The sequence below is a fragment of the Balearica regulorum genome, chromosome 8 (assembly GCF_011004875.1).
Source record: "Balearica regulorum gibbericeps isolate bBalReg1 chromosome 8, bBalReg1.pri, whole genome shotgun sequence".
NCBI classification, from domain to species: Eukaryota; Metazoa; Chordata; class Aves; order Gruiformes; family Gruidae; genus Balearica; species Balearica regulorum.
Window position 1 is genome coordinate 47,040 of NC_046191.1, and position 288,358 is coordinate 335,397.

Below are 288,358 nucleotides of genomic sequence, written 5' to 3' on the forward strand. Positions count from 1 at the left end.
AATAGGGAGAGGGAAACAGACTTGTTAAATCTACCAGATGTGAGTTACCCTAGGTTTGCTTTATTACGGCGCCGGATGCACGGGGAAAACGGCTCCACCGAACGTGCGTGCCAGGTGATTACCAATGCACAGGTTATATAGAACCAAAATATACATATTCATCATTTTTCCAAGAAAAGGCAGTCCTATGATAATCATTCCTTGGAATCCACTTCCATATTCTCCTCCCCGTCACGCCTGCTCAGTGATTTGAGTCGGTGGTCCGACTCAGGGGTCTCTGGTGGTCAGCGGCGGTCGCACACCCGTGTTTGCCAGATGAGCCTCTTCTTCTTGCAGGCGTGCGCAGTATCCTTGCCATGGATATGCCTGTCCGTAACAACTTCATAAGATTAATATTCCCGGGCCTATTGTCCGGTTGGGTAGGGACTGTACGTGGAACGTAGCAGCATTGTACCTTGCTGTGGTCAGTTAGCTTCATTATCTATTACCTTGGTTAGAAACCCCTTTCCCACGATTATAGGCTTTGAAACAGTTCTAGGCCTTAAGCAGCTTTCTAGTTAACAAAAGTTTTGTTCTAGCTAAGCTTCTATATCTTTTACAGTTCCCTCCGTTTGTTTTCATTGCATCCCTGCAATTATTTATATCTCCAAGCTACTTGCAATTTTGCTACTATACTAGAAAAACAGGTGATACAACATTGAAAAATCACTATTACACATACAATCCCTATGATTGCTAAGGCTGCTACAGCAGGCACCTTTTTAAGCCACGCAGATAGATCGGGAACCTGAGAAGTTCACCCCGACACGGTATCGGTAAAACCCCGAGATGTATTGTCTTTTTGTACTTGTCGCATTTGAGAATTAATTTCCCAGATTTTATGTACGTCAGTCAATAATTCCCCTGAATGATCTATACACGTGCAATGACTCGCATTTAGCGTTGTGCAAACTCCACCTTGTGATGCTAACATCATATCTAAGGCCGTACGATTTCGTAGGGTAATCGTTGAGAGTTCTGCAATTTCAATTTGCAAGGTGGTTAACCCACGAGCGGTATAGTTTGCCGATTTTTCAATTTCTCCTGATATGTTTAAAATTGCTTTTTCCAGTTCACTCGCTCCTAAAAATGGTACGAACCATTGGAGAAAAAAATGAAATTCTGAGGGCTTTTCTATTAATGGGTTATTGGTCCTTTTAACAGGAGTTAAAAAGGTGTGATGCCAGATTGGAACTTCTATAGTTTTAGGGAGCATTTGTAAATCCAGTTACCGATCCTAGAGTGCAAATTCCTCCCCGATGTGGCGCAAGTGCTTTATAAGCTTTGTCGCTACACGACCGAAATACTCCCGATGCCTTTGGTTCCCTCTGGGCCCAGCTCGAGCGAGATTTAATATGATTAGTTGTGTTACATTTAGTCCGACTTGCCACAAAAGCGTGGTTAAGACAAAACTGCCGAGTCCGACTCTGGGGGGTAACGTCTCTCTACGCAGAGGATGTTATGATATTCATCTAAAGGAGGAATTTTGATGTTTTATATTTGCTCTTCATATTTAGTAATTATAGAGGTATTTCTCCAAAACTTTTCCCAAACTGAATCCTTTGGAATACCAATTAATTCAAATCCACGATCTACAGATTTCGGTAAAGATGCACAAAGCCGACATTGAGTAAAATTCAGATGCTTCGCAAAGGACTTCATTAAAGAAACGTGAGTGTTATTTAACCAAAAAGTTAAACTTCATTTACTTGATCTAGATTTGGTCGTTATTTTGTCAGTATTAGAAATGCCGGCTTGAAAACCCCATGGAAAATCATAATCGTGTGCTACTGGAAAATTCCTAAGCCTACCTTTGATAACGTAATACGTTACAAAAAAGAATGGACTTGTCAGATTCAAATTGAGACAACACCAATCATTGTGTTTACCATCTGTCATTACCCATAAATGATGGCTGACGCACCAGGTTCCCGTTCCTGTTTGCGGCTCGTATGTGTGATATGGGTACATATTCCATGTATAACTTCTTAATGGTTCCTTTCCATTCTCAAGATCTTCCGTCACAAATCCAACACAAAATTCTAGAAAAACATCAGGATTAAAAAAAGGATTCCATACAATCTCAGTATCACTATCTACTACAATATTTTCCCCTTTTGCATTCTTAGCTCCCCAAACTTTACAAAAGGTTTGCTCCCGGACACTAGTACTACTATATTGTATTATGGTGCCATTTGTAAGTACATGTGGTGGGTTGATGCTGGCTGGGGACCAGGTGCCCACCAGAGCCACTCTATCACTCGCCTCCTCAGCAAGGCAGGGAGGGGAGAAAGGAAGATGGAGAAAAACAACCCCAAACTTGTGGGTCGAGATAAAGGCAGTTTAATGTAGCTAAAGCGAAAAGCCGTGCGCGGAAGCAAAGCAAAAAGCAAAGATTATTCTCTACTTCCCATCAGCAGGCGATGTCCGGCCACTTCCTGGGAAGTAGGGCTTCAGTAAGTGTGCCCCTTACTCCAGAAGACAAACAATGTAAAAAAAAAAAAAACCAATGAATGCCCCTGCCCTGTTCCTCCCCTATTCTCAGTTTCTTACTGCTGAGCATGACGTCATATGGTATGGAATATCCCTTTGGTCAGTTTGGGTCAGCTGTCCTACCTGTGTCCCCTCCCAAGATCTTGCCCACCCCCAGCCTGCTGCTGGGGAAAAAGAAATGTTGGAAAGACAGCCTTGCTGTGTGCTGGCACTGCTCAGGAGTAGCCAAAACACTGGTGTGTTATCAACAGTTTGCTAGCTACCAATACACAGCACAGCACCATGAGGGCTGCTGTGGGGAGAATTAACTCCATCTCAGCCAGACCCAATACAGTACATATCTGTATTGCAGGATGAACTTTGTCCGCAAGGTATCGGCAAATACAGCGGCGCGTTGGTTTTCATTCTGTCGGGGAATCTTTATGCACGTGAGTGATGGATTCATGTCTCTTTTCCTTGTACCTTTACAGCATAAAAGGAGGTTAATAACACCATGTAAAGTCCTTGTCATTTGGGCTCAAATCTATTTTTTCCATTTAAAATTCTGTATATACATTTTATCCCCTGGTTGAATATTGTGTACCTGAATTTCAGGTGTTATCCCTTGATACCAATAAGCATGATTTTGTAATTGCAAAAAAAAAGAATTTTGCAAATAAAACAAATATTGAGTTACCTGTTCATCTCCATCCAAAAGGCTTGTTTTTGCTGGAATGTAAGTTCCAGGTACTGCTAAAATTCTCCCAAATAAAACTTCTACTGGAGATACACCCACTGGTTGCCTCGATGTGTTTCTAATGTCCCAGAGTACTACATTTAATGCTTCTGGCCACTTCAAGCCAGTTTGTTTACAGGTTGTAGCAGCAAACAACATCCCCAGAGAGGAACTGACAACTGAGCCCTCACCGCTGCCTCTGGGAGAGGGAAACAACCAGCAACTCTTATCCACAGTGACAACTGTAGCTCTCCTGAAGCAGCAACCTCTTCTTCTGGAGGAGCTTTTGGAGACGCCACTGTTTTCTCCAAACTGATGCTAATGACACCAGCATTTATGGTGCAATAAAGTACCTTTGAGGGCCAGCTTGCTGACATGAAGACAGGGTTGGGCAGAGTCTGTGGCTATGGGGGAGGTGCTGGAGCTGGGAGCAGCTGTGTGGGATAACCAGATCTAGAGCATGTTTGTTGAGGTGAGAGGCAGACAGTGCCTGTTCCAAAGGGGGAAATGACACCTGCCGGCACGCACTGGCAAACGCTGTGTATCAGCCGTGAGACTACAGCTCCATATATGCCGCGGGAGGCAGCCTTCCGTGCTTCCCGACCCTGCGGGGACACCGTCCCGGACCCCCCCGCAGCCACCTCTGACTCGGACGCCCGTCGGCTCCGGGCAGCCCCCCTCCCCTCTGTGACACGGACCCTGCCGCCCCCCCACCCCTCCTCGGGGCTTTCCCCAGGACTCGCGCGCCCATCCCTCTGCCCCGCTCACCTTCTCCCTCCGTGCAGCCGCAGCCCAGCGACGCCTCCACTCCTCCCTTGGCTCACAGCAGCCCCTGCAGGCCGGCAGCCCCTTACCGGGAGGGGCCGTGGCCATCAACCTCACTGCCCGCACCTGGGGCTCCTCCAGCCCCAACCCACAGCTGGAGCCCAGCAGGAACAGGGGGCCATCACCTGACCTCCTCCCCTGCCCTCCATCACAGCCCCTCACCGCGTGCAAAGGAAGCGCAAACACAGCCTGGAGGGCAAAAGAGACCGCAAGCCTTTATTCGGTCACGCGCGGACCCAATCCCGGGAGCGACTCTCCGCACCGGGGCACGGGGCCCGGCCCTGGGGCACCTCGGCTGTCCTACCCAGAGCCGCGCTCGCCGGTCCAGCATGGAACGGACGGTCGGTCCGTCGGGCTCCTGGAGAGCTGGGCTGCCGTGCAGAGGCGGAGGCCGCCGCCCAAACCGAGGAGCTGGCTGCAGGACGCTAGAAGAGAGGAGAAAAGTGGCAGCCAGCTGGATGGGGAGCGAGAAAGCACGAGGCAGGGAAAGGGACGGCGAGCAAAGGACAGGGCCAGGGAGCCCGACAGAGAGGGAGAAAGAAGCGGCAGGGAGAGAGGAAGAAAGGCAGCGGGGAGAAGAGGAGGCAGCGGGACGGCGACCGACAAACGAGGACGGGGAGCGGGACAGAGAGGCAGAAAACGACCCCGGGCGGGCAGCGCCACGGAGAGGGAGGAAAAAAGAATAAGGGCAGGGAGCCGGACCGAGAAGTACGGCGAGGAACGGCGGCACGGGGAGCAGGACAGAGCAACAGAGACCAAAAAAAGGAAGCGGGAGCGTGAGAGAACCGGGCTGGGGAGCAGGGAGAAGGACAGATAAAAGGAGAGAGCAACAGAGGGAAAGAGGACCGGGGAGCGGGACGCCGGGGCAGAGTGAGAAAAAGAGGGGCAGCGAGCAGGACAGAGCGGTAGAGGCAGGAGGAGGACAGAGGGATAGAGAGAGACAAAAGAGGGAGACGAGGACTGGGCAGAGGGGAGAGAAGGACAGGGGCGAGGAGCAGAGACACAAAGGTGCCAGGAAAAGGACAGTCAGATGGAGCAAGAAACAGGGTCGGGGAGCAGGACAAAAGCACAAAGAAAAAGGAGAGGCAGAAGGAAGGATAAAGATGGGGACAGGGAGTGGGACATATGGAGAGGAAAAAAAGTAGGATGGAGAAGAGTGGAGAGGGATTGAGTAAAACAGAGAGAGATGCCGATTGGGAGAAAGAGCTAGAGAAGGTAAAAATAGCGATAGGCTGGAGGACCTGCATCTGACCACCTGTCACTCTTCACATCTCTTCAACGGCCTCAAAAATGGGACATGGCACAAGACAGAGAAATGGGGAAGTGAAAGCAAAGGCACAGAAAGCTTTTTAAAAAGAAAAAAAAAGAAAGAGCAAAACGGCGATGGGAACGGGATAGGGATGAGGAGCAGACAGAACAAGAGCGCAACAAGAGGAATGATATTGGACAGAAAGCGAGAGGAAAAAAAGGGACAGAAAGCCAGATATAAGGATGGAAGAAAACCAGGAACAAGCCCTAGTAATTATTACACAGTGTGGCTAATTAAAATGTAAATAATCTACCATCTTGAACATAACTGCTTACCATTGAGGCTTAGCCTGTATCTCGTCTAAGTCAGCATCTGTTTCTTGGCAGGGTACACAGGACTATAAAACCCAAGATAAAACATGGACGAGAAACATGCTTACAGGAGTAAGCTAAATAGGTTATGTGCACAAGATTTGATATTGCTTAGTCTTAATCCTAGCTTGTACAGTCAATTAATTCTCTGATCCCTGAATTTCATTTCTGCAAATTCCACATTTATCCATGCTTCTCCATTAAAAAAAATAAATTGCATTATCTCAGTGTCAGATATAGGGTTGTTTGAAGATGCTGTGAACATAAGGAGAGACTTCTCTTTTGCAGGTTCTTCAGAAACCTTATGTTGACCTTGAAATTGAGTAAGAGGAGTATGAGAAAACATGAAATCTTTACTGGAAATTACTTCAGCAGACACAGCATGTTAAGGTATGTATAGGTACCCAGAACATAGAATTGGTCTTGAATCTGGTTCACAATGGAGAAAAAGCCTCGACTGCTTTGCTTGTCTGGCTTTTTCAAAACAACAGTTCAGTCCCATGCTTGTGCCAAGAAGAGGGGAAAGGCATTTCTACATTATGTATAACAGGTTTATCTTCTATGCAAGTATTAATACATTGCCTTCCCCTGCTGTGTTTCTTGGGTATTGTACAGTATTTCCATTGGTTATGAATAAATGCGTTTGAAGGGGTTTTACTGTTATTGACTTCAGGTATTTTTGGTTTGAAAGAAACCCAAGAAAACACCATACAGGAGGTAATTCCATTTTATTAGTCTCTGAATTTCCAATATTTGAAAGAAAAAAATAATAGGGTGAATGCAGGAGTACGCAACCATTATCAATAGAAGCAGCATTAGTAAGCTTCTCAACGTTGCTTTTTGGTATCTCATGGGGAAAAACACTGAGCCTAAAATTTCTCATCACTCATGTAAGTTCTTAGAGGCTGGGAGGAGAAAGAACCCGACACTCTTGCTAAGTTCCCTGAGAATCACAACTTACAGTTACTCAATGTCTTCCGGTCTCACAGGATGAGGCAAAGGTACAATTGATTTCTTCTCCGCATCTCTGGACAGAGCTTTTCTCATATCTGTGGCAAAACAACAACAAAAAAAAAGCTATTCTAAGACGACAGTCATTGCACAAAGCCACGTTCAGGGAATTCTCTATTACAATAAGGTCATTTCTAACCCAGAAGATTTCACAGAATCATAGAGTATCTCAAGTTGGAAGGGACCCATAAGGATCACCGAGACCAAGCCCCTGCTCCGCGCGGGACCACCTAAAACTAAACCGTGCGACTAAGAGCATCGTCCAGACCCTCCTCGAACTCCTGACGGGCTCACTGGCTGCGACCGCTTCCCTGGGGAGCCTGTTCCGTGACTGACCGCCCTCTCAGTGAAAAAGCCTTTTCCCAACGTCCAGTCAGAACTTCCCCTCACACAGCTTCGTCCCATTTCCGTGGGCCCTATCGCTGGTCCCCAGAGAGAGCGGAGGTCAGCGCCTCCCCCTCCACCGTCCCCCTCGAGGAAGGCGTAGACTGCGACGAGGTCACCTCTCAGCCTTCTCGTCTCCAAGCCGAACAAACCAAGCGACCTCGGCCACTCCCCCGAAGTCTCGCCTCGGAGACCTCTCACCATCTCGGTCGCCCTCCTCCGCACACGCTCCAAGAGCGTCGTTCGGCGGCACCGCTCTCACCTGGAACCTAACGCTGCACGTAGCTCACCTGAGCGGAAAGGAAACAACAGGCTAAAGGGACAAATACACGATTTAAGGCATCTGCAACAACGGCAGGTGTCTGTCCGTAGCCCCTCTATTTCACAGCGCTCCTGCGTATCAAAGGAAGAGTGCGAGAACAGACAAGATACACAGCCTGGCCACGTAACCCTTGGGGAGGATGGCGAAAGGAGAGAAGGTCCAGAAAGAGGAAGCGGCTGGTACTTCACTTTTGGTAACAGAATTAACATCAACATACTTCACCTCCACATTCCTTCCCTTTGAAATTGAAAACACCCCCCAATTCCCTGCCACTGTTGACCACCGACACTTGTAAATTTCTAGCGAGACACCTCAGAAAAACAAAGTTTCAAGTCCCTGGCTAGGGGAAGAAACCAGGCAAGCGCCCCCATTCCCTCCCCCGATAACGCTAGCAAAAAAACCAGCCACTGGGGGGGCCCGAGCATTCCTCCGAAAGAAAAATCAGGTGAGAAACCGCATTTTTATTTTCAGCTTACCTAGAGGATAAATGTCATAGAAGCATAGAATGGTTTGGGTTGGAAGGGACCTTAAAGATCATCTAGTTCCAACCCCCCTGCTGCGGGCAGGGACACCCTCCACTAGACCACGTTGCCCAAAGCCCCATCCAACCTGGCCTTGAACACTGCCAGGGATGGGGCCTCCACAACCTCTCTGGGCAACCTCTGCCAGTGCCTCACCACTCTAACAGTAAAGAATTTCTTTCTAACATCTAATCTAAATTGACCCTCCTTCAGCTTAAACCCATTACCCCTTGTCCTGTCACTACACTCCCTGATAAACAGTCCCTCACCATCTTTCCTGTAGGCCCCTTCAGGTACTGGCAGGCCGCAATTAGATCTCCCCGGAGCCGCCTTTTCTCCAGACTGAACAATCCCAACTCTCTCAGCCTGTCCTCATAGCAGAGGTGCTCCATCCCTCCGATCAGCTTCGTGGCCCTCCTCTGGACTCACTCCAACAGCTCTATGTCTCTCCTGTCCTGGGGCCCCCAGAGCAGGATGCAGTACTCCAGGTGGAGTCTCACCAGAGCGGAGTAGAGGGGCAGGATCACCTCCCTCGACCTGCTGGTCACACCCCTTTTGATGCAGTCCAGGACACGGTTGGCTTTCTGGGCTGCAGGCGCACACTGCCGGCTCATGTTGCGCTTCTCATCAATCAATACCCCCAAGTCCTTCTCCTCGGGGCTGCTCTCAATCCATTCCCCGCCCAGCCTATAGTTGTGCTTGGGATTGCGCCGACCCACGTGCAGGACCTTGACCTTGGCCTTGTTGAACTCCATGCGGTTTGCACGGGCCCACCTCTCCAGCCTGTCAAGGTCCCTCTGGATGGCATCCCTTCCCTCCAGCGTGTAGACCACACCACACAGCTTGGTGTCGTCAGCAAACTTGCTGAGGGTGCACTCGATCCCACTGTCCATGTCGCCGACAAAGATGTTGAACAGTGCCGGTCCCAGTACCGACCCCTGAGGAACGCCACTCGTCACTGGTCTCCACTTGGACATTGAGCCGTTGACCACAACTCTTTGAGTGCGACCATCCAGCCAACTCCTTATCCACCGAGTGGTCCATCCATCGAATCCATGTCTCTCCAATTTAGAGACAAGGATGTCGTGCGGGAGAGTGACAAATGCCTTGCATGAGTCCAGGTAGATGATGTCAGTTGCTCTTCCCTTGTACACCAATGCTGTAACCCCATCATAGAAGGCCACCAAATTTGTCAGGCACGATTTGCCCTTAGTGAAGCCGTGTTGGCTGTCACCAATCACCTTGTTATTTTCCATGTGCCTGAGCATGGTCTTCAGGAGGGTCTGCTCCATGATCTTGCCAGGCACAGAGGTGAGACTGACCGGCCTGTAGTTCCCTGGGTGTTCTTTTTTTCCCTTCTTAAAAATGGGGGTTATATTTCCCCTCTTCCAGTCAGTAGGAACTTTGCCGGCTGTCTTTGTAGTTGATTTTGCCACAGATGCTACAAAATGTGTAAACTGCAAGATTAAGTTTTGTAACTGATGTAAGATTCAGTATGAAAAGCTACCTAAAGGAGTACACAAAGTCCCATTCATCAACAATTATCTGACCCTGTTTCATATTAAAAAGAAAAAAAATTAAAAAAATCACACAAACAAGCCCAGGAACCCTCAACATGAGAATCTTTCCATTCAATTGGAGGCAGAACACGTACTTACCATATGCATCTTCATCTGGCTCTCCACTGCTAGCAGAGTAGTACTCTAATACTGTCCGGTACACGCTGTAGCCTAGCTGCTTATACATATTTACCGCCACCTGATTTGATACTCTCACAAAGAGATCGACGAAAAAGCCACCCTTTCTTTGAAAAAATAAAAACCAAAAACACATCGTAAGAAATGGTAGGTGAATGTATTTCTAAATCATAACCCACAGCTTGTAATCAGACCAAGAGCAGCTCTGACAATGCAATACACTCATCAAACATCTTTCACACCCGGAATAACAGACGTACTCCTTTACCACGGGACAAATCCAGCACAGGGACAAATTTCATGCTGTTTTTGTCACACAACCATTCTTCTAGACCAGCCAGCGGGTTCAGAATTAAGGACAGGATAAGCTAAACACTCACACAAGCCTCATATCCGTAAGAAATTATTTAAAAAAATATATATCCACATTTTAGATTGTATTGGCTATGGGACCGCCTCCTTCAAAGTGTGTGTAGGGGGGGTGTGAGGTGTGGAAATCGGTCACAAAATTCAGTTGCCTAACGGGAGGCGGCCCTTCTCCTCGCAAGGCAAACGTTTCAAAACATCGCACTCTTTTCCGATGTTACCAGCTGGCACTGGGGTTGCCCTACCAGCACGAGTCGGGGACGTCTCCCTGTGGGTCCACGCGATGCTAAATTAAATATTCTGCAAGTAACCGAGCAGGAGATGGAAAGTAAGCTAAGATACTCTCTGCCGTACAACATTTGCTCAAGATTGTCCCTGAGGGAATTGCACAAAGCCCACGATTGCTGAACCGGTACGTCGGGAAACGGCGCCGACGTTTCGCCGAGCTCTTCTCCTGTCAAGAAGAGGACCTTTCATACGGTATCCCTACTGGCGTTCTGCCTACTTTCGGCTCATGCTGGCAGGTCAGCTTCCAGAGAAACCCTGAGATTTCAAACCACCGAGCAACATTCACGATTCTTACTCTCTGACTACGAGGAATTTCAGCGAATCAGAACGCTACTTAGAGCGACACTCCGGGCCTGTTTCACTGCAAACCAAATATCTAAGCCACGGACCGGGCGTCGGTACAAAAATTACTTTAAATTTAAATCTTTTAAAAGACAAGCACAGTACTCACTTTTCTGAAATTTCTTCCAGTAGTTCCATCAATTTAGCGGCCAAACCCAGCCGTCGAAATTCTGGTGCAACAGAAAGAGCAGTAACATGTCCGTGCCATTCTTCCCTGGCCACAGAGCCTTCTGCTTTACCCATTACTGTGAACATACAGAGCATCAGGGCAGTAGCACCTTTGGAATAATGCACCACCTTTACAAAAGGACCAAGCAATGTATAAACAAACATTGCAATGACGGTGGTAAAGGCTCAAACAGGGTTTTCTACGTTGTCACTCTGTGATTCAGCAACCATTAAAAATGTCATTTTGCTCAAGTATAGCAGTAGTTTCTTGAGTAGTGTAAAACAAAAAAAAAAAATTGCAAATTTATTGTTTTGGGCATGACTTCCAAATGCATGTTTTAAGCAACTCTCATGAGTCTTTGAGCAGAATTCAGGATCTGATTAAAATAATAAAATAAATAATGGAGGAATGGAGGGCTAGAAGCCCAAAACTAACTCACCAGCCTGGCAACTATTTGAGACTTTCGGTGACTATGGGGGAGTAGAGCTTGGCAAGCTTTGCCAATCTGGCCATAGAAAGCTAATGGCCTGCAAACACAGTATGTTTAAGAAAAAAAAGAAAAAAAAAAAAGAGGGGAATGTTTTTTTAAGGGCTTCTTTGCAGTTCCTCTCCTTTCTACACAGAGCCAAACCAGCGTTAGTTCACTAACAAACATGCACACCTCCACACAGTACTCTCATAAACATCACAGTCACTGCTAATAAGCAACTGATGTGGCGAGTACGGGGAAACCTTTTGTACAGCAAATGCTTTAAGCTTTGCTATGTTAAACACTTCTATTTCCGGGGTCCCTGCAACAAACCTTATTCTGCCCCCAGTCCCCCACCCCCCAACAAAAGAGAGAAAAAAACCTGGAAGGAATAAACAAACCAACAGCTCTATTTGGAAGGATTTCAGGGGGGTGGGGGGGTGGGGATGGGGATATTCCACAGCAAATAAGCAAATGACATTCCAACCCAGAGCTTTCCCTTACAGGACAATGCAAAACCCAAGCCCAGCATTTTTACTTACTTATGACTGACAGTGTGTGGGATCAGAGCGGAGTGTAGGGACTTAATTCCAGGATTACAGAAACATTTGTATGCATAGGTTCACCTGTACAAACCCTGAGTGGACGTTACGACCGTCAAGACTCCTTGCCACGCTAGGAACAGCAAACCAAAAACTACTGCTATGAGTCCTACGTAACATGGAATCATAGAATAGTTTGGGTTGGAAGGGACCTCAAAGCCCGTCTAGTTCCAACCCAGGCCATGGGCAGGGACACCCTCCACTAGCCCAGGTTGCCCAAAGCCCCATCCAACCTGGCCTTGAACACTGCCAGGGAACCAGGGGCAGCCACAGCTTCTCTGGGCAACCTCTGCCAGGGCCTCAGCACCCTCACAGGGAAGAATTTCTTCCTCATCTAAATGTGCCCTCCTTCAGCTTAAAGCCTTTCCCCCTTGTCCTGTCACTGCACTCCCTGATAAACAGTCCCTCTCCATCTTTCCTGTAGGTCCCTTTTAGGTACTAGAAGGCCGCAATTAGATCTCCCCGGAGCCTTCTCTTCTCCAGGCTGAACAACCCCAACTCTCCCAGCCTGTCCTCACAGGAGAGGTGTTACAGCCCTCTATCATCTCCGTGGCCTCCTCTGGACTCGCTCCAGCAGCTCGGTGTCTTTCTTGTCCTGGGCACCCCAGAGCTGGATGCAGTACTACAAGGGGGTCTCACCAGAGCAGAGCAAAGACATCCTTAGACATTTATAAAATGGGAAGATGCTCCATAACGCTCCTCTTCCCTGTTGGGTATTTGGAAAACGTGAAGGCTAAGAAAAGCTCCCGCGTTATAATCCCCCAAACGTGCAAGGCAGTAAGACGGACACACTGGAAAAGCCGGCGCCGCGGAGGCACACCACACTCACTGTAACCCATCAGCTCCCCGCCTGGCGCCTCGGCGACAATGAAATACTCGGGCCAGTGAGCCAGGTACTGCAGGTAGAAGGGTATCCCGTACTGGGGCGCTCAGTTAAGGAACAAGCTATGGTCGCCAGGGCTGCCGCCGCCCGCGCTAGGCCCCGCGCGTCGTCGCCGGCGGCAGCGGGAAGGATACGGTCTCCGTCAGCGGGTCCAGGTTGCTGCGGGAGGAGAGCAAGGCTCACCACGGGCCCGGGCCCCCCCAGCCGGTCGGCCGGAGGGAGCCCCGAGCTGCCCCGGGGGAAGGGGAGCGGCAGCGCCTTGAGGAAAGGGGGAGCCCCTTGCGTGCGCCCATGGGCCGAGCGTGGCGGAGAGCGAGCTCGGGGGCGGGAAGGGGAGAGAAAGGCGGCTGGCGCTTACATGTTGTTGAATCGGAAGAGATCGTCGCAGGTGAAGGCGCGGAGGGTCGTCATGCTGATACTGCCGCCGCCACCGCCGCCCCGGAACCGCTCGCGCCGCCCAAGGGCCCCTTCCGCCACGGAGAGGCGGCAGCGGAAGCGGAGCGCCCCGGCCGCGCCGGGCCAGCAGCCGCCGCGGGCCCTACCGGTAGAGGCGGCGGAGGGGCTGCGGCTGGATGCAGGAGCCGAGAGCAGCAGGCGGGCGGCTGGGAAGGCTCAGCCCGCCTGCGGCAGAGCGAGGAGCAGTGGGGCCGGGCCAGTGGGGCTGCGGTGCCGGGGGGCGCTCGGAGCCTGGCTCCGGGGTGCAGGGAGAGCGTGTGCGGCGCCCGAGGAGAGCTCCGTGGCGACCCCCAGGCGGGACGGCTCCACCCCAAGCACACGTACAGTCCGACACTGCACACAACGTGACCGTAACGTGCAAGAACGCCGCACGCAAAACAAACAACTCGCGGAGGAGGGAAGATGCTGCCGGACAAGAAGTCCTACGGTGCCGCGACATGTGGAACGTGCTCTACGGCAGATCTCGGAAATGCAGTCAAACGCCACGGTTTGTGACAGAAAGTTTCTGTCAAAACTGGGATGGTTGGTGCCCAAGAAGCCGTACTCTCCTGCGACCGCCTCTGCTTTAATACCCACCCGGTGCCTGCCCCTCCCACACCTCCAGCACAGCCCCAGAGCAACCCCTTAACCCACTCCCCTGTGACCATCCCCAGGGTTTCCCACGGGCCTCCCACCCTGTGCAACGCTCAGGCCTGATCCAAGGCTCCCTCCGCACTACTCCCACTCAACAGTGAGCTCCCCCTGATGCTGCTGGCACACAGCACCGGGCCTCACTGGCCCCGTGGGTGGTTTTCTGCCACCGTGGCCACCGTGTGCTGGCTGCCCCTACGGACCCAGCTCCCCGCTGCACCGGTGCACCCGCCCAGACCCCCAGTGTGGCTTGCCCCAGTGCGTGTTCCTAGCTACCCCATGGTTTGTATCACCTTGTCTGGGACGTTCCCAGTTGTGGGGACCCACCCAGCCCCCGCTTACCTCCTCGGTGGTTGCAGCTGCATTGCCAGCCCCGGCCGGCGATGCTCGGTGGTGGCTCTGTTGTACCATACCAGCCATGGCCGGACCAGACACCTGCTTCCCTGACAGCGTGCAGCCGCCCCTGGCAGCATAACCTCCACCTGCTGCCCTGGGCTCACAGCTGTGGCCCGTGGGGCACAAAGGGGCCATTGCCATTGGCCACACCTGAGGCTCGTTGCACCTTCCTGCCCAATGCCCTGGCCTACAGCAGCAACCTGTGAGTGACATGGGGCCATGGCCACGAACCAGGTCTGCTGGGGCAGCAGAGGTGCATCCCAGATCTGAGAGAAGCTTGCTGAAAGCTAAAGGAAGAGCCCAGGAGTGCACAAAAAAGGAGAATATTAAGGGGAGCGAGACAGAGGCGCATATGGAGAGACAGGCAGAGAAAGAAAGGGATGGAGAGCCTAACAGAGGGACAGCAGGGTCTGGGTGTGAAAGCAAAGGATGAAGAGCTGGACGTAGGGACAGCGAATGGAAGAGAGAAAAAGACGGTAAAGCAGAGGGATGCACAGAGAGAGAGATGAGGAGCTGAACAGAGGGAGGGGGAACAGAAGACACAGATGAAGAGGTGGACAGATGGATGGAAAGGAGAAGAGGGATGGAAAAACAGAGGCACAGGGAGAGAGGGACCAGGAACTGGACAGAGAAATGAGGGCTCGAACAGAAGGATGGGAAAGTGAAGGATGGAAGGCCCCACTGAGGGATGGGAGCAGAAGACAGCAAAAGAGGGATGTAGAGGTCCACACAGGGATATAGAGGGAAAGGGGAAGGTTGCTGAGCAGAGCAATGGGGAGCCAGACAGAGCGATAGGAGGAGAAAGAGAAACGTGGAGAAGCTGACGGAGGGAGGGAGAGAAAATCAGGACTGGGGAGCAGCAGAGATGAATCAGAAGAGGAACAGGCAGCTAGACAGAGTGATTGAAAGATGGATGGATGGCCAGACAGTGAACCGAAGAGAGGGGTCAAAAGGGAAAAGAGGAATGGAGAGCCAGATGGAGGAAAAGGTTGTGGAAAAGAAAGATATGTATGTGAACAGAGGAATGGAAAAGGAAAAAGAGGAATGGGAAGCATATTGTAAAACAAAGAATTGAGTAGAGCTCTGATCCTGGAGCTAAGAACTGGTTTGACTGAATAAAAAGAATGCAAGAACAAGTTGTGCTTGAAAACAAAGACAGGTAAAATGTTGCTACAGAAAAAAACATTTACGAGATTCTTGAGAATGAGCCAAGGGACCTGGATGGCTTTCTAGTGATTCCAAAGGAAGTTTTGCTCGAAGTTTGAGGTTATACGGTGGGTTTGAGTTTTGCCTTTGAAAATTCTGGATGGGATGCAGAGGGTGGGGTTTGGGTACCTGTTTCAGGATATTGAAAGATGCCTGTCTTGAATAGGAATTTGGAATCGGGAGATGCTGTTAAGGAGAAGGCAGACAGCGCGTGGCAATTTGAGATCTATCAGATTTGTGGTAATTTAAGGGACAAGGTTTTGGTAGGAGGAAGTGGATTCAAAGTCTGTAGTTGTGGTGGAACTGTGATGTGGGCATTTGAGTTGCTAGGAGCAGGAAGAGACTATGCTTTTCAGGATGGTGCTGGAGCTACGATGGGGTATATGAAAGTTGCTGGGAAAAGGGATAGACCATTTTCAGGCTGGTGGTTCTTAGCCCTTCGAGGTGTTATTAAGTGGGATATAAAGTTACACCCGTCTCCCATTTGAGATGTTCTTTTCCTGCAGAATCACAAGGGTTATTTAATAACACACCCTTAAGAGGAGAAAAAGCTCAACTGTTCACTTGAGTGCTGTGATTATGACAAAATGTCCAGCCGAACTGGACTTTAGACTGTTTTGCTGTATGACAGGCTGCCAGATCAAGCCTTTATTTCTGAAGTGCTAGACTAAAGGCACTTCTGTTATTGTGACCAAAGTTGGTTCAAAAGCTGGTTATGGTGACAGTAGTCCTTACCATATATCAAATTAATTCCCAGTATCATAGCCTAAAGCAGTACTGTCTATTCAGTGAGGTTTTGGTTTTGGTGGGGTTTTTTTTAATGATTACACATCAATATATAGTTGTGTTAGTATTAAAACTGTGCAGGCCAAGTCTTGGGTGGCCATCTCTGCTGACTGAAGTACAGGTTGAAAATGTGTATGCCAAATGGAAAGCAAATTTCAGAAGTAAATTTAGCCTTGGTCTTTCGGATCCAAAGGAGTGACAGTGAATTCTAATATCTTTTCGGTTTATGAGATCTTTACTTTTTCTGCTTATGAATTGCCTTGTGCCTTTGCAGGCCTGCTGCTGCCAGGAAGTTTGCAGAGGAAGAAATAAAGGCTTCAGAAAGTGAGCGTATGCCTTGCTGTGCTGGCTTTGGATGCTCAATTCACACTTCAAATAACATTTCTTCTGTCGCATGGCCTTGTCTCGCAGACATATGGTGATAGCAGCCTTGGTTTTGAGGAAAGTCTGCATTAAAAAGCTGAAGTTAGTGCAGACGGTAAATGCATTGTATACTTTTCTAGGACAAGATGTTTACAGACTACGCAAAATAGGAATCTTGTCATAGAGACGAATGGTCTGTTGAAGTTTCAGGGCTTTATCAGACAATGTTGCATTGTCTTTTGACCTTTACTGTCAGCTGTTGACCAGGTTTAGTTTAAAATCTCTTTCTTAGTGTTTGGCACTGAGATTGCCACCTTGAGTGAGGAACTGCAGAAGCAAGAGAAGGGCGTTTAAAAAAGCAGATATCTGACTTGCTACTCGCATGATTGTGGAGAGGGGACAGGTAGAGCCTTCTTTTGCCCTCTGAGCTTTCTGCTTCCCTGCAATTCCCACATTGTAAACTTCCCAAGATCCCCTTTCCTTCAATCAGCATTCTCAGACTTGCAATAAAGCTCACTGTACAGCCCTTGAAGGTACCTCCCCCCCCCGCCCCCCCGCCCATGGAGATGTGGACAGTGCTCGCAAGGACCTAGAATTCAAGCCAATTTGTCTACTGAGGACTGTTTACAGGTGATCCAAAAATGAGTCTGGAAGTATCTATATTATCTTTTTGTGTTCTGGTCCCGCTCCTTGGCATCCAGATGTCAGTAAAACAAAACAATAAAAACCCCTCCTTATTTAAAATCTGTTTTGAGAGAGCAATATGCGTAGTATATACACACACAGTCCCAACGGACCGACTGGAAACAACCTGAAGGCTCTGAAATAAGGTGCGTAAAGAGGGGAACGGTTCTGACAGGGTCAAACTACCCCAGGCTCCCAGGCATGAACCCCCAGAACTGTTCCTTCTGGTGCCGTGGTGGCTGTCCCCAACAGGGAGATGTGCACCCTGTTCAGTCAATGCCTGAAACACGTATCCTTTGCCAGCTGGTTCCTCTTGTTAAGAAATCTGAACACAAAATACTTTTTTCTGCCATGATCCTCACTGGAGTAGACAACAAATATGGTATTACTGATGGATATGAGTGATATCATGGGCAACATATAAGGCCTGAAGAGAGGGGAATTGTGTTTAATAGGTTAAATAAATAAAAAAACTTCTTAGGTAAAAAACCACAATGCACCTACTACAAACGTTAGTATGTTTACAAAGGTAGATATATAAAAAGGAAATATATATTATAACTATATATAAAAATATATTTGTTGTTATAAATTAGATATCAAACTGTTGTGTATTACCCATTTTATAGATATATGTATAATAATTTTTTTATATATATACACACCCCCCCCTATATATTTATAAAAAATAAATATATAAGAACTCTTGGGCAAAGTTGGTTAGAAGGGAGTGAGGAAAGATAAATTCCTTCAAGCTGGAATACATGGCTGCAGTGGCGCAATTAAGTTGTACTAAAAAAAAAAAAACCAAGGAAGAAGGATATTCAACTTTTTATTGATCTCCTGTTACTCACTTTCTAAACAAAAAACATCAACAGTGTCAATACCACAGTAATTTCCTGTTACAGTGTTACAGAAAAGCTCTGGCTGCCCAGTTCTGGAGAGGAAGCAGTCCTGAACTGCCTACGTTATGTTGGATTAAGCGTAATGATTTAGAGAACTAGAACCCTCCTTGAGTAGGGAACAACGGGATTTACGTACGCATGTTCAACAGTGCAAATAGAGCTTGCCTATGCAAGACAAATGGACCATCTGTTTCAAAGACTGCTTTTTGTTAGGCAAGATCTTTAGTGTCAGATGTAAGAGCTATAATACCAGATATATCACGCAGAAAATACTAAATATTATACAACTTTTTTGTCTCTAAGATGATGAAAGGGATATAGTTAATTATCAAAAAGAATTGCATTCCTCATACAAAGTAAATGCTTTTATTTCAAGTATGTTTTGGGGAAAAAAAACATGAAGGATATGGTCTTTCAGTAGTGAGTATAATTTAGACTAAGAATGAAGAATTTAAAAACGTGTGAAAAGCAGTGTTTTCTAATACTACGGGAAAAATAGAATCATCTTGTAATCATAAAAATGTGACCAACAGCCTATGTTACACATTACTGTTGCTCACCATTTTGTCCGGGTGCAGGACGGCTGGCTTCATACTTCTTCTTCAAGCCTTTCAAATATATACGTAAACTGTCTGGATCCAGTCGAGAATTTCTGGCAGTCTGAACCAATCTCATTGCTAAATGGTATACAGCTCTCTGTTTCATCATCTCAGGAGTGCTCTTCTGCCTGTGCTGTTCTTAAAAACATAAACATGCATTAAAATATGAAATCAATTATGTTCTATAATTAAAATACTAATATTAGCTATTTTCCAGCCTACTTCTGATCTCCTGATTCTTGGTTTGTACATCAACATTACATCCAATACTCCTTAACCCTAAGGACTGCTTTGTGTTGTCACCTAACAGTGCCCTTCAGTATTATCTTTCAAAACTGGTTCCAGAAATAAAAACTGTAATGAAATCTATTTTCATAAAACCATAGGCAGTGCTTATCCTATATCCTTTCAGAAACTGAAAATATATTTGAGTTTTATAAAAACTGTGAATTACAATGTTATAATTTTCTGTTACATACCAAAATTTGTTTTGCAATATGATTTGTGATTTCCTTTGCATCCAAAATTATGGATGACGGTAGGGAGGAAACTTCTGCAGCCTTTAATCCTAAACATATAAAACACAAATCAAGATTTTTGCTGTAATTTTTTTCCTGCCTTCTACACTATGTCTGCCAGAATTAACTTAGTCTATTTTTAAAGGGTAAAGTTTTCATTTTTATTAAAATAATTTTGACACACATTTTCTCTTTGTGTCTTTTTAAAATTATTTTTAATAAACAGTGTGTTTTTGAGAATTACAAAATAAAATGTCTGCTTTGTGTAACACTACCTCTGAGATACACTTCCACATGAAGTGACTGCTGGTAATACTGTAACTGGGCAGGATGAGATGCATTAGGGGTAAAAGGAAAAAAAAAGCACAGTGGTGTTAACAGCTTTCTCTGAACAGTTTTTTTGATTTGGCATGCCAGAAAATACTGAGGTTGTGCTAAATGTGCTCTCCATTAAATCCAGACATCCAGTGGATATGGATGTCATGTTCCAACTTCTAGTCTGTTGCCAGTAGCCAAACTGCCAGATACTCAGGGTAAGAAAGAGATGTAAAATATTTTTTCTTCCCTAACATGATTTTTTTACTTTTTCCTTTGCCTGTGGCCCTGGCTGTTCTGAGGACATTCAGTGCTTCTTCAGGTGCTTTAATACTGTAGGGTTAAAAACAAAAAAGAGTCAAGAAGAGCCCTTGCACTCTTTCTTAGAATGTAACTTTGCTCAAGGTAAAGCCAAGACACCAACGCTGAGTTACTAAAGGTCCCCTGTTCTCTGAGAATTCCCTCTAAACTTCCAATTTTTCTGAGTTAGTGGTGGTATAGCATCTGAAATTGAGCTGGTGCTGCCAAAGGTAAAGAAACTTACTCTGAAATTCTGATAAAGAAATGTTTTAAGTCCAGTTAATTGAAGCATGACTGGAGCAATCTGTAGTCTTCAGTTACCACCATCTTGCAAAAGTCATGAGTAGCTAATTTCCTATTGATTAAATGTCACCTAAATCAAGGATCCAATTTCAGATCTAGCATCTGGAAACATACGCATTTCTGGAATTCTTTACAACACATAGTTATGCCTTATTGTCACTCACTCATTTCTTTATTGACCCATAATCCGTTAATCTGTACAGTCTTCAGTGTACTTTAGTCTAAAGTTAAAAAAGAAGTAAACCTGCTTTCCTGAGAACGCGGATGCTTTAGCACAACCTCTCAAAATAGCCTTAGGCCGATACACAGTAAAATTCATGCCTTTTTTAAAAGAAACTTGATTCCTTTTTGCTAATCAAGAAGGGTCAAGCTGCTATTTAACTGATATATCATTACTTAAGGCAGACACATAAGAGAGTTTTAGGTAGCCTCAGCATTCACAGACTCACAACTTTCACTCACTTCCATAAATAGAGATTAAATCGACTCAAGTACTGTGTGCTCAGAATGGTTCATCTCATTCAAACAGAGGTGAATCAAGGAGCTACCGATATTACTAAAATGTTTTTTTCACTATGAAATTTCATCTAAGTTCTTCATACTACCCCAAACTACTATCTCACTACATGGTTACTTAAAACACACAAGTATTTGGAACATATTACAGATCTGTAGTTGTTACTCTATGAGAGATACAAACTCGGCAGAAATTTGTCAGCAGAAAAATATTCTTAGATGCCTAATAACTGAAATAGTATCTTACATGATCTTTACTAAGTTAAAGTCATAGTGGAATCCATTACCGTAGTTCTTTTCCTCTGTATATCCTTTAGAGAGTGTGTACGTGTAAGCAATTTTCTCCTTATTTCCAGCACTACTTCTCACATGTTGCACTTCAAAATGATAATTTTCCACATTGTGATATAAAGCATCTATATGACACAGTTCCAGGAAATGTGTAGCAAACAATGTAAATGCCTAAATAAGAAAACAAGAAGGAAAATTTATTTTGGAAATTATCCTGGAAAAAATTACAATACTATCTCACAGATGTCCAGGTTTTCTTCCAAAACATTGAAAAGCTATTTAAATTACTAAAGCAAATTAAAATTTTTAAGCAATGAGTTCTACCATTGGCAAGGATATCTTTACCAACTGGGGGTTCTCCTCATCATTTCTCAATAGAAAAGAATATCATAAGTAACAGGAAATCCATGATGCTTACAAAATTTGACTAGGGTTAACTGGAATAACTGTCAAACGGTTGCCTTAATAGTCTCAAGGAATGCTTTGCCTAAAGTACGAGCTACAGAAAATACCTGAGCTTCTCAAACCAAACCACAAAAGTGCTCTGAATAAATCTGATGAGAAAGTGAACACCTACACACTTCAAAAAGCTGACAACCTGAGGTTGATCACATAGATAGAGGTGAAACTTCCAAACCATCTAAAACCATCTTCCACTTTTCTAACCTCTGTGACCAATGCCTAAGTTGCGTGGAACTACCACTGTACTTTGGAAAGGTAACAGCGAGGTAAAGAGGTTCACCTTTAACACTGAAGCATACAAACCTGTACTAAGCAAAACTAAAGACTGGGTTATTCCTTTCCTAGATAGAAATGCAAACTTGCAAGTTGGAAAGAGATGGCAACCAGTGAAATGGTTTTGGCTGTGATAGAGTTAATTTTCTTAATAGTAGCTTGTATGGTGCTATGCTTTGGATCTGTGATCAAAACAGTGTTGATAAGACACCCACGGTTAGGTACTGCTGAGCAGTGCGTGCACAGCATCAAGGCCTTTTCTGCTTCTCACACTGCCCCACCAGTGACCACACTGGCGGCGCACAAGAAGTTCGGACAGGACACAGACGAGGCAGCTGCCCAGGATATCCCACACCACATGATGCAGCAATAAAAGCTCCAGAGAAGGAGAAAGGAGGGATGTTCAGAGTTACGGTATTTGTCTTCCCCAGTAACTGTCATGTGTGATGAAGCTGCTGAACACCTGCCTGCCGATGTGAAGTAGCGAATTAATTCCTTACCTTGCTTTGCTTGCACGCGCAGTTTTGCTTTACCTATTAAACTGTCTTTATCTCAGCCCACAAGTTTTTTGTACTTTCACCCTTCTGATTCTCTTCCCCATCCCGCTGAGGGGGAGTGAGTGAGTGGCTGGGTGGTGTTTAGCTGCTGGCTGAGGTTAAATCACAACCACCAGTGAACAGAAGCGCAGTTTACGTCAGCATTTTTTCTCTATCACGGTAATTCTTACTATTCACCAGTTATGAAAAATATCATATTTAGGCAAGAAAACTCTGTAAAACTGAAGTTAAATTATGAGAAAATACTATATTTACTATCAGTATGACAAAATAATTATAGGGTTTAATTTTTTTTCAAAATAGAATTACCTTTAAATTCAACAGATATTCACAGGCAGCATAACAAATGCCAATACCTTCTTCAGCACTGGTACCTCTGCCAAGTTCATCAATTATGATGAGTGATTTGTCATTAGCATTTTGTATGATGTATGTTACCTAGGAAAATATTTAGCATGCTGTCATTCCTATAAATGCATTTTTTTAAAAACACTAACAGGAATACTCCTGCTAATAGGAATATTCAGATGAAACTTAATGCAGAAATTTTAAAAAATTTTGTCAGATCCACAAATTTTACCTTCTCACAGCTTTCAAACAGATGTCAACTCTAAGCAAGCAAAGACTACATACTACAAATACTACAGCACTCTTTCTCTTTCCATTGAACATACCACTTTCCCTCAAAATCATATCGGTTTGGGAGAGGGACTTGAGAGGGCTTAGCGTCCTACCACTAATCATTTAAGGTATAAGAAATAACAAAATGTTGAAACTACTGTCCAACAGAGCACTGATTTTTACTCATATTGGAATATCTTCTTATTTAAGCTATGCTTGGTTTTCTGTTTATCATCAAGGTAGCAGACAAAAGTTGAATTTTTGACTACTGTTCAAAGTACACTCTTTCCGTGGAAACATACTAGTACAATTTCTATTAACTCAACAATAGAAATGGGCCTTGGATCCTGGATTGGCTACGTTTAATACCTCTTTCATTTCCTTCATGAATGTTGATGCATTTGTTTCTATATCATCATCCATACCTATTCTGGTAAAAATTTGCTCTGCAATTCGAAAAGAACAATACTCTGCTGGGACGTAAGAACCTACAAAACAAGTAAAATGAGAGTTTTCTCATATCAGTGTGACAAATGCCAATTTGCCTGAATATGTTGGGGCGGGGGAAGGGAAGAATATCAGTTTTATACTTGGTCTTTATGCACTGTAGAGAATGCATCTTATTCTATAGTTTCATAAGATTATGTTCTACCGTTACTTTATAAGAAAAATTATTATACAGGTACCGTAATTAAAGAAGCTTATCAGTAAAACTTAGGAAATCATATTCCTGAAGCTGTGTGTCAGTCTAAAGGGATGCAAAAGTGAGAATAAACACTAGGATTAATTTGCATTTCTGTAGCCATTGAGTTACTAATCCCAAGGAATCTTAGTTTCCCAAAACCAAGATTATGTCGCCTTTATGAGACTTTGATGCTTATTAGTTCTACCGAATAGAAAAAAAAAAAACCAGGAAACCTGCCAAAAGACTTTACAGTCTCCTTTATTCATATTAAACCCATGTTTTTGAGAGCAATTCCTGAAGAACTTGCAGTTGTTGGGGACTGGACCCACAAACACATGGTGGCCAAATTTTATTTTCCACTACTAAGTAGTTTCATTCTAGAAGAGTCACCCTATTAAGGTCTGTCTCCTGTGCTACCAGCCTTACCTTTAAGGTAAAAATCACAAGGAATTCCTGAGTATAGGGATGAATTTCAATTACGACTTTACAAATATTTGGTTTACTTTTATTTTAGTGATAGAACCTTGCAGTATTTATTACTACTTTTATTGGAAGTAGTTGATTATTCATCTATTAATTCTACTTGGCTGCAAGTATGTTCTCTATGTAACTGAGGTATGCTCAAGTTCATCTATTTCTTTTGGATGACTAACACATATGTAGCCCGATGGGCATACTTCAAGGACACTCGCTATCAGTCTAGCATAAGCTGCCAGACTGCGTTAAGGTGCTCCAAAGAATTAAAGCATAGAACTGTGCTTCCCCTAAAGACAGATTGGGGAGGCTCTCAGATATACAGACAGGGCCGGTAGGTTTCCAATGGCAGACCCAAAACTTTGCAGTGGTCTCTGTCAGCAACACAAGAGCTGGTAGGAGCAAATGGACTAAAAATTACCTGTTACTATTTTACAGAGAATCTTATTGTAGAAGCCAAATCATTTAACTTCATAAATATTTTTAAATAGAAAACAATAAATGTGCTGCAGAAGATTACTAATATGGTACACTCTTACTCACCAATCTGTGCCATAATTTGACAGAGAGCAATCTGTTTTAGGTATGTTGATTTTCCACTCATATTTGGGCCTGTAATAATGACAAAATTGTTACCCTCTGACAGGTATGTGTTGTTAGACACAGGTTTTTCCATAGCTATCTTTTCAAGAATGGGATGCCATCCCTGCTTGATTGCTAAAGTATCCGTAAATTCTGGACGAACTAAATGAGAAAAAGGATAAAAATACAGTGCATAGTTAGTACGGAAACCTTTATGTTATTAAACTAGTGCGTCTTGAAATAATTCTTGCAGAGAAGTCAAATTCTGTGGTACTGATTCCCTGATTTTTACTTTCCTGTAGTGAGCAAGACTAACGTGCAGCACTAGGGAAGAATTACCAGTCACTTTCAGGTTTAGATTCTGATTGTCATGCAAGTCTTCATGATTTATTACTACAAAAAGAATCCCGTAACTAACACTTAATTTCTAAATTAACGTCCTGTGTTTCTGCAGGGCTGGACTCCAGTAATAAAGAAAAATACAAACAGCAAAACGTGAAAAGTAATTAAAACAGGAAACCCGAAAGTCAGTTTCATAGCTAATACATTTTTAATAATTTCTTTTTATACTGCCATGAGCATATAAAGTAAAAGGGTCATGAATTCTGTTACTACTACATATGTAGCTTATTATATGATCACAAGAAACATTTTTGTTATACTTTATCATATTGATTATTTGGGTGTATACTACACCTAGACAGATCCCCTTGATACCGGGACTATCTGTATGTATTTTGTCAGAATACAGCTCTTTTCTGAACCTATTCTGTATGCCTCCTCTTTGTCTACCTCAATGGCAGCAACCCAGGCTAACAAAGAAGTGTCGTTAAATTTGGTGGTCCGTTTAAATGGAGCAGCCTTCAAGAAAGAAGTGCCAAAAACAGTTTTTCAGGTTTAAACACTGGGGAACTCTAATTACCTGGTGTAGGTTTTAGTCATTTAATAATTTAGGTGAGGGAGTCAAGTGACAAAGGGGACTGAAAGCTACAATTGACAGTCCACTTCTTTTGGTGGATACATTCATACCTAGCTGTGCAAACTGCAGGTGTAGATTTATGGGAGAAGCTAAGTGGCTTTGGTCTTATTATTACTGCCGAAGAAAACTTGTCCTCTAATTCATTGGACGGGGGAAGGTTGTGATGCCTCAAGCGTATCAGTTACTGTTCAGTTACATATCAATTCATGTGCTCTGACTGGAATCATCAGTACATGAAGATTCACAGTCCATACTGCAAAGTAAACTGATCCTGCTCATGAGCTGGAAATCACAGAGCAGCATCAGTAATGGTGAGCTAATACACTTCCTAAAATGGCTTCCAGACCTGATTTAGTATCTGCACCATATTATACTGTAGCTAAGTACCTCACGTCAGCTTTAATTGAAGACAATGTGCTCATTTGTACTTTGCAGAACTGGGCTAGGGAAGCAGGATGAACAACATGCAGGTAAGCACGTGATCCTGGATTCCTTAAAAGACTATACTTCCAAAAATGTCTAAAAGTGCTACAGAAATTGAAGCAGATAAACAAAAGCAGCCACATTTTTTTGTTTTACAGTATATATGTAACAATGTTCTGCTTATATTTTCTTGTGCCCTTTCAGAACAGAAGCGTAAACTCAGGATGTTCACAAACTTCGTGCTTTTGAATAGAATATGCTTAAACTGGTTATTTTGAAAAGACTGGCTGTGAAGGCTTACAGCAGTTAAATGGCAGAATGTAATTTCAATGAATGGAACCAGAAAGAACATCAGCACAAAACTGGCAAGCATAGACCAGAGAGACTGACCTAAAGCCTACCGAGACCCAGAAAAATACATGGCGTGGACTTAGCAATTGCAAAGCCAGAAAAAACAGCCTGGATATTCTCCAACAGGCCGGTCTTTATCTGGCCCATGACAGAATCAAAGAAGAATCTTACCGTAATCAGAAAGAGTGCAGGCATGGGCAAATGAAAGCAGCATGTCCAGCATTGACACAATGTCAGATAGCTTGTATAGACAATGAATGTGTTCATAGATCTCGTTCAGTAGTTTACACACTATTCTGAAATAAGACACTGATTTAGTTGTTGCACTTTATACAACTTACAGAAATAAAGCAAGTTGATAATGTTCACATTGCATATACTAGGATGGGAGGTTACTCATAAAATGCAATCATCTCTGCCAGGTGCAAGCAAATGTATAAATTTCTTTGAAGCAAATTAGGATCTTATACCATCATCTCAGATCAAATTCTGCTATTAGACACAAGACGTGTAGCTCAAATACCAACAGCTCGTAAGAAAGCTTCACAAGAGAATGAACTAAAAATTTATCTATGGAATCAAGTATGTTTTATTAACATGTCAAACGTGACTCTAATTCCCTTAGACTCTCATGTTAATAAAAACCCCACATGGTTTCTAGAATTTCCATAAAATTGACATGCAACATTACACTTAGTAAGTCTTCTGAAATAGACAGCAAAGCAACATGACATGCAGCGAGGACAAAATACAGAAATAGACAGTTCTACTGTAAATGCAAGGAACTGATTAAAAGTAATTATTCTGCATTACAAAAATAATACATCGTGTCATTTTGTGTAGACAATTCACCCATAAAAATTTAATAAATATGATGGCCACCCTTATTAATAAATGCCTATATATTTGTAATGCACATTTAATACCCACACTTTGTGGGGTTTTTTTTGTCTCAGGAAGTACACTTGATCAGTGTCGCTCTGGATTATTTCTTTAAGTAGCCATAACTTAACAGAAAGATAGCTTTAAGAAAACAAGTAATTAGCTGTTAATTGAACAAAATAAATATAGTTAGTAAATATTAAATAGTTTAAAATGGTCTTACAAGTAGGTCATGTGATATATTTCTCTCAGAGACTCCTGACATCTTTCATTCATTTTTATTAAATCTGCTGAAGTGAAGCTATATGTGTTTTTCATTTTAGTGATCTACGGGGAATTCAAACCAACAATAAGAACTTGCCATATTATCAGAAACAAAAATAGTTCTAAAAAGCAAACTGGGAACGATACAGGGCAGGGAAAAGTGGAAAAAAACAATGCCACGTTTCATTTATCTATATAAATTTTTATGAAAAATCCATATAAAAGAATGCACTTATCAGCAAGATACACAACTTTATATTTACACACAACATAACTGCATGTAATTGTACACTTCTGGCTACATTAAGTATAACTAGAAATAGGGCAGTTATAAAAATATACCAATTATACCTTCATTTACTTGAAGATATCTTCACTGAAATGACTTTAATTGTTGCTGAAATTACTGTATAATGTGTATCTTGTTAATGTAATACATTTTATATATATTAAGTATACAAACATTATGAAAAAACATATCTAGTACAGATACCTTTGTAAATTCTGAAGGAAGCTGGCCATTGGGTAATGTTGAACAATCAACATTCATCTGGATAAAAAATCCACGAGCAGAGCTGAAACTTGTTTTCATCGGTAGGTTGTACTTTTCTGCAAGTTGTGTTATCATACCTACACACCACAAATAAAGACTTGACCCAAATTACATACATTCATGTCTGTACACACACATGTATGTTTGGTTGGTAAAAAGATGCATACTGTTAATATGATTTATGGGCGTTGAATGTGTCAGGTAAGTAAATGACAAAATGCCTTTGACGTGGGTCTCCAGGGAGTTAAGTAAAGTATTAATCTAAGAAATCTGCCTGCCGAAAGCTAATGCGAAAAAATTCCAGTGGAGAGTCAGAAAAATTCATGTGTTCCTTTACAGACAGTTCATGCATCTGACTGACTCCCAGGTGGACCTAACTATGGAAAGGAAAGTTTGCTCAAGCACTTAGCGTCACTGTCTAATCAGTAGACAGAATATGAACTTTAGACTAGGGACTCTCAGTTTTTAACCAGTTCGTGATTCTAAGCAATCTTCTTTCCCCAGACTGAGGGTAATGCTTTACATTTGCAATCTTCCCCTTAAATCCATCTTGCTCCCAGCTGAGAAGATACCATATGTGGGAAACTGTTAGATGACAGAAAAATATGTGCTGTTAAATCATGAGAATTTTGAATACTGCAAAGAGGGTAATAGGGTGGTACTCCTGTGAGAAGAAAGAATGGAGTTAGTTAGTGGTGTTGCCCTGCTGCTCATTGCTCTAAGCTTGCCCGCTCTCGTGTTCCAACCACTCACAACATAAACTAGCAACTTGGGACACTCTGGATATGGAAGCATAGAACGGTTTGGGTTGGAAGGGACCTTTTAAGATCACCTAGACAAACTCCTCTGCCACAGGCAGGGACATCTTTCACTAGATCAGATTGCTCAAAGCCCCATCCAATCTGACCTTGAACACTTCCAGGGATGGGGCATCCACAACTTCTCTGGGCAACTCATTCCAGCATCTCATCACCCTCACCGTAAAAAAATTCTTCCTTATGTCCAAGCTACATCTACCCTCTTTCAGTTTAAAAACTATTGCCCCTTGCCCTGTCAATACAGGCCCTGGTTAAAAAAGTCTTTTTTCCTCCTTCTTACAAGCCCCCTTTACATACTGAAGGCTCCTCGCAGCCTTCTCTTCTCCAGGCTGAATAACCCCAACTCTCCCAGCCTTTCTTCATAGGAGAGGTGTTCCAGCTCTCTGGATCAGTTTTGCGGTTCTCCTCTGGACCTGCTCTAACAGGTCCATGTCTTTCTTGTACTGGGGACTCCAGAGCTGGATGCAGTACTCCAGGTGGGGTCTCACGAGAGCAGAGTGGAGGGGCAGAATCACCTCCCTTGACCTGATGGCCACATTTCTTTTTATGTAGGCCAGGATACAACTGGCTTTCTGGGCTGCGAGAGCACATTGCCGACTCACGTCTGATTTTTTGTCCACCAGTATCCCCAAGTTCAGTATCACAGAATCATAGAATGGCCTGGGTTGGAAGGGACCTTAAAGACCATCTAGTTCCAACCCCCTGCTGTGGACAGGGACACCTTTCACTAACCCAGGTTGCCCAAAGCCCCATCCAACCTGGCCTTGAACACTGCCAGGGAGCCAGGGGCAGCCACAGCTCCTCTGGGCAACCTGTGCCAGGGCCTCAGCACCCTCACAGGGAAGAATTTCTGCCTCAGATCGCATCTCAGTCTCCCCTCCTTCAGCTTCAGGCCATTCCCCTTGTCCTGTCACTCCATGCCCTTGTAAACAGTCCCTCTCCAGCCTTCTTGTAGGCGCCCTTCAGATACTAGAAGGCTGCAATAAGGTCTCCCCAGAACCTTCTGTTCTCCAGGCTGAACAAACCCAACTCTCTCATGGCAAGGGAGTTGGAACTAGATGATCTTTAAGGTCCGTTCCAACTCAAACCACTCTACGATTCGATGATTCTCCTACAGTGGCGGGTTTTTATTTTCCCAATCCCTGCCTTTGCCTTCCGTGACTTGGGTAGTGTGGCTAGAGCACTTGCCAGTGAAGACTGAGGCAGAAAAATTGTTGAGTAACTCAGCCTTCTACATATCCCAGGTGACGAGGTATCCCGTTTCCTTCCGGAGAGGGCCCACATTTTCCCTAATCGTCTTTTTATCACTGGTGTACCTATAGAAGCTTTTGTTCTTGCCCTTGACGTAAAGGGCAAGACCTATCCCCAAGACCTTCCCTGCAATCCATTCACCCCCAACCTATAATGATACTGGGGATTGCCCTGACCTAGGTGCAGGGTCTTGCACTTGGCCTTGTCGGACTTCAAGAGGTTCCCACAGGCCCACTCCTCAAGCCTGTCATGGTCCCTCTGGATTGTATCCCTTCCCGCTAGCAAATCAACTGCACTACTTAGCTTGGTGTTGTCTCTAAACTTGCTAAGGGTGCGCTCGATCCCACTATGTCATTGACAAAGATATTAAATAGTATTGGTCCTAGTGCGGACCCTTTAGGGACACCACTCGTTACTGGTTTCCACTTGGGATATTAAGCCACTGACTGTAACTCTTTGGATGCAGCAATCCAGCCAATTCCTTATCCATCTTGCATCTATCTCTTGTTCCTTAGTCCATCCGTCAAACCCATCTCTCTCCAATTTAGCAACAAGGACGTTGTGGAGGACCATCTTACAGAAGTCCAGGTAGACGATATCAGTATTTCAGTCTTGGAGTCACTTAAGAGCTTAATCCAGTAAAAAGGAGAAGAGAGAAGAATCCCTTCTGCAAGCACATGGGCTACCGTGAAAACAGGCAAGGGGGACACATTTGTTCACACAGTCTGGAATCCTAGTAGCTGCCACATTTTGGAAGGTTTAGGAAATAAAAAACAATAGCATCTGTACTTTTCATTATGTACTCTGTAGAATCTAAGACTAGAAGTAAATAGGAAGCTCACAGTATATGACAGATGCAAAAGTTTCTGATGCTCTTTTAAGTTTCCAATGATATAGAAAACTAAGATGGTCCTTTAGCTAGAAATCAACATTTTATATTAAAAAAACCCAAGAAAAATCCATTCCAGAATATTTTTTTCTTCTATTTTGACTTAATGATAAACAGGAAAGTTACTAAAGCAAGCGAACAGACAGTGTATTAAAATTCCTTTTGTTTGTATTTTCCAGCACTTAATAGCATGACTAAAAAGTAGTCCACGGCTAGATCAAGACTGCTTAAAATATAAAGAACTCAGATATTTTAATTAAAGAAGCTAAAACAAAGATTTACATGTTTTAGAATAATTCTGTTATGTTATTTTAACTTTTTTGTACTTTTAGAGGATAAGGAGCAACAGAGTTTTAAATATAGGAATCAATATAATTATTCAACCTCATTAAAATTAAACTGAATTTTCATCTACAGAAGGAGAATGTCAATATCTATCTCAAAAGTACTTCAGTTACTTATCAATGACAATCAGTTTATACTAATGCTAAATACTTTTTACATATAAGAGGGTTATAATACATGCAATTACATGGCTTCTATATGCCAAGTGCAATGTACTTTGAACTCCAAATAAATAAAAATCTGGATTTAGAAATACCTGCTATGTCATCAACAATTTCTGTATACGTTCTACGAGCTATGTCAAGGAATTCATTGATGTTAGGCTTAACAGCATAGCATTTCTGGGTCCTCATACTCAGACATCCTTTTGTGTACCTTGTATCATCATTAATTACACTTGTAATCTTTTCAAGTATAATTCCGAATCTGCAATATTAGTTGTATCACTAATTAGGTACATAATACTTTATGACTTTTATTTGCAATATCATCTCAAAATTATAAATGAGAGTATTATAAATAACTGAAGCAAATTATCTACTGTTAAAACCAAACACTAAATTTTATATGTTTTCGCCTCAGAACGAAGTATGATTATACCCCAGTCTGACCAAAGACATAACTCAAATCTTTGAGAAAAACAAATTATTTTTCAAATATACAGGCAACAGTTGATTTTTGCATTATTATGGGGACTCTGTGAAACCACTACTTGTGTCTTTTCAGAATTATTTCTAATGGAGTGGAGTTCATCAGCAGTTGCAGTTATCATAGCTTACTTTCTGGTTTGCTTTTTTCCCTGTATTTGTTTGTTGAAAATTAAAATTTTTGACAATTAAAATCATCTTTTAGGCAAAAGAATCAAGCTGTACCTGTAACTACAAATAAGCAAAGGTGCAACATCTTTAATCTTACAGACATTCTGAAGAAAGATGAGTGTCTAACATACAAGCTAAAGTATTAGATAAATACCTTGTATCTTCAAGAGAATTGTAATAGGCCTTTAGTAGTGGTGTGTTACAGCTTCTTAAAGCAGCCTGTTGAAGATTAAAAGATGGACATGAACAGTTACTTCTTTTTGTAGCCCTTTTGAAAAACTGAAAGTTCTTAAGATTCACTGAGGCTTACTGGTGGTTGCATAAGCAGCTTACAGAATCTGAGCAGGAGTTTCAGTTAAAAGTTTGTTATAAAATAAATTATCCAGGTAATAGTAGGAATCGAATTCTTAAGAGTATTAGATTCAAATGCATATTTTCAATTGGCTTAAAAGACTATATGTTGGCAGTATTGTGTTCTGCAAGATATAAATTTTTTGGGACTCAATGATCCTTATCAGTCCCTTCCAACTTGAGATATTCTATTCTACGAAATTTAACAAATTGCACTGTATAAAAACAAGGGAAAAAAGGTCTATACTTTATTGAAAAAAAAATAGAGACAGCTTACTTTCAGAGGCTCCACAAGTTCTAGAGTATGCTTCAGGTAGATTAAATTAGTTATTTTTGATTCAGCAGTTTTAATCTGTTGAAAAATTTTACAAATATTGGAGGTGTTTGTATGACTGCCCGTTTAAAGTACTTACGAACCAGCAGAACTCATACTGTTAACTATAACAGGTTTATACTTTTAATGGAAATTGCTAAATTAGTTTATAAGCTCACTTTGACACCTTGATGTATAACTGCATAAAACATGTTTACCTAAATTTTACATCGCCTACTGTGACAGTTTGCCCATCAGTAGCTAATATTTTCATATGTCTGCACTGACGATTGAGAACACTCTGCTAACCCAAGTTGTGAAAGCTTCTTTTAATCTTCTATGTATCCATAGCTCTATACAAGCTCTACATAGCTTGTTGACTCTTTGAAAGCAAACACATTATGCATCATAATTAAGAAGCATAGCCCTTTTCATAAATGCTGTTAAACACACCATAACCCATTTAGTTGACTTATCTGTGGTTGATATATTTATATCATTAAACATCAGCCCATGTAATTAAAAAAAAAAAATCCAATACGTTTAAACATTTTGCTTACAATAACGACTGCTCTTCAAAATGTTTTTCCCACATACACGTTCTACTTTGTTTTGTATGCTCCATTAACATTTACGATAAAGAATTCTGCTGCATAGCATATGTACTGCAGTACATATGCGCTGTGTGAGAGGATTTTAAGAAACCAACATAGATAAGCACATTGTTTGGTTCTAAAGAAAATCTAGTGTCAGTTTTCAACATGAATATACGAGTATTACCCCGTGTGAAATCCCTTCTCATTCATACATAGTAACTCTTTACTCTTGTGGTAGAGGCCATCTCTTGCCTTGTCTTACCTTCTACATAAAGTTGTTTTCTGTAAAAGATAGGGCTAAACAATGCTAAATGTATGAACAGAAGAATCCTAATCTGCAAATAAACATGGGGTCCAAGTCCCATGATGGAATCGGACAGCAAAAGAACAGATATGGTCATATGTAGTATTTCATAATGGAATGCACCTTCGCTAAAATAGTTCTTACAGGAACTTTAACTGAACTGGTGTTAAAAGTGAATCTTTATACGTGCTGCACTTTAGGGTCAAAGGGAGAAAATGAATCAATACAACCATAGTCGATAACTTTTCTATATAATGTTACTTCTTTATGATTCATCAATGACTAAAATGCAAGCCTATCCTTTACAGCATCTGAAATTAATTTGTCCACAGTCACTGATATGTAAAGCATGATGATTCAGAGAAGCAGTTGACTTTGGTTTTGTGCTACAGACTTAAGTCCTACAGATTTAAGTGCTACGTCAGTGGATCAGCCCTAGATTAACTTTTAGTATTTCCTGGAAATTCATTTAAACCAAAAATACTGGTACCTTCTCCCTCTGAGAGAAGGAAACAACTCATCACACACCTGGAACTTCAACAGGCACAGAATCTATTGAATTTGTTCTTCAGATGCAAGTAATCAAGAGCAGGTGGTCCTCATTTCCACCAAAGGTTGGATGTTGATCCAACTTCTAAGGATCCTTCATGACTGAGACAAGGCCATCTTTTAAGGTAATCTAGGGGTTTTTTTTGTCCAGATACCTTTAAGATGCCCCAGATGGGTCTCTGAGCAACCTGTTTTAGTGGAGGGTGTCCCTGCCCATGGCAGGCGAGTTGGAACTAGATGATCTTTAAGGTCCCTTTCAAGCCAAACCATTCTGTGATTCTATATATGCAGATTTCATAACAGGAAGTACTTGATCTCACTGATAATATCATTTTTCAAGTAACACATCTCAGATTGCCAGTTGACGGTCCTCCTTAGGATGAGAGAATGCTCATGTTGAACATACCACTCACACTTCTTGTGGCTGAAACTGTAGGATTTTCAGATGAGCACCTCATCTATTGTCTAGTGGGGCATTTCATTTTTGCAATGAAAACTTTTATGGAGAGTGGAAGATACTGATTGGGTTAATCTAGCATTTGATAAAAGCAATTGTGTTAGCACTTGAAAGAACATGTCTGTTGGTTGAATAGTAAATTCTGCTATATTTGAGCCAGTCAAGAGTGAAAACACGGCAGTTAAAAGTTTGGCATACACAGTCCTATGGATACATAAAGGCATCCAGTCTGACAGTTTTAGTCATACAGCTGATCTTTCATTCATGTTACAGATCTCTACAAGGAAAGCAGGGAGTAATAAACATTCAGCTTTTTGGATATGTCATTAAAGAGATTTATCTGCATTTATTACAATCTTGCTGGAGTCTGTACTTGATTTCTTTAAAGAAAGCTACATGTATTTATCCTGTTTTGCTATTTGTATTGCACGTGTTAACATACAAAATAATATAGGAGGCAAGGTCTGATAAAAAAAAGCTTTCTTTGAAACATGTTAATAGTCACTAGGAGGGAGAGAGCTTTTATATCCCCTTCAGCAATTTTTGTTTACAATCTAGTTAAGAACAGGAGCTGACCACCAGTCTAACAAACACACACTGACACACCAAAGGAAGAGAAACCTTAGTTTAATTAATCACAACTATGTCCTGGTTAAAAAAGTGACAGTGTGATTTTCAAGGCAAAAGATTAAATCTGTGTCATGCTCCTAAAAGTTTTCAAACGGGAAATTTGCTGTAACTACTGAGGAGGAAAAAGGGGTTCTAAGGAACTGGAATCTGAAGGTATATTCACAAATCCTCCCAAAGATGATCTGTGAAGGAAGCTTTCTCTGTTGGTCAAGTTCCTGAATGCACTCTAATGCATGCAACATGACGTGTAAGGCACTCACACAGACTGAAACCATGGCTGCCACTGTCAAGTGGATAAAGGATAAAATACCTTCCTGCTGAAGCCTTAACATAAGCAGATAAAGTATTGCTTGTCTTTCAACTAAACTATGTCGTCATAAACATGTACAGCTTTATTGTTATGCTTTTATGAATAAATGCTTTTATCTGTATTTCACTGTGGTCCACCTTGTAAGATGTGTGATTTAAGGTAACAGATAAGAGTAGGACGCTACTTTAATCTGTAAGGCAGGACCCTGAGAAAACTTGAGGGTAATCAATTCTCCAACACATTACTTATTCCCTGTATTCAAAGGTTAACAGAGAAACATGGGTCAAGTTGAGCACTGGAAGGAGAAGGAACTCCCAGACACTATTCATAACCTAGAGATCTCTGTGTGCTACAGACCTAAGGTTCTCTGCTTACGAGAACAGTCAGTGTAAGAGAAACTTCTGTCGCATTTGGTACTGCTTATGCTGTGCAAGCGAGTATATTGTCTTCTGTCAGCTTGCTGTTGTTCAGAGGAAACACTTAACTCCTGCATGAAAAAGTTGCACTTAATTAATACAATGTGTGTCCTGGAAACTAACGGGTAAGTAATTCCCATTTCTGGCTTTGTATGTTTACAACATAGACTTAGTAACTGAATATGGATTTAAGTTTACCTGTATTATAAAAGCACAGCTGAGCAAAGTCAGAGTTCTTCTCAAGCACCTTTTTCAAAATAATTTTTCAGGCAACAATGACTAATTTCTATTCATTTGTATTACATGAAAACTAAGAAAATATTTAATTTCTAGTAAGAAAGATGCTTAATTTTCTTTAGGCTATCAAAAAATGTATTAACCTCCAAAAATAAGAAAGTAAATCTCTGTTATACACTTTTTCCTTTTATGCTGATGTGAAAAAAAATCCTCTCTCTCATCCTAGTACTGTCAAATAGGATGTACGCTTATGAAGAATAAAGGTGGAGAGTGATGAAAAAGTAAACATTTTTGGAAGTCAATTTGCATAAATTAAGATGAATGTGATATTGAAGCAAACCCAAATTTTTCTAACAATCTCCTGTGAGAATCTTCTACTGCTGTAAAATAAGATATACTCTCAATCTACAATAACATTATTCCATGTCTTTTTAAGGTGCAGTCTTTTTCTTATCATATCATGCATATTTATAGATATGACATTTATATATTGCATGTTATAGCCAGGTAACTGATCATTTAAGGTGTGTTTTGAAACATACTGTATCCTGCTTTGGTATTTGTACCAGAATTGAAAGTAGTTGTTCTGTATCCAGAAATTTTGAGATAACTGTAAAACAAAAGTAAACAGATCAGAAATTGAATCAAAATTGAAATAATTTTTTTTTCTTTTTTTAAATGCACACAATTACTTAGTGATACTTATGCTAATTTCTTCTTTCATTCTATCTTCACAAATTATTTACCAGGGAAAAAAACCAGCTGCTATCTAAATTATTTTGTCGTAACTCTGTGTACAACACCTAAGCATGTAGTGATTATTGTACAGGTGGACATACACCAATTCAGCAATATTCTTTTTGTTAGATTGGACCATATTTCTCTTGTGATAAAGACTGCATGATCCAACTTCAGGTTGACTAACTCATACTCTGGTATTGTATTTTTTTTATATTTGTCTGGACCACTACGTTTTATGAAGCAACAGAAAAAAAAATGCATACACAACAAGTATTAAATCAGTGATGCCTTTATTTGTTTTTAATGTATACATTATGTATACTTGTATACTTCCAACATAGTGTGTATCCAGCCATAGAGGTAAAGAGGCAAACTCAAGTTCTTCAAAAAAAGCTATTAGCTCACTGACTTCTACCCACTTTATCAGAGAAATTCACTTTTCTTAGCAAAATACTTGAGAAAAATATCACTATCATAATAAAGACTACTTTAAAAAATTAAGTGTCCACTACATGTCACCTGACAAATCATAAAAAATACTTTTCAAACATATTGAGTCACACTGCATACTTTCATAGATTAGAAACAATGTTTAAAAATATAATACCATGTATTAAAAAATAAACTACTACCTGCTTGAAGACCAAAAAAGAGCTCCTCATCCTGGAGTAATTCCTGAACACAGTCCAGTCTTGTGTTAATTGTTTCGGCATCAACTAGTGGCTCCAGGATATTGGATCTAAGTCTTCGACTTCCACCTGGAGTTTTAGTGTAATTTAGGACACCAAAAAGAGTGTGACCATTCCTTTGAAAACAAAATACATGTGAAGAATACACTCACAAAAATAAAGACAGTAAATGTCAAGTGACATTTTCAGGTAAGAGTGTCCTAGCAAATTTGAGGCATGCTTTTGGGATGCTTAGCAACTCCCTATTTGCCATGTATATTATATGAACTACAGCAATTTAGGAAATCAGGTAATTTAATGTAATTTGATGTAATATTAGCCCTCATTATATAATTTTCCAAAGTATAGAAATACATTTGTACTCAGTATTTTCCTTGTTTTTTGTAGTAGTATTCCATTCCTATTACAGTGGTGCAGTTCACATTTTTCCTCTCAATTGAACAAAACAAACTAACCCTACAAAAGGAGACAAATTATAATCTGAAACAAACCCTACAAAAGGAGACAAATTATATTCTGAGACCAAATACTAATCAGAACATTGTCATTAAAATACATTTCTGAAAATTATTTTAAATACTTAGAAGCCCAAGAGAGCTTTATTTTTTTAAAGTACTGACTTATAGTCAATACAGGAGCCAAATAACATGCTTATGATTAAAAATATTATTTTCACGTTCATGACTTTTACATGTTACACATCCCAGAGTATCACACTTAAGGGTTGATTGTATCTGTTTAAAATAAACAGCTGATAATATTTACATCTGTACACACATAAACAGTTTTAGAAACCTGCAACCTTCAATGCTATTGGCTTGAAAGAAGGCCAATATAAACTAGGGCTATATAAACATATTGATTGAAAACAGAACTTGAATAGGAAGAAATCTGATACAAGTATACAAAGCAAACAGCATAAAGATAGATAGAAAGAACAGAAACTCCTGAAATACCATGGTATAAAAGAAAAAAAGCAATAGTCAAGAGAATTAGAAAAAAGAGGAAATTCAAAACCAATTAAGGATGTATTTACCATAAGATGCAACTCATGACAACACTTAAGGGGAACTCTGCATTTGGGATAGTATACTTTTAAGCAAGCTTGTTCCCATACCCAGTAAATGAAGCGAGACAAGCTGCTCCAGAATTAATACTAGCACAGAACTTCATTTAGGTGTTTCTGGTGTGTGCCAGTACTATTAACTTTTACCTGTTAATATCTGATACAAAGATATCTAACAAGGCTTTAGGGGTATGATCTACGTAATGGAAATAGGTCTGTGTGGCCTGATTCAAACTTGCCACTGGGTCAGCAAAAATTCTGCAGCAATAATGCTAAAAGAAGAGAATCTTAAAGCAGTTTACTGTTGCTCAGTTCCTCCTGTGACCTCCCTCCTCCCAAAAACATCCATGGAATTAGGAGCAGCTTTCAGAGAAATATTGCTCTGAGGGTACCAATCTTAGAGTGACTGGCTCCCACCGTTACATATGAAGCAACAGAGCAAACAAGAAGGAACTAGGGGCAGAGCATCAAAGACGAACAGAAAGAAACTATAGCGAGCTCCCACTTCTCAAGAAGTGTACTCTGCAGTCTCCACAAAAATTAGAAAAAAAAAAAAAGCAGTGACAGAAGGGTAAGGACGACTGATCTAGTCAAAGATGTCCTTGTCCACAGCAGGGAGGTTGGAACTAGATGATCTTTAAAGGTCCCTTCCAATCCAAACCATTCTATGATTCTGTGACATCTCTCCAAGTGGAAAGCTCTTACAAGTAATACTTGGAGAGTGAGGAATCTCCAGGCTCCTCTTTTTATATCAGGGTGATGAGTGCACTTCTAAACAGAGGTGGATCCCAGAACTTGGCAGGCAGCAAAGTGCAAGTTAGAGCTAAAGGAAAACAAAACGATCTTTTAGGCCTGGAGTGTTTATCTTATCATAGCTTAGAAATATCCAAAGGGTGGATGTCTACAGGAAGGGGCCAGACTCTTCTCAACGGTGCCCAGTGAAAGGACAAAGGGCAACAGGCACAAACTGGAACACAGGAAGTTCCATCTCAATATGAGGAAAAACTTCTTTACTCTGAGCATGACAGAGCACTGGAACAGAATGCCCAGAGAGGTTGTGGAGTCTCCTTCTCTGGAGATATTCAAAACCTGTCTGGACGCCATCCTGTGAAACCTGCTCTAGGTGATCCTGATCTAGCAGGGGGATTGGACTAGATGATCTCCAGAGGTCCCTTCCAACCCCTGCCTATCTGTGAATCTATGAATCTTGTGTAAAATGAATAAACCTAGGCATTTTAATCCAACATAAGCAACTTAAGTTGCTGCTTTCATTTCACAATCTGTGAAATTTTACATCAACATCATTTATAAGTTTGAATAAAATATAGAAATCAATGTAAAGATGACTTATGTATCATCTCTTCCTGTAATTCACTTGTAGGACTTCCTGTGCTGAACTGTAATGCATTTCTCTGTCCAAATATTTTTTTAAATGGTATATAAGTTCTCTCATACAGAAATAAATATAATGGTCAGCTCTTTGACACAAACATCACAGAAACTTGGTGCAATACAACTTTATAAAAGTGTAATTTTTAAACTTAAATATTCTTACCGAGAATCTCTGTTATTAATTACTAGTTCAAGATTTTGCACAGATGATGAATCTATCATAGCTGTTTTCTCACTCCCCTGGAAACGCACCTTGAGTGATTTAGGAGCATAAACTGAATTTTGAATAAATTCAACATATTTTAGCAAAGCTGCAGCAGCTGCAAGACAGTAGTACCTTGGAAAGAAACAATCTTTAATGAATGTTGAATAGTACTATTTAAATACCATAAAACCAAGTGGTGCACTACAGAAATCACATTCACACTTCTGCTTGACAACTTCTGGGACTGATAGCACTGAAAAAGCAGTATGTTTTAAGGATGCATTAACCCATGTATAGTGCACATATATGCACATAAATTAAATATTCATGAATGTTTGAGTCTCTGTACACTTGACATCCCACACTATATAGCTGGTATTGTGAACATACATCCTCGAGTAGTTACATGTGACTTGAAATGAAGACCCAGGTCACCAAGTATCAGTACCTAAAATTACTGGTACAAGGAAAAAATTTGCTGAGGCCAGAAAGATAGGCAATCATAGCCATTAAGTTTTATCTTTAAGGAAAGAATGAAAAGGAGAAAGTGGAAAGCTGTGAAAACTCAAAAAAAAAAAAACCCAAAACAACTGTAACAGGTTTTCTATTTCAGTTTCCAGATATATGAGAAACATTGGAGGGCAAAATAAAGTAACAGCTCTGTTATGATTTTCTAACTTTGGCAACAAGCCACAGACTTGTGTACCAAGTATGTAAAAAGCTGTTAAAAACTTATCTGGACACAGAATGCTTTTTCCTTATTTAAACATACTTTGATTGAACCTCCATGAAAATGGTGCTGAATTCAGATGCACACAATTGTTCTATGTATTCCAAACCCTTTGTTTCATTGAAGTATTTTCTTTGGACAGTTGTAAAGGTCACATTCTGTGAAGATGGGGGGAAAAGCAAATAGTTTAAAAACTTGCAGAGAATTTTTCATCAGACAGACTTCTCTGTTTTTCTAGTGGCATGTATTTCTGAGAAAATCTATCAACTGATTCAGCAATCTGTCTTTGTAGAAGTATTCATACTAGCTTACTAGTACAAACCAGCCACACTACTGTTACTCATCTTTCCTTCTCTCTGGTAGTAAGTACATATAAAACCGCTCATACTACTGTTCTAAGCAAATTAACATAGGCTTTTTCTTGGATATTGCTTTTCCTCTCAAGAACTAGCCACTCCAAATTTTGAATTTAACCTGGATTTGGTTAAAATTAATGACTTTTCAGGAAGAGTTATTTTCATGCTAGCATCAATGCTCACATTCAAATTGTAATTTTCCCTTGCCAAGGTTTAAGCCCAAGGATCATTATTAAGTCTTCAATGCTGAATAGGGAACAAAGATATGCAGGTCAACGTAACCGAATGCGTGCAATGCGCGAACGATTTATGCAAGAAAAAGAGAAAAGGTGAGGAAGTAGAAGAGGACTTCTCATGAAGAACCATCAGCAGTGTAGACATGGAAGCAATTCATGCAGTTTCTTAAAAGTCCTGAGGCTTTAATACTCATAAATTACATATACTATTTCATCTCACCCTCTTTTACCCTGCCAGTGCTCTTTTTCCTATTCTGTGATACATTAGCCCCATCTATTTATCAGGTTGAGAGAATAAAGAAGGAGCAAAGGAAAACACTTCATGTTTTCATCTCTGAATCTTTCCAAGGTTCAATATTGCTAAAATTACCTCAGTGCCACAAATTCAAAGCTTTTGGCTTTAATCAGTAATATACTTATCTCTGTAATTGGCAGGATTAGAACTAGCAGTGTTAGAGCTGCATTTAGATTATTCTTTACCATGGTAAAATTAGGCCCCAAAATCATAGAAAACACAAAATCTGACTACATGTAAAGTTTTAGAAGTTGTGGAAAACTCTCAAAACAACAATCACATAAAAGTAATCAACAAGAACACTAAAATATGGAATGAAATTTACAGCTTACCTTAAAATGTTCTGTTATCAGACTGAACAATTTTGTTGTGTTTCCCACATCACAAGCGGTGTTTGACATTATTATTTCTAGTGGTGTTAAAATCTTGAGTTTGGTAATAACCTGGGGAAAAAAATTCAAAATAATTCAATAAAATCCATATATAATCTAAAATATTTTTACATGATAATGAACCAGCAATAATTACAGAATCCTTATATATTAAAATCACAGTTCCAGTCTTGTAAATAAAGACCAAATCTTCTGCTAACTTCCATACTAGTCAGTCAAATTTCTCTCTATCTATAGATACAGATATATAAATACACATGAAACTAAATTTAAAAAAAAAAAGTATCTATCTTCTGTTATTTAAACACAGAAACAGGGTTGTCGTAGAAGCAAGAGATAAATATCCAAAACTATATTCCATGGCTACGATGGGAGAAGGACTTATTTTCAGCAGATGGCAGCTTTCTGGGCTGACAGCTGAAAAATTAATGGCGCTCTGGAAGATGAAGAAATGCAACAGGTCTGAATATTAATTTATCTTTTGACTGAGATTTGTATCAGACTTTGTTCTAATTTCCTCTTCTAACATTCATCTAGGTCTTACCTTTTTCACCATGGCTCAAAATGCATATATTTAAACCAGCTTTGCTCTGATTATGTGATAAACACATGCTGTAGGGATTCAAAGTACATTATACCTTTTTCTATTTGTTTACTTGTCCTGGTTTCACCTGAGATAGAGTTAATTTTCTTCATAGTATAGGAAAGGACAAATATAATTATGCATTTATATTCATTTACATCACCATCCACAAATTCTCAAGGGATAAACATGAAAAAAGAGACTATATTTGAAGGGTTTAGAAGTTAAGATGTGAAAGAAGGGACCAATAACAATGGAAAGGTGAACAAGTATAAAAAAATTACACAAAATAAATAATCTAAGGGTATTGGGGGTGGGTGGGAAGGAGACCTGTTGCTGACTGTCATATGTGATAATCATTAGAAAGCTTTTTTCAGAGGCATCACAGTTAAAGCAAACCTTGAGAAACTTAAAGAATATAAGAAAACTTTACTGAATTACTTTACAGAATATTCAAAAAGAAAAGAAAATATAAGAAGCTTGATATCAATCACTAGCAAAACACAGATAGTGACATTGCAGGAAAACAGTTGATCAGCAGATAGACAGTATTGTTAAAGGTATTAGAGACTAAGATAAGAAACTAGGCCATGTACTGCATCTGGGAAAAAGTAGTTGTATACTAGCAGCACTTTTTTTTTTGACTGGATGGTTATAGAAAATATAAACTTATCAAGTTACAAACCTGAGTAACAGAGAAGAAAGTCATGTTATCATAATTCAAAGACAAAGTATGAAAGGCTTAAGATAAGTAATTATATATTATCATTAAATTCAAGACAAAACCAAAGGTAAAGGGGTGGGGAAGGAGTTTGGTCAGATAAAATACTTCCCAGTTTGAAAAAGATAAATGTCATGGGACAGTAATAGTTAACCCTGACACAGTAGAACAGGAGAGACTCTAGACTATAAACACAGCTACTGCTTGATAAAAATAAAGCCTTTTACTCTTAAAGCTAACTGTGATCTTTATGAAACCATTAAAATTACTAAACAATTTCCTTAAAAAAAAATCTGAAGTTTCCTTGCAGAAATCTAGTCATCTGATTCTTTTGATTACATGGGGCTTTTTTTTTTTCTAAGTACAAGCAAATCAATTCTTCACTTTCAAACCTTTAAGTGAATTGTTATTTAAGTTGCCACATCATCATCTGAATGTCTAAATTTTCTCATGCACCCACATTTTCAAGGTACATGTCTCATTTTGATTTTTAGTACTGTGTATTACAGAAGTATTTCTGTAGCTGTCAGGTTTAGCATGTACTTATGTGTGTCAAGACCAGGATAAGCTTTAAAAGCACTAATGATCAAAAAAATGACATTATACAACATATTATGTTATTTTAGTAAATAGATTAGATATATTCTGAGTCATATCTATTTATTCTCCTAATTAAATTTAGAATTCATTTCTTTGAATACTACAAAGATGACATAAGCCACATTATTTTCTAGCATGTATAACTACAACAAAACTATTAAATAAGATGTTTTATTAATGCTGATGTTGCACAAACCAGAGAGATTATTCTCCAAATTAATGTAGAATATGCAGTGCTGGTAGGCAGAACACTTGGCTGTAAACTGAGTGAATTTAATTTCTAACTAACAGAGAAGTATTTATGCAACCATACAAAGCCAGCCCTACAGTTACCCTATCCCCCCTCCCCCACATTTATGCAGTTCTGGTCTCAGAGTTGTTCTGCCTGATTAAAAATCTTTGCAAGTTCTACTATCATGTATTGCCCAATGCTCTTCAAAACAAGGCATCTCGCTCTCACATAGTTCGAACACTATTTTTTGCAGAAAGGCTATTTTTCTTCTGCAAAACTTTCTTTCCTCTTTATCTAAAATCTGAGGCACAGTCAAGAAAATAGCGGTCCTTTCAACACTGCACATTTTCTAGAACTTGTTACTCTCACTTTTAAGAAATTTCTTCTACAAACTAAAAATTTAATTTCCTATTAGTCATAAGCTTTGTGAAGAAAGTAAGTCACAATATTTAGCCTGTAAGGGATATAACAATTAAGTATACAACAATACCTTGGCATAAGTTGTATTGTCTGCAAACTGTGATAATATCACCTCAGGATTTTTTAAGTCAATGCTGGCCATTCCTACTTCACCTCTGGCAAGACCTCTTCCTTCTACTACAGCTACAATAACCGACGCAACAGTATGAGCAGAGACTGCAGATGAGGATGTAACTGTAAAATAGTTGCATATATTCAGTTACAAGTCACCTCTTTACATTCACAGAATCATACTGACATTCCAAGTGAAATATGTGTTTACATTTCCATAGCTATGGAAAGCCCTTTCAATTTACCTACCTTCATTAAAAATTAAAAATCCTGGTTGTTGAACTCCTTACTTGCCATACCATACAGACAAGGCAGAAGTTCCAAAGTATGAACATCATACTCTTATGCTAAAAGTCTGATGGAATGCATTCATTTAAGATTGTCAGAACTAATCATGCTTCTGTAGCAAGTGAAAATACAGTTTCTGAGTCACTGTCTGTACTAAACAAAAAAGACGGTTAGTACATGCCAAAAGGCATGCCTATTACTAAACATTTGCCATTTAAATTCAAAACGATGCAGAGCTATTACTGCTAGTTAAAATCAGGTGTATTAATTGCAGAGAGATACTGTAATATTCCACTAAGAGTACCACTCTGATCAAGATGGCTTAAATATTGTCAAGTTAGGGGAAACGAATGTCTTATATATACGTTTAATCTGACTGACTTTACGCTAAACTTATTAAACTCTTCTAAAATAAATGTATCTACAGTACGCTTGAGACCTAATAGTTTGACATTTTCATTTTGGCATGTTTTTTAAAAAACATTTTTAGTATCTTAAAATTGGTTTGGCTTAATTTTTTCCCAAACTCAACTAATCTCACCTCCTTCTTCAAATACAGAATCATAGAATCATTTAGGTTGGAAAAGAACATTAAGATAATCGATTCCAACCGTTAACCCAGCACTGCCATGTCCACCACTAAATCATGTCCCTAAGCACTGCATCTACATGTCTTTTAGATACCTCCAGGGATGGTGACTCAACCGCTTCCCTGGGCAGCCTGTTCCAATGATTGACAACCTTTTTAGTGAAGAAATTTTTCTTAATATCCAATCTAAACCTTCTTTGGCACAACTTGAGGCCATTTCCTCTTGTGCTATCACTTGTTACTTGGGAGAAGAGACCAACACCCACCTCACCACAACCTCCTTTCAGGTAGGTGCAGAGAGCGATAAGGTCTCCCCTCACCTTCCTCTTCTCCAGGCTAAACAACCCCAGTTCCCTCAGCCGCTCCTCATCAGACTTGTGCTCCAGACCCTTCACCACTCTGTCGCCCTTCTCTGGACACGCTCCAGCACCTCAATGTCCTTCGTGGAGTGAGGGGCCCAAAACTGAACACAGTACTCGAGATGCAGCCTCACCAGTGGGGACAGGGGGATGATCACTTCCCTGGTCCTGCTGGCCACACTATTCCTGATACAAGCCAGGATGCTGTTGGCCACCTGGGCACGCTGCCAGCTCATGTTCAGCCAGCTGTCAACCAGCACCCTCAGGTCCTTTTCTGCCAGGCAGCTTTCCAGCCACTCTTCCCCATGCCTGTAGCCTTGCCTGGGGTTGCTGTGACACAAGTGCAGGACCCGGCACTGAGCCTTGTTGAACCTCATCCAGCTGGCCTCGACCCATCGATCCAGCCTGTCCAGATCCCTCTGCAGAGCCTTCCTACCCTCGAGCAGATCGACACTCCCTCCCAACTCAGCGTCATCCGCAAACTTACTGAGGGTGCACTCGATCCCCTCATCCAGAGCACTGATAAAGAAATTAAAGAGAACTGGCCCAGCACTGAGCCCTGGGGAACGCCGCTCGTGACCAGCCACCAACTGGATTTAACTCCATTCACTGCAACTCTTTGGGCCTGGCCATCCAGCCGTTTTTTTTTTTACCCAGTGAAAGGTACGCTTGTCCAAGCCACGAGCAGCCAATTTCTCCAGGTAAATGCTGTGGGATACCCAGCTATCTCTCCGAGACACCCCTTACAAAGATTAAGTGTGAAAATTAAGATTACAGCTCCTCAACACCTAATGTCTTCCTTTCTGAAGCCCTTAAACCTCATTTTCTTATCTAGGGTCTTTCTTTTCCTATATAGACAAAACTACCACGCTGCTGCTCTAGCAATTTGCCCAGCATAACACAGCAAATCTACTTTGGGATTGTACTATAGACCTACAATATACCTGATGTTTATACCTAAACTAAACTCTATAGAGCTATGATTCCTAATCTCATGTCATTCAGATCCAAATAGCTAATTTAAAAAAATAAGGAGAAATGACTGAAGAGAAATTTTGACACATTCCTTCACTTCACTCCTCCCACACCACTTCACACAGTACTGAACTTTAAATAGCACTGAGTTAAAAAACAACTGCCTTCTAGCACTACTGTTTCAGTGCCTAAAACCTAAGCTGTGAGCCAATAAGGACAGTCTGAGAGATGAGGTATCATCTGCAACCAGAATCAGGGGGATAAATTACTGTATAAAATGAGCTGATCCTCCCACTTCTCCCCAACTTCCCTCTGGGTGTCTGCCATCACAGATCTGTGCAATAATATGTCCTAACCAATAGTAATAGAGTCCCCACACACCAAATAATGCTCCAGTATTTAAGAAACACTGCTCTTAAGTGCTAAGTTACTGTACTTCCTAAATATGGCATTTAACTAATGGGGTGATGTCCATTTTAATTCAGTATACTGAACTTCTTTTAATCTCTGAAAGACCAAAAATATGTATACAGTGCTCCTTTTAGTATCTCAGCTAATTTTTGTTTCATATTTGCAAAATGGTATTACATTCTTCCAAATTTTATTGGAGAAGCTACTGATGACGTTTTATTTGGAAATCTGCAACCAAAGATTGTGAGACTGTGCTATTCAAATGAGCAAACGTGTAACTTGCTGAGCGATACTGAAGTAATTACTACACTATGAAAAGCCGCTGCTACATGCACTTCGGTAACTTCTCTGACAAACTGGAAAAATCCTTCATGACCTCAATCTTCTTAACTTTCAGCTGAAAGGCAAATAAACCTTGTAATAGCTGAATTGAACAGATTTTTCACTTAATCCTTCTTGAATTCACTTAAATGTTCAGCAGATATGCCATTATTAAATAACCATTAAGTCTAAGTTATCCAAAGAAAGAAAAATACTTGCGTATACAAGGCATGCCCCATTTATACTTTCAAAAATGTCTAAACAGCATTGGATTTTCATAGCATAGTCATGTTTACTGATATGAAACACCAATAAACTCTACCTACTTCATAGTGATTATTTACATTTTTTTCCACCATTACCTTCCCTTGCTCTTCACAGAATTCACTCTCCAAAAGCAATGGAATGAGTATTCTCAAAACAGAACAATCCTGCTGAGAAGACATAATACAGCAAACCTGCCATTTTCTTCTGAGTAAACTCAATTTGTACCCCAAGAATCAAAACTAATCCTACCAGGAATCTGGAAGGATAAGATTAGAATCCTACTTTATCGAACAACTTAAGATTAAAAGGCTGCTTGAATTGCAATTGGCTAACACCTCAGCGAAATCTTTGATGCTGCACACAACCGACTCCGAACCTTTATTTATTCTACCTATGTTCTGTAGGCCACAAGATGTCAGCAAGAGCATTTACATAAAGTTGCATCTGAGGCCTGTTGAAAATGTAATTGTTATTCTGAATCGTCTACTCAGAATATCCCCTGGCCCATAATCATCAGCTGATCACAATATTAACTTTTCTTTTACAAGCAACTAAAAGATTAAGATAATAATACGTATTTTAGATGAGGTATGGTAATTACACAAATTTTATTTGGAAGATGGTTAGTTTTTCAGTTTGTCACACTAAAAAAATATAGTGACCAACCAATGTTCTTCAGAATGATATTCTGGATATGCTGTCTTCAATACAGATCAATGAAAGACAGATCAAAGAATGTCACATACAATACAGCAAGCATAAACAAATATATATACATACACATAAGAACATATATACCTACAAACACATGTAAAATCAAAAGAAACTGAAAATGTGGGGGTTTTCTCATTGTTAAGTTGCTTAAAGTCTAAAGACATCTGCTCTGTGGGTTTCAACACCATAGTGCCTGTGATTCCCCAATTCCTGGAGTAGTCACAAAGAAAACCACATATCACAACAGCTGTAAGAAATTACAGACTTCATGTTACGTACATTTTGCAAAACCATAATTCAATTCAGTAGCAAGTGGAGAGTCAATTTGAATTCTTAGCAGGAATGGTTTTTTTGGTTTTTTTAAATCAAATTTTAAACAATGTAATTGCTTCAGAGAAATACCATTAAATAACTTTAAGAACACTAAGACTAAACTGGTAATGATTAGTCAGACTGTGAAAGAACTAACTTTGAATCCCATTACTTCGGCATTACCAGAGCTCACAGATACACATAACATGGCACAAGGCATCAGTACCCTACCCTGTAAGACAACTTCGACCATAAGCAGCACTGCAAAATGTACACCCAATGAGCTACTGTGTAAGCGTTCTTCTGAAGATCTACTGCTCTACACCTTTGAAGATGCCAGCATAAAATGCATAAGACTTGCATCAAGAATCCTGAGAATAACATCGTGATATGTGATGCACAACATATTACAAGCATAAAAGAAACCCTGATTAAGAATGTACATAAATTTGGGCTCTTCAGTTCAGTCACCACACAAACCAGCATGTCCACAAAAACAATTAAATTTTGGACAATTTGAAAAAAGTCTAAATTCTAACCATATTGATAATTTACATATGAATGCAAATTGGTAAGAGGTTGCAATATGAAAACACCTACTCAGCACCTAAATTAGTATTTTCCCTTAAGCATCTTTCATTGGCAGGCATCCTCTGTAGTACAAAACACATTGTTTTGTGTTTTGAATATATTTCAGTATCTTACTGTATCACATTAAAAGATAAAGTATATGTAATATAACAACATTGGACTATTTCCTTTAAGAGCTGTTAATCTTACCTGAATATCCCATAAGTGGGGTATGGCTTCTGCAAACAGATCTACTAGAAGAGAGGGGTGTTTTTCCTATACGTGTACTATTCAGGTCTCGCATTGAAGAAGAACTCGTGAGATTCAATGTGCTAGCATTTTCTACACAAGAACTTTTGTCCCCAAAATGTGATTCTGAGGAGAGGGGGGGAAAAAAATTCACTTTTGAAAACAAACACACTAAATTGCATATCATTTAACTGAAAACACACAGCCATTTTTTATTCAGAAAGCAATATAGAAATATACTGCTTAGAAACCTTTATTTTTCTTACTAGAAAGAGAGAAAAAAAATCTTTAAAAGCTGAACATTCTTTTTAAAAAGGACAATAAAAGAACACAAAGAATCATGCTTAAGAACTCCTCTGCTTGAGAACGATCTCCCTTTGAATTTATGGGGTTCAACTTTCAGAAATCATAAAATCATCCAGGGTGTATTTGTCATCTGCAGTTTCTTTTACACACACATCTTAAGACTTACCTACATTTTTAAGTCCTGCAAAATCTCTTTTTCTCAGATAATTCTTTAAGCTATTTAAAGTATTTTACTTACTTTCAGTTCTCTTGAGATTACCAAAGCCAACATCACATCCTTAATCTAGCTTGGATAACTGCTTTTTAAGATGATTTGAAATATAAACAGAGTTTTTCCATTTAAAACTTAAAAAATTCCAGGTATTAAGAGACATGCAAACCCAAATGTTTCTGTTACTTCTATTACCTTAAAAACGGATCTACAAGACAAAATACTTCGGTAGTGTTCTCAAATGACCCACTAACTGCATGACATTTTCTCATGGTTAGTACAAAAATACTTACAGTACTAGGTGGTTTGTTTTCTGTTTGTTGTTTGGGGTTTTTGTTTTGTGGTTTTTTTTTTTAAATCTTACAAAACTGACTTTGGCAGCTGAAAAAAACCCAACATTAGTTCAGACTGAAATGTTTTTGAGGAGTGGACAATCAGCATTGCAATGCATATAGATGGTTTATAAAAATAGCATTTGCCTATAGTTTGCATAAGTTAACTCGGAAGCTTGGCAGAAGAGACTTTGCTATTATCTTAGAATGTACTGAATCTGGCATAACATGGGGAAAGAAGTAATTTTAAAGATCGGATGAACCAAACCATCTATTTTCAAAAACAACATTTAACAAATAAGTTATGCCCTACTCCAATTAGCACTCTAAGTTTTGGCGGTTTGTTGTTTCGGTGGGGTTTTTTTTAGGATTCTTGACTGATGATGTACATTATCCAAAACCATGTTACGTTCTTCCCGATTTATGCATAATGGAGATGTACATACTTCAGAATGTACTTCAGCAAGCGTTAAAAGAATTTCCAATTCTTCTTATAGTTTTTTCCACTGGAATAAAATACCATTTGAAACATTTTTTTTCTGCCTGTCAAGATACAGACTTGGATAGTACGATAAAGTCTTCCAAACTTGATGCACACGTGTTCAGTATGCAGGAGTTGTTGAGGGGTCTCGTCCTTAGAAGGGAGCCAGGAGACTGGTGTTAACAGCAGCTTTACGTAAAGATGGCTAACAGCAGTGCTGCATTGTAAGACCACAAGTCTTACAACATGTCATGGATAACAGCGCTTAAAACTATTTCAAAGGCCAGGCCAAAAAAACCCAAACCAAACCAAACCCAACCAACACAAAACCAAAACCCGTAACCAACTGAATGTCATTCAGGTGTCTAGTAAAGCAAATATTGTGTTGCAATTCAAACCAGTTCATTGACCCCAACAGGGAACTCAGATACTGCGATCTCAAAAGCTTACGTAAAGAAAATAATAAAGATTTATTTAAAAGAAATGTGAGAAACGACTACCATTGTTCTGACGGGATGAACGAAAAAAAGGGGTCACTAAGATGAGCAGATGCTGCTGCCTCCTTCTCAGTGCAAGCACCGCTTGTAACAGCTCTTTCAAAGCTCGACCCAAGCAAAGCGGGCAGGAGAACACAGGAAAGGAATGGAAACGCAACACCGCACCTCCTCTTCCAGGAACTGGCGGCTTCACCCTGCTACCACCGGCAGCCCGGCTGGGGGCGAGGCCTTCCCCGCTGGAGCTACTCGGCCTCACCCCACCTCCGGAACAGTCGCCGGTGCTGTCCGCCGTGCTGCGCGGCGTCTGCAGCAGCCCAAGGGTATAGCGGGGTGTGTGCTCCACTCGCCCATCCAAACCCGACGTGGAAGAGCTGCGGCCCGTATAGGACTCTGAGGCGGCCGCCCGTCTACATGCGCTCGCCTTACTGCTTTCTTTCAACATCGTCACCTGGCCCACAACGGGCACCACCTGAGGCTCCGTGACAACAGCCAAACCGCCGCCACCGCCCCCTCCCAAAATGGCGGCAAACGCCGTCCTCCCGCGCATGTGCACAACTCTCACACGCAGACCACGACCGCCCACCACCTACCCCAGAGCCGGCAGCGCTGCCGCGCGCCTGCCGCCTCGTGACGCAATGGCGCGGGGGGCCGGTGCCGGGAGCCCGGCGGGGGGCTGCAGGTCCGCTCCCCCGGCCCGGGCCGAGGCGGCGTTCGGGGGTTAAAGGAAAAACTGTAAAGCTGCAGTTACTAGTGCAGCTCTAAACGGTACAATAGCGAACAGAGCTGCTGAGCGTGCAACAAGTGTCACTATTAATATGCAATTAGTCAAAGCGTCACCGAAATTCGGGAAGAAAGAAAACTCCTTAGCGCCAATTTAGCGCGAAGAAGCAGGCGTTTCCTTTGATTGCAGCGCTGGGGGTCAGGAGGAGAGTTCCTCACCTCAGGCACACCTGACGCTGGTTCTCTTGTCATATTTATACACAAGTGTTACAAAGATGACAAATACAATAATTGGTTCCTATTTCTTCACCTAGTATGCAAACTAGAAGACCAGCTCAGTTCTTTTCTCCGCCTCTGTCTTTCATGTAGGTGCTATAATTTGGGTAGGGGGCTTATGGGTGGGTGGTGGTGGGGACCCTGGGCCGAATTCCCTTTCCCCTAGTTTCTCAATATTTCGGTGTTGGTAATTGTTCGCTATGTGCCTCAGGAAGATCAGGATGCTGCTGGAGGCAATGAGTATCCTCCCTTTCTGCAAAGTCTGTACATAAGGACCTTGAAGTGTCTCATAGCTCCTCCTTGTTATCATGATGTGTGGCAGGGGCTCATTCTAAGAATCGTTAGCCTTCTACCTAAAGTAACAATGGACAGTTTCTTATTACACATAAGGAGGCTTTCGTTACAAGCCTATCTTTTTTTGCTACAAAAGGGTGACATGGGAACTCAAAGAAATTACCTGCTATGCTCTTTAAAACATGCATAAAGCATTTAAACATATTTTGTCCCACATTCATTCTTCAACATTCAGAGGCTGTTTTAGCAGGAGCTTCACAGACATCTTCCCCTTGCTCAAGAGTTTAGATCCCAACAGATCCCAATAAAACCCCTAAAGCTTGTTTACATCTAGAATTGTCTTAAATATATATCCTCCTATGCACGTTTTAGTAGAACACTAACACTGCTTTGTATATTAGCATGTAATACACACCACAAACTGTTTCAATTAACATTTTGACTAGACATTTTGTCTCTCGAACTTAATACACCTGCATTAAAAAACGCTCCAAACTGAAGCCAGGCTTTACTAGGCCACAAGTCTTTGTGGACAGTTGTAGTTTGATGGCTGCCCAGCTTCGCAGTAGACATGCTGTCAGTTGCAGCTCCTCAGCCGGTATCTGAAAGGCATTGCCCTCAGCCTCCGAGAACAGGGACGCACTCCCAGCACTGAGCGTCATCAGTCAGCTTTAAAAATCTGAGCATCAGAAACTTCAATTTCACTGCAGAGCAAAGGATGGAAGGCAGCAGGTGCCTATTCCAGTTACTGCCACTATCCTCAATGTCGAGTCCTACACTGAACTTTCCATGTGCATTCAGACTCCTGAAGCTGGTGTTACACCTTTTCCTCTTCTCTGACAGAAATCCAAGTGTATGGCGAAAAAAGCAGAAACAAAAGGAATGTCAATCTTCCACCTTCCTTCCTTATGGTCACAAATCATATAGCGGAATTCAACTAACCAAGCTGTCTCAACAAAACTGAAAGGAAACACCTTTGGAATAAACCACGTTATCTCTGGACTTGACCATGTTCTTAGAAGGTAACAGAATGGCTGTTGATTTCCCCATGCATGTACAGATTTTATTTTAATAAAAATATCTACAGACACACAATTTTATGTACCTGAATCATTCATTATTCTTTTGCAATTTCTCACACAGCATCTTGCAAAATTTATTGCTGGGAATATTGGTTACACTACAGTACTTCAGATCAAGTACTAAGATGTCAGGATCTTTCCATAGAAATATTTCCATTGAGAAAAAAATGTTATGAAAGTACAAATTTCTGAAAGCCTTTAATAAAGGACCTGTAACTGAAGACTGAGAAAAGTAGATTAATTACAGCAAAGTTTCTACCTACATAAGCTCAGAAAATAAAAATCTTATCAGTACTTTTAACAAAACAGAGGTAGACAATAATAATTAACATAGACACACTGGGCAACTTATATTTTTCACAGTACATTTAAAAGAAAATGTGATTTTTCTTTGCATAAGAAAAATTGTGATGACTCTCTACAGTATTTAAAAAGACCTGATGTAAAGAATGGAAGAATATTTTAAAGAAGTTTTTTGTTTGTGCACAGTCACTCCCTTTTTAACCTATAATCTTTTAAGATCACCACAAATCCCCGCTGACTTAGGAAATGAAGTTGCCCAGACCTTCTTCAGAGAAAAACTCCAATATTAATAGGATTTCAACCTACAGTGAAGTGTTCTACACTGCCATGAAGTATCACCCACATATTAATTCCCAGGGTGTCACCCTCTATACTAGACTGGAAATTCTGAAGAGGATTCTATTTTGTCTATACAACATGGAAAAAATGGCAAATTCCTATGTACTGAACAGTCTTTCCTTAGATGAAAAGAAGTGGCGCTTGCAAAGGTAACCTGAAATGAGAAAAATTTATTTTAAAATTTTCCATGACACTTTACAGTTAAATAAAACCTGATGAGTGCTCTCATTCCCTCGCACTCAACACAAAGCCTACTGTAACTTTTTTCCAAACCTTGAAAAAGAAATTAATTCAAGGCTTTGACCAGAGAATTCATCAGCTAAAGAGAGTAGGGTTTTTACCTTATCCAAAAGTCTGTAGAGAAGGCTTAAAAAAAATTCATTAGAAATACGTGAGCATTCGAATACACATTCTCTTTGAAATTCTCTACAAGTAAAGGTCTACCAAAAAGTTACTTTGTCCAGTTCTATCTTACTCTCTACTAACATGAATAGGCTGGATAAAACTAACCAGGTGGCTTTTAAAACTGTGTTTGAAACAACTTTTAGACCCTCATTAAGTACAGAGATTATCAGAGACTTCCTCCCCTTCATGATTACCTTTTACTGTATATTTCAACTGGAATACCATTCAGTCTCAGCCAGGGTGTGTGGAATGTAAGTTAAGAGGTAATTTTAGGGCTTCTGTGAGGACAAAAAGGACTTCATCCTTCAGAGACCAAGTATTTTCCACGGCTAGTTTTATTCTCAATTATACCACAATCAAGTGTTGGCAATTATAGTCTTAAAAGCTACGAAAGCAGGATTTCAAACCAGCAACAAATTTAGGATCAACTCTATATTAAGTTACAAGTCATTGTCCTATGGAGACCTTCTCTTGAATGCTTAATGTTAGCAATTTTCACTATACATATTCAAGGTATGCTCTATTTAAAATATCAGCGAAATTTTGTCTAAGGGACTCATCAATAAATGAAGACATTTATACACTTAATGGAACCATAATCTTTGTTTTCACTGGTCTCAATTACTATCAGAAGAAAAAGCTTCTTTCTCACTATATGAAAGTGATGGCAAACAAACAGGCAGAATTAAATACACAAGCGTGTGGCATTAAGTGCATGGCTTAAGTAGGGTTTTGTTTGGTGTTTTATGTTGTTGTTGGCTGTGCTGTTTTTTGTTGTTGTTGCTGTTGCTGGCTGGGGTTTTTTTCATATTCTTTTAAAGTGCTTTGTGTGATCCACCACCAAAACATGCTTGTGTAAAGACAGATGCGAGCACAGCTGATACAAAAATTAAGCATTCACACTATTGCTTTGACTTGAATATTAAAAAAAAAATGCAAAGGCCCATATATTTAGATACAGATTAGAAATGTTTCTACATCTCTTATATACAACCAAGACCACATTACACTCAGATTCTTAGAACCAGCCTGTTCTGATACAGTTTACAAAGTGACAAAGTCCACAGTAAACCTATTGCTTTACTTTCATAATGTAAAGGCATCTCAAATAAGAATATGCTAACAGTTTCAGAGATAAGATGACTTAAATCAGTAAAACAAAAGCAACTGGGCATATCAACCTTTTGTCTCTTCGAGGCTTAGTTCACAAGCTCAGGCTGTACATTTATTTTTCGAAGGACATCTTCTGGCATACAAAAGACAGGATTGACGGCCTTAATTTGTTCTTCTCCTAATAAAGATAGTCCAGCAATTCCAAATAAGGTGTGAAATGGATCCACCTGGGAGAAGAAAGAAAGTTTGTGTCTGTTTCCAAAAGTCAATCAGCTTTTCGTTTGTATGGAATGAAGCTTTTGTTTGCTAGCAAGCAAATCTCCATGGATGGAGAAGACAATGCAACCAAACAAACCTTCATTTGTGCCGACAGGCAAGACAGTTTCCACAGCATGCATTTACAATACTACGATTTACTCAATGTTTGTCGATTGCTGCTAAGATGATTTTCAACTCTGAATTTAGCAGGAAGCACTCATATGTCTCCATTAGCATGCAGTGTCATAGGGTAGCAGAAGCTAAGATAATAAAAATTTTAAAAGTAAATTTGATCATCTACAAGTACCACTTCCATAAATTCCCCATTTGCTCTTCAGCAACATTGTAATACTCTTTAATGGTGTCTGAATACAGCTGTGCTGTAAAGCCTTGAGAGGAGAGCAGCAAACTACTGTGCTAGAAAATGAAAGGAAAAAATACAAGGAAGAAAAAACCAGAGGAGACAGGAGCAGTTATTTGGTATGCAAGTACTCCTTCACTGTACGAACCTTCCCTAAAAGCAGCTATCACCACATAACTGCAATAGACTATGAAGTCTCATGACAAAAGCATCCTGTCAGTGGAGTTAATTAGCCATTCTACAAAATCCTATCCGAAAGTACCTGTGCTGTCTGGTGCAGTGTATATCCTGTTTGCACTAGTGGAACCTCTGGATCTCATTGCAAGGGTTCTATGCTGCAGTAAACTAAGCTGATAACAGCCATATACAGGATCTCCAACCATTGATCACAGCCTAGAAGGTTCAAACTACACTAGCACGGGAAGTCTTGCTCCTCAATGGTTTGGCAACATCACAGGTGTGGTCAAAGCTCACGCATGTTTACTTGCTCCTGTCCAGAATGAGTACATGGGCCATTAGAGGAGGGGTAAAATAAATAAGTATGTAGAAAAAAAACCCGACCAAAAAAAACCAAAACCAAACCCAACACCTATACAATTTAGGAATGGCAAGGCAGAATTTACTTCTGTAGATGGACAGGACCAGAAGGGGAGACAGTTCCCAAGGGGAAGCATGCAAATCAAGTTACATATTCAGCCTCCTGATGAACAATATGTACGTTCAGGGAAACCCAGATTCCTAGAACAAGTATCTACTGCTATGTTGCCTGCTCCTTTCTGCAATTTTCTTTAAAGCAAATAAAAAAGGAAAAACCTGCTGAATTACAACTAAGAGCTAATAAGTACAGCTACTAAGTGAAGTTATTGAGAACTAACTGCTTGGAACTTAAAAAAAGATAACAGAGCTGCCTTATTGTCAAGTGGTTCAAAACCTGAAATACAATCACAGTGTCAAATCAAAATATTAGAACCTAGAACTAATTAAGAAACAAAACAAAAACTAAATACCTCCCCCCAAAAAAATCCAACCCCCCAAAAAAACCAAAACCACCCCCCCAAAAAAAAGCCAAACCAAACTAATTCAAACCAACCAACAAAACAACCCAAACACACACCCACACACCAACAACCCCACACACACACACAACCCACCCCAAAACAACAGGATCTGTTAGGAATCAGTTTTTGCAGGAACAAAGCAAAAACCTGCAGCCATCAACATTTCTATGTCAGCATCCACTTCAATGAGTAAAAATAATACAAAATGACTGCTAACATAATATGCAAAAACTCTCCCAAAGGTGCCTGCATTAGATACAGAGGAAAGGCTCTGCACAGTTGCTCTGCCAGCAAGACAAACAGCTCAAGTTTAATCTTGAAGCCAGAAAAGCATTAAGACTTTAAGTGTTAGGCTTTTCTTGGAGAATTCTGAAAAGGGAAAAAGTCTTTCTGTAAGCTCCTTAGAAATACAAAAACCTTCCCATTTTAAGAACACCAGAACACTTTGCAAATGACAGACCAGAGTAGAGATTTATCTGCCTCCCCCAACTGCGAATCATTTATCAGCTTGCAAAGAAATAGAAAGTTACATCAGTTTTTAATGCATTTGTGACGAAAGGGAAAGACGTGGCCAGCATCAATAAAACTAGCTAAGACTTCCCCCTTGACAGTTGACAAATAAGCAGCCAAGTGTTCTATAGGAATTGCACTGAGGTCTCATAATACTTTTATCTGTCCAGCACCCTTAAAAGATACAAACTTTATTTGCCGTTTTACCTGGACAATCTCAATTAATTCCGCTTGAAACCAGAGAGAACAAGACCAGCTAAACCGTAATTGGTCTCTCAACCAAGCAGAAAATCCATACCACCAGCTTCTTCATAATGTTATGACAAAAGCTGCTTCCTCCCTCACCTAGACAAATGTCAGTAAGAGCATTTATTCAGTGGCTGGGCTGGCACAGAATAAAAGTTAGTGTATAAGGATTCTTAATAAAACCTTACGACTCATTCAGATCAGGCAAAACCACCAAGAGAGTTGAAGACTACTTAACCTGCACTGGAGTCTAGTTTGCTTATTATTTTACAAAACAAAACAAATCCCCAGATAACCCGCACATCCCAAACACCCCCGCACCAAACATTTTTACAGAGATCTTCCAAGTGGTCTTGTGAGAAATGATTTGCGTGGCATGTGTTACAGGAACCAAACCAGAATTTGTAAGGAATGGCAACTGACTTCAGTGGGGAATACTACGGTGCAAGTGCAACATAAAACACGTGCTCCACAACTAAGCCTTTGAAAGCAACCCTACTCTGTTCTTTCCTTCAAAGTAAACTGCAAGCTCTACAAAACGCTTACACCTGGATCATGAGTTGAGTTACACTCAAACGAGAAAACATACTTTTTCAGTTGAAATTTTCAATTAAGTATGTTTTATTCAGTAAAGGATTATTTACCATATCTCCTGGTCTGTCTGCAAATCCTCCAGTCTCCTCATCCTGGCAAGCCAAAATAAAACAGCGCAGTTTCTCTCTGTCAATCCAATGTAACCTACCAATCATCTTCAAAGATGCTAGCACCCACCATGAATAACATACATCAGGTAACTGGGAAGCAGAGAAGCAGATTGTTACTTGATTTTGTTTTAAACATGAAGTTGCAAAATGTATTGGTGATGCTGCAAATTACTAGGTGTGCTGTCATAATACCGTTGGCAGAGAAACAACACTTAAAAGAGTTTTTGGGTAAGAGAGAAGAAAGCTGTCAGATGCAGTCTCTTTTCAGAGGACTTCCCTTTTTCAGGAAGGGAAGGTCTCTTTTTCAAACCTCTTCCCTTCTTCAAGAAACAAAACCACAAGGATGTGATTTTGAAACAGCCTTCACCAGCTGTAGGAGAGGCTAAAAAAACACAGCACCTTTTTCAGGAGCACTTCATATCAACCAGTTTTTGTTTTTTTTTTTTTTTTTTTTTTTTTCTTTTCTTCAAAAAAAAAAAAAAAAAGTCTGCTGGTTACCTATTTGCCAGTGGGATTATTCTAGGTTACACAATTTCCTAGGGTGAACACTATTACACCTACGATTTAGATCCAGTAAAACAGTGGGTTTTGTACAAATACTACGGCAGAGATCATTCCAAATGTAGGAAAATATTCAAGCCCTGATTTAACAGGATACTGGTTCAAGTGGTCAGCAAGACATACTTCAGTATGTGTACTTTCCTAAACTGAGGACTCAAACTAAGCACAGCTAAGGACTGCATGGCAAGTGTTAGTGACAAAATGAAGAATCAAAATGAAGGCCTGACTTCTTTGAAAAGTTTACTAAATAGTTCCTAGAAGCCATGACATTTTCTAGAAGTACTTCAGTTTTAGAAAAAATCATCTCTACTGAGGTGTGAACAAGCAGAAGAAGCCACCCGATACCTTCTCTGGTCGTCCGTTGAGACCTCCAGAAGGTAACTGACGTTCACAAAGCCACCAACCCAGCAAGTCGACATTTATTTGATGCAACTGGTCTGTTATAGCCAGAAATCCTGTGCAACAATAGATCTAAAATTACAGACATAAATTTTTTGTGTATTTGAAAACTAAGTATAGTTTAGCAGACTAAATGCAGGAAGATGTCAAAGCAGAAATGCAGTCATACAAACACAATACAAAATAAGCACACATTTCAACTTTTAGTTTCAAGTGAGTTTTACTTTTTCATTAGAAAAAAGTGTGTTATTGTTTCAGTTGCTTTTGTATAAAAGTACCAGTTACACAATGTAATTACAGAACAGTAAAATTTTACTAATATAAGACATCAATGCAAAGTTTGGAAAAAGATCAGGCAGAGACATACAGTTTTATTTTAAAAAACACTCTCAAGCCAGAGTACTCAAACTCTGATTTCTGTGGGCTGGATATGGCCTTTATGACAATTTTGCATCCAGCCTATGGTTTGTTCCTGTATGTGCCTCTTAATCTAAGGCTTGTGGACAGCAACTAAAGACCAAAAGAATTCTCTTGCAGAAACAGGTTAACCCTGATCGTTAACTGTCCTGGTAGTCCCACATACACTTAGTCACATCAGGCTTACTTTCAATGTGCCGTATGTGCATTGATTAATTTCTGTTCTTTTTTTCCTGGGAAATAACATTTACAGTGCAACAGCACACTCTGGTCATGTTTCATGCGGTCACTAAGAAAGCAGCCAAGCGCACATGGCAAGAAACCAGAGTATCAACTGAAGCCTGCTCATAATTGCCTCTTCCTAATAAAACACACTCCGAAAAAGCCAACAAAACACTCAACAAAAGCACACATCACAGGGATGTGCCCATCCAAGAATACTGCAAAATAAATGTGATATTCCCAGATAAATTTTGAACTACTGTGCAGGCGAAGGAGTTGCCCTTCACAGCATTTTAAGTACAACCTATCTAACCCTCACAAGAAATGCCAGCTGTGAACAGAGTGGGTTCAGCCTCTTAATCCGACTTCCTTGAACACCGTCTAGCCATTTAGCCCGTATGGGCAATGCTACTGCAGATAAAACTGGTACACAGGGTATATGTACCATTTTTTTTTCCTGATTTAAAAAAAAAAAAAAAAAGGGAGGGGTAGAAAAAAACCAACACTGTTTCTCAACAAAATACCTCTAGTATTTCCATGTGCTGAGGTGAATCCTGGCTATGGCATCGCTCACCATAATTATGCAAAATACACAGGTATAGGCAGTATATGATGCTTGCTAATTTAAAACATTTCCATATCAAGAAAAACTCACCTGTCCTGCGTGTGACTCAGAACCTGGTCTACAACCAAATCCTCCATCAAAGTTCATACAGGACAAGACAAATTCTACTGCTTTCTGCACATCAATAGCATCCAGTTTTCCCTGCAAGTCAGAAAAGCAACCAATGTCCTTTATATTCTACCAAGCTCATTAACTACAGAAAATTCAGCAGTACCAAAGAGAAGATTCTGTACTCGTGCAAGTAATCATTTAGGACTTACCAGAAGTGCAAGAGTTGCTGCAGCACAGAAGGAGAACCTTGTATCTACTTCTCCTAGAATGTAGAGGGAAGGGAATGAAATAAGAATGTTTCTATTAACAACAACAAAAATACATTTAAATCACCACTGAAAATGTGGAACAAAATGTTAAAATACTAGGTTTTACACTGAACAAGAAAAATCAGCCAAAAACTGCCCCCGCACTGTTTCCTTTTCCAGCCCATGGATTACTTCTTCAGTAATTTAGAAAGTGTACATTACAATTGATCTGTATGTTTACTGCGCATAAAAGTGAACAACTCATTTTGAGCTGGTGTATAGTCATACATATATCCAAATTAATTCAACTAGCGGTAATTTAGAAACAACTACATAGTTTTAGAGTTTATCTGTAGTGCTCTACTAGATAATTGCAGAGCAGTGGACTCAATACTACTTGGAAATGACTCTTGATCTGCCTTAAATCTGAGCAGAAGTAGAAGCCATTTTTGTTTTCAGAGAAAGACTGATGAAAGTTGCAAGGGGTTTTTTGCATATTTATACCTGGAAGCTGAACCAAAAATGCTACACCTATAGTAGAACGATTGATCGGCAAGTCCATACCAACATAACTCCCTTAGCACAAACTCTGAGCAATTTATACCTGAAGTGAAAAATTTAAAATTGAACCCAGTTGCAAACATTCTTTTTTTTTTGGTCAAACCAATGCAAGACTTATCACGTTAAGAAATCCACAAGCCGAAACAGAAGCTAATGAGCACAAAACCAGTTTTTCTCATTCCCATACAGTGAAAGATGCTTTCACAGCTGACATGGATAAAGTTCATAACTGACTGCCATTAAATAGCAAGCATAAAACATTCCTTATGGAATAGCATACCTAGTGTAGCAAAGTACTGTTAAGTTACAAACGCCCAAAGGTTATCTTCTTTAAGAGCTGGACAATTCATTTTTAATACAAGAATGGAACTGAAGTTTAGAGTATTTAGGAAAGGAATGAAACGCAGCTCTGTCCTTCACACCACCTCCTTTTTTATAACTCACAAAAGTGTTCACATACAACACATAAAAGACCATCCAAGGAAACTTATGTTCACAGACTTACACATCTCAACCCAGTCACTAAATTTTAAAGATCTAAAAGTTACCCCATTTGTCTCCAGCAAATGATCCATCTTCATTTTGCAAGCTCTGTATATATTCTACAATTTTATTTACATCAACAACATGGAGACTATCATATAATATAAGAATCTGGAGAAAAAAAAAGACACAGTAACAATCAAAGAGAGGCAAAAATTTTAAAAAATTATTTTTAAAAAATCCTGGAATTTAGAAAAGACTGTGAATACTATTTGGTAAGGTTTATTAAAATAAATTTCATTCACTGCAGTTCATCTATCTCTGACTAAAAACTTCAAGAAATTCTCAAATGCAAGTATAGGCAATTCAAGCTGAACTCTTCCATGCTTTGTTACATTCCAACTTCCGGCTCCCCTTTCAAAAACGTATTCAGGTTTATTTGTTTTTATGTTAGCATTATGTAGAGCAGAGTTTTGATGGTTAATTTTGTACTGGGATAATGACATCCTAGACTTAGAAATTTGTAGTGTGTTCACTCTGCTACTCAGACACGTGCAAGTGTAAGTTAAGCAATTAGTTACTAATACCACTTACAGTCCAAGTCTGTCAGCAATGATTAGTTTTGAATTATAAGATTTTTATTTACATTCAATTTTTAAATATAACGAGTAGAACCAAATTAGTAATTTAAGAAAAAGCCTGAACAATATGATTAGACACAAACTGTACAGTCAATATATTCTGGACGAAAAATAAAGGTCATAGTAGGGAATACAAAGTTTCCTGAGGTAGCACTGATGTGAACCAGCAAACCCGTACGACAATGTCATGTGAAAACAATACTGTTCCTGAGCCCCAGCTGGCTTTGTGGTTTTACTCATAACTCGCATAATTTGTAAAGAGAGTAATTAAGAATTAATTTTAAGTAGCATAATAGAAAGAATAGTTGAAACTAAGCAATATTGTAATGTCGATCCTGAAAAATACCAGCAACTGTGACTCTGAACACCTAGAGTTAACTGGAATCTTTCAATTGTTAACTAAAATTTAAGTCTTATGGAAATGCAAAAAAGAATGTACAACTCCAACATAAAATATGTAATCATAGCATGCTCCTTAAAAAGCGAATCTGAACAAAGTACTACTAATTGTGATCAAAGGAAGACGTGACACGAGCCTTTAAACATTCTGGATACATAGATAGGACTAACCGGTGTTTGTTCACTAAGAATACGCATGCTCATTAAGACACGCTGGTTAAGTTTACCACAAAAATTTTACATCAGCACTCGCTAACGCTTTTCAGCTTCGCAGATCTATGGCTGCATTCAGTTAGGATGAAAATATCTCCTAGTAACATAAAGTGGTTATTTAAGAACTAACATCTCTAATTTGTAAAAGTAAACAACCTCAAATTGTATCCCCTTCTCCTTATACCGGATTAGAATTTGTGAAAGAAGGTTGACTGGATAGTTTGGAAAAGCTCAAACGTCATAGCCTAAAGAAACTTTAGTTTCCTGGTTCTCAGAGTAATTCCAGAACGAAAGCGGTGATAAATATCAACTTTAGAGCAGATCATACACACCAACACTCACCACTGACCCAAGAAAACAGCATTCTTCTGTCCTACCTAAGGGTTTCAAATCTAACACCTTAAATCGAACACACTTTCTTCCTAAAACAGGATGCTATCTTATTTAATTGTAACACCATTTAAAGACTGCTTCCGTACGACTGGACTAGCGATACGTTACGCAAGCCATCAGGCAATTGTTCAGAAGCATTTGAGCCTTTTTGGTATTTTTTTTCCACAACTCTTTGCATGAGAAGAGAGGGGTGGGGAGGGGGGGAAAAGGACACGAGATAATGAGAAATTAAAATCTATAATGGAGATAGTTACGGTGAAAAACTAGGATAGAGAATTACTTTTTCCTCAGGGGAAGAGTACACACCAAATAAATAAATAAAATGCTCAACAGACTGGTATAATTTTTAAATTATGTTCAGGGTTTAGGTTTTTTTTTTTAAAGTTTTTAAGTTAAGACACAAAAAAAGCAGATTTGAGGAACACAACAAGAATTGGCTACTACAATGTTTCTTTTGTATAGGACTAAAGTGTAAACACACTACACATAATTATACATATTACATAAATATATAGTTTATATAAGTATTGCATAATTATAATTATGCTATAGCAATATATACATTAAAAAATAAAATCCAAAACTTTATGCTTATTCTGGTCGTACATATCTTTCACCTCAATGTGCACTAAGAACTTCTAAAATCCAAAATTATCTAAAAAAATCTCCAGTAAAACCTGTAACTAAGAAGTATTTCAAGATGACTGTTACAGAATTTATCAAGAATGCAGTCACCATTAAACGATCATTAAAAGCACAACATTCCCAGATCTGACATGCTTTTAGGAAATGATACAGATAAATGCTAAAGTTTTGTCCATTAGATTTTTTTTTTAATATGGTACTGAAATAGTTTTTGCCACTGGCATCCAACAGCACCTGGTTTGCAAATCTGCAGTCATCAAAATCATTAATTACAAATGTGGAGGTTTTTTTCTAAAATTACCCTGTTAAATTTACCTGGACAGCACTGAGGGTATACAGAAGATGCGGATCATGACCTATGCTGGCACTTATTCCGCCACACTCATGTTGACATGATTTGATGAATGCCAGAATTTCTTCTTTGTTCATTCGGTGCAGCTGCCCCATGAGATCCATTGCTGTCAGCCCCCAGTAAACACCACTCATCCTCAAATACTCCGACATACAGTATTCCTAAGTAGTGCATTATTTTAGTTCTTAATCAGATAAGCACATCATCAATATAGTCAAAATATATTAGTTAACATTTACAAACAGTTTATAACGTCAAACATCTTCCATCCCATTAACAACTTACTACGTATCAGCCACTCACGCACATTCAGTACATCATGCACGTGTGTATATGCACACGCATGCGTACAAGCACATACTACTTTCCCTTCCTCCCTTGTATTTTCTAGTTCAAAGCATCAAGTTCAATGCCAACTTTGACACATACAAGTAGTTAGGCACCAATTCACTTCAGATCATCAGTTATTATGCTGGCATCCAAACTACCAGTCAAATTACTACCCCAACTAGTCTCGAAAATAACAAGTCCAACATTTTACGAAACTTACTTCCAAGCACTGAAATTGCCACAACCTAAAGTTGCATTATTAGGAAGTGAAATCTCATATTGAATTCTCTTGCATTGATTACATCACCTATACCACTCATAAACATTATTTTCTACATGCAGTATTTTTTAAGCACAAGAGCAACAATCATAAGCAATAGTGCTTAGAGGTCTTTTTTGGATGGTACAGATAACTGCAACTTTTCTTCAGACATAAACAGTTATCAATGCTTTTCACCTGCTGGAACTGGAATCCTATTGTTGTGGGCTACGTCTGATAACCTATGACTATAAAACTGATGCTAGATAAAGTGTTTATTGAACCTAGTAAGCATGAAGCAGTGCTGTGGCAAGATTCAGTATGCTGTCGCATCAAAAGAGCGACACGTAAATGCAGCTATACTCCCTGTGCTTTCTAGCGGATAAAGAAGCAGCAAGCAGTTCCTTTCCCAGGTCTCAGAGTAATTCTAGAGCTAAACTGATAATCTTCAGGATTATGCTCAGATAATACATGCCAAAACTCATCACAGACCTAGGGAAATTAACAAAGACACCCTTCTTTTATACTGTGGATTGCAGGGCAAGAAACAATTAGCCCGTGAGCATGCATCTAACCCTTAACTCTGAGCTAGTAAATAAAGGTTGCTATCACTGTTAGTAAAACAACAGCTGTACTGAAACAAACAGATACCTACATAATCGTCCTTCTTTGTTCCATACGAAGCTATGTAGTCTGCATGCTTCTCCGAAAGTAACGTGCTCGGGGCATCGGGTTTTATTATAACGTCCTTTTGTGGCGTCCCCTGCAAAAGGTGCCAGCAAAACGTCAGTCGTGTTGCCAGTTCGAGAGGGTTTAGCAGCCAGGTACCAGTTAGTCAGCACCAGCAGCAGTAACTGCACACAGACATCTGTCTGCTTTGAACACGGGGCAGGTTTTATATCTCACATCGTCACTTTTCAGTCTGGCTAAATCCTTCCCAGGGAAAGCGAAGCCTTTCATAAGGCTGAGAAAAAAGTCACCAATTCGCCAGAAATCAACCGGAGCCCTTCGCGGCGCCCCGCCCAGGCCCCGGCCGGGGCTCCTCAGGCCCCGCGCCCGCCGCCTCGCCACCGCCAGGCCCAGGCCCAGACCGGGCAGCGAGCAGCAGGAGCGCTCCCGGGTCCGCTCTGGAACCGGAGCGGCGAGCGCCACAACGCCACCACGGCGGCCGCTACCGCACTAGCCCGCGCCGGCCTCCCGCCCCGCGGAGCAAAGCTGTAAATCTGCGCGTCGCCCCGAAGACGAAGGCGTGGGCTCCGCTGGCCCGCCGAGCCGGGCCCTCTCCCCTTCGCGGCGAGCGATACCTACCATGTTCGCCGGCCGCACCGGAAGGAGCATCGTGCTGCGGGGCGGAGCAAGAAGCAGCGCCCGGCAGCGCCCTGCTATAACTGCCCACGGCGCCCGCACCTGCGGTCGCGGCCCGAGACCGCGCCGAGGGCAAGGCAGATAGCCCGCCGAGTGGCCCCGGTCGGTACCGCCTGCGAGGCCTGCCCCGCCGTACGCGAGGACCCTCGGCCGCCTGGAGCTGCCGGTGCGGCCCCGTCGCTATTGGCTCCCGGAAGGCTGCGGGTCGCTCCCATGGCGGACGGCAGGGCAGCGCCGAGGACCCGCGGCCTTCCTGGGGCGAGGAGGGCCATTCAGTTCCGCCCCTCTCCCGGCAGCCCGGAGCAGTACCTACGGCCGTGCTGCAGGGCCGGTGCCGCACAGCGCCGGGGAGGCTGCAGCGGGCCCGCGGGAGGGGCCCCCCTCCAGCCCGTGTGCGCGAAGACGTTCCGGCTCGCCACAAGTAAAGGTTATCTTAAAACAGCTGAGGGAGTAAATTTAAAGTATGCTAACTCCAGCTGTGCGCTTTCTTGCATAAAGCAAACAGGACAACATCTAGAAACAGCTTCAGGTGCCTTCTGTTACCTCAGTTCTATGGGAAAGCAAATCCAAGAATTTAGTCACAGAGTAGGTAAGGCTAATTGTTCTTCTGTTCAAAAAAGAACCAGAAACCAAACACTTTGCTTACTAATTAAAACTGTCTAGGATGATTATGCTACTGATTATCAACACTTGATGCTGGCACATCCTACACAGAACCACACCTGGCAGAAACACCATTTTGATTCTATACAATAAATATGTATAATGCTGGCTTGCACAGAACAGTCAAAAATACGCTTTTTTTTTTTATGTATGTCAGGTTGTCCAGGCCTGTGTCCAGTTGAGTTTTGAGTAACTCCGCAGACAGACACTCTACAACCTCTGCCAGCGTATGACATCCCTCACAATAAAAAAAGTGTTTTCTTGTGTGTTCCGGTGGAATTTCTTGTGTTTTAATTTGTGCCCATTGCCTCTTATCCTGTCAGCAGGCGCTACTGTGGAGAGGCTGGCTCCCTCCTCTTCATTGCATCCTATCAAGTATTTATTGTACATAAGATTGCCCCCGAGCCCTCTCCTGTCCAGGCTGAAGTCCTCTCCTCCCATGACAGATGCTCCATTCCCTTAATCATCTTTGTTGCCCTGTGCTGGACCCCCTCCAGTTAAGTCCATCTCTTTCTTGTACTGGGGAGCTTAGAACTCGACACAGTACTGCAGGTTCAGCCTCACTAGTGCAGAGTAATTTGTGTAGGGTTCCATTCTGCCAGCACTGCCAAGAAGGGTCTAACCAAGGTTAAAAAAAAAATCTCGCAACAATTCCTTCTTATCTGTTCTTGCCGCAAACATAGTTAAGTATATACACTGATGGAAAGGAATAATAGTTATTAAATAATACTGGATTTACTGGATATACACACTTTTACTTCAAGAGAATCATCCTAATTGAACATTTACTTGCTTAAATGAGTGTAACAGTGTAAAAGGCCACGTTACTATTGGATAGTAACTAAGTTGTCCTAACAGACACACATGCAGACAATAGCACTGCAGACTTTCATACTGCTGAACTGGAAAGGCTACTCAGCTGCTTTGGCAGTAGCATAGTAGGAACTGAAGTCCAGCTATTAATATATTTCAGACACTGGACAAGTTACCCAAAATACAATTTAAGTGATATGACAAGCAAGACGAATAAAAACCAACCACACTTCTCAAAAAAAAGAATTTATTACAATGCAGCAATGACTGTCAGAAATAACATTCTCATCCAATTTTATAGTAAGAAAACATTGCATCGTTCTCATTCTCGAGCATTTTCTATTTGAACAAACAATCACTTTGGAATTCAGAATGTTTAGAAAACACCAGCTTTGTCAGTCAGGAATGAAGGGAGGGACTGGACAGGGAGAACAGTAGTAGTGCTTAATAATGTCCAGAATAAGAAGACTTTGAAGGAAAGTTGTTTTACGTTTTTTTCTCCATGTCTTTTTAATTCTATTGAGAAAGGCACTAAAATCCTCTTCCATGAGAGCACAGAGCACTACAACACTGCCAGACACACTTTATACATTCCTTTAAGCCTTAAATTTGCCAACATGTTCACGAGCTATGATCATCCTTTGAATCTGAGCAGTTCCCTCATAAATCTGAAAAGAAGAATTGCAATAATGTTAGCTGATGAGTTTTTTTTAAAGGTTTTAACATCTACACTTTTAAACCTTCACTGCACTAATCCAGTGTGGATTGGGATGTGCAGAAAGACAGAGAAAACTGAGAAAATTCCAGTGTGACAGAGTAACTACAGTGAGTTAAATGGAATAAATCACATTCAAGATATTGAGAGACAGCCTTCTTCTCTAAGGTGTTCTTATTCAAACTCAATAAGGTTCTCAGGAAAATAAACAGACATGGTGGGTGAAGAAGGATGAGGAAATTTTCTTATTTGAGGAAGAAAATGTATAATTTAGGTTTTACAAAGTAGGATTTAAAACATTCTTAGGTGGAGGGAAGGAGGTGACTTGTGCTGAACGTGGTGTATTTTCTTTGACTAGCCTTTCAAGGTCATACCCAATGTTCTCTCTGATCCATTTATTCCATTGCTTCTTGTTAACTAGTACTCTCTCCCATAGAGTTTTTGTTTGTTTTTTCTTTTGTTTTTTTAATCATGGATTCTTGCATTCTCTTCTAGAAACAGTCTGCGTCATCCCTCTGTTCTGGGCTAGCAGCAAAGATAGACAATAAAGCATATACAAAGCTCTAATGCTGAAGGAGGCCATATGCTCCACAGGTATACTGCAATGTGATGCAAGTGCTGAGGCAACATAGTTTAGGGTTTTAAGTGTTTCAGCTCCCAGTTCTGCCAGAACTTGGTTTGGCAAATTGCTCAAATTAATGCAAATTCACTTTCTCATTCACTTATAGGAATAATCTTCCCAAGAACCTTACAAAGCTTTTTGAAAATAAAGATGCTATAATCTGCATTCACATCAGGTTTTTTGGTTCAGAAGAAATTGTTCATTCCCAAAGTGAACTCTCTGACTGATGCTGTTTACCCCATGTTGGTCCAGTTAATAGAGCGGATTGTGTTTTGTGAATACTAGGTGCCTTCTGGAGCTCTGCTTTCTCTATACACCAAATACCCACCAATCCCTAAAGAAGACATAATGGTCCAAGCCCACAAATGGACCCTTACATTTACATGCATATCAGGGACTCCAAGGGACTAAACGGGCTTCCTAAGAACTCAACTGCCCATACTGCATATAGTGTAGTTGTAGGGGCCTCAGCAGCTATTCCTGCAATCTACTAATCTGCTCCTATTGCACTAAATTACTTGCTGATGAAGACAACCATGGAACTGAAGTTTAAAGACATCAAAACGCACCATCTTCTTAAGTAATTACAAGAAAGATTTTGGTTTATAAGCTGACGGAAATAGTTCCAAGAATCATGGACAATTAAAGAAAGGAAGTTTTCCAAATCTGAGAAAGGAAACTAAGTTAAGATTTTTCTACCAGAGTAGCCTACATTTGTAGCCAGACAAACCTAGAGTAGAGTAAGGACATGTAAAAATGGTACCAGTAAACACAGTATTAGAACTGTGTAATCCTGAAAAAGATCAAATATATGGAAGAAAAGTTGGAAAATCAAGTTTTTGTACGTGAAACATATGGCCAAGAGCATGTACCATCTGGAACTGGGCAGCAATACAGCTAGAGTGCAAGAGACATGGACAAAAAAAAAACCTGTAAAGACAAAAACCTTTCCTGAATTCTTTTGGGGATGAAATGGAACAGAAGAACACACACACACACACAAAAAACCCTAAATCTAATTAATCTGAACAATTTAAAAAAAAAAAGACTACTTAGCCATGCATTTCTGATGGATCAGTGTAATGGAAAAATCTAAGTAACTGGGAGCCTGGAAAATCAATTTCTGCTTTCAAATAAAGTTCTAACCCCCACACCACCTTTCTATAGAAAAGCAGGCAACTTGACAAGAAAAAAGCCCAATCATAATAAAGTTCAATTAATCATTTATTTCCTCAATCACAGGAGTGCCATTAGTTCTAAGAACCTTTAGATTCCAAAATAGTGGTTGTCTTTCCTTAAATACAGAAAAATTAATTCTTGGCTAGTGAGAATAATAATTTTAATTTTAAAGTCAGCTGTAAGAGAAATATTAACTACCTAGAATCTTAAGAATGAGCACTGTTATAGCTAACATTACAGGTCATGGTCCACATGCATTTCTTGATAGCATCTATTTTGATATGCTTTACCTAGTCACTACTAACATCATACAAAGGTGAAAAGATAAAGATTACTGGCTTTGCTGAACACAATTAAAATATTCTTGCTGAATAGAAAACTGTAGCATAGTATATGCTAATAGAATTACAACATGACATGGAATAATTTCTTGGCAGTAACACTGCAGGAAAAAAACCCTGGGGATTATGGGTGACTGAGCTAAACATAAGTAAATATGAGCGGGTTTTGTTGTTAAAAAAAAAAAAAAAAAAAGGCTAATCACTCCAGGTTGTGTCACACTTCTGTTAATGCAACACATGCAAGACAATCATTCCATGATACTCAATACTGCTGATATCTCAACCAAAGTATTCTACCCAGCTTATGATACCAAAGTTTCAAACAGAAGGTTTGGAGCACAGCAACAAATGATGAAGAAGCTGGAAACAGAAAAAACAAAACAACCCAACCCAACCATTCCATCCCCCCAAAAAAACCTCAAAACAAAACACCAAAACAAAGCAACACAAAAAAAACCCCACAACTTACAAGGAAAAGGGTGAAGAAGCTGCTTTAGAGTTGAGGCTAAGAGGAAAGCTAAACTACAGGCAGCACCAGTCCAGGATACATGTGGATGGTCACAGGATTTCCATCACTGAAGGTTTACAACACAGCATTATACATAAACCATCTCTACTTATAGAATACCAAAGCAAGCATTGGTATTTCAAACATTTTTTTCCTATGAGTTCAAAAGCTTCAAAATTAAGAGTCCCAAGAATTTCAATGAGTTACCACATTGCAGAAAAAAGGAAAAAAAAAAAAACAAAAACAAAAAAGGGCCCCATTATTTCTCTTAGGTGGGTTATTATTTCTCTTAGGTGGGTTGAGTTGTTGCTCCAGTGCAATGATTTCTGTTTGCAAGAATCTGCCTGATTTGTGCGACTCTCTAAATTGAAGGATTATTGCTTTCATTCTAAAAACTTTTTTTTTTTTAATATGCGTACATCATCATTTGAAATAAGTAGCCATTAGTTTATTTTATATAAAATAATTTATGCGTTACTATAAAGATCACATTCTCTGTTTTACTTACCTGGTAGATTTTAGCATCTCTCATTAGTTTTTCTACAGGATATTCAGTATTAAATCCATTTCCTCCAAAAATCTGTACTGCATCTGTAGCTACTTGGTTTGCAATGTCACCAGCAAATGCCTTTGCAATGGAAGCATAGTAGGTATTCCTGCGACCAGCATCGACTTCCCATGCAGCTCTCTGGTAAGCCATCCTAGCAAGTTCCACTTTCATTGCCATTTCAGCAAGCAAGAAAGACACTGCTTGGTGCTATAAGTGACGAAATAAACTAGGTTAACATTGCCCACTTAAAATTCTGTGACATCCAAGAAAAAATATAATCTTCTTAATACAGTGATCTTGTCAACAAACTCAGTAAATTGTACTAGAGGAGTTCTACGGAATATGGATCGGGCTCTCATAATTGTATGTTGAATTAGACTTTCAAGTTTTTAATTCTCAAATCTATTTTGTCATAGAGATTAAATACTGAATTATGAAGTTGTTCTTTACTATTTATGAGATTGGTATTTACCTTGCTGTTTATTGGTGTTTCTTTATAACTGCTCAGTGGTGTGATTTGCAATGTATTCTATTAGTATTAATACTGTGTGTCTTGTTTCACATACCTCAGAGGTTTTTTCCTTTCCTGAAAATCCCTGTTTATTAGCACTGAAGAACTTAAGTATGTCCAGACCGTACATGAATTTCATGTTTTGGGGCAGTTTTCTTTCTGCTTTTACTATTATCACTGATAAATTACAGAAAAATTCCTGAAGTCACCACATAGCTAAGTTTACTTAAACGGTGCCGACCTATATACCTGGAAACCCAAAACCAGCAGAGTTGTCATATAAAAATTAAAATTATAAAAATTAAGGAACTAAACCAATCAAGGAATACCCTTGAAAAATCAGTAGTAGTACATCTGGAGTGAAAACATAGCTTTTATTTATATTCTCTCTCTCCCCCTTCCCCCCCCACCTCCACTTACTTCAACAATTGCTTTCCCAAAAGTTTTTCTCTCCAAAGCATATCTAGTAGCTTCATCAAGTGCTCTTTTTGCTAATCCAACAGCACCAGCTGCTACCTGAATTGAATACAGCACAGAATAAAAAAAAAATCAGAAATTTCTGCTATATTTTATAAGTAAGTTACTTCTGATACTTACGGGTGGTCTGGTCTTATCAAAAGCTCCCATTGCGATTTTAAAGCCAGCTCCCTCAGCTATTAATACATTTTCTTCTGGGACTCTCACATCTTCAAAGACAATACCTCTTGTATCTGAGCAGCGTTGACCCATATTCATTTCCTGAAAAGGGAAATTTACAGAGGCGCACCTAAATTGGATTATTCGAAGGTGTTTTCATTCTTTAGTTTACTCAAAGAATGCTTTTTTCCCCAAAACACTTCATCTAAAAATTATGAAATACACGAGAAATACTAGTTTTGCACTTGCAGACCAGCATGCCCTTAATTTGTCTAAGCTGGGCAGTTTCTACTTATATGAAATCAGTTCTGTAGCTGTAATCAGTCTTGTGTCTTTCTCTAGTTCAACTATATCCTTTTGAGATGGGAATGGAAAAAGTAAAGAATGTAATATGCAGCAGTACAGGTGTACTACAACTAAATAAATAAATGAGCTTTTAAAGTTTTCAGATTCCTACTAATAAAAATAGTGGGGGGGGGGGTTCTCTTGTTTTTTTAAAGAGAGAATTAACACCAGTGTCTCCACGGCCTCTTCCTCAACCAGCAGTAGCTAAAATTAAAGGTCACTGTGTGCACATTTATCGTTAAAATTGTCCAACTTCCTTCCTATCCTTTCGAGGCATTTTTTGGCATTTGTTAATAAAATAGTTCTCAAAGATTCTTCTGCAGCTGTTCAAAGTCATCTTACTTTAAACCATTCTGAATAATTTCTTATCTGAATTAATAAAATTATAATTAAGTATGTCTTATGAATAGTTTCTGTACGTTGTGAAAATGAAAAGATGACAGTACATGAGCATATGAAAATGTTCAGCTGAGTCTTTTTTCCTTTAATGGTAATTGTTGCATTATTGGTTTAGAATTGAACAATAATTCCTAGCTTGTCAAATAAGAGATACAGTCTTCACCTTTCTTCCAATTTGGATTCCTGGGCTATCTGCTTCTACAATGAATCCAGTAAAGGCTTTGCTTGCAGGAGCTTTTGGATCTGGATTGGTACGAGCTAGCAAAAAATACCTAGTTCAAAACAAAGAAGAAGGATGCAGTTTATCGTCACAATTAACAACCAGATACTTTTTTAGCTAACATTTTAAATGGTTTTATGTGCACTTCTACCATATAATAAATTCTATCTGTAAGTTAACAACCCTTTTTTCTTGCCCTTCCCATAAATAAACTGAGAGGGAGTGAGAGAAAGGAAGTTTAAAGATTCAAGATTTCATAAAATTTAATAGAATTACTTCAGATCAACATGCAAAGATTCCCAGCTTTTCTATGTATTTTATATATTTATGGTATTATCAGCTTCATGAATAGTACAAAAGAAACCTATTCACAGCATGTACATAAAAATTAATATTTAGGAAATATACTCTTGCATGCAAAATGTTATCACTTGATTTCAAAGATCTTATTTTTATTCTTCTAAGTACAAGTTGTAAATAAGTATTTCTCTTAGAAATTAAACAGTTGTAAATCGCACTTATGGTGTTCAGTAACGTCAAAAGATATCTGGTAAATTGTCTTTGATGGATCTACCTTGAACAAGGAAATCAAAAGCTGGATTTTCTAGTTATTTGATAAAGGTATGAAGTTTTTCCACTTGAATTAAGAAGGACTTCTGTGTTGTGAACTGGTGTGATGTGAGACATGATGAAAGAGGTTTATATCATAAAGCACACTCCATAGATACCACAGCAGTATCTGGATTCTTTGACAGCTGGAAAAGGTCTTCCCTTCAGAAAATAAAACATAACACCACAATCCAAGAGTGTTTCTAGCTTCACTAGAAGTGAGAGGAGTTTCTAGTAGAATCAGAAGCAACCGATCTCAATCACCACAGCTACAGAGCAAGGTAGATAGTAATATAAGCCTCTTGAATATTTTGCAAGTTAAATCATACTGTTGCTGTCCTGCCCTGAAGAAAAAGCAGAATTAATTTTGTTTGATAGCAGCAAGATTCAAGAGGCCTTCTTGAGTGAGGAGTTGTCATGTCATTGCTCATTTTCCTTTTTAGGCTTTGCACAGCACTGAGACTACATTCTTATATCCTATCCTGACACACTGGTCAGAGATTAAAGTGTAGTGTGTTGAAACACAATGAACATCCAGATTTATAACAGATCTTTAAAGAATTTAACTTTTGGGTGGGTGGAGGGGGGAAGTCACTATAGAAAATAACAACAGAAAATATAACACGAGTTAACAGTTAACACACCAGTTTGCTTTCCCACCATTTGTGATCCACATCTTCTGACCATTAATAACATACTCATCTCCTTTCTTCTCAGCCTTTGTTTTTATACCAGCCACATCAGAGCCTGCTCCAGGCTCTGTTACACAGTAAGCCTAAAAGAAAATAAAATGCAAAATCTTGAGGAATAAGAGTTCTATTTTTAGGCAACCACAGATTATTGCAGACTATATGCATCAAACTGATCTGTAAAACATTTAGCTGAACTGCATGGTAAACCCCAAAACATTAAATAAATAAATAAGAACGCCTCAAAAACCCCCAAAACAACCCAACCCAAAAAACCCACAACAGCTGTCTGAGCAAGAATCCAAACATATATGAGTTAATTTTCTTTTGTAAGTCCATAATAATACATAAAATTGTCTTTTAATCAAACAGAACCGTTCTGCAACCCTTAAGACATTACTTCCTCAGGCTTCACAAACTCGGATGTAAAAGCTGAGGATCTTTAAAATCTGAAATTAAGAGCACTGAGTAACATTTTATGTTTACTGTGTCTTTAATTTTATGAGGTTTATTTGTTCAGATTTTAATGTACTAAACATGAATCTTTACTTCTTTCTATGTAACAAGTATTGCTTATACAATATTTAAGATCACAAATACAGTTTAAATCCCATCCAAGTTGAGTTTCTCCTTATAGAAATTTTGTATTTTTCTTAAACATCTACACCCTCGTTGAAAGAGAAATACACCCTAGTGGAGGGTGTCCCTGCCTGCAGCAGGAGGGTTGGAATTAGATGATCTTTAAGGTCCCTTCCAACCCAAACCATTCTATGATTCTATGAATTAATTTTGGTAAGTGACTTAAGATAGGGAGGATTTTCCAAGTAATACCTTCTGTTTGCTTATTGAATGTATCTCATTAGCTATTCCCTGACTTTCAGTAAATGTGTACTGTTTATTTAAAAAACAAAATGGGCTAAGCTGTGAGTGCATGGCAGTGTTTTCTGGTGTGATGGGTTGACCCTGGCTGAGGGCCAGATGCCCACCAGAGCCGCTCTATCACTCCCCTCTTTCATTAGACAAGGGAGAAAAGGTACAATGAAAAAAAACTTATGGGTCGAGATAAGGACAGGGAGAGATCATTCTCTAATTATCATCACGAGCACAACAGACCGAACTTAGAGAGGGAATTCATCGTATTTATTACTAAGCAAAACAGAGTAGAGGAATGAGAAATAAAACCAAATCTTAAAAACACCTCCCCCCACCCCTCCCATCTTCCTGGGCTCAACTTCACTCCCGGCTTCAACCTCCGCCCCCCCCAGCGGCACAGGGGGACGGGCAGTGGGGGTTACGGTCAGTTCATCACGTGGTGTTTCTGCCGCTTCTTCATCCTCAGGGGGAGGACTCATTGTTCCCCCGCTCCAGCGTGGGGTCCCTCTCATGGGAGACAGTCCTTCACGACCTTCACCAACGTGAGCCTCCTCCACGGGGTGCAGATCTTCAGGAGCAAACTGCTCCAGCATGGGTCCCCCACGGGGTCACAAGTCCTGCCAGCAAACCTGTTCTGGCATGGGCTCCTCTCTCCACGGGTCCACCGGTCCTGCCAGGAGCTTGCTCCAGCCCGGGCTTCCCACGGGGTCACAGCCTCCTTCAGGTGCCTCCACCTGCTCCGGCACGGGGTCCTCCACGGGCTGCAGGTGGAATCTCTACACCCCCTCATCCTTCCGCCATGGGCTGCAGTGGGACAGCCTGCTTCACCATGGTCTTCACCACGGGCTGCAGGGGAATCTTGCTCCGGCGCCTGGAGCACCTCCTGCCCCTCCTTCTGCACTGACCTTGGTGTCTGCAGATGTTCTTACATCTTCTCACTCCTCTCTCCGGCTGCAAAAGCTCTCTCTAACTGTTTTTTCTCTTTATTAACTCTGTTATCACAGAGGCGCTGATTGGCTTGGCCTTCGCCAGCGGCGGGTCCATCTTGGAGCCGGCTGGCATTGGCTCTATCAGACACAGGGGTAACTTCTAGCAGCTTCTCACAGAAGCCACCCCTGTAGCCCCCCCGCTACCAAAACCTTGCCATGCAAAACCAACACATTTGGGAAAAAAAAAAAAAGAAAAAAGAAGAAAAAAAGAAAAAAATAAAGGGAAAAAAGGAGTAATACTGATTAATAGGGTTTACGAACATTCCACAGTATAGCAGTTATACTTACACACATCATTGGTTCCTCTGTCATTCTTCCTAAGTATTTTTTCTGCTGATGCTCATTTCCTGCAATGATTACTGGCATTTGCTGAAAGAAAATATTTAGACCATTAATTCATCTTTTTACGGTGCACAGATTCTAGTTTAAGGGATGTAAGAAAAGCCAGAACTTACCCCTAGGGAATTTGCTTCAATGGCAGTTTGAACCCCTGTACATCCATAAGCTAACTCTTCCGTAATAAGGCATGCTTCAAAAGTGCCGAGGCCAAGACCACCTACAGTTGAAATATTTCATTTACTAAAATGGGTTTAAATTGTAACATGTTAGTGATTTACACAAATAAATTAACAAAAATATATTCCCCTACATACATTTGATTGTGTATCATGTTTGATTAGACATTCTCATATAACTTTTTAAATAAAGTTTAGTCAGAAGAGTAACACGTGGTTTGAAAATTACATATCACAGTTCCAGAATTATTGTGTGATTAACAAAGCAAGAGTTTCACAAAGTGGAAGTGTACATATACAATGACAAAAAACCTATACTTCCTCAAAAATATTTTCCTGAGCCTTCAGGTGACTTCCTCAGCCAAAGCGATACCTCACTTTGTTATCTTTGTTATGCTAACCCTTGACAGACAATTCTTATGTGAATTTGCCCAGTCTCTTTTTGAATCTATGTACAATTTTAGCCTCAATATCATTCAGAGGCAATGAGTTTCACAAATTAACTACACACTGTGTGTAGAACCATCTCCTTTCACTTATTTTGAACCTGCCACCTACTGACTTGATTTGGTCCTTTCCAGTTCTATTGAAAGGGACAGTGAACTATCAATCCCTTTTCACACTCCCCGTAACACTGACATTTTAGTCGTTTCTCATACAGAAGCTACATGTCACACAGAAGATACACCTTTTATAATCTTTGTCATCCTTTTAGGAACCTTCTCTATTTCCACAATACACTTTGAGATGGAAGGATCTGATTACATAATGAATTAGAGGCAAGTGCTATTTGGATTCAGGCAGCAGCATAATTATGCCTTCTGCCTTTTTCTTCTTTCCCTTAAAGGTCCCTTCTGACCTTAAATTTTATGGGTTTGACCACTTCTGAGCATTATGCTGACGTTCACAGAACTATATATTATAAACCCAAAAATCTCTTTTTTGAGAGGCAGTAACCATTTCAAAAGATACCATTTCTCTGAAGTTTGGATTGCTTCTTTCCCTTCACATGTGTATCACTTTTCCTTTTCGAATTGCATTTGCCATTTTAACAGTCACTCGGTTTCATGACCTCCTGCAGCTCTTTGCACCAGCCTCATCTTTTCTACACTCAATAACAGTATTATCAGCAAACCCTATCACCTCAACATTGACCCCTTTTTCCAGTTTATTTATAGATATTCCAAATAGCACAAGACTCAGCAAGGCTGTGCTGCTCATTTTTCCACTATGAAACCCGATGACTTTTAAAATTCATTTTGGAAGTTCAAGCATTCTATATCAACCAGGCATCCCTTATTTTCACACTTACTAGCTACTTCAGAGAACTCCAGTGATTTTATGAGGCATGATTTCCTTTCACAAAAACCTGTCTGTAGCATATCATGTTTATCTGTGTCCACTATTTCTGTAGTTCATCTTACTTGCTCCTAATTTACATGGTGTATCAGGCTGACTAGTATGTATTTTCCCAGTCTCCCTTGGAGATCTTTTACAGCAATGGTGTCCAGTTTGCCACTTGTAATTTTTCATTTAATAACCAAGTGATCATACACTGCAGTAGGCCAGCTATTTCAGCCTTTAGTTTCTCTAGAATTTGTGGCTGAATAAATCTGGTCCTCACAATTGCTCCTTCTGTCTCTTTGTTCTTTAACCTCATTTATTAATTTTTTAATACAAGATACGCCTTCTGATTAGTCTTCCAAAAAACGGTCTGCTATGGACACTTCCCTCACTTCTTTTTCAGGTAATATAAATGGGAAAAAAAAAAAATTAACATTTTTTCCGTGGTTATTCATATACCTAAACACTGCCAAAGCACTGCTGTACTGCACCTGATCTTGTCTACCTTGTCTCAGATGTTGTCTCCCTTGACTTCAGCAAGGCTTTTGACACTGTCTCTCATAACATCCTCATAAGCAAGCTTAGGAGGCATGGGTGGGTGAGTGGACAACGAGGTGGACTGAGAACTGGCTGAACGGCAGAGCCCAGAGGGTTGTGATCAGCAGTGCAGAGTCTAGTTGGAAGCCTGTAGCTAGCGGTGTGCCCCAAGGGTCAGTGCTGGGTCCCGGTCTCATTCAACATATTCATCAACGACCTGGGCGAGGGGATGGAGGGTACCCTCAGCAAGTTTGCTGACAATACCAAACTGGGAGGAGTGGCCAACACACTGGAAGGCTGCGCTGCCATTCAGTGAGATCTGGACAGACTAGAGAATTGGGCGGAGAGGAACCAAATGAAATTCAACCAGGGCAAATGTAGGGTCCTGCACCCAGGGAGGAATAATCCCAAGCACCAGTACAGGTGAGGGGTTGATCTGCTGGGAAGCAGCGCTGCAGAAAAGGACCTGGGAGTCCCGGTGGACAAGCAGCTCTCCATGAGCCAGCAACATGCCCTCGTGGCCAAGGCGGCCAATGGTGTCCTGGGGTGCATTCAGAAGAGCATGGCCAGCAGGTTGAGGGAGGTTCTCCTCCCCCTCTATGCTGCCCTGGTGAGGCCACATCTGGAGTTCTGTGTCCAGTTTTGGGGTCCCCAGTTCAAGAAAGACAAGGAACTACAGGAGAGAGTCCAGCAGAGGGCTACAAAGACGATGAGGGGACTGGAGCATCTCTCTTATGAGGAAAGGCTGAGAGAGCTGGGTCTGTTTACTCTGGAGGAGAGAAGACTGAGAGGGCATCTAACCAACGCTTATAAATATCTAAAGGGTGGATGTCAAGAGGAAGGGGCCAGACTCTTCTCAATGGTGCCCAGTGACAGGACAAAGCACATCGGGTACAAACTGGAACATGGGAAGTTCCATCTCAATATGAGGAAAAACTTCTTCACTCTGAGCATGACAGAGCACTGGAACAGGCTGCCCAGAGAGGTTGTGAAGTCTCCTTCTCTGGACAGATTCAAAACCCACCTGGATGCAATCCTGTGCAACATGCTCAAGGTGACCCTGCTCTAGCAGGGGGGTTGGACTAGATGATCTCCAGAGGCCTCTTCCATCCCCTACTGTTCTGTGATTCTGTGTGATTCTGTGTAATCTAAACTGAAAAACTGTCCTTCTGGAATAAACTCTTAAATTGCTCCAGCCTATGTCAGAGACTAGAACAAAATATGACCTTCTAATTTCTCTGCCTAATCAGCTGACATTGCGCACCAGGGGAACATTAGGCAGCTGTAATCATGGTAGGAAAATCTGGTCATAAATTACTAGACCATAATCTGCCTAATTTGTCTCTTGATTACATCCACACCTAGTAACACTCGTATGTGTCAACCCACCGACTGATTAAACTTAGATTATTCAAGTATGCAACTGTTTATTTTATATAGAATCCATAATTACACATATAATTCTCATCTAATGCCTTTTTTTTTTGTTTCATTTTGCAGATTAAAAAGAATGTTTACTTACCACAGCTTTCTGGTATGTGTGAATTCATAAGACCAAGTTCCCAAGCCCGTTTTATAAGTGGAAGAGGATACTGAAATAGACAGGGGGAAATCACTTTCTGTTTCATAACAATCAACATTTTCAATTTTATACAAGTTAAGATAAAAGTCTATTTTTCCCCTTACATTATAGTAGATTTACCTCTCCAGTTTTGTCATATTGTGCAGCAACGGGAATTATTTCCTCCGCAGCAAATTTACGAGCAGTAGCTTGAAACTCTTTCTGTTCATCAGTAAGTTCTATTTAAAAAGAAGGAAAAAAAAAAGGGGGGGGGGCACAAATTCTCTACTATCTTTAAATTTGCCAGTTGTGTCAGAGAAAAGAGAAAACAAGAGCGTCCTTCGAGGACAACCCAAACCATCACTTTCTGGGCCTCTCCAGGAAGCAAAAAAACTCAGCTCCCTCTTCCTCCTTGGAGAAAACCTCCACTGCTCTCTCATCAACATCTACAATGCATTTACTTACTGAAGTGATGAAATTAGCCACAGAAAATTGAAAATGTAGTAGAGAGGACTGTACATAAACTGTATTACCAAAAGAAACAAGAATGCTGTGCTAATTAAATGGAGGAAGAGAAGGAGGTAGATGCTGTCGGAAGATCCTGGGTATTCAGTTTCAAACATCTAGCTGCTGACCCACTAAATTTGCTTTATTTATGTAATATGCCAAGATGAGGACTGATTTCTTTATAACATTTTGTGGTGGTTTAGCCCCAGCTGGCAGCTGAGCACCACGCAGCCACTCACTCACTCTCCCCCCCCCGCAGTGGGATGGGGAGGAGAATGGGAAGGAAAAGGCAAGACCTGGTGGGTTGGTATAAGGACAGTTTACTGGGATAGCAAAGGGAGAGGGGAAGACAAAACAAAACAAACAAAACAAAACAGTACTTAACAGAGTATACGAAACTGGTGATACACAATGCAGTTTCTCACCCAAGAACCGTACAACTCAGACCTCACGCTCAGACCTGTCCCGAAACCGGACTGTCCCCAAGCCACGCATCCTGGAGCTGCTGCCGCCCCTCCCCAGCTAGCCCCCCTTTTATGCTGAGCATGGTGTCACATGGTATGGAATACCCCCTTTGGTCAGTTTGGGTCACCTGTCCTGTCTGTGTCCCCTCCCAACTCCTTGCGCACCCCCAGCCGTCCCACTGGCAAGGCAGTGCGAGAAGCAGAAAAGGCCTTGGCTCTGTGTAAGCACTGCTCAACAACAACAGGTCCACATAACAAAAACATCTCTATATTATCAAGGCTGTTTCCAGCACAAATCCAAAACATAGCCCCATACTAGCTACTGTGAAGAAAATGAACCCTCTCAGCTGAAACCAGGACACATTTCCTTATAATCAAGTTCAAATATGACTACATTTAGTTACTCTAACATTATAAAGAGCAATGTGAGATAATTATTCAAAGCTAAGATACTTTGACAATAAAAAACCTTAAGACAGACATGAGTTAAAAGAAGAAGAAAATCTTATAAACACTACCCACATACCTGACTCGCCTGAGCTGAGGAAGAAAGTAATTTTGGTTTTCAAACATTATTTTTCTTAAAGAATAGAAATCTATTTAGAATAAGCACCTTCATTTTAAATTCATGTTGAACTGCAATATAAGATTTTTTTTTAAACTCTGCAATTTGCCCTTAATTGCTATATTTCTTTCAAAACCTGTAATACTTACCAAAGCTAAAGCCAGCTCCAGGTTTGCCTATATGTAAGTTTTGAGCAGGTTTACTAGAATGTGACCTCCATCCAAGCCCTGCAACGGTTTGAAGCATTTGCTAAAGAGAAAAAGAACATGAGGCGTAAGCATCCTAAAGCTACTAGTCTGACTGCAGCACAAAATTAAATGTAGAATCCCTCTTTAGAAACAGTATCACATCAAGTATCATACAATTACTACAATGGCTACCTTAAGTTTTGCTCCTGTGGCAAGCAGCACTCACATGAACTGACAGCTATATCAGGAATCGCAGGCTTTAACAGCACTGATTGCGAGTGAACTGCTGTATCCACTTTTAAGTATCGCACAACTGCGTATTTAAAAATAATTAAGCATAACTAAAAATTATGTTCACAGAGACATAGCAATATAAATTTCTTTCATTCATACACACACTCATCAAACCTGATTTTCTTGACCACTAGCGAATATTCTATCTAGCCAATGTTTACTTACATGCAGATTTAGCAAGACTTTAAAAACAATCTACCTATTAATCAATATCTACCAGAATATTTTGATAATGTCTGGATTCATGTCTGATTTCTTTTAGTAAGCTGCTGCTGTGGACACTTAGTGATTATTGTTATTATATTCCAAATAGGATAGATAGAACTCAGAAGACTATCTGAAATTTATTTTTCTTCCCAACACTCATCACAAATTTATTCTCTTCTAGTGTAACTTTGCTTTTCTAAGTTTAGTGCCCAAACACATTGTTACAGCTATTCTAAGAATGCCTTCATACTGTGAAAAAAAACATGTCTTAATTTGATTTTAAAAGGCTGCTTTACTCTCTTTCATCCTTCAATAGTTATGAATCTCTGAATTGTTTGGGAAAAAGTGAAAAATATTTAATTGGATACATTTCTAGAAAGACCCAAATCAATACTGTGCAAAACCAAATTAGCCTAAACACTAAGAAAAGGCTTATTCTTTATTTTCTTTTGTGAAAATGTGGGAAAACAAACAAACAAACAAAAAGCATGATCAGACCAGTCGCTTATTTGTAACATTACAAAAATTGAATTTATCATCATAGTGCAAAAATATCACAGAAATTTTATTGGAAGCTCTAGAAGACAAGGACATTACAGAAAGTTATATAGGTGGGGAGGCAACAAGTAGCTTCAAAATAAAGTTGTGTTAGATTTCTGTACTCTTAAAAACAAGAATGCTATGCAAAGATGGTTACAAAGTCACACCACGAGAAGCATGAAGATCACAGGCAATAACAGGTATCAACACAGTGAAAAGAGTACTTCCAGAGGATACCGAAAGCATCTATAAAATTGAAAGGTGAAGAAATGCAGAAAGACTACTGCTAGGCATAGAAGAAGGGGAGGCTATGACATAATTGAATACTGAACTGCTAAGTCAATTTATTAATAGTTCAGGATTGCATTTTCCAGTAGGCAATATATTACTCATTTCAAGTTTTCACAAGCCACAGACATTGCAAAATGGTATCTTGCGTGTTACTGCTACCACTCATATAGAAAAACAAAATGAACAATACCAACAAACACCTAGAAAGAACTCGATCCTTCAGAATGTTTTGTACCTTATTTTATCTGGAAAAAGACAGGATGAGGTTGGAAAAAAGCCAGATGATTGTAATAATTTTTAATTTTTTTTTAAGGAACAGCCCTTGAAAGAGCCACCAAAAAGTTTTGTCTGCACTAGAAAAAGTACTGAATTCAAACTAATGCTAAAAGTGATACCCTGTATGAAAGAAGCTGTCAAATTTACACTAGAGAACTTACATCTATCGTGGGTTTTGTACCTGAGCAGTATGCAAGGTCAACGCTGAAGGTTACTCTGAAAAAAACTCAACACTCCCCCCACAAACAGAAATGTGAATTGGACAGGTGGGATTCATAGCCAGAAGTTGCATGAGTGATCAAGTGATAAAGGATCATGGTTTGCTACATGGAAGAGTTTGGATGACCATTTGTCTACTCTGTCAACTTCCTTATTGCTTGACTCAGAGGAGCAGTTAGATCACAAGCTAGTGATGCTCAGATGCAACTCCTACTGCACTTCTTGCACTGTTGCATAAGCTCTGTCACAATCAGAAATATCACCGTTAAAGTTGCAAGACTGGAATAACAACACTGGAATAATCTGCTGTCAGGAAAAGGGCATGACAAGGATATACACGGAAGCGATGCAATCTTTATTACCTTAGTGCCAAAAAACCTTCAGAACTTCTTCGAAAAGCTGCACATCACAGAAAAAGATAGGACAACAATAAGCTAAGGTCACTAACCTTGATTCTCCCTCACATAACTCTGGACAAAAATGAAAAGAGTTGTCAAGAGCAGTTTGTTGCTGGAGTAACATGTCAGGAGGCTGAACCTGAAACACCAATGCCCTATGGTAGGCATTAACTGGCAGCTTCCCTTGCCTAAAACACTACTTTTGATCTATAAAACACCGGCTGGCTTCAGAGGGAGAGTTCTTCCCTCGCTGACACTGTCACAGCAATGCTTTGGACACATGGTCAAGCTGCTTCATTTTGGGGCAAAATAACACCGCTGCCAGGAAGCTCTGAGGAAGCACCCTTCGCCTAAATCAGACTCATGAATGACTCTGGAAATAGGAAAATCAGAAAAAGGCCTGTGTAAATGCTAAACAAGGTACTACTTGAGTTTTGAATAACTTTTACTTTCTAGGTTGAAGCTAGGAGATTATTGGCAGTTCAATACAGCAGAACATTAGAACTTAAGAAAAACAACTACTATACATCACATGTTTAAAAAAATTAGCATAAGGAAACACATTGTATAAAACACCCTGATCTATAAGCTCTGATGACTTGAAGCTATCTCCACCGTTCAAGTGGGAAGCAGGAGATGCTAGCACGGCCTTTGCCACACAAAGAGCCCCAAGGCTGTGCAACAACAGATTGGTAACACCTATTCAGACCACGAAGATTAAGGCCATAAACTCCCGAATACGCGGAGTCGGGAAAAACACAACAGAGAGCACACTTCAGCCTTGCACAGCTTTACCCTCCGGGGGCAGCCCCTCGGCCTTCCAGCGGCCCCCACCAGCAGCGGGCGGCAGCGGGAGCCGGACTCTCCCCGCGGCAACCGTCCGCTCTCCACGGCCCCGAGGCCGCCGCAGCTTCCGGCCCTTCGCCCTGCAGCGCTCCCCCGGCCTGCGGCCCTTCCCCGCCACCACAGCGCCTGCCGCCCACCCAGCCGCCACTCGCCGGCCGCCAGGACGCCTCGCCCCGTGCCTCCGGGCCCGTCCCTCCCGCCACCCGGCCGCGCTCACCCGAGTGGCCCTCAACGCAGACATCTTGGCGGGGGTGCCCGGCGGCCGCGGAGGTTCCCGGCGGGGCGAGGCACTCGGGCGGCCGGAGGCGGTGCCGCGCAGGTCGCCTGCTCAACCGAGCGCCGAGGAGAGGCTGGAGGCTGGGCTGCCCTGCCCTGCCGTACCCTCCCGCGAAGGCCGGCTTGCCGCTGCGTGGAGAGCCTGGTCCCGGGGCTGCCCCAGTTCAGGCGGAGGTTCGCGGGGGGCGTGGGGCCCAGCGCGCTGTGGGGTCGGCCTGGCCAGGCGGGGTCTGGGCGTGGTTCCCCCCTCCCCTCCCCCCGTCCAGCTGTAGGGGAGTTTATTTCGTGTACCGCTTGCCCCACGAAACGGGGGGAAGTGAGGACTCGTTTGTGGCAGTCACAGCTCTTTGTCCCTTCCACAGCAAGGCAGCCCGCGCAGCGGACCGTGCACTGCGGCAAAGGAAGTTTGCCTGAGCTTAGCCAATTTGCTTTTTGTATAGCAAGGCTCCTGGGATGTCTCCAACCGACTAAGTCTTTTCCCTGCTAGCAGAAAAGTCCCTGTGACCTGATTTACTGTATTTTTGCCCCTCAGGGAATCACAAGCTCATGTTTTGGAGGTGTACCAGGAACTGGGGCGTGACTGGGACTGGTGCGTGGGCCCTGCTCAGCTCCAGCGTTGGTGCGCTTTTGTCTGTCACAATTTTCTGTTCTCTGCATGAAACACAGTATATGCCTGGGCTTGGTCTCTGCCCAAGAACTTCTAGACTCGTAACTACGAAAGAACACGATCTACTGGCACAGCTTAGCTTTTAAAATCTGATTTTCAAACAAATTATTGTAGAATGGTTAATACCATTCTTGATTTGAGATATAGTGATGTGTATTGTGTGGATAGTTATGTAAAACGTGCCTATAAATGCTCTCAGTTCCCGCTGTGTGTTAAAAGCAAAAGCATTGATTTTGTAAATTATCTGCAGTGCATAAAATACACTCTTTTGAATATTATTGCTTCAGTGTCATAAAGAAGTGTTATTTAGGGTTTTATTAAAATAACTCCTTCAAGACAAATAGCTACTTTGATTTATCTATGAATGACTTTTTTTTTTTTTGTATGAAATTTTAACAGAATTACCAAAACATAAAGCACTTTTCTGGAAGCTGGGTTTTGGTTAACATTTTATCTAGCATAACAATTCAAAGTAAGGTATCCCAGATATTCTCAGCACCATTATTGCCTTGGTATGTTTGGTTCTTAATTGCTTGTTTTGTTTCTGACAGTTGAAAGTATTGATTTTGTACTTAATACCGAAGAAACACTTCAATAGGAAGCTAGCCATGTAAGAGTGTTTTTTTGGTATATGTATCAACTGAGTACAAAGAAGCTGATTGTAATGTTGTGTAGGCTTTATACTGGCATGACTCCAGGTGTTTACCGAATGGAGGCATTTTCACTCCAGTATCAGTGGATTTTTTTCCCCTGTACTTTAAGGGTAGTTGAGTAAAAGGCATAAACATAATTTATAACTTTATGTTACTTAATGTTAATTACTGAGCAGTCCGTTTTCTGTTCATGTATAATTTATCTATTATTTGTATGGTTTGTGTATACATAGAACCTCTGTGTTCCTCAGTTGATTATCAGCACAACAGCCCCTGTTGTGATGATATATAAGGAAATGTATTAATCTCATTTTAATGTTTTAAAAATTTAATTTTAGATATGCAGCATGGATTTTACTATGCATATTCTAACTAGGATTACACACATGACAAAATTCTAAAGATGGGTAGATGGGTTCAGAATCTGTCCAAAAAGCTGATGTCATAGGTAATGTATACTCTCATAGGTAACAAGTAGCTCCAGCTGACTGAGTCAGGTGCCCGAACACCTATAAGGATGTTATATACACTAAGCATATTTACTAGCTGCAGGAAGGGATTTAAACACTACGGTGCTCAGAATTGAGACATTATTTCTAGATGCCTTCGAGATTAGGATCCATAACCCTTCACTAAGTAAATAAGGTCTTTTGCACTGAGGCAACGCGATGGCTTGGTATGGGGTTGGGAACATCCCTAAGGCTGAGACACTGAATAAATCAGTGCGCTGAGGGAATGCTGACATTAGGAAATAATACAGACCAATACTGTTGGATTTATAGAGTGAAATGGTTGGATTCAGGGCCTGATATGCATTTTGGAGGGTTTTTCCTTTGGGCTAGACGGAATAACCCCTAGTAAGTGGTTGCAGCACATTAGGTGCACTCGTAGGTCATGTCTTCCAGTTAGTTTCATCCAAAATTCAGCTTTGAAATCTCTCTGTGAATCAAGTAAAGCGCAGTAAGTGGGGACAGTTGGGAGATTCACCTCAAAACTACTCCTTACCTGCATTAAAGTGTTCATGTAGACACAGCCTGAGAAGGCAGTTGTCTGAAACTGTCCAGTTGAGGAAATTGAATCGGGAATATGCCTTAACATTTGCTGTTCTCCAGGTTTGCCTTACACTAGAAGCATCTTTGCATGTGAAATTTGCTACTTGCCTCTGAAGACAGGTATCTATGTACTTTCTGGAAGCAAGCTTCTGTATTAAAAAGCTGCGAACTATCTGTGATCTCCTGCAGTGTTGTAGAAGTTAAAGAACAGAAGAAGTTCCAGAAAAGGGAAGGAAGGAGTGCTTGGAGCCAAAGCAAAGGTATTCAAGGAGATTTTTGCTAAATGACAGGAGCAACTGGGGTAAGGTACTAGAACCAACCCTTGATTAAGGTTATTAAGGTTAATACAGTTTGCACATATGAAGCTACACCCTTGCTCACCTTTCTCCACTCCCTTGAATCATTTTCTCACTTACGTCTCTTCGCATCTCCTTCTTGGGTAGATGAATGAGAAATTTTTTGACGGCGTCATGTCAACAGAGTTTCTACCAAGTCAGGCTGGAGGGGAAAATTCAGTGGTCCATGTCTGCTAAGTATTTGGGAAGAGAGGGATATGAAAGATGGCAAAGTTATCTGTCAAAGCCTGAACCACTTGAACTTTGAGGTTCAAAATTATTTACATAAGGAGTGACAATAGATAGAAGTTTCTGTTAGGTGTATCTAGCATTTTTAGCATGTCTCACAGAAACAAGAAACACAGCATCTGTCTTTCCTTTTTATCTTCTGAAACCCTTATATATAACCTCTGTCATACTCCTTACTTATTATTCCTCTGATCCCTTTCACTGCAGTAAAAATTGTACACTGCACTGTTTATTGCATTATTAACCTAGAATACTCTCTTTTATACTAAACACCAGAATACATGATGCTCATTGCTGAAAGGTATAAATCAGCAAGTAAACACAATAAGAATATTACATTACAAATACAGCAGGCACTTTAGCAGCTAAAAAAAAAAATCTTCAAACTACGTTGTTTGGTACATTTCTCCTTGTAGAATCATATATTAATAAAGGCCCAGTTGCAACGAGCGCATCTCTCAAACGTATTTAACACTCGTAGGTTAGATCCCAGAACAGTAACGTCGTAAAAGAAGTGTTTCGTCAGAGGGGTGCGCGGGGCTGTGGCAAACCCTTCCTAACTGACCGCGGTTCCACGCAGCCGGAGTTGTAGCGGCACCGTGGCAGTAGGGGGCGCTGCAGAAAGGCCTTTGTGCCGCAGCCGGACGGGACCGGGGGCAGCGTTTGACGGCGTGCGAGAGCTCAGCACTAGTCTAAGGTGCAACGGAGGCACTAATGTTGTAGTGAAACCTGTGTGATTATTTTTATCAAGTGCACCAAATGACAAAACACAAAGTAAATTCTGCCTTAAATCGCAAGAGTTCGATTTCCGTAACAGCCGACAGAACTTGTTGCCTGCGTACTGAAGACAGAATTCAGTAACGATTACAGCTGTTGCTGTTGTTGAATTGCGTAAGGTAGAGTTCAGAACGACTAGCTGAGATTATAGCCCTATTGAGACATGTGCGGTGAAAAAGTAAAGAAAGAGAGAAATCTTGCGTTGGAGATACTGGAAGAAGAAGAATGGGAGTGAGAATATGGTGAAGGTTGAGATTTTCACCTAACATTCATGTGACAAACGACTAGGTCCTTTGTGACACTGACAGCTAAAACTCGTTTTGCCATGAAAGTAACAAGTCTTGTACTACGTCAGATCAAAGGTCCATCTAGCATAGTATCCTGTGTATGGCAGTTGCAATGAATGCCTGGGGAAGCATTCGAGAACAGAGCATTTACCAATAATGTAGTGATATTTTTTTCAAATTTTTTTTCTACCCTCCAAATATTTTCCAATTCAGGAGTTTCCTGAGCTGGAGGTGATGCCTTTGTATTTAATAATGCTTCATGAATGTCTCTTCCATTAACTTGAGCAGTTGCTTTTTGAATGTGCTGCGAACCACAGCTTAGTTTCTTAAACTATGAAGAAACATTTTGGTTTTTTTGTTTTCAACCTGAATTCTGCTAACTTCATTTGCTGTCCCTACTGCTTGAATTGGAAGAGGCAGTGAACCGTCAGTTCCTAGTCATCCTCGTTGTGTCAATGATTTAAGAGAAAAACGTCTTGATGTCCCCTTAGCTATTTCTTTTCCAAGCTGAATAATCCTCTTTGGGTACTTTCTACAATGTCTTGGTTTTGTGGTGAAATAATCAGAATCATAAAGTGGCTCATGTTGTTGCATAAAGATGAGAGTATAAGTTCTGTTCTCTTTTTCTGTTATTTTCTGATACTCTTTTTTCTACAACCTCTGAACACTGAGACGAAAATTTTCACATATTATCTATGATAACAAAATAGGTTTCCTGGGATGTAATGGTCAACTCAAAGCTCATCTTTGTATGTAATTATTTCTCTGCAACCCTTGTCTGTATCATTTTACATTTATCTACCCTGAGCTTATCTGAAAGTCTTTCAGTCCCATAAATAACTTACTATCAACAGCAAAATTTTCCACTTCAGTGTTCCTCTCCTTTTTCAAATCATTGATGAGTACCTGGAACAGCAAGAGCCCAGACACGTAGGCCTTTGAGATTCCGTGGGCGACCCCACCACTGTAACAAATTTTTGTTTAGCCTTGAAATTTTCTAAAAATATTGTTGTTAGGGTATGTGGAAGGAAAGTGTCTGCTCCTTTAAGGGTATCCGGTAAGAACCTTTCCAATGCAAAAAGGGAAAACAAGAAAAGGAGGAAGCCATAAACAATAACACAGACCTGACTGACAAATTGTAAGGGAGGCAGCGATGAGGTACAAACCTGGTAACCCAGTCAGTCACACTAATTGATGAGCGCATGTTTATTTCAGTAAGATTATCTGATCAAAGGTCTTGTCAAATGAGATACGAAGAAAAAGTGGGAAGCCATAAACAAAATGTGGAGACACAAACTTGACAGGCAAACATAACAGCAACAAAGACAAGAAACAAACTGGCTCTCAGTAAACTGCAGGCAAACTGGAACTTTGCGACTGATAAGGATGCAAATCTGAGGGTCTGTAATGCTGGAAAGGGATTTGTGGAGCCACGCAAACTAATGGAGGAATGTGCAGGGAAGGGCATCTAGAGGAATAAAGGAGGCATACACAGAATGGGGTATAAAGCGGACCAGTCATGTGTAAAAAAGGGCAGCCAGTACACTTGTCTGACTGAGTCTGACCTGACCATCTGATCACCACAGTCGTCTTATTAAATTCTATCTTCTTATTAAGTCTATCTCCTTAACTATCTCTCTCTGTAATCTCACTCTCTGTCCCATGTGTATGTGTGTTGTCAGGATAAAGTGCCAGCTACTGAAGGTCCTATGTGAGTGGATTTGGTACCAGCAAACGGAGTCAGACTGGGAATGTGGGTGCCCCTGGCCTGCGGTGTCAGCCACTGGAGCCAGTGATGTCTCAGTGTCAGCTGCTGGAGCACGTGAAGGTGTCAGCTGCTGGCTGCTGAGGCGGGAACAGCGTGTGTCCCAAAACCTGCTACTGGGAGAGACTGGTGTGGGTGAGGCGAGTGAGCAGCTCAGTGCCAGAAGCTGGAGCAGGGCTGCAAGTCACAGCTCGTGTGTCCGATGCTGGCTGCTGAGGGTGGCGAGTGCCAGTATCTTCCCCAAAGTGGCATGTCTGTCTCATTCGCTGGCAAACTTCAAGCTGGACTCACCGGTGAGTAGGAGATGCTGGGTCCAGGCAGGGGTATCAGGCAGGCAAGGATCCATGCTGTTATCCAGAGTGACTTGTGAGTGTGGACTGCCTATACAAACTCCATTACCTTCATTTTTTATTGCATACTTTGTTGAGATTCCAATGCCCATTCTTGAAAGTAGGCTATATATAGATACACCCCTCTGCACAGAGGGAACAGAATAACACTGAGCTGTACAGCAATACTGAAGAATACTACTTCAGCTTTGACCAGCAAATTCTGTCATGCCCTGCTACCTTCAAGTTGCCTTGCCTTATCAGAATGAGCCAGAAGACATTAACCCACCACCTTGCGACTTACAAAGCTGTCCTACGCAGCTTTTCTCACGTTTGGCTCAATCTCTGACACAAGAAGCTCTTCTTTCTGTTGGTGAGATTGTCTGAATTGATCTCCTAGTCATCAACACTGAGATGAAATAAGGATTTCTTCTTAGACAGCAAAGTATGTCATCCCTTTTCCACATCAGGTGTTTCCCTTGGGATCCATATTTCCTGGAACACAGACAGGCATCTTGGGTAGCTAGACTGGCTAAGTGGCTTAAGAGGATAGGTGGACTAGATTTGAGAAAGAACTCTCACTAACTTTGCAGACCACCAGTGGCATACAGAATGCATAACCCTCTGCCTAGGCAGTATTCCAATGACATGAGGAAACTGGAGGAAGCAACTAGTCATTTTAAAAGTTGGAAGGAAAAAAAAATCCTCACAATTTAATGCAGAGGGGGAAATAACTTCCCCCAGTACTTCCACTGCTAGCAGACAAAACCGCATATCTGAAATTCAGTGATTAGAGCAATTGACCTGAACTGAGACCTCTGGGAGGATGGATAAGGTGCTACATATGCCTGATTTAATTTTCTTCAGACTAGCCAAGGCAGCTAGCTCTACAAGACCTGGTGTTGCACTGATGATGGAGGAGGCACATACCTTTACTGCCTCTAGCACATATGTGATCGGTTTATGTTCCAGTACAACCATAGTAACAACTTCCATGATCTATGTGTATTAATTTACTCATAAATAAAATAATCATGTGTCTTTGAGGGTCTTAAGCCTATTTTTGAAAAGGTAACTTTATTTGCAAGCCTTGGAAAGTACCTTTTCCTCAAATTGCTCATGTGTAGAAATGTAAATGATGGCCTACAGGTGCACTTCTGTCAAGAATTCCATTGGGTTACTTCAAAATTTTTTCACTACAAAATGTTCTGTGTGTTGGACTTAGTGATGTTTCCCTAACAACAGAGGAATAGCTAAATAGCAACTTGACATCTGAATATAGTGTCCTTTTGCTTTAATGACGATTTGGGCTGTCACGACCGAAAAAGAATCTCAGCAGCCAGACTAATTGCTCTTTTAGTGGCCATTGTCCCATTCAGATAAAACAAAGGGAAGTGGATGGCAACTAAAGGAAAGCTTATGACCAGTCATCTGTATTTGTCAGGACTGAACCTGTTTTTTTGACTGCATCATGAAAATGCCACCACCCAGAACCAAACCCGAAGTGTTAGGATTCCTCCCGGTCAGGAGGAGACAAACCCCCCAGCTCTCTGTGAGCACACCAGAGTGCTCTGACTCCTTAGCAGCCCTCGTGAGCTCATGCCCTTTCCTCGCGTGGACCAGCGGCTGTTCCCCGTGGGGCGGCGCGGCCCGGCGCGGCCAGGAGAGCTCAGCACGGGTGGCCCGGACAGCTCCGCCCGGGGCCGCGGCGGGAGGCGCTTTCCAAGGTCGCTCCCGGGGCCGGCGGGGCCCGGGCGGGCAGTAAGCGGCTCCAGGACCGGCTGTCTGCTTCCTGCCAGCGGCAAAACCTCTAGGCTCAGGCCAGGGGCACGGAGAGGGGGAGCCTTCCCACCCTGACAACGGCACGGGCGCCCGCCGCCCCCGCCGGAGCCGATCCGGGTGCTGGCAGTCACGTTTCGCGGGGGAACGACCAGCGTTCGGCGGCAGGGCGCTCCTCCCAAGCAGCGCCTGGCGGCGGCGGGGGCGGGGGGGCGGAGAGGATGGAGACCTCCCCTCCGCGGACCCCACCAGGTACGGCGCCCGCTGCCACCAGCTGCCGAAGTTGTCGCCGGGAGCCGGGCCCAGTCGAAGTTAGCGAGGCGCGTCCCGAGGAGCGGGGGAGCGGCGCGGCGGGGGCGTGCGGTCCGGCTGCCGGCCGTCCTGCAGCCCCTACGCCTGCCCTCAGCGCGCCCCCTCTGCCCGCGGCCCCCCCGCGCGGCTCGGGCACCGCCCCCGCGGGCTCGGCGCAGGCGTCGGCCGCGGAGCCGACGGGACGGGAGGGTCAGCGCGGGGCGCGGGTGGTGTTCCGAGCGGCCGCGGCGGAGCGGAGCGGGAGGCTGCCCGGCCGCTGCCGCCTCTCATGCCTTCACGGCAACAAAGGGCGCGCTGAGCGGCGGGCGGAGGCGCCGGGCCCCTGGCTGTGCTGGCGCGGAGGGCACCGGGAGACGATGGCGAGGAAGGGAGAAACCTCCACGCCTCTCTACGGTGAGCGCCCGGGCGCGGGGGCAAGGCGGGGCGGGAGCCGGTGCTGGCGGGCGGAGGCAGCTGGCGCCCGTGCCTCCCTCCGGCCTGTTTACATTGCGGATCCATGCAGCGGCAGCGAGGGAGAGTTTGTTTCCCTCGGCGGGTGCTGGGGGGACGGGGTGGGCGTAGGGCCCCCCCCCCCCCCCCCCCCCCCCCCCCCCCCCCCCCCCCCCCGTGTAGGAGGGAGCCCCCAAAGCCGCTGGGGCACCTCTTCGCTCGTGCTGCGGCTCGCCCGGCCCGAAGAAGGCGGGACGGTCGGGTTCGGGGAGGGAAGCCGGTGGGCGCAGAGATGGGGGCGGGCAGGGCGAGAACCTCCTCCATCCCCCCCTCCCCGGGAGCAGGTGCTTTGTAGCCGCTTTGTCCGCGCTCTGGGAAGAGGGCGGCTGCGGAGCGTGCCCGTCCGGCGGCCGGCGCGGCCGGCAGAGAAGGCCGCCAGGCGGCAGGTGCGCGGGGCCGGGCCGGGCCAGGCCGCGCCGGCCGTTGGGCAGGCGGGACCGGTGTGTGGGGCTGGGGGCTGCTTACCCGCGGGCCGTGGTACTGGGGCCGGGAGGCGGGAGCCCGCTACGCTGTTGGTGCTTGTGGGGTGCCGGTGTTTTGGGCGTAGGGACTGGGAGCTCCGCAGGCGTAGCCGGGGTACCCGGACTAAGCGAGCTCCGCTCCCTGACTGGATCCTGCCAGCCAGCGCGTCGGGGAAGGTCACCGGGAGCAGAACTTCATCTCGGTGCTCGAGCATTGCTTTAATTGCTCCTTGGGAGCTAATGTGTTTGCGACAGAGGACACGGGGTTTGCAAAGCTTCTCAGCCTGTTTGAGGTGTCGCTGCACAACCGATCTCCTCTTCCAACGTGCGCGAGATTTCCATGGCAAAACAAATCTGCAGAATGAGCAAACCCCCCATAGAAACAAGGCTGCTTTTCTGTGAGTCCCGAAGGCTGCCTGCAATTGGCCAAGTTATACAAATGGGCAAAAATGGGTTGGTAAAGCAGCCTTTGCCTTGGTATCACAGGCATGCTGTGTGTCATGTTTATAACTCGGGAAACTATTTTGTAATTCATCTCTATGGTCTGAACCTTGATCTGGCTAAAGGAAAATTCACAGCTTGGCTTCCTTCCAAGATGGAAAAGGGGAAAAAACCCAACATTTAGGGAGGGAAAACAAGGCAGAAAGAAATTACAGTCTTTCAAAGGTGAACTCTAAATAGATGAGTCTGTAGTTATTTAACTTCTGAGAGAACCTGTTCCTACTCCTCTGGAATTCAAATGGTTTTGCAGGTTACTGCAGAGGGAGTAGGCCTAGGACCGTAGATACTCAGCGCTGGTGGTAGAAAGGTGGGCATGGAAATATGCTTCTGAGAGAAGAGCAGGAGTACAGTATTCAGGAAGGGCAAATACCTTTTGAATAGAATTCAGTAAGTGCTACCTATGCTTCCTCACTTGCCATTTGTAAGCAAGACCACTCTGGTAAGAAAGTCATGACAGGAAGTACCAGGTGTTGTATTGTCATAATACAATAATTTTTCAACTTCATTTTCCAAAGCATGTTACTCAGGTAAGAAGGGTGAGCCTTTAGTTATTCAACTTGAGGGGGCAGGGCAATATATCTCTAATCAACTCGTAGTTCTGAAGAATTATTCTGACTAGAATTTTTGCTATTTTAGCTGTTTCATGTCATCAGTGTGTTTGCTTCCTTTTATCTCATTTGCATATGTGGATTGCGTTAGTGATGGTGTGTATTATGTTACAACATTTGTAGGAATCTTGAGTAATTGCTCTAGTACTGGGAAGCAAGGTTTGAACTGAGACGTGTTTTCCCTGTTAGATCACATAATGTTAAAGACTTACAAAGGGGAAGTGCAGCATTTCCGTTCTCCTTTCAAATTAGTTTGCTGTAATAGTTATTCTCTTGACTTTGTTATCTCTGCCAGTGACTGGTTATAGGCCCATAGGTATATTTTTCAGAGGTATAGGTGTCCTAAACCTCTCTCCTTGGAATCTCAAGGATTCCTCAGAGTTTCAGCATTTATAAATGACAAAGGCAAATTCTTCTCAAAAGTTTTGGTCTTTTAACTTGTGGCATCAATCTGATTCTTTAGAAGAGATGAGTCAAGCCCACGGTTGACACCTGATGTTAGGCTGAACAATTTTGTAACTGCCTCAGATTTCTCTTTGAGGTAACAAGTATCCTATCAAGTGACTGGTTGCTAGTTAGACTGCTGGAAGCCCAACGTACTGGACAGAATGGTTGACTGGTATTGTGAATATGGCTCTGTAAAAGGTTTTGATAAGCCCATAGGCATTTTGAGGCTTGTTCCTCTTAAGCGCTCTCACTTTTAGCTGCGTTGTCTGTCTGCATGCATGTGTGAGAAGGATTGTAAGGTCATCTTCAAAAACAAGCTGCTTAGTGGTTCCTTAAGTTAAGTCTTCATTGGGATAGCTGTAAGCTGGCTCCAGGAATTGCACCAAGTTATTCCTTAAAATAGGTTAAATATGAAGGCTTTGCTAAGAACAATGACATTGACTTTATCGAGGCCTCTCTCCCTAGCAGGGGACTTCTAAATGAGAAAACCCAAAGTTCTTTCCCGACAGGAAGGTTGCCACTGAAGCTAAAGAGGCAAATGACTCATTATTTCCTTTACTCATTATAGCCGATTGTGGTTGTGGGATCTTTATTTTTTAACCAAAGTAGTATTTTCCTTTATATAACTGCAATATTAAGGGTTGTCATGTGACTGTTGAAATCAATGGTAAAACTCTTTTTGACTTCATTGCAGAATCAGGCTCTTAGCAGTGATTGTACCATAAGCAATTTCGTATAGTAGTGAACTGTAGTTCAGTAGTTAGCTTACAAATCACTGAAGTCCAAATGGATGATGGCATTGTCTTTAAAGAAAGCTTTTATCACTATTTTAAGAAAAATTATCAAGAGGAAGTATATGAAGTGCCAAATTTTATTACTTTCAACTCAAATTTAGTTAGCTTGCTTTTTTATATCTGCATATTTGGATCATCTCTATGATCTAAATAATTCCTATGATTTCTTTTGACAGTAATGGGTGCAAACAAAACTTGAGTCTATATTTAGGATTCCTAGTTACTGCTGTGAAGTGATCATGTCAGGTTTTTTTACTAGAAAGAATTCTATTTGTTTATTTTGTCAAGTGGGGGAGGTTCTTCTGTTTCTCTTGGAAGAGCTTTTGATGAGCCATGAAACTTTCTATCAAGATATGTTATGTCTTGTAGCTTGGCCTGCATGTCCCTTTCTTGATTTCATCCAGTTACCCATGTGTACCATGCAGGAAGGACATGCTCAATGTAAGGAAAATGGGATATTTAGCCATAGCAGTGTCATATGATGTGGAAGCTGTTGGCTGTGACACTGCTACAGATAAAGCCTCCTTAGCTCCTGCTGGTAAATCCTTGTGTATCATGTTATGTAATTCATTTCACCTCTGAGGTTCAAATTTCATACCAGTCGGTGACATTCATATTAAAGCTGAAACTTGATTTAACATTATTTCACATTTGAGTATACTCAGAGGTGTTAGAAGTAGGTGAAACTCAGATTCAGATGGTTTAAACCTTTCTTCCTCTGATATAAATTTGGTCCACTTTATTTGCAGTGTGTGTTTTAGGATAAATTCTTTACTCTTTGAGCACATCTGCTGAACCTAGGTGCAGAGCTTCAGCAATGTCTGATTTTGTTAACATCCTCGTTTTAGATAAAACAGTTCACTGTGGAATAAATTTAGGGGGCTGGAGAGAAAAACAGATAATTTTAAAAGCAGCACTTTGTAGTATGTTGTTTATTACCGCAGATAGGTCTCTTTGAATGAGAACTTTATCTTTTAGTATGCTTCTTCATCTTTTGCCTGGTTCTGTAGTAATGTCCTCCACAACATTCTTGTCCCGTGAGTTACAGTCAGTGGCTCAACATCCAAGTGGAAACCAGTAAGTGGTGTCTGTATTGGGAACCACGCTATTTAATATCTTCACTAACAACAATAGATAGTGGGATCGAGTCGATTTGCTAGAGGGAAGAGATGCCATCCAGAGGGACCTTGACAGGCTTGAGCAGTGGACCCGTGCAAACCTCTTGAAGTTTAACAAGGCCAAGTGCAGGGTCCTGCACATGGGTCAGGGCAATCCCTGGTATCTGTACAGCCTGGGAGATGAAGAGATTGAGAGCAGCCCTGCAGGGAAAGGCTTGGGGGTGCCAGTGGATGAAAAATTGTACATGAACCGGCAGTGTGCACTTGCAGCCCAGAAAGCCAATCGTATCCTGGGCTGCAGCAAAAGAAGCGTGGCCAGCAGGTCAAGGGAGGGGATTCTCCCCCTCTACTCCACTCTGGTGAGACCCCCATGCAGTACTGTGACCAGCTCTGGAGTCCCCAGTACAAGAAGGACATGGAGCTGTTGGAGTGAGTCCAGAGGAGGACACAAAACTGATCAGAGGGCTGGAGCACCTCTTGTGTGAAAAAAGGCTGAGAGAGTTGGGGTTGTTCAGCCTGGAGAAGAGAAGCCTCTGGGGAGACCTTACTGCAGCCTTTCAGTATATAAAGGAGGTTTATAAGAAAGATGGAGAAAGAGTTTTTACCAAGGCCTGTATTGACAGGACGAGGGGCAATGGTTTTAAACTGAAAGAGGGTAGACTTTGGTTTGACATAAGGAAGAAACTTTTTACAGTGAGGGTGGTAAGTCACTGGAACAGGTTGCCCAGAGAAGTTGTGGATGCCCTATCCCTGGAAGTGTTCAAGGCCAGGTTGGATGGGGCTTGGATCTAGTGAAAGATGTCCCTGCCCATGGGGGGGCAGGGGGATTGGACTAGATGATCTTCAAAGGTCCCTTCCAATCCAAAGCATTCTATGATCATTATACTGCTTTTGTATTTGTAGCTAGCACCTAATGTCCCAAGTTGTTTAGATGACTTAAATTCTTATACTGTCCCTCTAATTTGTCTGGGTGTTAATTACATGAAGGAGAAAGTGGTGTGTTGACTTTAAATTGTGATGAGATTCTGAGCCGTAGGTAATTAAATTGAATTTTATTGTTTGTTCCAAATTTTTCCATTAAAAAAAGTAAATCCTATGAGTACCAGAACTCAGGAAGCCAGGTTTCCTATGCTCATGTCTTATGACTGATTGACTTTGTTGTCAAAGTTAATCAAGTTTTGGTGGACATTAGGCAGTAACTTTCCCTCCCCCCATCTTTGATTCTCTGCAGTCTATTACAGTGTTTGCTTAACCTTTCATGCCTCAAGGCATGTACAGGTTAGTCTTTCTCTACCTCCTGCCGATTTTCACAAAATGTAAAATTATCTTGATACGCATCCATTCTTCTGGCAGATTTAATGGAACTTGGAGATGGAATCAAAAGTTATTGGAAAGTATAAACAAAACACACACAGAAGGCTTATGCAATCACATTGTAGATTTATTGAAAAGTAGATTTAATAAATGCGATGATACTTACTTGCAAAAGGGTGACTTGTTGAAAAAAAATTAAGATAACACAGTATGTACTTTGGTTGAGGTAAAAGTGACAAAGCCATTTTAGGCCATTTATGTGCCTGCTGTTTCTCTCTTGACTTCATAAGTGTAAAATGAATGCAGTAGGGGACACATGCAAGACCATCACACTGTGTATATGTGAGCTAGCTTTCTACTGTCTGAAACTATGAGGAACGTTTCTTCCCAGAGCAGAACTGGGCTCTAAATCAGGTATCCAATGTGGAGATGTGTCTGTATACTCTAAGCTGTATAACATATTTATTGTTTGTGATCAGGAAGTTCATGATTGTGTTGAATATTTTTATTATGAGTTTTTTTTCTTGGAATAGATAAGACATAAGTATGTATCATAATTCACTTAAAAATCAGTATAGTATCAAGAAAGAATTAGAAATGTAGTACAAATTTGTTTCATTTTACCTTTTTGTCATTACAAGATTGTAACCCAAATTTATCTTTAAAGTAGTCAATAGAAAGTTGTGCCCCAAAACTTTAGGAAGCACAGGACTGATAATCCTAACTTTTTCTTATGCATATTAAATTACAATATTAGAGGAAAAAATAAAGATCCCTATTGAACTGCGTGAAAGTGAACAAAAAGGTTTGCAGTAGCTTTCTAGATAAATTACATTCAATTATGTAAATATGCATTTTAGTACTGTTCAAATACACATTTTCATAATCTGTACTTGGAAGACTTTAAATGCACGTTATTGACTGCAATAGGATATGATATAAATATGTATCTAGACAGTGTTAAAGACATATACTATTTTTATTGGACTATGATGATTATCTCTATTAATGGATGCTAAAAGAAAAATTAGAGTATTTACGCAATAGAATTGAGACTTTCTGAAGAGCAGAGTGGTTTATTGTGTTGAGGGGAAATTCTCTCTGCTACCATACAATTTAACAAGGATGTAATGAAATTAACTCTGACCTTTGCACAGTTTCTACATGATACAAACTCCAGGAAAGTGTAGGGGTGTAAAGGAATTGTCATGCAGAAGAAGACAAAGCTCAGAGCTTTTAGTGGCACTCCCTGTGTTATCAAAACAAGGCTTTACATATGCGTATGAAATTTTTAAAGCCTTCCTGTTTCCCTGAGCTATGTGCTCTGAAAAAGGAGACGTTGCACTGAAACATTAAGCATAACCGTTGTGGAGTTAGAACTAGTACACTTACCATAACTTGGTAGTTTTGTCAGTGAATCCTTCTGTTTAATAGCCATGGCATTTCTCTGCATCAGGGCGCTGAGGGCACAAATAGGTCGTTGTTGCCCTGATCAGTCTCACTTGGGGCTTCCACCCATGTCATCCGACCAAGGGTTCCATTTAAGCTCGGGCTGGTGCCTTTGGTTCCTGCCTGAGCTGTGTCCTAGGCGTGTCTGTCCCTAGTCCTGTTTCAGAAGTGCTACGTGGACCCTGGCTCGTTACCCTGTCTCGCCTGATGATCACTGAACTGTCAGTAGGACCTGTTGCTGTCATGGCTTTGCATGCCTGCTGCTGATGCTGTAGGTGTGAGGTCATCATTGCACAGCCTGTGTTTTGGGCATCCTGGGGTCCAGACTTGCCTTCCCTTAGGGAGCAGTCCTGCTCTTGCTGTTCCCTCACACTCTGTAGTCTGTCTCCACATCATTATGTCTTCTCAATATGACTGTCAAACGCTAAAAGCCGATCCTTTTTGGATTAATCGGCATTTTATGCATTCGCCACAAAGCTGTTGTTTTCACAACTCAACTTGATAAAAAGAAATTAAAGAAACCTCTTTATATCAAATTCAGAGACACTAATGGTTGTGTTAAAGTGAGATTTTGCACTTCTCTGATACCTGTTTGACATGTTTATGCGCTGGTGTGCTGGCAGTTAAATGTCCTCAGGTGTTCTATCTCTTTACAAGCTTCTCTCACTTTCAAAATCAGGTATAGTCTTAAATGTAAAATAAAACCAAAATGAAATCTAGCCCTGCCTGTTTTTCTCTCATCCACATACATGTGGTATACTTGTTTACATATTTTTGTAAGCCTGCTGGAAATCTCAAAGACAAGAGAGGAAGTTTGTTCAGTCAGGAAGTAGACAAATAGACAGTACCTTGAACTTGTCCAGCTACAGCTGCATAAATAACTGACATGTTTGTGTTTCAGTGGGCAGTCCTGACAAATTTTAAAAGTTCCAGCTTTTTAATTCTTTCTTCCTTTTTTAGTCCAAAAGGGCTTACTGAATTCGGTCCCAAAACACTCAAGGTTTTCAGTATCAAGTATTTACAAACCCTTCCCCACTCGCATCCCCCCAAGCTGTAGCTCAGCTGTGCTCCCAGCTCTTCATGGAAAAAGAACAAGTCTTAGGCTTTAGAGAGTTGCTTAGGTTGCTGTGTTTTGGAGGTTGGGGTTTTTGTTCTTTTGCTTTTTTAAATACTTCTATCATTGGGCTGTCTTGCTGCTTTAAAAACAGTATTGCGAGAGATGGAAGAAATAAAGGCCTAAACATTTTTGCGTGCTGAATGTAGTCATTATGCCACAAAAGGTATCTCTGGTCCGAATGGTAAATTTCAGGCCTAGTTAATCAGAGCTTTCTTGGAGGGCAAGGCTTTGAAGCATATTCCAGGACTTGCTCAGGTCCCGTGTTATGGTTGGACTGTTGCCTGCTGTCTACCGTCTAGAACTTATCATAGGTTTGGACTGGAAGAGTGTACTTCTGTGCTTGGGAAAGAAGATAGGTATTTACAGACACATGGAGTTATTTCTTACCAGAATCAGTACAGATGAAAAATAAGTTTTGCTATCGAGGAGAAATTCTTAAAGATGCCCCTCCAAAGTGGTAGATGCATTTATAGTGCTGTTTGGTTTTCCTGTGTAGCTTCTCTTTGGCATATTGTTTTTCATAATCTGTCATTGAAATAATAAAATACAGAATAAACATAACTATTTTCTCACATTAAATTCCTGGGCTGGAGTGTCAACTCCATTGTAGCAAATTTGTCAGAGTTTCTCAGAATGTACACCAGTGAAGCTGAGACAGTTTTCATAATTATTTGGCTCATTAGAGGTGAGGGAAGGGATAGGAAATCAAGAAAAGTTTTTGTGTTTTATACTACTGGTCTGTAATAACAGAATTTAGCATCTGTACTAAGCTGAAAATCTTGTTTGTGGGCAAAGAGGAAACACACCTTATATATAAAGCCAAGGATTCTATAGTTAGAATAATTAATATCTAAACAGTCTAATCCAATGATCTTTATCAGTTCAAATCTAGTTATGACAGAAAGTACTTCTATACAGAAAAAAGTCTTAATAATAATTACCATTAAATAGCGTTAAAATTGGTATAATGCTTCTTAGTTTCAATCCCCTTTTCCTTTTTCCTAGTGATGGAAGGTTCATCCTTCCATGTGTTACTCACAGTAACAACAGTAATGCCCCCCCCCCCCCCCCCCAAACACACACACACACACCCCCGCCCCAGCAATGCTGAAGCCGCCAGGGTTCATCCTTCCATCACTGCTCCAGGTCCTAAGGGTGGTGGCTTTGGTCTGGTGTTACTGTGACTTGCCAGCACCTAGAGTCCCTTGCCAGCAGGAATATGATGTCGATATTGATAGTTTTTTCTTCCTCGCTCTAGGATCCACTTGGGGACCTTTTTATGTGTTTGCTAACGTACTTTTATACCTTGTTCTTCATTTGCCTACAACTTCAAATTATATCCGAACTTACTATATATGGTATGTTTTACTTACGTTAAATAGTTGTTCTCTTTTGTTATCCTTGCAAACCAGCATTTTCCAGGTCCAGCGCTGTATGTCTTTAACTGTCCATTGTGAGCTGTTTGTCGCCATGAGGTGTCCAGTGCTAAGCCTGTGCACTATCCTTTGTCATCCCGTGCCTGTACACTATATTACCATCCAGTCTGGTATCTCCACTTTTCAAGGTCTCTCCTGTCATACCAGGCCTCTCTTTCTCTATACTATGCCCTTATGTTAGAGTCATAAATATCTCATTCTGCACAGACTAATTAGTTGTTACTATTATCTGTAAAAACATGGTCATACCATACCATGATAAGCAAAAATAAAACAAATTAGCCATAATCACTGGGTCAGAAGAAAAAATGCTGTTACACTTAAACCAAATGAAAACAAATCTGGAGGTGACTTAGTAAATTCAGTAACTGATCTTCACAGGGATGTGAAAAAACTTGTTTGCTGTGCATTTCACTCCTGAAGTGCAAAAGCATGTAACATTCACAATTGCTTAATTCTGATTGCTATTTCTTTTTCCTGTTGCTAGTACCTGGCTCAGAGGCAGTCAGATTTACAAAATCTGCTAGTGTGAGTATATAATTTTCCCTAGCATCTGTGTATTGTGTCAAGTAGACAGTGTCTCATTAATGACTATTAGCCTAATACAATAGTACAGAAACATCTAGCAGGATAACAAACTAAGTTGGCTTAGAACGATTAAAGCACATAAACATAAGAGCTTGCCTTATGTTAGGAGCAAGGTGTGTTTGATGAAATATGACTCTGCTTTGTTTAATACAATGATGTGTTTATACACATCGCCAGATTTGCTAACAACCTTGTTTTGTTACAGTGAAGGCTAAGCAAAACGTAGTGGCTGTGCATTGTACAACATATACCCAAGCCTGGACATTTAGATTTTTGCATGCAGTCTCTTCCTACTGAACTTTTACTGATTACTTTGGGACTTTGAAGAAGGTGTTTCAATCATAGGTTGAGGAAGCAAGAAAATCCTGGAAGATGACAAACAGAATAATCTTTCAAAGTTTCTTCCAAATTTATTTTCTGTCATCAGTTATTTGGGAGGTGGTTGAGTCTCCCAAGTTTGAGAGCCAGAAGCTCCAATAAAAAGCAATGTTTGCGTGGGGTGCCTTCATCCCTGTTACCTTTTGCAGCATTTGTAGCAGCTCCTGGTCAAGTTCAGACATAGCAGACAGCATTTGGCCCTAGGTCAATATCTATTGCTTAAAAATTCGTTCCTTATTTCCTCTTGGATAGAGAAAATAGTAGCCAAGACAGAAGATCTAATTCATAGTTCTTGTTGGACTATGCTGACTTAGATGAACCAATGGGATCTCATTCGGGTGGCCTGATACAGAGGACATAAATTTCATGAGGGTGGTGGGAAATAAGTAATTGCTGGGGAAAAAGTAGGTTTATTGTAAACCTGTGCTTTACTTTTGTTGGTATAACAGGAAATAAATGCCTGGCAGCCAGTAGAGTTGGATGATGTCTTAGATATCTAAGTTTTCTTAGACAACAGATCCCAACAGTAACTGAGTATAATTTTGGACAAAAGACCTGTGCAACTTAAACTTTGTCTTAATGTTTTTTGCTTTTTATTCCCTCCATATTGTTCGGTCTGAATTTGTTGGTACCAAGCTTTCATGATCCTGGAGTTCCAGTCTCTGGAATGTACCTCTATCCAGGTGCAGATATAAATACCTTTATACCTGTCATTCTGAATAATAGAGCTGCAATCCATATAAAACATCAGAGTGTGTGTTTTTTTGTTTGTTTTGATATCGCATTAATCTGCTGTGGCACTTCACAGGATTCTGCTTAATTATCTCTTCTGAACAACTGATAATATATAGAAGAAAGTATCTTTTTCAGGTTAACAGATTCCTGCTGGGCCGATTGCATGAGGAGCGTCTAGACTTGTACAAGCTGATGTGCCATGAAATCTGATAGCTGAATTACTGTCCTTCATAATCAGTGTACTTTGAAATAAATGAATATGCTGAATAATAGTTCTGGTATTAATTATTTAAGATTATTTGTACTGGATGTTACAGTAAAATTAATTGTGTTTTTCATCACTTGTATTTTTCTACAAGAGTTAGAATTTCTTGGACATGATCAGGTTGCTAAAACAACCCCCAGATAACAGTGTAGCAAAATACAGTATTTATTTTTAGATTTTTTTTTCTCCCAGCAGAATGATAAATAGTTCCTATGCTGTTGCTTTGCTCTATCAGACAAAAGGCAATGAGCTGTATCTGTGAATACTGCTTTTTGTTGGTTTCAGTACAATGCAATATCTGTGCTAGCATCTAGACAACTGCTATAAACAGGAAAATGATAATAAGTGCTATGTGCCTGTGACCAATACTCTTGAACTCTTGTAATATTTACCCCCTTAAGTAATTTAAAGTTTTGATTGGGATTTGTGAGATAATAAAGTGCTTAGATACATATATACGTATTCAGGAAAATATGTATATAATATATACATACATATATATTTCCTTAGCATTTTTCTGGCATCTGTCCAGGTCCCTACTACACCTAGACAAAACATCAATAACAGAATTATTATAGCCATGAGTGCGTAGTTTCATTTGGAAAGCGAGTAACATAATATATGCATACATTGTATTTCTATTTATATAGTTCATGCTGAGTAGACCCTTGCTAATTTATACTGATGGGCTCTTCACAAATGACCGAGTGTTGTGGCAAGAGGAACGCAACACTAGTCCAGCATTTTGCCACAAGCTTGAGGCAAGCCTCCATTTTGGGACTCCAGTCCTCCAGTTGGAGGGAGAATATCCATCTCAGCAGCTGTCTTAAGCTTATTTTGCAATTGTAGAGAAAATAATAAAAAGAGCTCAGCTACTGGAAACTGCTGTTTTTTTCTTCTGATCCCTTTGTAATGAAAGGTTTCCCTTTCAACTAAGGAAATAAAAAAATCTGTAGGTAGTGAATGAGTGGTTTGGGATACTGAAAAGCAAAACAGGAAGAGAAATCAATAAAAATTTCTTAACTAAACAAAACTCAGAACAAGTGAATCTTACCTGGGGATAGTAAACAAATAAACAAACATGCTCGCTAGAATTCTGAGCCATAAACTGTTGATGAAGTTGTATAGTACACCTGGAAATGTGACTTTGCAAGCAGAAGGAAGTAACGCCCCCAGCTGCCAAGAGGTCTTTTCCAAGACTTTTCCCTATTATGTGCACTGTAACCACTGCTAGAAAAAGATTTATGAGAAAACCTGTGAATGTTGTTTGTTTATACTCTATCTTGCTCAAAGGTGTATGGGAAATATTATAAGAAAGGATGACACAGTGAAGGAGCAATTTGGGGAGGTGTTTCTTTTCTCCCCACAGAATGACTTCCATTCATTGATGCTAGCAAGTGCTCATAACACAGCTGTATTTGCAAGTCAAGATGGGAATTTGTATCCATGCAAATATCAAAGTGGAGTTAATACCTTCTCTCTGACAGTGCTAGAACATCATAGCGCTTGATATAATGTCAAGGTCTAAACACGAGTGTTCGGAAACCTCAGCAGACTCACTGAACAATCTAAGGGGATGCTGGATTTGACCTTGGATATGGGCTGGAGCTAGTTTGTAGTCTTTCCTGCCTTTCTTGTCTGTCTTGCAATGCATGTAAGCACATGGGTTGAAAAGTGTCAGATACACACTGTTTTGCACATCAGTAATCCAGGAGATCCCTGATAACAGTAGCATTTTTCTGCTTCTGGTACACTGAGCTGGACCTGCCAGCTATCTGGGAGGTTAACAGCATGCACCTGATTCAAACAAAAACAACTTTTGAATGGCCACACCTGATCTGCGTAAAAATCCTTCATATTTGGAGATTTTAGTAAAAACTAACTAAATTCAAGCATTATGAATAAAATCTCTATGGCTGACTCTATACTAGTAAAGTAAGTATGCAAGGGTGCAGGCTGAAGTGCTGGCATGCAATTATCTGTACCATTTAGCCGTTAGTACCTTCAGTAGCAAAGTTCTATGATTCTATCATTCACTGATGAATTATTCTACAAAGAATTAAGGCATATCTCTAGATCAGCTGCCCTTGTCCTTACAGGTGATTTTAACTCCCCATATGTCAACTGGGAAGATGTCAACTGGCAACATCATACAGTGGACACAAGCAGGTCCAGGAAATTCCTGAAGCACATTGGAGATAAATTTTTGGTGCAGGTACTAAGGGAGCCCGACTAAGAAGCACCTGACTAAGAAAGGTGCCCTCCTAGGTTTGTTGTTTGTAAACAGAGAGGGACTCGTGGGTGAAGTGGTGATTGGCGGCTGTCTTGGTCAGAGTGACCATGAAGCTGTTGAGTTTCAAATTGTTGGTGACAGGAGAAAAACTGCCAACAAAACTTTAGCCCTGGCTGTGGGAAGAGCAGACCTGGGGCTGCTGGAGGAGCTAGTTAGTAAGGTCCCCAGAGAATCTGCTTTTGAAGGTGTTGGTGTCCATGAATGCTGGTCACTTTTTGAGAGCTGTCTCTTAAAAGCACAGGAGCAGGCAACTCCAAAGTGTGGGGCGTCACACAAGCGCGGCAGAAGGCCAGCTTGGCTGAGCAGGGATCTTGTAGAACTTAGGCAGAAAAGGAAAGTGCACAGACATTGGAAGCAAGGACAGGTAACACAGGAGGAGTAGGGAGACGCTGTTTGCCACCGTAGGGAGAAAATTCATGCGGCCAAAGCTCGATTAGCATTCAAGCTGGCCAGCACTGTGAAGGACAACAAAAGGGCTTTTTAAGATATGTTAACAGCAAAAGAAGGATCAGAGGTAACATTGGTCCATGAGATTGGTCACCTCACAACTAGGGATGTAGACAAAGTGGAGGTATCAAATGCCTTTTTCGCCTCTGTCTCCAACACCAGTGATGGCCCCTGGAGCCCTGTGTTGGAAGACTGTGACTTGGGGGGATGATAAACTCCTGGCAAGCTCTCAAATTGTTCAAGACTTGCTGCTCCAGCTGGATGTGCATAAGGCTCTGGGGCCTTAGGCTCCCAGGGTACTGAAAGAGCTGATAGATGTTTTCGCAGGACCTCTATCCGTTATTTTTCAAAATTCATGGGATTCTGGAGAGGTCCCAGTCAACTGGAAGCTGGCAGATGTTGTCCCAATTTTCAAGAAGGGTAAGAAGGAAGACCCTGGTAATTACAGGCCTGTCATTCTCACTTCAGTGCCTGGTAAAATTATGGAGAAGGTTATTCTGGGAGTTATCGAAAAAGACTTGAGAAACAATGCAGTCATTGGTCATAGCCAGCACGAGTTCTCAAGGGGAAAGTCCTGTCCAACCAACTTAATTTCCTTTTATGACAAGGTTGACAAAGGTAAGCCAGTAGATACGGTTTTGGGGTTTTTTTATTTTAGCAAAGCTTTTGATACTGTCTCTCACAGCATCCTTCTGGACAAAATGTCTAGCACACAGCTAGACAAATCCATAGTATGTTGGCTGAACAATTGGCTGACAGGTTGGGCTCAAAGAATTTTAGTAAATGTGGGTGACAGCAGGCTGGTGGACAGTCAGCAGTGGGGTTCCTCAGGGCTCAATTTTAGGACCAGTGCTCTTTGATGTTTTTATAAATGACCTAGATGCAGGTATTGAATGTACGTTCAGTAAATTTGCTCATGATACTAAATTAGGAGGAGCTGTGAACTTACAGAGAGATCTGAATAGGCTAGAGAGCTGGACAGTCACCAGCTGTATGAAATTTAACAAGAGCAAGTGCTGGATTCTCCACCTGGGATGGGGTAATCCTGGTTATACATATGTACAAACTGGGAGACGAGGGGCTGGAGAGCAGCCCCGTGGAAAGAGATCTGGGGATTTGGGTTGATCGCCAGTTGAACAGGAGTCAGCAGTGTGCCCTGGCAGCCAGAAGGGCCAACTGTGTCCTGGGGTGCATCAAGCACAGCACTGCTAGCTGGTCGAGGGAGGTGATCGTCCCTCTCTACACCGCACTGGTGCGGCCTCACCTCGAGTACTGGTAGAGGTGTGGAAGATGGGAATGTGGAGGGTCAATTGCTTTTTGTCACCTGTTTTTTGGCTTTTTTTAAAGCTGTTGAGTCAGTTAAGTTAGCAGGATCAGTTAATGATTGCATTACACGCAGTGTGAGAATGAAAACCCATTAGATTTGACTAGTCCTAACAGTCTGTAACTTGCACTAAACTATGTTGTCTTTAACCGTTTTCTTTCAAATATTTAAGGACAAAGTATCATAGTTATATATCAATACCAAAGCTTTGTAATTACCATCTTTAGAAGGCATCCTGCAGTGTATTTGCTATTAAGTATTTAATTTGCCTGTACAATAATGATTGTCATAGTTGTCCAACTAAATAAAGGCAACGTAATGACAGTAGTCCTTTAATATAGGCTGCTATGTATTTTAAAAGATTCAGAGTTTCTTTTGTTTACAGCTAAAAGTCTGCTTCTAGCCTGCACAATAAGTGAAACTGAAAGAGCAAGTGGTTTCTGTTCTCACTGTGTGAGCCCTTGAGCCTTTCCAGAGCACTGGAGGACAGGATACGACTGTAGTCTGTGTAGCTGAACTTTTTTTGGCCGTTTCAAGCATGTTTGCACTGTCCTGCCCTGTCTGTTCATCCTCTTATACAAACCTGATGAGCACTTGCAGACCCTTAGGGTAGCTGGGCAATATCTTAAAACATGTCTTCGTGATGCCAGTGCAGTTTGTCTTAGGTATCAGTCATGATTAGTGTAATAAAGGGCAAAGCTGTGCGTGTCTCTGCTTTCGCTTGCTCTGTCACTGCAGGATACTGTGTTGTACGTGATTTCCTCTCACAATTGGGATTGGTTTGCTTTTCACCTCTGTCCTCACCTGTCCTTTTCCAAAGATGGACGAAAGCTAAATACTTGATTAGAAGATTAAATTATGTATTTATACTTTTGTGTGCTACATTTACATGTAATGACAACTACATGTTATGTTGTTTTTCTCTGCTGCTTTAGTTGCATTACAAAAGCAGTGGCAAGTTACATTTTGGTTACTTGCAGCTTCCTCCTGACTATTTAGGACAATCTCTCAACCAAATGCTGCTAATGTTACTAGTGTAGATGCTTCTAAGTAATTGTGAGGTTGCATTCCTGCAAGGATAAAAAAAGTTTATGCAAATAATTAGTATAGATGACCAGTTCTTGTACTACAGCTGTTGTCATTATAGGCATCTATTCTGACATCATCTGTGACTGCTGCGCACCTTGCATCAGAAGTGTCTGCTTTGTCTTTCATTATTGTCTGTTTGTCTCTCTATGTTCTATCTGTCTGTCTTTTTGTTACAAAATAATAGTTTTGCTTGAAAGTACAGTTTTAGTTTATTGCCTGCTCCTTCATTGTTTTCCTCTGTTTTTGAGGAATTTTGTGGATTTTCCTCCTCACTGTACTGGTTTCAACACTACAGATCTGACCTACAGCAAAATAAAAGTGAGTGAAAGGCGAGGAATTTGATGTTTTCTTCTGTGTTACATTTGCATTGTATGTCACCATAAGAATTTTTTTTAAGGTAATTACTAGTGGCTAAAGTATAATCATATTTAGAATACAATATTTCTGTCAGAATGAATTTGTACTTGACTTCCAGCTGTGAATTCTCCGTAATGCATGATTGTTCCTTATAGGGAAAACCGCCACGTTCTTTTGGCAAAACCTCAGTAGTGATAAACATTAATCACCAAGTTGTTGGAGGTGGTTTTGTTCATTTGTTTTGCAGCTTTCATAGAACTAGGTAGAAAGCACATTGCAACAGATTTTCTATACAGCTGAAAGTTATATGCAAATCTTTTCTAAATCTTCTGGTGAGTTAAAATTCTGGATCTGTAATGAAACAAACATTCTGGCTATGAGAAATCTTCCTCTGAAAGTGCTGAATATGATGAATGTTGTCACAGACTACCACTTTAGAAAAAGATCAGGAAATATTTAGTGGGTAAAGGAAGCCTCTTGTTTTCATTAGTTAGCTTTTAATAATGTGTGTTGCTGAAGACAGGAAACTTGTAGAATATGTGAAAAGAAGCTCACACTTGAGGACCATTTTTCTGGTCACTTTTCTTGAACAAGTAATACGCTCAAAGCAATTGTAAATGTAATTGTATGGATACGACTCTGACAGAGTATCAGAGTATCCCAGAAATAATAGCTCTTAATAGCTAATGATCAGAACTCTGGCTTGATTTACTTATTTCTGGTGATGCACTGTGCAAAAGAACTGAAACACTTCTAACACTGGGAATACGAGTGGGGTGGAATGTGAACTGTGGGACATATTTCTGCTTGAATTCTCTAGTGAGTGGGAAGAATTTAAAGGGAGGGAGGAGGGGAAACCAGCCATGGAGGTAAAGAAAATGCCATCTTTTTTTTTTTCTTTCTTTCTTTAAGTCTGAATGATGGCTTTTATGCGTGTTGTGAAAACACATAATTGCTTCGGTGCTCCGCACAAGCTGGATAACTAAAGAAGGGCTTAGCAGGGTAGGTATCAAAATCATAGTGAGGGGGACAGGGACCACCATGTCTTGACATAAAATAGTCGGCAAACGCATAGCTAAAAATCTGACACAAGTCTATACAGGTCACTGGCAAACTGACTTCACTTTAATATTTCCAGATTTCTGAGTGCAGTAATCCACAACTCTAACAGTTTTTTACTTTTTTTTGGTCTATAGTGAAGCAGGAAGAGAGACTGAGAATAATTATTCTTATGTCTAAAAAAGCCTGGGGTTGAAATGTATTTGCTTCCATCTTTAGAATAGAATAGTAACTTGTATAACAGCCTTCTGGCATGTGATCTTAGAAAGTCAGTCTTCTGTATCCTAGTATTCCCAACTTGTCACATTTAATCTATATTAATTTTCTCAATTTTTATACAAGCTTTGATTAGGTTTACTGATTGAGATCACACATAGAAGGTGCTCTGAGAAGAAAACCATTTGTTATCCTTCATTTTGTCTTTTAATTATAGGAAAATACATGGTTGTGGTTCACGTATTTTATTTTTTTTTCTTCAAGCAAGTTCATTATTGCATTTCCTAAAGCATTCAGAGTATACAGGTATTATCATCTTAAACTGCATTTTGCCAGTACATGCTCATTATTTATATGGTTCTGTCAAGAAATCACATGGGGCTTATTGTGTTTCTTTGTAAGCATTCAGGAATCATTTCATTAGTGTATTATCCAGAAGTCAAAACCAAGAAGTAACATATTATAGTTATCAAATTCTCATTTATACATAGTTTACTAGGGTTATAGTTTGACTTATTTGGATGCTGTTGATGGGAACGTACTGTTCAGTTAGAAAATGCGTAGATGCATTAGAAGAAATTATGGCTGGTGGTTAAGATCAAGTCATATTATGGCCTGCAAAGAATTGTATCTTGAAAACTTGCTTAGATTTGATCTTTTTTCCTTTCAATTCATACCATTCTTCATTGCAAAATTGCTATGGTTTAGATTCAAAATTTTAATTCAGAAATGGTTTTTTGGAATAGTTTATTCCATTTGTCAAGATAACTGAAGTCCAATTTTAAATTAAAGTCCTTAGGTTGCCTATTAATATAACTTGTGGTAGACTTGTCTTTAGTGAAGGACATATGGATAAGTCTGCTATTGTTCTTGGACACCTGATCAGCCTTGTAAACTCTCCTACACTTACGTTACAGTTTGTTCTTCCATGTATCCTACTGCATCATCTCATTCCTGTCTCCTTTGCCCATCTGATTAGGTGCTTCTGTTTCCACTTGAAGTTCATCCTTTTTTTTCTTTCCCTTTTTCCCCCCTTCAGAATAATTTTTGTTCCAAGTAATCAAGCTCCATTAATTGCAATTTAGATGGAGATCTGGTATTGTATCTTTTAAGCCAGAGGGCAAATATTGCCATTGCTGCATTGGCAGGGGAGGAAGTCTGGAAAGCTGAAAACATTAGAATTCTAAAACATTTGACCAGTCCTATTTTAAGTGCAATAAAATTTTAAAAACAAACAAAAAATTCCAAACAATCAAAAAAATCCCTGCCATCCTGGGAGCAGCACTCACAAAACCAGAAACATTGCTATTGCACAGATCACAGATTTTTTTTTAGTAATAACATTGATCTTGTTTAGGTGATTGGGGAATCTGAATGTGCAAACACTTGTAATTGTTTCGCAATGTAAAATTTTACTACTGGTAGCGTGAATGACACCTTTCCTGAAGGCTGCTGCAAATCTAGTTTCCTCAGGCATAGCCTCTTTTTTTCCACTCAGAAGTTCTGCTCAGGTGGACTTTGAGGGCTATAGGTATTGTCTAAAATTTCTGGGTCCCTTATAGTTGGATGCTTCTGCCCTCCATGCTCCACTTCAGAAATCCTGAATGTAAGCCCAGCATTGGCAGCTGTTACAACAAGCACATAAGTGCTGTGCTGTGTGTATGTGGGTGTAGGAGGCCTGACACTCTTGGAGGCACAGGCTTACTTTGCATGTTCTACCCATTCCATTTGGTGCATGTGTTGTAAATCTCTGTTTCCAGGAAATGTCAGACCTACTGTATATTCATTTAGCAGTTGTTACACAACCTGGAAGTACTGGACTTAATCCATATGGTGCAGGACATCGTTTCTGCTTTCTCACAGTTCCCCATGTTCCATGGAAAAGCCTGTTTGTCTAACTTGGAGATCTGTGGTGTGTTTGAGCCAAGTTGTTGCTGTGGATCATCCAGGGAAGAGTTCCCAGGAAGCAGCGTGTGGGTGTCATGTTCTCACTATTAAGACAGAGATTACATATCAACTGATTGTTGAGTCTGACCATCTATAAATGGGACCTGAAATGTTCATTGTTCAAGAGAAACACATCCACACAAAGACTTATGTGAAAGACTACCGTTAATGCTTGTGAAATCAAATATTTCAGAGGTGAAAATTTGTGAGTGTTGTCATCTATTAATGGAAAACACCCTAGATGCTGAAGAGGCTGGTGAATCTACCAACCTTCCAGTATCTAACAATGGATGAACGTTTCTTTCTTGATCAACTTTTAATCTTGTGTGTGGACGATGCTATTCTGATGCAGACTATGTAGAATCTCATGTGACCAATCAGCTCACCCCCACAATGGTAGAAGGCTCACAGGAGATGGGCAAGAATGATGAGCTCTGGGAAGAATTAAGGAAATGACCAGCAGTTATTTTGAAGAAAGCTGAACTTAATCTCAAAGCCAAAAGGACTACAGGGTAACCTTTGTTTTAGATATACAGTGGGTAACATAGTTGTGGAAACTGCCTTTCCTGAGATAAATAGTAGACAGTAATGTCTTCCTGAGCTATTCAGACCAGCATGGGGCAGGGAAAATACATACATGGCTCAGCTCATCATAAAGTATAAAAATGGAACAACCAACAAAAGGACCTTTGAAGAGGGCCATGGGCTTGAGCTAGCTTTGACTCACACATTTCTTTCCAGCATCATGATGATGGAGCCTAGAGAGACAGGTAATGGGAATCACGTTTGTATTGTGATCCAACTGTATATTGCAATTGCTATATTGTGCTTGTGTTGTGATTTCCATACGTGGTTATATCACTCTGCTAAACACATGGAATGCCAAATATCTTCACATAAGTAAACTTGATATTAAACATTAAACCCTCCTAGTGTGGAACAGCTGAAGTAACCTGGTCAGAGAGAATTGAGCTTGGACTTGTGACACCCCATAAGGGAAGAAAATCCCCTATTTTCAATGGCTATCTCTGAGGCTACACAAGAAATCATTACGATTTAGACCCTGGTAGTTTCTCCACCTCATCTTCCTGTTTGTCTGCACTTGCCAAATTCCTTAAAAGTAATTTTTCTTTGTACTCAACATATCTGGTGATATAAATAGCTCAAAACCTCCTGTCTTGCTCTTCAACAGTTTCTGTCAACTCTTTTGTGCTGTAAAGGCGATCCGCTGGATAAAGGAGTTTTACTCAGATGCTACATAGGTCATGACAGACAGTGGTATTTCTGAGTCATTGAGGTGTCTTTTCTGAAACTTTGCTGAATGCATTGCTTGTCAGTGGATAGGCTTTTGAACAGATAAACCCTCATACTGGATCTGGTGTCTGTGTGCTTTGGAATGCCTTTTACCTAGAGGGAATGAGGGATGCGAAGTTTCCTCTCCAGTGTCTTTAATCCACAAAGGGATTCTCTTAATGAATCTCCCCTTTGTCATCTTCTGAACTTTTGGAACATGGGCTTTTTATACAAAAGTGGAAAGGCGCTCTGGAAACAGTCAGTTAGTGATCCTCTTATGAAGATAAAGATCAAAGAAGCACCAAGAGCAAACCTAGATATAGTGGGAGGTAAAAAACTAACTCAAAGCAAGAACTCTCTGCATTTATTTGGATTTCCATTGTTTTCTTAATTATGCTTTTTTCCTTCAAGTGGTGAAGACACCCTCATTGCAATAGCTGTTAATGTTCTGCAAATATTGTTAATTGTTCTATAAAGTCAAAAAGATCAGTTTCCCAGAGGGGAAAAGGGGGAAATTGCAGATAGTCAGAAAGCATAATGACGCAGCCCAGTAATACCCTAGTTACTTCTTTCTCTAAGGTAGTGTCTTCTACATCATAAAGACTTTGCAAGAAACTTAAATACTGTAACCTTTCTGCAATTAAAATAGTTGTGGCTGACTCAGATTAAACTGCATTTCCTACTTCCAATAGCATTACCTACTTAATAGGCTATTTAGCAAAGAACTATACTATGCTTTCCTCTGAAGTCTCCTCCTGATCTTGATGCTAATTCAGAAGATTTTATTAGCTTTTTTATAATCTTAACTGTAATTTAGTATTTATTCACTGTAAGAATAATCATTGCATGAGATTAAAACAGAAAACTGAGATTTGTATAAACTTCCTCCCTCAAAATGATTTAGGCAAATTGCATTTCTAGACAAACACTACAAATTGCTGATACTTCAAAACTTTTCCTTCTGCTATGAATTTGAGGTCAGAGTGATAGCTAAATGATAGGTGAGGCAGAAAAACATGCTGTTGGCTGGAGGATCAGAGGAACTAGCTGGTAACCAATTTGCTGCATCTTCAGGACTGCTTCCAAAAGGGGTGTGTGTGTGATTCCTCTTTCTTGGAAAGAGCACAGGTTCTCTGGACACATTGGTTTTATCCTGTTCCTTGTATTTTTTTTGCTGTGTTGTACCTCAGCATATGGATGTTTCTGATAAATATTGCTACCACTGAGGAAATATTTCACCTCATGCGGTCACTAGAAGTGTGGGGAAGAGATTTCTGGCAAAATATTTTGGGATTATGTTTTAATGATCCAAGTGCTTGAATAAGGAACTGTAATGTGAAAAGGGACATCAAAGAAAGGAAAGCTTAAAAGAAACATTTAAGCGAATTGGTAAATGTGTCCTCAAAGGCTGGTAACACAGACATGGATTAAGCATAGGGTAAACATGACCTCAGTCTCTCCCCTCACCCTCCTTTCAGAACTGCCTGTCTTGTTTCTACAAATGAAGAGACCACCTTGATAACAGGCACAGTTTTCTGTGTAACAGGAGTCTTACTCCAAAATCTCCAAAATACTGTGAACAACTGAGGACTGTGTAGAAAAAAAAGAGAAAATTCAAATGATATGGAACAGAGAAAGAACATTAAAAAGTAAGAAGAAATCGTTCAAAGATAATGTATTGCTACCAAAGTCAATGGCAGTTATCAAGATCTTAAAGTCTAATATGATGAAAAAAAAGTAATAATACAGTCTGTGTAAGAAATAACGAAAGGTACTTACTTCAGGTAAGGAGAAAAAAAGAGAAGAGGAGGCAAGAAAAGCTGAGAGAAAGAGCAAAGGAAAAGAGAAATTAAAAATTCACAGAATCACAGACTGGTTGAGGTTGGAAGGGACCTCTGGACATCATCTGGTCCAGCCCCCCTGCTCAAGCAGGGCCACCCAGGACCATGTCCAGATGGCTTTTGAATATCTCCGCAGATGGAGACTCCACCACCTCTCTGGGAAACCTGTGCCAGTGCTCGGCCACCCTGACAGTGACAAAGTGTTCGCTGGTGTCCAGAGGGACCCCGCTGCGTGCCACTCTGTGCCCGTGGCCTCTGGTCCTGGCCCTGGGCACCACCGGGCAGAGCCTGGTTCCGTCCTCTCTGCACCCTCCTGCGGGTGTTTGTACGCAGGATGAGATCCCTGAGCTGCTCTGCTCCACGCTGAGCAGTCCCAGCTCCCCAGCCTCTCCTCACAGGAGAGATGCTCCCGTCCTTCAGCATCTTGGTGGCCCCTCGCTGGGCTCTGCAGTAGAGTGTGCCCAGGGACTTCATGACATGTAGAGATCACAGGCAGTATAAACTCACGTGCAGGGGATTTTGCTAAAGCATAGATTTAGACCTATAAAAAAGAACTAATATATATTCAAATAAATGTATGATCTCAATATTGGCTATAATGCCAATATTATATTATGTGTGATTATTAGTTAAATGTGAATAAAAGTAAAAATATGTAAAGAAAAAACAAAATTATCAGAGAAGGAAATATTACAAATAAAAGCAATGAGTTATAGTTACCACAGAAAAAGTGCTCTATTAGCCTCTTCGCAGTATTAATAACAGTAACAGATACAGATGTTTTTTCTTTGTTTCTCTGTGTTTGTATGTTGCAGTTTTAACTGAAATAGTGTTTGAGTAATTTGAACACGTACATTTTGGAAACAGAAATCAAATTCTGGCATATCAGTGTCTCAGTAAAAAAGAAAATTTTTTTATGGGAGTATGTATTGATTTTCTTTAAAACAAACCAAACAAATCCCCAAAATATATTTTTGGGGCAGTAATTCACGTGGAAACTGGATGAAAGTATAAACCAACATTCACTGCCCTACTAAAACTCTGGCAGCAAATGTGTAGCCTCAATGACAACAGAAGAGTCTAGGGAAGTATAATAGACCATTATCTTCAGAGACTTATTTTCACAACCAAATTATTGCAGAATTGGGCCCAAGATACTTGAGTCTTCACCTTAAGACAGTGTCAATGAAAAGTTTGAATCATATTGGTTTCTAAAGCACACGCATGTTGCTCAGTGCAATACAATGGATGTAGCAATATGTCTACATATTTCTATCATAATCTGACCACAAAATTCATCCATTGATCTCCAAACTTGCTTACACGGCTGCTGTACTTCAGCTGTGGTGCTATTATTCATGCTTGCATGCTCCTGTCTTCTCTCATGCCCTAGCACAGCTTTGTGTTGTACTATCACTTCTAAACCGTTCGAACTGAGACAATTTCTCTGAACTATGAGGTCAGACTAATAAAAGTGTTTGTTGTCTTGGGAGTTTGGTGAGGCATCACACAAGTTATCTAAACCCAGACAGACAAGCTGCAAATGTTTGTAACATTTTAAATTGTTAAATTGGTACCCTAGGGAAGGTAGAATCAGTCTGACCTTCAGATTCCTCTTATGCTCCTTCTGTCTGTTGCTGTTTAATGTCTGACAGTTTATGGGAACGGCTTTCTATGAACACCTAGTGATGAAAGACTGATGTTAGCATAATTTTTGACAGTCCTGAACTAGGAGCATATACTTGCCAAATTGATGACTGGTTTATGATGGTCAAAACTATTTGCCTGCATCTCACTTGCTAATAAAATTAGGTAAATTGGATATTAAATCTTATTTGGGTTCATGAAAGGCAGGTCCTGCCTGACCAGCCTGATCCCCTTCTATGACCTGGAGACCCGCGTAGTGGATGAGGGAAAGGCTGTGGATGTTATCTACCTGGACTTCAGTAAAGCCTTGGTCTCCCACAGCATTCTCCTAGAGAAGCTGGTGGCTCATGGCTTAGACAGCTGCACTCTTCGCTGGGTAAAAAACTGGCTGGAAGGCCGAGCCCAGAGAGTTGCGGTGAATGGAGTTAAATCCCGTTGGTGGCCGGTCACAAGCGGCGTTCCCCAGGGCTCAGTCTTGGGGCCTATCTTGTTTAATCTTTATCAGTGCTCTGGATGAGGGGATCGAGTGCACCCTCAGTAAGTTTGCGGATGACACTGAGTTGGGAGGGAGTGTCGATCCGCTCGAGGGTAGGAAGGCTCTGCAGAGGGATCTGGACAGGCTGGATCGATGGGTCAAGGCCAGCTGGATGAGGTTCAACAAGGCTCAGTGCCGGGTCCTGCACTTGTGTCACAGCAACCCCAGGCAAGGCTACAGGCATGGGGAAGAGTGGCTGGAAAGCTGCCTGGCAGAAAAGGACCTGAGGGTGCTGGTTGACAGCCGGCTGAACATGAGCCGGCAGTGTGCCCAGGTGGCCAACAGCATCCTGGCTTGTATCAGGAATAGTGTGGCCAGCAGGACCAGGGAAGTGATCATCCCCCTGTCCCCACTGGTGAGGCTGCATCTTGAGTACTGTGTTCAGTTTTGGGCCCCTCACTCCACGAAGGACATTGAGGTGCTGGAGCGTGTCCAGAGAAGGGCGACAGAGTGGTGAAGGGTCTGGAGCACAAGTCTGATGAGGAGCGGCTGAGGGAACTGGGGTTGTTTAGCCTGGAGAAGAGGAAGGTGAGGGGAGACCTTATCGCTCTCTGCACCTACCTGAAAGGAGGTTGTGGTGAGGTGGGTGTTGGTCTCTTCTCCCAGGTAACAAGTGATAGCACAAGAGGAAACAACCTCAAATTGCTCCAGGGAAGGTTTAGACTGTATGTTAGAAAAAATTTCTTCACTGAAAGGGTGGTCAGACATTGGAACAGACTCCCCAGAGAGGTGTGGTGGAGTCACCATCCCTGGAGGTGTTCAAAAACTGTGTAGACATCGCACTTCAGGACATGTTCTAGTAGACATGGTGGTGTTGGGTTGACAGTTGGACTTGATGATCCTAGAGGTCTTTTCCAACCTTAAAGATTCTATGATTCTATTTAGAGACTGAATGTCTTGGTGTTATCACTAATGCATAAATAAATATTTCTGTAAGGAAATGTAATTGGAGGGATGTAAAACAATGGGAAGCAAGAAACTTCCTGAGAAGGGAAAACAAAAGACAACAACTTGACTGAGCCTGGGATACTTTATGGATGGCTGATAGGAAATAACAGGGCTAGGATATGTCTACAGTGCTGTCATGATTCAGAATTTATGAGACTTAATTGTGAGCTTACACTACTTAGAGCTGTTTTGCAAAGATCTCAGAAGAGTTTACTGCTGTAAAATGTCAACAGGGTGGTTCCCATGTGAGGATGTTCTGGCTAGAAGACCAAGGAAAGTCCTGGATAAAGTGCCCTCATCTTGGGTCAGGGCACAATCTGCATAGTCTAGACAAGAGCCTGAATTATTGTGTTGTAGATTAGGCTGGATAGTAAGTGTTTATCCATTCTGGGGGCAGGGCATGGAACAGAATGCAAAGCAAGATTCATGGCAATAAAAACTCACAGGAGCATGAAAAAGACCCAAGTAGCAAAGTTATTGGAGTGAGAAGAGACATGAGTTCAAGTCTGTGTAGTAGAATTGTATTTCTTTTTTTTTTGGCAGGGTGGGGTGGGGGTGGTGCTGAGAGCTGTTCAGTGTAAAGTCAGTACTCTCACAGATTGGAAACAGACTGGTTTGGGTGAGAAGGGACCTCAAAGCCCATGCAGTTCCAGCCCCTTGCCATGGGCAGGGCCAAACTCCACTAGCCCAGGTTGCCCAAAGCCCCATCCAACCTGGCCTTGAACACTGCCAGGGATCCAGGAGCAGCCACAGCTTCTCTGGGCAACCTGTACCAGGGCCTCACCATCCTCACAGGGAAGAATTTCTTCTTGATATCTAATTTAAATCTCCGCTCTTTTAGTTTAAAGCCATTATCCCTTGTCCTATCACTACAATCCCTGATAAACAGTTCCTCTCCAGCTTTCTTGTAGGCCCCTTTGGGAACTGGAAGGTGCTCTAAGGTCTCCCCGCAGCCTTCTCTTCTCCAGGCTGAACAACCCCAACTCTCTCTGCCTGTCTTCATAGGAGAGTTGTTACACCCCTCTGATCATCTTTATGGCCTCCTCTGGACTCGTTCCAACAGCTCAATGTCTTTCTTGTCCTTGGGACCCCAGAGCTGGATGCAGCACTGCAGGGGGGTCTCACCAGAGCGGAGTAGAGGGGCAGAATCACCTCCCTTGACTTGCTGGCCATGTTTCTTTTTTTGCAGCCCAGGATATGATTCGCTTTCTGGGCTGCGAGCACATGTTGCCAGCTCATGGAGAGCTTCTCATCAACCAACACTCTCAAGTCTTCTCCTCAGAGCTGCTCTCAATCCATTCTCCGCTCAGCCTATAGTTGTCCTTGGGAGTGCCGGATCTTGCACTTGGCCTTGTTGAACTTCATGCGGTTTGCACGGGCCCACCTCTCCATCCTGTCAAGATCTCTCTGGATGGCATCCCTTCCCTCCAACATGTCAATCGCACCACTCAGCTTGATGTCATCGGCAAACTTGCTGAGGGTGCACTCGATCCCACTGTCCATGTCACCGACAAAGATGTTGGACAGTGCCAGTCCCAGTACCGACCCCTGAGGAATGCCACTCGTTACTGGTCTCCACTTGGACATTGAGCCATTGACCACAACTCTTTGAGTATGACCATCCAATCAATTCCTTATCCACCAAGCAGTCCATCCAGCAATCCATGCCTCTCTGATTCAGAGATAAAGATGTTGTGTGGGACAGTGTCAAATGCTTTGCACACGTGTAGGCAGATGACATCAGTTGCCCTTTCCTTATCCACCAATGCTGTAACCCCATTGTAGATGACCACCAAATTTGTCAGGCATGATTTGCCCTTAGTGAAGCCGTGTTGGCTGTCACCAATCACCTCCTTATTTTTCATGTACCTGAGCATAGTTTCCAGGAGGATCTGCTCCATGATTTTGCTGGGCACAGAGGTGAGACTGACTGGCCTGTAGTTCCTTGGGTCTTCCTTTTTTCTCTTTTTAAAAATGGAGGTTATGTTTCCCCTTTTCCAATCAGTGGGAACTTCACCAGACTGCCACAACTTCTCTGATATGATGAATAGTGGCTTAGTAACTTCATCCACCAATTCTCTCAGGACCTGCAGATGCATCTCATCAGGTCCCATGGACTTGTGCACCTTCAAGTTCCTTAGATAGTCTCGAACTTGATCTTCTCCTGCAGTGGGCAGTTCTTCATTCTCCCAGTACCTGCCTTTGCCTTCTGTGACTTGGGCTAGAGCACTTGCTGGTGAAGACTGAGGTAAAAAAGTCATTGAGTATCTCAGCCTTCTCCATATCCTGGGTAACTGGGTCTCCCATTTCCTTCTGGAGAGGGGTCACATTTTCCCTAGTCTTCCTTTTATCACTGACATACATAGAGAAGCTTCTCTTGTTGTCCTTGACATCATATTTGCCCTTGCTTCCACCCTCTGTAGGCTTCCTTTTTGTGCTTGAGCTCCCTGTTCATCCGTGCAGGCCTCTGGGCATTTTTGCCTGACTTCCTCTTTGTTGGGATGCATCACTCCTGAGCTTGGAGGAGATGATGCTTGAATACTAGCCAGATTTCTTTGGTCTCTCTTCCCTCCAGGGCTTTGTCCCATGGTATTCTACCAAGCAGATCCCTGAAGAGGCCAAAGTCTGCTCTCCTGAAGTCCAGGGTAGTGAGCTTGCTGTGCACCCTCCTCACTGCCCTGAGGATCTTGAACTCCACCATTTCATGGTCACTGCAGCCAAGGCTGCCCTTGAGCTTCACGTTCCCCACCAGCCCCAAATTGTTGGTGAGAACAAGGTCCAGCATGGCACCTCTCCTCCTTGGCTCCTCTGTCACTTGGAGAAGGAAGTTATCATTGAGGCATTCCAGGAAACTCCTGCATTGCTTATGCCCTGCTGTGTTGTCCCTCAACAGATATTGGGGTGGTTGAGGTCACCCATGAGGACCAGGACTTGTGAACATGAGGCTGTTTCTATTTGTCTGTAGAGGGCCTCATCTGCTCGGTCTTCCTGGTCGAAGAGTATTGACTCTGATCTCACAACTTTTACATCCCTGTCCATGTAGTAGTCTGCTTGTAACAGGATCACGCAAGTCTACCTAGTTTCTTTTTTTTAGGCCCCTAATTCAGTTTATAGACCTGTGTCTTCACCTTAGGCCAGCCTATACTGGATTACTACAGTGGAGAAAACCTTTCAGAAAATTGTAAAAGGCTAGTCAGAAAGCTTCTGATTCTTATCTTTGGCATCTTTTTCTCTAGCATAAGGTCTGCTGCTTAAAACATTAGATAAACTCAAGACTTTTGCTATTTTCAGTGCAAATGTTTGTAGCTTTTCATGGAATTGCTGCTGTGTGTAACAATCACAACACACTTTTAGGTTGCTCTTTAAGAACTCCATCTGTCTTCTTTTAAAAAATAGAAGATAGAATTTAGAAGCAGTAGAGAGAGATGAAGTTTCTAAGCAATATTTCAGACTAAGTCAAGTCTCATTCAACTTGCAGGAAAGATTAACATGGGCTCTTTCAGGTAGAACCATTAGAGAAATCTGTCCTTTCAACTGAGCAAGTTATAAAAGACTTGCAAATGTTATTATGGAATACTTAGTAAATGCACACATAAATAGTGTTCACATTAATAAAACGTGTTAGTAAATATATCCATAGTCATGGGAGGATGAATATCTATACCTTTAAAGTTCAGATGCTCTAGTGATGTATGCTGGTATTCATTGCTGAAAAATGTAGAGCTATGCTAATTCCAGCTAGCTGATGAGCTGATGCTTCAGAGCACTTAAAGCTTGAAACTGTAACCCTGCAGTTGGCACTCAAGTTGTGGTTGCAACGCAGTGCCTCTATGGAAGAGTCTTTGTTACAGCAGTTTCCATAGCTCTTGTTTAAATGGAGAACTCTTAAGTTTTTGATCCTTAAGTTTACAACTTTTCTTTTAAAAAGTGCTGGCTATGAAACTACTTGACAGTCCGCACCTGGACTATTGTGTTCAGTTTTGGTCTCCACTATAGAAAAAAAGATGTGGACAGGCTGGAGAGGGTCCAGAGAAGGGCCACGAAGTTAATCAAAAGACTGCGAAGCCTGCAATATGAGGAAAGGCTGAGAGAATTAGGTTTGTTCAGCCTTGAGAAAAGAAGGCTTAAGGGAGTCCTTATCACTATGTTCCAGTACTTAAAAGGTGGGTACAAAGAAGATGGAGACTCCCTTTTTACAAGGAGTCACATGGAAAAGGTGAGGGGTAATGGGTGCATGTTACTCCCGGGGACATTCCAATTGAATTCTAGAGGAAAATTTTTCACGAGAACAATCAGCCATTGGAATAATCTCCCTGGGGAAGTGGTGGATTTCCCAACATTGGACACTTGTAAGATTCAGATGGATGGGGTGCTGGGCCATCTTGTCTAGATGGTACTTTTGTCTAGATGGAGCTTTTGCCAAGAAGGGTTGCACCAGATGATCCTTGAGGTCCCTTCCAACCTGGTACTCTGTGATTCTATGATATATTTGTTTATATTATTTGGTCGTTGCAGTTGTAGTGATCCTAGCTGGAAGACAATTGTACATCAAGGAATTAGTAATCTACATAACAGTTAACCTGAAAAGGCACTGGACTGTGCTGCACTGTGCTATGCTGCAGGAATAGCTTAGTCTGCAGGCCTGCGATGTGCTGCACATACCCTTTGACTGCAGGATAGCCTTGGCTGGCTAATCATGACGGAGCTTGTAGCTCCCACTCAGCACCAGCAGTGGCCACCTTGACACCACCTGCATGGTCTTGGCTTTATCTTAAAGTGAAGTAGCATGTTCTCATCTGAACATCCTTTTGTTTGACAGTAGAAATGATGAATAGAGTTGTTTTCTTCCAAGAAAATCCTGTAAGACCTCTACAGACCAAAATGCTGATGAACTTCTCTGCAGACGACAGCATACCATGCTCTGATTTCAGGTCTGTGTCCAATGCTGTGTAACTCAGGGCTCCCAGCATTTGAAGGAACATCAGATTATCATGCTATCCTCTTTTTCCTTCTAATGTTAGCGCCAATAAATTTTAATCAATACCAGCAGCATTATAATTTCCTTGTTCATTTATTATTAATGAGGTTGTACTTGTTAATAATACAAAATGGCTTATCAGCTATTTGGAATACCCAGGACTTTGCTGTTTTTGAAGAAGCACATAGTGTTAGTGGCTTGATGGACCATAAACATTCCTTTCTATCATCTGTAACTTAAAAGGGCTTAGCTGGAACCAGTTCTGCAGTGTTGCATATCAAAAAAAAAAAAAAAAAAAAAAAAGGCCTTAGTGGAAACTAAGCACAGTGTTTCAAAATACTGTACCAAGTTCTTAGAAACAAAACCTGTTTTAATTCCAGGTTTATGGAATGCCTCATTCATTAGGACCTCCAACTTAGGTTGTTTTGAGACCTTTCTATAATAATGTGTAGTAGCTTAGTAGACAACAGAAATGTTGTCCAAATAGGGTGGTAGCTGTTGTAATATTCTCATTTTACTGAAGCACTAGTTATAACTGTCAGTGATTTTACAGTAGTTTGGTTTTTTTTGTAAAAAAAAACCAAACATGCGTGACTGTGGTTTTGTAATATCTGTTTTTTGCTTTGTAACCTCCTTTGAGTTGGTAAACAGTCTGTATAATACCAATAAAAATAGAGTTTGGTGTTAATCACACACAGTGGCTATAAGCCCACCTCCATTTTAAACACAAAAATTGAGCAAGTCTGTGATTAGTATTTCTCTTGAGAAAAGAATTTACAATTTGTTGGTGTGATATCACACAAGCCTAATGAAGGCTGTGGGAGCTGCATGGAACAAATTAAGCAAGTTAGGACACAAATCTGATCTTAGCTAAATAGATTAAAAACTTTAGCAAGTCAGTTGAAGATAGTGAATTATTCTGGGTTGATACCATTTTATTTAGACCAGAATACGGCTGATACTAGTGTAAAATGAGAAATGGAATCAAATCCCTGAGTATGACAGTCTTCTCGAACTTTTGATATAATCTCAAAACTTGGTCATGTGCTGGTTGAAACAAAAGTGTTAACATTTCTAATGATGGAAATAAATAGTTGATACAAAGAATGCCAAAAGTTTGGAATGTGAAGAGGAATTCAGAAGCTTACATAACTGTATTTTTATTTGGATACTGATTCTGGAGTTGCTCTGAGGCAGGTTTTTTTCAGTAGCCTCAGACTGTAGTAGACACCAAAAGATCATGGTTTAAGATTTGGACAACCAATATTTATGTTACGGAGCTTGCAGTATGGCATTTACCTTTTTTTGCAATAGATGTTTCATTTCTGTTACCTTTGCATCTGATTGGAAGTTTCTGTCAAAATTAAATATTAGGGGTCCTTAGATTTATTCTACCCATAAAAAAATGGTTTACTGCAAAAACAGAGTTTAATCTAATTAAAAGTTAATTTAAAAAAGTAGAGGTTCAGAAGATTATTGGAAATGTTCTCTTCAACCGTTAGACAGAAATGTAAACAAAATTGATTAAGTTTCATTGATAATTTCCATCGTTATTTCACTGAGGTATGTGGTTGAATATTTGTTAAAGTCTTTGCACATTCTTAAGGAACTTGCCTTTGGCTTATCATCCTCGGAACTCAACAAGAATTTCCCTGCTAGAATTGGAGCGATCCCAAAACCTTTTGAAAGTGAAACTAGGGTATAAACCATTGTCTTTAGAATCACAACTCTCAAATTCATAATGCTGAATTATGTACAGGAAGGTATATCAAAATGAGTAATTTTCTTCTTGTAACATAAACAGCCCTTTTCTGACGTGTCCTTTTACTAATCTTTCTGCCAATATAGGATTGTTTCTAAAGAATAGCTCTCTTCAAATTAGTTTCTGGTTACCTTACCTAATTTACGATATCTAAATGTTGATTTCACTCTTTCCAGTTATTTTCTGTAATAGGCTGCTCTGTTGAGTGGCAAAATATCTCAGGGGACATGAAGAGCTGCTTTTGTTTCAATGGAGGATGGTACAGTATAAAGGACACCGATTCAGAGAAGATGACACTACTGCTACTGCTCACTGAGATACTTAATTAGTGCTATGCGTTCTAAGTTATAGCAAGCAAATTTAGTATTCAGTGGTCCCTTTATTTGATTGGTCTACATGTATCTTCTTGGGTAAACTTGTGCTTTCAGACCAGCTCTCTTCATTAAACAAGCTATTAGTAAAATGCATAAACACACCGTAATTGTCAGTTCTTTCATATGTTTGTATTTTAAAGCAATAATAGAATTTACAGAAATTCTGTTAGGATTTGCCCATGTTCTACACACATACTTAATTATAAAATGTCCTAATCCAGCTGAAATCAATTACAAACTCCTGTTACTTTTGTTGGGAAGAGGAGCATGTCCAGATTTTTTAGTCTACAATTTTTCTTTAAGCCATATAAAACTTTGTATGAGTTGTTTTTTTGGGGTTTTTTTTGTTGTGTTTTTTTGGGGGTTTTTTTTGTTTGTTCTGAGGGGTTTTTACCTAACCAGTTGGACCTTTTAAAATGCTATCCTTAATAATATTGTTTATTATACTGCAGTGTTTTTCTTCTTTTCATGAGGTGTAATGGACTGCTACAGGATAATTTTTAAAATACTTTTGTATGACATCCCACTGATATTTTACAGATTTGAGGTAAATTGAAACAGAACACCCTGAAGGAAATGTATTCTTTAACAGTCTGTATCATCTCTTGTTCTTGCTCCTATATCCTTCCCTATATATAACTGATGGCCATCTTTAAAATTCATACCCCTGATTCAACTATAACGGTTGTTTCATTCATAACATACAGGTATTTTGTAAAGATCACCACAACTAGCAATTAAATTCTTAACTTTAAGTAGTGAAATTTTTAGGAGTAAAATCTAAAGGTTCAAAAACATCTGTGAGTGGAAGCTGTGTTAACTGTTGAAAGAACAAGGTTTCCACGTGATGTTTTTGATGAGATTAAACTAGTTAATGTTGTAGACTTGTAGTTACTTTCACTGGTGGTCTGATGAAACGCCTGAGTACCTTTTCTGTTCTTCCATCTCTCTCAACCAGTTTAATTAAAGGAATACCTTATCCTAAAAGCTATACAGCTTTTAAGTCTTCAGACCTCAGGGCTATAATATCACAACTACTATGGATTTTCAGAAGAGAGTAGATTGAATGGAAATGAAACTCAGGGGTTTTAAAAGCAGACATGAATCAGACACGTAAAGACTAGAACAGTGGTTGGGGAATATAATCTGGAACTGGACTAGCAGAAGAGTTTTAATAAGCTATCTTTACAGATTTCTGGTAATTAGCCAATGTAGAACCTCAGCTAGTTAGACTTGGCATGATGGAGCTGCATCCCTTGGAAAATGATACATTGTTTTTTAAGATTTTAAGTTTCAGTGTTGTGGCAAGTAATGAATTTTTCTAATGCTTAGATTCTGAATGTTTTCTTCATGACAGCATTTTTTTTTAAATTTCTTTTTTTTTTTTTTTTGCTAGCTTGATCCACGTCATCCTGAATGTGTGGAAAAATAGGTGATATTAATAGGGAGTAAAATGACAACAAAACAAATTCAAACATAATTCAGTCAAGTGGCATCCTAAAGTAAAAGAGTGTGATTTGAATGATTTGAGAACACCACCATAACTGAGACTAAATTACAGCCTGTTTAATATGAGGTCTATGAATACTAGATGTATAAAACATCTTCCTGTCTAAGGTTGAGCAGAATGAAAACCTGTCATCCAGGAGCAGCCCTGCTGCCTATATGGCACAGTAGAATGACAATAAAAATGTTAGGAAGAGAAGGGAGAAGAATTTGGGATTCAGGATGGAGGATTATTTAAGGGCATGTGAACTAGGAAAATGAGGATGGAAGGACATATGGTACCGAAGGAAAAGGATTATAGGGCTTGTAACATTGGAGGTCACAGATTACTGGAATGTAAATTATGGATCCTTGCACATGTTCTGTTTATACTCTAGCCAGAGGAATTCCACAGAGATCTGGCTGTTACTAAGGGACTGCTGTCTTAACAGAACAGTCATTTCTGCTGAACTAGAAAGGACGTGTGTAGTCTGCTAGCTAAGTACAGGTGATGCAAGTGTTATCATGCAGTAACACATGGACACACATCACCCTGGAGTGTTAAGATCTTGCATTTCACAGTTGCAGTGAAGAAAATCCTTCCAATTACAATTTTAAATCTATATATGTGTATGCTCACAGACACACAGGGAAACAAATTGTAAGTAAAATGCAATCATTGCAAAATTGCTAGTTAATGTTAGCTTCTCCAGAGATTTGGAATATTTAGTGAGTGCTGATAATAAATTTATGTATTTCACATTTATACATAGTATAGTACAAATATAGTGTCTTTCTCCTCACTTTCCTTTTTAAAAGAGATTAGTGGATTAACAGCATGCTAAGGAAAAAGTAGGGTATAAGCAAGCACTGTGAAATCTTCCCTTCACACACTGACAGTTCAGTTTTGCAATACCTTTTGTTTGTATCAGCCAGAGGCTCATCAGAATGAATACTATGGTGTGGTGGTTTACTGTAGGAGGCAAATTCAAACTGCAGACCATGAAATTTATGTTGGTGTGCAATTCCCTCAAGGTCTCAAGAGGTTAGATTAATGTACTAGGGTAATGCATTCTGTAAGCCTAATTCTAATTTAAACATGGTATCTAAAGGCCATGAAAAGAGTGCTGACTGCACCTAAGTGTGTCCTGAGTGCATTTCATCAATGTACCATTGGGAAAGAGAGAGTAGAATTCTTCAAGGCACCAGTAACAGAGTTACTAGCCACAGAAACCTGTCTTACTGACATAAACTTCAATGTAGCAAAGCATGTCAACAGCACCTTGGTGCCTGAATGTTAGGTTTATGTGCAAGAATCAAAGACAAACTGTCCTTCAGTACGTCTTTTTGGTATCTGTGTAGTAGTAACTGACTTTATATGTGTCAGAGAAAAGTGTAAGTAACCTGGGTGTTAATGTGTGCCATTTTAAATACTGGTTTTATTGTGACATATAACAATAGCAACAAAATTATTATCAGCAACATTAATATTAATGAAATTATTGTTGTTATTATTATTATTGTTATTATTATTAACTATACTTTTCAGTGCCAGATACCCCTAATAGAAAAAAGCATTGCAGTGGATTCAGCAACAAAACTGTGATGCTAAAAGCTCAATTTTCAGGATTTACTTTAATTCCTAGAATTTCACAATTTTGACACGATATTACACCTTTGTCCTGGTAGTCTTTTATAAGAGTAGGAATTCTAGCTTCCAGTTATAATATATGCAATTATTAATATTTACCAATATAAGAGACCAATTTATAGGAATACATTGGAGATGAAACTAGAGACTAGCCTTTAGGCATTAAGGCCTAATATTAAGCATTTTAAGCTGAGAAAAAAGTACCAGAGGTTCCAGTCAGCAAGTTCTTACATCCTTGATTTTATTGCTTACTGTTGTTATTAAAATGTTAAAGGACATCTGCAGTGCATAAAACTGAGCCTGGGTCTGTAAAATGCTCTTTTCTCTGCAACTTTTTGTAAGAAGGTGAGGTGTGTTTCACTTCTGAGGCTGGGAAGGAATTTTCTGATCTTTCAGCAGAGTAAAACAAATCTTTATTTTTAAGGCTACCATCTTCTGTTATGTTTTTGCAACTCTCTTAAAAAAAACTTTCTCAATGTTACTTAGATTAATAGGTATTCTGAAAATCTCCCCAAATCATGTTTTACCTCCACCTTTGGTCTGGTTTTGATTTGTCTTCGAGATGTTGCTTCTACAGCTTACTTGTCAGTCTGTTAAATATTTATGTCTTAAACAGTCACGTTAAATATTCTCATTCACAGTGGCTGTGACTTCCACCCCTCCGGAGCTGGAATAATCTTTTCATGTCATTTGTGTAGAAAGTGTGAGTAGTAGTCTGGAGTTGCTACAAAGCCTGTAAGAGTACCGCTTCCCTCTTAGATAACCGTGAGGATCTGAACCAGCATTTACATTTGACAAACTGCCGAGCTGTTGGATCCTGAACATTCTCTTCTTAAGATGCTACTAAGGCCCATTCTGGCATTCCTATAATGGAAGCAGACGTTGGGCTGAGTTACCGTTGAGTAGCCTTTCTTTTAAACAGCATGTTGTTTAGACTGTAGAAAGCATTGTAGAAATGTTCCTACAGGTTTTATCTTTTGTAATCATCTCTTCACCAATTCCAAATACCTTATGGCTGATCCACGTCTAATGATTCTTATATATGGGTTTTATTCCTGTGATCATTTCAGTCTAGACTGAGCATTCAGGACTGTTATTTATGCCATTATCTCTGTGAATTTACATCCAGGATTATATTCTTCAGCTGTTTTGCTTCTAAATTGATATACCAATAGCGATAGAAAACATGTTCCTAATTGCATCACAAACTGGGAAATCAGCAAATATAATAAACTGAGTATAATACACATTGAGCACATGATGTATTTTGCTGTTGGCACAGAGGGGGAGTTTGTGCCAGCTCTGTGATTTAGAAAATAACTTGACACTTGCTTCAGCAGGAACAGGTTGTTTCATAGAAGGACTTTTCTCATAATGCATAGTGCTCTGTACAGAGGATTGGGGATGTGTGTCTGCAGAGTATCGTTGCAAGTTAGCCTGTGTACAGGTTAAAGGGTCACCATATATCATTTTTTTCAGATATCTAGCTAATGTGAAGTTATTCAGACTTAATCCTCTTACGTTCGGTATCCCTCAGTTTTCAGATCACCATTCAAATCATACCTTTTGTATTGTAGCACCTAATAATTAGATGTATGGAGACATTATTTTCTGCGTCAGTGTAACAATATCTCATTAACTGTGTATGTTGAAAATGCTGACAAGTTTCTTTTGGGAACAAAAGCTTTTAACTGATGTTGGATTACTTAATTATTAGCAGTCTTACTACCTAGGAGTAGAACCTGGCTCAATGGATGCAGACCAGCTTGGCCTAACAGGTTTGCCTTTAGGGGTCTATAGAGACAAAGGCATCAGTAGTCACAGTCCCCTTCTTTTGTCTAAGAACACATTTGGCTTTGTTTAAATTCAAGCTTTTGATTCCGGAGGATTTTTTTATGAAGGCAAAATAGAGAATGTAGTAGAAGTCTGTTTTTTATTAATAAGTGGAAAAAACTTTGAACAAAGGGTCAGTTCTGACCATTTCTAAGCAACTGTAAGGGATTTATTTGCTCAAATAAATTCTTAAATTAAATCTGCCTGTGTTATCATTTTGTGAATATATTCACTGTTCCAGATACACAGAGCCATTGTTAGCATGGGTAAGACTGCAGAGCACATCCTACAGTAAATGGCAGTAGTCTCAGAAAAGAAGGCAAAATAAATGAAAATGTGACTGCCTATTAAAATACTGGATCTAATTAGCATAGTCTTACAAACTCCACTTGTAACTGCATATCTAATGGTTCAAAAACAACCATGGAGAGCTGGTGCTTTGTTCATTATACTAAGCAGTGTGCTGTACGTAGACTGCTTTCAGAAAGGCAGGCATTCATAATAATGCATCTATGTACAGTGTTATATAGACATAAATTTTAACCTCTGTTAAATCAGCAATAGTCATGAGGCACCAAATCTCCATCTGAATAGTTTTCTTTATATAATTCTTTTTTTTCTTTCTTTTTTTTTTTTTAAAGAATATCTCTACAAGCTGTGTGTATCTATAGAGTGATTAGCCAGTGAATTAGCAAGTGTCTAATGATAAGGCTTTGTAATCTTATCCATGAGTCACTCATTTTCTGGACAAATCTATTGTTTGTCAAACATTGTAATCAGTCTAAAGCATAGCCAGTTATTTTTTAATTCAAATATCAAACCAGATACTAGTACCCAAGTGCAAAAATTGGTCATGCAATTGGGCAGTTAGACTTTCACACGGAACTGTGTGCATGGTTCAAAAAACGCCCTTTATAATGGGAAAATAAAACATTTTCTAGCTTTTAGAAATGCTTTAAACTATCAACATACTTGTGATATGTTAAATAGTCCAGACTAACGTAGTTCACCAGATATTGCTCTGCATACACGATCTATTGGTATTTCAGCAATGTTTGAGTAAAACAACCCTTCAAATCATTGTGGAGGGTATTCTTTTAAGAATGTTCTACTAATGTTAAATATGCTTGAATTTCTGATACGTCGTTCTTTGAGGGAAATCAGTCACTCTTTATGTAATCATCCTGCTGTCAGGGCACGGTTAGCCTTGGGGAGCCGGGCAGTGAGCCCTGCGACTTGGCTGGCAGGGCAGGGGCCCTGGGGCCAGGGCCTGTCCCATGGTGCCAAGGAAGGGCCAGCCTGGGAACCAGGAGCGAGCCCGGGCTGTCAGCAAGTCGGGGCGAAGGGGCAGGGCAGGTGTCAGGCTGGTGATACGGCTCGGCGGGTCAGGGTGAGGGCCAGGGCTGGTGGGGTGAGCGGAGTCAAACAACTCCATGATTGCGGGGCTGGCTGGGGGTGACCAGGGCGCTCGAGACCAGCCTGCTGGCTGGCGCACGGCTCGTGATTGGGGCTGGGTGCCCGGTGTAGACATGGCTGCGATGCCATGGAGCTGTGGCTCGGGCTGGGCTCCCACGGGAAGGGGGATCAGCCCTGGCTGAGGCCTCTCTGCAGTGCTGTCCCAGAGTCTTGCTGCTGTCAGGGAATGGAGGGCAGTCCTGAGCTTCTGGGGCCAGGCCGCCAAGCCTGGGGGCGAGGCACAGAGTGCTTGCAGGGCCGTGGCACTTGCACTGCTCTTAGTCATGTGTGATCCAAAAAGCTGTGCCGAAGGCATAGACCTGAGTTAGGGCACAAAAATGTCTCGCTCTGTTTCCAGTTTTTCAGTCTCTTTTTAAGAAAAAGAATGGTTTTATTTCAGATACAAAATGCAGGGGGTGGAGGGAACCACAGAAAACATGTTGCAACAGCTCGCCAATAAAAATAATTAATGCAATAATGACATCCAAAGACTTGTTAAGTAGTCTGAGTAAAGTTGTACTAATTCCCCAAGTTATGCTGTGAGATTTTCTGGGTGTTTTTCTGTTTTCTCTTGTAAGTAGCTAATCAGAGTCCACTAAAGTACTAAATATTTAGTAGAATAAATTTTGTTAGTCCTAAAAATGTATCGTAGAGCAGTATAAATAGTCTAATTTCCCTCAGCAATAAATTACAACTTGTTCCAGAGCTGAAGGTTTTCTTGCTTGTTTTATGCCTTCCCTTTGATTTCAGTATCATGCTCATTTAGTTTGTAGAAATAGTGATGGGGTTTTTGTTATTGTTGTCTGAAAAAACCAGATTACTTTCAAATTCCTATGTTCACCTGCAGGAATACAGTTTCTCCTAAAAGTGTGGTCCTAGTTGTAAAAGTGAATTCACCAGTTGCTGAACGTGCTCAACAGGCACGTTGCCAGAGGGCTGCAGGAGTGGAAGAGTGGTACACGTGTACTGCACCGGGAACAGGGTAGCACACACCAGGAATGGAGTCTCCAAGACTTGAAGAGCCAAAAAGAGGAGATAAAACTGAAGGAACTCTACAAAATTTGGATGTCTGAAATGTTGTTTTCAAGACACAAGCTGCATTTTAAAGTGGGGTTTTTTTTTAAAAAAAAAGGGGGAAAAAGAAGAAGAAAGGATATAACCTTATCTTACTGTTTTGCCCTCTGAGAACTGGATAAGTAATCATGACTGATAAATTAAACATTAGTTACATTTGGAATTATGGAACAACATGAGACACGATAGCTGTGTACATTTTATGTTGGACATTTTAACAACATGTTACATTAAGATTTTTTATGTGTAATTTTCACAGAGGATGTTAGCTCACTAGACAAATTCAGCTAACCAAAACCAGGCAACCATCGGCTATTCTTAGTTTAAATCAGCAGACATTAGAAAAGGCCTGGTATAGAGAGGAAGACAGATCTTCAAAACTATGCATCACTGTTAAGACTGATTACTGCAGTTTCAAGATGGCTTTTGTGAATTACACAGTGGTTTATTCAGAAGGTTGTGGGTCTGACTGTCCCCTTGCTTGCAAAGTTTATGAATGCATTTGTACAAATAAAATAGTGGCAAATAGATGATGTACACAAAGTCCAGAAAAATACAGCTTTTATTTCCTCCACCTGACATTTTTGTATATGAAAAATGTGTGTAATTGTACTTCCTTTCCCAGTAGAAACAGTGCAGTGTTTTAATTATTAATGGTAGATACTCATAGATAATACCCTCCTTCTGAGGTTGTGAAAGTGTTATTTTAATGTTATTTTAATGATTTATAGAAAAGGTCTCAGATGGTATAGTATCTGCATGCAGCATTTTACAGCATAAGATAAACTAGAAAAGGTTGCAATGGTATGTAATGGTATAAAGCATTTGGGGCTAGAGACTCAGCTAGGAGAAAAAAATCGTTAGCTAGCATCCACCATCCTAGATCAACTGGAGTAAAGCAGCCTAGAAATGGAAACCTCTGGCATTTTCTGATCCTGAGTAGGAAGCATCTGATTCTTATTTCAAAACATCACTTTTTCTAGTTAAAGCATCATCAAAGACTGTATTTTAGATGCTGTTTTTTCTAAAGCATGAGAGTATATTTCAAGACCAAGCACCCTTCCTAGCCAGATTAATAAGTAAAAATGTTGGGAAAGGGAGATACTTAACAAAACAGTTAGCTTGCTTTTCTCTGGAGTTCACTCAGTCTTCTGGGCCCAATCTCACTTTGACAAAATGTCTCGCGGAATTACAGAATAGTTGAGGTTGCTGAGAAGTACTCTTCCAACACCTTGCTCCATTTTGGAAGCATCTTGGTAGCTGTGTCTTTGCTTGGAAATTCCACAGAATTTGTGGCTGCAATAGTTCCAGAAAAAGAATAAGAAATGGAAGCCAGGAGACAAAAGAACAGACATTATTTAATTTGTAAAGAAGAATTTTGGGCAACAGCTAATAAGCACATTGAAATGGAAGCCTTAATGAAGCTGTGTAGGTGATCCAAACTGCAAGCAAACTTACTGTTTGATGTTTAGAGAAATATAAATCCTCCACTAGCTATCAGTATTCTTGATCACATGGCGTAATTGCAGTTTAGTGATCAATTCAGTTGTAGTCTTTAACTGTGTACATTTTTCCATCCCCTTTCTGTGGGTAGCTGTTTGAAAACTGGTAGATTTCAAAATCTGCCTAATAGCCTATGTTATCACTAGTATCAGAAGAATGTTAGGTGTGAAATTTGATCATACCATGCTGGTCAAACAGATTTCAATGTTTTGTCTCATCTTGAGTGAACATGGGCAAGATGTTAATTGTACAGGCACCACCTCAGGAAAAAATATTGCACAATTCTTCGACGGACTGATAGTCAGCTGGGTGTATGATGTGTTGTCATTCACTTTGTCTTGTGGCTATGAAATGGAGAACATCATGCTCCTTCAGATACGTGACTAATTAGGACAATGGAATAACATTCTTTTTAAAGTTTTGGATTCTTAGAGCCTAATATATTGCTTGGTTTTCTTACCATGGTCCAAAAAATGGTCAGCCTTCTCCACTGGACTGTCACTGACCTCAGGATTCCTAGGCAATTCTTTTTATGGTATGTACATATGTAATACTTATGGTCTGAACTGCTTGGGAAGCAAAGGAGTCTGTATGATGGGTAAGACTGGCGCAGAAGTGCGCAGCACTTTAGTCTTCTTGAAACCCTTAAACCATTGTCTTTCACCGTGTCGTGTTTTTTCCCCCCTCTTCTTGTATCATGTCCTTCAGTAAAATCTGTGGAGGTGATACTTGGTTTGTGAGCAGTGCTGAATGCCCTCAGCTCCACTGTAGTCAGTGGCGGTCATTTTTGAAACTCTGAATGTGGATGGAAAACTGTGACTTGCATGTGAAGATTTGTGTCCCTGAACTGTGTAAAGAAAAGGACACTTATGTGATGAGGTGACCTGTTTGTCTCATCTGCCACCTCCTCTTCCTTCTTCACCCCCTAAATATTTTGCAAGTCATGAGCCAGTATCAGTGGCATAAAGGCAGTACTGGATTCAAATATCATTTGGGTTTCAACACTTTGCCTACTTCATGGGTGCACCCTGCATGACCGTTGCCTCCCTAGTTAGCCCCTTGAACATTCTGAGTGGTGGCTGCCCACGGACAAATAACCTGAGCATAGTGGTCAGCCAGTGATCACAATGTAATTCCAAAACACCCATTGCATATGCTTTTGCCTTTCCAGAAAAACAGAGAATGTAGTGGAAAGCTGATGGAGAACTACAGGAGGAAAGGAATGTGTGGATATGGAAATTAATTGGAAGAATTGTGTGGGAGTGGTTAGAGAATGTGGAAGACAAAGCATTTCGACTAACATCATTTGTTCTGGTGTTGAACCACAACTTTTTTTTCTGTGTGTTAATCTTTCTGAAAATTCCAGCAAGAGAATGAATGCACAGCAGTCTAATGCAGTAGCATGCATATAGCACCATGAAGAGTTGTTCCTTTGGGTGTGTAGCTTATTGGAGAATTTACTGCACTGTACATTAATAAAAATTTGCCTGTTCTGGTTGCTATTTGTTTCTGCAGTTCCTGTTTTGTGAGTTGATCAAAAACCTGTTGCAAAATCTTTAGCTTCGAAATCTGGGTGATTGTCATGTGATAGAGCAAATGTTTTTTTCATTACGTTAGTAACTTTCGTCTTGCATTACTATTACCAATGCAATCCAAGCCACCAGTTAGATCTTTTTGAAGCTTTGCATTCTGGGAATTTCTAACAAGATGAACAAGAAGAGTACTTTTGGCATCTGGCAGAAAAAACCTAACTTCTGCGTAATAGCATAATAAGAAAATTTTGGTTAAAACATTTAAAGGAAGGAAAAACAATTTTTTCATATTGGAAAGAACTTACTGGTCTGGCTGTATGTTACATATTAAATATTGAAGTAGGGATAGGATTCTTGGTTGATCCACTATGAGCTACCCAAACATATACAAATTGTGTTCTTTCTGACAGTAACTCTTAGAGCTGCATGGAGTACCTTTGTGTTCACGCATAAGGGAATGTCTTCCAGCCTCCTGTTCTGCAGTGTGGGTCTGAATTTGTATTTGCTGCATCTTGAGTTGGAGCAGTCTTGTTGTTTGGTAGGGGGACAGGCACCATCATCTCTTCTGGCATCCGTATTTTTGAGGAAAGAATGCCTTGTTTGTTTTTTTGATAGAAACTCCAGGGAAGGATGCAGGGCTGTGAATTTTGCCCAGAATTAAGTACTCAAGTACCTGTAGAGAACTGAGCTGAAGATGCACTTACTTATTCAGTGTTTTTCTACTGGCAAGTTAATCATCCCCTGCCTCAGCGTGCTGGATGCCGCTATCCTGATTTGATAGACTTCTATTTCACTGTTGGCTAATAGGAAATAAAAGAAAAACAACACAACCCAAAGTCAGAAAAGTTTGTCTTCCTTGGGATTTAAAAATGGAATTCAGGGTGAGTTGTATTCATCCACTCATGAGTTTTTCTGGCTGAAGGAGCAACAAACAAAAAGACACACACTGTCACGATATTTCAAAGAAGGCTACCATTTAGTGTGATTTATTACACAAGACAGGAATCGTAAGTGTGCTTTTATTATAGTTGAAATTTATGTGTCTACCAGTATATGATCTCATAAAAAACAAGTTATACCTGAATCTTTCAAAGAGGAAAAAAACCCTGTATGCCTGTAAACCAGGTACAAGACTTACTGGAAGAGCTGGTTTTTATATTAATGTCAACCTTTTGACTTAATAGACTGCTTCTACGCATTTGTGTCCTACAGTCATAATGTGTTGTTTTATATTACTAGGATCATTAGGCTGTTTCTGTATAAGGAACATTACATATGACTTACAATGTAGCTTAAGATTGCCTAAAAAAAGATCTTCAGGTAAAATTAAATTGACTGCTACTAAACAGTAGTACATCCCAAACATTTGTTTTGATTCTTTGCAAAATTAGACTGTAGACTTTGCAAAGATGAGGCTTTCATATATGGTCAAGAATGTTCTGCTTCTGAAAGGGATAGACGAATTGTGGAAGAACTTGTGTTATTTTGTTTTTTCCTACTCCTACCCAGAATAGAAGGGCAGAAACATCAAAATCTTCATATGATTTTTTTAGGGAAACGTCAACTGGGATGAATCTCATTCAGTCCTAATACACCTCAAGCATGTATTAACAGCCTAATTTGTTGGCTTGTGCACTTGTTTCTTTGAGCATTGAATTAGCAGATTGTGTGCACTTGCCCTAAAGGAGGCATTACTATTGCTGAGGCATATTATGGGAATAGTTTTAATTACGTGAACATACCTATTTACTCCAGTAGAGGGAAGCAGCACATACACATACCGCTCTAATGTCTTTATAATGAAAATACTAGTCTCCTAAAAAGCCACACATATTCTTGCCATGGGTACATGTAATTGTTGACCAAACATCAAGGAAGAGATCTGAAGAAACTAATAGTTATTAAAGTAGAAATACCATTTTATTAGAGTTGAGTAATATATTGCGGGCCAAATGCCTGGTTAGTTAGTGTACATCTGTGTTTAGCACTGTCTGTTCAGGGCCTTCTGTTACTGTACTATAATGAGATTTATTGAAGCAGCCTTTGACAGAGGTGCAAACTTGAGTAGGAGCATAGTAGAATCAGTCACTTGGCTTCTCCACTTTTTTTTTTTATTTGCCTAAGGATAGGAGGAAGTTGAGAGAGGTAGTTAAGTGTGAGAGTTCAGTTAATGGTTAATATTTTACAAAAGATCAATCTACATCCTCAGCATATTATTTTTACCTTTGCTGATACTGGTTATACTAAATATCTCATTTGGTAAACATTAGAACATTGCTGTTAAGTTCTGTAATAACAAAGTGGGCTATGACTTCATATCACAGTCATTCATGAACTGTAATATGTGATCATTCTTCTTTGTCATTCTGTACTACACACTGACAGAGCCAACTTAAAAACATTATTTTTGTTGTTCCTGCACATAGTTCAGCCCTGTCTGTAAAATTGTTGTAGGAATGCATATATACAAGTGTATGCGTTTCATGTTACAGAATTCTACAATTGGTGTTTTAATCATATTCCACAGAGAATGGAAATTTCATACTGGTCAGGATCACCACATGGGGATTCTGTTCCTTTGTGGCTAAAAGGAGAAGTTGCTAGCTTTTTCTTTTTTTTTTTTTTCCTCTTTCTTTTTAATGGCTTCAGACTTTCAGATTCACACACTAATTACAATGCCTTGTACTTCCTTTCACTATATAGGAATTACAGTATCCAAACTAACAATGCTAAGATTTTCTAGTGCTAACTCTTCTGTTCTGCACTATTGTGCTATGCAGAAATATGCAATTACATTTTATTAAGAAAATAATTTAGTAAATTATGACTACTTCTACAGATAAATGTTCCACTTGACAAGTGATATACAGCAGATAGTTTCCATTTTAGACTTAAACATGTCAGAGTAAATTGTGTTTTTCCAATAGCATGACTTGTACTTTGGAGGACGTAGTCATGTATATAGAGGAAGAAAGATTTGGCCAGCTGTGACATGTAAAGACTATTTTCTCTCACAGCAGTTGTCATGATTTAACCCGGCAGGCTGCTAGAACAACCGCACAGCCATTCACTCATTCACCCAGAGGGGTGGGGGAGAGAATTGAAAAGGAAAAAAAGGTAAAACTTGTGAGGTGAGATAAAGACAGAAAAGGAAGATGACAATAATAATAACAACAACAATAGAATATACAAAACAACTGATGCACAGCACAATTGCTCACCAACTGCAGCTGATGCTCAGCTAGTTCTTGAGCCGAGCCACCTCCTGGCCCACCTCTCAGTTATATATGGAGCATGACATCATATGGTATGGAATACCTTTTTGGTCAGTTGGGGTCAGTTGTCCTGGCCATGTCCCCTCCCAGCTTCTTGGGTGCCCCCCGCCTTCTTGTTGGCAGGGCAGTATGAGAAGCTGGAAGGTCCTTGACTGCTGGGCAACGACTGAAAACATCAGTGTGTTTTCAACGTTATTCTCATCCTAAATCTGAAACACAGACTATACCAGCTGCTTGGAAGAAAATTAACTCTATCTCAGCCAAAACCAGAACACTAGCATAGGCTACAAAACCACCATAATTACTGACAGTGTGATACCTTATTGTCAGTTAGCAAATCATCAGCAAGTTTTTGAGTTGTATTGACTTCCATAAGATTATTTTACAAATGGTATTCAGGTGCTTAATGTATAAGCCCTTTCTGCTTATACATTGTAGGTTCATACAAGCTGATAGGAGTCATTCCTTTTCATTAGGTGAGCAAGGCACTGAGTGATATCTTTCTATTCACAGAAGCCCTGCCTACTTTGTGAATTTCCATTCTGATTGGAGAAGTCAGTGACAGCTTTATTTTAAAATCTATTTAAATAGTATTTTTGTGTATCTGTGCTTGCTGGGAAAGTATTCTAGCAACACAGGAGTCCACAGTTAGTATCTCACACAGCTTGCTAAAGTGATCCAGGTACAGTAACATGGATAGAGATGAAGAAAACTACTATGGAAAACATGATAATGTACCTGCTTTCTTAAGACAATTCATAAGTACCCAATCTAAATCTCATTTATTTCAACTGGGTTATTTCAATTGACTTTAATGGGCTTGGATCCAGTCCCAAATGGTTTTCTATAACTTCTTCAATTATTGGCAATATCCTAATTTTTTTCCAGCATGACATTTGCAAGTTTATTTAAATTGCAGATCAAAGGTAAACTTTATATATGCATTGTCTATTTTTGTTTTGGATATTTTAGATAAGTAATTTATAATTTTTTAAAAAAATTATTACAGTAATAAAGTGCAACAATTAAATTCTTATGCTGTTTGGAGTCAGAATTCATAAACGAAACATCTTGTGAAATATTTCTTGTAATGACATTATAATTTAATGTACAAAAGTTTCCTGTTATAAAGCAGCCTGTGACATAGATCTGTCTCATCTGCAAAGAATGAATATCATTTCAATTTTTAATTATAGCAAAAAAATGACAGTCGTTATCCTGCAACACTTGCTTTCTAAATAACATTTGGGCTTTTGTAGCTAAGGAAGTAGTTTGCTTTTACCAGGAGCTACATAAATACTAATAAATACTTCCCACCTCACCCCCAAAGAATATTCTCAATCTTTAAAGAATGGTAGTAATTAAGGAGGGAATTTTATATCTAATGTAGGAAAATGAGAATGAAACAAACAAAATTTGTCTTTTTTCTGTTGTTCCATGAAACTATGATCACGGTTGCTGTATCATCTGTTTTGGTAAGGAATATTCCGATGATGCTACAGACTACTTTTGTCAGTGAATTTAGTGTATATCTGATGAATACAGTTACTTTTTCATATGTTAACTGCCATATTCTGTAATGGGTTTGTATCAAGAGCGGAGTGACGGAGGAGGGCAGTTTGGGTGGTCTGGCACTGCACCGTGCTGTGATAAGCATACTGACTGCTGGCAGTGAGGAACAGTCCTTGGGAGAAGTTTGCAGTACCGCAATAACTTTACCAGTGTTAATGACAGTTGCTATTGCACAGCATCCCTCTGCTTGCCTGATGGAGATGAAAGTCTCCATTCGAGTCAGAGCTCGTTTTCTGGAGTGCTTTGTCTGTTTTTATTTTCTTGCCTATGAGTTAGTGGGTGTTAGTTTTCATTGTAGCAGTATTGTGGAGTTCACCAACTACACTTGAATATGCTCCATAAGTACATGTATCTTTTGACATGCATTTTCTTTTCAGAAGCACACAGATATGACATAAATAACAAAACTTGAGCTATTTACAATGATGGGCAATGTGTTAAGAATGATCTTATTATGGAAAGGAGGACGTTTGTGGAAACACATTAGATCTTCCCCAGGTGGTTACGTTAGAAAACCATTCTGCATAATGGTGACATTCCGGAAGCTCAGGAGATTGCCCTGTCAACAAGCTTTCTCAGTACGACACAGACTGGCTGGAGAAACATCTATAAGCAAAATATAAGTGTGTGGTTTCCCTGCTGAAAGTCTATTGTGTTTTTGAAAATCTAGCTTGTTGCCTTACCAAGGAGATCAGAAATCACTCCTTTCTGTCTGGAAAGTAAACAACGCATAACATGAGAGAAAAGATAAAAACAAACTAGCACATTAAAATACATTTGGGGTGTGCTACGTCTTAGCTGGCTGTAACCAGACAATTAGAGCAATGCGGGGCCAGATGGACTTCAGGAGATCCATTTGGCTGTCTCTGTGCTGAGACGTGGTACATTTTCCTATTATTTTCCCAACAGGTATTAGTCTAGTCCATTCTTAAAAGCTTAGAGTGAGGAAAATTCAGAAGTATGCTTGGAAAAACTGTTCCACTGTAAAACTGCCCATGTGTTCTCAAAGGTTTCCTAATGCCTAATCTAAACCATCTTTGCTGTAAATGAAGTTAGCTTCTTTCTGATAGAAGAAGCTGAGAATCACTGTAATTTTTATATGGTATTTGATGACTATTGTTTTCTGCTCCTTCCCTTAATCACAGTCATTGAAGTTAGCATTCATTTACTGCTTTTTGTAAACCTCTTAGTGTCTTCTTTTTAATCAGTCCTTCGACTCTCCAATTTGTCTGTATGTTCTGAAATTCCAGTGCCGTGATCTAGAAATAGTTTTTCAGCTGAGGCCTTACATGTTCCAAGCACAGGGAACAGTGGCTTCACCAGTCATGCTCACGCTTCTTCAATGAGTTGTGCTTTTTTTGCAAAGACATCGCTTTACTGATTCATTCTCTGTAGTCTGCCATAATCCTTTAGGGTTCTTTTCATCAGTGTTGTTGAAAGCAATTACCCTGTATGGATTTGTGAACGGACTTTGTCGTTCTAACTTTCGTCAGTTTACGAGAATCACTTTGAATTGTTAAATTGTTTATCAAAATCCCTTTGCTTCCATCTCCAGAAGTATTTTAACACTCGTCACCTGCACAATGTGTTCATTCTACTTCATCGTTCAAATTGTTAAGGAAAATACTGAATGGCTTTGGAGAATAGGTTTCTCCAGTAGTGGGACTGAACTAACTACTAACATTCAAGAGTGAGAACTTGGGGTCTTAATTGATGATTCAGTGAAAACGTTTGCTCCCAAAAGCAAGTAAACTGTAAAAAATGATTAGAAGGAATGGAATGAGATCAAATAAAAAAGGTCATTATATGATTGTATAAATCACAGCCAATCTTTGTGATGAATATCCTGTGCAATTCTGGCCCTTCCTTTTCCAGCAATACATAGTAGCACTGAAAAAGGAACAGAAAAGGAATATAAGCATGACCAAAACTATGGAATGGCTTATGTACAAGAAACAACGGGACAGACTAGGACTCTTGAACAAGATAGACAAATAAAGAGGAATATAATAACCTGTAAAATTATTAGTAGCATGCCATGCTGCCATACAGGAATGAGCTGAGTGATGGCAGGCTTAAAACACACAAAAGGAGGTAGTACTTCAATGTTTCATTAACCTGTAGTACTCCATGATGTAGGTAGGGCATTACAGGTTGTTAAAATGTATGCAAGTTAAATAGAGATTTATGAAATTAATGAGAAAGAAATTAACATACAACTATTAAATACAAAGTCACTACCTTTCGTTCAGAAAAGTGCAGTTGCAAATCTCTGTAATCTCAATTTTAAGGAAATACCACTATGTTTACCTTGGTTTTGCATTTCTCCTCAGGTATTCACTACGGCCCCTTGTCAGCAACATGGTACGGATTTAATGGATTTTTCTTGTGATCTGGTGTGCCTGTTCTCACATGCTGAACTTGGGTCCTGTATGAGCCATGAGCAAAGGCTTACTTCAGCATGCCTTACGGCCAGAACGGTCAATAGGGAGTAACATTACAGACCGAAATGTTCTGGAGATAAATTATTTTGTAGAAATACTTATTTTGTAGAAATCGCTGTACAAAAAGGTTCTTCAAAACACAATTTTTGGCCCAGCATTAGGTATTGTGTATGGTACACTTGCTTCTTGGACCATGGTGCATTCCTGTAGTACCTGTGTGAGAGTTTAATTTACATTTTCCACTCCTCAGCATTTCTGTCACACATCACTCCTCCAAAGTTTTAGCTTTCCCAGTCTCTTCTGTGTTAAAATACATTTGGTTTAGGAGCTTGGTAAGGTGGACCTCAGGTGAAGGGCAAATAGAATTTTAGTATCTGCTGTGTTTATTGTACTGGTCTGTGTGCATTTTGATAAGGTTTTTCTGATAGAAACCAAGAACAAAGTCTGGCACTTAGTTAATAAGTAAATTCTGCTTTTGAGAAGTTGCTGAAGTTTTCTCTAATTGAAGAAAATAAGTATCTTTCCTGTGGGCGGGGGAAAGCTTAGGCTGATAACACCTTTAGTACCAGATACATTCAGAAGTGGAGATCCTTAAGAAGGCAGAGACAGCACTCTGAAACAGTAATTTGTGTTGTAGTGTTGACATTTGAATGAAGAAGTAATTTTTCATTGCATAAAGTTTGGTTCAGTAAATCTCCATAATTACTGAACTTAAAAAAATCCCATAAAGCTGAATAGCTAGTTTCAAAATGAAAAAAATCCAAATCCTGGTCTGTTGAATGAAGGACTGCTTCTTTCTCTTCATACAGTAGCTTGAAACTTGGAAATTTAAATTCTGCCATAAATTTTTGTTACTCTTTCTGAAGTGAAATCATACAGTAATTCATATTCAAGTCCACATTTGAAGCACAGATTGGTGGGTTAGTATTTGGTAGTTTCTTAGTATAGTTTGCTGACGTGTAGAGTAAATCAGGTGCAACTATGCCAACCAGGATAGCCATGTGAAAAAAGTGTATCGCGTTTGACTCCTTTCATGTATAAACTCTGGCCAGATGCTACCGCCTGTTTCTAGGAGGGACCTGACTTGATCTTCCAGTCATTCTGAGGTTCATGTAAAGCAACAAGCATGTTCAGGGATGTATGCATAACCAACTTTAACTTTCAAACTTGCTCCGTTTCCTACACTGGGATATGTGGTGGCTGCATCCACTTGAGAGCTGGAGAAGATATTTGAAACATGTGCTCCGCTGCCTGCTTTGCAGCGCTGTACCTCATCGCCGGCCGTGGAGAAGCTGGTGCAGTTACACTACCTGTGCAGGGTGGTGTAGAGCAAGGTCAGCACTGAATTTCTGCAGTCTCCAGCCCTGCTTTGTAATCTGATAAGCCCAATGCAAAAAGGCAAACCTGCAGCTCTATGTCTGTAAAGTCCTGTAACTAAAGCAGTGGGAAGTAAGAATAACTCTACAAGACTGTAACTGTAACACTAAGTACAGACATGACTCCAAACTGTTCTTTTAGTGAAAAATCAAAAGTGCTTAGCCTGCAGCTACAGAGAGGTACGTTCACTCACTTGCTGCCAAACACACTGAGCGTGCGAGCGTGAGACTTAATCCTTCTCTCTCAAATATCAGCAACTTTCCACTGTGAACACTGTATACGTGTAGTGATAGGATGTATATTAAAGGTAATTTATCGTGTGGAAAATGTGAGGCCCTCAAAGTTTTTCAGTTAGAAAAAAAAAAAGCTTTGACCTCGTCTACAAAAACTGGGTAATTGTATTGGTGAATTACTGATATTGCCTACATGAAATTATTTTAACAGAACTGATTAAATAGGAATGTATGGAAGATGTTCTTCAAAGAGTGCTTTTAATACGCTCCTCTCTATAGATTTTATTTTAAATGAAGGCTATATTTTTATAGTGTGGTGTTTGTTTTTTTAAATGCAGGTGAACCAAGGAAATTTGACCCAAAGTTCAGAGGACCTATTCATAACAGGTAAATATCTTAACTCATCCTATTTCATTCTTTTGTTTTTGCAGTGAACAGGGGATAAAAAATGTTGTTAACAAAACTTGTGAATTTAATTCTAAGTTCTTTTAAATCCAGAAGGCAATCCTTACCACCCTTGAGGATGTATAGTTACTGGGTAATATTTAACTGCGTGCTCTTAAGTTCTTTCAGTTTGAATGCCAATTCCGTGTGCCTTATATTGTCTAGTACCTGCTGTCTTACCTTGTGCTGATGTAAGCAGGACCATTTGAGGTGTTGTTATCTTCTGGGTTGCCACGGCCACGCGATACAATCGATCTTGTTCCTGTACAGCACAGGACTGGAACCCTGGCACACTCTATTCTTCAATTTGCAGCTGGTTTTCCTGCTCCCGTAGTTTTCTCATCAAGGGATTTATTTAGTTCTCTCCAGAGTATGGCCTGGGTGTGCACCATTACATTTGTACTGTGGCCAGCCAGCAGGATAAATCCCTGGCGGAAAATCCGCAGTGCTTGGCCAGTGACACCAGTACTGCCAGCGATGTGACTGGCTGCTGGAGTGACTCAGCCCCGAAACACCTACTTGAGTGAACAGTTCTTACATGCGTGAAGAGTGCCTCTGAAGTGAGTGAGACGACATATGGAGCAGTGGACTGCAGAGCTGGATCCTAAAATACTGCAATTTAATGGTATTTGTGAGCTGTCTGTTGCTGTGCCTTTCCCTCATGTGCACGAGGAGTCGTGAAACTGGTGACAGTATGCCAGGATGACTTCTTTTGTTTTTACCGTTACTGTGTGATACAGTTAGTAAAAGCTGGTTTTACACTGTGGCTTGCTGTTACCTCTGTGTAGTAGTGCTGTGACAGCTTCTGCAGTTCCAGGTATATATGTGTGCTCTTCGAATTGTACATTCCACAGCCGCTTCTCACAAGCACAACCAATGAATACAATGTACCACCACGTATGTTCAGTGCGTTTTATAATGCTTTGGTGAGATAGTATTGTTGGAAACAATATAAAAAATGTCAGTTCCCTAAACATTAAGGGTATGGCTTCATTGTACGGTAGACCCTAAGGCAGCAATAGCTGCACTGATGCTTACTGACCATACTTTGCAATGAGGTACACTTGGATTTAGATTGAACCTACCATTTCTGCAAGACACCCAGATGACTTGCCTGGCCTTTTGGGGTCATCAGTGCAGCACCGTGCAGTACACTATGGACGTGCCCTTGAAGTAGTTTAAGATTATTATTTAATTTTTTTAGACTATGAATGAACTGGGGTTTTTAAATTCATTTTTTTCCAATTACTAAGAATAAATGATTAAGAAACCACACTCTTCCAAGCAAGTAAAGACTATCTAGTTCCTATGAACAAAATGTCTTCTCAGAAGATATTCCAAAGAATTCAACAGCAGGAAAATGGGCATCTTCCCTGAATTGGTTTCTGACTTTGGGACTTCTCACTTTTCTGTAGGAGAAGAGATACTAGGAAGCTGAAAGCATACATTTTTGTCCAGACAAATGAGTGCTAGTAGTGGTGTGGGTGAGGACAGAGCTGTTTGTATGCCTTGCCATAACTGGCATAGCTCTGTGTACAGTGTGAGTGGGGAAACATCTATCTTTGCTTTCTGCTGATAAAATAATTTGTCCTGCTCTTAATTTCATTGTCAGTTTTCATTGGTTAGGGAAAAAAGGTTGTCTTTATATGAAAAATGGAGAGGATGGGTTTCTAAGGAGATAGGCTGCAAATTGTACACATCTGCATTGAAAGGTGCAGAGACAGCTGGAAAAGGTCACATCCCATCATTGTGACTGCTGAAGCTGATGCACTTTTGGAGATACTGTAGAGCAGAAATGATGTTTTGAAGTTGTTGAGCACCAAGCTATCCCCCAAACCACTAAAAGCCACTAGTGAGAAGAATAAATTAGAGAACCCCAAGTTATTTATCAATTTTATCTTTCTCAGCAGAAAATTTATGGCAGAGAAAAACACTGCAGCCATGCGATACTCTCACTTGAACACACACACCCCGTTCTTGTCTACGCAGAACGTATTTCTTCTTTTCCTTTCTGAAAGCTAATAATTTTAGAAATAAATGGAAATGATTGTTTAGGGAGTTGATCCTAATTTGAGAAGTATCTTTATGGTACTGCCAGTGCGATTTTGTATGCACTGTTTATAGGATGAATTCAAGTAATAGTTTAGGATGTTATTAAGTGTTCATCTATGTGCTTTACTATCAGAAAACACTTGTAAGATTTTATATATTGTATCCACCAAGTGAGTAAGCTTACAGGTTGAAGCAGTAGCTCTGCAATCTCTCAGTTCAAAATGATGTAGAAGGAGTTTTGGTAGACAGCTTTCTAGAGGAAAATAGAAACTTCTGATGTTTCCTTCAGTCTGAGCTGGAGAGGTCTACCTTCCTCACAGCACATCTGATGATCAGTTTAACTGAATTCATACGAGACAAAATCTAGTACGTCGTATTTTAAGTCTAGGCTATCTCTGATTCCTCAAAGGCAGAAATTTCCTCCAAGCTATCTTTTCCTGCCCCCAGAGGTCCACCCCTGAGTAGGTTTGGCACCTCTCAGTTTCCGAATGTACAAACACTTGTCTAGTGCCACAGCCCTAAGGCTGGCTGTCTCTCTCCCCACTGGCATTGAAGTGGTCTCTCAGACTGGACTTCAGGCAGATTTGTCATGCAGGAGGGGTGCTCTGTCGAATGGTCTCAGTATTTCATGCCAATGCCAGATGAAGGAGGTAATGTTGTGGGGAAGGCTTGTCAAGTTAAGGATTCATAAGGAATTCAGGTAGAATGTGTTACTCTTCTTTAAGAATAAAAAAGCATTTCTTCCACTAACATCATCATAAGATGTCTTAGATATGTTTGTGGATAAATCAGTCAGGTACTATCACACAGGTGGGAAAACGAGCTGCTCCTTTTTCTTAATGCAATTATACTACTTTGGGTATAAAAAACCCTGTCTTCCTCCATTTAGATTTTGTCTAAATTCTAGTACAGGAATTTATACAGTCAATACAATCATAGCATATCAAATTAGTAAATCACGCTTCCAACTTACCTCCAATTTTGTGGAGTTTGTCTTAACTCTTTCCCTTGCCCCTTGTTTTTTCTCCCTCCTCTATGTAGTTTCTTGAGTTTTTCTTATATTCCTCTTTCTGGTTAGACACATTGTAGATCCTTTTTCTTGTTATGTTTTTAAAACTCCTGACACCTCTTGGACTATCTTTAATTGCTCAACGTCTTTCTAGAAATTCAGTGTTCTTTTTAAGACACAGATCACCTTTTCCTCTGTGCTTAGAAAATGTAGTTAATGGGTTCTCACACAAGTTGAATATGAGTAAATTTCCACAACTATTTAGCTATCTTCTTTGAGAGTTTGAAAAAACCTAATAGAAATTCCTCACCTTAACTAGCAATACAAACTTCACCTTCTCACAAATATAAATGTGTCACTCATAGATATCTACGTGGCACATAACTTGATACTGTGGTCAATATTGAAATAATAAACAATTTTGGCATTTAAACTATTCTTTGTGCTATTTAAACTAAATAACCTGCGAAAGATGTTACGCAGACTACACTAAGAGTCTACCATAGATGGATGTTAGTAGAATATACAACTAGTTTTCTTACTACTGGTATTTTATTGGTACATATATGTTTTATTACACATTGTTGTCTATATCAACATAACATGCCATGCACTCTCTAATATGAGTGGAGAAACCTACATTTTTCTTTGAGTTCTTGTTTTGTGTTTCTGGCTTGGGGCATACAGTGTCTACAGATGTTGCTCTTTGGCAGATACCAAAATTTGAGTTTTCCAGAACTAAACAATACTTCCTCAAGCATGGTGCCTGTCACTAAGACATATCAACTTAGTAAATCCATGCAGGTCAGTGCAGCTCAGTCATACTCATTAAGAAAATGCAGAATTTAAGTTGATGGAAACCAGCTTGTGGTGAAAACTTGTATAAATATCTTTTTCTGCGCAGTTTTGGCCTCCACAGTAGAAGTGGCAATTCATGGGGGATTTCGAAAGGAACTTTCTCTGTAACCATTTAGTTTATGGGCACCTTGCACATTTATTCAGCTGTGCAGGATTGATGCCCTCAATGTTGCTGTGCTGATAGAAATACCCATTTGTACAGCAGATCTTGCTTCTCGGTTCAGCCTCAGTGAAGAAACAGGTCTTCAGAGCTATTCATGGCATTGTACGGCATAGTTTAACATCACCTTGATGCAACATGATTTAGGGAAGTCTCAAAACACAAGCTGTTAGGCAAGCAAGGGGGAGGAACTCAGAAGTGGGGACATTAGTGGTCACCTTAATGTGTCAAAAGAGTTGAAAGTGAAAGTGAAAACTCACCCTGTGAACATCTCGTGCCTCATTTTGCGCTGTGGTTGCACAATACCGGGCTCAAGACTATTTGTAGGTGCTAATATACTCCTAGTGCTGTTTAACTAATAAATGTCATAGTTTCTTGCTAGTGCAGCATCTTGAGCGAAATTGCACTTGTGACAGATTGGGCATGAAACTGCCAGAGAGAGGTTCTAGTCAGCCGTTAACAATTAAGTCCATGAACTGTCGGTGAATAAATGGCTTTTATGCACTAATACTGTGTGGATGATTTTATCTTTGCATTCATTTATTTGCTAGGATGCCACATGCACAAAGTATTGTTTGCATTCACTGCTACGTGTAACACAGCAAGAGAAGCCAAGAAGCCAGTATGTTTCTGAGAGACGGTGGAAAGCAAATCGGGCTCCATAAATTAAGCTAGATGACTGCAGTAAGCAGTGAAATGTAATGTGGGAGCCTGAACTGTGCACTTAACCAAATGAAGGTCTTTTATTACGTCACCTGAAAATGATGAATCTGTTGGTTTTATCAGCAATTTATCTCTATGGAAACTCCTGTGTTCAAATACATAGACTCACTGCATTTTGGTTCAGATTATGGAATGTGGTTATCTAAAAAGTACCAAAAACCATCAAAATTTCCAATACTGGCTATTAGCAAAAGCATTTTTGATGTTTTCATCATCTATACCATAAGAAATGTAAAGAGCTTTTTCTGATTAATCTTTGGATTTTTACACATAATTAATAAATAAAAGTGTGATAACACTATCTGTAATAAAGATTACAGAGCCTGTATGATAAGCAGTGTTCTCAGTTCCTATTCTCATATTCCTATTTCCATTAATCCATTGTCCGTTTAAGAGTTCAGTCTCCTGAGTGATTTTGCTCTGCCTCATTAGCCTGAAAGAAACTGAAAAAGCCTTCTTAGTTTGACAAAATTCATGTCAAATCTGTTTTCAGTCAAAGCATAGCTGGATAATTTCTGATTAGGTTTCCGTAATAAGCATGGGCTTCCAATATTTTCTGTTTAGGAAGAAGCAATTCCCATCATTCCAGTTCCTGCAACTTTGGAAATTCCCAGAGTCGTCACAGTATAACCTTGTATCTTTACAGAGTTATTTTAATTTATTCATTTAAGATGTTTTACTTTTTTTTCTTCCCTCTCCTGTGGGGCCTTGTATTTATGAGGTAATGTGATCTCACTGCAAGTGAGCTGCTTGGGCTAACGATGATGTTAAATGGAGCCAGGGTTTCACCCATAGTATCTAGTAAAATAAGCAATTACTTTGTACAAACAAGAATTAGTCCGTATGAACTGTTTAAAAATTTTCTGAAGCCACCCAGAAGAGGATTTATGTACTCACAATACTTGGCAACAGTGAGTTTTACTAGGTACTGTGTAGAAGTTTGTGTATTACAAAGAACAGAAAATCCTGCATTCTGGTAAAGAGTTTATGGGTACTTGTTCATGGTGAGTCTGCAAACCTTTAACAGGAAGCTTAGCAAAGTGGGTGTAACGTTTAATTGCATTTAGGTATCATAAAATGAGACCTGTGAGAATTGGACTGGAAGAGGATTTTGAGACTATAGGAGTTGTAATTAAAGTATTTATGGTGCCGTATTTCTCCTGAGACATCTTGAATTAAATATTGTACTTCTTAAAAATGGCTCTGATGGGGTGAGAGCCAAGCTCGAGCAGTGTCAGAATGGAGGCTGGGAAAATGAGCAGCATTGTTGTAGCATCGCTGCTTCTACTTTAAGGAGTTGTCCTTTCTTAGATTAGTGTGATATTGACCTTGAATCCTGTACCACCTTGGCCTCTACTAAAAATTTATTTCAGTGAGATGTTAAAACTGTGTCTCTCTAGAGAAATGTACAGGATTTTTCATTCCTTTTCCACACCTGCAAACACTTTTAAAGTTATCCAACTGTTTAAAGGATCTGCCATCTTTATCTCCCTTATACTAAAGAGTAATGATTCTCTGTAAGAGGAGGCATGGATTGGCAAATGGAAAGAGTGGTAGATGACAAAACCGACTGTGTGTCAGTTGTAGCTTGGATTCTAAGATTTCTTCTACTGGCGAGATTCAGCTTGCATCCGTTTGGCTCCTTGCGTTGTCCGAACAGCGGATTCGTTACCCGGCGTGCAATAAGCCAGTTCTCACACACACAGAGGAGAGATACTGCCTTCATTCAGGCCTGGGTGCTCGGTGGATTTCCACACATCAGGCACACCTAACGCGGTTCTCTTGTCATATTTATACACAAAAGTTACAAGCTGTACATGTTCAGTTGCAATGATTGATTCAGATTTCTTCCCCTAGCATGCAGACTAGAACGGATGCTCAGATCATTTCTCCACCGTTACCTCTCAAGTAGGTGGTGTAATTTGGGTAGGGGGCTCATGGGTGGGTGGTCGTGGAGACCCTGGCCCCAATTACTTTTCTCCCAGTTTCTCAATACTTCTGGGACTCCCAAATGGTTCTTCAGGGTCTGTTGATCAGACTAACGATCTATCGGTTATGGTTCTAACTCTTGACAATCACATCTTCACTGATAGGTTGTTTGGGTAAATATTAACTGACATAGGGGTAGGACTGTACAATAGCCATCCTTAGTAGTACCTAGCAACTAACTACAAAGCTATCCGTGACATCCTTAACTATGAAAAACTATCTGTAACTTCTCAGCTACAGAATCATGATTAACTTTTAAATTCGATGCAAAATATCACTTGCATAGACTCACAAGCAGAGATGAACATCGCTCATTTTATAAAGGTAGTCCTTTAACTTGAAGCACATGTTAGCATTCCCGGGGTGATTATTGCTCTCTCACCTGTCACAGAAAAGCGGGGTGTAATTTGGATCAGGTCAGAAGAGCAGCGGTTTGTTACCACAGCTGTGGGGACAGCCCTGAGCAGCACCCACAGGCTCTGCGGACACGAACCCTGCCCAGACGAGGCAGTTACGGTTCATACTCCTTTAGGCCATACAACCCTTCTTCACCAAAACTGCGCGTGATAAGCAGGACATGGTGAATAACAACAAGCGACTGAAATCATTCAGATAAGGAGGCTGTAGGCAGCCGCTCTATTAGGAGTAATTCACTCCTTTGTTAATTAAATGCTGGTGAGACCATTAGCTGCAAATGCTTCTTAACCAGCCAGGCCTGCAAAGGCCTAGGAGATGGTGCCTATTTTGCTTCCACGCATCTTTAGACACAAGGGCTTGTGAAGTTGGCTTGTGAAGGAGAGAACTGTTCACCCCAGCCCGAGCCCTCAGGGTCAGTGGTCTCCACAAGCACGTACCGACCTTCTCCTGCTCGCTTGGGAGTGTCGTACTTCACGTTCGTTACACCCCGGAACTCCTCTGATCACAGTCAGATGCTGGAGAAAAATTAGTCTAGTGGTCCACATCTCCATTCCTCTGCCTGCACGAACTTGATACGTAGACCAATAAGTAGAAGACAGTAATTTAATGAAATACTCACACTTTACTCGCTGGCTCAATTTTCAGACTGGAGAGTGCTGTTCTTTGGTTGCTTGTCTGTAAAGGAAGGTACGGCTCTCCACAGTATGTCAGGGGGTTTTTGTCCTTTCCATAGGACGTATTTAGGTTGCATTAAATCAGCTCAAGCAGCTGAGTCAGAATTTTGTGCAGAGATCAGGGGTAGTTGCATATAGCCTTTTTTTTTCATTTCATGTTGTTATTTTTCCATTCATAAGCTATTTGTAACACAGCTAAGTTGTATTGAATATTTCTTTCATCACATTGTTTGCAATATTTGATACCAGCTTTAGGGACGTGCTGAGGCAGATGTCCTGTGGTAACTTGTACCACAAGTGATCTCATGGATTCAATGTTGTAAGTTATTATTTGTTTTAAGAATATTTAAACCTGTTCCTCACTCTGTTTTTATTGCTGCCTACAATGCAAAAGGCATACACATTTATTTGCTGGTCTTGCTGCAAAAGCAGGGCCTTACACCTCAAATGTGATTTTGTGAGTAAGACTTCTACTAAGTGCACATGCGGACATCTTACTCAGATGTTAAAATACCCTATGACACTCAGTGTTTTCAAAGGGTCATATCAGATGATACCTTATTTTTTAAAAGCATTTCTTTCTGTCCCTAGGCACTGTACAGACGTTATTTGCTGTGTGATCTTCATAGTTGTCATTCTGGGTTACATTGCATTAGGAATCGTGGGTAAGTAAACACGGGTATAGTAGTGCTTTCTCACACACAGGGGAAGCAACTTTGTGAATGTGAGAATTTTTGAGATGTCCCTTTTGCTTATATCTATGTAAAGCTTTTGAATCAATAAGCAATGCCTTGCCTAGAAGCAAATAATGAACTAACATTCAGTGTCTATTCTAATTGCAGAGAAGTTCAAAACCATGTGTTTACTGATGAAAAATTAAGTGTGTTCAAGTAAAAATGACATGGTTTGATAATTTTGCTAACATAAAGTAACTGTGGTGGAAAAATTCACTTTTCATTTGTCATTAATCTGACAGCAAAAGTTAAACAGTTTGGTTTTAAGAGGCTTTTCATTCTGTAAAATATTACTGAAAGAACCTATGTGAGCAGTAAAAGGAGAAGTAAGATAAATTACTTCATTTATTGTGGGATCCAGAGTTGTTTGAACATCAGGATATTCATTAATAGTAGCCATTTTATTTTGTTTGTGTGAGAGAACTGTATGAATGCCTGTGTGCAAAAGGACAAATAATGCTGTAAAAGTGTACTTACTGTGCATCTGCGTGTCTGCCTGAGCTCTTTCAATTTGCTTGTAAAAGATTGTTTTGGCCCTGCCTTACATAGAAGAAAAGCCATTAGTTTTCTTCGTAATTCTGTAATACCATTTTCTGTTCTGTAGAGAGAAAAGGTTGTGCAATCTCCATCCTTGGGGATATTCAAAAGCTGTCTGGATGTGGTCCTGGGCAACCTGTTCTAGGTGGCCCTGCCTGAGCAGGGGGTTTGGACAAGATGTGCTCCAGAGGTCCCTTCCAATCCCAACCATTCTGTGAAAAGCTGCTGTCTGTAGCATGAAAAGATGACTGTTAGCAAGACTGCTTTAACCTAGGTGATTCCAGTAACTGTCTGAGAGAATGCTCGAGCCTCCCACTAAATTGTAGGGTAGCGTAATGTGCAAGCCACAATGCTGAGCTGTCTCCTCTCACCTTGCCTGTAGCAGCTGAGCACTGAAGACATTCTGAAAAGTCTGTTCTCTCTCTCAAGCACTGGGAGCTCTCTCTGTGTATTTTTTCTTTCCCTTATTCACCTGCACTTACTGCCCCGTCATGAACCTTTACGTCTTCAGGGAGACAGAGAAGTGAGGAAGCAAATGGTATATGCCCGCAAGTGAGAGAGGCATGGAGGACCTTTGCAAGGAAGTGTGAAGCCCACACTAGGAAGTGAACACCAGGGTAACAGATGGCTGATGATGCTTGCAGGTGGAAGAAATTACTTCAAAACTTTTTTTTTTCTTGTCTAATCTCTTTGAGCCTCTGCTTCCCAAAAATGAATGATAACTTGAGATCTATGAATGTAGGAAAAGTAGGCAGAGCAAAAAGTGAATTCAGAAGCTGTTCAAGCTGTACTTGATTTTATGCCATACTTCTAGAGATTGCAGCAGCTATAGGATTCTCTTTGGGATTGGGTCCAGGGAGTCCTCGAGTGTACTGCATGGCGTGATTGTACAGTCAGCTTCAGACTGACTTGAAAGGGAGTCCTTTGACAATTTTTTTCACAAGGTCACTGTCTGTGATTGCAATGCATAAGTTAACATCAGTGGCATCTGTGTGGAGACAAATCCAGGATCTCTCTGTTTTGTAGCTACTACTGGATTCTGTGTATGCAAAATTGTGCACGTACTCTCTCATCACTGTTCTGGCTACTGTTTGAATCCTGTGGGGCCTTTCCTTTGCTATGGAATGAAGCATCATCTTGCCCTTGTGGCCTAACTGAATTGTTCCCACTTTGCTTGAATCCAAATCAACACTGATGTTCATTTGACTTGTGAAAGTATTTGGAGCAGAAATAGTCACGTGACTCCTAGTTACAGGAGATTGGAGAGGGAGGTGCCAGCATATACATGCATTATATATCTCTGTTTACAAAACCTGCTTTTGAATAGACTGAAGAAAAGGAGGTAAATTATTAGTCCTGAGAAGCAACAGTAGCTGCTGGACTGTGCCCAGCTGTGGCAGACCTGTGATGCCTCCCATTTGGTGCTGGGAGTATGCCGTGTCTGAGGGACATCCCTCCAGTGTCTGTGCTGTTGTCCTCTTCCCGCCTGACTGATTCTTCATTGACGTTCTGCTCTCTCCTTCTGTCACTGCTCAAACACAAAGCCGGAAAGGAAGAAGCTGGACTCAGATCAGAGGAATGTTTGTTGTTTTCTTGGGCATACAAATGCTCTGGTGACTGGTGACCTGCCCCTGTGCAGACAGGCAGTCTTCTGAAGTGCTGCTACCTGGACAAAGGGAAAGGAGAGCATTGGCACTTTCTGGCTGAATGGTACTCTTGTGCTGCCTGATCGTGGCTCTCTTTCCAGCAGTATATAAATCTCCTGAATTTTTTGGCTAGAACTTTATGTCAACTTTGTATGTGCAGTTTCCAAAGAACCTGTATGCTAGATGTTGCAGAAGTAGATAGCAGCAGAAGAGGACTGGCCAGTTCCTCACTTCTTCATGTCTGTAGTCTCAGGCAATGTAGTTACTGCGATGCGAGACAGTGAATTGGTCACTTTCCCTGCTCTGCACATGCGGTGGCTTCCTACTGGACACAAGGCATCTGAACAGCCTCCTCTTGCAGACCTTATGAAATATTCGTTAGAGCTAGAACCTGTTTCTGGAACCACATACAGAATTTGTAGCTGGTGACTTTTTCTACCTTTCTTACAGAGAAGATTTGAATTTTCAGTCTAGGAACATTTAGTTCAGCTCCAAATCCAGATCCACATGGTCCCTGCTTTTCAGCTTTCTTTGTTCTGTGCTTTGGCTATTATTTTTACTCAAATTTATTTCTAAGTAAAAGATGATCTCAGCTTTGGTACAGTTCCAGGGGCCAGCCCTGTACAAAATACATGAGAGTCAAAGAAGTTCACATTAAGAGAAAAGATATTATAGATCAATCTTTAGTCATGAATTATGCCTTATTATTTTTTTAAAAAAAAAAAAAGTAGATTTCCACAGTTTCTTGAATATCTGTGAATACTGCTCTGGATCCCTGTTTAATTTGGCTTCAGAAGTAAGCAATAAATGCACATTTATCACACAACTGCTATGACTGAAAATCTGAGTTGAATTTTGTCCTCGGTATTGTATGTATAGCTCACATAGGCTTCAGCTATATGTCTGTCTGTGTAACAGTAGGGTAGATGTTTTTAATGTTTATGGGGAGGCTGAAATGTAGTCTGAGTAAAAGGTAATCAATTCTCCTTGAAAGATAAAACCAAATGATTTTTGATACTAGCCTTTCTTAGTTCTGCTTCAGTGATGGCTGCTGTTGAGTGACTGTACTGAATAGAAATAGTTATCCTATGATTTACTTTCTTATCATTCTTTTAACTTTACAGATAAATTAATAGTGCTAATTTAACATTCCATATAGTTTTCATTCCTATCAAACTGACTTAACTCTTCATGTTTATTTCAAAGACACTGGGCTTATCTGGGCAATGCTTTACAAATGTTTAGCCTCTTAATTTAAGATTATTTTAATTCAGAAAAGTGCACATAAAAGGCAGCAAATAAGTTATCTTGGAAGAGAGCCTCACATTCCAAAAGGCAGCTTAATTCAAAGTAATAACTCTGTTTTGCTCCAAGGGATGCTTATACAATACCAGTGTTATCAGCATGGATTTACAAATTCTGTATCATGCGTTCTATTACCTGTTACCTCTTTCAGTACATTAATAAACTGCTTGTGTTACAAAACCATAAGAACAATTTGGCAGGTCAATCTCTCCATACATTAAAAATACACCCTTAAGGGAAGCAAAATAACGATAGGAAAGACTGCCCTTTCAAAAATAGACCGTAGAGGGAATGAGACAGATGATAGTATAAACAGATTTGCAGTTCGTTCTTAAGTATCACAGGATGCTATTGTTCTAATCACATTTTCTCCTTGACAGGGAGCTTTCCAGCCTTTACAACCACTGACATAGCCCACAGAGCACAGAAGAAAAGGAGTGCATCTGATAGACATTTAGTGACAGACATTAGCTATTTTTGATGCTGTCCACGTGTGTTGGCTCCACACCAACAAAAGGACTGACATAACCACAGGCCTCCTGAAAGTGCTATACTGGTGTCATAGGATGTCACGTTGCTGCTCTGAGGCTTGAGTCAACTGTGTAATATGGTTCAGCTGTTCCTTAATTTTCTTTTTTAGCCCAGGTGTTTGTGCCAGCACTCAGACTGCAGCCTTATGAACATCAGAGCATGCTGGAATAAAAATTTTATGTGACTGGATTCCTTTCCGTTTAGTGCTTGATAGTGAGTCACCAACAGTGCAGCACAACGTGCAAAACATGGTGCTGCTCTGTCAGACTAGTTCTTACAATAACCTTCCTCATTCAGTGAGAACTGTTGAATTAGGTACTTACTCTTCACTGCCTGGGCCAGAAAAATTGTGTATTTACCACATGGATTCTTTCACTGTCATTGCTCTAAGTTTGCAAACAAGGATTAAGTTCACTGGTCTTGATGGTTAGCCCTGGTACAGGCATTGAAAGATGCTGCATATTTTCTCTTCTGTAGGTCATTTCCCTTCTCTTTCTGCTGCAGAGTTTATTAAATGCTAAACGTTTATGTTGTAAATCAGACGCAATTATTTTTTGTTTAACTTTGGAATTTAGCAGTAAGGTGTCTTTATCCACCCAGCAGCTGATCCCACTCACGGAATTTCACAAAGTGTACTAAATCTATTTTTTAAAAGCATATGATTCTTAGTACTGTTTTATTAAAAACATGACTGCAGCTTTAGGCACACATAACAACTACTGCCAAGCACGAGTAGTTTTAGACAATTCAATAATGGCAAAGCTGGTACAGTCTGAACAGAAATTCTATTCAGAAGTGAGTGATGTGTTCCATTGTTTATACCCTGCAAATTTCTATTAATAATTGAGAAACACACTGCAAAAATGAGTGATTAAATTTGAGACCAAGGATTGATATAGACCCAGTGAAACCAAGGGAGCCTTTTTAAAATATTTCAGCAGACTTTGTATTAGAACTGAAAAGAATCTGAGGAGAATACACTGCTTTGCCCATTTGATGAGCTAAATTTTATTCTTGTTGGCTGTGTTAGTCCACCCAAACAGGCTGAAGGAAGCAAGCCTGAGTCACATGGGCCCTTCTTATGGAAAGATCCTTAATAAGACTAAGATAGCAAAAAACCCAACCAACATTGTGTTGCAGTGTTTATCACCTTTCTCCCAAGTGTGTCTGAGCAGTGAAAAATAATTCCACATTTCATATGCTACTTAGGAAAGGGATATTGTTGGCTGTAGCAACTACATCCAAATTATCTATATGAAGCAGATACAAGTCTTGCTACAAAATTGTCAGTGCTTTGAATCTGGCATCGTGGGGCTTATCTCTGTTGCTTCCTGGTTTGCTGATGTTAAAGAAAAAATACAGTCAAATGCAAAAAATGAATCCCTTTAATAATGTGCCAAACTAATTAAAAAAAACTAATTTAGGGGCTGGGAAAACACCGATATATTAGAGTCGTCTAACATTGTACAAGTAAGGCCTGAAAGGCCTTTCAGGTCTGTACAGGAGTTTGATCCATTTGGGACCAGGCTTTTATGTGTATGAAAAGCACGGTCATATTAAAGTAGAAAGAAAAACTCCGTCTTGTCAGAGTCACGATGGACGAAAGTGTACATGGCGTAACCTACAGACTCATTGCAATCACCAGAGAGTTGTCACTTTCTAATGTCACGTACGTGTACGAGTTATCAACTGACTACAGGAATTCCTAAGAGAGAGTTGATGCCTCCTAAATGATCCTATTAAGTAATGCTCCTGAACTAAGTGGGGGCTAACGAATGAAAAAGTAAATGGGGCTTAACACTGGTGAAGCACTTTCGCTTTCTCTGAGCACCAGCACACCACAGTCAATCTGAATGTGCAGAAGGTGTTTGATACCAAGTAGCAGGTTAATTTACAAACTCCAAAACAAGGAAAACTAACATAGGTTAAAAAGAACTAGCAGATTCATTCTGGTAACCTAAAACCATTCCGGGTTGAAGGTAGCATTACAGATTTTCTGTAACTATTTGCAAGTCATTGAAGATATGTCATGCATCTGTCCCAAACATTTCAATAAATTTGCAGTCTGTTGCTCTGAGATCTTATGTAGGTTCTGTCCCTAGTGCAGTTATCATTATTGTTAAGCGCTGTTATTCTTACCAAAGTGGCCTTGAGGAAAATGACAGTTTCACAAATGACTAAATACAATGTCACAAAGTTGAGAGAAAATGGAGTGATTACAGAGAAGCGAGTTCAAGGTGGTTTGCATAGATCAAAGCCTAAAGCGTATGCTAAGGGGGTTCCTGCCATTCAGTAGATAGTGCAAGAGGGGGAAGGTTGGGAATAAAATCTTTGTAATGCCTGTAATCTTTTCCACATAATACAAGCACAAGAAAATGTTTGGGAGAAGATCAATGGTCTTTTCTAACCATTCTCTAGCAACCTGATTTTAGGGTGTTAGCTCAGGGTAGTGATATGGAATTATATTCTAGCATTCTCTTACTTTCAGATAATACTTAAAAATAAATGAAATTTCCATTATTTAGGGTCAAATCAGCAGTTAGTAGTCAGAACAGTTCACAGGCTAGTCATTGACTAGTCACAAAGGAAGCTTAATCAGGTCTGCACACTACAGCTTAGCAATAATGGTACTAATAGTGATAGCTAGTGTGTACTTGATCCTCAAAGGGAAATAATAGTGCAGGTGAAAATGGCTTGGGGAAGAAATCCTGCTTCAAAGTGGACAAAAGAAGCTTAAAAGTTCAATATAAACCTCTCTTCCCATTCAGTACTATGGTTCATGCTAGCATATAATACGTAAGTTGCCGGGTGCAGACCTAGTAACTGAAAAATGGGACAATTGCCAAGTAAGAAGTCAGGAAATGTTTTCATTTACAAAGTGAGAGCTGGTTCCATTCTTAGTGCAAATGGGGTCCATTAGATTCAGTCACACCCTGTGTATTTCTGTCACACACCCAGATATCCCATTAATTACAATGCCATTGTGTTTGTCTGTGAATGCTCACATTTGTCTACATAGTTAGCTCCTCCTCTGTCCCCTTTTAATAACTGTTGTTTTTAAGTCCATTACATCATATTTTGGATACAATCCAGATATATGTGCCCTGAAGGTAAAAAGTGGACTGGTTTGCTTTCTTACTGATTTATCCTTATCTTTGTTCAGCTTTTTTGTTTTGTATTTTAGTTTTTCATTAGGAAATCAGTACTCTTCAGTGGTGATCAGGAAAGATTAAGATAGCACACTAGAGGCGATACATTTTCACGCTAGTGAAACTATGTGCATGTGACTAAAATGTTGAAGGATAACGTGTGTGTGTTTGCAGCTTGGGTGCACGGCGACCCCAGGAAAGTGATTTATCCAACTGACAGCTATGGGCAGTTCTGTGGTCAGAAAGATACCCTCAATGAGTGAGTATTAAATCGATTCACATACCTTTATTACTCATGCACTATGAATGAGATGTGAGGTTTCAAATCTCTCTGTCTGCTAGGGGTTCTTGTGGGAAGTTGAAGAGACAGTGACACTAACTGTATTTATGCCAAATAGAGTTCAGAAATAGATTAGCTGCTCAGTGCAAAACCAGACCCAAATTATGACTATAATGCAGTTGTTTTCATCATTCAGAGAATACTTTTGGTAAAGTCTCAAGATAACTTAAAGATTGCATCACTACTTGGATAGAAAGTGACTAGCTGGCTCAGCTTCTAACTGCCAAAGTCTGGATAGTTAATAACCTGTTGAGTAATTGTTCTGTCCACCTTGGGATAAGAGTAGTCCTAAGGCATTGTAGCCTGGTTCTTAGTTGTTCTCAACATGCACCAAATAACAGAAAAGACCATAAGGAAAAGCTCTTGGTTTTTCTGGTGTTTGTCCAGTTCTGGTAGAGAGGGGACTGAGTGGTCTGGGAGGCAGACAGCTGTGACCATGCCTTCCTTGGGGATATCAGCCAAATGGTTCTATTTACTTGTCTCTGTTTCCCAGTCTTTTTAAATTTTGAATTATGAGAGTTAAATTAGTTGATATCAACAGAGTACTGCTACGTGAAAAGCTTGGAGAATTAAGGAGGGGGTCAGCAGAACTGAAACTGCTGAAAGTTTAAACTTTCTTTTCTGATGTCAATGTCATTAAGTGGGCTAAGACGTAAGGGGAAAAAAAAAAGATTTCATTAACAGCTTTGAGCAGCTCACAGATAGTAAAGACTGTCAAGAAACTATTGAAGAATGATGACATTTCAGTCCAAAATTTTATTCTATTGATTTTAAGAAATAACAACTAATGATAGTGAATTGTTTTTGCCAGGATACATGTTTTATTAAACAGTGCATAGTAGAACATACCTCAGAGAAAACAATTTAACCTTGTAAAATGTCACGCAGTTGAGCTGATCCCAGTTTTAAAGTGAGCTTGAATGTGCAGTGATGCTATATAATGGCTTTGAAGCCATAGCCATGTTCAGCAACTGGTAGGAGCCACGTGCTGGTGGAAGATCAGAGGATGTGTCCTGGACTGGGGGATACAATGGAGTGAGGTGGGAGTAGGACTTGTGCCAAGTCCGCAGATGGAAGAGGGGCAGCCCTGTTAGCCCAAGCACACTTTGTCGTTAATACTGCCATCCTGCTCCCAAGGCAGAGCCCCCTCTGTGCTGCATTGCAGTGGTGGGGACCCGTGATGGCTCAAACACCGCTTACTGTGTTCTCTTGCACATTATATGCCAGCGGGGGCATATGCACCGTTATTTCTTATAGGGACACAGTACAGTCCTGGCATGGCTAGTGGACTTTGAAGTGTCATGTCAAAAGGGCAGGACTACCGCCATGCCATCTTCACTACAGCCATCTGATAATTTTCTGATGTAGCAAAGATTAACAGCATATTTTGCTGTCTTCAAAACACAGGTGTTTAAATCCAGAGATCTTAGGGTAAGCAGTTTTCAATAAATCCGAACTGAGGTGACAGCTACCTCAAGGTCCCAAGTTTCAGAAGCTGTCAAGTGTGTGGATTCTGGGGTGCAAACCCCTCAGACTGTCCCTTATTTATATCAAAGGAGGTTTATCAGCTTTATTAGCCAGTATGAGAAGCTGAAATGTTCTTGACTGCCTGGCAACAACTGAAGACATCAGTGTGTTATCAACATTATTCTCATCCTAAATTCAAAACACAGCACTATATCAGCTGCTAGGAAGAAAATTAACTCTATCCCTGCCAAACCAGAACACGCAGTTATCATTCCATTTCCTGGGCAGCTTCAGTTTCCAACCATACAAAGCTTTTGATTGATTTTGGTGCCACCTTCTGATCAACAAAAAAATAGGCACTTTTACAGTGTAGCATTTACTGATAGTGATTTTGAGTGCAGTACATACACAGCGTGTTCAGAGTAAGCAAAGGGACCACAGTGTTTTCGCAGGGGTATTTTACAGACCTCACTTCTTAGAGGCAGGACTACAGATACCTGTAACAGTGCCTAAGGTTGTTTCAGCTCAAAACTGCGCTGTGGAAAAAAAAATTCTCAAAATTAGCATTCTTTAGAACAAATACTTCTGGTTTGAGAGATGTGGCACAGAACATTGAGGGTCTGCTCAGGTTTTGCTTTTTGTCTTGTGTTTGCAATACGACCTTTCACAATAATAGAATTTAAATATCGACGTATGCTATAAATTTTTGAATGGTAGGATGTATAAGCACCCATATTTATAACATTAATTATCCTATATCGACTTCCACAGGAACAAGACCATTTTGTTTTACTTTAACATTCTGAAATGTGCCAGCCCCGTAGTGTTAATAAACCTACAGTGTCCTACAACACAGGTGAGTGAAATGCAGAGATAAAATATTTTCCTTGCCTCTTAGTCATGATGCTTAAGAACTAGACATACATTTGTTTGGTTTTAAAAATTGCTGTTCATATCCTTCAAAATATAATATGATTGTTTTATAGATGACGTGTAGCACACAATGTCTGTAGCCTGTGATGGTCAGAAAAACTAAATAGAAATGCGTAAGATTTTGTATTTTGGATAGGAGTTGAGAAAAAAAAAGTCTATTTTGTTGAATACAGCAATTTGTTACTTATTAATTCATCACAGGCAGCTATCCAGTAGTAATCAGTGCGTGCAGAACATAATTTTGATTGACATCTAGGGTTTTCCAAACTAAACATGTTGAAGAAATGTCACTCCCAGCAACAGGACTATCTGGGTGTGGTTAGAGCCTATGGTACTTTCAAAAGTGAAGATCTTGAAAGCTTGTTCTTTCCTTATGCCACAATTTATACGCCCTTTGCTGTGCTGCAACTTCTTGTGAAGCTGTGAAATAAACCCAGTCACTGAACATGCATGGGTAAAAATTATCCTCCTGATCTTTTTTACATGAGACCATTTTACTGACCTGGTTTGTTGAACAATTGCACCACCAGTTGTGTCAGCTCATCTTATGAGGCAACAGCTTACGGCATGGGGTAGGCCAGAGGAATTAGGTGCAGGACTGCTCTGATCCAACTTTGCGGCCAAAGTAATTGTACCGTGTAATTAAACTACAGGTGACAGAATATGGTCTCAGCCATCTTGACAACATTCAGTGAAGTCCAGTATTAATTTGGTAACCAATTTACTGATTACAAATGTTAATTGTCTATTTATTTGACTATCGTTTTAAAATGTTTCCCATTCCAGCTTGCCCTTACTCCCGATCCCTATCCTTGAGAGATGTTTCTGGCCTATCAGTTAGTGTGACCGTATGGACTATTTGACACAGCTGAAGAGTTGGAAATCTCCAGCGAGGAGGAGCAAGAACCCTCTTAACACTGACCGGTTTCTGTCAGAATGGAAACTTTCTCTATCAGCAGCAGATTTGCTTCAGGAAAGCAAATGTGGGGATCTGTCCACATTGCAGACACCGACAGTGTTACCCTGCAGTCTTTTGATTCTGTTACTGGAACAATTCAGCCTGTTCAGAAATACCAAGGTCATTGTGTGGGATTTGACTGGTGCTGTGGTCATGAGTCAAGTAAGGTGAAATACTTGTTGAAGGAGAGTTTGGGGGGAGCAGAGTAGTTATTCTGTTTATTTTCAAACATACAACATCTCCAAAGTGGAGAATGTTTTTGAATGCTGTTTGCTACTGCAGATGGTTAATTCTCTGGTCTTTTGTGAAAATGCTGAAGAAACATTTGTTTGATAATTCCTCTTTTGAACTGCAGACAGGGTCTTTCATTCCTGTCCCATTCATATGAAATAGCAGGAGAAAAAAATCCTAAGAAGTGGCATGGGAAGAGCACTGGATCCATAGACAGCACATTTCATTGCCTCTTTCATAGATAGGAAGCTGAAGTTACAGTAAAGTGTATACTTGTTAGTCACCTGTTGTCCCAGCAAGGACAAAACTCCACTTTCTTTGTTCCTTGGCCTGTGGGTAGTCCACGGGACTGTAGTACTCACCTAGAAAGACCTTGCAGCATCTGCCCTGTTCTAAGGATGAGTACAAGATCTTTTCACAGAATTCCTTTAGGTGACTCGTGTGGCGGAATACCTTTGAGGTAAAATACAGTTTTGTGCGTGATGTCACTCTGGTACTTGGATAGCAGAGTTTTGCAAAGGGTGTTTGGATTGCACGGCTTTGGAAACAGAGAAGGGCCTTCTAGAAAAGGCTGAAACTTGCTAAAAAGATGGACTTCAAACTACCTCACAGTATTTAGGAACACCGAGGAGTCAGAACGGCTGTACGCTTGCATGATTCCAGTGACGCACAGAGCCTTCAGAGTCTGTATATTGGGGTGGCTGCTTCTCCATTACGTAAATCTAAATCATAACTCCTGAGTGGATGAGTTCATCAAACCCCAGTCCTTACTTGATTTCTCGCATAAATCTGGTTTACAAATGGCTGTACCTTGAGTGGTATGGATTTCATTCCGGGCATGTGCACCCCTCTCGCTTTGTAACTAGGGAGATTCATCATTAGACAATAGTAAAAAGTCACATTTGAGTGATTCGCACCTAACTTGACTTGGACAATATTGGTGGAGATGCATTTGACTGAAGAGACTGTGTAGAAGGGTGGAACAATTTTAGCTGCATGAGACTGTTTAATAAAGTTCTCCTTATAAAGGTAATAGAAAGAAATTACGTGTATCCTGTGAAAGTAGCTACGGCACCACCTTGCTCATATACACTGCTGCTGATGGAAGTAGAGAAGGACCTGACAGATTTTCACCTGGTATTCAAAAAAAATGAAGTATTTTTTTCAACAGACTGAAAGCTCTGCATATCTATCAGAATGTGTAGAACCTAAGAAGGTAGAGAGTGGTGTGATATGCCAGATATGAGGAGAGACTTTGAAAGTGTATTCTATCAAAGAATTTTAGAAGTATTCAAGGGAATCAAAAAGAAAACATATGTTCCTTTCTAAATATGGCAGTAAACATTACTGAAGGCAATTCCATAAAACAGTGCACTTTTGTAGGTGGCCTTTTTCTTGCTTTTTAATTGCACTGACTTTCCTTACCCTTTCCTACCCCAGTATATCTTTACTAATTGTTTTTCTTTTCTTGCAGCTTTGTGTCTCAAAGTGCCCAGACAGGTTTGCAACCTACATTGATGTTCAGGCTTCCTACAGATATAAACCAGATCAGTGGAATTACTTCAGGCAGTTCTGCAAACCTGGTTTTAACAATCCTCGCAAGGTGTGTATGTATCACTAGGTGATGGAATAATTTTTTTCTTCAAGCAATATGTAATATGCATGATTTTACTGAGCTACATCAAAGCTTTGAATTATTCTGATTTCACCATGTAAGGAGTTGTCCCATATACATGGTTTGACAGTGATTTAATCAGGGGTCTTGTATGCACACCTAATCCCTCACTCTTTAAATGATTACTGTTTGCCTAAAACAGTATCTTCACCTACCTTTGTAGTTGCAGTACTGTGGTAAGCAGTATCCTTTAATACTTAGGTACTCCACATCGCACCTTGCAATTCAGCTGTATTAATTGTGTTAAATTCTTACGCTTCTTCAAGAGAAAAGGCAAAGGGAAGGCAAGGAACAATTGCCCAGTCACTTCTGACTTAGATGCTGATCCAAAGTGAAACAGGACTTTTCTTTTTTGTCCCTAGAAAAGGAAAGAAGAACTGTCTTTTCCCAAATCACAATGACAGTTTGGATTCACGCTTCAGGTCATGAATGTATCTTGCAGCTCCGCTGGTCAAGTTTGGGGAGGAGGCTACCGAGTCCAGTTTGGGGCATTTTCTCAGACTGGGTTAGAAACAAAAAACATGTAGTTATTCTGCTATGTATTCACTGTTCCTGTTTTTCCCCTTTTTAGTCTGTTGCTCAAGTCCTACGTGATGAAGATTGTCCTTCGATGATCATTCCAAGCAGGCCTTGTGAGTGGTTCTACTTCTTATACACATCTTAGCAGATGAGAAGCATTCATGTTAGAGCACGACTCCAGTCTGAAAAGTGTTTTGTGACAAGGTCACTAGGAGCTGTCTGTTATCTGACAGTGACATCCATTCAATTTTAAACAGTTTGAAATTATAAAGGTTTATTATAATTTTTTCTAACTGCCATCCGTGAACATTCAGTGTATGATTGGGTCAAGCTGACCTCTTTCTTGCTCTTGAATCATCACAGATAACAAACGTGTTACAGCTCAAATTGTGCCTTCCAACACACATGGGCAAGCATCCCCATTGGCATCAAGAAAATGCCACGAACTTAGGAAGGACCATATTGCCAACTGTTGAAGTTCAGATGATACTTGAGCCCAGTTACAATGCAGCTCACTTTCAGCTGCAGTGCTGCCTGTGCAGGGCATACACAGGAATTAAGGGGCCAAAACCTGGTTTTGTCACTATGGTTAGCAGGTATTTCTGAGTAGATAACCACAGGTCCCAGAGCTCATCTCAGCTGCAGAAGTGTAATACCAAGAGTATCTGTCACTGACCCAGAAGCTCATGCAAATAAGAAACTGCTGTTTATTTTTTCCATGCATTAAAACAGGCATCATGTAAACCAGGGACAGATTATCAAAAAGAGAAAATATGGATTAAATTTTTAAAAAATATTCAGAATTTGTATGAAAACTGATGTACTGACCCAGAAGACAGAAAATAATTTGCAAAGAAGCTATTACCTTCTTTTAGACTACAACAAGGGGCAAAGATTACAAAGGGAGGAAAAGAGACATGTTACTTAATTATTTCTCAGAATAATTGGTGGGGTAGATATTCTAGACTGAATATTGAACCCTGGCATCAGTATTTATTGGAACCTGATAAGGAAAGCACAGAATTGTTATATAAAGTTAAAGTACAGCTGTGTGGGACGACTGACCTGCTCTTCCCTTTGGAATGAAAACCAGGACTTTTTGCAGCAAAGAGCAGGGCAACATAAATGAGCATGTAAACATCTCTCCTTTTCTTTCTCTTTTCTAATCTCCTCCTCCCTCTGTCTAACCAATAGTTTCTGTCTTTTTTCCATTGCTTCCTCTCCGAGAATATCTAGTAATAGTGGCTGGTACTGGAGCTCATCTGGCATATGAGGAACTGACACTTGCTGTTATGTATTGTTTTGAGTGCTAATACCATTTATGACCAGTCATATTGAGTCTGTCCCTGGGGGCTTGTTCGATTATTACCATGAAATGACATATTTGAGAAGCTGCAGTTTTTGTAAGCTGCCCAGATACTGACAGACAGTTAAGTTCCTCTTTATTACAAATTCTTAAACTGCTACAGATACTACTGTTGTTATTCGGTAGGACCTAGAATCTCCAGTTCAAAGCTGTGATCCCACCGTGCCTGAGCTTGGACAAAAAGCCCCAGAGCATAAAAATCATAATATCTTGAGTATAATGGCCTTTCCAACATTTGTCAAAGTCAACATATCATTAGATAATCACTTGAAAAACAATTGACCGTGAATCTGAAATGATTTAAAAATGTTACAAAAGACAAGCAATAAAAGTGGAGCTTGACATTAAATGTAATATGCATGCTTTGTTTTGATATTTTGAATAGTTCTTAAGAGATGCTTCCCAGACTTCTCCACGAAGAATGGTGTGCTAACCGTGGCAAATCAGACTACTTTCAAAGATGGAAGAGGGAAAACAAGAAATGTAACTGATCTCAGGGAAGCTGCAAAGTAGGTTTTACCCTTCTTAACTGCTCGTTTGTTGGATTCTGAGATTGTGAAATCATTTAGGAATTGAAAAAATAATCAGAATCCGTTGTAGCAAATGGCTCAGGGTACCCAGGCAAAACTTGCTAGTAAATGGTCTCTCTGTGCCTGGGCACTTGCAAAGCTCCAGTATGGAAAACCAGCACTGTAGTATGCAGAAATGAGCAAGGAGCCAAAAGTTTTGGTCAGATTGTCTCAGAGTGACTGTCAGTTTTTAACTCATTCTTGTTGTTTTTCCGAGCAAAAAATAGTATCAAAGAAAGCTAAAGGAGGTTCAAAATTAAATCCTCATGCTGCAGGACTCAGACCAGCCAGTAATGGCTCGGTTATTCCTTCCTATGATGGCCTTTCCACTAACATGGACTGTCCTAGTACTTTGAGCATCTCACTTCTTGTTTTTAGTACGTGTCTAAAGGTCAAAAAGCAATGTACTAGGCTCTGATGCATGACAACACCTCCCTTGCAGATGGACAGCAAGCCTCTCCAATCCCGGGCATCTACCAGGATGAGAGAACACTGCTGCAATAGCCTCACTTTTTCAGCTGCTATCAGTCCTCAGCCTGCCTGGAGCACAGGGGTACCTTTTCTTACCCCTCTGTCCAAGGCTACCACATTCTAGCACCTTATCAGCACTGACCACACCTGCGCCTTATTAAGTTCCCTCCTTCTGGCATCTACAACTACATTGTCTGTTCAGTGATAAGAAGATCCTTCATTTCTTCTTAGGAAAACTTTGCACTTTGCAGGATAGGAAAACAGTTGCATAAAGTCAACATTTTGCTTCACCGAGCTGTTTCCTGCTTCTCTGCTCTTAGCAGTTCTGGAGTCACAACTGTTTGGCTCTTGGTACATTGCAGATCTTAACAGCATACACTTTTCTTGTGACATGATAAGCAATAGTTAGTACTCATAAAGCTTTTTTAATAAAGCTTTTTCAGGAGCTGTATAGACATTATTACACAGGTTTTTTCTTTGGCATAACTGTGATTGATGTTAGCTTGGTTACAGAACTGGTACTGGAGGATAGTAAGATACTCTTATCACGAGCAAAGATATTTCAAATTCTTTCACTGACCCTATTTGTTGTTTAAATAAATTGTGCTTTTCTACCTAAAGCAACCTTTTCTTTGGTTTGTCTTTTCTCAGTGGCATCAATAATGTCCTGGATGCAAGATCAGTTGGAATGAAAATTTTTGAAGACTATGCCATTTCTTGGTATTGGATTTTAATGTAAGATTTTAATGGATATTTTTAATTTTTTCCAAACTCACTTTGGAGCACGCCGGGAATTAAAAAATAGATCATGTATGTGTTTGTTACCAATCCTACTTTTAAACTCAAGGAGCAACTGCAATTTCCTTTCATCACGTGATAATAATGTTGTTGTGGTTCTGTATGTGAGGTAAGGATAGCACAGCATACAGACATAGAGTGCCAGTTGATCTGGAGTAGCTTTTTAATATTCTACCAGGCAGAAAAACAGGAGGTGCTGTTGCAGGACCCATCTGTGTGGTAATTCCAAAACTGAAAAATCTTAAATAAGATACTGTCAAACCAGTTGCAGTTGCTAAGTGTCATTAGTATATATAAAACCCACATAATTTCTAAATTCATACTAGCAATATAGAATTAAATCCATTATAATCTATAAATCCAATATAAATCCATAAATCAAATGCAGCAGGCAAAGCACCATCAAGAACAAAAAGTATTGAACAGTATTAAGTTTATCTTGCAATTAATACTCACTAATCACCAATTAGTAAAAACGTGGCACTGAAACAAAAGAATTAGCTATTTTGCTGAAGCAAGTATGTAAGTATATGTGCATTCTTAGTCTATTAATATTGGTTTTGATGGACCAGGGTGTTGATGAATTTAAACAGGAGCAGAAGTCTTTGCCAGGTGAAAGCCTATAACATGCACATATTAAGCGCACATTATTCAAGCCTGAATGCAAATCCACAACAACAAATACATAAACTTTAGGTAATAAACTTCAGGTAATAAACTTCATATGGAGAATTAGTCAGTTCAGAAACATAAGTTGTCAGCTTTTAAAGGCATTCAGTCACTGATGGGAGGACAGCTTTCTCATAGTCTGATAACTTGCGCACAATAGTCAGTTGCAAGAAACTCATATTCAGCAAGCTTGGTTCTCTCTAGATCTGTTATTGAAACGAGGCTTATGGTGCAGATTCTTTCAAAGGAGATATCACCGAACAGATAGGCTGGAGAGAGAATTGACCGTTTTTTGAACAGAAATTCTAAATACTGAAGCCAGCTTCCACAGTTCAAATATGGTATTTTTATAAGGAATTGTTGTTACTTTTAAAATAGTTGGTTAGAATTGTCTTCGCACTTTTCACCAAATGATAGCATACATAAAATTATTTCTGGACAAACATATTTAAGTGCCAGGGTTTGGGTGATGACAATGAAGGCCTGATAGTGAATGGAGGTGGGATTAAAAATTAAATATGGAATTGCTCTGGTCTTTTTAGCATACCCCAAAAGAACTGCTGCTCTCAAACCTCAGTTTAAGGGAACCAGTCTACTGAGGACAGTTGTTACCATGTGCTCAGTTTTGGTGTTACTAGGACTCGTGTATATCTAAAGATAACTTCAGATAAAGGTGACTTACTGCTTTCAAGAATAGAGTCATAAGCTCCAAAACTACAACTTTTCTTGAGGAATACATTCTGAATTTCAAAGAAGCCATTCAGAAAGGGAAAATACATCATGCTAGGAAGCCTTTAAAGGGCTAGGACTTAACACTGGCTTACAAAGGTTTAACTAAATAAGCTGATGTTCTTCCTCTTGTCCCTCTGCCCATCTGGCTTAGTTTGCCCAAAACATCTGGTTTTGATTGTTTATGATCAGGCTGACCCATTTTTTTATCTTCGGTAACTGGCTAAATAAGCTGGGAATGTTCAGAAGAGAAGTTGCAACACAGGCAAAAAGAGGTTTTAAATTTTTTTCAATCTGTTCTGATACAAAATTCTGATGTAACATCTACTAAAAATTCTGAGAAATTAAATGTTCTGTGAAGCATCTGAGCTGGATGTTTGTTGGATGGGATTATTATTCACATTGCTTTAGAAGGCCTCGCTGAGTAAAAAGACCTTTTGCAGTCTTTTTTTCCTTTCTGACTTGCTTTCTGGGAGTGAAATAAAAACAAGTATTTCCTTACCACAGACTTCATAAAGAGAAGACACTGTAGATGTCTTTCCTAGGGTCCCTGTTGATAGTTCTTAACAGTTTCTTTTTATGCATCGCGATGCCCGGATCATTTCCTCTTCAGACGGGTAGAAAGAGTCACTGGTTTTCCTCCTAAATTTAATTTTTTTTTTCCAGGAAAGCTCCTAGAATGTTACTTTACTAACATTATTTCTTTGCAAGTAGGGATTTTTAATGGAGGACATAAAAACCAGCAACCTCCCCACACATAGCTATTTCTCCAATTTAACTTTCTGTATTGTAGACTAGACCATGGCCTGAAAAAGGCAGTGAGTTGTTCAGCTGGTGTAAATGAACAAAAAGGCATTGTACTAGTCTCATTCAGCCAACCTGAGGACCTAGTGTATACCTACATTTCTGGCTCTGCCCTGTGAGGTCATCATATATAAGCTATTTGTTTCTAACAGCAGATAATAGCCATGAGGATGTATTTCATAAGGAAGACTTTGAAATATAGTTTTACATATCAATCTTAAGTGAGATGAAGTGACCCTCACTTGGAGTAACAGGCATGAAGAAAGTGAAGATTCTCACACTTGTTTTTCCTGTGTTTCTGTTTCTTGTCTTTGTAGTGGGCTGTTCATTGCAATGATTGTGAGTCTGCTCTTCCTTGTGTTATTGAGGTTCACAGCTGGGGTTCTCTTCTGGATTTTCATCTTTGGTGTGATTGGAATTATAGGTTACGGTAGGTGTAATCTTCTAGCCTCTGAGGCTATTTTTCCATACTGCTTAAGTTTGGGCAAGGAAAATCAGTAATTACATCAATTAAATAGTACAATTGGGAGAATTAATGCCTAGTTTTAGACACAGTTAAGTGAGAAGGGCTTAAATGGCAGTGAAATTTAGTAAGAATCCAGCTGTGCTGATACTTAGCACCAGATGTAGTAACCTGAATTATACCCACAGTATGCTTAGTCTGTATTCACTTGTACTGATATTTCTTCTCCATATGTGTGATGTTATAATTGACAAGTCTGACAGTAATGCATTTTTGGTTTTTGCTTACCTGACATACTGATGACAAAAGACTTGGCTTGTAAGATACTTCTAAAACTTGTCTTTGCACTCTTCAGAAACACTCATTTTATATTGATTGTTTTTTTAAAAGGCATCTGGCATTGTTACTGGGAGTATGATCATCTTAAAGGAATACCTGGCTCTGACCTCACTGTTTACGATATTGGATTCCAGACAGACTTCAGAGTGTACCTGCAACTGAGGCAAACGTGGTTAGCATTTAGTAAGTGCCCTTTAAACTTGATATCTGTTAATGGATATTTAAGAGAATCAATCACTGTCTTGCTACAACTTCTGCCTTGTCAAATCTTCTCTTCTACATATGTTGCTCAGAGAAGTAAGCAGAATTCTCTTTCTTTGTATGGTGCAAAAATCTACTTTTTTGCAAGGAGACTAGTCTATTTGTAAGGGGAGATAATGCAATCACACTAGCGATGAGAGTGAAAAATGCTTGTGTTATTAGCATTCCACTTCCTGTGTGTTCAGTCTTCATAATGGGGAAGTAGAAAGCAATAACTAGGTTAGTCCTGATGAGGTTGCATAAGGACTGGTATTTTTCTCTCCCAATCTGCTTATTCTCCCTCTTTGAGTGCCCCAGAAATATGATTAATAACTCTACACATCTTTGTAGAACTGTTTACATTCAGGTTACTGAATTTTCTTGGAGGCTGATGTAAGACAGTGGAATGAACCATTGCAGATTTCATCACCTTTATTTTCAAAAGTGCTTCATTGCCTTCTCTTGCAAGGGCAGTGTATTTAAAACAAAATCCTACTGAACCAAGACAGTCTACAGCATACACATCCCTCCCGAGGGAAGGAAGGGTAGAAGAGAGAACAAATACCTGTCAAATATTACTTGCACTGCTGTTAGTGCTCTGTTAGAAGGCACGCAGACACTCAACTGATGATGAACAGGACATAAGCTAAAACACTGTCTCTCCCTATTAGTAGATAAATTAATAGAGCAGTAGTTCACTGCTTAAGTCTTTTCTCTGCTTTGTGTCTTGATTTAACTCTGTGTTGGATCACTGAGCTCATGAGGCATCTTTTACATATTGTTGAGGCAGAGCTTTTTAGTGTGCTATCCCTAGAGAATATTAGGACTTTTTAATGTTTTTCCTCGTAGCTCTGCAATTTCTTCCCCTGCCCGATTCTTAGCAACCAATGTATAGTTTATCTAGAGGTCAGTGTCACTTTCAGATGAGTAAATTGAGGTGCTAAGTAATCAAATTATTTTTCCAAAGTCACTCAGCAAAGCATTTAAATATCCTTGAAGAACATGTAGGTCTTTTAGTCCTAGTCTAGAACTCATCATGTACATTGCTTTCCTTTTTCACAATGTTTGGGACAAGCTACATTAACTTAACAGAGCTGAACTGAAATGAGACCAACTTTAAAGAAATCTGATTGTGTTCCTTCATGGGGAACCCTATTAAAAAAGAGGTGCTGAAATGTGTGTAACAAAAACTTTGATCTGAGCAAAGTCTGTGGCTCTGAGCACCACAGCAGTCACTTGCCACCTGCAGTTCTGATGGCTAGGGGTACTGGTAATACCTGGGATCGCAACTTAATGTAGTCTGTGACTATCCGGGTCTGGATTCCGAGACTATGCCTAAGCTGTGGGACCTGAAACCAATTCCCGTGTCCCTTTGCAAACCTCCAGACAAGCCAAGGCTTAGGGATACTATCCTTTCTGTCTTCTCTCCCTCCACAGAACTTCTTGGTTTCAGCTGGAGGAGACAGATCCTGCTGAGCGTAACCATCCACAACTGCTGGGCTGGTTTAAATGTCTGTCTGAAGCCAGAATTAATGGATATGTCTCAGAGTTAGAGGAGATGTTCTTCAGGCATTAAAGACTCTGTCTCCTCTAGATGAAGTCCATAGAATTTTTTTACTTTCTACTGCAGAAGTAGGTTTTGAACTGATACAAATAGAAATCAGACTGAAGCAGACTCTTTAAACCACATCTGGGTTATGATTCAAACACTGCTCATAACCAGGAGAGGAAATGTTCTGAGACATGATGCTGTCAGCTCTCTGACCTCAGAGCAAGTTTGTATGATAACAGCAGCACAACTGGAAGGTGAAAATAATTTTTCCAAAACTGTCCTATCTTAGCCTCGTCTTATTTTTTTTTTTTACTCAAATGAGGTGAAAGGAGCGCATTCCAGTTTAATACTGAAACAAACCTATTGATGTAAGTACATCTAAAGGTTAGAATGATATATATCAGAAAAATGCACTCTTCACCTCCTTTTTATTTATTTTGTTGTATCTAAATACTACGAATTAGCAGCACTGGAGTATAAAGATGCAAAATGGTAGTTTATGAAAAGTAGAATTTGTTAAGTGTGAACTGTATCTAAGGCCAAATACTACAGTCACATTTTGGTAAATTATTATCTTTGTCTGAGAATGATATGTTCCTTTTTTCTTCTAAAATTACAAATGCTAATGTCAGAGTCCTACACATTCTGAATAACTCTCTGCGTGTGGAATTTCCCTATACTGGAACTTACAAAACTATGAAATGGGATTGAAGATTGGCAGGTGCAGTGAGAGAAAGAGAGAACTGCTCTAGTAGAGAATTTTATAGAGTTCATGAACAATACTGTAAAATACAAGGGGGGGAAAAATTAGAGATGCAGCGTATTGGTTCTATTCCTGATAAATCTAACTTTGTTTGTTTACAGTGATAATACTTTGTGTTGTTGAGGTTATAATCATACTGATGCTGATCTTCCTAAGGAATCGGATACGGATTGCTATTGCACTCTTGAAGGAAGGTAGTAGGTATGTTTGTCTGATTTTAATATAATTTGAATTTTATTAAATGGTCTCTAGGGTACACTCTTCTTGAGCTTCATCTTGCACTACCAAGGGCAGAAAGCTGGAGATTCACTGCTGAACACTGCTAACATGTTGTGATTATTTGTCAGACAGCATAAGGTTGTCCCCTCCTGTGTCACTCTTAATGGACTTTTACATCTCTAGACTGAGACAGAAATTGATGTGCTGCTCTTAACCTCTTGGTTGTACATGACAGTTCCCTTGCATCCCCCCCAGCACTTACTGGTTTAGCAGCAGTAACTGAATAAATTTGTTTCCTCCTACATTCTGGAAATTGTCTCCTATGAAACAAATAGCATCAGAAGTGCCACATGTCATAGGAGAAATACTATAGGAAATAATAAGAGACAAAAAGGCTTGTCATAAGCTTACAGAGTCACTGGAAAGAAAATTTAGAGTAACAGCAAGAGGTAGATGACAGGAGTGCAAAGAGAACCTGTAGTTTCAGTGAACAAAACACATGCTCTCTGAAATCACACCCAGTGAGATACCCAGCTGGAGGTGTTCGCCTCCGAGATGGCTGCAGCCACTTTACCCAGAGGGGCTGTGTCAGCTTGCTGTCTTACAGAGGAATCGTCCCTGGCAGAGTAGGAACTGGCGTCCTTAAGTTCCTGCTCACTCGTCGCATTCTAGCCACAAGAAGTATTAGTAGAATGTTAGCCTCTAAAACATGTTGATGTTAAAAGGAGCTCTCTAAGCTGTCAACAGTGAAAAGCTGTTACTCCTTCTGCCTGCCAATAGCCAAAGGCGAGCACCACTCATTTGTGGCACGTGCAAGGAAAGTCACGTAGTCACAGGAAGGCGTTAGCATGTCCTGGCATTACAAAGGCAAGTTGAATGTCCCTGCCCCAAAAATAATACTTCAGGAGGAAAGGGGCTGGGAACAGAGTCCTCAAATACAAAGTAGTTAGAAGTAGTTTCAGGTGTGTAGGAGCTGAAGGAAGAGCACAAGAGCTGAGCAGAGTGGGGCAAGGAAATAAAGGGTAACGTCTGCAGTGGTCAGCAAGGAGAGGTGATTGAAATGGATTTGTGACCTGGAAAGAGCTGGATCTGTGAAGTAGTAATAGAGAAGGAGAAAGCAGAAAACAGGCTTGAACATGGCAAATTGATAAAGTTGACTGTAGTGCTGTTGATAAAAGCGGAGAGGTAGAAACGACAAAGTGAAGATGGGAAGACATTTGACGAACAAACGTGCAGTATTCTGAGATCCCAGCACTAGATTATGCTACCACTATCAACAAGTAGCTCAAAGTAAAAAGGATGATGCTAGAAGAGGACTGATAAAAAGCTTGTTTCTTAAATTGTTGTAGCTTACTGATATGTTTTCTTTCTTTCACAGGGCTATTGGCTATATAATGTCTACATTGTTCTACCCAATCGTCACCTTCATACTCATTGCAATTTGTATTTCCTACTGGGCTGTGACAGCTGTGTATCCTTCTGTCCGTGTACCTCTCTGGAGGAACAGGCTTCTGGTCTGCAAGACCAGAAAATTGTCTGCTGTTTCACCTTAACCAAACCAGTGTTAAGAGGGCTATTTGGTCACTTAGCGCTTGCTGCACTGATACACTCTTCCTCATTGCACATTTACATGCAATGTACAAATCGGACAGTGAATTTAATTTCATTAAAAAGAACCGGACTAAAATTCATGCCAAGGCTGACAGATCATACCAGGCCTTGTGTACTACATAAGGTTGACTTTAAGGGATAAAAAAGGGCCCTCAGCAAAGAGTGAATGTGGCCTTTAACGTGGTGCATGTTCTGTAGGCCTCTTGTTAGTGGTCTCTTAGATAGCAGGGGATGGGGTGGGCTCCAGGTGTGTTTTGTTCAGAAAAGTGTAGGAAAGGAGTGAGAGAACATACGGTGCACTGAGTCCTCTCTAACAGCAACCACTATCTGTTTCTTGTCGGAACAGCGAGGGTTTGGCAAGGTATCAGAAAGGGGAAAATTGCTTTTTGAAATCACATTGTTCTTTCGCATGCGAAGAGGGTCCGTTATTGCTGTTCAGGACAATGTTAATTTATCCTTGTGCTCTGTGTCTACATCTACCAGAACACAAACTGTCAGAGAAGTACTGCATAATCTGCCTTATCAAATGTGTATGTGCAGGAGAGACTGAGTCAACTTTGAAGATTATTCCCCTTGCCAATTCCGCTCAGGGGTTATTACAGCTCCAGGATGGAGTTTGCCTTAGTTCTCTAATGAGTATTCAGTCTTGTGTATCAACCCTCCATATGTGTCTCTGCACAGCAAGAACAGTTTTTCCGTTATCTGCACAAGTTCTTTAGAGCTAGTGGTTACCCACTGCAGAATCCTAAGTTGCTCAAAGTCTATAGTTCTGTGATTCCTCCTTAAAATATTTCATTCAGTTTTCTGGCTACATCAGGAGAACCTGTGTATAAAGTAATGGCTAATCAAACACTGTGCAAGTACGCAAACATGACTTGTGATCCAGAGGTAAGTGTAACAAATATTTACCTATAGTGAATGCTATACTAATTGCATTTCTTAATCACTTTTAAATGCAATGCTAGTGGAAAATGTGCATATTTAAAGTAGTGATTCCTCATGTCAAATCTGAAAATAGTACTTAGTGTTCAGATAACACTTCTTTGTTCAAAACAATTTACAGACATAAACTAATTTTTCTGCTAAACTGTCCTATGAGGCAGGTAAATATTAACCGTCCTAATTTACAGGTTGAGAACAGAAGACACAGAAGTACAGGTTTATTTGAAAAGATGTTCTTGAATACATGAGGATTCTATTTTGTGGTCCTCAAAAGGCAATGGAAGACTTTGAAAGCTGTGCCTCAGACCTGCCCAAGGACCAGGCATGTTTTGAAGCAGAGGCTTAGCTTCTTTTGGCACAGCAATGACCTTTATGAAGCTCCAAAAATATTTGCCTTTTTTTTTTTTAAAAAAAAATTATTTTGTCTTCAGTCAAATGTTTTAACTTGACTGTGGGGTTGAGGTTAAGTATTTTTTGAAAACTAGAAATATTTATCAAATGCTATATCAGGGTTATTTTCAGGTGTTTAAATTCCAATGTACTGCTGTGGTTATGTATATCCCAAACAATTCCCCACACTGCTGATGTCTGAACACTAAAAAAGAAAGGGATTAGAAACTGACTGGCTTTATTTCATGCCCAAACTGAGCAAATACATGAAATGAACAATAAAAACAGGGAAAAGTAATTCAATGTAAACACTACTCATGTTTTAATACTCTGAGATAGGTAAGGGAAGTTGTGACCACACCCACAGCTTGTATAAAATGGCATAGCTCACTTGAGATCAATTCAACTGTGATGATTTACCTAAACTGCAGATTTGGCCTCTGTTTTTCAAATCATTGTGGGATTTTTTTATTTATGTGAGCAGGTTTTCTTTGATGAAACTGAAGTGTTTATGTATTTTAAAAGTAGATGTCCGAAATTCAAATTCCACTTTTGTAGGTTTTAGGCATGTGATGAACATGCATAGTTTAAAGTTAAGGCCTGCATAAGACATTAATATGAATCCTTAAATATGTAAACAGGTTACATAGTATTGGAGTGCAGTGTTGAATGAGCTAATGAAGCATCAAGCAGAATTATGTTATTCTTATTAAACTGCTAAACTTCGGAGACTGTGTACCCAGAATTCATTGCTTATCATTGTGGTGTTTATTTTTCTTTCTATACAGACTTTCAACACAACCAATGTGACTAAATTGTGTCCGGGTGCTCAGTGTACTTTTGCTTTTTATGGAGGAGAAAGCCTGTACCATAAGTACATCTTCATCTTCCAGTTAGCCAATGCCTTTGTTTTTCTCTGGCTGGTGAACTTTGCAATTGCACTGGGTCAGTGTACCCTTGCTGGTGCCTTTGCCTCTTATTACTGGGCCTCTCGAAAACCAGCTGATATTCCACTGTGGCCGCTCTTCTCTTCGTTCGGGCGAGCAATACGGTAAGACTGTGGAGCTGGATGTGAGCATTGTCATGTATCCAACGAGTGCTCTTTTTGCATCCAGGGAAGCCGGACTTAGAATATCAAACGAAAATTATTAGTCAGCATTGTGGTTTAATCTCGGTAGGCAGCTAAACACCACCCAGCCGCTCCCTCACTCCCCCACAGCGGGATGGGGGAGAGAACTGGAAGGGTGAAAGTGCAAAAACTTCTGGGCTGAGATAAAGACAGTTTAATAGGTAAGGCAAAGCTGCACGTGCAAGCAAAGCAAGACAAGGAATTCATTCACCACTTCCCATCGGCAGGCAGGTGTTCAGCCATCCCCAGGACAGCAGGGCTCCATCATGCGTGATGGTGACTTGGGAAGACAAACTCCATAACTCCAAACATGCCCCTTTTCCTCCTCCTTCCCTCCAGCTGTTACTGCTGAGCACGACATCATATGGTGTGGGATATCCCTTTGGTCAGTTGGGGTCAGCTGTCCTGGCCATGTCCCCTCCCAACTTCTTGGGCACCCCCAGCCTGCTCGCTGGCGGGGCAGGGTGAGAAGCAGCAAAGTCCTTGACCCTGCTCAGCAATAGCTAAAACATCAGCGTGTTATCAACAGTATTCAGCACAAATCCAAAACATAGCACTGTGCAAGCTGCTATGAGAAAACTAAGTCTATTCCATCCCAAACCAGTATGAGCAGGGAAATGCAGTTGTTAGGGGGAGGCTAAATCCTGTAGCCCAGTAGCAGCATGGCTGCTGCAGCTCCATGTGCCAGGTCCCACCAATTACAAGGCTGAGCACATATTCCTAGCAGGCTCACACACCCGAATACATGTATACAACACATACGTACACAGCTGGCCACACAGATTGACAGACGTGCAGAGCACTCACACAAACACCAACAGCACCAGTGGCTTCATCCTGTTTGTCTCTCTGGTGGATCAGGATGAAGGTCTGTTAGTATATGTAATTCCCACTAGTGGACCTTCCTCCAGTTATAATTTTATTTATATATATATACACACACATATGCACGTACATACATAATTGTACATATACACATGCACAGTGTAACAGTCATTTATTTTGTTTTAGATACCATACAGGTTCGCTGGCATTTGGAGCCTTAATTCTTGCAATTGTCCAGCTTATTAGAGTAATACTGGAGTACTTGGATCACAAACTGAAAGGTGAGATTTATGAATCTGCTCTAGTTTATTAAGACCTCCTTTGGTAAATTACTTCCTTACTTTCCCAAGATGTTTTTCAGCAATGATAAGAGATTAATTCCACATTATTTTTAGCCATTGTAGTTCCATTTGAAGCCAGTGAATCTGTGCTGGTTTACTCAAATTGAGTGTATGTCCTGGGGAACTTAATGCCAAGTTCATACAGGATGTGGATCTGATCTAACTGAAAGCTAGTGAGCTAAATCTGGTTGAGAAAGAGAGCCCATATCTGGAAGAAAAGAAATAATGTTTCTGCTTTTGTCACAATTTAAGATTTTCTTCTGAATAGCTTTCTATGTTCTATGTTTCTATGCCCCATCCCTGGCAGTGTTCAAGGCCAGGTTGGATGGGGCTTTGGCCAACGTGGTCTAGTGGAGGGTGTCCCTGCCCGTAGCAGGGGAGTTGGAACTAGATGATCTTTAAGGTCCCTTCCAACCCAAACCATTCTATGATTCTATGATTCTGAAGACTGTTCATGAATTCTATGTATGATGTACTCTCTCCTTTTTTTTCAGGTACACAGAACTCCTTCACTAGATTTCTACTCTGCTGCCTCAAATGCTGTTTCTGGTGTTTGGAAAAATTCTTAAAATTTATAAACAGAAATGCCTACATCATGGTATGTGCTGTCTCTGCATGTGGTCTCCCCTATCTGGGACACTAAAATACCCTAGCCACTAATAGTAGGTCAACAGCCAGCAGTACTAGAATCTGCTGAATAAGTAATGGGATTCATGGGAGTTTTCAGGAAATGCATGTGGTCCTACCATGAAAAAGTAAGATTTTTTTTTTTAATTCTTCTAAACTCAGCTCTTTTCATGCCAGTCCTTGTCCATCTCCCTCCCCCCCCAAACTAAGTGGGAAGGGATGGCATAGCTGGTTAACTCCCCCTGATTCAGCAATTGAAATCCTAATTTCAACAGGAATATTAGCTTGTTTCATACTGCATGTTGATGACACTTCTGTTTGGAGGTGGTGTTTGAATAAGGAGGTTAGAAGTCATGAGGTATCTGTATTTCCTCCTGGAAGTTAAAAGCACAAATTCTGCTAACAGCAGCAATGATATTTCTCTAAAATAACCCTTCTAGCATCCAGAAGAGAAATTCCAGGTTTTCACCTAAATAAACGTACACAGATTTCAGCCTGGGATGTTCTGACTTGAAGCAATTTCAGCAATTGAATGGTACAGTCATGGACTTGTTGTCTCAAAGGAGGTGGCTGTAATTATAACCCATGCTCATGCAACTGATGTTTCAAAATAATGCCATCTTGAAGAGAAAGTATTCTTTTTTACTATCATCTCGTTTACAGTTTGTAAACTGACTGCACTAAGAGCTGTTCTGGTATATCTTACCCTTTTGGACACTATTCCAGGAAGAAGAAATGGTTCCTGAATAACTTTAGCTGCTTTACTTTATGCTGATGTAAATCCACTGACTTTGATACTGATATTGCTGATTTCTTCTTAAGTGAGAGCAGCGTCAGGTCAGAGGAGATACCTACAGGGGTCAACTCACTTCTGCTCTGCAAGTTCCTTTCCACTCGCTATAAATCTAGTGTAGGTGACTAGCGAAGTGAGAAGAATCCCTCAGCAAGTACCTTATTTGCTCTACTGAGCAAACTGAGTCTACTGCCTGCAAGATCAAAAGGGGTGGCATGCTCATCACCGGGTGATTTGAAGGGGTAGGATGGATAATATTCTGTCCCAACCTGGTGGGAAGCATTGAGAGGTAGCAGGTGACCGGGGGAAGTGCTTTATGTTCATCTGAGTTTCACGGTCACATATTAGAGAGAAGTACGCATTAAACGCAGTAAGATTCTGGCATACAAGGAGGTATCCTAATTATTTTAAATACTCAACAGCTACTATTATTTTGCAGATTGCCATATATGGTAAAAACTTCTGTACCTCGGCAAAGGAAGCATTCTTTTTGCTCATGCGGAATGTGGTGAGGTAAGGGGCCATCTCCCAGTCCTTGGAAATGTCAGGGTTTCCTGCTATTGCACTCCGAAGACACACTTCTTTCCTCTCCCATGTCTCCTCCAAATATTGTAAGCTGCTTCTGTCCTCAGACAGGGCCCTCACTTCTAACACTCAGTGCGTAACAGCAGGCTGTCCAGCACAATAACCCATGCAAAGTTGATATAATCTAACAGTTTTGTGGTGATTGGTCTTTTAAATTCATAAGCAGCCAGTAGATTGTAGTAGCGCCTCCAAGGAACCAATGGAGCCCCTGAGAGGAGACCTACAGATATATGGGAATGGGGTGCTCATCATCTGCCCTATGCGTGTTTCTCGAGCTTTGGTCCACTCACTGACTGTGAAAAGGAAAGCAGAAAGACCTGAGTCTTCAGATTCATCCAGAAAGCTTATGGGGTGTCAGAGAGTGGCAGTAAAGAAGAGAGAGTACTTTGCTTTCAAAACCAGTATCTTTAACATAACCAGATCTCCCCTGGTGCTGGGAACTTCCCTGGCCCTTTTCCTCACTACCAGGACTGCTGCCAAACTCCCGTTCTCATCAGTACTTGTCTTCATTGCTCCTGGCTCTTCCTGTACTGCTGTGAGATCAAATAGTAATGCGAGAATAACTCAGGAGCAGGCCACGTTGACGTAACAGCAGACAATCTAATTACAAAGCAAGAGGCACAGTAAAACTGGTTAGGTGGTTTAAATTATTAAGTGAAGGACTGGAAGGAGGAGAGCAATGGAGGGGGAGGCTGGAAAACGGAAACGATGTTTAAGAAAGAAGAGGAAGGGATTGGAGATGGGGGAATGGAGTGCATTCACTCTGTTAGCGTGCGTTAGTATTGGTACAGCGCTGTCCGTGCCGTGTAGTGCCTGTGCAACAGGAAAGAGAAGCTGCCTTTGTTTCCTGTCAGAACGTCCCCTCACTGTCCTTTGTGCTTTTGCTCCTAATCAGTAAGAGCAACAGCTAAAAGCCAGGCATATAATTTTATTGTTTCAAACTGAGATTTTGTGTGTGTGTGTGTATTTTGCTAATTCTGAATTCTGACAGGTTGATGATGATTTGTTCTCTTTAATATTTCTTAATGTTTATCTTTCATGGTAGTCAGTGCTGTGTATTACTATATCCGTAGCGTTCAGCGCTGTCAAGAGGCTGATGATACAAAGCTCATTTTCCATCCCATTATTTACCTGCAGTTTCTGATAAGACAGGCTGGCAGGATTTCAAGCAAAAACTCCCTGCTGTTGTTTTTAATGAGGTCTGCAGATTTACTGTCAATGTTTCTGTCTATCTTCATTCATTCACCTGTGATTGTCTCCCTGCTTTGAGGCCTGCCTCCTGCCTTTAGTCTTTTACCATGATATCTTAAAATAATAGATTTGGCATGTTATGGGGTCATGAAATGTGTCCAGATAGGACTAAGTGAAAAGAAGACCTACTAGCAATCCACACAAACATTGCTTTTTTGTTTGGGGTGTACTTTGCCTCTTCTGAGCTGGCGTATCTGTGACCCTAGTAGAAAGGCTGAAATGAAAATATTTTTATGTTCTGTTTTTTTGTTGTTTTTTTTTTTTAACCAGCAAGAGCAATAAACGGTCCTCAAGCACTGTAGCAGTACTGCCGCATTAAGGCCTAACTCGGCAAGGACTCAGTGCTTTTTGTCTTATGGGGTTCGGCTGTAACAAAGCCCATCTCAGTGTTGTGCTTCTGCGTGGCTGTGTTGTCAGCCTGTGAAACCAGCAGAAGACAGCTTCTGGGTCATGCTTTGTCAATTAGCCATAGATTTAAGGAGAAAGACTACAAATGTCTTGTTTGTGATGATTATGTATCATTTGTCCTTTGCTGAACAGAGTTGCAGTTCTGGACAAAGTTACAGACTTTCTTTTATTCCTGGGGAAAATTCTCGTTGCTGGTGGTGTAGGTAAGCTAAACGATTTTTTTTCCAAATGCTGTTTTCTGGTACCTACAAGTATGCCTGCCATAATCACATATGCTTAATTAACAGCTGGGGGTTCTCATTGGTCTGACTATTTGGGAAGCTGTTCCTGTATTTCTAGGATTTGCAAGACTGAACTAAAATATTTTTTTTTCTTTTTTCCCCCTTCCCCCTCGCCTCATCTTTTCCATAATTGCTTTTACTGCTCTTGCATGTGTTGCTGGCGCAAGGACTTCTGCAGCCAAAGCATCATAGCTGGATCAAACCAAATTCTCATCCAATAAGCCATCCACAATCGGTTCTCCTTTCATAAGAACTGAACAAAATTGGAAATGAGATTCACCTGGTAGCAGAGAGCATACATACAAGAGGAAGTGGAGCAGGTCTGCAGGAGATGGGCCTGAAGCTCTGCTGTATTCAAGCCCATTATTGCTATAAGCTATAGTAAAAGAAATAGATTATTTGTAACATCCTTATAGGGTTTTCTTAGTTATCAGTAAATATATTATTCATGTTTTTCTGTAACAGAAAAGTGATTTTTTTTTTTCAATGAAACACTTTCAGCAATTCAAGTTGGCAGCATTCCCTTACGGTTTTTCTAAATTGTAACAGCAGTTTCAAAACATTATTTTTAAAATAACCATATTTTGTATTCTTTATACTTTAAAAGATTACTAATTAATTTTATTTTAATCAAAAGTTGAAAATTAGTACCAAGAACAGATCTAAAATATTTTGTCATTACTGTAGAATGACTTTCAAACTAGGGTAGCAAATTTGATTTGAAACATCTTCTCCAAAATTTAAGCCATGAAATACTGAAATTAACTCATGTCTTCCTCTTCAAGAATATATTCTTTGGGCAAGTTCTGTTGTAGATGCATTGGTCTGTTCTAAACATTGGTGTGCTTGTCACTAGCACTGCCATTTCTCCTTTCAATCTGAAATTGTTAAGTATTTCTTCAAGCAATAAAATTTAAAGCAGCAGAATTTTTCTCTCTTTTTTATTTTAGAAAAGATCCACCCAATGGTCTTTGTTATCCCATGTCATTGTCTTGTTTATCATTATTTATTAATTTTGCTATTAAATCCAGTAGAATGATGAAACAAAACAATTCATTAAAGTCTTTCTAGGCCCATGAATATCTTTATGGTAATTGATCCATTTACATATCTCTTCTGTCAGAATACAGATCCAACAGATAATTAGTACTGAGGAATTTCTTGTTTACAAACTCTTATTTAAACCATCCTTGGATCTGTTGTCTGTTTGTTTTGTCTCATCCATTCTTTAGGTGTTAGGAAATCAGAGTTAACATAGGAATCACTAACATTCTGTGCTTCTTGCAGGTGTCCTTGCATTCTTTTTCTTCACACAGAGAATACCAATCTTTGCACAGGAAGCACCGACATTAAATTACTACTGGGTACCGTTGTTGGTAAGGCAGCCATCTAACCTCCTGAACACTGAGGGCAGTTTGAGGTGCTCAGACTACTCAGGCCATGGTCTGCTAACAGCTCCTGTTGTCATCATCTCAGTGGCATACTGTCCACTGAAGTGAGGACTGATCTGCTACACTCTAGTCCTCTGGATCCTTCAGGCAGACGTGGCACTGCAGTGACTCTGTACCTTCAGAGAAATTAGGTTCCACATCTGCTTTGCTCAGGCTTCCTGGACACCAAAGGCTGGTGGTGAGGCACCGATGACGGTGTGGCTTCTAATAGAAGGGACTTGTGATGCATCTCTTTGTCCTTTTGTAGCCTCCCTAGACTCCAGAACATCTCCAGGATGAGTGGTTCCTTAGAATAATCTTGAAGGAGTTCACAATATTCCTGGCATATATTCTCTCTGGGGGTTGAAATGGCTCCAGTTTGGCAGCTGGAAAACTAATGGCTACTGCATGTTAGGATACAGTCTTGAACCTGTAATCCCTTTCCAGAGAATTACAGAGCTGTCATTAAATCCCCCCAAATTTGCTTAGCAGACTAGGCTTCTGAGTTGTGTTAGCACTGCCACATTGGTGCCAAACTAAATTTGGGGTTTATTGTGGTTTGTTTTTTGTAGACGGTCATTATTGGCTCCTACCTAGTTGCACACGGGTTCTTCAGCGTCTATGCAATGTGTGTCGACACGCTTTTCCTCTGCTTTTGTAAGTACTATGTTTTCTTTCACTAATACCTGCAAGTCACGGAAGGAGGAGTAGAAAACCACCTTATCCATTCCTTACAGAATTCTGGTGCCATGCTAGTAAACTGCATGAAAAGCAAACTGCTTCCACTTTTCAGTCTGGCTCCTTGATGCATTCTGCAGTGCAGAAGTGTCTTAGCATTCAAATTTAATTAGTTTAAGTAATGAAAGGTAGCTATATAGCTCATGGGGATATCTGGCTTTTGTTTTTCAGATGTTATTAACAGTTTGCTTCTGGGTGCTTTCTAAAAAGCCCTGTACAGCAATGATTCATTCAAACCTCTTGTTAATAGCAAAGTTATTTTTGGTATGTAGGTACTCCTTTGATTTCAACTTAATAGCCCTGAACAAAGTATTATGCTGAATTATCTTCAAATTTGTGTAAAATACCATTTTAAAAACTAGCTGTCCCTTGGACCCCCCCAATGGCAAGCAATCATGGGCAGCATCTCAAAGGGACTGCTGTTCAATGTCTCCAGTGAGAGAATACTACAAATCACAAAAGAATTCTGTTGGTCTCAAGTTAGGGCATGGTTATCAGAAGATGTACTTACTACAAAATACATTCCATTTGCTAGATTTACTGAATTAAAGAAATAAAGATACACTTTTTTCTATAATGGAAGTCATTCTGGTAGGTCCAAATAGAAGTTACATGGCAGTGATTGTTCTTGCAGTTGGTGAATTATTTGACAATTCTAAGGGAATACTGAAATAGTTATAGGCTTGATCTGTCATATGCACAGTGGATCACTGAGGCAAGATAAACATGGTAATACTGATTCTCCTCTTACAATATCATAAATTCTTTCTTTCCTTTAGACACTCACCTTCTTAACCTCGCTTCCCTAGGAACTGAGGTTAGCATTGACTCTGGAAATACTGGGTTGCTAAAGAATCACAGGAACAAAATCAGTCAGAATACTGAAAATTGATGTCTAGCTGAGAGCTACATCCTATTCATCTCGAGTTACGGACTTTGGTTCTAAACAAACATGATCACAGACAGGCATAGCACTAACAACACTCCAAGAAAAAAGCTAAACAATAAATAAATGGCAACTATCATTTAGAATGAAATGGAAATGGAACAAACTAACAAGTTTTTTTTCAAAAAATAACAGATTTTCTTTTTAATTTATTCCAAAGACACATGCTAGATACTGACATGGAGCTGTATGAAGATTTGCTTCCTCTAACCTCTTGGGCCATTCCTTACAACTAGCTCTCTCTTTTTGGTTCTGCAGACACAGCTGTCTGCCTCTGCAGGGTTGCAGTTGCAATGACTGTGCTTCACTGCACACCCCCTCCAGATTGCCCATCAGTGGGAAATTGTTCACTGGTGTGTGACTCCTGCATGGCGTAAACACTGGGCTGAACCCAGAGCAGTGATTCAGTCACGACCTTCTGTAGGGAAAAAAGTAATGTCTGCCTCATTATTTTAAAATCATATTGTTTTGCTTCCCATGCTTCCATTCAGTCATGGACAGCAGGAGATGGTACAGAATATTGAGCACTTGTGGCATCAAGTTTTTTGAAAGAGCTTTATCTGAGCCAGTGAAAAAGGGTCCAGCTTTAAAATGTGCTTAAATCCACAGCTCTCTGCGGGACAAATTTTCTAGCAAGTAACAGCCAAAATGCCAGGCTTTGTGGAGGCATGGGTGTTTCTGAAAATTTCCACCTATACTGCCAAACGAAAGAACTAGAGAATAAAAACAGCACATTGCTGTCATTTAAAAATGGCTGGATGTTTGTGTCTCTGCTTTGTGTAAAACCTCTTCTGGTTTGAGAAAACAGAAATTTTATAGCGTCCTTAACAATACAGCTAAATTGCCTTGATTGAGATTTTTTTTTTTTAATGTTGGGTCTTTTGCTCTCTCCTTTCTTCACTTCTCTGTGTGTGTGTGTGTGTGTGTGTGTGTGTGTTTGCACTGCTGTTTGCTCTTTTGGCTGCTTTTGCTGTGTAAATTCAGGTGAAGACCTGGAAAGAAATGATGGATCTACAGCAAAACCCTACTTCATGTCAGCTAGCCTTCACCGAATTCTAGGGAAGAAGGAACTAAGCCCTAAGAAGGCAATGGGATAACATACACTAAACCTCAATATCAAAACAGTGTCACTTTTAAGCAAAACATGTATAAAGTAGGCAAAAGTAAAAACTGTAAATGATGCTTCTGGTTAATGGGTGATTTTTTTTCCTTTTGCTTATATCTAAAAAATGAGCAACATTGGTAACATTTAACTAGTTTAAATGCTTAAACTAACAGCTGTGAGAACAAGGCCACGTTTTAGTTTATAGAGTGCCTATGAAAAGGAAAATGTAAATTTGAAGCTTTTTTAAATGTATAATGATGTTTTAATAACTTTTGTAACACAAGTTGCTGCCTTAGATGACGGCAGTTTTGATAATGTTTCTTTTTATAAGTGTATATTTGTAAAAGAAATTCAGGCAATTTTTTGAAAGCACTAACATATAACCTAATTAGCCATAAAAAGATAGTTCGAGACTCTCTAGTTAACCAGGAGATGGTACTAAATTTGTAAATATGGTGCTATGATTGTATTTTTTTGTACAAGCTGGTTCACAGCTATTTAAACTGTGATTATACATGCATTAATGATTCCCTACACTGAAAAAAATGTAGTGATATTTTAATCACATCCACTACTGCGTCTTTTAAGAAATGATGGTACCCTGCAGGTCCCAAAGAAGGTAGTCAGAGAAGACTATAGTTGATACTGCTTACAGTGAAGTTTTCTGTGAGTTGTGCTTAAAAGATGATATAACTGAGAGAAGGTCCCACTGCACTTGAAGTGATTTGTGGCTCACACAAATGAGGTTTCATCTGGTACAAGATGGTGAATGTATCATTTTTAGCTGATGTCGAAGAGAGATGCGCTTGTGTTAATTTCCCCCCCGCCCCGTCTCTAACGAGTCTCTGATTGTGTTCTACATTATGAGGAAGTGGAGCTTCACTGAAAGGAAAACCAAATGCAGTCTTTTTTCCTTGGAAGAAAGTCTTGGCCATATATGTGCCATTGCCTCTGCCTAGCTCTGAAGGGCTTCTTAACGAGACATCGCAAAGACTGTGTGGGCGCTGAGGGCCAGGGGTGCTCTTTCTGTGGGTCTCCAGGCTCTCAGTGGCTCACACAGTAAGGTATTAAGACATTTAAGTCTTCTCATGATACAGGATGAATTATTTAGCTACTGAAAGACGGTCCAAAAAATTTAGTTCGCTTTTTGATTATTAAATTTGCCCAGTCATTAGTACAAAAATATATTGGTAGAAAGCATATTAACATTGCGTTCGGTTTTATGACCCTCCCGTTAGTAGAACTGTCACTGACATTAGCAACAGTTCTGCTCATGGAAAGTCTTTACACTGGAGTACTTCTCAAGTCTATTACTGCCATGAGCTGAGCTGAAAAGGTTTTCATTTATTAGTCTCATGGATGCCCAAGGACCCAACCAGACTGAGGCCTGCCCCCAGTTTTCATGAATTCCACTGTAGTGAATGAGATATTCCATTACTGTCCGCTTTCCATGTGCCATACCACTGCCAGATCTGTTACAGGAGTTCAGCACCTGGAAATACTTTTCTAGCCCCAGGAGTCTGTTGGTGTCACAAAAAGAAAGGCAAATCCTTTTCCAGGTGGTTTGAATGCAAGTTTCTGGGGAAAATTTACTGAGGATCCACATCACAAAGTGATCTTGCTGTCTAACTTAGGGCTCCAGTTTGTGATGATTGTAATCACTACCGAGGCAGAAATACTGTCCGTACAACAGGGCTGGGGTCATGTTGATGCACAAGTGATATCCACCCACGTGCTTGCAGTCATGGGCGCGGTAGGATCTTGAAATCCTGTGAACTGAGGTGCAAGTGATAGTGTACTCGTACGCATTCTCTGTGATCCAGTGGGCACTGTAGCCCTTTCCCCTGAAGCAGAAATGAGTGGTTCAGTTTAGGACTCAAACGATGTAAAATGAAGGCGTATAGTTTCAAACATTACTGATTGTGGGCACCTTCAGTTTTTGAAAACCCCTCTTGAGATACCCTAGAGTAAACCTGACTTTCAGAAAGGGCTGAGAAACCTACCCTCAGAAAAAATCAGACTCTTCACTGATGAAGTTTTTCATCATTGTCATCATTCCTTTCTCGCTATGTGCATGGCATTCAATACACACACACCCCCCCCCACACACACACCCCCCACACCCACTCCCCACCCCACCCCCCTCATTATTCTAATCTCTTCTGAGAATTAAATCAGTAACTTACGGGAGTATGTGTCACTATTCTGTGATTAAAAAAGCTGCTGGTCTGATTACAGTCCATGTGCTAATAATTTCTTTTTTTTTCTTTTTTTTCTTCTTTTCTTTAAATACTACTGTGTGATTAGTTTGCAGCTAAAAAAACTGCATTAAGTAATCTATATTTGTACTGGACTTGAGTGTCTTACTGGGAGCTCAACTGAAAAAACGTATTTCCGAATACAGCATGCTTTTTTTATCATATGAATGTAACCGTAGAGTTTACTAGGAATAAAACAGAATAGAAATAGTATACAGTTATTTGATTAGAAGACTTTTGTAACAATCCTATGCATTTACTAAAGGAATTTCTAAAAGTGAAAGTTTTAAATTGTATTATTATTTATATACAGTAAAAATATATATATGTATAAATTTGTTCCACTCACTATTTTGTGAAATTATTTAGAATGTAAGTGATCATCATTTCTGAGAAGAAAACTTAAAAGCCATTTTCTTAATGATATAGTTATGAGAACTGTGAAAATACAAAGCAATACCATGTAGATTTTATAATCAATAAAGTGAATAAATAAATCATAATGATTTAATATTAAAATTGGCTTTTAAAAATAAAATGCTATTAATGAATTAAGTAGAAGTTAATACAAGTATTTACATGGGAAAGAATCACTTAAAACATTTTGAGACTAACTTATTATAATGGTTCCTAATTAATCCTGTGGGCCAAAGTCTACAGACTTACACCACAGAGGAGGTACTAGCAGTGACATTTATGGATTTGGACATTTACTTTGTTGCTCAATTTAGTACAAAATTTAAAATTCCATTCTTCAGAGAGTGGAAGATGTGGCTATCTCTAACATGGTGAAATATGTCATACCTGCTTTGCTCCTGAGCCCACGGGAGATGGTGACAAAACACCCACCTGTTGCACGAGGCGCAGGCCAGCCCTGCGAGAAACGTGACAAAAGGCCGGTGGTTGTTCTGCACTTCCAGTGCAGCAGGGGAGATGTTGGAATTGGAAACTTGGCGGGAGCCCATCATGCTGCCGCTCGCGAAGGGCTCGGCGGGTGGTGGTCCTGCCCGGCCCGCAGCTGGGCGCCTCCTCTCTGGGGAGAAGCTTTGGAAAGGCAGGGTGGCCCTTTACATGAATAGAAAACTCTTTTGAAGGTCTGAAACAAGCAGAATGTAGAAACCAAGAGACAGTAGAAAACACCCGCTATCATATCCACGCAATCATGTTTGGCTTAGTTCTGGTTGAATTCATTGTGTATCCCTACGACATAGTAATGGATGGCTTTCATTTACATGTTTTATACCAAAGTTTTAATGTCAAGCCTTCAAATTTTGTAAAAAAAAAAAAAAAAAAAAAAAATTTAAAAAGTGACCCCAGAAACAAAACAAACAAACAAGAAAGATAGGATTATTTCTTATGCTGAGGGTTTGGTTTTTTCCAAGTACTATTCAGCAGCTGATTCTTGGGTTACAAGGATGCCTAATAGTCTTTTAAACATTAGTATTTAAAAGTATGAAATATTTTACTGTTGTATGTTCTGCTGTAGAACAGGAAAAAGATTTTGGCAGACGCAATGTCAAGCTGATTCTGGGACAGTCAGTAAGTATTCTTCTACAAATGGGTTGTCAGAGAAGTGATTGTGAAGAATAGACTGACTGTTTTCGGTAACATAGAATGTCTCCCTTCGACCAATTGCTCAGCCTGGACAGCCGTGTCCTCTCTGACAAAGTGCCTTACTGGCTATTATTTTACCTGGCTTATATTTTGAACTTTATTCGCACCATGTAGATTACAAAACAGAAAAGGCTAGATAGGAAAAACAATACTCTCTTTATTTAAAATTAACTGATGTAAAATGAATTGTAGAAAATACGTCAGATGTATTTGAACTGCGTGATGCAGTGCACACAGTTTCCCTGTTGCTGTTGTCATATCATGAAAGTAGACTGTGTGGGTCCAGGAGAAGACACATGACAATTGTGGTGTTGCAAATAAATAGAAACAATGCAAGACTGTTCTGGTTTTAGTAGTAGATTTTTTTTATACACTAATTTATGGTATAGTGAACTTCTGAGTAGAGCCTATTCTGCTTTTGGTTACAATGATCATACGTATTGTACCTGTGTAACTGCGGTGAGAATTGGGCTCTTGCTACTTAAAACAGAAGGGAAGAAGCTAGCAAATACATAGTATATTACTGTAACACATCTATTTGCATGTCCATAAGCATAAAGTTCGTTCTCCATTTCAAGACTGATAATTTGCTATTCTGGAAGCGTTTTATAAATTACTCTAATTTTTTTAACTTTTGATACAGATGATTTTTGAAAGTAATACATAATTTGTACTGCACTGTAATCAAATTAGAAAGCTAACTGTTTCTTCGTGTTTGAGTAACACTAGCGCTACTAATATTAAAATTGTCTGATATTCTATGCTACAAAAAGTCCACATGCATTTGTCCCAAATAATGAGTTGTAAAATCACAAAAAAGGCTCTTTAAGGTTTAAGAAATGGAAGGGAGGTTGCTGTTTCATTAATGTGATTATTAAGGTTATATTATTATCTTGCCAAAACCAAATTAACATGAGCACGACAATTTGAGCTCTAAAACCCATTTGCTTCTGCTATGCAGAAATAGGAACGTATTGTTTAAATATCTTTGATAACTAAAGTGTTTAATATTTAATTTTGTTGTTACTTCACTGTTTTACAGCTCTTGGGGATTGTTCTAATAAAGATTTAGATACAAAACGGACTACGTGCGTTTCTGCCGAGCGCCGCACAGCGCCGGCCGCCGGCCCGCGGTCTGTCCCGCACGCAGCCTCGGCGGGGCGGCTCCCCCCGGCCCCCTCCGGCCCCGGCCCCCTCCGGCCCAGCCCCCGGCTCCCCCGCGCCGCCCCGGGCCGGCGGTGCCCGTCCGGGAGCGGCCGCGCTGGGCAGGGCTGGGGGCGGCGGCGGGGCGCTGCGCAGTGGCGGCTCCGCTCCGTGCTCCGTAGGGTCCCCGGGGCGGGGGGGGGGGGGGGGGAACAACACCGAAACGAAATCCCGCGGCACGGGGGGACCCCGTGCTACCGCTCCTCAAGGAAGGGCGATGCTTATTTCTAAAGGCTTGAGGATTGTTTGTGACACTGTTTATTTAAATGTTGTGAACCACCTAATAATAAAACACAGGGGGCGGGGGGTGTTGGCTGAACCGTTTTGAGATCGTCTCATGCCAGACAAGGTGTATTTTAAATCCACCAAATTCATACCTTGTAATTCAGTAGAAATCTCTCATTGGTTTTACGAGACTCGCTAAAAGCCATATTTTTCTCCTGATTTTTTTGTGAGGTCAACAAAGCTTTTATTGCACACCACAGGTTGACTTAGCTCTCTTGGCTTTCGCAGGAAATGCTGCTGTAGGCATTGAAATCACGGATGGAACTGCAGCAGGCCAGAGTCCCAGTCTGGCCAGCGGCACAGTGCAACAAGTGGGGGAAATGGGGTGGTATCTCTGTCTGCAGTAGATTTTTCTGTCTGATGGGGAGGGAGAACCCAGACCTAACTAAAAAACATGCGAAAGCTTTTCAGAGATGAGGATGGATTTCAGCAGAGGCAGCTGGAGCAGTTATTTGGAGGCAGGGCAAAGGGAGAATTTGGGCTCAAGGTTAATACGCAAGGTATGCATTATAGTTTGTCCATATGTGGGGAGCCTTGTTTGAGGATGCTTCTGGCATTCAGCAATCACTGCAATGAAACCTGGAGATAAAGTTTTTGAATTAGCACAAAAAGCTATGATGGTGACAGGTGTGGCAAGCTGGGCTTTGCTGTCATCTTGGGCAGAGTGGCATCTGCAGCGGGAGGACACATTAGCTGGAAATGCTTCAGTGGAGAAACTGCGGCTGCACCTTTGGGACTCAGTGACTGAATAGCAAATAGATGCATTCAAGCTCACAGGGTACACAGAAACTTTAATTTCAGAATTGCAGCATATATCATTTAAGAGAAAATCAGCAGTGCATTAGGCTTACACTGTAGGATACTATTTCTTAGGGTTAAATGCTGTTAGTTTTGGTGGGGAGGTTGGTGGGTTTGTGTTGTCCAGTCAGCTGCGTGGTCAGGCAGTCAGTGGCCATGAGCAGTGGTACTCTGCTGTGCAGGAGTCATGAGGTGTCTGTGCCTCAGGGGAGGGATGACAGCTGCTGGAAAAGTACAGTTGTGAAAGGGCAAATACAGACAGATTGAGATGTGAGCAATTTCCGTCCAAAATAAATAGTGAACGTTGAACTGTAAAAGTGATCTTCAGAGGGATACTGGTGTTCCCAGTTTAGCAGCTAGGCTGACTGAGGCCATGCCACACAGGAAGAGATACAAGCCTGGTAGAGAACAGTTGCTTGGAAAAGCTAAAAGGCACTGCTGTTCTATAGTAAATCTTTATGAAAGCATACTTTTTTCTTTTTTTTTTTTTCAAACGTGATCAGACACAAATTTGACAAGCAAAGACTACATGCTTTTTGTTCTGTAAAACATCACTGTAAAGCTCAGTTCTGACTGTAGCAATAAACAACAACAATAATCTTGAAGCACTCTGTATGTTAAAGCACAATATCATTGTTTGAACTCACTCAGGGGCTCATGTATAGCCCTGCAGAATCTATCATAGTGTACCCAGACGTCGGAAGATACATTTGTAATATAAAAGTTATTGTAAGGGGATTTTGGAGCATAGAGGACCTTTACTATGTATCTCATATGTATGTAGTTATTTTAATTAAATCTGGATATTTTTTTAAACTACATCAGTATCTTCTGTTAACGCACATGGTCTGTTGGAACTGACTGCAGCTATTAGTTATATCGTCCTCCTTCAGAAAATGTCAGGCTTACTAACAAAATTGCTTTCTTGCCTCCTTTTAAATGTGTTTTCAGACTGATATGTTTTATATCTCACATGGTTTTCTTGCCATTCATATTACATTTAAATCTAATGCTGGCTGCGTGCCATAGAAACTTTAATCCACATCCAGATGAATTTCAAAACCCAGCCTGAGTTTCCTCTCATGTACCAGCAGTCTGCTCTCCAGTTTTTTTCTAGGAATTCCAACTTCTTTTGCAAGGTTTGTTGTTTCTAGGTACCCAAGGGGAACATTGTACCATACAAGTCTCCCCCGCAGGCCTGGGGTGCGGACCAGTGACCCATGTCACCACTTGACAGGATGCGGCGTGGCTACTCCTTTTGAGCAGATAGGAGTGTTGCAGGAAGCACCTTGCTCAGGGAGCTCTCCTCGCTGGCATCAGTGCAAGGGGAGAAGAGGCTGCCTTTCTTTCCACGCTGGCATCGTTGGTCATGATTGTGCTGCAGTTAGCTGGGACGGACTAGTGGTGCAGTCAGCAGTGGTGTGGTCTGACTGAAATTTCCACTGAAGAAGGAAATGATAACACAACTAACCTGTTATAACAAAACAGACCCTGGCCATAAACAGGACAAAAATGTTTCTGCTTTTGTCTTGGACGGTATTTGATGTGTACCACCTGTGATGTCTTTGCAGTTTGACTTTGCAGATGAATGTTGCTGTTGGTGCATTTTCTTCTAAGAACTGACATGCTACTTTGCAAATCCAGACATCTGCAGATGTCTTGGAGAGGGAAAGGAAGGGATTGTTTTATACAGAGCTTCATAATGTAGTTTCTGGTTGCCATCATTTTCAACACATCTGACCAACTCAATTTCCTGTCTTGAATCAACTTTCATTTCATCAGGTCCCAAGTTCTCATTTCTGTTGGTTTGGCTGGGCTCTGCGGGTAATCTATTTTAATTTTGGAGTCTGAAAGAGCCAGAGTTTGGAAAAGAATCGAAGTAATCTCAGGAGAAGGTTGCGTGCTTAATTTGCTCCAAATGATAATGTCAAAAGTGAGGTTGGGTTGTTTTTTGTTGGGTTTTTTTTTTTTGGGGGGGGGGAGGGTGTTTGGTTTTGTTTGGTTGTGGGTTTGTTTTTTTTTTTAGTTTCTGCACTTACAGTTTGTTACAGAAGTACCAAGTACTTAGATAGCATCATCATATTGGTTTGATTAAGCTTACAAGTGGGTTATTTTGTGACAACACTAACAACGGTCCAAAAGATTTTAACAAATCATGGTATAATACTCAGCTGTAGTGGCTCTGGGTCACTGCTGCTTAAAAAAGTAGATGTTATCTTTGTGAGTTTAATATTATTGGCTCTTGGTGTCCAGTGGTGGCAACTCTTTCAGAGCTGATCTCATGACAACAAACTTGTAACTGCATGTTTGAACATACCCTGGGGAGTATGTCTTAGCATTTCAGTCCACTACCAAGGTGCCTGTACAAACTCCTGCAGAGAACTAAAGATCAAAACGTATATTGAATTGTCACATTTCTATGAATTTAACTATGCATAACTTATACACATGCATTTTTTTGGTTTTAAAAACCATATTTTGGGTAAATGCCTGTATCCATGTTACAGGAATGCTAGTATTTCTGCTGATTATTTCTGAAAACAGTAAAAAAGGTGGCTGTTAGTTGTTCCTGCATTCAGCAAACTACAGTTTACGTCTTATTTATATGATGTTTTTATGGTTAGCTTTCCTAGATGAATTGCTAACTCACATTAAAAAAAAAAAATCAAATGTTTCCTTGTATGTTTTTTTTTTTTTAATGGAGTAGCTGTCTTTCAAAAGCAGTGACTTAATTTTAAAATAAGAAAAATGTTTAACTTTTTTATATACTGGTATACTGTTACTTGTTCTAGGTTTCCCATCTTTCAGTAATAAACTTTGTTTGTAGGAGCTTTGGAGCAGGAGAAAGCTTTCTCCCATGAGGTCAACTTGGGAAATAATATTGGTGCAGTTTGTGATGGCAGCTGTTATATCATTCTTGGTGGAGGGAGAAGGGGGAGGGATTGGTTCCTGTTGAGATGTGGGAGGGCTTTAAAAAAAAAAACAACAAAACCCACAACAAAAACCGCCCTACAAGTCAGCAATGTCCAAAACAGAGCTGATACATAGTCATGTGCGTGCCTGACAGGGAAAAGCTCTTTATGAGAGGGGTGGGGAAGAAGTCCAGGGAGAGTTGTGTAAAGAGAGGAATGTGCAATTTTCAGGCAGAAAAAGAAGTTGTGAGGTCTTTTCCCAGAACTACTTTGATTTGCCGTATGCTTATTTGTGTGATGAAAAAAAGAAATTAGGGGGAGCAGAAGAGAAAAGATGAGTGCTGGAAGGGAGACAAATAATGGATGGACACTCAAATAATTGACTGGTTCCTCCACCTGTGCTGCTAATCCTGGTAATGATTAAATACTGTAAAGCTCATGTCTTACATCATTGCACTTCAAACAACCAACTGTTTCAACCAAAAGAGTAAATACTTACTTCCTTACTCTTAACTTAGGGGCTTCACATCTATAGGTAACATATGAAGTGAATAATGCATGATTAATCGCTCCCACATAAGAACATTATATCTTGACATAAAAACAGTCACCCCAGGAGTCTAGCTGTGCTGGAGCATGACATAAAGAAGCAAAATCTTTGTCCTTGTTCTATTGTATGCTTCAAAAGCATGTTCCCAGAAGCTGCTTTTTTGCGCACACAGAAGTCACCAAGATTATATAATGTAAAATGAGAGAGAAACTGAACGGGATCAGGAAAAGGTGCATCTTTGTAGCTCAGTGTATAAGTTAGATTTTGTGGGATTGGGGGGGTAGGGGGGTGTCTTTTTCTTGCAGTAGTATTGTTTCCTCAATGGTTTTGTTCTGGTTTGAGCCACTTTATCAAAATTTACTCTCAAAAGATTCTCTGTACAGCTTTGATTTTTCACTGCTTGCTTTGCTGAGTTCAAGCCTTTCAAAAGACCACAATATTTACTGACAAGCCCAGGTGAACTGATATAAGACTAGTCTGTAGTAGTGCCAGACATAGCTTAGAGACTTTTTTTTTCCCTAGCCCTGAAATAAGCTGTAATTCTTTCATGCTGGAAGTACCTTTTTCTTAATAGACTGACTGTGGGTGTCCTCATCAAATTGATTTACCCAGTTTTTAACAAGAAGAGAGGGATCAATAGTCTGTGTGAAGGTACAGTATTGCACCAGCAGCCTGGTGAGAAGAAAGATGTTAGACCTCAGAAGACTTATGTTGTGTCACCTCATTTGAGGACAGCAAGTCAGCAGCTTAGGAGGCAGCACTGATTCTAAAATCACTGTTGTATTTTTCTCAGGGGAGTATATTTGGAAAATATAGAGTACACTGCACAGACTTAAATTACTAGGAAAAAACCATAACTGCCAATTTATCCCTCAAATCCAAGGTGTTCTGAATAGACAGAGAATGGATTTTTGGTTCTAGGGCAAGTTTACACTTGAAACCTCCTGACCTGTACCACCCTTATTACTCCACAGAAGCCGTACGGCCAGGCTGGACTCCCAGGCAGTTTAACAGATATGTGATCTCCTTGATGCATCTCTAGGGATGAGCACGTGTTGTGTTTCTGGGTGACGTCCGTACACACAGAGCCATATTTGTAAAATGCTTAGAAACTATACAGACATTATCACAGCAGCTTAGAAGAAAGAATTAAGCCTTGAGCTTCTAAGCCCAAGTTCAGAAAGCAAGTTACTGCCTTTGCTGTGAATACGCTGTCTGTTATCTTAGACTTTTGTGGGTTTGCAACAAGACCCTTAAGCAGCATGAGAGAACTAAGCAAAGTTTCATGAGGTACATTCGAGACTTTTCTCAAAGCAAAGATGTTACGTATCTTCTTAATGGAAGAGGATGCAGTTGTAACAACTAAGTTTGATGTACCCTAGGAAGATTTTACATATTGAAACAGCTTCTCTGCTAAGAGGTTTGTTTTTTCATTTTTGGGGGTTTTTTTCCCTTCCCTGGCATCCATTTCATAGAAGACCAGATTTAAAGCCACACCATCCTTAAAGAGAATGAGAAAGACTAAGTGTTGATGATGAGCCAGCTAGGGATAGTGATGGATGCCAGGATAGAGAATGAATGGAGGTAAGCTTTATTTTTCTCTTGGAGACTACTCACAATGCATAATTTCTTTAAAATAGAATGCAGAAAACATTTGATCGGGAGTTGTTTTAGCATATATGGAAGAACTAAGAATGGCCCAATAAGTCTTTTCCTTTAACTTCAGTTTATCAGTCTACAATAATGCTTTTCCCCACAGGAGACAAAAATAGCTATGTTACATTTGTACTGCAGTTATTACTACCAGACTTATTGGAAAAATCTGTAAACAATTTTAAAGCAGTGGTCTTGTAACAGATGTAGACCTCCAGAGTTTGAGATTATATTGTTCTAAGACGTGATGTAATTCCAAACATACCTGTTTTTTCAAATTTAAGTGGCTGATGAAAGCACACACTGAGTACCTGCAGTATTCCCGTTTTTTATTCCCAGGAATAGAGAGGCTGTATGAACGAACGTTACCTTGCTCGGAACATGTTCTGGACTCAGCATCTCTTGATGGGTGAGCATTAATTACAACCTTACCTATAACTGAAAAGGCATCCTCTTATAACATGAAGGAAAAACTACTCTGCTTGAAACCAGGATAGCTACATAAGACAACAGACGGTCCCTCTCTAAAATTCATGTTAGAACTGCATGCCATTACTGTGTATTAAAGCCAGTTAAAAGTACACTGTAGTACAGTAGATACCCACCACAGCATCTTGTTCTCTCGTGTTCTACCCGAGAACACGTGCAAGAGAGAGTTAACAGATTGGTATGTTTTCAGTAACTATTCATTTTATTTTAAAAGGAACCAGGAGAGTTAAAATGTGCAAACATATACGTCAGTGTAAATCAATTTATTGACAACTTGGTGGAAGTTTGTGGGGTTTGTTACTAATCTTGTACTATCTTTCCCTGTCCCTAGATGTCACTGTTCTGGAGACTCATCCACACGTAACTAAACTGTGGCTTTTTAGAAATTAACTAAACCAGTTCAGGTTTTTGTCTGCTCTTCATTTAAACTAATGATAAATTTTTTTCAGCTTTTGAAAAAGCTTGGTTATCATGCTGTTAGTGACTTGTATGACAAGTGTAGCTGCTTAATTTTTAATTCTAGAATGAATAGGAGTTAAAAGTTAACTAGCAACAACAGTAATACATAGAATTAAATTGACAGAAGTTAAATTTTTGAACTTGCAAATTTTTTTCTGCTGCAGGTGCACATATTTTTCCCAAGTAGCTGTCTAGCAAGTGGATATTTGGAGTTTAAATGTACATTACTGTAATGCTGAAAGCCATGGATGAAATCAGCAGCATGGAATCAAGTAAACCCTTAGCCAACATTGGCAGAGCTACGGGCAGCAGGGTTACGGGCAGCAGGCCACCTTCTAGCCCTGCACAGGGTGACCACAGCAGTGGCCTTCTGTGAACTTGCAGCTTGGTATTCATGTCACTAGCACAGCAGAGAATGGGGATGATCTCCTCAGCTGTTACAGCAGGTTACACGTGGGTTTCATGTGTTTGTACAAAAAGCAGAAGGCGTGAACTTCTACTTTAATAATATATACTTCCATCATAAACCAGCTGTCATTCTGAATTAAGGATAGAATCAATTTTATTTGTCAGAGACTAGTGTGACTTTTTAATCAGTAGTGATTTTAAGTGCAAAGTAATTTTTTAAAAAAGACAAGGAAAAGGGAGACAAAAGCATAGATTACTGTGTCAAAATATTTCTGCAAACAGTGCGTTTTATGAAGATGTTATTGCTCGTACATCTATTTGACCACCCGTCCTTATAACATCACTAACTTTGCACGTCCTAAGAAATAGTGTATTGCAAGATGGAAACACAGGGGTTCAAGAAGGCATACCACCAATCCAGAGCTGAGCTGTAAAAAAAAAAAAAAAAATTTATTTTTTTGGGGGGGAGGCAAGTTTCTTCAGAAATGAGAACTCTCCATAACATATACTTACAAAAAATGAATAAAGGAAAGGTAGAAGTGTAGTAAGATCAACTTGCCTAAACTTTAAGCAACTCTTCAACTTCAGATGTAATCATAGAAAGGATGCAGAAGTTACGTTAGTAGTTATGGTTACTATAATGCAAATATAAAAAAACCAACATGAACTTCTAGCCAAAAGCCAACTCACAAAATCAGGCAACATTAGCAAACATCAGCAGGGGTAAAGAAAACAGCATTGTGTGCATTTTATTAATAAATCTAAGCAAGAGTACAGCTAGTGCTGATCTGTTACTCAGAGTCAAAACCATAGGCAGTGAGTACCAGAAGGCCAGACGAGATCTTCACCTGTATCGGTTTTGACCAAAAAAAAAACCCCAACTAACCATACAACAACAAAAAATTCGCTGAACAAGTCACTAGCATAGTTAGTACTGAGGCCAACAAAAGCAAGCTCTCTAGATGATTTCAAACTAAATTATTTTGGGTAGCTTGGGCCTGCCGCACTTTGTCCTAGGACAGCCGAAAGATAGCAACCTCTCCAAATCATTAACTTGTTTTTGAGAGACATCAAGAGAAAGAAGAATTGACATGGTGCCTAGAGTCCAGGAAATGGGCAGAAGACAGTCAGGGAATGCAATAATGCAGTTTCATTTCAGTCTAATTGTTCTATTCAAGAATTTTAAAATCTTAACCACACCAACAATAACAAGAATACAAACAATGAGACTGTCACATCAGCCCAACTTCCTTTTAGCAAGGGTAACAGCTATGTGGGTGGTCAAGCAGTTGCACATGTCACAGGCTGACATAAGCAAGATAGGAAAATAACCTAGGATAGAAAAGTTGGAAAATAAGTAGTTGTAAGCAGTTCGCGTGATACAGTCTCCTGTTTAAAAAATGGAATTCCCAAAGGATCAGGTTCTGGTCAGTACTTTAGTTAATTACCTGGATGACAGAATAAAGAGATTCTCAGTGATTTTTTTGACAACACAAAAGAGGCAGCACAGGGGAGCTCAGAACTGGAATTCAAAATTGTTTTGAAAACTTTGAGAAACAGTAAGAAAGAAGCGGGGTGAAATTCAGTATGGCAAAATAGAAGCTGCTTACCTAGGTTGCAATAATCTATGGAGAATGGCAAACAGGAGACAAGATAATAGCTGGTCACAAACAGAATGTGGAGGGTAGTGTTACTAGAAGAAAAGCAGTCATCATCCTGGAACACATAGCAACAAGCGACTGATGTGCCCTAATCCTCCTGCTGAGCACCAGTAAGGGGTCGGCTAAAACTGAGCTTCGTGCTTCAAGAAGATGGGCAAAGAAAACAGCACGGAAACAATTAGACATTTAGAAAACATGACTTGGTATGAAAAACTCGATGAATCAGATTTGTTTGGCATGGAAGAGAAGACTGGGGGTTTTCTTTTGTTGGATTTTTTTTTTCCTAAGAAAGTGCCAGATTTCCTGTGGAGTCTGTAAAAATTTCTACTATTGGAGACATTTAAGAACAGATCAGTGAAACATCTCCACTAGCAGTAGCTAAGGTATTGCATTGTGCCTTAGGGTGAAAAGCAGACTAGAGAATGCCTCGGTACTTTTCAAGTTCATATGAACACAAACTCGTATTTCCAGTGAGTAGCTGGAATTTCAAAACATCTAGATTCCAGTATTTCATTTAATTGCAGAGTTTGAAATATTTCTAAAAGATCTTGAAGATGCTGTAGCAATAGAGTATTTCTTTACTCTGCAAACTGAAATACTGTCAACTTCTAATAATAAACAGACATCCTTTAGAGATTCTGTGAAGTCTGTATTTTTTGTCTATATTTCTCACTCCTACAGCAGGTTGAATATAATAATTTTTATTTTGCAGTGTACTAACTTTTTCCAACACATGATACGTGACCAGCCCCAACTTGCATTGGTTAGGCAGGTCAGGGAAAGAAGGGGAAAAGGAGCAAGAGCTGATAGTCTTCTCACAGTACTTTTGAGACACAACTTTCACTGGTTTTAGTGATATTTCTTCCTTTGAGAACCTCTTGAAGCAAAATAAGTTTTGCATCATTAGTTCCAATTTGGATTTCTTAAGATACATTGCATTGAAACTATTAACAACTGCCACATGATCATCCTACCTTGTAGGCTAACCGCTTTGGGATGAGAGGGAATATATTACACATACAGTTCTCTGCAAAAGCATCCACATAGCAGAGCACTAGGCAGAGCTCTATATAGTTCTCTGTTCAAGATAGGTCACTTTTAAACAAGACGTTAAGACCAATTTATTTCATATGCTAATTTCATACAGTATGTCATTTTTAAATTGAACCTGTGCGGTCTAAAAGGTGCTGACTCAGCATACTACATGTTCCTGCTATGGCCGTATTCTCTTCCTGTAAGTAGATCCCATGAATTTCCTCAGCACAGTAATATCCAAGTTACTCTCTTAAACAGCAAGCAGCAGTAAGGATGATGACTCCAGGGTCAGATGAGCAAAGCAGCAAAGTCACAAATGCAAATCAGTGCATAACCAGGAGAAAAAGCATCCAGACTTGCAAATCAGGCTACAGCAACAGCTTTGGTCAAGAGCAGCAGATTAAAACTGTCCTCAGTTTTCCATATGCTTTGTCAGCCTCACACAGCCTAACACCAGCTGCAGACAGCTGAAGGCAGCAGTGGCACAGGTCCGACGTTCTCAAAGAGAAGACTCAAACTTCCAGCTCCTCTGCTGGAGGTTCCTATTTTCAACCCTACATTTTCCCAGCTGCACTTACAAATAGCTGCTCAGGCATTCACAGTAACAAAAGATGATTCCTCCTGCTTCCTATTTTCATAGGGAAATGGGAAAATTGCTCTCCATTTATGTTAATCCTGCGCTAACTTTGGAACAGAACAGAAGGGGGTGTTTCATAAATAAGCTTAGACTTACTTTGTTTCAGGCAACCTAAAGCTTCTTAGCCCTTCAAATTAGAGTGATTACTTACTTTTCTTTAAAGGGACTTGATGTAAGTCAAGTTGCATTTTAAAGCAAGACAACTGAATAGTATTTTAAATTGGCAAGTTACCTTAAGATCTAAATTAGCATTATTTAGTGTTTAACTGGTAAAACTTCAGCAGTAAGGGCATCCTACGTGCGTATCAGGCCCAACAAATGAACAGAAACCAGTTTGCCTACTGCTATGCATGCAGTTTTGTATCATGCAGATATATGGAGCTAGCTTAGGTACTGAAAACAACATATTGAATTTAGTATTCCACCCAGAGTATTTCACTAAGAAGTTACATTGGAATAAAACATCAAGTCAGTCAAGCTTCACAACACCTCATGTCTTCAGAGTTTTTTGTGAAAAAAATGCAGCAGGATAATAGTAGCCTAGACAAACCACTGTGCCAGTGCAAATAGATTGCTTTTGCTACTCAGATTAGCTCAGACACCTATGAATAGCACTTGAAACAGTGCCAACATTTAATTTATGGAACTTGAATAATTCAGAGCTTGCCCTTAAAGTTATGCTCTCAAAAGCCATCATCTTTCCATGGCGTCAGGGAGAACGCTACCTTTTCCACATTGAAATGGTTTGACCAGGACAGTAAGAAATTTCACAAGGTAAAGACACTATCTTATAGTTGGGAGGAAAAAAAAAGGGGGGGGGGGGGGCATGGACACACTTTCAAAAGTATAATCTCCTTCTGATGCAGATAAAGTTTAGGTGCACAGATGGGATCTACCAGTCCCAAATCCTTGAAGGAAGCTAGTCTGAAGACAAAAATCAGTTCAATTGACAGTACGGTATAGCCTTTGTCCATCAAAACATTCTTTGCAATTAAATCTTAGCACAGTTTTAAATACAGTAGACTTTTGTATATTTGACTAAATTCTAATCTCTGTTCATATGCAGTTTGATACAGGTCAGTTAAAATACTAAACTAGGTTTTACTTTAAAAATGCAGACTAAGTCTTGTGTGTTAGTTACCATCCTGCTTAAAATTGCAAGATAAAACCACTGAAAGAAATGAAGCTGAAGTAGTAAAAATTCAAAATGTTAAAGCAGATGCAAATTTAGGTTCTCCACTTGCTGACTTAAATCACAGTTAAAAATCTATGCTATACATCTACCATTTATTAGGGAAAATTTCTTCACTGAAAGGGTTAAGCAAGCCTTGGAACAGGCTGCCCCAGGGAAGCAGCGGAGGTTAACAGTTGGACTTGATGATCTTAAAGGTCTTGTCCAACCTAAAGGATTGTATGATTTCCCTCACTCTGCAGGCATGCACCCTCAACCCTCAGAAACAGGACTGTTTTGCATAAAGTACCACCTATCTGGAGTGTTTCAAGACCCATCTAAGCCCGTTAAATGATTTTAAAAATCAGTTGAGACAAGTATGAACACTCCTGAGTTTGGTGTCCCTATGTATACCAGGGACCTGCTCTTAAAGATTCAAGTTAAGCGCTTCACAAATGATCACAGTTCAGCCATAAACACAGCATTTTTGCTTAGCATGCTACAGCAGAAACTTTATTCAGTTCATTTTGAAAATATTTGCAACCAAAATTTATTTTTGTAAACTCACAGAAATAAGCTTTAACATATAGGCTGTATACAACTCAAATACAGGTAATACTTTCAGCAATAACTTACAGATACAAACTAATGATAAACTACAATTTCACAAAGAATTGTAAACATTTTGCACAATTGTCAGTCCTTTCTTTTAGGCAAAGTGCTCTTTTGATGACAAATAAATTAACACACACATAACTAGAGTGGACTACTTCCAGACAATACAAAAAGGTGTTTAATAAGGCTTGTAAACAATGTAATAGTTATTTATGCAGAATCCATAAAAGTGTCTTGCAGGCTAAATATACTTACGTACCTGGGCAGCAAAAATGATCTTGAAAATGCTTTAGATGTTAAATAAAAAGTTAACATTAATATCTTTCCAATGATATTTTTAATTCACAATAAATGACTTAAGGTTACATCCTTAATAGCTTATATCCCTGACAGAAAGGAATTAGGTGTGACTTATTGGCAGTTGTGTCATTGAATGGGGTAGCAAAGGCTGGAGTCCAAGAGCTGTAGGTGAATGAGCTACAAAAGCAGAAATATTTACTGGTCAACTTCATTGGAGGTAGAAAAATATTATCAGCTAGTAAATCCCCTGTGTAGTAACAGCTCACTGGTCCCAACCACCACAGCATGCTCCATTTTCCCTAGCCCAGCATTCACACTCCTCCACCCGCAGCCCACCTTACACCACTGCTTTGGAGAAAAAGCAGCTCAGGCCACACGTGCAGCTCAGAGTCAAGCTCTCCCAAAACCTTCACAGTCTCTCCTAATCACAAATAGGAGCCAAAGCTGCTGACTTGCTGGGTCATAAGACATGCGATGACTGAAACACACTTTAGACCACCAGGCTCCCTCCACCATCTGTTACTGCGAGGGAAGCTTAAGTTTTCAGTGAAGTTGCTGGATTGAGTATACTAACAATCCTTGGAGTGGGTGGTAAACAGTTTTCATTTAAATTACTTATTATTAAAAACGTGGCATGGATGCTTAAGAAAGTGTTTGATTTCTTATTACTAGTATTCATAGTTTGGAGGAAACACAAAAAGTGGTCTTCATACCCAGATCTTCAGCTGTGTTCTTACAGTGAAGGGCTACTGCTTGAAGAGGCACACTTCTTAATGACAGCAAGTATGGTATTAAGATATTCTTTATAGAATACTAGAAATTAGAAATCCATTAAGTTTCTTTAATTGGCACTTGGTAAACTGGTCTTGCTACAGTCAATAATGATTTTACTTGGATACATAAAGTTGTTACACCTACCATCCATATAGCTGTGTAGAGCAGTTAACATAGTCCCGTCCTGGGGTACGTATGCAGAGTACGCCATTTCTTCTAACATGGGTGGAGACAGCCTGGAGGGCTGAACTGCTGTGATAGGAGCAGTAGATGAATGATTAGGACTAACGTGTTTCTTATGGCGTGCTCTGCAATTTTGAAACCACACCTGAAAAGGGGGGAAAATTTACATCATGTTGATAGATTGCATTATCTTTCAACATTAGCATAATAAAACCCTCAGAGTTCTAACTTCAGCTGAATTCAGTTAGTTAGTTGGGCCTTTAACATAACACTGACAGTCCAAATGAAGAAGTATTCATTCTAAGCCTACACGGTGCCTCAAACAAGCGTGGCCAAGTCAGGAAAGCTTCTGCAGTGACCAGCAGCCTGCGATGGACAGGCACGGCGGGGGGCTGCACAGCCCTGGAGCCAGGCATCCCGCCAGGATGAGCAACAGCATCCGCAGCCCCACACCACTGCTTGGCATGTAACGGGACGCAGCCATCCCTGTGCCTGAACGCTACTGACGGCGAAGAAAGGTTTTCACAACATCCTCATTTCTTTTTTCACATTGACAAGTGTGCAAGCTTCCACTTTTTTAAGGCTTGATCACACCTGCCAGCTACCTTGCTTCTGTAGAAACTCTGTCAATCTTCCAGGCTACAATAAGCTAAGGGGACTGCAAATTTATTTTTATTTATATAAAAATATAATTTATGTTATATTAAACCTTGTATTTATGTATTAAAAAATGCACGCATATAATGTTTGCTGAGAGGCATCTTCAAGCAAAGATTCTAAGTCTGCGTTTCTCTCATTTTTGGATGGCAGGGGTATGTATTTCAACTCTGCTTTTAGAACAGACCACTAGATATTGACTTACTCCTAATGTGTCATACCACAAGCCATTTTCAAAGAGTGCAGGTCTTAAGAACAGGCTATTGAAGTCAGAAATTTATATTTAGAAGAGCTTAGTGCCAATTGCTATACTATTTAGGCTAAGAAGTTTCTTCCTGGAAGATTAATAATACTCCACACAAAGTGCAAGAGGAATACAGCAAGTTTTCCAAATTAGCATGGTTGTTCTAGACCTATTCCTGACTAAGGACGTTGTCTGATGTTAAAGTTGCCACAGACCTTTTTCCATCTCAGAATAACTACACGGAGAAAACTCTAACTAAGCGTTTCCAATGGACAAGTACCAGACTTTGTTAGTCAAGTGATTTAGCAGTTACCTGTATAACACGCCTGCTCAAGCCTGTTCTTTCTGCCAGTTTCTGAAGCGTTTGTGCATCTGGATTGTTGTCCTGAGCAAACTGTGCTTGCATAACCTGAAAAGGCAAGATAAGAGACTGCAGTTTTTTGTGTGCAGCCCCGAGAGCAGCATTAGAGACTCCTCTCAGACTGTGGTCATCCTCCTTGCCTGTTCTTAGGAAACCGTTGTATTTGCTAGTCCCCAGACAGTCCCCAGTAGATTAAGGGGAAAAAAAATTCTCCCAAAGTCAAAATACAAGCTCCTTACTATGCTTAACTGAGCCGAGACATTTACCAGAAATGAAAGAAATTAATAAAGTAGTAAGCAGTAGTAAAACGTGGAGGAGGTGCTCTGTCATGATTACATTAAAAGAACTGTGGGAGAAAATTCCCTGCAAAGCAATTCAAAGATGCTTGATGAAGAAAATGCCTATAGCAGCAGACCACAGCACCCCGCATAAGGAAGGAATCAACTTTGATCCACCTCTCCAAACTTGTCAATCACCATCTACATCTTGTATTGTATGGAGCAACTTAACCCTCTCTTCAGCTGCGTGGAGGGTGCAGGCAACTGGGAAACACTGTTGTGCCTCACTTACCTTTGACTGACCTGAGGAACACAGAGGCTCCACCTTAGCTCACCTGCACTAGATAACTGTTTGGTTACACTCATATTTTTACAGAAAAATTGAAGTGAACACTTGTCATTAGGATATGAATTACATTTTTGAGGAAGTAGTTGTCAACTTAGCCTGCATCCTGAACAGTTTTTGAGCCTGTAAGAGTTTACCTTTTTTAAGGAAGTAAGGCTTCATGGATTTCTGCAGGGTATCTTCAGCAACTTAGTAAACTGTAGTTTCTCATTTCTGGACTTTGTCCCTTGATGGTCTGCAAATTTTGCCTGCTTCATCTTTGAAGGTTCAGACTACTTTTCTCCACATTCACAAATGTTGAAACTATTTACTTTCCTACTGTTTCATAGAAAGGCATCAAGAAGCAGGGACATCCTTTTGTACAAGTACTTCATGATGTGTGTTACTACATGCTGACAGTCACTGATCCCTCTGATGCTTCTCTTGCTGGAAGTCTCATACCAGCATCAAGGACAGGTACAGAGACAGATGCACTGAGCAGGTAGCAAGGGTCATTAAATAACAAGAGGCCCTAAGATCCCAAACACCTCCTGAAGTAGGTTACAATCTATTTAAAACGGGGGGGGGGGGGGGGGGGGGGGGGGGGGGGAAGAGAGGAAGATGGACGTTTCCTTGACACCAAGCATGAAGCAGCGCTGAATACAGTTCCTGTTGCGATGGCTACTGCTGGAAAAGAAAGTTCCCTCTCGCAGAAGTTCGAGCATGATGTCCAGAGCCCTTGCCAGATTATTGCTAACATTCTTGTTTTGTATTAACAACACATTCTGTCTCTAGTCATGGCTGAAATAGCAAACCAAGCTTTGAACAGCCACATGCCAGCTTTAGCTTTTCTCAACTGCTTTCACCACAAACAAGAGGAGGACAGGTCAACAAAACAGAACTCAGACTGAGACAGTAGGAAACAAATGGTGTAGTGGCCATACGTGACCCAAAATTCAAAGACATGTTATAAACTGAAAGCAGGGATTTATACCTAGGATTCGGTAGAAAGCCACAGCTTCCTTCCCACTACAGGTTGAAACTTCTAAATCTGGTCTCACCACTACCCTTTCGTGGGGAGTTGGCCCCGGTGATGGTGTTTTTCCCTAGAAAGCTAATGTAAGTGAAGCAGTGATCCAGAGTGTGAAATAATTCACACCTGAGGCAGTCCCGAGCTAACTCTTGCCAAGGCAGCAACAAGACAAGAAGCCTTGAAAGCGGAGCAGATGCAGTCAATCCCGCTCCCCGAGCGGGCTCGACCCTGCAGGAAGGGCTTTGGTTTGGTACGTGCAGACTTCCTAGCTCCTGCTTCCTTTAGTCCTGACCATAGAAAAGATTATAGCGAGTGGTCGAGCTAGTATAAAGGGATATTTGGAAAACATACTTCAATAATGCATGTTCAAGAACAAAGCGGACAGTACAAGAATTGCTGCCAAGTACTTCAAATGCACTTTCCCTGTATTTCACTCCATCCAGCTTTACGAAAAAAGTACTAAAATGTGCAGCATTAAATACTGAAGCCAGGTCTTGACATATGACACCACGACTGTAATGACTTTAGCGTATTTTTAGCAGGCAGAGCTCAAAGACACTTTGAGGAACTCATCACGTGAAGTATTTTGGAAGGGCTGGAATAAGGGAAGAAGAGAAGGAAGGAAAGCAGAGATGAGTCCCTGTTGATAGTCTCTCTTCCTGGTGTACAGGAGCATAGCCAAGACTATAACATATGATCTAAAAAAGCAAGTATTCAGGAGAACCATCTTGGGAGGAAAAAGGGCAATCAAGAAATAAATGCACAACTATTCCTCATCTTCTCTATAAATCAAAGCAAAACAAGAAAGAGTCGTTGCCGGGAGGCAGCCTATGTTCACGTGAACACAAACAGGAACCCACGATACTTACCTGTTTTGAGAACACCATCTTTTGCAGCCCTTGTGCATTACAACAAAATTCAAACTTCCATCCTGTTAACGTCTTGAAGTCATATACAGTACCCATCTTTAGTACAACTCTTCACATTACATAATTCTAAAAATATTTTGTCTTTATTGTGTGTAGCGATGTAAATTCCTGATTAAATAGATCTCATCGAGCAATCAAAATAGAACAACCTTTTTGTTTCCACTCTGTAGAATTACTGGCTGCCCCAGGGAAATAAAAAGCTTGAAGAGTAACTATTTCATATTAAACTGCTGAAGCTAACAAACAATTCCAGAAACATGCTGTGTCTTGATAGTTTATGAAATAGTTTAAAGCATGCGAGCTTTTTCTTTCCCTCCAACCGATTTTCTATCGGTTCAGCACAAACCTGAACTATATAAGTTTTTAGCACTGCCTCTACCTGGAGTTGATCTGCTGTGAAGCTGGTCCGAGCTCTTTTTGCTGGTTTTGGATGATTAACATCTTGTTCTGTTAGTAATGCTCCTTCCACACTAATCCCATTACCTGAAGCATTAAAAAGAAAACAACATCTGCTAAACACTCAGAACAATGTTATTTGTAAGTCAGACTGTCCTCCAACCATAACCAACAGTAGCTGGCCAGCTGCATTTCAACTTTAAAAAAAAGCCATATTCTGTTCAAAGTTAAATTGATCTGTCACCATTACCCATTACACCCCAACCGACTCCCTTGCAAGTGAGGGAAGGAATAGACCCAGCATGGTATTTTATCAACTAGATATGCTCTTGCTTTCTTTTCCTTAGGACAGAAAACAAGTTACACAAACTTAAAAAAACCTAAAACATCAAATAATTTGCACATTGTTTTAATTCCAGAACCTGTGCTTCCAGCCTTAGTAAAGCTAGGTAATTACCTCTTAATAATGAAGATGAAGTAAAACCCAACAATTTAATTAAAACTAAACCACAAACATAGTTCTTAACAAAAGCAGTATGTTACCATTTTCAACTTCTCTTTTCAGATTGTCCAACATGCAGTCGTAATGTACTCTACAAAGAACCTTCTCTTCAACCAAAGCAAACTCCTCTCCAGTAGAAAGCTGTCTTTTGCAGGAGAAGCATGCAAAGCATGCCAAGTGGTATACGTTTCCTTTAGCTCTTCGGACCCAGTCAGTAGAATGAATGTGCCTCCCACAGCGGGAACAGCGGGTGCCATACCGCCTGCGAAAACAAAGGCAACAGGAGGGTGAAGGCACAGACACTAACCGTATCAGCCAAAAGGGTGACTCTGGGAGGATTAGAGGCGACCAGGGTACGCCAGCTCAGCTGAGACCCACAGCAAGTAGGCTGACCACAAGGAATTAGGGAACAGCATAATTGTGCTTTTATTGGGGAAAAAAAAATAAATCAGCAAGTTTGTATCTGATAGCTTAAGGCAAGACCACTACTGAACTATGTAAGTTAACATTTTCATAAGGCAAAGACTAAAATTGAAACATCTCAACTGCTACATGAATTCACAACTCTTCATCTTTCCTTTTATATAGATAATTACTCTTTAAAAAGCTGTGAGTGGGAGACGGAAACAGCTGACTCTGTTCAAAATTCTCCCAATTATTCAAATACGTTTCACATTACTCTGGTGGTAGTCTGAATTATTACATTTAGCTATATCATCCTTCACTAATCATTCAGTCCCCTTCAGCAGAAGGGCAAAAACCTGTATCTTAATAGTTATTTCCTTAATTACCATCGCATTATGATTTTAAAAGAAATTCAAATATCTGCAAGTATTTACATTACTACAGTAGAATATTTCTCTTTGAAGAGGAAACTAGCCACCAAGATATGTTGATTATGTAGATAAGAATTTGTCCTGAAAAACCTTTGCAGACTCGTAAGTTCTTTTTTTGAAGTCCCACAAAACTTCTTCTAGAACTTCACAGTATTAAGCCTGCCGCCTCCCTCTCTTTCAGTGTCAAAACTGACTAGCCGACCAATCTGTTCACTACGCAGGTGAGAATCCCATCAATAGTTTGGTCTGGGGAAGTACTAGCAATCACATCAACGTTAATAGCAAATTTCTTTCCTGCTTTCTGGACTGAAGATTTTGTATCATGAGTACTTTTAATGCCAGCACAAATAAATAATATTCTTCTTTACAAGAAGAATTCTTCATGTTCTAAATCCTTCTGTGATCAATTTGATTTAACTGCCAAAAGCTTCTTTTAAAGATCACGAGATTTATTCTGGGTTGTTTCGGTAGTTCCACACGATACCCTAAGTGTCATACCAGTGGAGTGCTAGTCCAAACAGAGCATCATCCCAACTCTACCCTGCATTCTCAGTCGGCATTACCCAAGGGTGATTCTTTGCACACATGATAGCTTTACAACCACACTGTGGCAGGGACTCTGACTTGCTCCCCCCCCCCCCCCCCCCCCCCCCCCCCCCCGTACCAAAGTAAATTACTGCATAAATGCAGCAGCTATGCATAAAAATGGAGGGGCAGAGGCAGAGACTTAGTAGGTGGTTACATCAGACAGACTTGGAGCTTCTCAAGTCCCTCTGCAAGAAATGTCAGTTTAACTACTGAAAATAAACCTAGCAAACGAAATCCAAAGAGTCCAAACACGCATTTTAGTTGCAGCTTCAGTGAAAAGTAACAAGCAAGTGTGACATGTTATCTAATAAAATTATATTCCTGTACGATATACCTGAAATAATCAAGTTTGCAAAAGATATCTTTATCTTTGATGTAACAGCTGGTATGCCTTCCTAGAGACGTTCTGCAAACGCTGCATGAGAGACAGCGCACGTGCCAGCAGAGGTCGTTTACCTGCAAAAGCACAAAAGAAAAATACCCCTCAACGTTTGTGCTACCAATATTATATTTCATATCTACAAAAACTATTTTTTCCATCCATACAGACAAGGCCAAAAATTACATGCACCATGATTCATGGCAAATTTATCTTTAAGGCAAAACATTTTTCCTATAGAACTGCATGCACGTTACGGGTTAATTAATTTGATGGAGGTCTTCAAAACAAGCTTTCATGGTTTTGTAATTAAAAGCACCAGAAGAGGAAGCAAGAGAGTCAAGTTCCATGTAGATATTTTGTGCTCGGTTCTGTTCTCATAGCATTAGAGTAACAGAGCAAGTTTTGGCCTCGCATGACCTTGGGAAGGCAGCTAACTTACATACTTTTATTTCCCAGTCTGTGAAAAGTCCTGCCTAACAAAGAACTAACTTTGCAGAGTGATTTGAAATTTTAAAGCACAAGTATTGAAGGAAAAAGAAAGTCTGTTAAATGGAAACACACCATGAACCACATCTTCATTTGCCCAGGTTTCTGTTAAAGCAAAGTTAATGGAGTGAGAGTTTCAAAATATCAGCAGTTGCTTTAATAGCAAATTCAACAATTCTTTAAGAAGTAAAATCCATAGTGAAACTAGACATAGTCACGGAAAGCAGCAGAAATCAGCAGTTTTGAAAACCCATATATGATTTTTGAACAAATAAATTGAGCGCAATTATTTTCATTTCTTCATTGCTACAAAGAGAACTCTTTATTGCGCAGACATTGTGCATCACACATCAGCTAAATAACTTAAATAATTTGAAAACACAAGACTCCCAGTGAGCATAAAAATTAAGTAATAACGCTATGGATAATCCCATGCCACATCGGAGGAATTCTGTAAGCCAAACAATGAGTAAGTATAGATTCCCCCCCCCCCCCCCCGAGCCAATTTCTCATCTCATACCAAACAGCCCGCATATTACCTAAGGCAAAGCAGCAGATCTGAGATAATCCAGGATGTGCCTTTCACCAGAACACTGCCAGACAAACCACAAAGACAGGTATTGACTCCAACACTCATGCTGGAATCACCCGTTCCAGCCATTCTTCAGGTTATAACGTTACAGTTCGCAGTTGCCCAACAGCCTCCCAACTGTTATCCTTCTTGGCAGCCATCTTCCCATGCGCTGACAACTTTACACCCCAATATAATGTGAAACCGTTGATAACAGCTGTCACCGAATTGATCCTCCCAAGCATTTCTCAAAACGGCTGCGCTGCAGGCAGACACGGCAGCAGCACCCGGGCCCGGCCGAGCCGTCCCCCCCCTCACCGGGCGACCCCCGTGGGGGCCCAGGCCAGGAGCAGGCGAGAGGAGCCTGCACACAGCCACGCTGCTGGTGTCCAGCTCTGCAAAACGCGAAGCTGACAGCCCGGCCGCACAAAGCTCACTTCGCTGCCTGTTCTTCGGAGGCTAACGCTCTTCCACAGAGCGGGACATCGAGAGCTTTGACAGCTGTCCCGTTTGATGTCACTCATCTACATCCTTACTTACTCATTTACAGGGCTAAACCTGGGAGACGTATCTTGCTGATGATACCAGTTTACCAGCACAGATTCCTTTCTCTCTCTGCCTATGCAGGAAGCAGTAACAGCTAATTTAAACTTAAGGCTAAAACATTTAGAGGTCTTTTACTTTCAGACAGAAAACGGCAGCGATCAGCAAACGAGCTACCAAAACGTCACTGGAAGCAAGTTCCAGTCAGCTCTGCTCCCAGCCCTGCTGCACTGTTCGTCTTCAAACCCAGCCTGTTGCAAAGGTGCCTGGGATTTACCAGAACAAAAGGTATTAGCAGCTCTCCCACACCTGCACCTACCCTATTTTAAATGAACACCAACCCAGCATACACGTTCCTTTGACCTCCTCGCCCCAACGGAGATCTAAGCAAATAATCTAATAATAACATTGAGATATTTTCAGCGGCGTTACCGACTTCCACTTCGCAGGATACACAACGGCTTTATTTAACTGCATCTAACAGAATCAAGTGACTTCTAGCATGATTCTCTGATCTCACGCTTGAAAGGAAAGAGGGCAAAAGTCTGATCCAGGAAAATTTTAATGGCTGTAATACAAACGGAAAATAGCCCCCCTCCCAATCATGTTACCACTTTATGTTTAAAGTCACATGGGTTTGTTTGTTTTTAAATGATCTTACTCAGTCCTGAACGCTAAGGGTAGCAAAACTACTCTGTAATCAGGCAGCTTGTTTCCTTCACAGACATTACTAGACCGCATTTTACAGGAATAACTAATTTCCACGTTTCTCAAGAGGCACTTTTTGATTTGAGGTTCACGACATCACACTAGAAGAGTTGTTTTAGCTAGTAATAAATGGGTCATACCACCACCGCTTAACCAGGAGCGTACAGGACGGCAAGGAAGTTATCCATGTTCTGAACCACTGGTTTTCTTCCGCGCTCTCTCCTTCAGCACGTCAAGAGAATGCAATCCCGGCGCAGAAAAGCGTTACCCAAAACATAAGCAGCAATTCAGCTTTCCCTCAAAGCCCGCATCTCGCGGACAGGCATGCACGTAATTTCATACTTTTACGTACTCCCACTCCCGCAGTCACTCCGCTCGCAAGCCGAAGGGGATGCCGTTCCGGGTGGGAAGGGGAGCGAGCCGCGCCGCCGCCACAGATGCCGACAACTCGAGCGAGAGCGGCGCGGGAAAGCGGTTCGGAGAGGTGTGCCGGGGCGGGAGGGCGCGTTCCCCCGGAGCCCGCTGAGCCCTGCCCCGCGACGCTCGCCAGGGGCCTCCGACAGCCGCAGCGCCGCTCCCCGCGGCCGGTTCTCCCCCGGGCTGTGCGGGGCGGGTCCCGCGGCCTCGGCGCAGCGGGAGCCGGTCCCGCGGCCGACACCGCCCGGTGCCACGTCGGTGGGGAGACGCTGCCGCCACCGGCCCCGCCGTCCGAGGGCGGGCGGCCCTCCGCTGCCGAGGCGCGGGGCTGGGCGCTCTTACCTTCAGCAGGTACTTGTCCACGATCTCCAGGCCGCAGCTGCTGCACACGCATTTGCTGGGGGCGCAGCCGGAGCCCGAGGCCATGGACCGCGGCGAGGAGGAGGGCGACAGGGCGGTGGAAGAAGAGCAGGAGTCCTCGTCGGCCGCTGCGGGGCTCGCCTACGGGGGAGCGCACGGGAGACCGCGGTCAGCGCCCGGCCCCGCCGGCCGCCGCCAGCCTCGACCCGGGAGAGACGGGGAGCTCCGCGCCGGCCCGGGCCGCCGGTCTGCCGGCACCTGCGGGGCCCCGCCGGGGCCTCCCGGGGAGAGTCGCGGCGGGAGCCGGCGATTCTCCGCGGGGCCAGGCGGAGACGCCGCGCCCGGGACCGCTGGACTCAAGCGGGGAGCGGCGGAACCGCAAAGCGGCAAGAGCGGCCGCCGTCCCGCACCGGCGCCGAGCCCTCCCCGCCGGCGGCCACCCGCTCCCAGTGCGCTCGCTCGACGCCCCGCGCACCTTCTCCGAGGGACCGCCGAGCGCGGGAAGGTCCTTGTCCTCCAGCCTGCAGACGAACATCGGGTCGCTCTTCCAATACATGGCACTGCCCTACCGCATACCAGCTCCGCGGAGGGCGGCGAGGCTGCTCCGGGGACCCTGCGCCAGGTCTCTGCTCTCAGCGCCTGCAGGAAAAAAGTTTTGTTTTCAAGTGGGTGGACCCTGCCGCGCGGGGACCTGCCTCGCTGGCCTCACCTCCTGCACAAAACCCGCCTTCTGAGCATGGCGGGATCGCTATCTCCGCCAGCGAGCCCGCGCCGGGTTTTGTGCGGAGGAGAGGAAAAAACCCCACACCATACAGCAGCAACAACAACAACAACAACAAAAAAAACAGCAACCAAAAAAACCCGGAGGATTCTCTTCCCTCCCCGCCGCCCCGTTCATCTGCATCGTTTGCCACAGCTTCCCCCCACCGCCCCAGTCTAAACAAAGATTCGAGTTACAGCTCTGTATTAGCAAAGACGACAAGTACGGCAGAAAGCGAGAGTACATGCGAATGGGAAAGGTTTTTCCACACTGCTGAAACCCAAAGCCCAAGCGTATGCCTATAGCTAAGGCTCACAACTCCTAAATCTGCCTTGCTGCTTCTACTCTTGCTCGCGCCTCCAAGATCCCATGATAAAACCTTTCTCATTAAGCTAAAAAAGGAACACCTGAGCTGCCCAAAGGCCGTAGCGTTACTCCGGTTCTGAAACCAAGCCTGAAAGCCTACGGATGTTGCTAATCAACATCAATGTTTTCTGTCGCGCCGTGGACAGAGGGTGTTATGAACTGGCTGTCCACAGTTCCCCGGAAAACTAGAAAATTTCTTTCAGCGGAGGGGGGACGTAGGTTACTGGCATGCTTTTTCCACGATTACAAACCTTGCCCGCAGAGTTCCCTCAAACCAATTATTGCTGGCGTTCTCGGGACATTTCAGGAGAATACAGCAACAGCTTGTCCGTCGCAGGTGAGGTAAATAACCGGGGTGTCTGCTTCTCTGCACGCATTTAACTAGCCAGGTGTTTTTAATTAAACTTGTCGTTGTTTCCAGTTCCCCCCCCCCTCTTTGTTTCAGCTCTGCCTGACGATAGATGCAAGACATGTTGCAGAGATTCAGTAAAGCAAACTGAGAGGATTGCCTGTACGCTTAGAAATACAAGTTTGATAAAAGGGAACTCTGCTTTTTGAGCAGCTGTGTGAAAGGAGAAGCTTCATATTCTTGTCCCTCTAAAAATTATGACCGTTGTTTTGAATTCCAGGACCCGATTCTGCAGGACCGTAACTGAACGAGTGGCGGTGCTGAGCCCCGGTAAATCCGGGACGTCCCCAGTCAGTGACTCGTTCGTCCAGCGCTATAAACCGATTTAACCCTGGACAGAATCTCGCGTAAATTTAGTTCTAACGTCCCTAACAGCCGCTGCCACGGTCAGGCAAGAAGTGTTTGGGGTTTTTTCTGGCTGCGATGAGGCTCAGGGCAGCGCGACCGGCGGTCTGCCCAGCCGCGGCACGGCGCGCACAGCGGGGGCAGCGGGCCGGAGCCCCGAGCGGCTCGGCGGTGCGGGCGGATGCGGGACCCCGCCATGCCCTGGACGCCCGCCCTCGCTGGCCTGCAGGCGGCTTTCCTGAGTCTCCCCGGCGGGCCCGGGGCTGCCCGCGCCGCCCCGGCCCGGCCCCTCTCCTTTGACGGGCGGCCGAGGCAGCCCCGCGGAGCGAAGTCCCGCGGACCCCGGGCCCCTCTGAGCGTTTCCTGCGGGGAGACCCGCCCCGGGGGGCGACGAGCTGCCGCCTGGCAGAGCGCGGTGCTGTGCCCCCGGTGCCCCGGCGTACCCGCCCCTCGCCGCGGGGCGAAGCGGGGCGCGCACTGGGGCTGCCCGCTCCCGGCCCCGGGGACTGCGCACCGGGCTTCCCCGTCGGGTCTCTGCTCCCCGTCCGCAGTGCGGTGGCACCGGCCGTCACCGGCCGGCTGCTCGAGCAGCGAGTATCCACGGCCACGCGTCGGCGCGGCCCCGTGGGCTCCGGCGGGGGGGAGAGCTCGGCTCGGAGCCGCAGCCAGCACGGAGCCCGCCGGGACTCCCTGTCCTGCCCTCTGCGCGGATCTCCCCGTCCGCGACCATCAGAGGTACGGCGTTAGAGCTACCGTCTGTCCTCGGCGGCAAGACAGAAAACGAGCACCTGATGGGGGGGCCTCCGAAGAGATGTGCCGTGGAGGAAACGGGGTCTAGACCTGCCGTACGGAGAGCCCGTGGTAAGCCCGGAGTACGACGAGACCTGTCCCGTTGCACGGCCGGCAGCAGCGTCGAGTTTGTTACTCGTCCGTCCTTTCTCTGCGCTGTCAACGAGTTAGTTCAGGGTGTTCGTACGCGCTTCACGGAGGGCTGCGTATTAGATTTCCATAGAATAACTCCCTTTCTGCATGCATACACCTTTTCTCTGTCAAAAATACAGCAGTAGGAGCCAACAAAGTCAATCCGCTCGTTGTTCCCCACGGCGATTGTGAACGTGCAGCCGCAGTTCATAAAGTGAGTGTTGGAGGAAAAAAACAGCGTACGGTAGATTTCTCGGTGTTTCCTAGTATTTTCGGAGCCCGGCTCCTCCAGGCGACGAGCGAGCGGGGCGGACAGCCGCGGAGGCGCTGGCGGCCCGGGAAAGGCGGCCCCCCGGCGCTGGCGCCCCGCGACCGCCCCCCTCCACCCGCGGTCCCCTCCGCTCCCTGCCTCGGCTCGCGCCGTGGCACCGGGGTCGCCCCTGGGTGTCTCGTCGTGACCCCCCACTCCCCCCCCCGCGGCCGTGCGCTCCCTGCGGCGGAGACTCCGCGGCGCAGCCGCCCGCCCCGAGGCTCCGGGGAAGCGCCCGTGCGGTGCGGGGGTCTCTGCGGCCGCGAGGCGGGGGACACTCCTCGGGCACGCCGTTCCCCGGCGGGGGTACGGTGCTTGGCCGGTCTCCGCCGGCGCCTCCCCGAGAGCTGCGCGGAGCCGCGGGCTGGGTCGGCGGCCCCGGGGGCGCGGGAGGCGCGGGGGGGCAGGAGGACAGTGCGCCCCGAGACCCGGCGCGGAGACAGTCAGGTAGCAGAGCCTGGTTATTGCTATGGCCGGGGGTGCTTCGCAAGAGGTGAGCGTTTTTGCCGAGCTTATTGGAGAGAGGCGTTATTTCTGAGAAGAAGTCAGAAATGCTATAGTGTGTACAGGGCAGACGTGGAAAGTTCATGGGCTTGGTTGTCCGGGCTCTACCCGTGCTTCGCCTGTGCGCTTTTATCACCTATCGCTCCAAAGTCCGGTCTAAATTTCATCGTTTCACTTACACGCCCTCGATATTTTAATGAGTATTACCAGCATCGGTTTTTTGAGGAGATGAAAATACGCAGACACGCAGGCTTCAGGGAATTTCCGATCTCTGCGCGCCCTCGTCTCCCTGGTGCTGTCTCAACGCACACCGGGGGGATGCACGGCTCAGATGCTGCTTTAATCTCGCCGCTCCTCGCCCCGCGGGCTCCGTGCTTGGGGCGCCGGGCCCTGCGAAGGACCCCGCGGCGGGGGGCTCGTCGGCGGGCTCTCAGCAGGGAGAGACGGGGAGGAAGGGGAACCTGCCGGGGGGCAGGCAGTCCGCCGCGGCCGAGCCGGGCAGTGCAGAGTGGCCCCGGCCTGGTCCTGTCGAGGCTGAGAGCGGAGGGGGACTTCCGCGGGACCCTCTGACGGGGGGACTGCGTCTGTTTCTGATTCCTCTTTCACAAGTAACGCAAGGATGTGTGTGTGTGTGTGTGTGCGCGTGGGAGTGCTAATCAGTTGCACGTAGGAGAGATCTCTTAAATATTTGACGGTAAAGCACAGCACGAAGAAAATACTGAGCGAGGAGAATTAGGGTTATTTTTACGAGAGGGTGTTGGCGTATAGACTTCTTAATCGAAGACTGGACCGTAGTGCAAGTGCGTGCGGCTGGATGCTTCTCTCTGGAGGTTGTTCTTGCGAAACTGGTTCTCCCGTTAAAACACAGTCTGCTGAGAAATTAAAAACGGCATTGTCGTCAGCTCACGAAAAACGGGCACTGAGACTAGGGCCGCGGTAAGCCGGGCCGCCCATCCCCGGCTAGTCCCGTCGGGTACGGCCGCGGTCACTGCCCGGCGGACGCATCCCTGCGCCCAGCACCGGCGGCTTCCTCAGCGCCGTGCCCTGCCCGGCTGTGCCCGGGGAGGACGGCGACCGGGGAGCCCCCGCCGCGCTGACTGCGCCTCTGCTAACGCCGCGTTCTCGGCGGTGCCGGCCCGCCCCGGGCGCGGCGGCTGGCGGGACCCGGCGGGACGACGAGCGTTTCGCTCGCGGTGCTTCGCATGGCGGTCGGGGGGCAGCAGGGACGGGGCTCTCCCGGCCGCTCACCCCGGGCGGCCCCGCCGCGGCATCCGCCGGGTCCCCGCCGCCTGCCCCGCCTCCCTTTCCCGCTCTCTGTTCTGCGGGGTTCGGGGCCGCTCGTGTGGAAGTGCGGGTGTTGTCCGCTTTAGCGGATGCGTGCCCTCATCTCGCCATCTCACCTCCCCGCTCGCTTATGGGCCTCCGGGTCTCTCCGTGCTCCCGCGGGAGGCTTGGGCGAGGCAGGGAGGAGGGCCCGGGGCAGGCTGATCCAACTCCCTGTCGTTTGCTCCTTGTGTAACCGCGGGGCCATGTGGTCACCTCCTTCGCCAGCAGCTGTATGGCAGGAGGGACAGGTCGGAGAGGAGAGCCTGACAGCCATTGCGGGACAAAGTTCATTTCCGTGCAAGCTCCCCTTTCTTGGCTCTGCCATCTTCTTTTACACGTGCTTTGGTATTTGCACACCTGCCGGTATCCAGAGGTTTTCCATCTGTAGACAGCAGCGTCCTGGGCTGTGGGGGCCTCTGTGGGCTGTGGAAGACAGGCAAGGAAATTGAGCCAGCGCTCTCGGGCTTGCTCTTTGCGAGTTTGCCTCCCCACTGGCTCCAGCCACTGCTAAAAGCTGCAGGGTCTGGACTAGCCCTTAATTCTTGGTTCTGGGCTGGTTTAACGAGAAGTAACCAACCCAGTCTCTTACCAACCGCTTGTTTTTCAAATCGGTGCAATGCACTTTTCTCGGGCCGGGCTGTCTGTCTCCGGTTTGTGGGTCCAGGATCTTCCAAAGCTGCACACATGTGGCTTTTGTTCATGGCTGTTCCAGTGTGGAGCTCTGTGTTGCTTAATTGTGAATGACCAGATCAGTCAACAGGAAAAGTTTCTGTTCCCTAATTGGATTCCTGAGCCGGTGGTTCTCTCACGAACATCCAGAACTTGATGCAATTTGCCTTTTTTTTTTTTTTTTTTTTGGTTTTTGGTTGTTTTTTTTTTCTCTACAGGAAAAAATATGGGGGCTGGAGGGGAAGGGGAGGCCGAGGGCAAGAAGGGAGTTAGTGCGATGCAGCCCTGCGTCTTTTTAGAGCACTGGCCCTTGCAGTGCAGGAGGAAACGCAGGGAGTAATTTCGGCACCCCAGTGTGTAACTGCAATAATTTTGCTTCATTTACTCAGATCTACTTATTTCACCTCTTGGTCCCTGCACTATGATCAGACTTTCTGGATGAAACCTGTGCGTGTTCAAATTAAGTGTTGCACCTCTGCGCTCCTGTAATCGCGGTGAACACTTTATGTAGAAGCTGACTGTTTAAAAGACTCTGCTAGTTGTGTCACGCTGTCATTCAGTTAGAGAAAGTGCTGGGGACAGAGGAAATTAAAGCAGCGATCAAATTATGTAAAAGAGCACTTTGCCCTTAATGTACTGGAGGGCAAAATCAAAATGGAAGCCCTTGTGTGTTGTTTATAAATGCATAGCTTCAAAGCTCGCTGCATGTGTTCAGTTGTAAGGATGTCCTGTTTTCTGTGAGCATAGTAAGTCCATGCTGAAGTGCCTGAAAGGTTTCCCTGAGGTATCATATCTGCCCGCTTAATTCCTTTCACTTCTGTTTATGCGATGAATAAACACTGCTCTGGCAGGAGACCTGGGCCGTCAAATGGAAACGGCGTGTGCCGGGGGCAGGAGGGGGCCCGCAGCAGCCGCAGTAGCTCGAAAGATTCTCAGCTCCTTCGGCCGCCGCCGATGAGGACAGGGACCCTCTCTTCCCTGCGCACCCCTGCGGGCTGCGGGGCGGGGCGGGGGGGGCGTACCGCTGGAACCCCCGCCCTGGACGGGCCTTTGCCAAGCATCCCAGGGGCTGCGGCAGGACGAGGGCTCCCCCGGGGAGTGATCTCTGCCCCCCCGCAGGCTGCCCAGCTGTTCCGGTCCCCGCTCCGCCGGGGCCATCGGGGTGGGGCCCGGCCGGGGTAGGGCAGCCACCGACGGCCGGGCGCACCGGCGGCTCTTCGCAGCTCGCCCCGCAGGACGCGGCGAGGCCCGGGAGGGCGGTCTGCGCCGGGACCCCGGGCAGGTGTTGTGGAAACCCTAAACCCTCCCGGCGCCCCCGACGAGCCTGTTTCGCTGTGACCCACTCCCGGTGGGGCCGGAGTCCCGCCCCGGTGGGGGCGCGGTCAGGGTCTCCGCGGTGCTGCGCGCATCCTCCGCGCCGCGCAGTCCGCCTCGCACCGTAAGCCGACCCGCACTGCCGCTCCCGCGGTTCCCCACCCCGGTCCTGTTCTGCTCCCCCACCCGGCCTCGCACTGTCCCCGGTCCCGCACTGCCTCCCTCCCGCCGTCCCGCTCCTTCCCCCACCGGGTTTCGCACTCCCCCCCCCCCCCACTCCGGTCCCTCATACCGCCCTGGGGAGCCCCCGCCGCTGCCCGTCCCTTAGTTAATCGCAGGGCAGCGCGGGGGTCCGCGGGAACGCTCTCCCCGGACACCTCCCGCCCCCCCCCCCCCCCGGGAGCGGGACGAGTGGCAGAGGCCACCCCCCGCTCCCTCCGCGGTGGCCGCGGGTGCCGCCGGGGAAGCGGCGCTGGAAGGACGGAGGTGGCGGAAAGACACATGGAGAGGAGGCGGCTGGAGCGGGACGCAACGACCGCCCGAGAGAGAGCGACCGGCGAGCGCCTGCCCGGGGGCTCTGCCCGACCTGGCCGCGCCGGCACCCGCCGCGGCCCCGGGAGCGGCTCGACGGGCGGCTCCGACAGCCGCCGCTGCGGCCACCGCAGAGACGGCCCCGGCGCTGGGGGCTGCGCTGGTGGACGCCCCCCGCCGGGCCGGGCCGGGCCGGGCAGCCGCGGGGCCCGGGGCGATAGACCCGGCGCTGCAGGCCGTTCCGAGCCGGGCCGCCCGGCGGGGTCCCGCGCACCTTTCCGACAGACGGACGCCTCGGCCTTCGCCTCGCTGGTAACAACCCCCCGGAGAGAGGGGGCGTTAGAGCTGGCGCAGGATCCGGGGGCAAACGCAAATTACAGACAGCAGACGGGGTGAGAGCCACACGCCAGCGGATCTCCTTGCAGGAGCGGACTTGCCGGGTGCGCAGCTGCCTTTGTCATTCCCTGGACCTTCTCCTTCATTTGAGTCATGCCTCTGAATGCCAAGCGCAACTCTGCCTGGGGTAGGCATAGGAAGTTACCTCTTCTGACGAATGAAAACTCCCTTCCCCCACAGCAGAGCAAATGCTTTTCAGAGAAAAATCATATTCGCTACCTTGGGATCAAATCCCACCTCTTTCCAATGTCCAAGGCCATGCTCTGGTAAGCAGGGGGCATGATGCGGTCCTCAGTCCTGTCTCCTCATACGGATACCATGTACTGAGCACACCACAGCCTTTGAAATGTGCTTGCTTTTGCTTAAAATTTATTCAGGGATTTCTAAGTGGCTGGATTTCACTTTTTCAGAACTCAGCTGCAGACGTGTTCAGGGGACTTCTCAAGTAGTGTTTAGCTTGGTGAAAATCAGGAATTAAGGAGGTGTACTACCTCTGACACTTTAATACTTGTGTCACCCAACTAGCCACTGTTGAAAATTTTGTCTGTCACACAGAGATTTGAATGACTTTGGTTGCTGTATGATTAAAGTAGTGACACTTCTCAGAGCATGTTACAATGAGTACCTTGTTGCACGTTCAGGGGTGCGATTTCTTTTGGCATTGGAAGGACTGTTCTTTGTGATGTGAATTAAAGGGCAGATTTACTCTGTTTCAAGATGTAAGCTTTCAAAGCCTTCCCCAGCTAATTTGTGACTTTGCATGTTGATACAATCTCAGCATGTATATCAAAATGAAAATGCCTGTTAAAAAACAAGCACATTTGGGACTACCTAGCTCGAGATGTTTTGTTTACTAAGTGGACAAGTTGGCAAGGGAGCTCATGAACAAAAGTGATTCATTCATACCAGATCTGAAACCCACAGCGAGACTCCAGAAACAAGATCCTGGTTTGCTGCCCACAGGTTACAATTGCCAAAATGTTTGCACGTAGGGAATCAAGATTTACAGTTTTGTGACTGGTGTATACAAAGCGCTACTGTAATTCTCTGAAATAAAATACATTTCTTTTGAAAGTGCAGAGGCTGCAGGTGTTCAGTGTAGCACTTTAAGCAGAAATAAGGGATCTTATTCCTCTTTGTGTTTATAATTTTTGTACTCATATGGCTACGTTATCTCTTGACTGACACTCATAGAACTAGGCAGAGAAATTTTACCTGGTGCCAGAGTGATGTTGCTCTAGAGTAGATGAAATACGTAGACAGCATGTGTTTCTGCCCAGACATCTACTGTTGTTGAGTTTAGTGTTTGAAAGCAGTCCAGTACCTTTGGGCAGGGGCCAAGATAGGGGAAATGTCCTGTAAGTTTAACACAACTCCCTTCGTCCGCCTGCTTCTTCCGAGCAGTTTTCTGCGATTAACTAAGCTGTTCCCACATGAAAGCACACTGGTTAGGATTTAAAATGCATCTTTGATCTGTGAGCACATTGTGGCTTCAGGGGAAAGCATTATGCTGTGGTACCTTGGCTGTAACTGTTGGGGATCTGGATCCAGTCCTATTCCTACTGCGGTCAGCAGCACCCCTGGCTATTCTGTCTCTGCTTTTGAAGGGCAGCGAGGAAGGGTTTCACTGAGCATACATTAAAAAAAAAAAAAAGTAACAGAAGAGATTGATTACTTAAGCAGCACATAAACAGCTAAAATTTACTTGTTGTACATATAGGAGTAGTCTTGTTCACCTCATTGCTCTACACAAAACTGCTTGTCCCCAAAAGCCATCGTAATCTCTATATGATACTCTCAATACTCTCTGTACTCCACAACAGAAGTCTGACAGAAGATGAATTCTTTTACTTGTGATCTAATTATAATCTTCTGTTCATTGCTGCAGTTTGGGATTGCAAGAAGAGAGTGACAGTGGGAATCACTGGAGATTTTGAAGGCAACTGTTGTTTTAATCTGTGCAAACAAACATTCAAAAATGAGTCAGCTCTGGCTGGTTACCTGGAAAAAGCATTACATAAAGCAGCACTTCACCGTCTAATGTTTTGCTGTTCCTTAGTACCATCTGAATGTCAGTACTTCAGCAGGAGAAACGTTATTTATCTAACTCTCAGAGAGAGAGAGGGTCTAATGGGATGAAAGAAAACTCAGAATTCAGTGGAGCACTGACTTGCCATCAGGGTTATACAGACTGTAATATTAATGCTATTCTACTGCTGTGTTGTAAATACCCATCACTTAGATTGTCAGCAACCAGCCTATGATGGCATCGAGAGGCAGGTTTACAAAATGAACAATCCAGTGGGCCTGTGCTCTGCACGCCATGCCAGAGGGCCACAAAACTGCAGAGTTCATATTGCCCTGCTCCAAACCACTGAAAGGCTCCCGGTATGTGGAGCCTGGTCAGGCTGGAGTCCATGATTCTGGCAAGCGGAAAGATGACTCCCTGAAAGCCTGCCTGCCTTGTGCCTGCCACAGCAGTAGCTGTGCTGTCATCAAGGTCTGTTTGTTTTTGACTCCTACATGGCTGCAAGCAGAGTGGGAGACATGGCCCCTCTCTGTCTTGTTTTACTGTTTATTCTGCAGTGATTTTTGCTGTTTCCACATCCACTTTGCACTATTATTTTGGGAACCTGCATTTTCTTATAAGACAAAATCACAGAGAATTCAGAAATGGAAATTACATTTATCCTGTCTTTGCTGCATTCCATTTGGTGTATCTGCAGTTCATGCCAGTCTTTTGGGGGGATTTTCATACTGGTGGCTGATCATGCCCCACGTTCTCACGGAGGAACAGGCCAGGACTTACAGTGCTGCTTTATGTCTGAATGTTGGTGTTAAATGGGATATGCAGAATCCCATAGTGAGTATCTCAGCTAAATCTCTGCAGAGAGACAAGAGGAGAACATATGGATTCTATTCAGTGCTAGAAGCTATGAATATGCTATTCAGCTATGATACATATGACTAGATGATATATACAAGAAGAATGGAGTCTGACCAGACAGCTATTACATCTAAAGACCAAAGAATTTGTTATTACAATGAAGGACTCCTTCCCATAATGAATGAACAGTGAAAGTAGGTTTAGAATGATGATTGGTGCAGCAGATACATGAAATGATCAAACGTGCAGTGCCCATCTAACCTCAAACAAGTCTCCTGGAACAGGCAGAGGCACTAGCTAGGACTCGTCCCTGCAGTAATATGGTGACTGGTCTGGTCTGTGACAACACTTCTTGAGTGGACACAGAGTTCACCGATACACTTGCCAAACTGACAGACAAGGTACCTTCCTCACTGCCTGCTGCCCTGTGTATAGTTATGAGCTCTCCCTGCAGTGTTTCTTCATTTATGCTGTCATTGGCCACCTGAAGAATTTGAGGTTAATGTTGGCTGCATCTCTGGTGCATCTCAGTGGAGCAACATTTGCTCTCTGGTGCTCAGGTGTCAGGCTGGCCGAAGATCAGCAGCTGTGTGGCAGATCCCCTTTCTTGGACTTCTTCCCGTGAGCACCGCACGCAACCGCAGGCTCCAGGAGCAGCCCTGCAATACTGGCTCACATGTACTTGCTCAGGGTGAGAGGTTTGTCCATCCATGCAGGGGGAGAAGTCTGGGCATCACTTGGAGAAAAGTGAGATAAAAGGAGAGACGCATGAACTGCATCAAGGTGGTGGGACAGCAACAGGCATAGATGGGACTTGTGTTCACCTACGGTGTCCTCTGTGTGTGCAGAGGTGGGCTTATTTGGAAGACCTGACAAGGAGTAATAACCCTCTGACTTCTGGTTGATAGGGCATGTGATGGTAAGATCCATGCCAAGGCTTAGCGATCCAGTGCTGTCACATCACCTGCAGCTCAGGTGTGACCACTGCAGCGGGGATGTGCATACCTCTCCTGCACGGCCGCTCACACTGCAGTCCTGTCCTTTCCGTACAGCTGCAGTGCCCTCCAGGATGGCGGCAAGCTCCAGCTCTTCGCTGGTAGGCACCCCTCACTGCAGTGCTATGCTCAACGCCAGAAACCTGTCCTTGCTGCTCTGCTACTGCTCTGCACACAGCAGTGCTCGTATCTGTCTTTTGCTGGTGGGTCCTGAGTGAGTGTTTTGAGACCCTCCTCAGATGGGGGCTGTGGGCCGTGTGTCTCATTGTTACCTGGGCACGTGCAATGCCTTAGCTAGAGAAGTAAGTCTGGGTTCTATGTGAGTTCTTAAAAATGAACAAAGCAGGCTGCCTTCGAGTGAGGTGCCCTGCAGAAGCGTCGGTACCAAACAGGAGGGAGATGTCAGTACAGGTAAACAAAGCTTTTTTTTTTTTGACAAATGTCAGAACTTCCTTACCCGTAGGCTAATGTCTTTCTGTATATTGTACATTGTAGTTACAGTTTCCTTGCACTAATTATTCCAAATAGCAGAGCCTGTGTAATCATCTGTGCACAGTCCTGATATTACTGAGCTAGTTCCTAACCAGAAATCCTAAGCAGCAGTGAAAGTATTTACCTTGGAGTTAGTGGGAACTGTGTGCTCTACACTTCTCTTGGCTTACACCAAATAAAAAGCTTTGGTTTGGTTTGGTTTTATCAAGGTGTAGCAATTCATGATTAGAATTTAAAGTGAGGATTTAAAATGACTTAATTGTGTTTTGTGTATTTCTTATTTAACACTGCAAGCAAAATAGATAAGAATGGGATTCATTAATTTTAATTTGTTTTTACTAATAAGATGATTAAGACTGCAAATACAATAACATTTTTATCTGAGTAGAAAAAATGTGTTTTAAAACAACTATGTAAGAGAAATAAAATTTATTCTCAGGATCAGTCTTCAGAAGTAATGTTGCATATATACCTGGGCCTGCTCTTTCTGCAGTTCGTATCACCAAAGACATTCTGCTCAGAGCAACAGGAGCATCCCTTCTAGCTCTGCTATCTTTTGGGGTTTGTAGAGATGCTGTGGTAATTACACTGTTTTTACTATAAGTGAGCATTAGAACCAAGTAGGTTTTCACCAGTTTCATTTGGCAAATGAACTTGTTTTTATCCACTGTGTGTAAGCATCAGTTGCATCTTGATAATAAGAATAGTTAACATAGGGCAGCCTGCTCTGCAAGTGCCTCTTCATGCTTTCACTGACCACATCATGTCTCCTTTTGTCACAGGAGATGAGGCAGGTACTTCCTTCTGCCTCACTTTCGGAGAACAGCTATATGCTGGCAACAGAAGGTTCATCATTTTGAAGATCAGTTAAGATCATGTGCTCCCACAAAGGGTTTGTATTAGTCTTTAGCAAGGTACACATTAAGATGTGCAAGGATGCTCTCTTCATCTTGGTCCAGCAGAGAGAAGAGCTCTCACCTTTTTCCAGGATCATCTGAAGCTCCATCCTCCTACGCTGAGAGCCCATGGGCCATATTGGTGCAGGATGTGTCTGTTCACGACCCTCCTTCTCTTGCTTTAGATGTGAGGTAATATCCTGGCGAAGGCACAGGCTAGTGGATCTGATGCAAAGTGCTTTAGAGATCATGGTCAGGAACGAAGAAGGAAACAGAATTAGACCAGCTCAGTGAACAGAAGCGATGCTTTAAATGTGTTCTGGCCTACATACGTATGCCTCCTTCCATTTAAATTCCCAAATCTAAACAGTTATTTTAGGGAAGCATTGGAAGAATAATGGATCCAGTTAAGGGGTGTAATATCTTCCTCTGCAAATGGGATACCAGAGGAAGGGGTTATTTTAAGGTTATATGCGTACAGTTTGCAATACTAATAAACAGTCCCAGGGATAGATTATGTAAACACATATGCATCTAAGAGTAGGTTTCATAGTCAGTTTTTTGCTGTCTGTTCTGTGCTCTGCTCTGCAATCTGAAACCATGGCTTCCAGCAGCAGTGTCTCTGTGCCTCATGGAAGAGTTCAACAATCTGCAATGTGCATCTGAAAAAACGTCATTTAGACCCCCATCAGGCTTACCCTGCGCAGGGTGAGGACAATGAATCTATTGACTTCGATGGGGACAGGCCTGGGCCCACTGCCATCGGCACAGGACATTATCTAAACTACCAGGTCGCTGCGTACGTAGCTCGCGGTGCCTCCAACGGTGGTTTCTGCTGTCTCAGTCACTTGCCTCATACGCGGCTATTCGGCGATGGGAGGTTTAGCACAATATCCAGTTCCAGAGTTTTGAATGGAAAATGTGCTCTAATACTCAAAACATGTTGCAGTTGGATTGTCAGAGGTGCCGCGCGCTGTCCTGCCTGCATGCCGGCGAGTCCAGCGCCTCTGCCTGCAGGGAGCCGTGCTGGGCACCCCTCCCCGCCGGCAGCCCCAGGGCGGGCTGGGACGGCTGCTGGAGGCAGCTGGGGCGGAGGGTGCCAGCTCTCGTGCTGGGGCACGAGGACCATGTGCTTGCATGCTGTTTTTTCCTGGGCTACTTGTGTGCGTAGGGCAGCAGTGAGGACTGGCTCCTTTCACAGAGAGAAAAGAGGTGTATAATACTGCAGTACAGATCTATAGACACGCTGCTTTTACAGTGTGTGTATATACCTGTTTTGCAGAAAAATGATGCCTGTTTTACTTGGCTAGGCAGAACTTAGCCCCCGGGATATTTTGAGGCTTTATAACTTTGTACGCAGCAGACCCGTTTTGAAATAAACCTTCCCTCCTGCGTTGGAGTCACAATGACTCAATTTACTACATTTTCAGGTAGTTCATACTCCTCTCAATTTTGTCTTTCATTTCTAAGAAAGGCCACCTCAGACAAATGGTTTAGTTCATATAACGTGTTACTTACACTTCTGGATGCAAAAGCTACTTGCGTATTTAGCGATGACAAGGGTAGAAGCTCTGTGTTTAAAAATCAAATTGCAGCACTGCTCATGTAACAGTCCTGTGATCCTCACTCTGTCAAAGTGCCCGCTGCCTTCAGTCTGAATAATGACCACAAGATTGGTCTTCTCTCTGCAGATTTTAAATTTCTCATGGAAGTATGCATGCACACAGATGAAATACATATGTTTGTCTGCAAAGGAATGGTTATGCTGACATCTTAGATATGCTGAGTGAAAGAGTATAATCCATAAGTATGGGTAAATGCTTCGAAGTGCAGCAGTGCAGGTATAGGACTTCTAATATTGTAGTGAAGTTTATGATTTCGGCCTTTTGTTCTGGAACAGGTGGGTTTTTTTCCTTTTACATTTCCTGTGATGTCAAATTCTATAAAAAAGTGAACAGTCTGATTAACAAAATCAAAACACTTCACTGAAATGTTGATCTTTTATTTTACAGTTTATTGGACAACATTAGTTTCAAAACCTGAAAAAAAAGGTAGAAACATACCGTTTTGTTTTACTGGAAATGCTTTCTCTTCATCTTTATTTTAAAACTAATGTTCCTCAAAAGTGAGATATTTTTCCCCAAATTGTTTTACTTCTGACAAGCTGGTGTTTTCTGAGGCACATGTGTCCATCAGAAATTTTCTGACTGGTACTGGTGTAACATCATAATTGTTTTTTGTTGTGAGATGAGGCCCGATTTCTTTAGCCAGTTAGTTGAATTTTGCCTGTGTCAAGTTCCATGCATGAATCTTTCTCTAAACATGGGTGGGATCCAGCTGTGTTGTGGAGGAAGGGGTGGGATGGCTTTGTTAGTGCAGGAGAGGAGCTGTGGCCAAGATGCCGTCCCCAGTAAATCGCTGCCTCGGCAGAAGGCCAGGCCAGAGCTGCGTGCCAGCCAGGCTACCACCCGCGCTGTCAAAGTGGAGACGTGCACTTAAAAAATTCTATCTTGTATTTTCAAGTTAACCGTTTCTGGAAGGATTAGCAGATTAAATGCCAGTCATCCTAGCTTTATCTCGTTTCAGCTGTTGTACCGTCAAAATATTTTCCTATAAAATATCAGGGATCGGGCTGCATTGCTTCTGGAATCGCGGGCATGTTTCTATCGAGTTCAGCAGGCTCAGCTTTGCTGCTGTGCTGTGGACTCAGCAGAGGAGAAACTTGCACGTTTTCTCCAAATCCGTTACCAATGTGCAGAAAAGCAACTGCATCAGCAGCAGCCTAGCAGTCGGGGAGCGTGCGTGGGACAAATCACTGAACACTGTGGTGCGCGTGATTTACCAGGCTCGAAGCAGCTGGTGGCTGTGGGGCTGGCAATGCTGCCGGTGCCTGGGGGGCACAGGCTGCTCCTCCTGTGGGCAGACCCGTGTGGTGGTGCTCCCTCCTGCCCGTGCCACAAGGGACTTGCTCCAGTTTGCAGATGCATGAAGGAGGGGAGAGCTGGGTGCTAAATCTGTACATGCCTCAGGTGCCTTGCATGAGTAACAGTGTTTATTTTTGGGAAATGATGCCACCCTTTGGTGAAGAGCTGTTGAGGACTATTCCACCACTGCCCATAGAGTACTTGGAAAGCCTCAGCTTCAAGGCAATATTGGTCTTGATCCAAAGCCAAAGGAAATATCTGCATGACATTTAACGGCCTCTGGAACAAGCACTTATGGAAATGTAATGTCTTATTTATTGACTTGCTTGATACAAGAGCGCCAACGAAGGAAAGTTGTTCAAATGCCTTCAAATTACTGGCTCCTGAGAATCAATCTGCCACCTTTTGGGTTTGTTTTCTCTTTTTTTGGGGTGGGGGGCGCTTTTTGGAAGGACGCATGAGTTTTGACTCAAAAGTGAGAAGTCAGGCTTTAAGAACTAACATATACCAAAGAAGGAAGCCCCGAGAGCTTTCAATCTGTGTGCCATGAGAGATGCTCCCCCACTCAGACAAACTCAGCCTACGGTCCTCCTTCCTGCAGAAAGAGCCCCTCACCATGTTCCTCTCAGACCTTAATGAGTTTAGTCTGCAGGATTTCCTCTTCCGGTGACATTATCAGGAGAAATTACCCTGTACCATTACCTGTGGCCAATGAAGGTTGACAGGGCTCCCCCTGCTCTCCTCTCCCAGACTGCGTGCGACTCCCTGAGACAGGAAAGTATTGTCTGGAGCTGACCCTTTGAAGTTTCTTTCACCTCCACCTACCAGCTTGCTGAAATTTCAGCGCTCTGGACCCCTGTCCTGTGCGCGTGGAGGCTGCAGATGCTGCCGTGGTTATTACAGCTGGGTGCCGTGGCTGCAGGTGGGGGACCTGCCCCATGGGAGCCTTTGGGGGGGGCCCTGCAGGGGGTCCCCAGCATCCCTCCTGCCCAGCCCTGTGCGGCCAGGGCTGGCCTGTGGCCTGCTGAGGGGGGGTGCGGGTCTGCAAACAGAGCAGGCTGAAGGGATGCAGTGCAGTTATTTCTCAGGCAACGTTTAACTTCAAAGATGCATAAAGAAAGAAAAACATTTTGGAAAAGAATGGTCACTCCAGTGGTAAGAAATAAACATCTTAGCGCTGGTTAGGCAGACGGGGGCTCTCACAGTTGTTTCCACTGATTTCTGGCTCACCAGCTAGCGCCCAAGCCTGGCTGAGGGAGACCCTGGTGTTTGTCCCGCTGCCGCCCACCACCACCAGACTCCGCTTGGGGCCCCTGGCTTGGACCATAACAGCCGGGCACAGGGGGGTGCAGTCGTCTCTGCCCCCCCTCGCTCTTGCGCAGCGCGTGCCTGGGAAGTGTGCCACAGCTCGGCAGCACGTTGGGGCGAGGGCTGCTGCTGTGCGGCACGGCTGGGCCCGGGGGCTGGCCCAGGTCCCTGGTGTCTGCCCCATGGGTTGGCAGATTGTGGGAGTCCAGTTATGTGTGGCCCCAGTGCGCAAACACCCTCATCCCGAGTGTCCTGTCTGATGGAGATAAGCTGCCTCATGACGGGCTTGTGACACTAACCCAGGCTTTTGGCCTTTTTGAAAGAAAAAGGGTGTATGAGATTGTTCATAAACCACTCAAATCTAACTCTTCCAAGAATGACTACACATGACCTCCTCGCTCATGTATTTTTTACAGCAGGCAGAGCAGTGCTCCTCTGTCTGTGAAACACTCTGGGCTTTGCTGTTCTGGGGTGCAGAGCATCCCGCTGGTCCTTCTGCATCCAGGAGGAGGGGTCCAGCAGCACAAGCAATGGGGAGACGTGGGAATTTGCCACCCACAGACAGGTTTGTCACATATGCAGCCTGGATAACCCCAGCACTGCTCAGTCCTATAACACCTTGGAGTCAGACAAGGCTAAATGTGTACTAGCTTGTTTGCTGGCAACAAGTTGTCCTAACCTTACTCTGTGAATGCTGAATTAAGTTCTTGGTGAATGCGGGTTGAAATTGGAAGCAGCTAAGTAAGCCTGATATGTGATGTGTATTCTGTGTTTGTATACATACCTGTTCAATATCTTATAAACTTCCCACAAAATCAAACACCACTCCTCTTAAGGGAGTGGTTTTCCAGCGATTATGAAAAACAAGTTGTGTGGGATCTGGGTACACAGAACTATAGCCAAACACCACTTTGCTATTGTTTCCTTTCCCGCTGATTTTACCTTTAAACATTCGTTGCATGGCTGTATCATTCATTTTGAAAATTTCGGAAGGGTATGCCTCAGGAATGCCTTCTCTGTTTAGGACTCTGCTGGCTTCACTTTGTATTTTCTGGTTATGTCCACAGCCTGGCATTGTTTACCCTATGTTATGTGACTCAGAATGGTTTCAGTTTACATCCACTTTATCATTCCGTATCTCCTCTAGAATTACTACACAGAGAAATTCAGACTGTACAACTAGATAAATACAGCTCTACGCATGAGCTCCAAGGGCACTGTAAATGCCACAGCCTTGATTAAAAATGTCTACCTAGCAAAAAATGGGGAAGCCTTTTTGCAAGATGGAGTGTCTCAATTCTTGTCTGCTAATTTTGGTAACAAAAGCTGATGTCCTGTGGCATCGGCCCTGGGAGGGTGAAACAAGGTTCAGGAAAACATTCACATTTCATGCCTTGTGGCTTCAATGCTGGGTTCACAGAGACTGCAGGGAGGACTCCCAGGAAAAAAGCAACATTGTCCTGCATGGAGGGTACGCAGGAGAAACGTCTTTCTCCCCAATCGTAACTTCATCCACTTCCACCCTCTACAGGGGATGCGCTCTGCAGAGAAGGATTTACCATGGCTGTCAGCAGCAGTAGGTTCTGGTATTGCTTTCTTCTCTGGCCCAAAATGCTGGATTGCTGGGAAACTTTCTGTGGCTGTGTTGGAAAAGCACCACCCTCTCCGAGCCCCATCTGCAGGGAGGTAACTTGGCACTGCTCCCTAGCTTTAATGTGGATAAGGGAGGATACAAGGGGGATTGCTGCTTCTTATGGAGCCTTTCTCTCCATGGCTGCTGTCTCCCAGGGGAACAGAAGGTTTTTCCTGCTCCCAGGTGAGGCAGCAAGCATTAAACCCTGACTGGGGGACCTGCTACGGATTTGCATTGCTATCGCTGCCTCTGATTCTACAGCTTTTCTGGGGGCTTCATTAACCCCATTAACTTGATTCACAGCTTGGAGAATTAGTATGGTTTTCTGCAGCTAGGAGGCCTTCATGTAAAGCTTGATCTTGGTGTAATTCTCAGTCAGTTTGGTAATTTTATTGGGCCTCAAAGTATTCTGTGGCTGGAGGAAATGCTCTATGTAAAACTCACAGCTTCATCTGGTAGTGATTTGTCGTTTACCATGTTTTGGGCTGGCTGCCAGCTCAGCTGTTGCCAAATGAAAGGAGGACAAGGGAATAAAATGATTATCAGGAAAAGGCTTAGAAATGTTGCAAATGAAATACGAAGAATAGCTTAAAACTAAGACGAGGATATATATAATGGATCACAGAAATCATGGGGGGCAGGCAGCAAGGGAGTTCAAGTTTCCCCTAGACTAGAGTCCTTTTCACACGCAGAACATTTCAGTGTTATCCTTCAAATACACGTGACCAAGTGGACCGCCAAGACAAAATTTCCTGTGAACCTGTACAACTGTACTTACCTCTATTTCGTGTATCTTTATACGGGGTATCTATTATCAGTGGTTAAAAAGTCTGTTACTACTCCACATTTACTCTGTGGTGGGAGCTAAGGGTCAGGGAAGTACGCAAACAGGCAAAAAGGGCAGTCTCTGACCCAAAAAGGACAGAACTGCAGCACTGTTTGGAAGGAGATGGTGTCCCTGAGAGGGCTGTTTTGCAGAACTTCCAGACTGGAAACTGCCGGTGGAATTACCGTCACGAGACCCAGCAGCCAGGGGACAGTTGGCACTGCTGCAAGCCAGACGCCTGGACACGTTCTCCTGGCCGCAGATCTGCGAGGCTAGGCTGCAGCTCTGGCCCCCTCTCTGCACTCAGCAGTTACTGGTCTGTTTTCATGAAGCTGGTTCTGTGTGGGAGGTACCTGGTAATTTCAGCAGCAGTGTGTATGGGCCTGGGAATCGACTAGTGTCGCTTACCTACCGAATACCTGAAAGAATATTTTCAAATGTGCTGCCTAAATCCATAACCACTTTGAAAAAGAGTCCTAAGTTTTAGTTAATGGAAGTTCTGGTTTGAAGGACTGAGCACTACAGGTGAAAAAAATTGTATTCCATGCATCAACTTTCAATGATCATATTTAGCTTGTGTGAGGAGTTGTTTCTTTACACTTCCACTGCTGGGTTTTAGTTTAATACGCACATTTAGGCAGAAGTTGTGACTTTATGTTGTGAAAAAATAAAAGGTCAAAAGATGAGGGTGAGTCAACAAATACTTTATACAAATATCAGGCACTTCTAGGGCTTATAAATTGTTTTGGAGACAGTTCCGCAGCTCTGTCATCAGCCAGCTGTGAAGGGAATTTCCCACAACTTTTAATATGCTCCTAATTTAATAATTTTTCTTCTCAGCTACGTGAGACAAGTCAGTAAAATTTAACAGAGGCAGAAACAGAGGTGTAGGGAGATTAATGACTTACCTAAGGTCCTACAGGATCAGGGTCTGCGAGCACGGTGCCACCCCAGCACAGGTCCTGCTGTGGGTGCATGCAGGTAGTGTGCTGTGAGGATGCTCTCCCATTAGCTCGGGATGATCACACTGAACTCTGGCTGGGCAAGAAAGGGGTGGCACTGTGTGGAAGGGGCCCTGCCAAGCACCAGGTCAGGAAGGCAGAGGGACAGCCCGGGAGACATCCTTTCAGTTGCTCATCTGGGTTGGGTCATGGAGGGCAGGTGTGCTGGGGCAGAAGCAGCTCCTGTTTATTCACCCTGGTGCAGTAGTCAGAGGTGAGTGATGAAGTCTGGGCCTGCAGCAAGAGCAGCAGCACTGTAATCCTACTGTGTGGTACCTGACGTACAGATGTGGGCTTCTTACAGGGTTTTCACCTTTTGGTAGAAAGAAGTTGAACAAAGCAGCAGCTATGCTGGTAAACTTGCACTTCTCCAGGCTCAAACTCTGCTTATGATGTCCCAGTTTTCTCAGTCCAGATATTGTCTCCACTAATGAACTGCAAGGACTGCATTTGCTCTTCTTTTTCCACTGTCCTTATCATGGCTATCCTTCCCATGGTTACTACTGCTACTTTCATCCCTTACTCTCCCTTCCAAATCCACTCTTCCTCTTCCTGCCTTTAATTTTTCTCCTGCTTTGAGATGCATATTGCCTTAGCTACTTTTCTCCTGCTGTGCTAAATTGGTCCTTGAGGAAGGCAATGCCTTCCATCATCACGTATCGTTGCTGATTTTCCCTTACAGAAAGGAACGGCTGCTGTTGAGGGGGTCCTGGCCTTGATGATAGGCAGCTTGATGTCTGTTATGGTTGTAGTCTTCAAATACATGAGCAAGAGAAATTTTCTTGTCTTGTGGTCTTTTTATTCTTTCTCAAAGGTGCACCGGTACACTGAGAATGAGGAACTTAAATGAGCTGGCAGTGGCTTCTTTGTGATATCAGCACACTGGAATACAGTTCTTTTTATTCAGAGGGCTGAATACTGTTGCTCTTGATGCGAGAAGCACTCCTGCCCGACCAGCTATTCTCCCCACCCAAATCCTTAGCTGATGTTGAATACTTGTATGCTTTTAATGGTGGTGAACAAGTGAGGCTATATCTTTTTGATATAACTAAAGAGGCTATTAAATAGTGAGCCTAATGGAGGAAACGTTTAGTTTTATTCCAACTGTTGAGACCGACTTCCTTGATAATACTGTATACAGTGCTATGTACAAACCTAACTTAGAAAGTGTTAATGTGAACTGAAACCTGTAGGGACAGCACACACTCAAAGAAATGTCTGTTTATTGTGCTTGAACTTTTGGTTAGTGAAAGACAGGATCCATTTAGAAAAGGAGAGGCGGAAAGGAAGACTGCTGAGATGCTAAATACACATAGGAAGGCAATTTAGAAATGGCTTTATATTCCATATCTGTAAACCAGTGACATATATACTTTTTGATATTTGGGAAATGTGAATTTCTTTTCCATGCTGTGCTCTAGTACAAGTGTGGATCCAGCTTTCCTAACCATGAAAATAGAGATGGTCACTACACTGAAAACTCTTCTTTTTCATATTTTGGTCACCTGTTATCCTATTTCCAATCATTTGAGGTCATTTGCATTAAGTGAAGTCTGGAAATGTGATACACTTATGGCAGCTGTTTGGAAGATCTGTGATGTTGTCTTTGAAATTAATTTTATCATGTCTGGGTGCATTATTTGAGGCTGTGTAAGAAGCAAAGAAATTAATATGGTTCAGCCTGGTTTGTTCTACGCTGGGGTCCATCATGATTGCTGTAGTTTAATCTCGGTAGGCAACCAAGCTCCACGCAGCCACTCGCTCACTCCCCCACAGTGGGATGGGGGAGAGAATCAGAAGGGTAAAAGTGTGAAAAACTTCTGGGCTGAGATAAAGACAGTTTAATAGGTAAGGCAAAGCTGCGCGTGCAAGCAAAGCAAGACAAGGAATTCATTCACCACTTCCCATCGGCAGGCAGGTGTTCAGCCAGCCCCAGGACAGCAGGGCTCCATCATGCGTGATGGTGACTTGGGAAGACAAACTCCATAACTCCAAACATGCCCCTTTTCCTCCTCCTTCCCTCCAACTGTTACTGCTGAGCACGGCATCATATGGTGTGGGATATCCCTTTGGTCAGTTGGGGTCAGCTGTCCTGGCCATGTCCCCTCCCAACTTCTTGGGCACCCCCAGCCTGCTCGCTGGCGGGGCAGGGTGAGAAGCAGCAAAGTCCTTGACCCTGCTCAGCAATAGCTAAAACATCAGCGTGTTATCAACAGTATTCAGCACAAATCCAAAACATAGCACTGTGCAAGCTGCTATGAAGAAAATGAACTCTATCCCAGCCAAAACCAGTACAATGATGCATCAAATGTCAAAGTTAAAGAGAGGAGTTAATGGGAAGTCAAGATGCCAGAAGGAAAGAGATGTGTAGTGATCGGATCTGAAAATACCAGTTACACCTTGCTGAGAGACTAAAGTGTTCTGGATTTGCACCCACTGGTTCCCTTAAATAGAGTCTGGCTGGTTAGCAGCTAATACGCAATTGCTAATGAGAAAGTGTGTTTACCTCTTTTTTTGTTACTGACATTTTGCATAAATGTAGGCTACAGAGATTCACATAGTAGCTTTCTTGGAAAAATTAAGAAGTGAAGGTAAATGATGGGGCTGGCTAGTCTTCATCTGCTGGCATCCTTGGAGACATTAAAATCTAATCTACTTTCAAAGTGTCCCTGCTTTGAGCAAAGGTTACCAGATTACCTTCTAAGATTCCTTCCAAGCAAATTATTTTATTATTTGTGATAAGAGAAATTTAGAAAAAAAGTTTGACTTATTTATTTATGCTGTCTAGGTGTTTCTTCAACATATGCTTGCTTACTACTGCACTTCTGTGAGAATACCCCATTTTGATTAACTACCCAGAAAGATTTCTGATTATTTAATTATATGCTTATGACTAATTCATGGTCCCTCCAGATGAGTGAGTCAAAATCCAGGGTAGCTGGCTATGAGTTAAACACCCAATCTGAAAATTAATTTTAATTTATTTTCTTATTCTTAATCTGAACTGCAGGATTTATCTAATATTTTTGTTTTCTCAAAACCAATGAGAATGCCATTTCTAAGCCTCCCTTGGTAAAATAATGGTAATGTGCTTTGGAAACAGGAAAAACAGAAAAAAAAATATTTACATTTCTAAACAAAATATCTATCCAAGCAGGTAATCTCTCTGAGAGAGACAGAGGGAATGTCCTGAGGCTGACAGCAGCCCGTGAAGTCATGCGAGCAGTAAGAATGGCAGGGAAGGGTAACAACCGTGTGTCTGTCTCCAGACTGAAGGAATATACCACAATGCTTTTCACTGCACTATAAGCAGTTAATAGAATAAGTGCAAATTAAATGGGCTTCCAGGAAGACTTTCTAGGCACATCAGAGTTTTTTCATGCTAGCAAGCAATCTTATTACTATTTTCACAGAATCACAGGGTATCTATGGTTGGAGGGGCCTCTGGAGATTGCCTAGTGCAACCCCACTGCTCAAGCAGGGACAGCTACGCCAGGCTGGGTTTTGAATATCTCCACAGATGGAGAGTCCACAGCCTCTCTGGGCAATGTCTGCCAGTGTTTGGCCACCCTCACGGTGAAAAAGTGTTTCCTTGCGTGCAGATGGAGCTTCCTGTGTTTCAATTTGTGCCCATTGCCTCTTGTCCCGTCAGTGGGCTGCTGCTTCTTCCTCCCTTCCCATCAGTTATTTATACACATGGGTAAGACCTCCCAAGCCCTCTCTTCTTTAGACTGAAGAGGCCCAGCCCTCTCAAACTTGCCTCATTTTCTAGCCTAGGAAACCAGTTCCCCAATGCAGAAGATGCAACAAACTTTTTCCTGTAAGATGACTTCCAACTCTCGCCTCAGATCTGCCAACCTCGTTGACACTTGGTTTGTGAAACACCAGGAGGTTGCTCAGAGAGCCCAGTGTGCCCAGCAAACCATGCCCACTGCCCGCAGCTTTCCCGGCGAACTGACCTCAGGGCTGCAGAGCAGGGGCTGGGGCTCTGGGCAGAACCCTGGTGTAAGTGGGTCTCTGCTTTGAGGGTGTTCCTGAACCCTCCTGGGCTGGCTTCTCCACCGCTGCCAGCCAGCAGAATTACCCAGTTCACCTGCCTTGGACGTATTCAGCACATGGAAGGTCAGAGTCCTACCTCAGGTTTCTAAGTTTTAGCTGAAAGTTTGATAGTCATGGGTAAGCTGTTCCAGACTGAAACTGAGGATGCAATCCAGTTGGTTTTCTAGGGTAGTGAGCTGGGAGGGGAGAGGGCTGAGATCAATCAGTGCATGGACCGTCTGCGGGCATATGGACATTCTCTTTATGTATAAAACCAGTTGTGAATTAAAACTGATTAGAAAAAAGAAGAGCCACAAAAATGAGACTCTGATGACAGGATCAAGTTTTATTAAACTATCCGCAGTTTAGAGTTTGCTGCCTAAAGAGGCAAAAAACAATCTTGATTGAAAACAAACAAATAAATCTCCCTTTTTTCCTGTTTGCTTATGCCACTATTCCCACTATGTAATCTGAGCATAAAGGAAAGCACGCTGCTAAACTTTCTGAAGCCTTCATTTAACATCTGCATGAAGAATTTAAAAAGAAATAATACAAACAAGTTGAATGTACATAAGGAGTCTTGGAAGATTGTATCACAGATAAGAAAAATGCTTAGGATTTTCTTTTTGTATGTGTAATGCCTTTGCAACCTACTCGCAACATTATTCCCTGCATGAGGGCCCCCTAATTATTTCATCATGCAGCAGGAAATTCTGGTAGGTCATATATAAACAGCCTGAGGCAGAGACCTCTTCATCAGATAGAGCGTGACATCTGACATCTGTGCAGCCTGCCGTTCGCATGCCACAATTAGCCAGGCAGTCCAAACACTAACTAATGCAGGAGCAACTGGGAGCATGGGGCTAACTGGTGGTGGCAAAGGTCTCCCCTAATCCAAAACTAAAACCTCTGCATCCCTTCCCTTTCCCGACGGCCACATCCCACCCCTTGCCTGGCCAAGCCCACGGCAGGCTTGGCTTGGTCACGGTATGGTGCCAGCCTGTCCAGGTGGGGTGGGATCCTGACCCTGCTCCGCACAGAGGTTCTCCCCGAGGATGGGGCAATGCACGCGCCTCTTTGTCTGCATGTACCTCTCGGCAGAGCCAGGCCCCGTGGCAGCTGTGCCACGGCCAGGCCGGTGCACTGAGCCCAGCAGAGGAACTGCACAGTCACCGCTGCGGCCGGGGCTCGGTCTGGCGCCATGCTCAGAGCACCTCCTGGCACCGGCGCACCCTTAGTAAAGGCACCAGCTCCCAGCGCCACCGGCTGAGAGCCTGAGATGCTGTGGTGAGGAATGGCTGGAAGTAGGAGACAGCTAAAAATCAGGTGACTGTGATGGATTAGGGCTCTGCATCAGACATGATCCATGAATGCTGTTTTTTTTCTTCTCATTGTACTTTTTATGGTTCCTCAACAAAAAGGCAGATTATTTTTCCTTAAATGAGTAATGGTCAGTGGTGTTTCCTTGGTACAGAAAATGTCTTCTTAGGGAAATTGTTGCAGGAGCTGTTTGGTGAGGAGTTTGAGAAGTGTATGGAAAGTACGTGCCAGCAGTCGCCACTCTGCCCTTGGGTATTTCTTACCCAGAATCCCCCGCGTCTCCACATCCCCCTTCCTGTGCCAGCTTGCCTGGGCCGCGCTGTGTGTCCAGGGGAACTGCAACAGCATTGCTGGCTCTGGCACTTGGTTAGCTCATCTATCTTTCTTGGATGAAAGTAACAGACCACATGAAAAACAAAGGAAAATTCTCTGTTTGAAGGAACGTTTTAGGGAAACAGCAGTTCCCCAGTGTGAGATGTATTTTTCCCTCCAGTGTATATTTCCACTGTCTTCAAATATACAACTCTATTTCATTATTATTGTTATTGTTCAGACTATTGGATTCTGTTTTCTTATGTCTTGGCTGTTTTGAATCAAATAAGAAAGTTTTTTTTACATATTTTTTGACTTCAGCTTTAACCTTAAGCCCAGTCCTAGAAAAAGCTATGTTCAGCAGTTTTCTGCACTCTGTCCAAATCTATTTACACAGGAAATTGTTCTTTCCATTGCTGCATTTAAGGACACGATAAATTCCACAAGTTTTAAGAAATTGAGGATGGTAACAGTATTTGAAGACAGGCTTTCAGTGTCAATACTAGACTACTGAGGCTTGAGCTCTGCTGAATCTCTCGCTACAAAATCTTCTTCAGACAAACAATTAATAATCAGTCTTTTGTCAAATTTCAGTCATTCGGTAATGCTAAGGATTCCTGAAAGTAATTTCCACCCCCGCCTTGGGTAAGTGACTGAATCAGGTTGAGTTTGTTTGCTGAAATCAGCTGTTTTAGAATCAAAGCATCACTGACTGAAATAGCTTTCTATTTCCTTCTGCAGTTTTCTGATGTACTTTTTACATTAGTTACATTTGTAATCAGATAATTCCTCATTAACCCTTTTTTGTAACCTAACATTCCTTTATTGCATCATAAAATTCAGTATGCATGCATTCACTTTTAATTTTAAGATTGTAACATAGAACATTTTTTGCACTTAGTGGAAGTTTAAAATTTAATCTCTGAGGTGGACTTTCTACAGCCTCCATCTACCTCTTTAAGACTCTTGGATAATCCTGACCTTGTGCACCTGTGCTTATTCCTGGCTTGGGGGATACTCCTTATCATCCCTTTGTTTCAGAATGAATAAAATGAAATGTCTACCCTTAAGACTTTCAGTATTTCTGGCAAATGAAAATATTATTTAAAACTGCCCTTGTCCTTACGGGTGATTTTAACTTCCCAGACGTCAACTGGCAACATCATACAGTGGACACAAACAGGTCCAGGAAATTCCTGAAGCACATTGGAGATAAATTTTTGGTGCAGGTACTAAGGGAGCCCGACTAAGAAGCACCTGACTAAGAAAGGTGCCCTCCTAGGTTTGTTGTTTGTAAACAGAGAGGGACTCGTGGGTGAAGTGGTGATTGGCTGCTGTCTTGGTCAGAGTGACCATGAAGCTGTTGAGTTTCAAATCATTGGCGACAGAAAAACTGCCAGCAAAACTTTAGCCCTGGCTGTGGGGAGAACAGACCTGGGGCTGCTGGAGGAGCTAGTTAGTAAGGTCCCCAGAGAATCTGCTTTTGAAGGTGTTGGTGTCCATGAATGCTGGTCACTTTTTAAGAGCTGTCTCTTAAGAGTGCAGCAGCAAGCAATTCCAAAGTGTGGGAAGTCAAGCAAGCGGAGAGTTCTGGATAGACTAGAGGGCTGGGCAATCTTCAACCATCTGAAACTTAACAAGAGCAAGTGCTGGATTCTCCACCTGGGATGGGGTAATCCTGGTTATACACATGTACAAACTGGGAGACGAGGGGCTGGAGAGCAGCCCCGTGGAAAGAGATATGAGGATTTGGGTTGATGGCCAGTTGAACAGGAGTCAGCAGTGTGCCCTGGCAGCCAGAAGGGCCAACTGTATCCTGGGGTGCATCAAGCACAGCACTGCTAGCTGGTCGAGGGAGGTGATCGTCCCTCTCTATACTGCACTGGTGCGGCCTCACCTCGAGTACTGTGTGCAGGTTTGGGCGCCTCAACAGAAGAAGGACATCAAACTATTAGAGTGTGTCCAGGGGAGGGCGACCAAGATGGTGGGAGGTCTCAAGGGCAAGGCTTAGCAGGAATGGCTGAGGTCACTTGGTTTGTTCAGCTTGGAGAAGAGAAGGCTGAGAGGTGACCTCATCGCAGTCTACGCCTTCCTTGAGGGGGACGGTGGAGGGGGAGGCGCTGACCTCCGCTCTCTCTGGGGACCAGCGATAGGGCCCACGGAAACAGGACGAAGCTGTGTGAGGGGAAGTTCAGACTGGACGTTGGGAAAAGGCTTTTTCGTTGAGAGGGCGGTCAGTCACGGAACAGGCTCCCCAGGGAAGCGGTCGCAGCCAGTGAGCCCGTCAGGAGTTCGAGGAGGGTCTGGACGATGCTCTTAGTCGCACGGTTTAGTTTTAGGTAGTCTTGCGAGGAGCAGGGAGCTGGACTTGATAATCCTTATGGGTCCCTTCCAATTCGAGATGTTCTATGATTCTGTGAATCTATGATTTGTTTTAAACAAATTTTAAGGTGAAATTCTGATGTACTTAGAGCTTCCTCTGCTCTATTTTGCAGCCTGGGACCTAGACATCTAGCTGGAAGCAAAGCAGTTTTTATTTTTCATTAATCCATAAACAAGAACAGTATCCCATGAAGTTCAGGCTAATATTACCAATGGCAAATGATGGTGCATTGCCAAAGTTCAAAGCATTCAGTTTACTGTTGCCTTGAAAATTACCAAGTAAATAGATTATTTCCGCTTTCAGTTATAACTGAAATATTAGTGGCCATGGGGGGGGGGGGAAGCTCCCTCAATGAAGTTTTTAATCACTTTTCAGTGCAAAGAGGACCTTGTATGCTATTCACAATGCAAAAGCTCATTTTCCCACCAAGATTCAGCTACTGGAAGACATTACTAATAGATTCGCTGTAATCTACACTACTGAATATAGAACACGCCTGTAGCTTCAGCAGTCACCTTGTCTTTTCCTGTGTTTTAAAAATTTTCACAAACATTTGTGAGTTATTTTTAGAAGCTACATTAGAGTTATTCTTATGATTCCCTCTGTTTTGCACTGTTGTACATCTGACAGGTCATGATAGGCAATTGGGAAGCTTCTGCATAAACTGCCCTAAGCCTTGTAGCAATTATTGCTGATCCTTGTAAAATGACTCCTCCACTCCTGCCAGGAAGGGCGAAATGGCTTCTCAATTTGTGGGTGCAATGTTACCCTTGCAGCCCCTTTCACAAGCCTGGTCATGATCCAGTGAGGGATGTAATTTGCAGTCTCCTAAATAAGGCTGTGATAAATACATTTACAACATAATAAGAAGCACAAGTTAGGTTCTGACCACTGCTCCTGTTGCTTCTCCTTTGTGCTGATAAATACATTTACAACATAATAAGAAGCACAAGTTAGGTTCTGACCACTGCTCCTGTTGCTTCTCCTTTGTGCTGATTGATATATCCCAGATATGGTGCATCATAAAATACTATCACATGATACATACTTAGGAAAATTTGCTTGTTTCCAAAGTAATCCTATCTGTAGTGCTTTTAGGTAATCTACAGTTATTCTGGCCATACTTCTCAAACAGTTTCTCTCTAATTTTCAGCAGTTTTCAAAGTGATTTCCTTTTGTCACTGTGTCCACTCTGGGACTCTGAAGCCTCCTCCTGAAGTCTCGGGGGGTCAGGACACAGACTTGCCCCCAAGGAACCGGAGTTCCCCTCAAGTTATTGCCTGCTGGCATGGTGAGCACTTTCAAAGAGCTCCTCTCGGCCTGCGGTTGAAAAGCCTTATTCTTGCCAGAAGTGGCCGAGCTGTTAGCCCGGTTCCAAGCCCTGGCTCCAAACCTTTGGAGATGAACACTCACCGCCTGCCTCCGCCAAGTGCTGAGCTAGCCTCGAGCCTTTTCAGAAGTTTTCTTTCATTTCTGGGCCTGATCTTTGCTTGGTTACAAGTGCAAAAGCAGAGGTCATGCTTTAACAGGCCAGGTCTCAAACATGAAACCACATACATGTTTTTTGTTTGAGGCATGCAAATAAAAACCTTGGGTCAGGGTGAGGCCTTTGGGGTTAATTTCTATTAAAAGAGTGCATTTATATGAGCTTAATATCCCACTGAAAACACGATTTAACCTGCCCCATTACAGGCATGAACTATGCACCCCATTCCGGGAGTCAGGCCACCAGCAGAAGAGTCTGGAGAGGTGGAGGGGGCTAGGGAGGAGCTGGACACCACCCGTGCTCAGTGGGCTGGGGTGGCCATACTGCCGCTGGATGTGCTCCTCCTGACACCCTCCTGGGCTGCTCGGTGTCCCCCCATGCTGGGGGGAGGTGGCTTTTGGCAGTGCAGAAGGCTGCATGCAGCAGTCTGGTGGGACACAAGGGAAAGGAGCGTTACCCCAGTGCAGGAGGGGGGCAATGTCAGGCCCTGTGAGCACTAGGAGGCCCTGATGGCCCCTGCCAGCCTCACCTGCGGTTGCCACCCACCCTGCTGCCATGGCCAGGAACCCATCAGCAAGGCCACTGCCCGCACCAGGGTCACCCTCGGCTCGTCCCTGGCACGGGACAGCCTCAGGCGTGCGGCTCCTGCCAGCTCTGCCCTGCTGCTACTTTTCCTTGTGCTGTGGGTGGGAGGCCAGCTTGGGGAAAGGGGAGGACAGGCAAGGGGAGGCTGCTGTCACCAAGTCTGTGGACAAAATACAGAGAGAAGAAGCGACTATGGGACACCCGGGCTTTTGTCAGGAAAGCCATGAGCATTTGACAAGCCAGCAAGGCTGGGCCTGGTAGGCTGTGTACTCTGTCTGAGGATGTAGTGAGAACAGGCTGAGCAACGTGGAGCTCAAAGCTGCTGTCTCAGGAAACAGTGCCAAGAATGACACGCCCTGTGGAAAATAACACAGCCCAAGGCGATGGCTGTCATCTGGAAAGAGCTATGGATTACGTCTGGGCACGGCTGTGTAGGTGCTGGGGAAAGAGTGTAGCAGAGATGGAGGGGATGAGAGTGTCGGAGCAGCACAGCAGCGCACAGGCAGACTGATGACCTGGAGGCTGGTGTGACTCCGTGGTGAGCTGGAGGCCGCTACAGGCAGCCATGTGTTGCCATGTGTGGCAGGAGACATCTGCAGCTCAGTGCTCGCAGGGCTGAGAGTGCCTCTGTTGGGATACAGAAGACAGTTTGTAACAGATACCCACTGTTGATCAAATCCTTAGTCCTGCGCATCAGGCACATTAAATGAAAAGGCAGCAGTTCCAGGACATGTCCTTTTTTTAGCAGGGCACGGGAACAGGATTCCTAAATCATACTCCTAGAAGTTGCCTCACCCAAAGACAGAAGCCAGACGTGAAGCTGTTTTGCCTTACTGGCTAGAGAGCAGGTGGTGGGCGGAAGAGCTACAGGAGGACTAGGTGCCACCCATGGAGAAGATTCAAGAAATTGTCCAAAGATCCTCATTTCTAATCCATCTGTAATATGTGATGGATCAGATTTTTAATGTCGCTACTACAGTTACAGCTAGAGTTCATCACTTAATAGATCCCAGAGCTCTGCATAGGAGTGACAATTTCCCTGAACATGGTGCTGACTCGTGCCTTAGCTAGGTACAGATGTTTGCTGACGACTCCGTAAGCTCTCCCTCATGTGAACCCTCAGATGCTGGAGGCAGGCTTTTGTTGCACTTTCTCTGTCAATAAGAATATTGTTAAGATCCTTCTGCTATTTGACCACCTATTTTCACTACGAATTTGGGAGACGGCTCTCTATTCCTCTGTCAGAGCTAGCTGAAATTGGTGAGGGGTTACAAGCTGATTAAGTGGGACCTGGCTGAGAGACTGTACGTACATGAATATACCCAGCTGTACTTTGCCAGTTAACCTTATTTGTTAGGAAACTGAGCTGAATACTTGGTCCATTTTTTCCTGAGTAGCTTTTCAGAGAGAACACTTTCCATTTCCTGGAGCGGGAGAAATTTGGGAGAGATGGCCAATGCTAAAAATATTTTTCTCTGCCTGGAGTTTCAGGTTCTGCCAGGTGCCTTTAGAAAAACAGGTCACACATTTGTGCATGCTCAGTGGTTCATCTGGGAGATGGCTTCTGCACATTGCTGCTTGTGCTTGGTACCTGAGAGACTTCCCCACAGCATGGAACAGGCTTTCGATGGTCTTGAGGAAGAATCATGGTTCTGGCTAAAGCTAAGCAAATAACACGCAACTTTATGTAAGGAAAATAGCAGACCTGGGCTAGATGTGAACACAGCAAACTTTGAGAGGGTGAGACCGTTGCTGATACACGGTATCAATGGAGAAAGATGCATAGATGACAAAGAGTGCAGGAAAACTGGTGTCGTTGATCTGGCTGCTGAGAGAACCACTGTGTGAAGCTGTCCTAGCTGAATGAAGTGTTTGAGAAACTGGAGGAGTGCAGCACCATGTCTGAATTAGCTGTGCTGTCAATGCTGAATAAACTTCCCAGAAGAGTGTTGATACAGCCAGAATGAATGTATTTGTTGCTTGACAGCAGTGAAAAGCGAGTCCGTGCAACTGTGCAAGGTACCCTCGGAGGCCTTTTTAACTCTGCCCTTAGTTTTAGTTTGCAGGTAGATTATATGTTCTTGCAATTCTGTCATGATGATTGATTGTTAATTGTTTTTATTCTTAATTTTGCTGGGAAATGCTGGTATGGGAAATCGGAATTAATTAACTGGAAACATGCTTGTTGCTCATGGCAGGCTCTGTAAGCCACTTAGAACTGAATCGTTGAATGTAATAGGCCTGTGGCATACAAGGTGGTTACTTGAACAACTCCATGGGACTCAGCAGCCTGTACAAGTGGCTTCTCAGGCATCTGTTAGGACTGAGCCAGGCTGCTCCAGTGGCAGAAAAACAGGCAGAGGTGTCTGTGGATTTGGATTGCTAAGGAGAGGAGCACGTAACCAGAAAACCTGGCTCTGCTTTCTGGAGCTACAGTTGTCTCCACGCAGCCTGGGGCACAAGAAGGGTGACATCTCACCTGGCAAGGCAGAAGGGCCCTGGACTTTCCACTCTGGAAAGGATTTCTTAGGCGTGGAGTGATTCCCATGAGCTATCCAGGAGATTAGAATTTGTGTAGTATGGGGCAGTTTTTGCAGGTTGCTGGGAGGTAGAAAACATGGACAGTACTAGAGTAAATTAAATGCTATAGTTTTTGAGCCTGAGTTGTGGGGGTTTTTTTGTTTGGGTTTTTTTTCTGTTTTTTTTTTCTTTTTTCTTTTTATCATGCCGTGCTTGTACTCCTCTTCTGTCCTCAGTTCTGAGAGCACCAGAACATTGATAGATCCTTTAGTATGTTTGGCTGACCGTGGGGGAACTTTGCTTTTCCTATCACAGAACCTCGTTTGGTTGTCTTTGGTGCATGTGTTCTTTCAACTTTCTGCCAAGTGGACACTAGTGCACAAGAAGCCCTCTAACAGTTTTCTAGCTACGTTGCTATTTCATCCTGTAGAGCTGCGCTCCTCGGTGTCCAGGGCCTGTCCCTGCCAGCAAGGATTGCTGAAGAGTGATGGCTGCGGCTGTGAACTCCCTGCATCCCAGGGGAATGCCAGGATCCTTGGCACTGTGGCCACATGAATAAATGGGCTTGTAAGCAAGCTGGTATCACTGCATCTCTAGAAGCTGTGGGTTTGTCTGTTTGCCTAGTTCATTGACTTGGCTTATATCAACAAAAAGTAGTTGAGTTCTGAGATAATTATACTTCTGAAAACGTGGATATATGAGAGTCAGCACACATCTCTTTCCAGATAAGCTGAATAAACAGATTGTAACTGATTCCGGTCTGTTTTGCTCTTTTGCTCCTGCAGCTCACCTGACTGCACTCTATTGTGGCATGCCATCAGGCGGGAATGGCACACGCACTGCCGTTGCCTGGTGGTATGCTATCTCATAGCTCCTTTCGAAGAGACAGGAATGTGGAAATCTGATGAAACTGAGACATGTCTGTCCGGCTCAATGAATGTTACACTTTCTGATTCCAGTTTGGAAAGCCTCTCAGGAAAGGTTCTTGCATACATACTTCAGTAATGCTGAAACCCATGGGATTCAAGCGCCCGTTAAATCCTGGCCTGATTACTGCTTGAGTTCAGCACATGCTTGGGGTATTTTAAAGCTGGCAATTGGGCCACATGTTTGACACGTGGTTATCTATCAAGAGAGCCAAACATACTCTGTTCTGGGGGTTCTGCCTATTCCATTCTAGGTTCAGGGAGACTTTTTTCCTCCACAAGGCAGAACAAAACTTTAATTAAATTTCACTGGTTCTTCAAAGCATATTGGCAATTAGCTGTGTCTGAGACAAAATTGTGAGTAAACTGTGCTGGGTTTCTGGGGAAAAAAAGGATATCCCCCTCAGATGTCTGACTAGCGGGTTTTGCCACAAGCTCATGATTCTAGCAATCAGCAGATCTGTGGTCTTTCTCAAAGCAGAACCCTTTTGCATGTTTTTGCCTTCTTTCACATCCTTTGCAGCTTGGCTTCTGAAATCAGCTGTGTAAGTCTCTTCTGTCGATTTCCTGCCAGCATAGAAGTGTCATGCAGATCTCCTTGGTTCTCTGTTAGTAGCATGCATTTTTGGTTGTAAGAGTGAAACACTTGGCTTAAATGAAGCCTTTGTTCATGTTATTGCACATATGGATGGTACCTTTTCGGACAGTGATACGACAGAGTAAAAAAGGATGATTAATTGTTACTCTGTCTCTAATCCTTATGAACCTCTTAAATCCAGCATCCTATGAAATCTATGACACCCTGTGAGGATGTGGTAGGTAATACTCTGGAGTCCAGCAGTGTGAATGGGAACAGGTTTTTGTCCAGCCTTTGTGTGGAATGTCCTAGAAATCTAGAAAGAAAGCAGTGGAGTGGATGGAGGCAAAATTCGGTGTCATGGCGTCTGGGCAGCCCCAGTGAAGATCTCAGTCAGAGCTTGATGCTGCTTACCTGTGCCTTTAAAAATCCTTCACTAATAAAAGTTGAAATTTAATCATTAGTAATTATGTCATCAGCACCATCTGTTGGAAATAGTTGAGATCCAAGATGCTGAAGCTTTTTGAGCAATTTTGCCCTTCTGCACCAGAAAGTGTGTGCAACAAATACCCCCTGTGGTTGTCTTAAATATCTTTATCTTTCTTAATATTTTTTCTCTATCTCTGCACCAAAGTCCTATAATTATTGCTGAAAAGGAATGAGAAATATCTGGTCTTTAATAGGCATTACATAAATTTATGCATAGAGAGAATTATCGTTGGAGATGGTACAGGAAGAGAACTGTATTCCTATTTAAAAGATCTAAAGGTACATATGTTGAAGGGAAAACCTAAAATAAAAATCCTTTATAGTGATGGGAATTTCATGAATGACTTTCTTTTCCTCTTTCCCTCTTTAATGAAGAACACAAGTAAAATTGCAGATTCAAATACTTTTGAGTACTGGGGCAGGCAGGGGGTTGATTAGAGTTCTCTAATTATAACTAATGACAGAAATAACATAGGCTCCTGTTTTGCCTAGATGATATATGAATTGAGCCACCTCATATAAATACAGCATGTCTCCCCTTATTTTCTTATGGCAGATGATACAAAACCGACTTAGTAAACCACGCGGCTGTTTCAGATCCTCAAGAACCGGACATCTCAGTCTGTCTCCCAACTCCTGGGCCTGTTCACCGGATTCTTGGTGTTGTGAAGTGGTATCCAACAGTGATGTAGCAGCAGGTATTTGAGATGAAAGCTGTTCTTGGTTGTACTTGTTCTCATTTCAGCTGCAACCTCTTACTGGGCTGAGACTGACATCTTGCTTAGGGCTCTGTGTAACTCCAGTTGCTCTGACTTGGGCATTCTGATGCTTCCATATGTTGTGTGGCATTAGCAGTTATAGGCAGACAGAATTCGTCTGACTGGAATTGGGAATGCTGCTTCTGTGGTGTTATTTTGAGGGTCTTTGTGTGTATTTTAGTATTTACTCCAACTTCATTCTGTGTGCAATTCCCTAGGAAGCACAGGCCAGGAAAAATTGCTTTTTGTTTAAACATAGTCAGAACAAGATACTAACAATGCATTTATTACCCGGCATCTATCCCGATAAGCACTCTCTCCCAGCTTCACCTTCACTCAGTAAGCGGAGTTGCCAGGTCTGCCAGTGTGGGACAGCAGCGGTGCCAGGGAGCAGGGAGTCAGGGCACTGCTCTCAGCTCGCTCCTGGGCAGGTACCTTGTTCTGCTCCTCGTGCGTGGGTATCAGCATGATACAGGAACTGTTTTTAAATAAGGGCTTGCATCACCATTCCCATTTAAAAACATATCTTCTAATCCTGTTTGTTTTATCCACTAATGAACATATTCACTGAAACTGGCACTTTGTGCCCTGAAGCAAAATCCAAACACTGAGGGAAACAAAAATGACAAATATTTTTGTTGTGTATAATTCTCTGTCAATATTTATATAGCACAATTCCCCAGGTAGCTGTTGGTGAAATTACAGAGGAGAAGAAGAATCGTCAAACCTATGCCTGACTCCAAAGGAAACAAGCCAGTGTGCATTTGTAGCAAACTAAAGAGCAGGATGAAGCAGAGCAGTAAAGTGCGAGGTGAGGAAGAGCTGTGAGTGGAGCAGGGCTCTGGCTCTTTGTCTCACAGTGGTTGTTCCAGCACCTTATAAAAAAAAAATTATCAGTTTTGTTATCAGAATCCTTCCTGGTGTGGAGGGGCTGCCTAAGCAGACGTTGCTCCGCTCTCACCCTGGGTCCCAGCCTGTCCTTGCCCTGGCTGAGCACTGGCCCTGGGGGCCACGTGTGGAGCGGCCAGGGAGCACGGCGCTGGCCACGGCTGGCCCTGGAGCGGGGCTGCCGGTGTTGAGGCTGGCTTGCTGGGCAGCGGGCGGAGGGCAGGGCTGTCATGCCTACTCTGCTGCCATGCCCTTGGCTTTCCTGAGCAGGGTATGGGTCACCCCACAGGGATGGGCATCCCTGCTGAGCCCTTACGGCCACCAGCCTCTGTGGAACTTCTGGGGTTAGCTGGAGCCACAGCGCTACAAAGGCAGAGAGCTGCAGGAAGAGATGTGGGTTTGTCACAGTCAACGTTGTGAGAACAGCAAGATGGAGTAACAGTGCAGAAGAAAAGAAACAATCTGGCATGCAGACCACAACAACTGATCTCTTTTTTAATTTTTAATTTCCCCAGGGAATCACATGTTTATTAAAATGTTAAAATCTATTGTCTCACACTTCCTTTAGGCTAATCCCAGAATTTGCTAGAAAAATCCTTTCTTGTAGAACATAGATGGTAAATCTACTTTGTTTGAACAGGGTTCATAGTAGAATTCGGTGAAATTCAGCATTTTAGCTTTGCATTCATGGGTCTGTGTGAATAGTGTGGCTTTGCTGAAAATGAGAGTATCCATGCACACATGCTGCATAGTTCCTTAAACCTCAGGAGAGAATGAATATATGCAATACATGTGGTTAAGTGTAACTGTGGAAGTAGCCCAAAAAACTGTTTCGTAAAACAAGAATTTTTATACATTTCACTCTAGGACACAAAGAAGCAGAATCAACGTTTTTGCTTGACATTGCATGCAGGTAGGAGAAACATCAGGTTGCTGCACAAGAACAATTAGAAACTTTTCAAATGAATTACATGTTTGCAATGTAAGTGTTTTTCTTGTTGTAGACATCTACATTTTGAAGTCCAGTCTGGCCTGCTCTGGATGTGGAGCTCTGAGCTCCTAGGTGCAGGTGTCTGAGCACGAGCGAGGCCCCTCGCAGTGGTGCTCCCCAAGGCTCGCCAGCCTCTGGCTACAGAAGCACAGCAAGCTGTTGTGCTCCTGTCAGCTGGACCCCACTGCCTGTTGACAAGGAAAGCAGAATATGGGAGAAAGAAGGAAAATAAGGTTTCTGACAAGGAAAGCAGAATATGGGAGAAAGAAGGAAAATAAGTGGTGGTAAATCAAAAAAAGAAATGCAATCTTTCAAAAGTTAATAATCTTGTCTCCTTATTTTCTTGTTGCTGTTTGCAAACTGAGTTAGAAAGAGCTGTTTATTGCACCAGGCACGAGGGGTAGGTAGCCCTTAAAATGACTGTATTGGAAGAAACACAGATGTGTGTCACCTGTGGTGTGTCATTGCAAGTTCTTATGTGTTTTCAGGCACTGGGTCATGTCTGCAGATGCATCTGATCAGTGTGGGTCCTATGCTGGGTGACATCCCCGGGAATAATTGTGTATGTCTCCCCTACAGTGACAGTGACTGCTAATTAATCTTGCCATTTGGCAGAGTAATTTATAGGATGTAGAAGTTATGGTGTGGCCTGATGGCTGGTTAAAGCTGACATCCTCTAATAAACTGTAGTTACCTTAGTGGTCTCATTAACTGTGATTAGGGGGTATTTTGCAAATTAAGGCAACAGTGAGAGCATTCCAGGTAGAGGAGATACTAACAGTAGGGAAGGCAACTAAATTGTAGAGGAGTCTGATTCTTGCAAGAAACTTAAAACATGAAATTTGCCTTTAATTTAATTCTTCAGTCTCTTTCAGATTAAGACAATACAAAATGCAGCTCACTTTTTATAGTCAAAGCATTTGAGCTATGTACTCTTCCTCATTTATGCCCTTGCTTATGCCTTAAGTCCATATGATACAGATAATAAGGGGTGTGAAATGAGTCTTGTATTCAGTGTAGTAGTTGGAGTTTTTGGTTTGGTTGGTTTGGGTTTTTTTTAAGACCCCTGGTTAGGGTCTCAAGATGGGATAAATTACATTACTGCTTTGGTAGCAGGGGAACTTCAGGGTAACATGTCTTCCTTAAAAATTATGTGTTTATTAAGGTTCTATCAAATAGACATATATTTATTTATACTTTATAACTTTATTTATATTATATTTACAATTTATATTTATTTATAATTGACCAGTCTATCAAATAGACTGGTGTGCCTTTAGGTCTTGTAATGGGTGACTGTTGCCCATTGTGCTGGAGCTCCTGTGTTCTCTCGGAGGAGTTCTGTATCTGTTTAGTTGGTGATAAAGTGTCACCGAAGGTTAAAAGACTGCAAGTCTGAGCAGCTTGTGTTGTAGGTGCTTTCACTCATACCAGCTGGACCTCCAGCAGGAGCAGCTGCCAGCCCACAGCTTTCTGCTACTAAAGCTAGAACCAAGGCAGCACCAGAACCTTCATTTTTGGCAAAATTCATCAATACAAGGGGACTCCCTGGACTGTCAGGACAGAATTCTTACTATGTTTCCAATTTTGCGATAGTAGAGGATGACTCTTTTGACTTTGCAACACTATTCTCATAGTCACCGAACCATATAATTATTATTCATGGTAATTATGGTTGGTGCCATTTTAAGATTCAGATAAGGACTAGGCTCATTGTGCTATGCACTTGAATGAATATATATATAAAATAAAAGAGTTCTTTGTTGCAAAACCCTAGCAAGGGAGACTGCAGGGGGTGCTTGAGATCATCTTTTCCTACCTTTCCAAAATATGCTCCCTTTCCATTTCTGACCTTCCTTTTGGCTTTAAGATGCAATGTCCTGCAAATGCCTTAATATTTTATGTTACTTGTAGGGCTGAAGAGTGACATTGAGTTGCTGATAATGATGCGAATGTCAGTTGCCAATGCAACATATCATTACTGCAGGCTCCCACTGGCTTCCCTTTGCCTTCTCTTGGAAGTGAGCTCTGCTCCTATCTGCTGTGGTTGCTGGAGGCTTTGGCAAGGAGCTCTGGGATGAGTCACCAGAAGAGCAGCAGAAACAGAGAGAAAGCAGATGAGAGATAGATGACTTTTTTTTTTTTTTTTTTTAAAAATATGAGTTTACATGAGAAATTACTCTCTATTAGGCTGGGAGGGAAAGCAATGAATTGTGTCCAATGGCTGACTTCAGTGCCTGCCCTTAGGCTAATTACAAGGGAGAGGATTTGGTTTGAAGCAAGACAAGGCTTCCCATCCAGCTGAGCTTTGTTATCCTCAGTAAGTGCTGAGTGTGTTGAGGTTTATTGGGGATAGTTCTTCATAGCCCTCCACACAAAATATCATACCTTCAGCACTTAAAGAAGGCATAAAGCTCTATGTCTATAAAATTCTATAATTCTGTGTGACTGTGAAGATCCAAGTCCTTAAAGAAAGGAGGTCTTGGGAAAGAAGACCTGTCTGCAATACTGTTGAAGGTGTTTTAGTATCCGTGAAGACCTGTCTGCAATATATTCTTGAATGGACAATGCATTGAAGGACAACATCCTTGTCACCCAGGACCATACGCTCAGCTGTTAAGGTGAATTTTCTGGTGTACCAGACAGCTTCCTAGGTGACTAGCCCTGGGTTTTTTTGCTCTTCCCCAGACATATAGATGCAATTGTCAACTGCTGAAAATTTAAACTTTGCCCAAGAGTAATTATTATAAACATCAGATATGTGATAGAATAATACAAAAGCAAAGAATAATAATTATTTATCTCTACAAGTAAAATATACATCAGTGATGCTAAGGATATGACCTGTTTTCACTCCTGGTGCAACTCCCACACTTTAAATAAATGACACAAGAGATGCATCTGGTCCAAAATATTTCTATTTGCCACCAATGAAACAATGCATATCTATAGTGCTTTCACTGTCAGCATTTTCTTCCATTTCCGTATTATGATTCTTCCATGGTTAGTATCTGCACACATCAAGACACAATAAAATCCTTCCTTAATAAGGGAACTTTGTAAATATTGAGTATTCTACATAGCTGTGGTTTTGCCAGCAGTGGTGTTGCAATGCCAGCTGGTGGAAAGTACCAACTTGGGCCAGTGAGACCCCTCTCATCCTTTCACCCATTGTATTCTCTCCTAGAACTTGGTCTTGAAGTCAGTGGTTTTCAGTGGTCAGGAGAGCCAGCAAAGTCAAAGCAGAAGTCTGGGAGCGGCAAACAGGAGCAGTTGGCTTGGGACCGATGTGGTAGCAACTTCTCATCCCCTGGGGAGAGTGTGTGCATGTGTTTATCTGGGATAGTGCTGCACACTAATGACATGGTAACTATAAAGAACTAAGAAGGGCTGATGTGTATAGAAACCAGAATTAGTCTGAGACTAAATCATTTTGGGAAAGGATGATATAAGAGGCTTTACTGGGGTAGTGCCAGGTGTCTGCTGTAGGCCCTCAGGGTTGGATTTGGAAATGGAGAGAGATCTCCCCAATGTTATTAGAGAGATAAGTAGCACCAGTAATTGTATCATTATGGGAGACTCTTAACTTTCCAGATATAGATCGGAGAGCAAATGCTACTGGTAATTACAAGGTCCAGATATTTCTGCTTGTGTTGGTCTCTAGGTTTCCTTGCATGTGGAAGAGCTTTGGAATTTCTTTAAATCAAAAGTCCAAAAACTATCTGGAATCTGTATGTCAGGCAGAGGAAAAAATGTTGTAGGGAATGACTCTGGATTGAACTGGATAAATATCTCAAAAGGACACTATGAATAAGTAAAAATCCTATAATGAAGAGAAAAAAATATTAATCCAGCAAAAAAGTTGCACCTTAGAGATAAAATGTGCAAGATAAAGTGAAGATTACCAACGACTATGTGAGCTATATTTTGATGAGAGAAATTCAAAGTTTCTTCAATCAAGTCTGCACTGAGACCGGAAAAAGAAGTAAAAGGTAATTAAAAATATATTTTAAATATATTTATCATAAACTGGTATCATAGTAAGCTAACGCTTTGTCCAAGTTTCCCATAAATATTTCAGCCTTGTGGGCAAATGCTGGATGGCTAATGAGACAAAAGGAGAAGGAAAACGATCTGCACTAGCGACACTCTGTTGTGGGTTGACCCCAGCCAGGAATTAAGCACCTACCAGCCTCTTGCTCACTCCTCCTCACCCTGCAGCTGGATGGAGGAGAGTATCAGAAGGGCAAAAGCCAGAAGAACTACAGGGTGTAGATAAAGATGGTTTAAGTGGGGGGAGGGAAAAAAAAAAACAAACGACCCCACAAAAAACAAGTGATGCAAAGGCAGTCACTTACCACCTCCCTCCAACAGACTGATGCAATGTGTTTTAGTAAAACTGCCTGGTTGAGGCCGTACTGTGAGATCAGAGACTAGTGGTCATGTACCCCCCGGCAGAATGAGGAGGGGTGCAGAGGAGGTGGTTGATGGCTGTGGGCTTGTCAACCAGGCCAAAAGAGCAGAAGTAGCTTTGCTTTGGAAAGGGTGATGAAAAGTGTGGAGGTAAATGACAAGTGGGATAAAATACAGCACAAATTCAGGAAGGACAGGGTCATCCCAGACTAATGTGGTATCTTTTGCTTAATGAAGGATGCTATTCCTTCTTTGTGGAGTCTCCATCCTTGGAATGATTAAAAATCCAACTGGATATGGGCCTGGGCAACTGGCTCTGGGTGGCCCTACTTGAGCAGAGGGTTGGACCAGGTGCTCTCCAGAGGTCCCTTCTAACCTTGGCCAGTCTGTAGTTCTGTGAGAAGGAGCATGCTCAGGGTAAGGAGGTGACATGGCCATTGTGCTGGATGTGCAGACCTTGTCAGCCTCGTCCAAGGGCTGTGTTGTCATCTGTGGCAGTCTCCCAGAGGGACCGGCTGCCCCAGGAAATGCAGGACTGTAATGGTATTGCGTAACCTGAAATAGGCAGCCAGCCGCATGCAGACTGTATTTGGGGTTATCACTGATATTAGTGGGTTTTGCAGAAGGGTGTGAGGGGTAGTGCCTTGGTTCAGAAAACTGCTATCCCAGAGGCTTTGGTGACTCAGTTGCTGACATCAGAGCATCTAGGTCAACCCCAGGCCTGCTGCATTAGTTCATCCTGGCTGTGCTGTGGTGAGCACCATGCATGACCTTCCAGCCCAGGTGCAAGAGGTGCTGGGCGAGGGGCATTCATATCCCAAGTCTGTATTTGAGCACTTTTATGGAAGTGGAGCAAGAAATTAGCTAGAACTGTTCGAAATCATTTGTTCAAAATATTTTTTGGAGGAACATCTTCCATTTTTTTTTCTCTGCTAAAGCGCAAATTTACACAGGGAATAGTCACTTACAGTTAAGCTCTAGGGGTGTTACCACTGAGTAGAAAATGATTTCTCCAATGATTGAAAGATGGAATATCTTCTCCTTGGGTACTTTAAAGAAAACCCCCAAACTACTGAAGAAAAATGTTCAAAGGAAATGAAAACTTTGTCACTTTTGTCATCCCCCACCCCTTGCCCTGGGAATTGAAAACAGCCCTTGGCCAGCCATGGGGCTTGGCTGTTGCCTGCTCTGGCACCACACTGCCACACTCTTCCCAGAAGCACAGCCTTGAGCAGTAATGGTTACAGAAATGTCCAAAACCAGATGGTGGCATTGGAGCCTAAATGACTCACAACTGAAATGCTTTAGTCTTAAATTCCTCCCTGATGTTACCCCATCAAAGCCAATTAATTTGGCCTCCTGAGCCAGCATCCTCCTAAACTTTGCCAAACCTCTTTGTCTTGTTACTGTTGCTTGCAAGTGGTTTTAGAACAAGTCCTCTTCCCATACCCTCCAGACATGTGTACGGAGAGCATGGTCAGTGGGCAAAGACTTGTTATTAGACAAAGAGCTGTCCCCACCTAGAAATTTGTACTCGCCCTGAAGATACTTTTTATCATGTATTAACAGTGGGTCTGATAAAGCTGGAAGGTTTTTAGAGACAAATATCTAATTTTTACCTGTTTGAATTTGCCACTTTTTGCTTGCATCAAATTCTGCCAACTGTTATGAATGCTCTCTTCTCCAGAGAAGGCAAAGTAACACTTACATGACTATCTTCTCTTATTTTATTTTTTTTAAGAAAATTTGTTGCTAGAACATTTATATTTTCAGTAATCCCAGTGTTTTAAAAAAAATCAGAATCACAGTCACTGAAGTCCACAAACATTTGGCAGCAAAACTTCTGCTCAGATTGAGAAGCACTGGATGGCTTGGCAAATGACAGCCCAACAGGGTCCCCTCTCTCCCGGTCACTGGTTCAGATCCAGACCAGATCGATTATTACCAGCTGCTCTCTCTGGAGGAATGTGGTGTAGCTGCCCAACGTGAGCCAAGTGTTGCTGGAGAATGAGTGGTCCTCCCACCTAAGCTAATCTTCAGTCTCAAAGGCAAGGCTGTGTGTTGGAAAGCAAGTGGGCTGAAAGAAACATGGGGAGGATTAGGCAAGTGTCAGAGTGGGGTTGGAGAGCTCTCCCTGCCAGTATCACACTTTACGTTTATTATTTCCATTGTGGATGCTTTGGTAAGTATCAGTGTCCCACTGAGAGGGTGCTGTATGACCTTGCCTTACAGGCAGGGAGAGACACAGAGAATCTGTTTTCCCCCCCTTTCTTACTTCCCACCCAGAAGTAACTTGAGTGAATTTCCTGGAGTTACTCCAGTTAAAATTTGGAGAAATAGGAGAGTCTTTGTTTAAGCAGGTCTTTAGAAATGCCATTTCTTGTGGCTTATGTCGCCTTACAGTGCCATGTGGATGATTATATAATGTAGTAATACTATATAGATTGGAAATATTTCTAACACTATAATGCTAAAGTAAAAGTAAAGAGGAAGAGAATACGAATGGCTGAAGATTCAATTTGTCTTCAGCCAGGCACGTGTGTGGGGTGAGGGTGTTTGTCCTTGGGCCCAGTGTTTCTCTCCACAGGCTTCAGTTTGATTGTATTCAGGCTTTTAAGAAGCAGCAGTACCCTGCCAGGCATTTCAGGTGCTTTTTCCCCTGTATTCCAGGAAGGAATATAAAAACACGGCACCAGTGCTGAAACAAACAGTGGACCAAAATGTTTTGGCAAGTAGTCATCCTTCCATTCAAAGATCCAGGACTCGTGGTGGGGGGTCAGGGCTCTGCTGATCTTGGTGCCCCTCATGTCTTTCTGTAATGCAATGCTGCATTTCCCTTGTGGAGGGGGAGAATGCCATTACATCTGGTAATGATGTTATTCTTATTGCATTCGTGTGTTGCACTGCTGTACAGACCTTGAAAATATACATCCAGCCATCTGATCCAGCTCTTTTTTTACTATACACATTCACTTACTCTTCAGCTCTGAGGCATATTGACTTAATTCCCTCTGTTTTCTAATGCTGTGTGTGGTTTAATCACATCCCCAGGAAGAGGTGTAATTATTAAACCACAGGAAAGTTAATGACTGGTATTTGCTCTTCAGCATAACCCATTTTGGTGTCCGGGGTTTGGCATGTCATCCAATGGGAAAACCAGCTTGGAGACATAATCCTTAAACCACGTATGATTTTCCAGTGATTTATACATCTTTTTTTCGTATACCAGTTAGAACAATAGTTTTGCCGGTTATTTTAGAAATGTGTGGGTTTTTGATCAAGCTGTGCGGTGCTTACCATGCAGCAGAAGGTAGTACCTGCTGAAAATTTTTCCCTGGAATTATCCCATGGTTTATAGGGGGGATGGGTATTTCACCATATGCAAACTAGATTCTACATAAAATTTGCATACTTGTGTAAATGTTGCCTACAGTACTTGTCATTACACAAATGCATAATTCAGGGTTTTTTGTTAAATCAAGAGCTCCTAATACTTTGCTTATTATGTATAAAATCCTGAGGAAATTGGCTAACAATTGCTCAACATTTTCTTTACTGAAGGGATTTCCTGGCAGTCTCACAATAGCAGTTGGTTATTAGTAGCTCTCTGTATGTCTTATGAATTCTGTTTAACTAAAGATCCACTAAACTATATCAAATTTTGTATTGGTCAAAAGGAAAAGAATAGAACCCATTAGAAAACAGCATTTCTGCATTTGGTTGGTATTTTATTTTGGAAATGATGACCTGGAATCAGATGTCTGCTTTTTGTCTATGAGGTTCATTAAATGATAGTAATAGTAAAAGATTTCTTGAATAAAAAGCATCATGATGGTGATGATGATGATGATCAGTTTAATCATCTTTGTTAGTCCCCACACAGAGTTTGCAAACCTAACAAGAAATTTGTGAGCCATGATGACCTGAAGAATGCTGCATTGATCCCTCACTGCGTGCTCATGGCTGAGCCTGTCCCTGCCTTTGCTCCTTTACCTGTTCAAATTAGTAAATCAGACACTGGAGAGAGACTTTGTGTATGGAGGATGAGGGAACAGTCAGAGTTTTGCTTTAGGAGTGAAGGAGACTCGTGCAGGCATTGTGCTTTATTTATCATGTATGAAGTCCTATGGTGAAAAGGGAAGGGCATACCAGTGACTGTTCAGGGAATAATTGTGTGAAATCAGGGAAAACACCCATGGAATAAGGTGCTCTTCTGTGTGAGTAAAGGTATCAGAACTGCAATGAGTAAACTCAAACCAAACCTGTCTGTTTAAAGGGACTGCTTAATAGTTCTGGAAATGGAGGATTAACAATGTTTTCTGGAGTGAAAATGGCCATATTTTGCTTTCTGTTCTACTGAGCTGAATAAACTAGAATTCAACTGTAAAATTACTCAGTTGCATGCCCATAGCTCTGCTTCCTGAGCATTTGTGAGACTCCTACTCTTACTGTGCATGAAAGTCACTCTCCCCTTTTTAAAATGTTTAGTCTGAGCTTTATATGGGACTGCTCTTAAAAACTACAGAAACTTTAACAGGCTGTTTCTGGGTTCACACACACATGACACTAGTGGTGTTTTACTACATTTGCTTTAAAGACTGTTTCTGATTTCACATATTTCAGGTCAAGAATGTCAGGATTCCTGATTTAAACTAGACTTGAGGTCAAAAACGGGCTTTAAACTTTTGCTTAGGAATTTATGGTCATTCGCACATCAAAAGGGACATAAAGCCCTTCCATAACACTGTAGCAGACTCTACGTGGGTGTGAAGATTGCACATGATCTGGAGACCGGAGGATCAAGCTTTGGGATAGAAATTCATCCTCCCTCAGCCCGAACACCTCATCCACCTCCTCGTCCTGGCAGCTTAGTGAGGACAGGGAAAGCGTCCCTGTGACTAAGAGAATTTCCCCACGCTTTAGGTATAGGTGAATTGCATCAGTGAAGGTGATCCTCAAAGGAGGATCTTCTTCTCCACGTCCCGTTTGACACTGGTGGAGGCCAAGAGGGCTGACCTGCGGTGAAACCAGCTGCACGCTGCCAGAGGTATATGGCTATGCAGAATCTTAACTTGAGAAAAATCAGATGATTTCTCAATGAAAATGTGCATGGCACAGGAATTATGTCCATGTTTTAGGGAAGATGAAATCTAGGAATGTGCTTTTGTTTTTGTACAAATGGGGCTCAGAATAAAAGAATGTCATTGGGGAGCAGGGAAGCAGTTGTTCAGTTAGAAAGTTTGAAAGTTGTTTTTGAAGCAAGAGAACATATTGGTGGGTTTTTTTTTTTTTTCCCCACTCTATAAATAACTCTTGGCAGGCAGAAACAACCTTGATTGCATGAGATGAAGTAGAGCAACCAGCAGGCTCTACAGCAGAATAAATGGCACTGTGCCAAGAGCTTCATCAAATGAATAATAGCTTCCACTTGACAATCAGTAAAGTGCCTCTTCTCCTGTGGATTTAGTTTTTAATGATGATTAGAGAGGATGGGCCCCTAAAATTTCTCTGGTAGAAATGACCTCCTATTAATTTCTGTTACTTGAAATGCTGAATTTCAAAGCTATTTTACAGCTGCAAAACCAAAGGCACTGACATAAAGGAACTATTATCTTTGTAATTGTAGCAACAAGTACTAAATTTGTCATTGATTAACAGAGACTTTTTAACTTTGTGATCCTTCTGCTGGCAATGTCCCTTACATAATGTTCTGAGCTTTCCAGATTGTCGTCCTTTGGAAGTAAAATGTTTATTAGAGTGTGCAAGTGTATCTTGTGGACTAGAAACCCTTTCTATATGACTGCCTTTTTCTAATTTAATTCCTTCATGAGCTTTTTTCCTAACATTTGGTATTGATCATTGTGGGTAGCAATGGGCGTGTTTCAGCATGTGTAGTGGGGGAGAGCCCTTCCCTGGTGCGTGTGTCCTGGGTAGGTAGGTGTGCTTTGTCAGTGGGGTGCCTCACGCACGGCAAGAACAAGTAAATCCCAGTTGTCACCTTCCCCTGAGCAAAGGGATCTTCCCTGCTCTGCTGAGTAAAGAAATGTGGGGATTTAATGCAGAAGGAGTTTAATTGCCTTGAAAACCTGGACCTGCAAACATATCCCATGCCTCCATTCCTTGGGTTTTTTAGTTTTGTTTTGCTTAAAGCAAAGCTGTAGAAAGAAAATTCGGCAAATGCTGTTAGAGCCTCCATGACGCTGTTTTAGTGGGGAGTTATAAGAAAGACTGGTTAGGTCTTACCTCTTGATTAAAATGTAGAAGCAAATTACAGTCTAGTCTAGGCTTCTGTCCTTGGGCTGCTACTGCTGCTGGTGGTTTGGGACAACACACGCTGCACTGTGTTTAATAACACAGTGTAATTTTACAAAGCTATAAACCACTGTGTACGATCACTCCAGAGTTTGAAATGTCCTGGAGGTGGCCATCCCCCTGCTAGCAAGGAGCCAAGGAGTCCTCCAGCGCTGTGTAAGTGTCTGCGCCAACGGGGCAGGCTGCCTCGTGCCTGCCGCCCCTCGCCCCCGGGAAGGACGGCGGTGGGGAGCCTCTTCTCCAGCCCTGCCGCGGGCTCGGAGCGGCCGCGGGCCATCGCACGGGCCATCGCACGGGTGACTCGGCAGGGAGGCTCCCTGGGCAGCCCGGCTAACCTTCCGTGCTCCCTGCGGAAAGGAGAGAGCAGGATAGACTAGAGTAAGAAAGAAGGAGCAAATAGTAATTAGTGATCGTGCGGCATAAGGCTGTAACTAAGTGAACAAAATAAGTGCTTGAGGGAGGTAAAATAAACTTTCTTTTTTTACATCCAAAGGGGGTTTCACAGTGCTGTCTCCTGTGTGCCGTGCTGTGATGGAGCATTAGCAGGGGACGATGTAAGGAGCATTGTAATGGGAAATTTTTGTCAGTGCAGGTGCTCAGACATGTTATGCATGGGGATGTGACTGCCTTGGTGTGTCTGGCTTGACTACCTGCATAGTGAGCCCCCTGTATTTGAGTTGTGCTAACAGGAAGCTTTGACAGCTATTGATGATACCTAGAAGAATGCTGCAGGGAAAAAATGAGAAAAGACATAACACTACTATCCAGATTTCTGGATGTAGGGTGAGGATGCGAGGAACCACTGAAAATTAAAAAATTAAGGCAGTCAGTTGTAACCACTTGCTTAAAATATTTTTAAATATTTTGTTCTGAACTCTTTTTTGTTTTACATTTTTAATATAAGTGATTGCATTTTCATAGTAAAAAAACTGGCTTTGAATAAAAATTTGGAACTTTTCATTTAGACTATTGAAACTGGATTTTGAATTGGATATTGAAACTGGCATTTTGTCATAACCAACCTTTCTCCCTACATACACAATAAGTGTTGATGAATCAGCATATTTTTAAAATAGACACATCTCTAAAAAGTCTTGGCAGGCAACGGTTAACGGTTAATGGTTGGACTTGATGATCTTAAAGGTCTTTTCCAACCTTAATGGTTCTATGATTCTAATATAAGTATACAGAGCAGAGCATGCGAGCAGAGATAGTAATTTATTTCTGGAACTTGTTATTCCATATGTGTACCATTGGAGTCAGGATTTTCTTCAGCTTTGCCATGAGTGGAAATTATTTTGCAAATCTTTTCTGTAGATACCTGTTTTGGCTGCCTTTCCACGTTGCATGATTCTGTGTTTTTTGCCACATCCACAAAATACTCAAACTAGCATTTTGGAGTAAGAGCTTTGTGCCTGCAAGTTCAGATGTTGCGTGGTGTGAACCTTGCCTAGTATTTGCATAAAAGATGCTGTGTCTGTGCTACCTGCTGTTGTGAAATTACACAGCGTTTCTGTAGAAAGCCGCAAGAGAAAGGGTGAGTGCTGGTTTCCCCCCGTGAAGTGAGCAGCTGGGGCGGGATCTGGCTCTCGCTGGGGGCTTCAGGAGAGCCCGCAGGAAAAGGGCCACGCTCCATCCCCGGCAGCGGCAACGGGAGGAGGACTGGGCAGCTTGGCACCGGACTCACTGAGGGCCATGGGCACTGGAGGGGGCCAGCAGAGCGGAGGGGTGAGGGCTTGGTGCCATGTTTTTGTCAGGATGCAGCAATCCTGCCAGCTGTTAATGACTGGCCTCAGCTTTCCGATGCCTCCTTTCTGCCCACGGTCTCAGGGACTTCCAAACACCGACAGGCCGTTTGTAGGGTACCAGCAGTCACTGTCGGCAACACCCAGATGTAACGTGGGGACGCTGAAAGCAGTGTTTGCTGCAGTGAGTTGGCAACAATGGGACATGGTATCTTGGGGACCGTGCATCATCTGGCAGCAACTCTGCTCGCTGGACCGTGGTGTGTGCCTCCACCCTGTCTTTGCAATAGGATTACAGTGTGGTTTTCTTCTCCTTTAGCTACTGGGACCTGTATTAAACACTTGTACTATTATATTGTATCATTATTGGCAGAAGTTGGCTTTCATTTAGCAAGTAGTCCCCTATCTCTTAATCTAGAGTTCTCTCACAAATAATGTGTGATCAGCTAACAGTGTTTAAATTACATTTCTGTACTATCAGACACATACTCCAAGGTATTTTCACTGAAACTATTGGAGCTCTTATCAAGGTTTGGAGAATACAATAGAATATCCAATGCTGACAACACTGAATTGCTTTTGTGAGATGCCACAACACTTCGAGAATTAATTTCCTGCTTTAAATTCATGGAATACAGCACTGTCTTGGACATTGCTGTGCGGTAACTGTTAGAAAATACTTCTTTGACCACAGTGACCTGTGTGTGACCAAGGCAACACCAGGCAGCACTGAGACAGCAATGTAACCTTGGTTTGTGGTTGAGGGGCTGGGAAGGAAAGCAGAGGCAAAGAAGTGTTGAGAAAATCAGGTAACACTAGTAAGAAGGACTTGTTTTCTCTTCTCAACAGGCAGAGGCTTTGTAGCATACACTGTAGATCTACAAAGTTTGTACTCAAATGAGATGGTACCAAGAAGAGTGCTTTTACAAAGTCCTTCCTACTGATAAATGTCCTTAGCATACTCATGCATCTTCAAGAAAATCCAGCATTTTCTTTAGAAATTCATGACTCATTTGTCCTTTCTTTTTGCACCTTCCTTCAACACAGAAGGACTTCCCAGTATTTACGGTGGGGCTTCAGTGTAAATGCTGGCACTGTCGGGACACACGTGGCAAGGCTGTGGCAGCCTAGTGTTTGTGCCTTTGTATAAAATTAAATATACCTGGGCTATCTCAAAGGCACTAGCATTGTCCATGGAGCTTTAAATCGCTATACGTCTGTGAAAGCCAAATAAGGTTGTGGATAATACTCTACTAGGGATACTGCCAACACTCAAATTCGACCCAAATATGTTAGAGTTTATTGTTTCAAGTTAATGAGTATAGCTTTAACTCAAGACAAAGGTGAGAGCTGAAACCAGGTTAATGTGGCTTTAAACCATGCAAGAGTATCCCTTGTGATTTTTTTTTTTTTCTGTTTAAGTTTAGTTGAATAAAATAATCAAAATACTCCGTGGAAATTATTAGCTTTAAAGTGTTTTATTCCAGTAGTGTGGTTTGGATAATTTGTGGCAGCCTGGAACTCAGAAAGTAGTCAAAATAATTTATTGCAGGTATTAGGAATAAAAATTAGCTTTAGAAACCAACCCCTTGAGAAACTCTTGTGATTTTTATCTTGTGGAAACTAATCGGACTCATTTGAAAGCTTTGTCACAAATATAGATATATTTTGTAGGTGATCAAGTTTTAGACATAATTCATAATTTTCCACATGAAATCTAACTCTTCTGTATGCCTTCATACTTTTTATAATCATTAAGAACATTTATAATTATTTTTCTTGAAGATTCTTCACTCTTCCAGTCTCCATTTTCTAGCTCCCTTAAAGTAAAAAAAGCAATTGGTCAATTGTTTCAAAGACTTGTAAAGCCCTGAAGTCCTCTGAAATCTGAACATGCAAGAAGAAGGAACCAAGAATCTAGCTTTCCACAACAATCCTACAACAACTTCCTCAGCTGGAAACAGATATGCTCAGAAGTTTTGTACTGCTGCAAGCTGTGAGCTGCTACATGTGTTGGAAAATAGAATTACAGTCTTGGGGTTCATTCTTTCCTTAACTACAGCTAATTTTCATGTTGCGGAGCAGATCCTTCTCAAACAGATGGTCATATTCCTATTTTGTCAGCTGGAAATCAGAAAATCAGAAATTTCAGAAAATCTGAATGCAAGTGAAATTGAATTTACTTTTTTATTATTTTGGATTTAGCATATTTTCTACAGGTTTTATAGATATAAGCTATATTTAGCCACCAGAGTGAGAGACTTTCTTCTCAGGGAATGAAATATGTGTTAACAAATTATAATAAAATGCTCCAGCAGAGCCTCTGCAAGGCTCTGAAGGGCCGCTTGATCATTTTTGGTGCCTAAGACATTTTCCTCTTAACAGGCAGATTTTTTTTTTTTTCATTGCAATAGGCACAAGATCTTGAAATCAATAGAAATTCAACCAACTAAAACTAAAGAGAGAAATGAAAATTGGTGGGCCAGATCTTCAGATGCTGTGAATTAGCTTATTTCATTGACTTTGGTGCAACTTTGGAGGGAGGTGGAGTCTAGTGTACCTATCACCCAGGCTGCCTACATCTGCCAGTGAATTAGCTACCAATCTTAACTGAAATGAAAGCCAAATTATTTATGCATCTGCTTTGGCGTAACACCTCTGCATCACTGTTCCAGAAGCATTTCAGATGTAAACTAGAACCCTGGAGAACTGCCTTTGTGTTTGAGGTGGATGTGTCCTAAATTAGCAGTGTCTCCTTCCTCTGAACGGCTGGAGGTGAATCCTGCCCTTGCTGCTGAAAAGGTGATGAAGATTTGGCTCCATTGAATAAATGGCAGCAAAGTCCTTGATAGCTTCAACAGACTTTGTGATGCAAAAGCTTCTTTTACAAGACTGCTTATGAGTCTTGCCTTCTCCAACGTGGTATTCCTGAAAAAGTGCCTACAAAGGTGCTTAGACCTCATTGAGGATGGAGTTTAATCCTTGCTCTTCACAAGTGATTACTTCTTGCTACAAGACAATTGGCTAAAATATCCTAATAGTTTCCTGAAGTCGGTATGAATTTGTCTTGACCTGGTGAACTGCAAAGCTGTAGTATCTAGCAAGTGGGGTGGAACAATAGTTATTCCAATATTCCCGACGAGCCCTGAGTAACAAATGAACATGTTCAGGGCTCTGCTTTGTTAATATGGGAGTAATGATAGATGTTCGTTGTGAAATTTAAGATCAGAACTTGCTGCCCTTTCTCTTGCTGTAGTAATCAAAATGATTATAGTTCCCCGGTATCATCATACTGATCTTCCAAAATGTGAAAGCAGTACATGATGCAGCTCAGTGACTCACCCTAAAGAAAACAATGCTTAATTATCTTTAATAAAAGCTGCATTTTTCAGGAAATTTAAGCCCCAGAACAGCCATGTTGAGGCAATCTGGTATTTATCAGTGAACAAGGCCCCTTGTGGGGTGTGTAAGCATTTGCCACAATGTATGGGGAAGAACTGATTGATCCCTGACTGTCCGCATCCGTGGGTGGGTCTCTGGAGGGTGCTCAGCACTGGCCCACCCCTGATGCTACTAAGTCAGTCCCTGATTTAAAACCTGTCTTTGCCCATGTTTTACTATGCATTGCAGTGAGAGCACAGAGAGCAACGAGCTGTTAGAAAACCCTACTCACTATAGAAAGCTGCAACCACTTGAAAACCTGCCAAAATTTAGGCTAATTATTTGCTAATTAATTAGATAGCAGAGGTACATTTGAGGAAAAAATGCATATCCAGGACCCCCACTGATACAAGGACTGTAATGAGCTGAATTCTGCTCGTTGTGGCTGTGATAAGCTAGGACCTCTGTGGAAGGCTCGTGTGAGACCTACCTGTTACTGTAGCCTTATTCTAAGGCTGCCCAGATATCTAAGAAGTCCTCTGGCCTTTGGTCAGTCACACATATGAGTTGTTTGGTAGCAGCAATACTTGGCCTCTTTTTGCTACAGACGAAGCTGATGTCTCCTGCTCACCAGACACAGCTGGTTCCTCTTGCTCCTGGAACTTCCCTTTGCCTCTCCCTGTGTGGTACCATCCCCTTGCTCAGTAAATTGCTCACTCAGTGGAAAATATAGTAAAAGTGTAGTTTTTCCAATTAACAAAGAACTCTGATGGTTCTCACAGATTAGGATCACTGGAATAACATGGCCCCAATCTTCAAACAACATGGAGTTCTTCTCCCTGAGTATTTCTCAACTCTACTCAAGGGTTCCTGGGCCATTGCAGTCTGTGATAAAAGCACAATAAAAGTAATGAGGCGTTGAAGTTACAGCCATGATGCTGTTCACAAAGGACTGTAGGGCAGGTTTTAGCCACCTCTGCACTGGCAGTGGCTCATACCCTTGCTGGCCCAGCAGGATGGCCAGTGGAGCTCCTAGGATGAGAGCAGAGCTTGCGGCATGCTCCCTTCCCTTCTGGGGAGTCAACCAGTGCTGAGGTCTCTCTGCAAGGAACGGAGGAGCAAAACCACAAAGTTGTTTCCCAAACCACTCAAATAATTCTCCTTGCTTTGGCACTGATCCTTAAGCCAGGGCATACTTTTCCCTGTTTGCTGCAATGGGACTTTAGTATGTGTTTAAGTTTAAGCACACGCTTAAGTCCTTTCCCGCATTAGGGACAATTGAAATCAGATAAAATGTCTTGCATAAGGGTGAGCAAGCCAAAAGGATGATTGGCATGGCAACAGTGCAAAAAGCTAGAGTACAATGAGGAGAGGAATACTTCTTCCCACCTTGCTTGTCTAGCTGATAGCTTCGGGTATGCTCAGCCAGCCTCTAGATCCTCCTAACCACTCAAATGAGGTCAGCTTTTACACCTTGCTCAGTGCTGGATGAATGGTTAGAGGCATCAGAGTGTCTCTTTTTTGGTCACTTTTGCTCATCATTATATTATGTTTATGTAATCTCCAAGTGGACCAAATTTAACCTTCACTCAGGAATTTTTTTGCATAATTGTTCCTGCCTATTAAGTTAACTGTATGCATTTGATCATAGCTTTGTCTCCAGACAAAGCCAGAGAATTATCCAGTGCAGCTCCAATAGGTTCTCAAGATGACCACTATATATGACAAGTTTGCATGCTTTTTAAACACAGTTGTCATGACATGCATAGGATCATAGAATATCCTGAGCTGAAGGGACTCATGAGGACCATCGAGTCCAACTCCTGACTCCACACAGGGCAACCTAAAAGTTAAACCATATATCTAAGAGTGGTGGCCAAAGACTTCCTAAACACTGACTGGCCATGACCACTGCCCCAGGGAGCTTGGTCCAGTAACAACAATATTTTACTTAGGATTTTAATGGAAAACAGTAATCCAGAACATCACTTCAGCAAAGCATTATCTAAGCAAAGGTTTACTGAAGTCTTAGATTTCTTTATTTAACTCGTGTCCCTCTGTAATATGCTTTACAAGCACAAAAGGAATCTTTTATCAGTTTCGTTTGCAGACAACTTTTAAAGAGAGTGTATGAGGAGCCAAGTTTGCTTTAAAGACTGAGCCCCTGGGACAGCATTGTTGATGCAGCTGTGTTCCTCTCCTGGCGATACGATGCAGTCTCCAGATAGTCTGGAGTGACAGTCTGACAGTGTGAACCGTCGTCTTCTGAGAAGCACTTAGGAATTCTTCAGGATCCTCTGCTCTGAAACAGGGAAGCTGGAAGAGATGTGCCAAGTCCTGTAATTCATCTCTGCTGGGTTCAGGTGTGAATAGCTCCTTTTAAACATGGATTTTGTAATGCTGTGTGTGCACGCCTGTGAGTAACAACACAACCTAAACTTATTTTCTTTCCCATTGTTGATTCCATTTTTTCTTTGTAGTGTCCTGCAGCAAAGATAAGCTTTCATGTTTGCATTGAGAAACAAGCACATGGATAAAATCTCTCACAGCATTAGTAGCTAATAAAATTTTTAATTTTTTTTATCATAAGTAGCAAGTATGCAATGCTCCCTGTTGGTATCTAGGCAACTATTCTATAGGTAAGGTTGCAGCACTTAGGAGTATATAGCCTAATTCTGGGGGTTTAGAACCAGTAGAAATAATTAGTGGTGACTGAGGATGACTCTTATGTTCAGCTGTTAACATTAACTTTTAACACTGAAAAGCAAATAGGGGTCTGGCACTCAAAGATGCTGAATAAATTTAATTTTACAGGAGATGCCATGACGAACAATGCTATTGTGACCTTGCTGTTTATTGGGCTGGGTTTGTAATACCACAGTGTTTTGAAAAAATCATTTCCATATGAGTATTGGTGTGAGATTTTGCTTTCTGAACATATCTTCCTCAGTTTGTCATGGTTTTCACTGCCATGGAGCTATGAGTAGGAACCTATCTGTTTTCAATTGGTTGCCAGAATGCTCACATACTTAGACTGTGCAGTTAGAATTGATTTATTTTGTGGATATGAAGTTTCAGTTATGAAGTTTTATTGAATAGTCATCATTGGTAAAGAAAAAGCTCAGACACACTGCAGAGAGATTAAATACCCCTGAACCCATGGGCTTTGGTCTGAGTGATGAAGTAGAGAGCCGTCTTCTATCATCCAGAGGAGAAGGGCCTGGGACACTCCACTCTCAACCTGCTAGGAGATCTCTGTTCCGTACTGAGTGTTGTGGTGTAGGTGGTAATGGATGTTTGATGGAATATTTGGAGGAAGGTCAGAATCGCCCTTTGTTTTTCTTGCTGTAGTCCTTCTTTAGAAGGAGCTTTGTTCGTTAGCCAGGATGCCACTACACTGCGTGTCAGAGTAACCGGAGCTGGACCACTGCCGGTTACAGATAGAGGGTAGCTTTAAACATTTCTGTGCCTCTGCTTTTCTGCTGTTTCTTGCTGGACTACGCATGCCTTTGGGCACAGATTAGGTGTGGAGAATGGGCTTGTGTACGGTGAACAAGCCAAAGAGTCTGGACACCAAAGTTCAGTCTCCTGCCGTGGCATGGCTTTCCATGTGCCCTTGGGTAAATCGTTCAGTCACTTGCTATGCCTCTATTCATGTTCTGCAAAATGGTGCACAACCTTACCTCTTAGGGGTTTCATAAGGAAAAAAAAAACACCACATATGGTGAATTGTGCAGCTTCTATGGCAATGCAAAGTACTGGAACCACGATCTAACCTCCCCTGGGTCCCCTGGGCGTTTTGCTTCTGCTGATCATAGCAGGAGTTCACAGTCACTCAGCGCAGAGGAAAGGTTCAGATTAACAACTGTGTGTTTCTTATGCTCACATTCATCTGTCATCCTTGCTCGGTCTCCCAGCATGATTAAGTCATCCAGAAATGGGTTGAAAGGGCTGGGTTTGTAATTAAAATGGGAACACATGGCTGAGTTTGCTTTTACCTGTTGCAGAACATGGAGCGTAGCGCATGTAAGACATGAATTGGATGTAAACTTCCAAGAGGAATTGAGTAATCATTTCAGTGATACTGCCTGCAGCTTGCTTGCTTGCTGTTGATGCAGCTATAGGCTTACCAGAGGATTGTTCACATCTCTGTGGCTGTTGGGATCCTGGGATTTTGATGACATTTCCTTTCACTGTCTATTTCTCTTCTATTCATTTGTAAGAGCGCGCAATATTTAGTTTGTTTAAAGGAGTCCTGGTCATGTTTTTCCCTCAGATTCTTTCTCAAGGAATCAAAACTGAAAAGAACAGAGTCTTGACAGCATTTTGGCTCCAGTCTTTGGCAGGTATTGAGTAAAAATACCATGTGAAAAGTGTGAGCTCACACTATTTACAACTACAGTGAACAGCTGATGATAATGGATTGCAGTGTTAGGTGTGTTACCTTTGAGTATCAGTTACCTTTTGCAGCTTGAACCCCACCATTTGTAGATGTCTGACTGCCGTTTTTTCTGGGTTAGGCTTTGTCCGCAGATGCGCAGGTAGGTACCTAGTAAGCTTTTCAGAAATGTCTGCAAGTCCAGCCAGTATTTTCCTGGGCAAGCAGCAGAAACCTCAGAGTCATTCCCTATTACATGTTTGGGTGCCAGCAGGTGCTCTGCGCAAAGGCGGTGCTGTGCCTGTACCCGTGTGGAGCGCCCGTAAGGTGATGAGGCTGCCGTGTCTCCTCCTGGGTGGCCCTGGGGTTTCCCAGCTGGCACCCACGGTGCCCCATCCCGGCCACCGACACCGGTGACCCACAACTCAGGCTGGCCCATGAGTTGTCTTCAGATAAGACTGTAATTTGGATACGCTTTGTAAGAGCTCTGCCTACCTCATTGAGAAGTTCTGGTACCTGATGCTTGCAAAGCAGCCACCCGAAGCTCTGCTCTGAAGACTTCTTCACAGAGCACCGTGCCAGTGCGAGAGTGGATGAGGCTGAGGTGTCTGGTACTGCGGCTGTTACTGGCATGTGTTTTACCTGCTGCTGCGGGGGTATTGCAGTCACCCTTTGAGACTAAAGCTCATTTTAAAAGGGCAGCTGTAGTTTGCTCTATTGAAAGATGGGCAAAATACAGCACCAAAAAAGGGGGAATATATTTAAAGTTGCACAGAGAATCTAGAGGAAAGTGAAAAATAGAAATCAAATCTCCCAAGTCCTGGGCCTCAGCTATAATCACAAACCTGTTTTAGTCTCATTTACTTGTATTGTCATCAGGAGCTGATTTATTAAAATCCCTAAAGGTCACAGTGCTCCCTATAGTAAGAATCAGACAATGCAACAAACTATTGTCTGCTGTACTTGCCATAATCTGATATAATTGTTTGTGTTAGCATTTATGTTTATTTATATACCTAGGAAACTCTTTTCACAGTTTACTTTTGCTTGCTCCAGTTGTACATTCTCAGTCAAATAACTAAACCTTGATATCCCACTGGAAACCACCATCTATCCTCAATTTACTCAAAGAATGACCTAAGCACAAGGAGAGTTTTGGTACAGACCCCAGGCACTATCTCTGTGGAAACGCACCTTGCTCCGACTCCGCCAGCGCTCCAGATTGGATTTAGTACTACATTCCAGTAACTCGGACAGGTGTGCTTGGTTAGGGTTGTGTATTGATTGTTTGTGGTACACTGATTTAATCTACTAACGTAGTGGAAGAATTCTGAGCTATTCTTGTTAGTGTCAGACAAAAGATCAGTGAGATTTGCAGAACAAAAGAAACATTTATGTTTATGAAATGTCCTGCTCTTGGTTTTGTCCTTCATCATTTTTCTGGTTATGAAGGAAATAGCGTTTTTCCCTTCAGACAGACCCTGTGCTCAGATAACGGATAATCCTGTTCTGAGGGCTCCATCCTCACGTTTGACAGCCGAAGATGTACTCTTCTTTAGGAATGTGAGTGGCTACTTTCTGAACGTACGTTGAATGCGTTTGTCATCCAGAGCCAGCAAGTTCCCCAGAAGAACGGCGTGTTGTGTGAAGAATATCTCCATTTGGTTTTTTGGAGCTCGCCACCTGGTGATTTCATTTAGCCCTTGCCTTCTTGCTGGGTACAGGAGGCAGCGAGGTGCCTGGCCTCTCTGCACAGCACTCCGCATTTCACACTTGCTCACCCTGATCAAACATGGGGCTTTGGACTCCACCTTACAGCATTTGTCTGCCTAACAGCTGTTTAGGAAGTCACCTATTTTGTTACGAGCATTTTGTAAGCGTGGAGAAGAAGAGACTGGAGTTGCTGCCAGGCTCTGCCGGGTCAGGACGCGTGAGAGTTTAGTCCAGTGCCTGCTCCAGACTGTGAAGTGCTGAAGAGTCAGCAAAGATTTTGTTGCTTGTTAATTCAGCTTTCATTTTCATCCATAATAGCGGGTGACCCGTGCTCAGATGCAGGGGGAGATAATTTTACAGAAAATACAAGTACTGCTCTTTCACCTGATCTGGAAGGAAGAGGGAGGGCTGCCAGAACCAGCACAGCGATTACTGAGATGCCGAAGGTGTGAGGAATTGCCTTGTGTGCCTCCTTGGACAGCAACAGTATCTTTAAATCGTGGTTTGCATAAACAAGGAAGAATTTACTTGTTGCACAGAAAAGATTACACAACTGACCACGGGAAACATTCCTTTGGCACAGCTGGTGTTCCTGTGGGGCGGGAGGACGAGTCGCACACCCACGGGGCTGGGTTACCAGCCAGTACGAGCCAGCGCGCCGGGGGACCCGCGGCCGGCCCCGCGGGGCTCCTCAGCCCTCGGATCACGGCTGGGGCTGCGTTGCCACTGCAGCCGGGGCCGATGCCTGCAGAGCAGGAGCAGGGGAGCAGAGCTCGTGCTGCGCAGCACTGACGTGACTCAGCAAGTCACGCTGCCATGAGGCAGCCGAGCCCCAACGCCGGCCTGGCCTGTGGGGCACCATGCCTCCTCCCGATGCCCTGGGGACCCCTGCCCGGGCAGCGGGGGCTGCAGCGGGGAGTGCCATAGGCCCTGCGGGGCGCAGTGTGCCACGGGTGGGGTATGCCACGGGTGGGGTGTGCAATAGGTGGGGTGTGCAACAGGTGGGGTGTGCTATGGGTGGGGTGTGCCACAGGTGGGGTGTGCAATAGGTGGGGTGTGCAACAGGTGGGGTGTGCCACGGGTGGGGTGTGCAACAGCTGGGGTGTGCAACAGGTGGGGTGTGCTATGGGTGGGGTGTGCAACAGGTGGGGTGTGCCACGGGTGGGGTGTGCAACAGGTGGGGTGTGCTAAGGGTGGGGTGTGCAACGGGTGGGGTGTGCTACGGGTGGGGTGTGCCACAGGCCCTGTGGGGCGCAGTGTGCCACAGGTGGGGTGTGCAATGGGTGGGGTGTGCAACAGGTGGGGTGTGCAACGGGTGGGGTGTGCCACGGGTGGAGTGTGCAAGGGGTGGAGTGTGCCACGGGTGGGGTGTGCCACAGGTGGGGTGTGCAACGGGTGGGGTGTGCAACGGGTGGGGTGTGCTACAGGTGGGGTGTGCCACGGGTGGGGTGTGCCACGGGTGGAGTGTGCAAGGGGTGGGGTGTGCCACGGGTGGGGTGTGCAACAGGTGGGGTGTGCTACAGGTGGGGTGTGCCACGGGTGGGGTGTGCCACGGGTGGAGTGTGCAAGGGGTGGGGTGTGCCACGGGTGGGGTGTGCAACAGGTGGGGTGTGCTACAGGTGGGGTGTGCAAGGGGTGGGGTGTGCAAGGGGTGGGGTGTGCCCTGGGCCCTGCAGCACTGGCAAACCAGCTCCCTGCTGTGAAGCGGCAGTGCCAGCTGTAATGCTGGCTGCACGCTTCAGTGCCAGAAAACAGCTGGGGTCAGGTTCAGATAGGGTTTTTTCCTTACTCGGCTCAAAAACTGGAAAAAAAAAGGAAAAAGAAAATGAAAAAATGTTTAGGTTTGGATTTTTTTAATGTTTTTGCCTAACTGTAATGGAATTTATTAACATAGGCCTGAAATTATTTGGCTAAACATTTTTCACCCGGATCTAATTTCAATGTTTTAAGCGTGTATTAAAATGGAAACTGCTGAACAAACATTTCTGAAGTGCCACATCCATAGCCGTGAAGAAGATCAACATCTTTCCACAGAGAGGTAGTATTGCTTCTGCCTGTCATTCCAGATTTGACTTCTGATCTTTCAAAGCGCATTTTTCCAATTGATTTGTATGCTACTTTAATTTTCTGTCCTCAGCATTCATAGTAGTAATAATAATCCCAAACAATTATTATCGTGATAGTACAAAGAACTGGTGGTTACTATGAATTGTAGGAAGAATCTGAGGCGTATCTGACACGAACTCACAGAAAAGAATATGTCTCTGCGTGACAACCAAATAAAAATAGCGGCTTTGGTTTTGGCTATTTGAGTGAGAACCCATGTTCAATTTCTTGTAATTCTTAATTTTTATATGCTTTATTTAATTTGTGGAAAATTAATTTTATTTTCATCCTTCCTACTTCATTTTTGCTATTTAATTTTGCAAGAGACTAGCTTTTCACTTGGGTAGTCTTCCAGGCCCCAGACTGTACTGCCATCCAAGGAGGAGACTTGAATCTGCTTGGTGACTGGTCATTTGCTATTTTTAATTCACTCTAAGCTTCAGAAGCTCTGGTTTTTTGCTTTATTTTTGTTTTCTCCCCAACAGGGCAGAGCATCAGCTCATCTTGGCAGTTATGCTGCCCACCCCTGTGTCTCACACTGCATTTTCAAGCACAGGAGAAGCAGCGTGGGGTTGGGAGCGGTGCTTCCAGTTGTGAGCACTTCTGCTTGGCCGGGACACTTGGCAAGGTGCTTGCCTGAGGCAGCACTGGTCAGCTGGTGCCCAGCGGTCCGCCACTGCTACCGGCCGTGCCACCCTTCGTGGCGGCCGGACTCGCCTTCTCTCTTCCTTGTGCGCAGAAAAGTCAGCCACGTCCACCGTTGGGCTGTCCTCCAAGCAACAGCACTGGGTTTATTACTGAGATGTTCTTCTCCTGGCAGCCTTGGCGAGATCTCCAGAGGAGTGAAATGAGGATGCTGGCACAATCCAGCTCTAAAAGCGCCTGGATCCTGTAGCTATTTTTGGGTTCAGGCTTGGCAGAGCCCGAGTGGGCACTGCTGTGTCTGCCCAGGAAACAGACCATCGGTCACGGTACAGCCCCTCCAGGCCTCTCTGTCCTGCGCAGCAGCTGGAGGAGTTACTGGCCCTGGCTTTGCTTCCTCTCCTGTAAGATCTCAAAGGTTCCTGAAGCTTTTTTTACCTTCTCTGGTGGAGTTTTTTCCCTGTGCCAAACTCACTCTGTAGTCCTTCCTGTTCAGTGCTCATTTCCAGATGCCGAGCCATACACGGCACTGCTGTGTCACCAGGTATCTTGTGGTATCTGGTGCATCTGTTGGTCAGACTGTATCATAATTTCATCTTAGAAAAATTAATTGTTAGTGCCAGTGAATTCCTTTAGAGAAAGGGAAAAAATAATTTTCTCCTGTGCCTTGTCACCTGACTTGGCACTAGTTTTCAACAAGCAGTCTCAGGTCCAGAAGCAGCCTGGATGGGGAAGCTCACGATTCAACAGAAGCAGAATTGTACCAAAAGCAAACAGAATATATTACAAGTGCAACTTTCTCTGGATTTCAGTGCTGTCAGTGCTTAGTCAATGTAGGTGTATCTGCAAAAGCTGCTGGGGGTGGCTTCTGGGCTAAATTCCCTAACCTGTCTGTCCCGCTCAGAGCAATGTCTGCTTCCCCCACGTGTTCATAGTTCCTGCGCTATGAAGCTAACTGTGCAGAAAGCTCAGCTTCTTTGGCTTCTACTGACCAAGTCTCTGGGGACAAGGCTTCTCTCAGAGAAGGGTCCTGCTGCCTCCAGCTCTTGACATGGGCAAGTTCCCTGCCTATGGCTGCTGGGACCCTCTGCCCGGGAGGCAGGTGCCTGTCCTCCCGGATGCACCTCTCCTTCTGGGGCAGGGCAGGGAGGTTGAGTGCTGTGCCAGTAGTGGTGGGCGCCCTGCCTTTTTTTGTGCACTTACTTCAAACATGGGTGAGGACTATAAAGACCTGACATGGTTGACCAGAGGCACCAGGATTTTGGTGATCAGCTCTCACTATAGTTTCCCAAAATAAGGAAGACCGCCTGCAGATGCCATCTGAGCTGGCAGGGTGAGAAGGCGTTACATTTGGGCATACAAATCCCAGCTGCACTTCAGCACAAAGGCACTGGGGAAACAAAGGAACCTGGGGACAGGTGTGGGGGGGTCTGCAGTGTGAGGCCATGTGGTGGAGATGAGCCTGAGATGGCTGGACAGCATCAGGTCAGCGCTGTACTCAGCTGGTGCTATGTTGAGAGAAAGCGGTGAGCTACGGACTGCTGGTTTAATCCTGTGAAATGACTAACGGACTGACATGACTGCAAAACATAGCAAATAAACTGCTTACGGTGCTAAAGACAAGGAGGGAGCCTGAATTCAGACCCAAACATCTGAGGAGGAGTAAGGGGAAAGGAATGGTGGGCTAGAAAATTGCCTTGGAACTTGGCTGTCTGTGAAGGTACTCGACTGTGCGCTACTTTACAGTGTGTTACTCAGCAGTGATTACTGTTCAAAAGGAGAAATTGCAGCTAATTTCTGGAGGAGACACACATTCACATCTAATAGTGGAAGGGTAAAAACCCACTATAGGCTTCTACCAGTCTGATTCTGGGCTGTAGTTCCGGAGTTTCCTCCCTGTCGGGTTGCTGGGAGTACATTGATCCTCAGGGCGTAATGACAGTCTGATTCACTTTAAACAAAAAGGAAAGTTAGAGTTTTACGAAGTGTTTTAATTATCATCACTAAAGCCCTTTGCTGCCATAGTGAGAAGTTAGCTGAGGCTGAGCTTTGGGCTGGTTCTGCTGGGCACAGCCAAGGTATCGGGCACAAAGGCAGAGTCACAAGCCCCAGGGCGAAGGGGAGATCTCAATCTCTGCCTCTCCGTTCTCGGTTCCCATTTTTTTAGGTGGAATAGTTACACTTTGCAGAGTCGCAGTGCTTTGCCACTGCCAGGACCACCGATTTCCTTGACATCACTTCTGCCCAAGGTTAATAATATCACACTTTATTGTTTAAAACTACTAGCAGCGTTCTCAGTGTGCACTGGGACTTGCATGTCTGAATTACAATGTCAACAGCCTCAGCTGTTTTACTTCTGTGGAATGAGCTGTAGTTACCAGAATCCAAATTACTCCCTCTGCTTCCACTTTTGCTCAGATCTCTCCTGTGCTGCCTTTCTTGAAAATTAATCTGCTAGTCCTTTCCTTGTTTCCTTAGAGCCCATTCCTGAAGCTACTGTGGACATAACTCTGTGAACTGGGGATGCTCACACAACTGCTTTGTTCATTAATTAAAATAAAATTACATAGGCTGCCGATATTGAAGACAAATAATGATAACTATCAAGCTGTTTTTCTTTCTTTTCAACCATTTATTTCTGTCAATATTAAGAATTTGGGGTTTGGAGCTGAGACACCTTTGCTGTGTAGTGGTAGAACTAGCTGGCACGTTTAGGGCACAGCAAGGTTGTTTGTCTTTTTTTTTTTTTTTTAGCTCGGTTTTGGAGATAGGTTTTATATCTCCATATGCCACTTTGATTTATCTTTATTGTTTGCCTCTTGATTTTTTTAGAAGTTTCCACCACCTTACTACTTTCTGACCATGGAAAACACACGTGCTAGAAATTTTCCATGACGGAAAGTTCAAACTCAGTATAAAGATTCCTTCTTGGAAAATGGCTGAGGAAATAGGTTTTACCAAGTGCCCTGAAGATCAACAGACCTGAATCCCCATCAGTCAATGACAGAAGATAATTCCAGAGTCAAAGGGCTGAAAAACTCCATCTTCTTTCCCAGAATAGTTAAATGAAATGGCAATGAACAATTAGATGGTGTGGAAATCCCAGGATCTCTCAATGCCTGTGCTGTATAAGACCCTAATTACATTAAAACAGAGTGAAGGATGAGGGAAGATGTTTAGGGAAACTAGGCTGAAATGA

General features: G+C 42.0%; 6 protein-coding genes and 1 non-coding gene across 16 annotated transcripts; 1 reads left to right on the plus strand and 6 right to left on the minus strand.

Annotated features, from left to right (window-relative positions):
* Positions 1 to 4,268: 4,268 nt before the first annotated feature.
* NAA20 (N-alpha-acetyltransferase 20, NatB catalytic subunit) lies at positions 4,269 to 13,579 on the minus strand. Of its 4 annotated transcripts, XM_075759093.1 has the most exons (7): positions 13,105 to 13,546; positions 12,881 to 12,905; positions 12,693 to 12,783; positions 10,733 to 10,868; positions 9,589 to 9,734; positions 6,654 to 6,741; positions 4,269 to 4,497 (listed from the first exon to the last, which is right to left on the minus strand). In XM_075759093.1, the coding sequence occupies exons 1-6, from the start codon at positions 13,155 to 13,157 to the stop codon at positions 6,656 to 6,658; spliced, it is 537 nt and encodes a 178-aa protein (XP_075615208.1). In that variant the 5' UTR covers positions 13,158 to 13,546; the 3' UTR covers positions 4,269 to 4,497; positions 6,654 to 6,655. The 4 variants fall into 4 exon arrangements, with proteins under 4 accessions (XP_075615208.1, XP_075615212.1, XP_075615213.1 ...); XM_075759097.1 differs by lacking the exon at positions 9,589 to 9,734 and having other exon boundaries at positions 13,105 to 13,579; XM_075759098.1 differs by lacking the exon at positions 4,269 to 4,497 and having other exon boundaries at positions 6,402 to 6,741; positions 13,105 to 13,271.
* A 4,940-nt stretch (positions 13,580 to 18,519) lies between these two features.
* MSH4 (mutS homolog 4) lies at positions 18,520 to 52,572 on the minus strand. Its single transcript, XM_075759087.1, has 20 exons — positions 52,221 to 52,572; positions 50,190 to 50,354; positions 45,133 to 45,296; positions 42,447 to 42,557; positions 41,270 to 41,385; positions 40,456 to 40,629; positions 37,778 to 37,950; positions 36,947 to 37,014; positions 32,870 to 32,944; positions 32,396 to 32,460; positions 31,680 to 31,849; positions 28,061 to 28,197; positions 27,527 to 27,630; positions 26,593 to 26,717; positions 24,630 to 24,830; positions 23,297 to 23,415; positions 22,616 to 22,744; positions 21,011 to 21,185; positions 19,251 to 19,339; positions 18,520 to 18,904 (listed from the first exon to the last, which is right to left on the minus strand). Exons 1-20 carry the CDS (start codon positions 52,495 to 52,497, stop codon positions 18,719 to 18,721), a joined length of 2,823 nt encoding a protein of 940 aa, XP_075615202.1. The 5' UTR covers positions 52,498 to 52,572; the 3' UTR covers positions 18,520 to 18,718.
* On the minus strand, positions 48,973 to 68,205 carry RABGGTB (Rab geranylgeranyltransferase subunit beta). 4 transcript variants are annotated; one of them, XR_012836461.1, is made up of 11 exons: positions 67,832 to 67,957; positions 67,179 to 67,286; positions 65,898 to 66,095; positions 63,357 to 63,462; positions 62,209 to 62,261; positions 61,979 to 62,089; positions 60,631 to 60,756; positions 59,665 to 59,814; positions 56,656 to 56,814; positions 50,190 to 50,354; positions 48,973 to 49,344 (listed from the first exon to the last, which is right to left on the minus strand). XR_012836461.1 is itself a non-coding variant. In XM_075759089.1 (10 exons), exons 1-9 carry the CDS (start codon positions 67,859 to 67,861, stop codon positions 56,674 to 56,676), a joined length of 1,023 nt encoding a protein of 340 aa, XP_075615204.1. In that variant the 5' UTR covers positions 67,862 to 67,957; the 3' UTR covers positions 54,383 to 55,223; positions 56,656 to 56,673. The 4 variants fall into 4 exon arrangements, 3 of the variants coding, with proteins under 3 accessions (XP_075615204.1, XP_075615203.1, XP_075615205.1); XM_075759089.1 differs by lacking the exons at positions 48,973 to 49,344; positions 50,190 to 50,354 and adding an exon at positions 54,383 to 55,223; XM_075759088.1 differs by lacking the exons at positions 48,973 to 49,344; positions 50,190 to 50,354 and having other exon boundaries at positions 54,383 to 56,814.
* Positions 66,934 to 67,016, minus strand: LOC142602852 (small nucleolar RNA SNORD45). Its single transcript, XR_012836671.1, has one exon. It is a non-coding gene; the product is annotated as a small nucleolar RNA SNORD45 (small nucleolar RNA).
* A 1,389-nt stretch (positions 68,206 to 69,594) lies between the features above and the next one.
* ACADM (acyl-CoA dehydrogenase medium chain) lies at positions 69,595 to 87,674 on the minus strand. Its single transcript, XM_075759082.1, has 12 exons — positions 87,520 to 87,674; positions 84,193 to 84,292; positions 82,649 to 82,746; positions 82,469 to 82,538; positions 79,006 to 79,106; positions 78,839 to 78,919; positions 76,644 to 76,774; positions 75,334 to 75,442; positions 74,388 to 74,528; positions 74,211 to 74,306; positions 73,238 to 73,486; positions 69,595 to 70,032 (listed from the first exon to the last, which is right to left on the minus strand). The coding sequence occupies exons 1-12, from the start codon at positions 87,541 to 87,543 to the stop codon at positions 69,961 to 69,963; spliced, it is 1,272 nt and encodes a 423-aa protein (XP_075615197.1). The 5' UTR covers positions 87,544 to 87,674; the 3' UTR covers positions 69,595 to 69,960.
* An 8,004-nt stretch (positions 87,675 to 95,678) lies between these two features.
* On the plus strand, positions 95,679 to 194,896 carry SLC44A5 (solute carrier family 44 member 5). Of its 3 annotated transcripts, none has more exons than XM_075759084.1 (22): positions 95,679 to 95,723; positions 149,366 to 149,414; positions 157,945 to 158,018; positions 165,430 to 165,514; positions 167,834 to 167,918; positions 170,659 to 170,787; positions 171,431 to 171,491; positions 173,130 to 173,253; positions 174,436 to 174,519; positions 177,102 to 177,214; positions 177,638 to 177,769; positions 180,243 to 180,342; positions 181,739 to 181,831; positions 182,772 to 182,859; positions 184,092 to 184,354; positions 185,444 to 185,538; positions 186,093 to 186,196; positions 187,458 to 187,531; positions 189,395 to 189,465; positions 190,831 to 190,919; positions 191,546 to 191,630; positions 193,642 to 194,373. In XM_075759084.1, the coding sequence occupies exons 1-22, from the start codon at positions 95,693 to 95,695 to the stop codon at positions 193,752 to 193,754; spliced, it is 2,142 nt and encodes a 713-aa protein (XP_075615199.1). In that variant the 5' UTR covers positions 95,679 to 95,692; the 3' UTR covers positions 193,755 to 194,373. The 3 variants fall into 3 exon arrangements, with proteins under 3 accessions (XP_075615199.1, XP_075615200.1, XP_075615198.1); XM_075759085.1 differs by lacking the exon at positions 95,679 to 95,723 and adding an exon at positions 95,783 to 96,176 and having other exon boundaries at positions 193,642 to 194,896; XM_075759083.1 differs by lacking the exon at positions 95,679 to 95,723 and adding an exon at positions 148,828 to 148,973.
* Positions 194,897 to 211,910: 17,014 nt separating this feature from the next.
* Positions 211,911 to 223,115, minus strand: LHX8 (LIM homeobox 8). 2 transcript variants are annotated; one of them, XM_075760590.1, is made up of 8 exons: positions 222,859 to 223,115; positions 222,366 to 222,524; positions 219,251 to 219,372; positions 217,534 to 217,754; positions 216,974 to 217,077; positions 213,982 to 214,077; positions 212,729 to 212,912; positions 211,911 to 211,987 (listed from the first exon to the last, which is right to left on the minus strand). In XM_075760590.1, the coding sequence occupies exons 1-8, from the start codon at positions 222,937 to 222,939 to the stop codon at positions 211,911 to 211,913; spliced, it is 1,044 nt and encodes a 347-aa protein (XP_075616705.1). In that variant the 5' UTR covers positions 222,940 to 223,115. The 2 variants fall into 2 exon arrangements, with proteins under 2 accessions (XP_075616705.1, XP_075616704.1); XM_075760589.1 differs by having other exon boundaries at positions 222,772 to 223,115.
* Positions 223,116 to 288,358: the final 65,243 nt, after the last annotated feature.

Coding starts and splice junctions, on each gene's coding strand:
- MSH4 (XM_075759087.1), bottom strand. CDS start 52,497: ATGTTGAAAGAAAGCAGTAAGGCGAGCGCATGTAGACGGGCGGCCGCC. Junction 37,951..40,455: donor ATTAATAACAGAGATTCTCG/GTAAGAATATTT, acceptor TTGTTTTCAAAG/GAATGGTCACACTCTTTTTG. Junction 22,745..23,296: donor TCATGAAGGAAATGAAAGAG/GTATTAAACGTA, acceptor ATATTTTCCTAG/GTAACATACATCATACAAAA.
- RABGGTB (XM_075759089.1), bottom strand. CDS start 67,861: ATGCTCCTTCCGGTGCGGCCGGCGAACATG. Junction 62,262..63,356: donor ATTTGCTGGAGACAAATGGG/GTAACTTTTAGA, acceptor TCTACATTCTAG/GAGAAGTAGATACAAGGTTC. Junction 60,757..61,978: donor CTGAGTCACACGCAGGACAG/GTGAGTTTTTCT, acceptor CTGTAATTTTAG/ATCTATTGTTGCACAGGATT.
- LHX8 (XM_075760589.1), bottom strand. CDS start 222,939: ATGTATTGGAAGAGCGACCCGATGTTCGTCTGCAGGCTGGAGGACAAG. Junction 219,373..222,365: donor TGGACAAGTACCTGCTGAAG/GTAAGAGCGCCC, acceptor GTGCTTTTGCAG/GTAAACGACCTCTGCTGGCA. Junction 211,988..212,728: donor TCTACACAGCTATATGGATG/GTAGGTGTAACA, acceptor CTGCTTTTGTAG/CTCATTCACCTACAGCTCTT.
- SLC44A5 (XM_075759083.1), top strand. CDS start 148,913: ATGACTCCAAACTGTTCTTTTAGTGAAAAATCAAAAGTGCTTAGCCTG. Junction 180,343..181,738: donor CTCTTGAAGGAAGGTAGTAG/GTATGTTTGTCT, acceptor TTTCTTTCACAG/GGCTATTGGCTATATAATGT. Junction 186,197..187,457: donor ACAGAAATGCCTACATCATG/GTATGTGCTGTC, acceptor ATTATTTTGCAG/ATTGCCATATATGGTAAAAA.
- NAA20 (XM_075759093.1), bottom strand. CDS start 13,157: ATGACGACCCTCCGCGCCTTCACCTGCGACGATCTCTTCCGATTCAAC. Junction 12,906..13,104: donor CTCTTCCGATTCAACAACAT/GTAAGCGCCAGC, acceptor CTCCTCCCGCAG/CAACCTGGACCCGCTGACGG. Junction 6,742..9,588: donor GCCAGATGAAGATGCATATG/GTAAGTACGTGT, acceptor GTTTTGCCACAG/ATATGAGAAAAGCTCTGTCC.
- ACADM (XM_075759082.1), bottom strand. CDS start 87,543: ATGTCTGCGTTGAGGGCCACTCGG. Junction 82,539..82,648: donor AATATGACAAAACTGGAGAG/GTAAATCTACTA, acceptor TGTCTATTTCAG/TATCCTCTTCCACTTATAAA. Junction 70,033..73,237: donor GAGATGCTAAAATCTACCAG/GTAAGTAAAACA, acceptor TCTTCTTTTCAG/ATTTATGAGGGAACTGCTCA.